The sequence below is a fragment of the Phacochoerus africanus genome, chromosome 13 (assembly GCF_016906955.1).
Source record: "Phacochoerus africanus isolate WHEZ1 chromosome 13, ROS_Pafr_v1, whole genome shotgun sequence".
In the NCBI taxonomy this organism is placed as follows: Eukaryota; Metazoa; Chordata; class Mammalia; order Artiodactyla; family Suidae; genus Phacochoerus; species Phacochoerus africanus.
The window spans coordinates 21121332-21401172 of record NC_062556.1 but is presented as its reverse complement, the minus strand read 5'-3'; the positions used below and the strand labels follow the sequence as shown (position 1 = coordinate 21401172).

At 41.9% G+C, this 279841-nt stretch overlaps 2 protein-coding genes across 11 annotated transcripts; both read right to left on the bottom strand.

The window, feature by feature from the left end:
• Positions 1-109223: 109223 nt before the first annotated feature.
• On the bottom strand, positions 109224-209584 carry ZC3H13 (zinc finger CCCH-type containing 13). Of its 10 annotated transcripts, none has more exons than XM_047756524.1 (21): positions 209247-209584; positions 203466-203591; positions 203016-203125; positions 200363-200474; positions 180418-180526; positions 171751-171890; positions 170945-171114; positions 164290-164487; positions 155649-155959; positions 152789-153253; positions 147454-147645; positions 143017-143100; positions 142147-142672; positions 137524-137627; positions 135722-136891; positions 134569-135081; positions 131684-131836; positions 127629-127829; positions 123437-123600; positions 121563-121780; positions 109224-109558 (listed from the first exon to the last, which is right to left on the bottom strand). In XM_047756524.1, the coding sequence occupies exons 2-20, from the start codon at positions 203580-203582 to the stop codon at positions 121610-121612; spliced, it is 5010 nt and encodes a 1669-aa protein (XP_047612480.1). In that variant the 5' UTR covers positions 203583-203591; positions 209247-209584; the 3' UTR covers positions 109224-109558; positions 121563-121609. The 10 variants fall into 10 exon arrangements, with proteins under 10 accessions (XP_047612480.1, XP_047612479.1, XP_047612477.1 ...); XM_047756523.1 differs by lacking the exon at positions 109224-109558 and adding an exon at positions 120945-121412; XM_047756521.1 differs by lacking the exon at positions 109224-109558 and having other exon boundaries at positions 120945-121780.
• A 613-nt stretch (positions 209585-210197) lies between these two features.
• CPB2 (carboxypeptidase B2) lies at positions 210198-274801 on the bottom strand. The gene is made up of 11 exons (XM_047756328.1): positions 274045-274801; positions 251565-251640; positions 248946-249070; positions 246784-246892; positions 243817-243918; positions 241189-241293; positions 232324-232434; positions 227351-227444; positions 219023-219225; positions 214838-214925; positions 210198-210551 (listed from the first exon to the last, which is right to left on the bottom strand). Exons 1-11 carry the CDS (start codon positions 274116-274118, stop codon positions 210367-210369), a joined length of 1272 nt encoding a protein of 423 aa, XP_047612284.1. The 5' UTR covers positions 274119-274801; the 3' UTR covers positions 210198-210366.
• Between the last annotated feature and the right edge of the window lie 5040 nt (positions 274802-279841).

The following is a 279841-nucleotide window of genomic DNA, read 5'->3' as shown; positions in this document are numbered from 1 at the left end:
CAAAAACGTAAAGCATTTAAACCGCCAAATAGTAAAACACCCTGCTCCAAAGTAGGCAGATGGATAACGCAGATCGTGGCTCGATTCACCAGAGCTGCTTGGGAGAAAATCAAATATTACAAGACTCCTCCGATTCCAGATAAGGACTTGGCAGCGGGTGGAAACGTGCATCTTTCAATCTTGTGCTCTGGCTCTCTGTCTGCAATTTGGATTTCAGCCCCTTGATAGATCTTACTCTTCACTCTTTATCAAAGAAAAAGAATTCCTGACAAATAAATGCATTTGGAGTCGGGGGGGGGGGAATATGTGTGTATATCCAAAAGACTGTAATTACTGAAGCCTGAAAATATTAAAGCATAAAAGTGTGCAGAGTATGCTTCTAAAAATAATGAAATCCCTGATGCATGAATGCGCACACAGAAAAACCTACACGGAGAGGAGAGTGGCTTGTAAATCGGTAAAATAATTACAGATGCGGAGGGCTTTTGCTTGTCATTCATTTGCATATTGGTGGGCAGCAAATTGCTAATTAACCACTAGATTGTTGGAGACATAAAAATAGAGATTAAGAGCACACCCACCACATCATTTGCTTGTCTCTGTGAATGCCAGCAGTACATTTCTGTGCTGGAGCAGGCAGAGGGCATTCTCGTCCTCAGACTGCGCTCCCTCTCTCTCTAGAACCAGGCTGGCGGGGGCGCTAAGCCTACCCACTTGTTTGGGAAGGAGGGCTCCTGTGCAGTGCATGAGGATTCAACTAGTATGGGGTGGGGGGATATGAGCTCTGATGGCTTTTTCTTTTTAAGTCCTTGGGACCAAAGCAGGGGAGTTGCCTGTGTTGTGTTTCCCTTTCTCTTCAGCTCTTTCTCTGTTGGGAAGTCAGCGCAGACCCTGGGAGCCTGGGTGAGCATCAGCCTTGGCTGTGAATCACACCCAGAGTGGGAGCCCATTGCTTCTTCCTGAATGGCTCTCGCCCTGCTCTGGCTGCAGTGTTTGGGTCGTAATGTCAGCAAAAGCATCCACATGCCTGGGATACCTACATCTGTGACCCAGTCAGTCAACTAAACCAACTGCTGATTAAAATATAGGAGAGAGAAAAAGAAAGAAAAAGAAAAAAAAAAAAGCCACATGTTTCCTGAAACCAGAGCAAAGCCCAGGTGTTCGTTTTTCAGTCCAGTTTAAAACCAAACCAGGGTTTCAAGAAAGGAATAAACCAAGCACCAATGAAAATGGAAACTTTGTACTTTCTTAAACAATGGCATTGGCCCAAAATTAGAAGATGACAGAATCTGAGCTGATTAGAACCTCATCAATGTGATACTTTTAGAGACTATGTGTCCCTGGACCCCTTCATTATATGTTCATAAATAAGAGTTGCTGCCCTACAGTATCAGAATTCTCTTTCTAAAATTTTCATTTTCCAGAACAAGCTTCCAGTTCAGCAGGAAAAGCTCCAGTGTTCTTTTATTGCTTTCCTTTAAGAAAAATTAAAAGTGAGCATGTATTCCCATAGACTGATTCCTTAAAGACACAGCTCCTAATTCAGAAGGTCCAAACTTTGTGTTTCTACCTCCTTTGTTAGTATGGAACCCTTGTGCTCTCTGATTCTCCCTGCCGGTAACCTTAGATTTCTTAAAAACCTCACTGAGCTCAATTACCGCACCTGTAACATGGGGACAGTAGAACTTTATTTCTCTCTCAAGGTCACTGTGAAGACTAAGATGATGCATCTGGAAGAACCCAGCCCAGTGCCTGATTCAAAGCAGGCTCACAGTGCTTGAGTCCACTGAATATTTTGGTTAGAAGAGTGATGACTTTCAGAATGCTTTTCCCTCCTGCTCCATGAAACGTTTTTTCCCCCATGGATGTTCACCCGACCATCTAGGGCCCCAAAAGCAGAGGGTATGATAAGAGAGGACTCGGTTCCTGCTATATCCTTAAAGGTAGGTGTTCCTGGCGTCAGTCACCTGGACACCGGGCCCCGCAGTGAGGGCTGAAGGGCTGAGGAGTGCATATTGATATCAGTGGTGAGAACAGTGCCACGGACCTGCTATTGTGGCTGCTTTCCCCTAATGCCAGCCTTGACCTCTTGTTCTAACTCTCTACCCCCAAACTGGTTTGCAGCACTTTCTTTTAGAATCCTGAGCTTACCCATTGTTTCTCAAAATCAGTCCTCAAAATAATCATCCATTGGGAAATGTCTGAAGCTAATGCAGATGCTCATGGCTGATGTCCCCAAAACAGGGTAGCACAAATGAGCCTTTGGGTAGAGATTTAGACCTGTGTTCACCTCTTGCCACTAACTTGGCCCCTCTGCATTAGCCACACCAGTCCCCTCATGCTGCACCATGATGGCCAAGGCTTCCCCTTTGTCACAACCAGATTTACATTTTTCTGGACTAGAAGGTCTCTGAGATTGGTAATTAGACGAATTTGGATTCAAAGCATACCTTGCTACTTACTGTTACGTGGGGCAGATTATGCAATCTCTCTGATGCTTAGTTTTGTTTGTCTGTCAAAATGAAGCTCAAACTCCCTTGAAAGACAGTTTAACGATGAAAGGAGATAGGTAAGGAACAACCAGCCCAATGTCTGGTTTTCACAGTAAATTTAATGAGAAGCTATCATCATCATCATTGTCTTCTCATCAAAACTATTATTATCTTCTCAACCCAAAGTGCGAGTGAGGACAGGGAACAACCAAAATTATGATGTACTTGGAAGCATCTAGTAAAGCCAAACATACAGCTACTCTATAACCTGGAATGCCCACTCTGTATGCCCCACAGACGTGTGAGCATACACGCATCAGAAAACTTGTACTAGGATTTTCATTGCAACATATTCATGGTATAGTTGCACAGCAGCCATAGTCACAGTAGGTAAAAACTGAAAACAACATAAGTATCTATCAATAACAAAATGGATAAGTTACCTTGTTCTTTCCTTCTTTTGTTAAATACTACAGAAAAGTGAAAAAGAATGAACCCACAGATACAGTCTTTTGATTTTTTTTTGTCTTTTCTAGGGCCACACCCATGGCATATGGAGGTTCCCAGGCTAGGGGTCTAATTGGAGCTGTAGCCACCAGCCTACGCCAGAGCCACAGCAACACGGGATCAGAGCCACGTCTGTGACCTACACCACAGCTCACAGCAATGCCGGATCCTTAACCCACTGAGCAAGCCCAGAGACCGAACCCGAAACCTCATGGTTCCTAGTTGGATTCGTTAACCACTGAGCCATGATGGGAACTCCCCCACAGATACAGTTTTGAGGTAGAGAAGTCAAACACAGAAGAATACATGTTGTGTGATTCCATTATATGAAGTTCAAGAACATGGGCTAAGTTATCTAATGTGTGGAAGATCGGGAGAATAGAAACCTTGGCAAGGGGTTATGGCTGAAAGAGTTGTGAGCTAGGTTTTAGGAGGCTTGAAGGATTATGTTTCTTGATCTGTGTTCTGGTTCATGAATGTCGTGGGTTGAATTGTTTCCCTAAAAACAGATCTGCTGAAGCCCTAACCCCTAGTGCCTCAGAATGTGACCTTATTTGGAAGTAGGCTCATACAGAGGTCATCAAGTTAGAATGAAGCCATTATTGTGAGCTCTAATCCAATATGATGAGTGGAGAATTTTAACATAGAGATATAAACATGGGGAGAATGCCCCTTGAATGTGAAGGCAGAGATTGGGGCAATACATCTGCAAGTTCAGAAACACCAAAGATGACCAGCAAACCACGAGAAGCTAGGGAGACAGGTTCTCCCTCACAGCTTCCAGAAGGAACCAACCCTGCTGATCCTTAGATCTCAGATGCCTCCAGAACCCTCAGACAATAGATGTCTGCTCTTTAAGCCACCCAGTTTGTGGTACTTTGTTATGGCAGCCATAGCAAACAATACAGTGGATATATCCATGGAAATTCTCAAGGCTGTGAACTTCTGATCAGTGCACTTTTCTTTATGTAAGATATATGCCACAAACATACTAAAATAACATGTGGATGAGCTCATTATTGAATTTTGAAACCGTGAAGTATTCATAAAGATTTTAAAAGTCTACAGAAGCAATCACAAAGAAATTTGTATTCCTAATAAAGGAGTTTATATTCCTAATAAAGAACTCGTGTATATGCCTTTTAAAGAGCTAAAATTATATAGAACAAAATAGACAAAGGATATAAACAGAATGCCCAGAAGAAATTTTAAAATGGATGATAATGTCCAATAGAACTAGTTATCAAAGTAACGCATTAAAACAAGATAGCATCTTTTACATCAAATTGACACTTTATTTTTAAAGGGTACTATCCAGGGCTGATGAATCTTCACTGAGACTGACAATCTCCTCTGCTGATAATAAGACTAATAATAACAAACATTTAAGTGCTTGGTGGATGCAGTCAAGTACATACTTGTAGACTATGCTAAATACTTGGTCTATGTAGTCACGTACATCTACTGTCAAATATCTTATTTTCCTCTTCATAACAACCCTGTCAGTTATTTTTTGTTTGTTTCCAGACAAGGAAGCAGTGACTCAGGAAAATTAACTTGTTCAGAGTCACTCAGCTAGTAAATGGTAAAGGTAGGATTTGACCCCAGATTTCTCCAATGCCAGGTACTGAGATTTGGGCTGCCTCGGAGATTTACTGTATCCTTGTTATACCCTTCTCTTGAAAACACTTTAACAATATTCATTAACTGTCTTAAAATGTTCACAAATTTTGACCTACCAACTCAATATCTAGAAATTTGTTCTTAGGATATAAACAGAAATGTCAACAAAGATTTAAGTATGAGGATATTCATTGCTGTATCACTTATACTCCCAGAAAAAAATAGAACCCCATATTACCACATTAGAAGTAGATGTAAAAATTTTTAGGTACATCTATGTGCAATGTGGAAATAAATTATAGTTATAAAAATGTGTTTCCAGAAAAAATATAGAAAGACACACACATAAAGCTATTCATTGTGGTGCTATATCTAACAGAAAAAGATTAGAAACTTCCATAGTTCCCCTCCATAGGGGACTGGTTGAATATATACATTTAAATGATGGCAATCATTAAGCATAAAAAGAAATGACAGTTATCTCCAAATATTGCTAAGCAGTGAATTCAGGTTATATTGATAGATTAAAAAAAAGGAAAAGAAATGTGAAGAATCAATGTGCATAACATGCAAATATTTATCAGAATGGGGGATATATATTTAGTTGTTATTTACATTTTAAAAATGGAAGAATAAATTAAAAACTAAAAACAAATTACAGGGGAAAGAGTGGAAGGGCAGAAATAAAGCTAGACTTCTCTGAATATAGTATCTTCTTCAACATTTGGACTTCAAAATCTTGAAACTATTTTATAGAATTATAAAAACAAAAATAAAAAAGGGAAATCCTCCAAAGGTCAAAAGCAAAATAAAACAAGTTGACCAGTTTTCACGTTGGTGGCATAAGTGCACAGAAAGGACAACTTTCAGTGACCTTGGAACCTAGTAAAATGACTATAAATCCTTAGGAAAATATTCTCAAAAGACAGAAGTTCAAAAAATTTAACTGCTTTCAGCAAATATATTGCTGGTGGTAGTGTTTGTAGTTGTTTAAGAATGTATCACCACCCTTCAAAAAGTGGAGCCTACTCTCTCTACCCTTGAACATGGGCCAGTTGTGCTGACTCGCTTCCGATGAAAAGCGTGGAAAAGATGATGTGTGATTTCTGAAGCTTGATTGTCATTGCCATTTCCCCCTCGTTCTCTTGGATCACTTACTCTGGGGCCAGACTTCATGCCGTGAGGACATTCTCCCAGCCCTCCGGAGAGGCCCATGTAGGAAAGGAACTAGTGTCTCCTGCTGACAGCCAGCACCAACTTGCCAACCATGCAGATGAGACACCAGGGAAGCAGATCCCTCAGCCTCGGTTGAGCCTTCTGATAACTATAGCCCTGGCCAAAGGCTTTATGGCAACTTTATGAGAAACTCCCTACCAGGACTACTTAGCTGAGCTTTTCTCAAGTTCCAACCCACAGAAACTGGAACATAATTGATGTTTAGTGTTGCTTTAAATCACTACATTTTAGGATAATTTGTCATGCAGAAATAGATAACGAGTACAGAATTTATACCAGGACAAAGGTGCTGCCCAAAAATTTATGAGTGGTTTTGGAATTGGGCAGTAGACAGGAGCTGAGCGCATTCATGAAAGCCTAAAGCGCCTTGAGAGGAGTATAAATAGAAGCTCAAAGTCAAGAAGAGATTATTGTGGAAGAGTTTGTGAATGTAGTTTTGTCTGAGTGGGCTCCAACAAGAATCATAGGAGATCCATAAAGTTTCGAAGAAAAATAAATTGGCAGAAGTACAGCATGCTTGGATTGAAATGGCAGGATTCATGTAAAATGATAAGAGGCCTTTGGACCCTGAAACTTCTACTGGCAAGATATGAGCTGAGAAAACTCTTCAGCAGAAAACATGGGCTACCTTCATGCAAAAGAAAGGACGACCTAGGGGTGGAACCAAGAGCTCAGAGGCTGGAGTTGAGAGCTACAGAGACTCATCTTTCTTTTTCTTTTCTTTTTTTCTCTCTTTCTCTCTTTCTTTCTCTCTTTCTCTCTTTCTTTCTCTTTCTCTCTTTCTTTCTGGTTTTAGAAACATATCGCTTTATTTGTGATGGGGATTACCAGATATTACAACAGAATTTGGGTTTGTTACAACAGAATTTGGATCTGTTACAACAGAAATTTGGGTCTGATACAACAGAATGTTCTGGGTCTGGATTATAGAGACTCATTTTCAAACCTGGAATCCTAGACAAGGAACTTTCAACATTTGCCCTGATGGATTTTACTGCCTTTTGCTTTTGTGTAGTCTCCTATTTTCCTTTATTTTGAATGATGGGGGGGTGTGTGTCCAGAGTAGTTACCCTATATTTATCCTACCATTGGATGCTGTGCGTGTGTATGTGTAGGTGGCAATTAAATTTTCTTTTTAGATCATAGGTCTTCAGATTATGAGGAACTGTACTCAGGATCTGTACTACAGGACACCCAAGGCATCTCCTCCACACTTGTACCTGATTTAATAACAAGATACTGGACTTCAAGTTGATGCTATAAAAGAATAAGACTTTTGCGGAGTCTTCAGAAGGGGTGAGTGCATTTTACATTTATATTATAAGTTTTGAAAGTTATATAAGTTACAAGTTGCAGCTAGACAGTGGAAAGAAATATGTCTACAGATTCTTTGATGTTCCACTTGCAGTAGGTAGAGACTAATTCTTCTCTTTTGGAATATGAGCCATACACGGTGATTAATGTGTGCATGGCTCCCACAGCCATACACAGTGTGAGCCATACTGTGTATCACAGACACAGTAGAATGTGATAGACATGGCAATGTGTGATTTTTAAGGCCGGATTACCAAAGGCATTGCATTCTGAAACACCTTGCATTCTGAAATAACTCACTTTGGGGAAAACTAGAAATCACGCTGTCAGGACCCTCCAGCAGCCCTCTGAGAACCTCTGAAGTCCTCTGTCAACATCCAGTGTCAACTCGGTAGCCACGTAAAGAGGCCCTCATCGAAGAAGATTCCCTCAGTCCCAGTCGTACCTTCAGATGAGTGCAACCCTGCCTAAATGTTTTGTCTGCAATCCCATGAGAGACTCAGATCCAGATCGTGCAACTAAGTTGCTTCTGACTGGCTGATCCATAGAAATTGTGATATAATTAATGTTTGCTGTTGCTTTGAATCGTGAGTTTTGGGGCAGTTTGATGTGTGTGTATTGTTGATGAAGCAAATGAGTAATTATGTTGGTGTCATTGGTATAAGAGAAAGGAGCCACAGGTATAAGATTGATGAGGTTTAAAAAAAACAGTGTCATCTTGAATTCAAATGGCAGCAATTGCCTTGGTGTATTTTATGTTAAGGAGCTGGCAGAGGAGAAAGAGCAGAAAGCCAAAGCAAAGTTTCTTAATTCTGTCCACAGAAAAGACTTTGAAAAAGGAATACTTTAAATCTCAGATTCTGTATAAAATTTCCCTTAAGAGCAAGCAGACAAGATCGCTTTGAGGAAATCGCTAGTTCTAGATCTCGAGCAGAAAATGTTTAAGATGAGCCTGGAACGTCTTATAACAACAGAAAGTAAGGATGCAGTTTTTTAAAGTCCTAAGATAAAATGCTAGGATCTTCTTAAAGATTTAGAAAGCAATGTGAAGAGGCTCCCACTGGCTAAAGATGGGCCAATAAAATTGCAATGGATTGAAACACATCGAATATGTTTAAATCCATGCGTTCATAATGATACTGGAAAAACTAATTAGTTCCCTTTGGATCTTGCTTGGCACGTAATTCATTATTTTGGTAACTAGCACATAAAGGGAATAAATTAGGCATTTATCCTGCCTTTGTCCTATCAACGGTACCTCAGTATAATTAAATAGTCAATGAGGAGAAGTTCCTCTTTAGAACACCAGTTAACAAATGATGAAGAAATAATAGTCAAAAGAAATAATGGCAAAAAGAGAATGTCACCTTTATGAAATTCCTAATGAAATAATGGATCTGGGCCATGGTCACAATGGCTGTCGACATTCACTGAAAGACAGCCAGCTATCGGGTACCTCCTGGAAAGTCACAACAAAGCATCCTTACCAAAGTCACAACATGAATATTGATCAAACTTTGCAAGGTAGCTACCGATTCTTAGAAAGTATAGGAGACAGAGGAATGCGGTAAATGAAAAAGGGGAGATCCAATTAGCAAAATCCAGGTTGTAGGAAACTCTGCAGGAAAAACGACCAGGTCCTTTAACAAATAAATTTAACAGTGCTCAGAGAGAGGGAGAGGAAAACGAGAAAGGGAGAGAGAGAGAGAGAGAAAGAGAGGTCGTGTTTCAAAAAGTTTTTATAACATGCAAAAATGCCCAATATATAATAAATTAGGAAAATCAGAATGGAAAATTGTATTTATAAAACAAATCCATCTTATTTTTATTTATTTATTTATTTATTTATCTTTTTATGGCCGCACCCACAGCATATGGAAGTTCCTATGCTGGGGGTTGAATCGGAGTTGCAGCTGCCAGCCTACACCACAGCCATAGCCACGTGGGATTCTTAACCCACTGAGTGAGGCCAGGGATCAAACGTGCATCCTCATGGATACTAGTTGGGTTCTTAATCCGCTGAACCACAATGGGAACTCCTATTTTAATTTTTTATTTGTATTTTAATTTTTTTGCTTTTCAGGACCACACCCGGGGCATATGGAGGTTCCCAGGCTAGGGGTCGAATTGGAGCTGTTGCTGCCCGCCTATGCCAGAGCCACAGCAATGCCAGATTCAGGCTGAATCTGCGACCTACACCACAGCTCACAGCAATGCTGGATCCTTAACCCACTGAGCGAGGCCAGGGATCAAACCTGCAACCTCATGGTTCCTAGTCGGATTTGTTTCCGCTGCCCCATGATTGGAACTCCCACCTTATTTTTAAAAGTGCTCAAGAGAAAAAAATGTACAAAAATAGTAACAATGTGCGTGGGCAGCAGGATTATTGCTAATGTCTGAATAGTCTACATTTTCAAATCTGCTTTAAGATACAAATATAATTGTTATAATCCCTATATTCTATCCCTCTTGAAATAAGGACAAATAGGTAAATTAGTAAAAATACAGCGAAGCGGGGAAAAGGGTATTACTTTCAAACATTTGTTTTTTCATGGGGGGGGGGCCCTGCACTACCCATTGAGATTCTATTTTCTGTAAGAATTTGATTAATCCCATTGGATTATAGTTATGTTGGTGGGTCCCATCTCCCTAGTAACAGGCATATATTTTATTGGGGTCCTTTAAGAAAGACTCAAACTCAAAGGAATGAGCCAGCCCTTCTAACTTTGAAAAGGATATGAGAAGTTAGCCTTCATGTCACTATTCATGAAGGTGACATCTGATATAAAGTCTGGCTTTTGGTAGATGATGAACAGGAAAAGGAAACAAACAGCCACAATATAGCCCAGGTTGGGTACAGATGGTCCAAAAGCAACAAGTTTATGCTGTAATGTTGCCAAGGCAACAGCAGCTGCTTCTGGCATCCATCACAGAGGGTGGGGGGAGGGGAAAAACAGAAATAAAGAGGCAGAACGATCCTGTACATCTTTCTTAGGAAAATGGGAAAGAATACTGTGAGATCTTGACTATTTTCTGGGTGAACACGCTTCCTTCCCAAATACTTCAAGTATCCTCAGTGAAAGGCAAATGGTGTTTTTCATATTATAATCTGCTTCAAACCAAGGAGGACTCCTGTGCCTCTGGTCATATTGTCATTTTCCCTTCTGTGACTCCAAACAGTGGTGGACAGGGCTTTCTTACAGCTCTATCCCCTTGCGTATTGAAATGCATTGATGTTTTCTTGTGACAGTTACTGAGACATCTATTCACAGGGTTGAAAGATGCTTATTATGTTTTGACTGTGTCTGGATTTGCGGGAGAAGAAGGGAAGAAGGGAATGGCCGTGGTCTTCCTCCTCCTCCTCCTCCTCTGCTCCTCCCCCTGGTCCCTGCCTCCTTATCTTTTCAGCTGCAAAGGAAGAGGATGGAGCAGAGGGGGTGTGACAGTGAGGACAGAAAGAGAGCGGCGGGTCTGGGGAGTGTGCTGGAGATATTTTCAGCCAAGGGCGAACCAGACAGCGGGTTACCCGGCCACAAGGCAGCCTGCCTGGGGACACTGGGAGCCAAGTCAGGGGCTAGAGAAGCAGGGCTGGAGCCTAGCTCTACATGGAGTGGCCTTAGCGAGGGATCGAAGCCGGAGAGGAAGACAGAGCTGTGGAGACACTCAGTGGGGGAGGTTGAGTATCAAAATCTTTCTCCAACAGGAGAAAATTTCCAGCTCTGACGCCCTGGCTCAGGGACAGATTCTCTCACCCGAACCTCATTCCATGTGTTCAGAACCTGAAATAGTCTCTGGGTGGCTTTCACCTGCTCAGAAGGAAAGAGAAGGCAGAGCCCTGCTCGTGCCTGCTTGGGACTGAATATTTTTGTAAATGCCAAACAGCTTTTACAACAGAGCAGGTTGGCTTAGAGGGCAAAAACCTGAACTTGAGAGTCAGGTAAGTCAGGAGAAGGTGGCTCTGACCCCCGAGGTCTGCTGCTTAGCTTCTTATTCATCACTCATTATAGATTATTTCACCAGAGTCACGTTTACAAGGTTGGAGGCAGGTGGCCCAGCCTTGCCAGGCCTTCACTTCCTCTCTGTCGAGGGGGGCGCCAAGGCCACCCTCCTAGGGTTGGTTGTGAATCTGGCCCAGCACCTGCTATGATTATTCTGATTTGTCTTTGAACATGTCTTTGAAAACTGGGAAGGAATGGAGTTCACCTGTGATTGCTTCTTGGCTTTGAAAGTGACACTAGATCAGGTAGAAGCCCTGACCAGAAGCCTCTGTCCAGAAGCCTCTGTCACGTGGCAATGGATCTGTATTCAGGTTCCCTAGAGAGACAGAACCAACAGATTTCATGTATATAATAGTATATTGTATGTAATATATATTATCTATTATATATAGCTATAATTATATCTATAATCTCTGGATTATGAGGGGGGGATTGGAATTTATTTGGAGAACTTGGCTCACATATCGTGGAAGCTGGCAAGTTTAAAATCCACAGGCTAGGCCAACATACTGGAGGCCCAGGGAAGAGCCGAAGCTGTAGTTCAAGTCCACAGGCAGAGTCTGGGAGCAGAATTTCCTCTTCTTCAGAGGCGATCTGTGTTTTCTTATCTTTTCTTGTCTTTTGTCTTTTTACCGCCACATTCTCGGCATATGGAGGTTCCCAGGCTAGGGGTCGAATTGGAGCTGCAGCTGCCGGCCTCCACCACAGCCACAGAAACGTGAGATCTGAGCCACATCTGCCACCTACACCACAGCTCACGGCAATGCCAGATCCTCAACCCACGGAGCAGGTCAGGGATCGCACCTGTGTCCTCATGGATGCTAGTCGGGTTCGTTAACCGCTGAGCCATGACAGGAACCCCCGAGATCAGTTTTTTCTATCAAGTCCCTTGAGTAACTGGATGCGGCCTGCCCACATTATAGAGGGTAATTTGCTTTCCTCCAAGTCTGCTGGTTTAAATGTTAAACACATCAAATAATTCATTCAGAGAAATACCTAGAATTAGGTTTGACCAAATCTCTGAGGACCGTGGCCTAGCCAAGTTGACAGATAAAATTCACCATGACAGGATCCCTTAGAGCACTGGCCAAACATTGGTCAGTTCTCCTCACCAGTAGGTAACCATGACCCCAACGAGCCACTCCCACAGTAAATAAGTTCCATTAATGCAGCTAATTTCATGGCCTCCGCAGATGAGCTGGGACCAGATTTCAGGGTTTCTTTATTTGCACTGCACCCTTCTCTGAGAGCAAAGCCAGCAAAGCCCACGGAAAGGAAGGCTTTGGAATTCTGTCCAAAAGGCACTTTCTACCACAGGTTCTCAGGCTGATAGGTATTTGTTCCCATCTCTTAAATATTAAGCAAAAGAAGGAAATATTGAAAGGGAGCTAGACACTGAGAACCGGAGGCTGACGGCTCTACCCTGCCTTTTGGAGGCAAGTCTTCATCCGCGGTGAGGTGGCTCCTCACGCCTGCTGCAAAGCCGGAAGTGAGTGCTCCCGCAAAGCCGGAAGTGAGTGCTCCCGCAAAGCCGGAAGTGAGTGCTCCCATCATCTGGGTCAAAGGGCAACAAGATCCATCATCCTCGCAGCTGGCAAAGGGTTGAAAGCGGACTGCTTGCTGTCTCCACGGAAAGAATTGCTGCGTTTCACGCAGAAAGAGAGGGAAGAGGAAACCGAAGCTCACGTCTCTGAGGCTGAGCCCTCACTCCTTGCTTTCACCAGAGCAAAATTGCACTGCGTCCTGAAAGCCCGTCTCGGCGGTGCCTCCAGCTCAGGGCCGCCTGCCCATCGGGCTCTGTGTGGTGCACGGAGTGGGATGGAGCTCTTTCTGCAAGCTGCTGTCAGGAAAGGGGCGTGTCCTGGTTGGGGGTTCAAGGGCAAAGATGTTAACAGAGGATTTTAAAAGATGCCTCTCAGGCACCTAAGGGGAAGGAGTCTCTTTGACACTGTTGCTCAAGGTGTAAATCAGTACACCTCCTGGAGTACAGTTTGGAAATAGTTAGCAAATGCCGCCAAAATGTGACTGTACCTAGTAATTCTGTTCTATGGACTTTATCCTTAAGAAAGTGATAGGCAAGTATGCAAATATGTATCTGGGAATAGGCACTAGTGTCTTCTTTTAAGAGTGAAAAGCTGGGGGAGTTCCCGTAGTGGCACAGTGGTTAACGAATCTGACTAGGAACCTCGAGGTTGCAGGTTCGATTCCCGGCCTTGCTCAGTGGGTTAAGGATCCGGCGTTGCCATGAGCTGTGGTGTAGGTTGCAGATGTGGCTGGGATCCCGCGTTGCTATGGCTCTGGCATAGGCCGTTGGCTGCAGCTCCGATTCGACCCCTAGCCTGGGAACCTCCATATGCCGCGGGAGCGGCCCTAGAAAAGGCAAAAACACACACACACAAAAAAAAGAGTGAAAAGCTGCAAGCAACCTAAATGTCCAAAGATATCCAGCATGGAATAGGTGAATTACAGTCCATCTTGAGAGTGGAAAGCTAGTTAACTCTTAATAATAATAAAATGATGATGAATTACAGTCCATCTTGAGAGTGGAAAGCTAGTTAACTCTTAATAATAATAAAATGATGATGTATATATGTGTATATGTGTATGTATATATAGGTAGATAATTCATGATATATTAAGGGGAAACGTAGGCAAAAAAAATGTTATGTACAGACTTAATTCCATTAAAAATAAAGACGCACAGGAGTTCCTGTCCTGGCTTAGCAGTTAACAAACCTGACTAGCATCCATGAGGATGCTGGTTCAATCCCTGGCCTCACTCAGTGGGTTAAGGATCAGGCGTTGCCATGAGCTGTGGTGAGGCTCGGATCTGGTGTTGCTGTGGTTGTGGCATAGGCCAGCAGCTACAGCTCCAATTTGACCCCTAGCCTGGAAACCTTTTATATTTTTATAAAAATAAAAAAAATAAAGACACATAGGTATGTGAGAAGGTTTTGATGTGTCTTAGTTCATCTGGACTACCATAATAAAATACCAAGACAAGGTGTCCTATAAACCACAGAAATTTTTTTTTCTCATAGCTCTGGAGGCTGGAAAGTCGAAGGTCAAGGCACAGGCACACTTGGTGTCTGCTGAGGTTCCCTGTGCCAATGCCAACGGCAGTCTTTTACACACTGTCTCCTTACATGGCTGAAGGGAGGAGAGAGCCCTCTGGGATCTCTCTTTTTTCTTTTTTTTGTCTTTTTAGGGCCGCACCTGAGGCATGTGGGGGTGCCCAGGCCAGAGGTTCAATCGGAGCTGTAGCTGCCAGCCTACACCATAGCCATAGCAACGCCAGATCTGAGCCACGTCTGCGACCTACACCACAGCTCACGGCAACACTGGATCCCTTAACCCACTGAGCGAGGCCAGGGATCGAACCTGTGTCCTTATGGATGCTAGTCAGATTCGTTTCCACTGAGCCACAATGGGAACTCCATCTCTGGGATCTCTTTATAAGAGCCGTAAGCTCACTCACATGGGTTCTGGTCTCGTAACCTAATCACTTCCCAAAGTCCCCACCTCCTAATACCATCACATGGGAGGTTAGGACTTCAACCCATGAATTTGGGGGCAGGAGCATAAACATTCAATCTGTAGCAGTGGATATACACCAAAATATTTACGGAAGAATTTTGGTTGGTTGATTTTTTTTTTTAATATCTGTATTTTTTATTTCTCTGCCTTGAGTGTAAGATTACTTTAGAAAAAAATTTTTTTTGTCTTTCTGGGTTTGCACCCATGGCATATGGAAGGTCCCAGGCTAAGGGTCACATCAGAGCTGCAGCTGCCAGCCTACACCACAGCCACAGCAATGCAGGATCCAAGCCACGTCTGTGACCTATACCACAGTTCATGGCAACACTGGATGCTTAGCCTAATCAGCGATGCCAGGGATCCAGCCCATACCCTCATGGATACTGGTTGGGTTCTTAACCCGCTGAGCCACAATGGGAACTCCCAAGTGTATGATTACTTATATAACCAAAGAAATAAAAGGGAAAATGCCTTTCCTAGATATTATTAACTGCCCTGCAGTCTGCCCGTCCTTGACTAGAAGGGTGAGTGCTGTGCATTCTTGAAGCCCATCAGGACATCTGGGGAGAAAAATTGTTCTCGGCATCATTTCTTATTTTTCATCCTCCACTGGCATTTTAACATCAATGTTGATAGTAACCTCTCAGATTGATTTTCCCTCTCCTGGAAAAAGGAAAATCCCAGCTGACACCAATGCCAGATAGCTCTTTCTAACAAGTCTAGAACCATTGCACAGTAGAGCAGCCAATTCATTCCATAAGAGGACCTGGCACCCATATTGTCATAAAGATTGCAATTCTTTGAGCTTTGTTAACAAAAATGCATCAAGAAGCTTCTGGAGGAGTTCCCATCATGGTGCAGTGGTTAACGAATCCGACTAGGAACCATGAGGTTGCGGGTTCGATCCCTGCCCTTGCTCAGTGGGTTAATGATCCGGCATTGCCGTGAGCTGTGGTGTAGGTCATAGACGTGGCTCGGATCCTGCATTGCTGTGGCTCTGGTGTAGGCTGGCAGCTACAGCTCTGATTAGACCCTTAGCCTGGAAACCTCCATATGCTGCAGGAGTGGCCCAAGAAATGGCAAAAAGACCAAAAAAAAAAAAAAAGCTTCTGGAGTTAATGGCAAAAACCATGAGTCAGGAATATAAACAAAGATAAACCTTGAGAAGTGTGTGTGTATGTGTTTCTGTAAGGAGTGTTGATACTTTTCTTCCTCTTGGCCAACCATGAGAGCTGCAATTTTTAGTGTAGGTAATGACAGGGCTTGAAATGATGCTATTGCTTGATAAGTGTGGGGCATTTCACCGAGTGCTCATCGTGTAGATAACCTAGAAAACAGCCAGCACTTTTCAGATTGGACCCTGCGGAAAGGCCAGCAGGTAATCACATCACCTTGTTCTCCATTTGCACTGTTGACCTGGTATCAGAGATTTAGTTTCCTGACAGCACGTCTGTTAAAACCACTTGAGGTCATTTCAGGTTTCTAGATCCAGGCACACCAAGCAGAAGGTCACTCTTGTTTCTTTAAGAGACAGCGACTGGGGAGTTCTGGTCATGGTTCAGTGGTTAACGAATCCAACTAGTAACCATGAGGTTTTGGGTTTGATCCTCAGTGGGTTAAGTATCCAGCGCTGCCTTGAGCTGTGGTGTAGGTCACAGACGAAGCTCGGATCCCGCGTTGCTGTGCCTGTGGTGTAGGCTGGTAGCTACAGCTCCGATTAAACCCCTAGCCTGGGAACCTCCATATGCAGCAGGCGCAGCCCTAAAAGACCACCAAAAAAAAAAAAAAAGAGAGAGAGAGAGAGACAGCGAATGGTGAGCCAAGACAGAGACAGCAGGCAGTTGAGGGTAGGAAGTCAACACAGGCCCTTGTATCTGCAGTGGCACATGGGCTTCAGGAGGCTGGGAGTCTGTGTCATGATGGGCCTCTTGCCTCTCCCCGTTCCCAAGCAACCATGGAGAGGGTACATGCTTTTTTTGCCACATCTCTACCACCTACTAGCCTACATTCACATTTCTCTCAGGCCATGTACCTCATCCTGCTTTGCATCGTGGTAAAATCCAAAGAGTTCTTAGATGCTGACTAGATTGCAAGCCCCCTGAGGACACAGACAGTTTCTAAATTGGCTTGGTGTTGGCGATGTTCAGTACCTAGCAGATGTTCCATAAAAAAAGGGAATCATTGAATGAATGAATGAATGAAGAGCAGCCCTCACACTGTACTCACTTTCATGGACAGAGAGAAGAAGAAGTCGAAGCTCTTTAGGAAAATCAATCTCCTAATGCTTCAGGGGATTTGTCTGATTCTCCCTTCTTAAGAGAAACATTGCTCCAGCATCCCAGACAGTACCAAGTCATAAGTCGATGCTTCCTCACGCCTCTCCCTCCCTGCAGAAGAGATGAATTTAGCAAGGCAATCCAAAAATAGCAAGGCAGTCCAAAGGGCTCACTCTTCAAGGGCCTGTTTTCCATCCGGGACTTGGTCAATTTCACCAGTCAATTTCTCTTGGTTCTCCCCTGGTGACAAGCTGTCTGATGTCTTTACGTTTTTACGTAAAGTCTTTACGTTTACAATCTATTACATGGATTCATGAAATCCATCTGTAGGTATTTATGATTCAACTGTTATGGGCACAACCCTGAAAGGCACAATATTCATATTTACGAATTTTTGGCCTGACTAGGAAAGTTATGGGTTTTTTATAGATTACAACCAATTTTGATCATTTAATCTGTCGCTTTGAGGGACAAGATGGCACCACACCATTGCACAAACCTCCCCCTCATCAACATCTCCCCCTCTTCCTCCTCCTCCTCCTCCTCCCCCCGTCATCAGCCACAACCTTTACCAAAGGCTCTGTGTACAGAGCCATGATGTTAAATGCATAAAATGAGTACGGAGAACCGTTGGATCAATTTCTGTGTACTCCTAGAACTGATTTTCATGGTGTAGTCTTACAATGTGGGCTGAAACCGAAACGATAGCTGTCATTTCTAATGACATTCTAGCACTGTGTCACTTCTTTAAAGGACATGCTAATAACATGAATAGAATGTACAGTGAATTGCCAGCCCCGTGTCCCTCCCCCTCTGCCAGAATCCAAAGGAGCGTGGCAGGAGGGCGAACTCTGGGTGTTTTTGTTAAAGGTGGCCCTGGCTGGGAGAGGGGGGGCTGCCCCTGTAATTAAGTAGCCCCCTCCCCCGGCCCCTCCGCCACTTGAGCTCCCTTAAGAAGCACCAGCTCTTCCTTCCTTCCTTATCTGTTACCTGTAGGTCCTTTCTTCAGTGAAGCAGCCCCTCTCTTCCTCACCTCAGATTGAAATGGAGCCTCACGAGTGCCCCAAATCCTTGGGCCAAATCCACCAGGAATCATAAAGGGAAAAATAAAAATGTCTCCAGGAGTGAGTTCTATACGGCAATGAATTCATACACTTTCTGTAGCTCCTCATTTCCTTCCATTATGTTAATTCTTCCAACTCAATAACCTAATTCCCTGCTCCCCACCGCACACATTCTTTTCCCCCTGGGGGAAGAAGCTGATTGATGCTGAAGTCAGAATCCATCCTAGTTTGTGATGGTCTAAGTACTCCAGGCAGTGGCTGCGCAGCCGCCAGTGGCTCTCTTAAGGCCACGCTGAAACAACCAGGGCTTTGGCAGGCTCGTTTAGAGCTGCAAGGAGGTTGGAGGTGCATGCTAGGTGCGTACGGAGGAGTTTGTTTGCGCCACGTGTCTTGGACAAACGCCAAGGGCAGGAAGTCTATAGGGGCTTGTCCGCATACTTCCTCTTCCTTCTGTCTCAACCCGCCTTTGTACCACTTGGGGAGGGGCGGCTCCAGCCTGTTGGCATCGCTCCCTCACATGGTCCGTCTTGACTCGATGCTTATTTATTATTCAATTATTAGAGTTATTGGATGTGCTCCTGGCTTATTACCCTCTGGGTACATTTACAAGTAGGTTAAGAAAAACCCACAGCAGCTTAATTTCTGTTATTACTGAGACGTGTGTACTTCCTGTGAACCATCGTCTTGGTTTCATAAAGCTTTGATGGCATATTTATTTTCTCAAACCTTGGTTTTCCTTTTAGGGGCTACCTAAGATGTAGATACGTGTCCTCTATACAATGTAGGTTAGAAGTAGGCTTTACTGCTCAACAGGCTGGGCTAAGAGCCACGAACCCCAGCTATTGGGGAGAGGACCCTCGGAGCTAAAACCTGCTCCTTGAAGGTAATACATAGCTCCTGATCACATGTATTTGCTTCACAGACTGTGTTTCCATGCCTTCCTGGTCTTTCTTGCAAGCTTATTCTCTCTCTTCAGTTTGTGCAAACCCTGTGCAATACTGCAGCCTCCTATCTTCAACACAAAGAAGCATTAGTAGTTTTCTGGGAACGAAGGGGACAGATTTCATGTCACCACAGCAGACCTCTCTTGTGGATTCTTTAGGAGGACGGAAAGTTCCTAATTCCCTGTCTTGCTGTTGACCCAGATGCAAAAGGAAGGGCCTGAGAACGTATGGACAGACTGCATCCGGGGCAGGTCTGCTCCTTGACGGTCAAGGATGCGTGGAGCGCCAAGAATATAGAAGGTTTCTTCTTCCTGCTTTGGGAGAGAAATGCTGGAATGAAGGGATCCTAGGAACCCAAGATTTATCATTCTGGCTGTACATCTTCAGCAAGTGTCAAGAACACAGGGGAACGTGGGAGTTCTGTCATTTCTTCTCCCCCATTTTCTCTCCCTCCTGCCACGTCTCCCTGTAGCCCACCCCAGTGATCAGGCAGTTCACCCTACGACTAGGTCCCCTGGCATCTGTGTAGGATGCTCTGGAGCCCGTGTGATGTCCTAGCCTCCTGGAAGCTCAGAGGCCCTGACCCTGTCTTCCAATCAAGTGTTCATCAGAGTCTGTGCTCTGCCTTCTCAGGGTTCCGTGTGGGAACAGGGCAGCCGGTAGTTCTGACCTCTCCTGGCGGTAACACCTGCTGCTTTATCTGCTTATCTTTTCGGGGCTTGAAGGGCATGTGTCCCAAAGTCCTTACAAGCAGCCAGAGCCTACCGTCCTCTGGTCACTGTCTGGAGAAGACCTGGGACCAGCTGAGGCAGAGGCTGTGTGAGATAGTCTATAGGGGTGTTTGGTGCATGGGCTGGCGTCCCTGGAGAGAGCCCATGAAGGAGTCACCATTTCTGAACTTGGGAGGCACAGGAAAGTCAGAGGGCGACAAGGCCTTTGCTCCAGGGATCCCAAAAGGCGTGAGACCACAGAGCGGTCTCCTTAGAGCAGATGCACGATGCACGTGCCTCTGAGTTAAGGAATTTGCCTTGTTTTGCCCGGGGTCCCCCTCAACCAGTAAAAGCAAGGCTAACTCCGAAGCACTGGAGAGGAACGTTCGGAGTGATTTAGATACTAAAGGAGTGTTTGCTGGTTGTCCATTGATTTCCTGCTGCTGCTCTGTTATCCGGTGAGCCAGCCGCTTTCACCCCCAAGCCGCTCCCTTCACGTAACTTGCCGACCGCAACAGGACGGCAGCTGAACAGAACACTCTGTTCCAGCACCATTTTCATCTCAGCATCCCTGGTCCTTAAGAGATGCCGTTCTCACTCCCTGCTGCATCTGCAAATAGTTTCCCTTGCCGGTTTCCTGAGAATACGCTTTGGTTTTTCTCTCAGAAACATTGTTATTCCATCACAGAAATACAGCCCCCAAACTGGTGCATCCAGCCTTTTCCCCTCAGCTGTTTGAATGGGACAATGCGGGTGCCTGATGCTGCAGTACAATAACCAGCAATCACTCACTGGACCCACTTCCCAGAGGAAAGGCTTTGCCCTTGAGAGGTGAATGGCTGATCCAAAGCCGTCAATCCCTTCCAAGAATAAGGTCTGGCTTTGCCACATTGGGCTTCACCAAATATTTCAAATTGCCTTTCTGACCTAAGCATGGTGAGATGTGGGTATTTATCATTAGCCTAAGGCAGTGTTCTTAAACCACAGGTCATGATCCACCAGGGGGGTCTGAAATCAGTTGAGTAGTTTACAACTGACATTGAAAAATGGACAAGGGGTTTGAGACTGGCATATACATTGGAGTAAAGGGAATGACGGGCCAGGGGGGACCTGCTGTATAGCACAGAGAACTCGACCCAGTATTCTGTGATGGTCTATATGAGAAAAGAATCTGAAAAAGAATGGATGGATGTATGAGCATAACTGAATCACTTTGTTGTACAGCAAAGTACAAACGCACAGTTTGTATACTGTACATCGACTGTGCTTCAATAAAACTTTAACAAAGTGGAAAAAAAAAAAAAGAATCTGAAAGTCTCTTTGTAGCCCAGCAGGTTAAAGATCCAGCATTGCCACAGCTGTGGCACAGGTCACAACTGCAATGCGGGTTTGATCCCTGCCCCAGGAATTTCCACATGCCATGGGTGTGGACAAAAAATAGAATTGAACCAAATAGAACAAAAGAAGCATATGAATACACCTTATGTAATAAAGGTAGATTTCTTTGGGAAATTTTTGTTCTAGTGTATACACACATGCATGTCTATAAATGTATGCTCTGGGGTAGGGCCTAAAATGTATTTCTAATTTATATATTTTAAAGACTAATAGGAGTTCTTGTTGTGGCACAGCAGAAATGAATCTGAGTAGTATCCATGAGGATGTGGGTTCAATCCCTGGCCTTTCTCAGTGGGTTGGGGATCTGGCATTGTCATGAGCTATGGTGTAGGTCACAGATGTGGCTCGGATCCCACGTTGCTGTGGCTGTGGTGTAGGCTAGCAGCTGCAGCTCTGATTTGAACCATATGCTGTGGGTGTAGCCCTAAAAAGCAAAGCAAAAAAAAAAAGACTAATAAAGCAAAACCCTGAGTCTCCATCACTATGGTAAAGAACTGGGACAGAAGTGGTACCTTCTAGTTACCATCTAAATGACCCTCCTAACCTCAATTCCCCCCCTCCCCCAAGAGGCAGCCACTCTGCTGACTTTGATGTGAATCTTTCCCTTTCTTTCTTTCTTTCTTTCTTTCTTTCTTTCTTTCTTTCTTTCTTTCTTTCTTTCTTTCTTTCTTTCTTTTTTTTTTTGCTTTTTGGGGCTGCACCCATGGCATACGGAAGTTCCCAGGCTAGGAGTCAAATCAGAGCTGCAGCTGCCAGCCTGCACCACAGCTCACGGCAACACCAGATCCTTAACCCACTGAGCGAGGCCAGGGATCGAACCCGCATCCTCATCGTTCCTAGTCGGCTTCGTTAACCACTGAGTCACGACAGGAACTCCCAATTCAAATGCATTTCTAACTGTGGGTTGTGATTTTTAAAAGTTGAAAAACATGAGTCCAAAGATGTCTAAGAATTATGCTTTTATAAAACTCACAATTTTCTCATTGCCCTGTGGCGTAAATGGTAGTGCGTGTGTGTGTGTTTGGAGGGGGGGGCGGTCAGAGGAAATTGTGCTTATTCCCTGCCATGCACGGAGGTCAATGCTTTTCTGCTCTCCGGTATCACCTCCTAAATCTTCACATCTGCCTTCGGAGAAAATGGTTAATTCCACTGGATAGAAGAAGTGAAGCTGGGAGGCAATAAACATCCAGGGTCCCGGGCAAGGGGCGTGCTGGGGCTGGAAGTTGAACTCAGCCAAGCCTGTCTGTCCCCAAAGCCCGAGCATCTTCCCCAGCTGAGGCGCTCTTCCCGGGGCCCCGGCACCTCCAGCCTGTGCTCCTCTGCTCACTGACCTGTGACCTTGACCCTGATGTCACGGTGAGGGAGGCACAATTCATTCCAGCAAATTTCTCCCACTATGAGGATGACCCAGATCAGAGCCCCTGGGGATAAGTAGCAGGAAGAAGAGAGAAACTTGGGGTTTGAAGCTGCCGAGTTTGGGGAGCTCTTTGACTGCACTATGTAACCTAGCCAGTCCCCCCGGATCCAAAGACGTGAGCACATTCACGCGGTCTCCGTGTCTGAGGGCGTATTTTGAGTGTTTATTTGAGTGTCTAACACAGACGGAGGCTTTCTTTTGGAATAAGACACTCTCCTGACCACAAAGAGGTGAATCACGGGGGAGATGTTTCATTATCAAGGTATTCTTAGAATGTTCTTAGGAGGTTCTCAAAGCTTGAGCAGTTCAGGCAGTAATTAATATATTCAGACAGATTAGTCACTTACCAGCAAAATCCTCGATTTCTATAGCACCGCTGGCGGCAGAAAACTCACAGTGTTTAACCAACTTAATTAGTAGCTCAGGGTCATAACGGAGATCATTTATAAAGAAAATGGACAAGATGAGGTGGCAGGAAGGACCGGTCCCTAAAGACTGAGAAAAGAAATGATCCAGGGAAAAGAAATGAAATGAGTTTCCACATCATCGAACGGGGCTCAAACTACTCTGGGGAATCTGCATTCTTCCCACTTTCTCTTCAGCCCTGCTCCGCTCCAGGAGTGTGTCCTGAGTCCTCAGGTCCTTGACCTTCAGCTGCTGAACAGCGAGGCCCAGAGAGCCCTGATGGAGAGGCTAGGAGTCAGGCAGGCATGATGCAGATCTTTTATATACCATGTATGATATATGCATCCGGTTATAGGTTATATTTTTATATCAGAGTAGAGTTGATTTACAACGTTGTGTTAGTTTGGGGTGTACAGCAAAGTGAGTCAGTTTTACATATGTCTTCTTTTTCATCATGGGTTATTGCAAGGTATGGAATATAGCTCCCTGTGTTATACAGTAGGACCCTGCTGTTTATCTCTTTAATATATAGGTGTTATATCTGCTAATCCCTGAACTCCTAAGTCATCCCTCTCCCAGTTTTCCCTTTGGAAACCAAAAATTTATTTCCTATGTCTGCGAGTCTCTTTCTATCCTGTAAATAGGAACATTTGTATCATATTTTAGATTCCACATATAATTCCCATCATGTATTTGTCTTTCTTTGTCTGACTTACTTCACTTAGAATACTAATCTCTAGGTCCATCCATGCTGCTGCAAATGGCATTGTTTCATTCTTTTTTATGGCTGAATAGTATTCCATTGTGTGTATATGTACCACATCTTCTTTATCCATTCCGAATCATATATTATATACCACATATATATGCTATATATAAAGAGATTTGATTCAGAGAATTGGTTTATGTGATTGTGGGAGCTGCCAAGTCCCAAACCTGTAGGGGAGGACAGAGACTGGGAACTCAGACCCCATGTTACAGTCTGGAGGCAAATATTTCTTCTTCTCAAGAAACCTCAGTTGTCGCTCATTGGGCCTTCCGCTCTTTGGATGAGATTGTTATGGACTGAATTATGTCCCACCAGAATGCAAATATTAAAATCTTAACTTCCTGGGTCTCTAAAGAGGTCATGATAGCTCAGTGGGGTCACAGAGTGGGGCCCTAATCCCACGTGACTGGACATGACATCAGGGAGGGACATACAAAGAAAAAGCCATGAGAGGACACAGAGAGGAGGTGTAAGCCAAGGAGAGAAACCTTAAGAAAAACCAAACCTGATAGCACCTTGATCTTAGACTTACAGCTTCCAGAACTGTGAAAAGTAGATATCTGTTGTTTAAGCACCTGCTTGCCCCCACCCCCAGTCTAGGGTATTTTATAACAAAATGCAATGGCAGCCTAAGCCAAACAATACAGAGGCCCTCCTACAATTGAGGGTAAACTTTTTAATTTAAAGTCAACTAGTAGCAGGTGTCAGTTGCGTCTTCAAAATACCTTCACAGCAACTGCTAGACTAGTGTTTGACCAAACAAGTGGACACCATAGCCCAGCTTCGCGTCATCAAACACATGCCCGTCTGCAGCAAATTGTGTGCATCCCACACAAGTGAGATACTGTCTATCACCAGGCTCCCTTGACATCGGGGGCAAGTTTTGCCTTCGGATGAGTTTTTGGAGCTTGGGAATGATGGGTCAAGCTGAAAGGAGACCAAAGGTTAATTTCCCTTCCTTCACAGTTTTGGTTCTGGTGAGATCTGCTTGCCAATGTGCAGGGAAGATGCAGAAGGCTTGGATGCAGCCCTAATAGTGATGCTAATGGCTTGTCCTCGAGCGTGCTGCCAAGTGGTGAAGAGCCTCTTTCTCCTGCATCTTTCACAATCACACTCTGAGGTGCCTATTACTCTGCTCATTTTCTTTCTTTTTTTTTTTTTTGATGGTGTACATACTTTTTTTTTTTGTGTGTGTATTCATTTATTGTCTTCCTTCTCTGATGATTATTTTTTTTTCCCACTGTACAGCAAGGGGGTCAGGTTATCCTTACATGTATACATTACAATTACATTTTTCCCCCACCCTTTCTTCTGTTGCAACATGAATATCTAGACAAAGTTCTCAATGCTATTCAGCAGGATCTCCTTGTAAATCTATTCTAAGTTGTGTCTGATAAGCCCAAGCTCCCGATCCCTCCCACTCCCTCCCCCTCCCCCTCCCATCAGGCAGCCACATGTCTCTTCTCCAAGTCCATGATTTTCTTTTCTAAGGAGATGTTCATTTGTGCTGGATATTAGATTCCAGTTATAAGTGATATCATATGGTATTTGTCTTTGTCTTTCTGGCTCATTTCACTCAGTATGAGATTCTCTAGCTCCATCCATGTTGCTGCAAATGGCATTATGTCATTCTTTTTTATGGCTGAGTAGTATTCCATTGTGTATATAAACCACTTCTTCCGAATCCAATCATCTGTCGATGGACATTTGGGTTGTTTCCATGTCTTGGCTATTGTGAATAGTGCTGCAATGAACATGCGGGTGCATGTGTCTCTTCTAGGTAGAGTTTTGTCCGGATAGATGCCCAAGAGTGGGATTGCGGAGTCATATGGAAGTTCTATGTATAGATTTCTAAGGTATCTCCAAACTGTTCTCCATAGTGGCTGTACCAGTTTACATTCCCACCAACAGTGCAGGAGGGTTCCCTTTTTCTCCGCAGCCCCTCCAGCACTTGTTATTTGTGGATTTATGAATGATGGCCATTCTGACTGGTGTGAGGTGATATCTCATGGTAGTTTTGATTTGCATTTCTCTTATAACCAGCGATGTTGAGCATTTTTTCATGTGTCTGTTGGCCATCTGTGTATCTTCTTTGGAGAAATGTCTCTTCAGGTCTTTTGCCCATTTTTCCATTGATTGATTGGCTTTTTTGCTGTTGGGTTGTATAAGTTGTTTATATATTCTAGAGATGAAGCCCTTGTTGGTTGCATCATTTGACACTATTTTCTCCCATTCTGTAAGTTGTCTTTTTGTTTTCTTTTGGGTTTCCTTTGCTGTGCAAAAGCTTTTCAGTTTGATGAGGTCCCATGGGTTTATTTTTGCTCTAATTTCTATTGCTTTGGGAGACTGACCTGAGAAAATATTCATGAGGTTGATGTCAGAGAGTGTTTTGCCTATGTTTTCTTCTAGGAGTTTGATGGTGTCCTGTCATATATTTAAGTCTTTCAGCCATTTTGAGTTTATTTTTGTGCATGGTGTGAGGGTGTGTTCTCGTTTCATTGCTTTGCATGCAGCTGTCCAGGTTTCCCAGCAATGCTTGCTGAATAGACTTTCTTTTTCCCATTTGATGTTCTTGCCTCCCTTGTCAAAGATGAATTGACCATAGGTGTCAGGGCTTATTTCCGGGTTCTCTCTTCTGTTCCATTGGTCTGTCTGTCTGTTTTGATACCAGTACCACACTGTTTTGATGACTGTGGCTTTGTAGTATTTCTTGAAGTCTGGGAGAGTTATGCCTCCTGCTTGGTTTTTGTTTCTCAGGATTGCTTTGGAGATTCTGGGTCTTTTGTGGTTCCGTATAAATGTTTGGATTGTTTGTTCTAGTTCTGTGAAAAATGTCCTGGGTAATTTGATAGGGATTGCATTGAATCTGTAGATTGCTTTGGGTAGTATGGCCATTTTTACAATATTGATTTTCCCAATCCAGGAACATGGAATATCTTTCCATTTCTTTACATCTTCTTTGATTTCTTTGATTACAGTTTTATAGTTCTCAGCATATAGGTCCTTTACCTCCTTGGTCAGGTGTATTCCGAGGTATTTGATTTTGTGAGGTGCAATTTTAAAAGGTATTATATTTTTGTATTCCTTTTCTAATATTTCATTGCTGGTATACAGAAATGCAACTGACTTCTGAATGTTAATCTTATATCCTGCTACTTTGCTGAATTTATTCATCAGTTCAAGTAGTTTTGGGGTTGAGTCCTTAGGGTTTTCTATGTATAGTATCATGTCATCTGCATACAGTGACAGTTTTATCTCTTCTTTTCCTATATGGATGCCTTTTATTTCTTTTGTTTGTCTGATTGCTGTGGCTAGGACTTCCAAAACTATGTTGAAGAGCAGTGGTGAGAGTGGGCATCCCTGTCTTGTTCCAGATTGGAGTGAGAAGGCTTTCAGTTTTTCCCCATTGAGGATTATATTTGCTGTGGGTTTATCATAAATGGCTTTGATTATATTCAGGAATGTTCCCTCTATACCCACTTTGGCGAGGGTCTTGATCATGAATGGATGTTGGACTTTGTCAAATGCTTTTTCTGCGTCTATTGAGATGATCATATGATTTTTGATTTTTTTTTTGTTAATGTGGTGTATGATGCTGATTGATTTGCGTATGTTGAACCATCCTTGTGAAGCTGGGATGAACCCAACCTGGTCATGGTGTATAATTTTTTTGATACGTTGTTGGATTTGGTTGGCTAAGCTTTTGTTGAGAATTTTTGCATCTATATTCATCAATGATATTGGGCGATAGTTTTCTTTTTTGGTGGTATCTCTGTCTGGTTTTGGAATGAGGGTGATGGTGGCATCATAGAATGTCTTTGGGAGTATTCCTTCTTCTTCAACCTTTTGAAAGCGTTTAAGGAGGATGGGCACCAATTCCTCTTTATATGTTTGATAGAATTCACCTGTGAAGCCATCTGGTCCTGGACTTTTATTTGTAGGGAGTGATTTTATGACCTCTTCAATTTCATTTCTAGTGATCGGTCTGTTCAGTTGGTCTGTTTCTACTTGATTCAGTTTTGGCAGGCTGTAAGATTCTAGAAAATTGTCCATTTCTTCCAGATTGTCAAACTTGTTGCCATATAGTTGTTCATAGTATTCTCTTATGGTTTTTTGTATTTCTGCTGTATCTGTTTTGATTTCTCCTTTTTCATTTATAATTTTGGTTATTTGGGTTCTTTCTCTCCTCTTTTTTAGTGAGTCTGGCCAGGGGGTTGTCAATTTTGTTTACCTTTTCAAAGAACCAGCTCTTGGTTTTATTAATTTTCTCTATTGTTTTTTGAGTCTCTATTTTATTGATTTCTTCTTTGATCTTTATAATTTCCTTCCTTCTGCTGACTTTAGGACTTTTTTGTTCTTCTTTTTCTAATTCATTTAGGTGGAGGGTTAAGTTGTCAATTTGGGATCTTTCTTCTTTTTTGAGAAAGGCCTGTATTGCTATAAATTTCCCTCTGAGCACTGCTTTCGCAGCATCCCATAGATTTTGAGCGGTTGTGTCTTCATTATCATTTGTTTCAAGGTAGTTTTTAATTTCCTTCTTGATTTCCTCATTGACCCATTGGTTTTTTAGTAGCATGTTGTTTAGTCTCCATGCAGTAGGTTTTTTCTCTTTCCTTTTCCCATGGTTGATTTCTAATTTCATGGCATTGTGGTCAGAGAAGATACTTGAGATATTTCTATGCTCCTAAATGTATTGAGATTAGCTTTGTGTCCCAATATGTGGTCGATTCTTGAGAATGTTCCATGAGCATTTGAGAAGAATGTGTATTCTGCTTTTTTTGGATGTAGGGTCCTGAAGATATCAATGAAGTCTAACTTTTCTATTGTTTCCTTTAGGATCTCTGTTGCTTTATTGGTTTTCTGTCTAGAGGATCTGTCCATTGATGTGAGGGGGGTATTAAGGTCTCCTACTATGATTGTATTCTCATCAATATCTCCCTTTATGTCTGTTAATATTTGTTGTATGTATCTGGGTGCTCCTGTATTTGGGGCATATATGTTGACGATAGTAACATCCTCTCCTTGGATGGATCCCTTAATCATTAAATAGTGTCCTTCTTTGTCTTTCTTTATGTCTTTTGTTTTAAAGTCTATTTTGTCTGATATGAGCATTGCGACTCCTGCTTTTCTGTCATGTCTATTGGCGTGAAATATTTTTCCCCACCCTTTCACTTTCAATCTATATGTATCTTTTGTCCTAAGGTGAGTTTCTTGTAGGCAGCATATTGAAGGTTTTTGCCTTTTTATCCACTCAGCCACTCTGTGTCTTTGATTGGGGCGTTCAGTCCATTGACATTTAAGGTGATAATTGATAGATGATTATTTATTGCCATTTGAACCTCGTGTTCCAGTTGATTCTATGGTTCTCCATTCTTCCTTTCTTCTTTTTTTTTTTTTTTTGGTTGGATGGTCTCCTGTTATTATCTGCTTGAGTGTATTTTTTTTTTCATTTTTTGCAAATGCAATATTTGGTTTTGGCTTGTGGTTGCCCTGTTTTTTAAGTATGCTAACCCCTTCCCATAATTGTGTGTTTTAGCCTGATGGTCCTGTAAGTTCAAACACTTCATTACTATATTAAAATTAAGAAGAGAAACATACAAACAAACAAAAAGGGTTATTTACTTCCTAACATCCCTTGCCCACATTTTATGGTTTTGATGACTCTTTTTTATTTTTTTCTTTTTAATTTTATTTTGTTTGAGGCCTGTTCATGATTAAATCTGTATGCTGGCTTATTTGAGTGACTGCTCTCTGATTGCGGTTTCCTCAGTCCTAGTTCTTCCTCTTCTTCTTCTTTTTTTTTTCTTTTCTTTTTTCTTCCCTTTCCTTCCTTTCTTTTTGGTTTAGAGAACCCCTTTCAATATTTCCTTGAACCTGGGTGTTGTGTTGCAGTATTCTTTAAGTTTTTGTTTGTTGGAAAAAATTTTTATTTCCCCTTCTATTTTAAATGATATTCTTGCTGGATAGAGTATTCTAGGTTGCATATTTTTTCCTTTTCGCACTTTAAATATCTCTTGCCATTCCCTCCTGGCCTGTAGTGTTTCTGTAGAGAAGTCAGCTGATATTCTTATGGGGGTCCCCTTGTAGGTAACATTCTGTTTTTCTCTTGCTGCCTTTAGGATCCTCTCTCTATCACTAACTTTTGCCATTTTTATTATGATGTGTCTTGCTGTGGGTCTATTTGGGTTCAGTTTGTTTGGGGCCCTCTGTGCTTCTTGTATCCTGAACCCAGCATCCTTTAGATTTGGGAAGTTGCCAGCGATAATTTCTTCAAATATATTTTCCATCCCCTTATCTTTTTCTACTCCTTCTGGAATTCCTATTATGCGTAGATTGGCCCGCTTTATATTATCCCATAGGTCTCTTATATTGCTTTCCAGTTTTTTGATTTGGTTTTCTGTCTGTTGACCGGATTGAGTGATTTCCATTATTCTATCTTCCATATCACTGATTCGTTCTTCTGCATTATTCATTCTGGTTTTTACTGCCCTTAGTTCAGTTTGCATCTCTGCAAATGAATGTTCTAGTTTTTCTTGGCTCCTCCTTATATTTTCTAGTTCCTTTCTGAGGGTATCTGCATTACTATTCATATCTTCTCTTAATTCCTTCAGTATTTTCACTATTTCTCTTTTGAACTCCAGGTCTGTCAGACTGCAGAGATCTGTTTCATTGTTGACTGTTTTAGGTGAGTTCCCTTGTTGGTTTGACTGGGGGTGGTTTCTCTGCTTCTTCATCTTGCTTGTTGTTTTCTTTCTCCTGAGGGAGTTGTACTCTCCGTTATCAGGCAGTGTTTGCCTTGTCACTGCCATGGAATATTTCCTGAGGGCTGGCGTTGTTGGTCAATCTTTTTTGAGGCAGTGTGGCTTTTCTGGAGTGTTGATGGGGCTAACAGTGTTTCTTTGAAGCAAAGGAGGACTTCCTGAGGGCAGACAGGACTGGGAGGTCCACACCACGATGGTAGCAGATTTCACTTGGTCATGCAGAGCTTGCTCTGGTGTTTTTAGGCTGTGGGGTTCTTGCAGGGGGTTGGCGGTGTTGGGCAGCTGTTCCTCAGGAGTGCAGCACCCCCTGGGGGCTGGAGCAGCTACCTGGGTCACTGAGAACCTAAGAGGCTCTTCCCTAGGGCAGCCCAACTCAGAAGGATGGCCTGAGAATGTAGGCAGATCTTTTCACAGTCTGGCCAAGCTTGTTGCAGCTTTTCTGGGCTGCAGGGGCTCTTCTAGGGGGCTGGTGGTGCTGAGCAGCTATTCCTCGGGAGTAGGGCACCCCCTGGGGGCTTGGGCGGGTAGCAGGGCCGTTGGAAACCGAAGAGGCTCCTCTCCGGGGCAGCCCAACTCAGAAAGACCATCTGAGATCTTTTCCCAACTCGGCCAGGCTTGTTGCAGCTTTTCTGGGCTGTAGGGGGTCCTGCCTGGAGCTGGCAGTCCTATGCAGCTGATCCACTAGGGCACCCCCTGGGGGCTTGGGCGGGTAGCAGGGCCGTTGGAAACCGAAGAGGCTCCTCCCCGGGGCAGCCCGACTCAGAAAAACCGTCCAGGAATTAGGCAGATCTATTCACTGCCTGGCTAGGCTTGTTCTAGCTTTTCTGGGCTGCAGGCCTTTTCTCAGGGGCTGGTGGCGTTTGGTGCTACTCTGAGGAAGTGTAGCCCCTCCAAAGGGCAAGCAGGCCTGTGCAGGGACAGCCCCTGTGGTGGTAGGCTTCAGGCAATTTTTGAGGCCAGCCCTCCTGGATGGCAGGCAGCCCCAGGTCCGGTGAGAGCGTAGCGGGTGGTGGGGGTGGGGGGAGGGGATGCACTGGGAAGCACAGCTTTCAGCTAGCTAGCGGGTCTGTAAGCTTGCTGTGGCATGGGGGGTATTCTATGGGCACCCACCCCTTCTTCTCTCCCCTCCCCAGCACAGGCGCAGACCAGGCTCTTTTCCCAGGTTCCCTCTGCCCCCGGCCCTTTCTCGGGGACCAACCTTTGGAGGCGAGGTCTCGGTGCCCAGCCCCTACCCAGGCGTCCCCCGGCCCTTTCCCAGGGACTAACCTCTGGAGCCGAGGACTTGGTGCCCAGCCCCCACCCAGGCGTCTCAATTTTTGGTGACTGTGCCCGTAGTTCAGATGGTCCGTTCGGTTCTTGATCGGCTTTTCCGTACTCCAACTTACTGCTACACTCTTCTCTGCATCTGGAGATTCCTCCGGTTCGTTTGATCTTTCCCCCGTGTAGGTGACTTTCCAGGGTGCGGGATCCCTTTCTCCTCCGCAGTTCCCTTTCGGGAGCGCCCGTCCCGCTCGGATTCACCTTCTCTCACTCTCCTCTTTTCTCCCGTTCTGCCCTGTAATGTCACGAACTTCTTGCCGTTATTGGAGTTTAGGTTCTTCTGCCAGCAATTGGTTGCTGTTCTGTGCGAGTCATTTATTCTGTAGATGTGCTTTTTTTTGTTGTGTTTGTGGGAGAGGGCGAGCGTGTCCCCCTACTCCTCCGCCATCTCGTCCTCTCTGTGTCTACTCTGCTCATTTTCTAGAGGAGGAATCTCAGCTCAGAGAGGGAAAGGAATTTGCCCCAAACGCACAGCTACAGAGAGGCAGAGTTTGGCAGCGCTCCTGACTAGCACATTACAACACCGCCTCCTCCCACGAGGTGGATGCTAAAAGGGAGACAATGTAACTGCTCAGAAAACAGAGGAAGTCTAATCCTGAAGCCAACATCACCACCAAGCCACCCGAAGTCCTTCCATCTGGGTCTGTCCCCCAGATCGTGGCTGGAGGAACCTTCCCAAAGATCTGGCCTGTGTATTCGCTTCCTCCCAGTCCTCAGTGGCTCCCCAGTAATGACGCGGTGTGGGCAGTGAACCTCCTCCTAGCACCCAAAGTCCGCCAGGACTTGACTGAGATGGGGGGTTGCTGCTATTTTTTGGTTTGAGGTTTTCAGTGCATTTCACTGCTTCTTTCCAGTCCCTCATTGCTCCGCCCCCCCCACTACAGACCTCTCTCCCAGGCTGCTATGGTCAGCCCTCCAAGGATGCTGAAGGGAGCTTGTGATTTGTTATGTTTTGTTTTTGTTTTCACTTTTTTTTTGTCTTTTTTTTTTTTTGCCATTTCTTAGGCCACTCCCACGGCATAAGGAGGTTCCCAGGCTAGGGGTCGAATTGGAGCTGTAGCCACCGACCTACACCAGAGCCACAGCAACTCGGGATCCGAGCCGTGTCTGAAACTTACACCACAGGTCACAGCAACGCCGGATCCTTAACCCACTGAGCAAGGCCAGGGATCAAACCTGCAACCTCACGGTGCCTAGTCGGATTCATTAACCACTGCGCCACGACGGGACTCCTTGTTTTCCTTTTTAAGACCATATCTGTGTCAGATGGAAGATGAACTGCAGCTGCCAGCTTATGCCATAGCAACATGGGATCCAAGCCACCGCTGCTTTTGGCAACACTGCAGGTCAAACCTGCATCCTCAGGGGCATTATGGTGGGTTCTTAACCCACTGAGGCACAACGGGAACTCTTGGAGCTTGTGGTTTGATGGAAGCAAGGAAGGCCCTGGAGTCTTACCGGTCCCCATTTACCATATGGCTTCACCTTTACTCAATCTGAGCCACTTGTCTCTTGTATGAGATGGATACGGTTGCACCTACTTCGGAGGGTCGATGTGAAGATGCAGAAAGATGAGGCATATAAAGCATTTGTCGCATATAATGATCTTTGAGAAATACTATTTCCTTCCCCTTTCAAGGGAGCCCATGAGCCAGAGGCCAGAGCAGGCTTGTCCTTGCTCTGCAAGGTCAGTGGCCGATGAACGGTCTCACATCTCTGGCCCCGTTCACTCCCAGAACAGCAGAAGCCCCTTTGTGACCATCAGCGCCTGTCCCAGCGCCTCTCCCCTGGAAAGCTCTTCCATGATTGACATGCTTTTTTTTTTTTTTTTCCCTGGGGGTAGGGCTGGAAATGAAACTCCACAGGCTTGAAAAACTGCCAAGTGGAGTCTCACTGAAATTGCTTTTTTTAACTTTTTAATTTGAAGAAAACAAAAGCCCAAACCCTGCAGTGGAAGGTTCATTAAATAATTGACTGCACTTGCCATTCTAAGTGGTAATTGAAAACAGTGCTGCAAGCCACCTCTACAAGAGCTTAGCCCAGCCCCTCCCCAGGGCCCATCCCGTAGGTGAGAAGCCTCGGAGGAGGCTGTGCTCCCTGCACTGAGAGCCTGGACAGCCCAGCATCCTCCAAGGAGAAGCCTGACACCCTCCAAGGTTTGCCAGCCCCAGTAAAAACCAATTACATCACAGATACAGTTGTTTAGCGACTTTGCAGCCCCACGCAGATCAATTTACCTTCAGGGGTAGAATCTGGAGATGTTTAGAGAGAAAACCAAATGCGTTTGAAGGCAGCCTAAGGACTTAGCGGTGTTGCATGTGCCTCAGATCTTAATTCACAGGGATCTGAAAGGTGGTTTGTGAGCTTTAGGATGAAATGACCCTTCCTTCCCCCTCTGGCTTTTCCAAATTTACGGTGGGTTTTCCCTTTGCTGAGTTCGCCCTGGTTAAGGATGTTGTTATTCACCCTGGTTAAGGATAAGGTTGTTATTCATGAAAAAACTAAATGGATTTATTTCTCAGTTTAATACATGAATTGCATTATTATTATTTTCCCATCTGGAATTAAACCCTCAGGAGATCACTAGTGACATGTTTGAATTTATTTATTTTTGGTAAACAATGATGCCATTTATTTCAAATGTTACTCCAAGAAATATATATATATAGTTGTCATATATAATTGCATGTATAATGTCATATATATTTGCATGTATAATGTCATATATATAATTGTGTATATAATTGTCATATATAATTGCATATATAGATAATGTCATATATATTTGTCATGTATATAATTGTCACACATAGGTAATTGTCATCTATGTATGTGTGTATATATATAATTTGTCATATATATATGACCATTATCACACTAAACCATGCACCTTCTACCAAATCACAACCTCTTCTTGGATTCTCCCCTTCACTAGTGACACTTTTTTTAAAAAATTTTGGTAAAATGCATATAAAACGAAGTTTACCGCCTTAACTCTTTTCTAAGTGTACAGTTTAGTGGCATTAAGTATATTGATATCGTGCTCTTGGGGACACTTTTGCACATCCTCCTACCCCCACCACCAGCAGTCTGGACTCACTGGAAGTGACACAGCAAGGCTCTGTTGATGAACTGCTATTTCTGCTGGTCCCATTCCATGTCTCTTGGGAGAAGGTGCTTTCAGCTCGTGGGGATCTCTCTTCCATTTGAACAGTAACTACACCATCAAACGCTTTCCCTTGGACCCAACACCCTCAGGACAGAGGGGTGACTTCGCTCTCTCTAAAGCGTGGTTCTAAGAAAAAGGAAAGTTCTAAGAGAGGAAGGAAGCAGAGTTTGTTGGGAAGCTCTGTGCTCCTCTGGGGCCACCCCAGGTACAGATGTCATGCCATTCACTGTTTACACGTATCCTCCATCGCACAGTTTCCACCTGACAGACGAGGAAACTGGTCCAGAGAAGTTAAGGAACAAGCGCCCACGGCGGGGATTGAACTTCGGGTTTGAACGAATTCCGAATCCACCGTGGCACATGGCCTAAGAGAAATGGCATGCGGAAAGGCAGGAAGAGTCTAGGAGGGAGATGGGGAGGGGGGAGGGAGTCAGAGGGCAAGAAAAAAGCTCTGCTCTCCTTTTCCAGGAGGAATCAACCATGGACCTCGGCTCTTACGGGCACTCACAGGGTCTCTTTCTAACTGGGGGTCTTTCTCTAACTGGGGGCCTTTCTTCCAGTGAGACCTCCCCAGGACTTCCGGGCCCCCAGTTGGGAAGTCTGATTATAGACCTTTCAGTTTACCTCCATCACTTGCATTTTCCTGCTCAAAGGGGCCCTCGAAGCTGTAGGCAGAGTTGGTGACGCTGCCTCAAATTAAAACGGCAATTATTTATTTTTTTTTAGGGCCACAAGGCATATGGATGTTCCCTGGCCAGGGGGCAAATCAGAGCTACAGCTGCTGGCCTACACCACAGCTCACAGCAACACAGAATCCGAACCGTGTCTGCGACCCACAGCTCATGGCAATGCCAGATCCTTAACCCACTGAGCAAGGCCAGGGATTGAACCTGAGTCCTCGCGGATACTGGTTGGGTTTATGACCACTGAGCCATGACGGGAACTCCCCAAACAGCACCTATTTGTCAAGATACATTTTCTTAACTGAGATACATTCATCTCCTCTTATTGGAATGTCTCTCTGGTTGAAAATGCCCCAGAGTGTTACCATGGCAACACTTGTCTGCTGAATGGTGAGAGGGGATCCTTAAAGGAAATTCTAAATTGCTGTGGCCACTTCCAGCCCCAGGACCACGCTGGGACTTGCTTCGGGTGCCGACCTGAGGACTCTGGCCGAGGGGGTGAGAGGCCAGGAGGAAAACCCCAAGGTACCAGAGACGCAGAAAGTGTCTCTGCAGCCTCAGGACTGGGCTTGCAGCATCTTTATCAGCCGTGCTGATTTCCTCTGTCCTCCCTCTATCTTCAGGGCTCAGGGTCAAACACTTAAGAGCAGATGTATTTCTTACAGAAAAGGACTGAAGGCCAAGTTAGGGAGGAGGCAGCTGGCTCAATAAAAGTGGATAAAAGAAGATAGAAACAGTGGAAGGTTTGAAAACTGGAATTGGGTTTTTATAAAGGATTAAGATAGTTTCCTAGAGAGCTCAATAGTATTTTTTCTTTCTTTCTTCCTTTTTCTTTCTTTCTTTCTTTCTTTCCTTCTTCTTTCTTTCTTTCTTCTTTCTTTCTTTCTTTTCTTTCTACTTTCTTTTCTTTCTTTCTTTCTTCTTTTCTTCTTTCTTTCTTTCTTCCTTCCCTTCTTCTTCCTTCCTTCCTTCCTTCCTTCTCCTTCCTTCCTTTCTTTCCTTCTTCCTTCTTTCCTTCTTCTCCTCTTCTTTGCCTTCTTCTTTCTTGTCTCTTCTCTTTCTCTTTCTCTTTTCTTTTCTGCTTTCTTCCTTTTCTCCTCTTCTCTCTTTCTTTCCCTTCCTTCCTCCCTCCTTTTCCTCCTTCCTTCTTTCCTTCCTGCTCTTCCTCTTTTCCCTCCTTCCCTCCCTTCTTTTCTTGGAAAAAGATTCAGATTATATACGTTGTGGTCTTTGCACCTGGGTGGAAAAAGAATTTTCGGGATTTAAACCAAGGTATAGAAAAGACAAGTTTGTTGAGGCAAGAGACATGTCAACACAGTGGGCCAACTTCCTGATAATCAGGAAGCTCCGACTCTGGGCGCGTGGTTGTGTCTGTTTTTATAGCCCAAAGACAAAGGAGTGTGAGGAGTGGTCTTGCCTTACACCGGTTCACCTGCTGATGGGTTGGGGAAAAATAGGATCTTCTGATACACTTGCTGGTTGGTTGGGGGGCACATGTTGCGCCTCTAGGGGTAGGGTAGGATGTGTGGGCTACATATCTTTTCTAGTGGGGGCAGGAAGGAGCAGGCCAAGTTGCTGGGGTGGGGAGGTCCTTCGGAACATTGTAATGATTACAGGGAGGCAGGCGGGCTGATGAGGGTCTGGCAATTCTTATCGTGGCCGGAGGCTTTTTGAGTTTTGTCTCCTTGGAGAAGCCTTGAAGTCCCACAACATAGTTCAACAAAAGCAAGTTTTCAGTTTATATGAACTCCCTTCCAGTATTTCATTAGTGCCGTGACCCAATTAAAGATGGCAAGCAGCACACCTTAGCATTTAAAAGCGGTACCAGCTCAGTTGGATGTGCATGTAGGGTTTGGCGGGTGTGTATAGAAAAGGTCTATAAAATGTTACAGAAGCATCAGCTCTTTCTGAGCCTACCCCTTTGTTAAATATGGCCACACTGATGTTTTCATTGGCTGTGACCACCCAAGAGGACTCCTGAAGAATTGGTCCTCCTATCCTTTCTGCCTGATCCCCCGGATCATCACAATCTGACCCCAGAGCAGGGACAATGTGGACCCTTGCAGTAAGGGTCTCAGAAGACCTGGCCAAAGAACTCCAGACTTGGAAAATGCAAAAGAACTGAAATTCATTTTTGTCATAGGTTGTTGTTGCCTTAGTTTCCTAGGGAAGCCGTAACAAAGGACCACAAGTTGGGTGGCTTAAAGGAACAGGAGCTTATTTGCTCACAGTTCTGAGGCCAAAATGCAGATGTCAGCGGGCTGGGTTCCCTTGGGAGGCTCTGAGAGAGAACCTTTCTCTGTCTCTCTCCCAGCTCCTGGGGGCTGTGGCCATCCCTGGTGTTCCTTGCCTTATAGGCATGTCACTCCTGTCCCTGACCCCACCTCCCTGTGGCCGTCTCCCTGTGCGTCTGTGACATTCCTCCTCTTCTCACAGGGGTGCCAGTCACGATGGATCAGGGCACACCCTCACCCAGGATGACCTCATCCTGACTTGACTTCATTGGCAGATTCTATTTCCCAGTGGGGTCACGAGTGAAGGTGGGGAGGGAAGGTTAGAGCATCCACATGTCTTTTTGGGAAACAGTTCAACTCAACTGTTTCAGTTGGGTTCCTCCTGAAACAGAGATGAAGTTTTGAATGCCAGGAGCTTATTCAGGAGGTGATTCCAGCAAGCGCTGGTAAGTAGGTGGGGAAGAAAGAAAGAGAAGGGAAGCCAAAAAGGACAGCATTGATGAACAGGACACTCTTGTGACCGGGAGTTGGGGGTTCGATCCTGGCAGGGACCCCCGGAAGACCATGTTACAATGTTCCACCTGAGGAGGTTGGGGGATTTATCCTCTGCCATTGATCTTGGGTTGCTGCCGTTCCAGCAGGCTGAGCCCACCTGAGAAAGCCCCAGGGCAGAGCTGTAGCTGTGGCAGATGTGGCTGCCTGAGGGAATTCTGAGGACCACAGGAACACTGCCCACAGTGTCTGTTACAACCTCAGATAATAGGGCTTTCTCTCCTAGTGAGCATAAGGAAATTTTATGATAAATCACTTCAATGCCTTTTTGAATATTGGCTGGGTGGGCAGGTAACCATTGTTGAATAAATTACAAATAAAAAAGACATGTTATTCCAAAACAGTGTTCTCCAGATATTGCTCAATGAGAGATTACCCCAAATATTTTCCCTTTTAAAAAAGTTTTATTGACGTGTAGCTAATGTACAAGGCTGTGATCATTTCTGCTGCACAACACAGGGAGCCAGTCACACATGTACACACATCCATTCTCCTTCAGAGTCTTGTTCCCACGACGATCACAGAACATTGAGTAGAGTTCTCTGTGCTACACATCAGATCCCCCCTGGCCAATCATTCCAAATACCTCAACGTGCAATTCAAATATTTTTAAATTGGTAACTGCATTATCTGAACTTGAAAAAGTCTTGTCCCTGAAATACATCTCTTTTTTTTTCTTTCTCATCCACCCCCATGGCACATGGAAGTTCCCAGGCCCAGGGTGGAATCTGAGCCTGAGCTGTGACCTCTGCCACAGCTGCAGACAGATCCTTGACCCCCAGGGCTGAGCTGGTGATGGAACCTGCACCTCCACAGAGACAAGTGGGATCATTAACCCACTGCGCCCCAGCAGAAACTCAGGACTTATCTTTTCATCATCTCCCAAGTTTGATCAGCAGGTCTGGGCCTTCCCCTGATGAGCCCAGACCCATGCTGGTAAACTCCTATTTGATCTTCAAACCCAAATCGCATCTCCCCATTGACTATGGGCCGCTGCCAGTCTTCGTGTAGTACCAGGCAGAGTGCCTTGCACATAAACCTTATACCATAAATGTTGCTGAATGAATGAATGAATGAGGGCTCATTGGCTATTTCAAGCTCTCCCCACGACACAACCGGGAAGTCACCCTCTAAGAAGAAAACCACACAATTCATCATTCTTCCAAGCGTGCCATGGTCCAGGACAGACTTTATATTCACGCAAACACCTTGAAAATAGTTACTGGCCATTTGTTCGGATGTCATTGAAAAGGCCGATGTGGGAGCCATCTTTCTTTCCACGGTGTGAGTGCTTTTGTTTGTTTGTTTGTTTGTTTGTCTTTTTGCTATTTCTTGGGCCGCCCCTGCGGCATGTGGAGGTTTCCCAGGCTAGGGGTCGAATCGGAGCTGTAGCCACCAGCCTACGCCAGAGCCACAGCAACGCAGGATCCGAGCCGCGTCTGCAACCACACCACAGCTCACGGCAATGCTGGATCATTTAACCCACTGAGTAAGCACAGGGACCGAACCCGCAACCTCATGGTTCCTAGTCGGATTCGTTAACCACTGTGCCACGACGGGAACTCCCGTGAGTGCTTTTTGATGGGCAGCCTCATCGCTCCTCTCCCAGGACTAGAAGGATTCTGTTCACAGCCTTCTCTTCGGCTCTGGCTCAGCTTGCAGTCTTCCCTCAGAGGAGTCAAAGGAGGCAGCCCCGGCCCACCATCCCACAGCAGGCCTGTCCCTTTGTCACTCGAGCATCCCAGCAGGTCATAGCTCCCCTCTCTGAGCAGAGATTCCTCTGTTCCTTGGTCCAGGCGTGGGGTAAATGCAAAGTTCTTCTCCAGTGTCAGAACTTTCATTTTCTTTCTTTCTTTTTTTTTTTTTGTTTAAATAAGTTTATTTTATTTTACTTTTCTTTTAGGGCCATACCCACAGCATATGGAGGTTCCCAGGCTAGGGGTCTAATTGGAGCTGTAGCCACCAGCCTACACCATAGCCACAGCAACATGGGATCCGAGCCGCATCTGCGACCTACACCACAGCTCACGGCAACACAGGATCCTTAACCCACTGAGCGAGGCCAGGGATCAAAGCTGAATCCTTGTGGATGCTAGTCAGATTCGTTTCCACTGAGCCACGATGGGAACACCAGAACTTTAGTTTTCTTTCTCTGGATTTCTGCAGGAGCTGAGGAATATCTAAAACACTAGCTACCTCTCTTTAAATTATCCAATGTTGCCATCACGAATTCATATATGATTCCATGAAACCCAGTGCTACTGCGGGAACCAGTTCTAGAATGACCATCACCTCAAATTTCTTCTCCATTGTCACTGCCTGTTTTGTCATCACTGTCAGCTCCTAAAACATTTGTCAAGCCCTGTACAGTGTGAGTTGTTTTCCTTGGAGCTGGAGATTACAGGACTCTTGAAGCTGCCGCCTTGAATTCTATTACATTGGAATATTTTTTCCACAACCATTTTTTGAACATCCGCCCCACTATTCAATAAATATTTAGTGCAGGCCCATTGTGCCGTTGGCAAAAATGACCCAGTGCCCCACAAATGTTCATCTTCATCATAGCCAAAAGGTCAAAACAACTAAAACATCCTTCAACAAATGAATGGATAAACAAAAAATGGTATATACAATAGTGTATTACTCAGCTATAAAAAGAAGTGCTGCTACGTGCTATGACATGGATAAACCTTGAAAACTGTACGCTAAATCAAAGAAGCCAGACACGAAAGGCCACGTAGTATATGATTTAAAAGAACTATCCAGAATAAGCAAAGCTACTGTAGAGACAGAATGCAAATTGGTGGATGCCAGGGCTGAGGGGAGGGGTACAAGGAGGGATTCCTTGATGGGGACAGGATTTCCTTTGGGCTGATGAAAATCTTTTGGAACTTGATAGAGGTGATGGTTGCACAACAGTGTGAATGTCTAAAATGCCACTGAATTGTGTGCTTGAAAATGGCTCGTTTTCAGGAGTCCCCACAATGGCTCAGTGGAAACAAATCTGACTAGTATCCGTGAGGGCACAGGTTGGATCCCTGGCCTTGCTCAGTGGGTTAAGGATCTGGCGTTGCCATGAGCTGTGGTGTAGGTTGAAGATGTGGCTTGGATCTGGCGTAGTTGTGGCTGTGGTGTAGGCCGGCAGCAGCAGCTCCGATTCTCCCACTAGCCTGGGAACCTCCATAGGCTGTGGGTGTGGCCCTAAAAAGACAAAATAAAATAAAATAAAATGGTTCATTTTATCTTATTTGAAGGTGCCGCAGTCAAAAAAAAATAACTTCCTATTCCCCACAGTGCCTCATTCCCAAAGTTTCACATTCAAAGTCGTACAGCCCCCACAAAATCTTTACTGTAAAGAGGGAGACAGACAATACTCTTAGGATGGAGCCAGTAATTAATATCACTGAGAGCTTTAAAGTGGAAACGGACATGAAAACTATCAACAGATGAAAGCCACCATGGGATTAGCAGAGAACTTAGGCACGGTGGCACTGTGGCATTCTTGGCCCAGTCCTTCTTAGCAGAGTTGCTTTGTTTGGGTTTTTATTAGCAGTACTTGGCAGCCAGCGGGCCAGCTGGTGGAAGAAGAGAAGATACAAGGATGAATGAGATGAAGACTCTGCCCGCCGACCAGCCTACCTCCTGCGGGCTTGCGTTCTGATGGGGAAGAGACCTGCCCGCAGACAGTAGTGAGAAATGGGGGAGAATAATAAAAGCTGCGGGAGAAAGTCACATCCAGCTCACTGGTGTAAGTCCAGGCGGCAGCAGGGAATCGTCTCCATTCCAGAGAAGGAAGGGCTTTATACCCAGGCAGAGCCCAAGGGGAAATGCCAAGGACTTAAGAGGACTCCATACTCCAGACTTTGTCCTGCAAGCTTATTCGATCCTATCAGTAGAGGAGGCCAGTTTGGTGTGTGGCAGTGTTTCCCAGTTAGATCAGCAACCCGCTGCGAAGTAAAGAGGTGCCCCAGATGTTGGTTGATTCCAGTCTTTGTATTTTTCTCTCCCCAAGAGATGCTGGCCTGGCTTTCCACATCCCTGGCGTTTTCATTTGGGAGCCTGAGGCCCTGCATGGCAGAGGGTTGGCTCTGCCGGAGCAGGTGCTTCATGCTTTGCCTGAAGTATCTCTCACTGTCAGCCTTTAAAATAGGGATTATGGGGAGTTGTGGCTCAGTGGTAATGAACCCAGCTAGTATCCATGAGGATGCGGGTTGGAACCCTGGCTTCACTCAGTGGGTTAAAGATCTGGTGTTGCCATGAGCTGTGGCATAGGTAACAGATGTGGCTGTGGTGTAGGCCGGCAGCCGAAGCCCCGATTCCACCCCTAGCCTGGGATCTTCCATATGCTGCACATACAGCCCAAGAAAAGCAAAAAAAAAAAAAAAAATAGGGATTATGACCACCTCTCTTTTGCAGATGAGGCCCAGAAAGAGTAAATGGTTTGCCCGAATAACTTAGCCAATAATCAGGATTTGAACCAAGAGTGGTGCAATGTCACAGGCTCCCCTGCGTGCCCTGAGCCCCATTTGGCTAAGAATCGGTGCTATAGGGCACAAACCTTAATTAGGACAAGTCTTCTAACAGGAACCAGAAAAGAAAGAAATTAGCATAAGGCTGAAAATGTTGACAAGCTATTGCTGGACCTATATTCCTGAGCATTCTCAGGAGTTGGGCAGCCGTGCTCTGGCCAGGCAGGCTCCACCACGCACAGGGCCGCCCCACCCTCCTGCACCTGGCCTTGACCGCTGCCCCAAGTTGCATCCTCAAGCCCAGAGCTACGGCTTGCGAGGTAACTGATGAGCAACAAAGTGTATGCAGACTAGAGTTACACGCCCTCACAATGATGACACAGCCAGAACAACATGAAAAAAATTCGTCGTCTCTTATAACGAAACTCTACGCACAGAGAGCCGAGCCGGGAGAGTCTCAGGCTTGCGCAAACATGGCTTCCGGAATGTTCTCAACAGAGGCTCAGAAAAATGAGAACGTTACTTGGACCAACGTCTCTGCGGTTAAAAGAAGCGAGCGGAGGGATATGATGTGAGTTCAAAGGTCAAGCATTTGCGGGGTGCCCACAGGCACTAGGCACCGAGTGGGGCACACGGGCAAGGCCGCTATTGCTCCTGCAGGAGCATCTTTCTCCTGGGTCCTCTGCTCCGTGCCTTGGTCCTTGAGGGCAAAGAAAATGAAGGCAGAGGAAGCGGGTCCTCGGAGCCGGAAGGAGGGGTCCACTTGGGGGCTTGCCTTGTCTCGCGTTCACCCGCTTTAAGTTAGGGTCTGAGCCTCGGCGAGACTCAGTCCTTCTGCTCAGCTGGCAAGTGCCTCGCTCAACCTCCTAGCCTTAGTCCTGAGACCCCCTGCTTTGTGAAGCAATGATCGATTATACTTCTTTTCCTTTTCCCCCCTGGGCTGCCCTTTCCATGAGGAAGACAGCGTGTTGGTTGGGAGCCATCTCTAGCACCCTGTGCAGGGGCTTCAGCCAGAATGACCTTCCTCCTCCCGCCCTCACCCTTCCTTCTTTGCGGAGGGGTAACTGGTGTTTGGAACCCGTGACCCTGGAAAAGGGCCGGGTGCTAGTACCTTCCTCTCCCATTCACATCTGGCGCCGTGGAGGAGCCGGTCTGCTCTCAGCCTGGGGCCAGCTCCCTGGGCTCTGCCCTGCGCAGAGGCAGCGGGAGGCCGGCTCTCCAGGAACAGGTTGGGCAAGTGTGGGAGAGAGGAAGAAGCTGCACAGCTCAGCCACGTCCTCCAATCCGGCTTTTACCAACAATAAAGCGGGTTTTTTAAATCTCCACCTGTCAGATTCTTTCATCTCCACTGGTTCTGAGCTCAGAGGATGGAAACAGAAGAGCAATTTCTTTCTTCCCTAGAATCATGGTAGGGTCTCTTTTCTGCTCTAGCACACTGCCTGGCACATAGCAGGTCCTCGCTATCTGTTGCATAATGACTTCGTCAAAGATTCTCAGAGGGGAGGCTGCTGCTTTTCTTCCCTTACTATAGAAAAAGTGCGAAGCATGCCCATTGGGGGGGACCAACCGCTTGGTAAATGGGCTTGCATAGAAGGGGATCAGGTGAAGTCCCTGCATTTGATTGGCTGAAGGTCTCTCATCTTTGAGATTCTGTGTGAAATGGAACTAGCCTCCGCTCAAGATGCCCAGGGCAAACCCCCTAGGTATCTTTCTTCTGGGAGAATAAAAACAACGGGAATTTGATAAAGTTTCATTCTTCTGGAGGGATGTAAATAACAGCTCAGGTGTTTATTTAAAGAGCCCTCAGCTGCCTAAAAGTCATGGTCCTTGAATTGTTTCTGCCAAACTGCACTCAGCACACTGACTGTGGCCAGATGTCAGAGGCTCAGGCTCCAAGCTTTTATCTTCCTGTCGGCAGAGGTGGGAAAAGAGTTTCCAGCCATAGCTGGAAGGAGAGGAGAAACCCCAGGGCAGAGGTCAGGAGAGGGTTAGAACTCAGGTGTACATTTTAATGCTGCCGAGGTGATCATTGAGGCTGTAGGACTTAATGCCAGCCCCAGAGAGTGACAAAATGAAAGCGGTTTTTTTTTGTTTTTTTTGTTTGTTTGTTTGTTTGTTTTAAAGCATAGAGGTGAAACTAATAAGAGGGACACGAGAGACATCTCACGACATTCATCCATGGGAGGGGGAGAATGTAGAATTTTTCCCAAGAAAGCAAAAAGTAACATGAAATTAAAAATCAGTTGAAAAGTAAGTAGCCCATCATCACACCGTATGTCTTTTGTCCTGATCCCGAAATAGGATTAAGTCCTAAATTTAAATCTTCTAGGACTCAGAAAGGATGTTTATCTTTCCCCTGTTTTTTTCCGTGTGTGGTAAGGAGGTGACGTGGGAGGATCAGAAATGGAGCCTCAGCTCCTCGGGAGAGGTGTCCACAGGCAGGGAGGGCTGGGCTTCCTGCTGCTGTGGATGTGGCCGATACGCTTGATCACACTCACACACACACACACGGACATTGATGGAGCACAGGTCCCATTAGGATATGTTCCCATCACTTTCTCTTCTTTTCACTGCCACTCAGCCTTCTGAGGCAGGTGGCTTCTGGTGCAGTGCCCAGGCTGGAAGGTTGGCTTTTCCACTCACCCAACTTAGATGTTGGGCAAACTGATCCATTTCCTTGTGCCTCAGTTTTCCCACTTGTGAAATGAGGATAAAATCCCGTCTCTCATTTCTCAGAAGTTGTTAGGCAAATTAAACTAACATCACACGTCACCACCTATTTTATCACCTTATTGTAGATCCCAAAATTCCCTCCTTAGCAGACTTCCCAGCATGGCTCAGCGGAAACCAATCTGATGAGTAGCCATGAGGATGCAGGTTCGATCCCTGGCCTCACTCCGTGGGTTATGGATTCAGCATTGCTGTGAGCTGTGGTGTAGGTCACAAACACGGCTTGGATCTGGCATTGCTGTGGCTGTGGCGTAGGCCAGTGGCTACAGCTCCAGTTTGACCCCTAGCCTGGGAACCTCCATATGCCACAGGTGTGGCCCTAAAAAGAAAACAAAAAAAAAACAAAAAAACCTTCCCTCCTTAGGAAGCCTCCCTCTAGCACAGCTCTTTGGAAATCAACCATTCAGATTGCTTCCTAGAACTGAAGCTGCCCCAGGAAGCAAGGCCCTTCCGGATGGGCCACAGATGGGCTGGGCTGGAGCATGATAACTTGATAGGACACCTTACAACAACTGCCATTAACAGAGCCGTTTGTCTGTTCCAGGCACGAGTTGATCCCACCAACAACCTTAAGAGAGAGGTAGGTGCTGTTATTCCCCTTCTGCACATGAGGAAACTGAGGCACAGAGAGGCTGAGTCATTTGCTTTAGGTCACCACCTGGTAAGTTTTGTGAAGTTGGTTTTGTGCGAGGTATACCCTGCCTTTCTCTCTCTGTTCCCTTCCCCCACAACCCCCACATCTTTCCAGCCCAGATTGGAAGGAGAACATTGAAAATATCTCTGTACATTAGAGATACGAATGGTACCCGCCCCGTGGGGCTCTCGGGAGCATTCGGCGAGTTAATTATGGAACGGACTTAGAAGCGGCCTGGTATGTATTCAGCAGCCAATAGATGTTGGCTCTTCGGCCCAGCACTGGATTTGTCCTCTCAGCCAGAGGTTTCCAGAAGGAAGAAAGAGACAGAAGGAGGGGGAGGGGGAGGGCAAGAGGCCACCCCCGACCATGAGTGCCCTGTAATCCGATCTTAGACTCTTCTCAGAGGTACATCAACGCAGTTGCCTGAATCTGCCACAGGAAATAACTAGTGCTTATGGTCACCGGATTGAACAGCTAATCACGGCTCTCCATCTGTGATTATAAAGTACCGGAGACTTGAGAACGGAGAGCTTGTTAAGTAAAAATTGAACAAGCATCAGCCGCTTCTAGAGGCAAAACTTGCGATGAACGTCAGAAACGGCTGCGTCTTAGGCATTCATCAGGCAATGGCTTGTGATTTTTTTTTTCTTTTTAAAGATCCAACAGCAAACCTCAACTGTCTTGAAAGTGAGGACTTGGGATAGCATACGAATCTGAACTACAGGAGGACCAAATGAGCTCTATGTAAGGTTCTAAACAAGGGGCTGCGTGTATCACTCAGTTCGGAAGACCATCCTTGGGTTTCAGCTGCTAATTGTGGTGTTGATTTCATTTTCTTCTCTGTCTCCCATGTGTGTGCTTTTTGGTTTTGTTTCCCAGCAAGTGTAGGATCAATTGTGGTGAATTCATTCTCCCCACAGCACTGCCCTCAACTCTCACTTCAGGGCATCAAAGCCTGGACGTCTGGGTGAATTCGCTGTCGCATCTTCTGATCCCTGTGTTTCTCTGGCTGCTCAGACAGGAAGCAGAGGCTTTTCTTCTTCGTGCTCCCCTAGCCACAAGGTCACGGTGGAGGCCAGGCATCCATCCTCCACAGGTGCCTTGTGCTACCTGAGAGATGCACTGGGCCAATCAAATTCCTTGACTCAGAAATTTACACTAAAAGTAGAGACAATGTATTCACTAGCTGGTTGCAAGAGCTTCAGCTCAGAGCATTGGGATCAGGCACAGGGAGACCTTGCCTAGATGGAGGGCCTGCTGGTGGCCCAGCAGATAGAATCAGAGGTGAGGTGTGTGGCCATGCCTGCCTGAAGTGAAGCACCAGGATGAAGGACCCCAGACCCAGACTCCAGGTATGTCCACAAGGGGCTTGGCCTGATTACAGCTCCATCTGGATCCTCAAATGAACCTGATTGTTTGGGGGGGAGGGGAATGGCCACACCTGTGGCATATGGAGGTTCCCGGGCTAGGGGTGAAATCAGAGCTGCAGCTTTGGCCTATGCCACAGACACAGCAGCACCAGATCTGAGCTGCATCTGCAATCTTCACAGTATAGCTTATGGCAACACTGGATCCTTAACCATTGATCCAGGCCAGGGATCGAACCCGCATCCTCACAGAGACGTCAGATCCTTAACCCACTGAGCTACAATGGGAACTCCAAGATGAACTCGATTTTAATAACTAAGAAGGACCCTCTTTATTGCCAGATGAACCAATCCTGGTATTTGACACTCTTCTAACGAGATGCCATCAGAGCGCAGAGCTCCAACGACAGAGCAAATCAGCCTGACCTTGGCTCTGGGCAGCGGTAGGGCTGAACCCATGAATCGTGAGTCTGACCTGTGGGATTGCCAGGACTGCTCTTAGGTGGGTACATGAGCAGCTATGATTCTGGAAGCGGCTTCTAAAACAAGCACTAAAGCCCATTTACAGGTAGGTAAGCGGCAAATGCTGCTGCCTTTTTTTTTTTTTTTTTTGCTTTTTAAGGCCACATTCATGGCATATGGAAGTTCCTGGGCTAGGGAGCGAATCAGAGCTGCACCTGCTGGCCTACACCACAGCCACAGCCTTGCCAGATCCAGGTCGAGACTGTGACCTACACCACAGCTCACGGCAGCGCTGGATCCTTAACCCACTGAGTGAGGCCAGGGATCACACCCATGTCCTTGTGGATACTAGTCGGGTTTGTTACCCCTGAGCCACAGCGGAAACTCTGGCAAATGCTTCTTAATTCTGAAACTGCTTCCTGGGGCTAGCATATACCTAGCCATTCAGCAAACATCTATTGATGTTCAAGTTATGGTGCTGGGCATAATTCAAGATCAAACATTTGGGCAACTGTTGCTCTGGACTTAGAGTTTTTTTTTAAAGATGCATGCACAGATTGAGATAAAAAGTGGTAAAGTACGAACAAAATGCCCTAAGCGTTCAGAACAGGAAGTCGCTACGTCCTTCCGGAAGGATTACGTGAACCGTGGAGGCTGAGCTGATTTTCCCCTGGGCCTGGACCATCGGGGAGGATTTGAAGGCCAGTGAGTGGGAGACACCAATAGCAAATAGTACATGTTTTGCGGGAGAGTGAGACATCACGTTGTCAAGGCAGATTGAGGGCAGATCGCAGATAACAAACAACATCCGGTCGTGGGATATGGGCTTTGTTTCGAAGGAAATGTGATGTCACCAGAGGGGGTGAGCCGAACCGCGGTGGCAGAAATCGCCTTTGGAGTTCCCGTCGTGGTGCAGTGGTTAACGAATCCGACTAGGAACCATGAGGTTGCGGGTTCGGTCCCTGCCCTTGCTCAGTGGGTTAACGATCCGGCGTTGCGGTGAGCTGTGGTGTAGGTTGCAGACGCGGCTCGGATCCCGCGTTGCTGTGGCTCTGGTGTAGGCCGGTGGCTACAGCTCCGATTCCACCCCTAGCCTGGGAACCTTCATATGCCGCGGGAGCGGCCCAAGAAATAGCAACAACAGCAACAACAAAGACAAAAGACAAAAAAAAAAAAAAAGAAATAGCCTTTGGAAAAATCACCACCGATTACAAGGCAGAGGGAAGGAGCAAGCTAGAGGAGGGCGTGCTTCCCATCCGAGGCATCCTTCCTGCTCTTTCCTGCATGGAGTCTGAGCAGCCTGACCACAAGTGTTTTCCCCTCTTGACAAATTCCTTTCCTCTTCTTCCTGATGGACCCCGCCTCCCTCTGCGGTAGAACATGGCCAAATGGATTTCATTCAAATTCTATGTAATAAAAACATAAAGTAAGGCAAAATAAATGGGAATGCTTTAAGTAACGCGCTCTGGCATCTCATAAAAGCCTCTTAAATTGATTACATGAGAGTGCCTGGTGGAGACGCCAGACAAAGGAGGGTTTTATGGAAACTCTGGCAGAGCCCCAAAGGGGAGTCACACACGGTGGTTGCTGCAATCATAACTCTTCCCCATATCACATTTTGTGCTTGAAATGCTGCATCCTGCACAATGAGTTTTCCTGTCCTAACCAGGGCATATATTTAAAAACAAAACCCCGCAGTCATTAGTGATTCGTCAGCTCTGAGCAGGCTGACCAGGCTGGTTGCACTGGGCATTTATTGGGCTGCTAAAATCCTGAGGTCTGTTTTGCAATAATTGCAAAACCCAGGAGTGTGCGAGAGCATTGGGAAGTTAGGAAAGATGTGCCTTGGTACCGGTCTGGCAGCTCTGGGGGTGGGGGTGGGGGGCTGACGGCACGGTGCTTCGCCCCCATCCTGGTGTTCAGTACAGAAGAAAATGATGCGCTAATCTTGTTGCTGGAAAACCTCTTGGCAGTTGGGGGAAATTTCTTTCCAATCCCATTCAGGAGTCTGGTTTGTTCAATCCTCTTGTACACGATGCCAGCTGAGGGCAGCTCTCTGCCATCTGAGCAAAGCAGCCTGGCCATGTGGCCCTGGGCAGGGGGTGGGGGGGTGGGGGACCGACCAGTAGAAGCAGGAGGCTGATCCTGCCTTCTGCACAGCGGTATGAGGACCCCCTAACCTGACTGGCAAAAAATTGGTTTGAGACTGGAAACACTTGGCTGGTCTTGGGAAGAATCGTGACGCACAGAAGTGAAAGATCCTTTTAAGCTGGCTGTCAGGCTGCCCGAGGAGTGATGAACTGTGGACCAAATTCCAGAGGCTGGTGGACGTGTTTTCTATGGATAGTTCCAGTGGGTGCCTGTAAGATGCTTGTAGGAACTCTCATGGTTTGGCTTTGCCTGCAGTTCGCCTTTCGAAGTGTATGTAGCTTCTGGCTCATATCTTCTTGAGAGATGGATCTGGTCCTTATGGCTCAATCAGGAGGTTTCTTTTTATAAAACAACCTGTATTAATTGGCAGTATTTTGCCCCAAAGGACAAGATGTTTCCACTAAGCCTGGAAGGCCCCTGTTTTTCCTTTTCTCTCTCCCTCCCCTCTCTCTTTATTTCTCTCTATCCCTCCTTTCTTTCCTTTTTTTTTGTTGTTGTCTTTTTGCCTTTTCTAGGGCCGCTTCCTGCATCATATGGAGGTTCCCAGGCTAGGGGTCGAATCAGAGCTATAGCTGCCAGCCTGTGCCACAGCCACAGCAATGCGGGATCCAAGCCGTGTCTGCGACCTACACCACAGCTCATGGCAACACCGGATCCTTAACCCACTGAGCCAGGCCAGGAGTCGAATCCGAAACTTCATTGTCCCTAGTTGGATTCGTTAACCACTGCGCCACAGCAGGAACTCCCCATTTTCTTTCCTTTTATCTTTTCTCACTTCCCCTTTCTTTCTTTCTTCGCTCTCTTTTCCTTTTTTTCTCCTTTCTTTCCTTCCTTTTTTCTTTTTCTTCCTTCCCTTCCTCCCTCATCCCTCTCTCTCTCTTCTTCTACATCAGCTGAGAGTCTACTCAATGCCATTCTGCTATGGGCAGGGGGTTGAAAATCAACAAAGCCCAGTCCAGGCCTGCCCAGAGCCCACGGCTCAGTGTGATCATTCTCGACAGTCTCAACAGTGATTCTCATGATGCAGATCAGAATCATGTGGAGAACTTAATATATATATATGTGTATATATATATATATATCTCCCTGGGCCCCACCCCAGGAATCTTCAAAGCTACAGCCTTAGAATAGGTATTAGGACAAAAATCTTTCCATGCTGCTGGCATTGTTATGGAATCAAGGAGACAACCACTGGCCCATCGAAGAAAAGTTACAACACTATACGGAGTTACAACACTGTGTGATATATGAATGCAGAGCTATGTCAGCAAGGCGGGAACTACTAATTCAGTTGTTGGAAGGGGGTTGGTGGTCAGGGAAAACTTCAGAGAGGTAGTGCTTGAATGAAGTCTGGAAGGATAAATAGGAGTTTGCTAAGGGGTTACCAGGGCAGGTAAAAGTGCAATGGGGTGGGAGAGTCCCTTTAGACAGATATATACATGGGGAAGGAAAAATGGCTCATTGCAGGGGCTCTGTGCAGCTCCACATGGCTAGAATGGACTGGACCAATGGGAAGTCCTTTGAGGCAGGGCCAGAGGGATGGCTGGGGCCAAAGGATGCTAGCTTTAGAGGTCTTGCCAACTCATTTATATATTTTTCCTCAAAGCCATCAGAAAACTTTGAAGAGTTTCAAAGAAGACAGAATAGAATCACATTTACATTTGAGAAGGATAAACCAGGGGCTGAGTTAGGAGGCTGAAGCAGGCAAGATGTGCAAGGGAGTTCTTACATGAATTCAAAAGATAGTCCTAGCATCTCTTATGACCCAATCCTATGAGGCTAAGAAGACCTCATCAGACGCCCAGGTGGGACGCGTCAGATGCTTTACAGGTGGGTCTAAGTTCTTCTATCTCCACTTGTTCCCATGGCAATTTAGGGCGTTTTTTTCTATCTCCCCATTGCACCATCAACCACACACAGCTGGTGTGAGAAAGAGGTTTATAAACCTCCACCAACCCCCGCGCAGCTTCTCCAAGCCCTGCTCCCCAAGATGGCGGCAGGGATGGAGGTGCGGAAGCTGAGCCAGTCTCTCCAGTTTTACCATGAATTTGCTGATCAACTCTGGTAGGTAACAATGATAGAATCAATGCCTTGATTTCATGCAAGGGATGTTTGCAAGCTTTCATTTTATGCTTAAATAGAAAACAGCTCGTTAAAGGTACTGTCTCGTGACCACATCCCAGGATTACAGACCTGATAAAGAAAACAGAAGGGAATGAAACATTCTGAAGAATTCCCATAGTGTAGTCTACAGTGCTCATAAGTTGTTATTAAATGGCCCAAAGAAAACTTTTCAATCAAATATTTGCTTAGGTCCAAGAAATTTGTTTGAGTCTGTTCCAGAAAGCTTTGGGACCTAAAAAGTAAGCAAAGAGAGAAAGAGCAGCTTCAAAACCTCAAATAAATGAGGTTAAAACAATCTCTAAGAAAAATATTCTGGAGTTCCTGCTGTGGTGCAATAGATTAAAAGATCTGGTGTGGCTGCAGCTGCAGCATAGGTCGAACTACAACTTGGATTCAACCCCTGGCTTGGGAACGTCCATATGCCACAGGTGCAGCCATTAAAAAAAAAGATTCTAAATGGAAAAGCAGATTTAAGAATCAAAGACTGAGTGAGACAGCTAAAAACTCTGGCTTAGACTTCATCATCGCATGTTACAAATGAAAGCTCTAAAGTGTGACAACAGATACAGTGATGTTTATAAATAATATATACTGGTTTTACAAATGGGTATCTCTGACTTTGTACTAGTTTGTGTTGCTTATAAAATAACTTGGGGTGAGAAGGGGATTTATAAGCCTCAACCAATACTCACTGCTCTTCAGACTCCCGGTCCTCTAAAAGAATATAAAAATGCAGCAAAAATAGACTGAAAAAATGCCAAGGAGCCTTACCTTAGGCTCATGAGCCTAAAGTGATTTTTTTTTAATATGCATAAACAATGATGAAATCATCAAAGAGGTCAGAACAAGTCACAAGGCCCTAGAGAAGCTATTAACAATTTAGCATTTCCAGATCATGTGGAAATTTGAATTCCGTTTACCACAGATACGTGCAGAAATGGTATTCATGATAATTATGATCCGTAACTGTAAAAATGCAAAATTTATAGCATCATAAAAAGGTTGGTATAAAATGCAAATATCCCAGCTGGGTGGGTTGGCCGTGGAGGTCTCCGTTGGGTTCCTGCCTGAGCTCATTACCATTACGAATTCAGCAAGGACTGGTCTTTTGTTTTTGTTTTTAAAGGCAGCGTGTTACCCTTAAGTAGCTTCTTTGATTATCTTCTGAGCATTGTGATGGTTTTTCAAATAGTGAACAGCTGTGCAAGGCAAACACATCAGCCAAAAGTAGATTAATTGGGGGTAAACTAGGGCATTTTCTCCTGCGTTCTTGTGACTACAAAATAGCTTATTCAAGTTTCAGTAAATTAACGTCATGCTACCGGGTATGCGAGAGGTGCCAGGACCCCTGAGATCACATGTTGATGGTCATAAGAGGTTGGGGGAAGAATTGACAAGTCCCAGATAAGAGAAAGGGGGAATGGGGGGAATGAAAGGCGGGGGTGAGTTTCGCCTTCAAAGGAGAAGGGGAGGGAAAATAGATGAGTTGGGGGCTTTGATTCCAAAAGCACTGTGAGATTCTGAGCCCTGTAATTGTGACCTCCTGAGCAAGTGTGATTCCCCCTGAGTACTCCTCCCTCTGGCCCCATCCTTAGCCAGTCTCCTCTCTGGGAATTCACCTGCCCTTGGCTCCCATGGAAGGGGCAGGTCTCGGCAGCTGTGAGTGGATCCTGTGCTGGTGTGGGACCTTCACTCTTCCAGGCGTGGCTGAAAAGACCAGGGTCCAATTCAGTGGCTGCAGAGTGATTGCTCAGTTTCTCCCCAGGGAGTTGGAACTAAGACACTGACACTCTGTTGGAAGTGGATGCTGTGCCTATGTTATCACCTAATTGGGAGCTTTTGGAAATTCGTGGAGGTGTTTGAGGTTGTAACAATGAATACGTAAGGAGATGTGATGAGCATTTATGGGGCGGGGGCAAGAGAGCTAAGAATCCAGCAGCTCTGCACAGACAGTCGGCTCAGGAAAGAATGGTCCCACCCAAGCTGCCAGGGGTGTTCCCACCGAAAAACCACAAAGTCTAAAAATTGGTCAGGAGCCAGGCATACAGGCATGGAGACAAAGCTGATGAAGAGGAAGGAGGCATGGGCTCTGTGGGATGGCGCGGCGGTGGGGTGCCTTGCCACTTTCCCACCACACCTGGGCCCGCCTGTACTCCTGTACTTGCCTCCACAAGACATTCTATAACCTTCCAGTCAGGCACTTCTTAGCCTGACCTAGTCTGCATTGGCTTGTTTCTTGCAGCTCAGTGATTCCAGACTAAGGCAAAAATTTATGACATGCTCCCTTCCCTGGAATGCACTGTAGCCGGGAGGTCACAGTTGTATACCTGTTAGATGTGCAGAAGTATCAATAGCGCTTCCTCTGGAGTTCTCTAGTGCCTCAGCAGGTTAAGGATGTGGTATTGTCACTGCTGTGGCTTGGGTCTCTGCTGTGGTGAGGGTTTGATCCCTGGCCTGGGAACTTCCACAGGCCAAGGACACAGCCAAAAAAAAGATGCCGCCTCCCCCAGCTTACACGTGTCCCAGTTTCAATGCCATGGCCATGCTACCCACACTGACTCCAAACAAAGAGGCCATCTAGAAGTCCTGCACCACGGAGGGTCTCTGGGGCCTGGAAGCAGCCAGCTATCCTTCATCTGATTATTAAGAAACATTTGTTTTCAACCTCAAAAGGCTCAGGCTGAGCTGGAGGCTAGAGGAACATCAGCGGCACCCCACCCCTTGAGAAGCTCAAATCCACAGTGCTTGGGGTGTACCCGTAAGCCAAGCAGACAAAGGTCCCTCCCTTTGCAGACTTTCAGCAGGAAGAGGGAGAGAGTGAACTGTATGCACAACAAGTGTGAATTGTATGTTAGAAGGTGATAAATAATCATGAAAGAAAATGGAGCTGGATAAGGAGGCTGTGAGGGGGCAGGGTGGGGGATTCAGGTTGTGGGATTCAGGTTGCAGGAGTAAACAAGGCTGTGAGCATAAGCCTTCCCCTCAAGCTTTCTTGAGATAGAATTGACATAAAAGATGGTATACATTTAAGGTATACAACAAATGGACGTGACATATGTGTAAGGTAGACCTAATTAAGAAGGTTTTATGTCATGAAGAAAGGATCTCAGAGTTCCCGTTGTGGCTCACAGTAACAAATCCGACAAGTATCCATGAGGATGTGGGTTCGATCCCTGCCTTGATCAGTGGGGCAAAGGATCTGGCATTGCCATGAGCTGTGGTGTAGGTTGCAGACAGGGCTTGGATCTGGCGTTGCTGTGGCTGTGGTCTAGGCCAGCAGCTGCAGCTCCAATTCGACCTCAAGCCTGGGAACTTCATATGCCGAAGGTGTAGCCCAAAATGAAACAAAAAGGATCCCAATTGACTGTCCTATATGGGCAACCAGATGTTGGTGATCGCCGTGGTGCCAGTGTTAATGGCCATTCCAATCACCTGGGGATCTTGTTAAAGTGGAGATTCTGATTCAGTGGGTCCGGGATGGGGTCTAAGATCCTGTCTTACCAACGAGCTTCCAGGTGATGCTGCTGCTGCTGGGTCACATCTTTGTTAGATTAACGCTCATTAGGTAGGGCCCCAGGGTGTCGGATGCTGAGGATCAACAAATGGCCACAAGGGAAGTTGAAATAGTTGCATTACCCACAGGTGCTGGAGGAGGTCCCTGGCAGGGCTTGCGGGGCAGCCAGGGAAGTCAAGGCAGGATGCAGGCTTTTTTAGGCTTGGTGGATGAGTACTTTGCGGTGCTGAGGCTAAAGCCAGAGTGATGATTCAAAAGAGGTTTTGGTAAGCTTCTTGGGGGCTTTGTCTAAGGGGGCCCTGGGGAAAAGCCATGGCAGGCAGAGACACCATTTATCAGGGATCATTGGAGAAGTCGCAGGGAACTTGAGTTTGCTTGTGACGCTGTGGGCTGCAATCCTGGGCATGCACATGCACAAGAGGCTAATGCCAAGTTCATGGTCCCCTGCAGGCCACTTGGCTACCCAAGATGGATGGTGGGTGAAGCAGCAATATCACAGAGCAGTTTGGCTGAACTCCCCACCTGCTGGGTCTCAGACCCCACTGGAAGCAGCAAAGTCCTACTTGGGGACCACACCTTCCATGTCTGTTGCCACTTCCCAAGCACCCAGGCCCCCCCGCATTGTTTAAACAGGTGCTCCAGAAACACGTGAGGGATAAATGGCTTGAAAAAGGAGACGTGAGACCGATGTCAGGTAGTATTAATGCACAGCTAAGCTATGATGATTGACTCACTGAACAGATTCTTTTTTCAGAACCAGCACTTCACCCCAACTGTGTTCATTTGTACTTCAGTATAATAACATTGAAACCATACAGAATTAATTTTGTTTTAAATGGGGATGTCATTAGCGTTCCTGAAAGCTTTCTTGCCCTGGAATGTTTTAATGAATTCATCATGCATTTAAATTTGTTCTATCTACAGCCCCCAGGGCTGGCCCTGTGCTCAGGAAATGACCAATCTGGTATAATTTGATGGGTGCTGGAATGGGCCATCTCCTCAAAAATACCTCCTGCCCAAACTCAGAATTCACCGCCATAACGTCACCTTAATAAATCAACAAATAATTGGATTTATCAAATCAATAAGTATTTATGAAATACCACAACTTAGTGAGAACTGTAGGTTGTACGAAGATGAATAAGCCATAGTTCTGGTCTACAGGGATCTCCAAGCCAGATGCAAAGATAGGAAATAGACATTTAGGAGTTCCCGTCGTGGCTCAGTGGTTAACGAATCCGACTAGGAACCATGAGGTTGCAGGTTCGACCCCTGGCCTCGATCAGTTGGTTAAGGATCCAGCGTTGCCGTGAGCTGTGGTGTAAGTCAAAGACGCAGCTCAGATCTGGTGTTGCTGTGGTGTAGGCCGGCGGCTACAGCTCTGATTAGACCCTTAGTCTGGGAACCTCCATATGCTGCAAGTATGGCCCTAGAAAATACAAAAAAAAAAAAGGTATAGACATTTAGGAGTTCCCGTTGTGGTGCAGCGGAGATGAATCTGACTAGGATCCATGAGGATGCGGGTTCAATCCCTAGACTTGCTCAGTGGGTTAAGTATCCGGTGTTGCTGTGATCTATGGTGTAGGTCACAGATGTGGCTTGGATCTGGCATTGCTGTGGCTGTGGCCACAGCTCTGATTGGACCCCTAGCCTGGGAACTTCCATATTCCGCAGGTGCAGCCCTAAACAGCAAAAAAAATAAATAAATAAATAAAAAGAAAAAGAGAAAAAGAAAGTCTTTGGAAGGGAGAAAAGTAGGGGAACACGGAGTTGTGAATGCCTGGAACATATTCCAATAGGAGGATGGGAAGGAGTCTGGCCCCAGGAGTGGATACACAGACAAAGCAAGGTACCGCCCGCCCTCCTAAAGCCCATGCCCACCCCCAGGCCCTGGGCTTTGCATCACAGTAGAACAAGGTCATTACTGAGGCCATTCTGGGCTTTTCTCCCCCGCCTCCTCTCCACTGTGGATCATCTCTGGAAAGAAAGGCCGTCTATAACCACCTCTCCCTGTGCTACTAATCTGCCCCCATGGCCATGGTCATTCTTATTACTCTCCCCTCTGGATCTTCTGTTGCACCCTAGCTCTTGTAGTCTTCTGCCGAAAAGGATGGTTTACTGTATTGTCTTGAAAAATAACCTCAGGGGTTCCCATTGTGACTCAGGTTGAGGACCCGATAAGATCTCCATGAGGATGCGGTTCAATCCCTGGCCTCGCTCAGTGGATTAAGGATCCTGCATTGCCACAAGCGTAGGTCACAGATGTGGCCTGGATCTGACGTTGCGGCAGCTGCAACTTGGACTTGACCCCTAGTCCAGGAACTTCCATATGCTGCAGGTGCAGCCCTAATAAAATAATCCCAAACTAAGTCTTCCCAAAACTTTGCTACCCCTTGAATTACAGGTTTCTTTCTTCCCCATCCCTTCAACAGAATTTGTTTAGTTAAAAATACATAGTCACCATGCTATATATTACACAGCTAGGACTCACGCATGTTATGACTGGAAGTTTGAACTTTTTGAGCACATTTATCCATTTTTAAACCCCGCCCCCCTGCATCTGCCAACCCCAGTCTTTCTCCGTGTCTGAGTTCAGGTTTCTTTTTTAAGACTACACATATCGTGCTATCATACCATATTTGTCTTTTTTTCTGACTTACTGCACTTGCTTAATGCCCTCAATGTCCATCCACACTGCTGTCAATGACAGGGGTCCTTCTTTTTAACGACTGAATAATTGTTGTGTAAATACGCCAAATTTTCTTTATCCATTCACAGTCAGTAAACGCTTAGTTTGTTTCATGTCTTGGCTTTTATAAATAATGCTGCAATGAAAATGGGGCTGCCTGTATCTTATCATGACAATAATTCCATTTCCTTTGGATAAACGCCTAGATGTGGAATTGCTGGATCATATGCAGTTGTATTTTTAACTTTGTTTTAGGAACCTCCATACTATTTTCAATAGTGATTGCACCAATTTACACTCCCACTAACAGTTTTCTATACATCCTCACAAACATGGATTATTTCTTGTCTTTGATAATAGCCTTTCTAGCAGGTGCGAGGTGATCTCTCATTGTGCATTTGATTTGCATTTTCCTGATGACTAATTATGTTGAACATCTTTTCATGCACGTGTTGGCCATCTGTGTGTTGTCTTTGGAAAAATGTCTGTTCAGACCCTCTGCCCATTTTTTAATAGGATTGTTTTTGCTATTTAGTTGTGGAAACTATTTATATTTTTTGGATGTTAACCCTTAATCAGACATGACTTGCAAATATTTTTCCCATTTGGTAGATTTGCTTTTCATGTTGATGGTTTCCTTTGTTGTGCAGCAGCTTTTTAGTTTCATAGAGTCCCACTTGTTTATTTTCTGCTATATTTTGCCTTTGCTTTTGGTATCAAATCCAAAAAATTACCAGCAACTAATGTGAAGGAATTTACTAATCATATTTTATGGATGCAAGCTTACATTCAAGCGTTTAATCTGTTTTGAGTCGATTTTTGTTGGTGTAAGACTGTGATCTAGTTTCATTCTTTTGCATGTGACTGTCCAGTTTTTCCCACACTGTCTTTTGAAAAAACTGCCGTTTCCCAATTGTATTGTCTTGGCTCCTTTGTCGTAAATTAGTTGACCATATAGGGCTTGGGTTTATTTCTGGGTTCTCTATTCTGTCCTATTGATCTCTGTGCCTATTTTAATGCCAGTTCCATACTGTTTTGATTACTATAACTTTGTAATATAGTTTGAAATCAGGGCCTCTGATGCCTCCAGCTTTCTTCTTTCTCTCAATGACTTTGGTGAGTTTTTTGTAGTTCTGGGATTAGAATTGTTTGTTACATTTTTGTGACAAAAAAAGTGCCATTGGAGTTATGACAAAGCTTGCATTGAATCTATAGGTTGCTTTGTAATGTGGACATTTTTATAACATTCTTCTAATCCATGAACATGGAATATCTTCCCACTAATTTGTCTCTTCAGTTTCTTTCATCACTGTCTAGATTTTAGTGTACAGGTCTTTCACCTCCTTGACTAAATTTATTCTTAGGTATTTTTCTTCTTTTTGGCACAATTATAAATGAGATTGTTAATTTCTCTTGCTAAGAGTCTGTTATTAATGTATAGAAACATAACTAATTTTTGTATGCTTTTGTATCCTACAACTTTATTGAATTTATTGGTTAGCAATTTGTGAGGGAAATCTTTAGGGTTTTCTATATGTAATATCATGTCATCTGCAAATAGTTTTACTTCTTCTGTCTAATTAATGCTTCTGTTTGTTTTCTTACCTAATTGCTCTAGCTAGGACTTTCAGGACTATATTCTATACCAGCTGCATGAGTGAGCTTTGTCTTGGTCCTTACCTTACAGGAAAAGCTTCCAATTTTTCACCATTGAGTATGATGTTAGCTGTTGGCTTGTCATATATGGCCTTTATTATGTTGAGGTACTTTGCCTTTATAATCACTTTGTTGAATTTTTTTCATCATGAATGGATATTGAATTAGTATAATGCTTTTTTCTGTATCTATTGAATTATCATGGGATTTTTATCCTTCATTTTTGTTAATGTGGTATATCATGCTGATTGATTTGCAGATATTGAACCCTCATTGCACCCTGGAATAAATTCCATTTTATCATGATATACAAAACCTTTTATGTGTTTTGAATTTGATTTGCTAGTATTTTGAGGACTTTTATATCCATGTTCATCAGGTATTTTGGCCTATATTTTTTTTTCTTGCAGTGTCTTGTTGTGGTTTTGCATTCAAGGTAAAGCTGGCCTAAGTTTGGACATGTTCTCTCCTCTTTTATTTTTTAGAAGAGTTTGAAAAGGACTGGTATTAATTCTTCTTGAAATGTTTACTAGAATTCACCAGTGAAGCCATCCAATCCTGGACTTTTGTTTGGGGGAAGGTTCTTGGTTAATGATGCATTCTCCTTTCTAGTGATCAGTCTCTTTAGATTTTTCTGTATCTCCATGATTCAGTATTTGTAGGTTATATGTTTCTAGGAAATTATTTATTTCTTCTAGATTGTCTAATTTGTTGGCATATAATTTTTCTTTTCTTTTTTTATAGCCGCACCCACAGCATATGGAGGTTCCCAAGGTAGCGGTTGAATTGGAGCTATAGTTGCTGGCCTACACCACAGCCACAGCACTGCTGGATCTGAGCCACATTTTGCAACCTACACTACAGCTCACAGCAGTGCCAGATCCTTAACCCACTGAGTGAGGCCAGGGATCGAACCTGCATCCTCATGGATGCTAGTCAGATGTGTTTCAGCCGAGTCGTATTGGGAACTCCAGCATATAATTTTTCATAGTAGTCTTTATGCTCCTTTGTATTTCTGTGGTATCAGTTGTAATATCACTTCTTTTCATTTCTAATTTTATTTGACCTGTTTTCTTGTTTTTTTGTTTGTTTGGTTTTGGGTTTTTTTTGGTGAGTTGGACTAAAGTTATGTCTATCTTGTTTATCTTTTCAGTAAGCCAGCCCATAGTGTCATTGATTTTTTTAATTGAATTTTTAGTTTGTATTTTATTTCTGCTCTGATCATTGTTATTTACTTCTTTCTACGAACTTTGGGGTTTATTTATTACTTAATAATTACACCTTAATTACTTAGTAATTATACCTTAATTACCTAAGGTGTAAGTTAGGCATTTTTTTTGTGATCTTTCTTGTATCTTGATGTAGGCACTTATTGCTGTGAACTTTTGTCCTCTTTTGATGCATCCCTTAGGTTTTGGTATATTGTATTTCCACTTTCATGTGTCTCAAGATATTTTTGTTTTCTCTTATTTCTTTGGCCCATTGGTTTTTGAACAGCCTGTTTAATGTCTACACATTCATGAATTTTCCAGTTTTGTTCTTATGATGGATTTCCAGTCATACCATCATGATCAGAAAAATGCTTGATGTGATTTAAATCTTAAATTTATAAACACTTGTTTTGTGGCCCAACATATCACCTATCTTGGAGAACGTTCCATGTGTACTTTAGAAGAATGCATCGTCTGCTGTTTTGAGATGAAATATTCTGTATGTGTGTGCTAGGTCCATCTAACATGCAGTTTAAAGTCCAAAGTTTCCTTATTGATTTTCTATATAAGTGATTATCCATTGATGAAAGTGGGGTACTGACTCCTCTACTATTAGTGTTTATTTATTCCTTTAGAATTATTAATATTTTCTTTATATATTTAGGTGCTCCTATTTTGGTGCATAAATATATACAAATGTTATATCCTCCTGTTGCATTGACCCCTTCATCACTGTAATAAGAGAACTTTTGCATATCTCATTACAGTCTTTGTCTTAAAGTCTATTGCCTGACATAAGTATTGCAATCCTAGCTTCCATTTGCTTGGAATATCTTTATTGATCCATTCACTTTCCATCTGTGTATGTCCTTAATCTTGAAGTGAGTTTCTTGTAGGCAGCATATGGTTGGATCTTGTTTTCTTATCCATTCAGCCACTCGATGTCTTTTGATTGGATAATTTAATCTATTTACATTTAGACTGATAGGTAAAGCCTTAATATTACCATTTTGTTATTCAGTTTTTTGGCTTTTTTGTAATTCCTTTGTTCGTTTTTCTTCTTTTTCTCTTTGATTTGATGATTTTCTAAAGTAGAATACTTAGATTCCTTTCTCTTTATTTTGTGTGTTTGTGTGTATGTGTGTGTGTATCGGTTTGTGCTTTGTGGTTACCACAAAGGTTACATAAAATATCTTAGAGTTATAACAGTCTTACAGATAACAGATAATCCAGCTGGTAACAACTTAAGTTCAAGTGCATTCTAAAGCTCTACATTTTTACTCCCCCTTCCACCAACGTTTATATTTTTGGTGTCACAATTTCCATCTTTTATCATGTACATCCATGCATCCATGACATTATTGGGCAGTTTTTTCCTTTTTTTTACCATTTTTATCCTTTAACCTTTACACTAGATTTATGAGTGTTTTTGTTTGTTTGTTTTGGGTTTTTTTTTTGCCTTTTAGGGCCACACCTGCAGCATATGGACGTTCCCAGGCTAGGGGTCAAATCAGAGCTGTAGCCACTGACCACATCTGTGACCTATACCACAGCTCACAGCAACGCTGGATCGTTAACTCACTGAGCGAGGCCAGGGATTGAATCTGCAACCTCAGGGTTCTTAGTTGGATTCATTTCCTCTGAGTCATGATGGGAACTCCAGATCTATGATTGATTTACCAACCATCATTACATTAGATTCTGAATTTAATGATACATTTACCTGTATCAGTGAGATTTATAATTTGATATGTTTTCCTGGTCCTAATTATCACCTTTTCATTTTAGTCTAAATAAGTCCCTTTTAACATTTCTTGTAAGGCTCTCTAATGATAATCTCTTCAGTTTTTACTTATCTAGAAAACTATCTCTCCTTCAGTTCTGAAGGACAGCTTTGCTGGGTAGAGTATTGCTAGTTGGCAGTTCTTTCAGCAGTTTGAATATATCATGCCACTTCCCTCCAGTCTGTGGTTTCTGATGAAAAATCTGCAAGTTGTCTTATGGGGGTTTTTGGATGTAACAAGTAATTTTTCTCTTACTGCTTTTAAGATTTGTCTATGTCTTTAAATTTCAGAATTATATGTGTTGGTGTGGATCTGTTGGATTTACTTGCTTTGGAAATTTTTGGCTTCCTGGACCTGGGTATCTGTTTCCTTCCCTGGGTTAAGGAAGTTTTTCAGCCATTATTTCTTCAAATAAGCTTTCTACCCCTTTCTACTTTTTCTGAGACTCTTATGAATGTTGGTCCACTTGATACTGTCTCATAAGGCCCTTGAGATGTCTTCACTCCTTTTCATTCTTTTTTCTTTTTGCTTCTCTGATTGGGTGAATTCCACTGCCCTATCTTCCACTTCATCTGATCTACTGTTAACCTTCTCCTTAAAATTTTTCAGTTGTTACCATTTTCTTCAGCTCTGTGCTTTTGCGTGGTACTTTTTAGTATTCTTCATCTCTTGATGAAATTCTCACTTTGTTCATGCATTGTTCCTTCGGGAACATCTTTTCTGAAGTTTTATCTTGTTCTTTTATCTGGAACATATTCATATTCCTGATTTCTTTACCTTCCTTGACTCTGTGTTGGTTTCTGTGCATTAGATAAAACAACCACCTCTCCCAGTCTTGATAGAGGGCTCTCATTTAGGAGATAAAGCTGATCATTCAACCTTGCCCTAGCTCTTGGTTGTCTCTCAAACTCTTTTAATCATCTGAGCATGCTTCTTTGGTCTTAATGGCTCCCGTAGTTGAGGGTATGCCGAGATCTGTTGGTATGGTAAAAGGGGGGGACTCAGTCAGCACCTGGATGCAGGCTGATTGGAAGCTGAACCCTTGGGTGACAGTTTTTAAAGTGTGCTAATATACCTCTTTCAGAAGAAGACTAAGGATGAGGGTTTGTCTGCTGTACCTGTACTGTACTCTTGGATGAGGTGTAGAGCCAGTTGAATACTGTTTTTCTGTTTGCTACAACCCAGTGAGACCTGAGGACATAGGCCGTATTGGTCATCAGAGCCAGGCAACCAAGGGGTATCCCTCAGAAGCAGCAGCAAAAACCAGGGTGCCAGACACCAGGAGAAGCTGGTGACCTGGAGCAAGGCACAGGGTGAGTGCAAAGATGATGCCCACGGGCCTCTGCAGTCGCTGGGGTGTGGTGGTTGTCTCCTAAATGTATGTTAAATTAGAAGCTGTCCCCTCAGGCCTTACCTTTTAAGATACACAAATAGGTCTCTTTCACAGAAAGTGGCTTATTTCAGTCTGCTGTCTCTGCCTGGGTCCTGCGGGGGTGGGTAGCAGGTAGCCATGGGGAGTTCACAGGCATCTTTTCTTAACTGTGTCTTAGTTCCTTGTAGCTTTGTGGGTTTTATGGATGCAAGCCCCACTGGCTTTCAAAGCTAGATGTTTTGAGGGTCCCTCTCTCAGGTGGAAGCCTTAGGAATTTGGGTACCAAATGTGGGTGCTTACCCTCCACTCCTCAGGGAGAAGCTAGGAGCGGAGTTCCTTCCTAGCTGTGGGTCACTGCATTGGGAGTAGAGTTTACGGTGAGATTGTTTTCTCAGCCTCTCCTACCTAAACCTTCCTGCAGGTTTTTCCTCATTTGCCATATGTGTAAGAGTCACTAAGCTAGTTTCCAGATTTCTTTCAGAGGAAGTCATTCCATATGTAGCTGTAGATGTGGTATTCCTTGAAAGGAAATAAATTTGGGAGGCTCCTATGTTGACAACTTGAATAGAAACCCTCTTGCCTCTTCTGAACTTTTTAAAGGATAATCTTTCTTCCTTCCTTCCTTCTACTTCCTCACCACTTCTATTTTAGAAGCAGCCTTTGTATCCCTGAGTGTTAGCATGATGCATAATTACTACAGAAATCTGGAAAGATACAGAAAATAGAAAGACAATGAAAATTACTCATAAACCCACAATGTAGACAGGAACACTGATTATTAATGTACTAGCATTAATACATTACTATTATTAGTAATTTGACTCATATTTGACTCATATCAAATGAAATGTTTAATATTCTGAAGTTTGATTAAATATGATATTGTAATCCTAGGTGATGAAATATTCTTCATAAACATAATAGTGGTAATGACTAAATATTTAATCTTTGATATTCAATTTTGGACATTTAGGTGGTTTTCATTTTCTCATGATTATAAGGACCACTCTGAGAGATAGCCTTATGCTTGCATCTTTGTCTGTAGCCATGCTTAGAAACAAAATCCTGAGCCAAAAAGTATGGATACTTTTAAGGCCCTCAGTAAATTCCTACGGAATGAACTGTGCTTGAAAGGGTATCTTATCAGCACTAGGCATCGTCTCTCATTCACTTCCTAATGTCTTTTAAAGTAACTTTTCTTGTAACTATGCCAAAATGGCTCTTCATGTTCTTAGAGTTTCTAATTCTTGACTCCAAAATCCCCCTTTGGGTGCCCCCCGCTCTCTGCCCCTCTCCCTCTGCTGTGTTCGACGGCTTCATCTCTCCTTGAAACTTTCTCCTTCGTCAGCGTCTTTAACTCTCCACTGATCTAATTCCCCTGACCCCTCTGGCAGTTGGTGAATAATGGAAGGGCTTATGAGGAAGAGGAAGAGGCAGATACTGTTCTCAAAGATGTCAGGCCCAGGAGTTCCCATTGTGGCGCAGTGGGTTAAGAACCCGACAGAGTGTCCCTGAGATGCAGGTTCAATCCCTGGCCTAGATCAGTGGGTTAAAGATCTGGCATTGCCACAAACAGTGGTATAGGTCACAGATGCGGCTCAGATCCCTGTTTTGCCATGGCAGAGGCTCCAGCTGCAGCTCCAACTCCATGCCTAGCCCAGGAAATTCCATATACTGCAGGTGTGGCCCTAAAAAGAAAAAAAAAAAAAAATCAGGCCCATCTTAAATAAACATGTGTGATCTTGGAGTTCCCATTGTGGCTCAGCAGACTTGAACCCAATTCGTATCCATGAGGACATGGGTTCGATCCTGGCCTCCATCAGTGGGTTAAGGATCTGGTATTGCTGTGAACTATGGCTGTGGTATAGGTTGCAGACATGAGTTGGATCTGGTGTGGCTGTGGCTGGCGACGGCAGTTCCAATTTGACCCCTAGCCTTGGAACTTCCACAGGCTATGGGTGCAGCCCTAAAAAAAGCAAAAAAAGCAAAAAAAAAAAAGTGGTGGGAGGGAACTTAAAAGCATGAAAAATAAAATTACAAGGGGAATATGGTAACCTGAATCAGACAGATTCATCAGAAGGAGGTGACCTTTGAGGGAGGCACATGGCGTGTGAAGAAAAGAAGGAAGACAGACCACACTGAGAAAGCAGGTGTGAGAGGCAGGGACTAGCCTAGTGGCCCCGGGGTGGAACCCCTGCAAGGCCGCACCTTTGTCCTGCTGACTAGGCCCCTCCGGGCTGGTCTCCTGCCCCTTTTTTCATCTAATCCCCCTGCTGCTGCAGGGAAGATGGACAGCTGAGCCTGGCAAAGGGCAAGCACCTCAGCCACAGGAGAGCATAGGAAACTCAGAAGTCAGGACATAGTTGATGTGTTACCGGTGGGCTTCGGGGACCAGAGGGGAAGCAGAGGGGCGCTCTAAGCCACAACTGAAATTCCCAGTTCTGGGTTAAACCCCATGAACCTAAGGGTCTGTGTCGCATGGCTCACGGTCGTGATCCCCCCCCCCGCCCTGCTTAGCTCTATTTCAGGCTCAGGAGGAGGTCTTAGCTTTCTCTGTTGAGTTTTCAAGCAGTATGCATTAAAATAAGGAAAAGCATCTTCTCGCGTTCTTTGAAATCGTGCCCCCGTCCTTGGTGTGGTCCTCTGAACACATCAAGACCAAGACCAACACTGATAGACTATGTAGGTGGGGCGCCAGGCCAAGCTCCCCGTTTTCCTTCCTTCCCATTACCTGCGGCATTTCTTACACCAGGATAAACTTTAACTTTAAAAATCATAAGGCTTTCACATCTTACTGGAAAGAAGATGATCAGTTAATGGAATAGTAAACCCTTCGCAACCCACCTTCGGCCTGTGGAACGAGTGGAGACCTGGCATTTGCAGGGTTAACAGCTGAGCCTTAGAACTGGTGGGCTGGAGTCAGTCACTTAGCATCTCAATGTGGCTTTGTCTTTTAAGAAAAACTGCTTGGTTTTATGGGGCAGATGGTATGCTCAGGAGAATCGCAAAGGTCGCCAAATATTTCTTGGAAAGAGCAGTTATATATACATTGTCATAGGTGACTTAGACTTAATGCATTTAGTCAAAATAACCCAAATGCCCACGACGTGCCAGGCATAGTTGTAGATGCTACGACGGTGCTGCCATTAAGACAGATCAGGTAATGGCCCTTATAAAGGAGACAGAATAACAAGGAAAGAAAATAATTTTAGTTTATATTGTGCAGAAAGAAAAACAAGGCTAGAGAATATTAGGAGAGGAGTGAGCAGGATCTCTGAGGAGGTGATACTTGGGCTACGCCCTGGGGAGTGAGGCACCAGCAAAACTATGCAGCAGCTTCACTTCTCTTGGCCACAACCCGCTCATCTTAGAGGGAGGGTAGGGGGTGTTAGGTTTCCACAGGTACAAATAAGGAGGTTAGTTAAGCATTTCCAACAGCGGTTGCAGGACCACAAGCTGCTCAGCAGAGGCCAGTCTCCAGTCCCCTTTGGAAGATACTGGTGAGGTTTTCAGATCTCTGTTCCTGGTGAACAATTCTCAGCTGGAAGATGAAATTCAAAGTCTTTGGGAAACAGTATGGCGGTTTCTCAAAAAATTAGACATTGAAATACCATATGCTCCAGCCTCTGGATATGTATTCCAGGAATTGAAAGCAGGGACTCCAACAGATATTTGTACAACAATGTTCACAGTGGCATTATTCACAATAACCAAAAGGTGGAATTAACCCAAATGCCCAACCACAAATGAGTGGATACAGAAAGTGTAGTACATAAATCCAAAGGAGTATTACTCAGCCTTCAAAAAGGAATAAAGTTCTGACACATGTTGCAACAGGGATGGACCTAGAGAATATTACACTGAGTGAAAGTAAACACAAAAAGAACAAATCCAGTATGATTTCGTTTCTATGACATACATAAAATAGGTGAATTCATAGAGACAAAAAGTAGAATGCAGGGGAGTGGAATGAGTGTTTGCTAAGTACAGAATTTCTGTTTGGGATGATAATTCTGGAAATAGTGATGGTTGCACAACCACTAGATGTACTGCCACTGAGTCGTACACTCAAAAATAGTTGAAATTGTACATTTTGTGTTACGGATATTTTACCACATTAAAAAAAAAGAAAGCAAGCACATGAGAGGTTGAGAGGAGGCTGATCAGGCAGTGACAACCTTGATCTTAATGTTTAAAATAAACCAGAGGGGTGTGGAGGTGGATGGGAATCACGCCAGGGGTCTGCAGGTGGCTGTCAGGTAGCTCCTATGCCCCGCCCCTGACACCTCCAGGACAGACCTTGCAGCCCCTATGGCAGCAGAAAAGGGGTGGAGCCTCAAGTCAGCCAGGGGGTCAGGGAGGGACATAAACCTCCTGCCGCGTCCCCTACCCATCACGTGCCTCCCCCACAGACCCGGAAAAGACCCACTTGCTGCTTCCAACACCGCCAGACCCTTCTGGTGGCTGGTGTGGCTCCTGGGTAGAGGAGGTCAGCCCTGAGCCCAGGAGATCTCAAGGTGTGGTCCCCTGGGAATGTTCTAAATGCTAATTCTCAGGCCCTACCCTGGACCTACTGATCCAAAACCCTAGATGTGGGGCCCAACTGTGTGTTTTAATAAGTCATCCTCTGGGAGACTCTGATGTTGGGGAACCACTGTTCTCAACCCCTGCAGGAAGAGCTGGATGCTTTTCTGGGCAATAACCCCATGCATTTAGTGAGTGCCTCCTGAGTACAAAGCCCCAGACTGTGTGCAACTGGGGGACACAAGGCGAGCCATCACAGGAAGCACCCTTCCTATGGGATGCTCGGACCCCAAGGGCATCAGAGGGCAGCTGGGAGCCCAGGTAGGGTAGGTGAGCCTGCATCATACCCTCTCCTGGTGTGGCCACACCTGGCATGGCCGGCCAGGGCCCCTGTGCCACAAGCTGCCATGGTGCTGCTGTGTCAGCACCATGATTTTAGCTCAGCTGCCTGTGTACATAAAGCAGATGTGTCTTTCCTTGGCGTTCTCTTGTGGCGTGGCAGGTTAAGGATCCATCGTTGTCACTGCAGCAGCTCGGGTTACTGCTGTGGCACAGGTTTGATCCCTGGCCCAGGAACTTCTTCATGCCGTGAGCATGGCCCCCCCCCCAAAAAAAAGTGTATTTTTCCCACTCGCTGTCCCAGCTGGGTTAGGGTGGCATTCACTGTGCCACTGTTTGGTAGAAGATTCCTTCAGAGCTTTTAGGCCAGATCCCATAACTTTCAGGTCACCATAGATTTTAAAGTTCTTTCCAGCCTAGCGTGAAACTTCCTAGCTCATCTTAACCTCTGTCCAGACGGTCGGGACCTGCAGCGGGAAAGGAGGAACGGCAGCACGATCTGCCCTTGAGATTCCTCCTCCATCTCTTCTTGGGAACTGGGGGAGGGAAGGGGGGATGGAGAGTTGAGGGGGAGGCAAACTACTCTGTACTGGGATCCATTTGCAGCCCCTTCTCACCGGCCCCAGCGCTACTTCTGTTGATGCCCTCGGTGAGGCTGGCGCCCCATAAATGGCCTTCTCACAAGGTGTATGAAGACTTTGGGTTCCTTGAAGAGCCCAGTTCCCTGCTCAGCCCAACATCCTTCCCTATTCCACTTCAGCCTCCACCATCAGGAGGCCTGATTTTCTTGCTGCCAGGGCCCCTGTTGGGATATCAGCAAAATGAACTACTGTCAGCTCCCTTCATGTGTTTCCTTGACCAGTGGAAACCCATATATCCTTTTCTTAACTGAGGTATAGTCGATTTACTATACTTGTTGTATATGTCGTGTTAGCTTCAGGTATGCAGCAAAGTGACTCAGTGTGTATATATACACATGCACATATATATATATTTAGATTTTACATATATATTCAGACTTTATTCAGATTTTTCATATATATTCAGGTTATATATATATGTACGGATTCTTTTCCTTTTATAGGCTATTAAAACATATTGAGTACCTGCTGTGTAGCCCTGGGAACTATGTCTGGTCACTTGTGATGGAGCATGAGAATGTGAGAAAAAAGAATGTGTATGATGGGGTCACCACGCTGTACAGTAGAAAACTGAGAGAACACTATAAACCAGCTATAATGGAAAAAAAAATCATTATTTAAAAAACCATGTTGAATAGAGTTCCCTGTGCTATATAGTAGGTCCTTGTTGGTGATTTTATATATAGTGGTATGTATATGTTAATTCCAAACTCCTAATTTATTCCTCTCCCCCATTCCCCTTTGGTAATCATAAGTTTGTTTTCTGTGTCTGTGGATCTATTTCTACTTTGTAGATAAGTTCGTTTGTATCCCTTTTTAAAAATTCCACTTAGAAGCAATATCATGTGATGCTTGTTTTTGGCTGTTTCTTCACTTAGTGTGATAATCTCTAGGACTATCCATGTTGCTCCAAATGACATTGTTTCATTCTTTTTCATGGCTGAGTTGTATTCCATTGTGTATATGTACCACATCTTCTTTATCCATTCCTCTGTCAATGGACATTTGGGTTGATTCCATGTCTTGGCTGTTGTAATTAGTGCTGCCATGAACCCTGGGGAAACCGCTATACCCTTGGACCTCAAAGGGAGGGAAGGACTGGATACCCCAGTGCCACCCTCTCTTTTCCCTGCCATCTCTCTCCTTCTCACGGAGGCATAAGGATAGGCCCACAAGTCTACTGCCTGGGCAGTGTCCCTGTAGATCATGGACTGCCATCAGGATTGGCCATTTAATTTGCAAGACCCAGGGCAAAACTCCTTCACTGTGAAGAATTCCAAGATGGCGACAACAGAGCATTAAACCAAGTGTGGGACCCTCCTGAGTACGATACCTGGGCGACTGCACACTTGACACACCCATGAAGCTGACCCTAAATGCCAGGCTCCCCTCCTTGCTGACCCGCCACTCCTGCAGATTCTCTCAGAGCCTCCCTTCTCCCTGGCCTTGAGGGCAGGAAAGCATCCCACCCCCATCCCTTGAATCAGCTCACTCCACGCAAGGTCTAAAGCCCAGATAAAACCTGTCCTGCTCCTTCCCCCATCATTGTAAATGGGTTCGGAGGGCCCACTGGCCTGACAGTTGGACCAGCTGGGCAGACACTCCAGAGATGACCCTTGTTTTTTTCAGAGTTGGACTCAGCAAACTTAGGCACCAGGAGCGGTCTCTTCAACATCCATTGAAAGCAGAGTATGTACTGCAACCTCTCAGGCCTGGAGGATTTATCTGGGGCAGGACACCTGGGCGAGCTGGACCCAAGGGCCCCAAGAGTGGGATTCTGGAATTTGGATTCCAGAGTTGTGCCAGCCTCACTGCGGTAGTTGAAATGGAAGTTCTGAAGTTTGGTTACTGATGGCTGGGTGTTGACTGACACGTGGCTCAGGATGGAGAGGAAGCTGGTCTGGAAGGGGTGGGAGAGGAGGAGAGGGAAGGTCCAGCGATGGAGGGGGATGGTGGAGGGAGAGAGAGATAGGGAGAGGGAGGGAGAGGAGACTTTGTGGCCTGGTTCTGGCTGTGCTGGACCCTAGTTCCATTCTTGTCCAGGATCCCCTGCAGGCCCCATACTTGTGCAATGCGTTCTCTTTGGTACCTAAGGATGTTGGAGTTCAGTTGCCGTCATTTGTCCTAAAAATCACAAATGAAAGCAACTCCCACTGACCAGTGGCCCTACCTCATTGCTCAGCAAGAGTCTGAACTGTTGGGTTCGGATTTGCCTGGAACTGGAGGAAATCAAAGACCCAGTGAACAGGATGGGCTTTGGAAGGAGAGCGGCTTCAGGTCATGTGTGATGGGAGCTCATCGTGTTCCGTGGGGATTCAGGCCTTAGTCACCGCCACCTTACTCACACCTCAAATGGCATCACCTTCGAAATGGAGACAGTCAGCCCAGTGTGCGAGTTTGTTTTAGCCAAACAGTAGGCTCTATGCCAACTTTCACAGTCTGGCTCAGATGATCTGTGCTGATTTGCTTATGCCTGGACAGAATCACATGCACCCCAATTGGCCTTAAAAGGTTTAGTGTGATTGATTGATTGATCCTTTCACCAGTACTGAGAGCTATGATAACTGGATATAATAAGTAAGAGACACGTTTCCAGAATTCCCGCTATGGCGCAATGGGATCAGTGGCTGTCTTGGGAGCGCTGGGATGCAGGTTCAATCCCCAGTCCAGCACAGTGGGTTAAGGACCCAGCATTGCCACAGCTGCGCCTTCAGTCCGGACTGTGGCTTGGATCTGATCCTTGGCCTGGGACCTCCATATGCTACGGGGTGTCCAAAAAAGAAAAAGAGAGAGACATTTCCTGCCCTCATGGAGCTGATGGTTTCCCAGGGGAGTCAGAATCTAAACAACCAATCACATAACATTAATCAATGTGGTCATTACGCTGAAGGGAATTATGTCAGTGACATGAGATTCTATGAAAGGAATCTCACTATCTTGGATTTTTCTCATTTAAGTTTTCTCCAAATTGCAAATCCTCCCTCCTTCACCCTGAGGCATGTCTAGACAACTAGTTCCATGACAACCATTATTTCAGGGATGTGGAAATTCTCCTCCGCTTGGTATAAACTTGCAGGAGGCCCAAGATGTCACTTTGTTCCAACACTAACCACCTGTGTCTTATTGAACACTGGAAATAGAGCTGGTTCAACGGAGGAGCTGCAGTTTTAATTGAACATTATAAATTTTAAAACTGGAGCAGCATAAAGTATTTTTCCATGAACCACAATGTTAGTGTTTTGTCTAGACCACCTTTCACTTGCATCCGAGCCAAGATGGGCTGTGTGAGGATAAAGACACAAGAGTTCTAATACTTAAAAAAAAAAATGAAAAAGAATGTGAATGAGGAGTTCCCCTTGTGGCTCAGTGGGTTAGGAACCCGATTAAGAATCCATGAGGATGCAGGTTGGATCCTTGGCCTCTCTCAGTGGGTTAAGGATCCGGTGTTGCCCTGAGCTGTGGTGTAGGTCACAGACGTGGCTTGGATCCCATGTTGCTGTGGCTATGGTGTAGGCCAGGAGCTGTAGCTCCAATTCACCCCCTAGCCTGGGAACTTCCATATGCTGTAGGTGCGGCCCTAAAAAGAAAAATATATGTATATTGGCTATATGTTGATGTGTGCAACTTTTGAATACATTGGATTAAATTATTATTTAAATGGATTTGGGGGAGTTCCCAATGGGGATCAGTGGTAATGAACCCAATAGCATCTATGAGGACGCGGGTTGGATCCCTGGCTTTGCTCAGTGGCTTAAGGATCCCGTGTGGCTGTGGCTGTGGTGTAGGCTGGCAGCTGCAAGCTCCAATTCGACCCCTAGCCTGGGAACCTCTGTATGCTGCAGGTGTGGCCCTAAAAAGACAAAAATGAAAAAAGAGAAATTGATTTTTTGCTGCCTATTTCTGTACTTCTCAATGGAGCTCCTGGAATATGTAAAGTTATACCAGTGGCTCCAGTTGCGCTTCTGTGGGACAGTGCTGGCCTGCAGCCTGCTGAGTGAAGGGAGAGGGGCGGGGAGCCACGCTCCAAGAGATCTCCCGGCCCCAAATCGCTGTAGAGAGATCCGATCAGGCCCTCATTTGTGCCCCTCCTCTTTTTCCAAATGCTGCAGCGTGAGGGTGGGGCCGCTTGTGGTTTTGAGCTCTTATGGGGGAGATTTGAAGCAACCAGAACACCCTCTCCCTCTACTTCCAACTGGTCCTAAAGAAAGGTTTCTCTCTCCACTCTCCCTGGTCCAGGTGCCAGAGGGAACCCCCCCATCTCCCCTCCCTCCTTGCAGGGACAGAGGTGACATCCTTAGGATCCCGAAACCAACTCCCGCCACCAAGGTATCTGGGTGGCTGAGGCAGTCACTCTAACACGTGAAGCTACTTTCATCGTGTCTTTATCTGAAACCGGCAGACAGATCATGTTCACAGATACACTGAGAGACTGGAGGACTTTGTGAAGCCCTAGCCTGCTGGGCTGGGGGTGGGGATGGGTAGCTACTGCTCGTGGGCGTGGACTGTAAGGGGAGGCAGGTCCAAGATAAAATCAGGAGACAGGTGACTGAAGGAAGACCTCAGGGTCTGGGGGCAAATCCAGGCTTGCTGGGGAAGGGCACCTCATATAATTTTAAGGATTGGCTTTAAGCAAGTAAGACACAAGGAGTTTCTGCCACGGCTCAGTGGTGACGAACCTGACTAGTATCCATAAGGATGCAGGTTGGATCCCTGACTTGCTCAGTGGGTTAAGGATCCGGCATTGCTGTGAGCTGTGGTGTAGGTCGAAGACGAGGCTCGGATCCCGCGTCACTGTGGCTGTGGTGTAAGCTAGCAGCTACAGCTCTGATTTGACTCCTAGCCTGGGAACCTCCATATGCCATGGGTATGGGCACCCCACCCCCCCAAAAAGGAAAAAAAGAAAATAGCACACAAATGTCTCATATTCTTAAATTTGACAAAAACGCATGATCTCATGAACACATTTTGGGGAGCTTGTGCAAGGGAGGGAGCTTGCCCATGTGGCATTGGGGTCCCTGGACCAGCAGCAGCAGCAGCATCTGGGAACTTGTTAGAAATGCCAATTCTTGGGCCCCACTCCCAAGTTACTTAATCAGAAATTCTAGGCTGGAGCCTGGGTATCAGAGTGCTTCACAAACCCTCCAGGTGATTTTGGTACCCAACCATGTCTGAGGACCACTGACATGGTTCTGGAGTTAGGCTAACTGAGCCCCCTTGGGGCTGTTTTTTTGTTGTTCTTTTTTTAAGGGCCGCACCCACAGCATATGGAGGTTCCCAGGCTAGAGGTCAAATGGGAGCTGTAGCCACCAGCCTACGCCACAGCAACACAGGATCCAAGCTACATCTGTGACCTACACCACAACTCACGCCAACGCCAGATCCTTAACCCACTGAGCAAGGCCAGGGGTTGAACCTGCAACCTTAGGGATACTAGTCAGATTTGTTTCTGTTGCACCGCAATGGGGACTCCTGGTTTGGGCTGCTATTATCTGGACAACCTCACGAATGCACTCCATCCCTCTAAGCCTTAGTTTAACCATCTATAACATGGGGGAGAATGGATCTCCAAAGTTTGCTGTGTGTGGAGTTCCTGTCATGGCTCATCTGGTTAAGAACATGATGTAGTCTCCATGAGGATGGGGGTTCAATCCCTGGCCTCGATCAGTGGGTTAAGGATCCAGTGTTGCCACAGGCTGTGGCATAGGTCACAGATGCAGCTCGGATCTGGCGTTGCTGTGGCTGTGGTGTAGGCTGGCAGCAGCAGCTCTGATTCCACCCTGAGCCCAGGAACTTCTGTGTGCCACAGGTGTGGCCCTAAAGAGAAAAAAAAGTTTGTTGGGTGAGTTAAATAACCCATGCAGTGCTAAGCATGGTACTTGTGTTATATGTGTGTAATGAATTATATATTCTGTGGGAAGCATACGTGTAGTTGTTGGAAGGAGAAGGAAGGGGAGGAGAGATGTGGCCGTAAGAGATCCTCTTTTAGGCGTCATCACAGAGACGTTCAGATGTGACCTTGACCCCTTTCCCCGGAGTCTGCTGTGTGGTCCTCCAGCTGGTTTACGCTTCTTGGCAGCTCCTTCCTTCCAGGTGGCCTGGCCACGGTACCTCTTTCTTGGGGTCCTGGGCTAACCTTCTACAATGGTCAAATAAACACAACAAACGTAATGAGTCCTCTCCTTTGGGGGAGTCACGGACGTCCTTGAAAATACAATAGGCGTTAGGCCCCCCTTGGCTAGAAGTCTGTGTGCGTATAACACCTGCACTAATGTGACAGACCACGTTAGGAAACCACGGAAGGGCAGGCCTGGGACCTGCCTTGAGACAATGAGGGTCATCCAGTAGTAATTCAGAAGAAAGAAGGGGGAAGGGGAGATGGAGGAGCGCTGCGGGCTACCTGTGTTGCAGAATGGCATTGACTTTGAGCAGATGCCTTCTGAACTCAAGGTCATGTTCCCCAATATGTGCCTTTTTTAAAAAAATTGAAGGATGGTTGATTTACAATGTGTCAAATTTTGCTGTACAGCAAAGTGACCCCAAGTCATACACACACACACACACACATTCCCTTTCTTATATTATCATTCATCATGGTCTATCCCAAGAGACTAGATACAGTTCCCTATGCCATACAGCAGGCCCTCTGTTGTTTATCCGCACTCGCAGCACATGGAGGTTCCCAGGCTAGGGGTCGAATGGGAGCTGCAGCTGCCGACCTACACCACAGCCACAGCAATGCAGGATCAAAGCCGCGTCTGTGACCTCCATCGCAGCTCACGACAACGCCGGATCCTCAACCCACTGAGCGAGGCCGGGGATCGAACCCACAACCTCGTGGTTCCTAGTCAGGTTCATTACCTCTGTGCCACAATAGGGACTCCCATTTATCCATTCTAAATGTACAAAGCTGTGTCTTTAATTGTGGGACTGTCAGACCCTGTGACAAGGAAGATGGTCAGGGACAGGAGGTGACGTGGAGCACCTTCCGACTCTGCGGACACGTAAGGGGAGTTGGGTGCGTGGAAATGTTCACTTCAAAGACACTGACAGTCCCCCGAGGACCGTTCAGGGGCTGAAAATGATCTAGTGCCGATAAAAGCCTGGATACGGTCAATTGGAAAATCAGCCAAGGCAGAGATGGGTATGTGTGACATATTTGTTTTTCAGCTTGTTTGTCATTCTCACCAAGCTTTGGGGTTTATGACATGCTTGTGTTGTATTTAGCTGTTACTGCTGCAATTTACATCAGCCCTTGGAATCACGCTTGGGGCTGCCTGGGGCGGAGAGAGATTCGTAATGACAGCCTGCATGGCTTTGGGCACTTCAGGTCCCTCTGATGATACTGTTACTCGGTTTGAAATCAGATGGGAACGAAAATGACACCTTTCCCTGAGTAGAAAGGCAGTCGGTCAGGCCATAGGGGCTGGATATATCCTAGGTCTTGGAAATGTCTCAGGATCTCCCCAACGTTCCACCTGCCCACCCGCTCTAGGCGCACCAAGCGGAGAGGGAGAAAGGAGAGTGGACCTGACCTCCAGCCCACTGTGCGCCTGTGCTGCCCTTGGGCCAGGTCATGGGAGAGGAGGTCAAAGGCCAGGGGGTCATGGGTCCAAGCAATGGCCAGACAGGAAGAGAGGAGACAAGTGGAGGTGGGGGCTGAAGCCAGGGGCAGAGCAGGAGGGATAGAAGAATCCTCGATGGTGTGGATGACGCAGGAAGATGCCAGGTTCCGCTGCCACCTGCCTGCCCAGCACGCGCGCGCACACCCCCCCCCCACCCACACCCCTTAAGGGAGCAAGTTCCCAAGCCTGAGGGTGGTCTGAGGCCATGGAACTCCGATCCTGAGACCATCACTCTGGCCTCCCCGGCCCCACAGCTTCCGCCCCACCACCCAGCCCCTAACACTGAGGACAAACCTCTGCATGGCTGCCCAGGGCCGAGGGAGTGCCCTCAGGCCAGCCCTGCCACCCTGTGCCACGAACACTTTGTGACCTCAGCCTGTCACACCAAGGCAGCTCTGGGACAGCAGCCCACCTGGCACGTGTCCCCTTAGCCTTTTGGGAGGACGACACTGAAGTGCTATCTTGGGAAGTCCCAACACCCTCTCTCATAGAGGGTCACCCTTAGCCATTCTTCTGCCAGGCCCCTTTGCCGGGAAGAGCCCTTGCACACTGACCCTGACTCTGGGCTCTGGAAGAAGAGAAGGGAGGGGAATCTAGCTGAGTGACGGCCAATCCTGCTGGTGCTGCAAGGTGCCCTGAAGAGGCTACAGCTTTGGAACCAGCAGATGTCTTGGCTTCCTAACCACGGGCCTGCGGGGGTGGGGAAACAGGGAAATCACGTGACTTTTCGGAGCCTCGGGTTTCTGCATCTGAGAGGGCCTGACTGGGAAGGGTGTGGAGACGACCACGGGACACAGCAGGTGCGGCAGGGCCTTGCGTAGCCGGTGTCAACGTCCGGGCCACTTCCCTCTTCTTCCTGTTCCCAGTAGGAGGAAGGTAGGAAGGTAGCATCTCAACTGTCAATGGGCAGTTTGTGAGCAGAAAGTGGAGGGATGGCCAGGGCAGCCCAAGCCACCATGCAGACAGGCCTGAAGGGTCCCTGGTCACCCCGCAGCCCTGCCTGTCTGTCCTCCCCTCCCCCCTTCCACTGCCTCCTCTTCTCCCTTTTTAAATGAGGCAGATTTGGGCAATGGCTTGCTGACCGCCTTCTGTAGGTTGGGATCTATGTGTATTATTTACAAATGTAATCCCTATTGAAAGAGTTTTGTATCTGATGAAGTAGACGCAGAAGATTTGGGTTCCTTGCTCCAGGTCACAGAGGTGGTGAGGGGACTGGCGCCCAGTTGGTCTGGCTCCCAAGTCTGTGCTATTAAACGGACTCTTCTATCATCCAGCAATTCTCAAAGTGCAGTTCTTGGCTCAGCAGCCTTGGCCTGAGCTGGGAATTTATTAGAAATGCAAATTCTCAGGCCCCACCCACAGAATGATTGAATCTGAAACTCTCAGAAGTTGGAGCCCATCATCAAATGCATTCCCAAGCTCTCCAGTGCCTACTGAGAAGGTTCGAGAGCCCCTGCTCTCATTGCTGCCAGCAAGCTCAGTGTTTAATTTCCCTAATGTCTGCCTGAACGTGGCTACAGCTGATACCATCTTGTTTTTAAGTGTATTGGAAGGAAATTGATGGAAAATATTGATGTGGAGACAGAGTGGGGCTGGCTGGGGAAACACAGGCCTGTCTGCAGGTTCTGGTTGAGAAGAAGAACCACTGGTGCCAGGGGGAAATGTGGGTCTCAAATTGCTTCTTCCTGGCTCCTCAACTTTGACCTGCTTGTGCAAAGTGACTTCTTAAAATCTTAGTTTGCTGTCTCCCAGGCAAGGCCTTGACCATGAATACTGCAGCTCAGCATAAAGAGCCTGGAGCTGCTGATTTTGATTCTGATTTTTTTCCTACTTAGAAAAGATCCATGCATATGTGTACGTTTGCAGGTGTATATTCTCTCTCTCTCTCTTCCGCCTCCTCTAAGCTTGACTCAAACCTGTATTTCCAAAATCTATTTCTGTCAGTTTTTGAGTCAAAGGTTGGTGCTTCTCAGAGCTGCCATGTACGGTTGCACAGGTGGTGCACTGCGCAATCCGGGAGGTGCCATGTTCAGATATAACCACTCACCTGGCCCAGGAGAGTTAACGCTTATGAGCTGCCTCCTCCCATCGCCCTTCCTGGTTGGCCTCGCCTTCCTTTTTATCCCCCATCTCTTCTAAGGCATTCCTGCTTTAAATGTTTGCGAAGTGAGGGCTGTCTCCTTTTCGGAGGCCCTTCTGTCTACACAGGGTTGGGTTTACCTGCTCGGAACTCCACAGAGCCTAGGTTTCCAGGACTGAGAACAAAGTTACCTGTGGGCCCTCCCATCCTTCCCCATCCACGCCCAGATTATTCTAAACACCCCGAGGTGATGAGGTGACGAGGTGATAGGGAAGAGTGACACTGTCCTAGGTAAAACCACCGGGAAATGGCATCTGGCTGCTACTAAATATCGTCAGCAAATGACCAGTTCTTACGAGAAACAAAAGTCTCTTGATAAGCACACATCAGCATGAGATGGGCCCGTGAGAAGCACCTGTGGTCCTAGACAGCCTGGGGAAATGGTGACTCTGATCCTGAGTGTCACGCAGATTCAGTGCCTGGTGAGGGGTGGGTGGGAGAAGAGAACTGCGCATGAGCAAAACCACTGCTGGACCCTTGCTTCCTGGAGACACTCAGGGAGGGCTTCCTTCCCCATGTGTATCTTTTTCACATTTATTTCTCGCACACCTTTGGTTTGTAAGGGGTCTGCTGGCTTTTTAAATTAGAGGATAAAAAGTGAACAAAACATCAGCTTGGAATATTCGAGACCCTTTTGCCTACTCTTTCCAATGCTGCAGCCTTGAGCTCAGGGCTGGTTCTCTACATCCACAGGCTAAGGGTTGACTGTCCGACACATTTTAAAGGACAAAAACTTGCCTCTACTTTTTGTTTTTCCTCCAAGACAAAGTCACTTGGCCCGAAAGGCATTCTCAAAGAATCACCCTCTGGTGCTGAGTCTCACTCAGGTCCAGCTGTCTTCAGTGGGAATCTTTACATGAATGAAAAGCATTTGACTTTCGGTTCAGCTCCGCCAACCAGTTCTGTGTCCCTAAGAAAACATTTCTGAGCCACTCGGTTTCATCTTTTTTTCACCCGTCACTTGGAAATGATGATAGTAATTGCATTTGCCTCCTGGGGTGAGTTAGAGCGGGCCTGGCCAACTTTTCCTATAAAGGGCCTCATAGGAAATACGCTAAGCTTTACAGACCATAATGGCCTCAGCAGCAACCACTCAATTGTGCCAATTTGGGAAAAACAGCCATGGACAGAACTGGAAAGAATGGGGCTGGGTGTGTTCCAGGAACAAAAATAGGCAGGAAGCAGGATTTGGCCTACGGGCGTTGGTTTGCCAATGCCTGATGTAGCAGATGAGGCAAGAAACGGGTGTGAAAGCAAACTGTAAAGTGCCATTGAAAAGGAAGGGACAGCAAGGTGAAGCGGCCACACATCGGCCTCAGGTGTGCACCAGGAGGCCTCCCTGGTCCACATTGGAATCGCCAGTGGCGGGGCCAACAGTCATGCAGCCCTGCCCCTTAGCAGGCCATGGGGAGCTCTACGGAGCACAAGTGCGCAGGCGCGGTGGTCGGCAGAGGAAACTCCTCCCACAAACGCGCTCCCTTTGCATCCACTAAGCCTGAGAGCGGATGTGATGCTCAGGGCGCAAACGGTTTGGGCACCAAGTGATCTGAGCTTTGGTAGCAGCTGTTCCAGCCGTGTTTGGGAAAGTCAGCTGCCCACATTTGGAGACCTTGGGGGAGCTTGGCTCAGTCCATCTGCTGGAGAAACGAAGAGCTTCTAGTACCTGCTGGCCTGTGGTAGGCCGCCCCACAGTGTTCTCAGGCTCTCTCCGGGCAGCACTGCTTGTTGCCATAGAAGATGACAAGGACAGTTGTGCCACCTCCAAGGGAGGCAGCCTGGAGTCCTGGAGAGACGTGAATGGGAAATCCAGGGAAAACTGGATTCAAGTCCCATCCCCATAATGCAGTAGAGTCAACATTTGGTGCCGCTTAATCATAAGTGATTTCTGTGAACCTCATCATTTTTGTCAGATATAGAGAATACTGCTTATGGCTGTTCTGGTGATTAAAGTAGATAGTACATGTTCAGTTTGTGTCACACAGTTACCCTTGGCGAAATCTCTGTCCCCTTCTTGTGTAAATGTGTTCATCGGATGACTTTGCTCCATGAGGAAGGAGCGGTGAGCTTGGTGAGTTTGAACAGGGAAGAGGCTGCTATTTTGCTTGTGGCGATGCTGTTGGAATCCTGGGATCCGTGATAAGCTGCTGTCTCTTCTCCACTGAGGATTAGACAAATGGGCTCACAGTTCAACATGAACAGTTCAAGGCTTCCTGTTAGATCTAAGAATTCATGTCTTTGTGATGAAGGTGGAAGTTGAAAACTGGGGGATTGGTGAGGAGGTAGCATTTTCTTACCTAGAAATGAGTCCTCTGATCAGGGCCAGAGCCACTATCTCCGCATAGTCAGTAAATGCTCTACCCTGAGATGCAGAGATTAAAGATGCTAGTACCAGTTCTCAAGGAACTCACCATGCAGTGGGGACACTTTCATGTAAACCATGGTGGTTGGTTTTAGATATCCACCTGACTGGGCCTCAGGGTGCCCAGGTATTGGTCAAACCTTATTCTGGGTGTTCCTGTGATGGTATTTTTGCATGAGGTTAACTTTTCTTTTTTTTTTTTTTTATTTTTAGGGCTGCACCCATGGCATATGGAAGTTCCCAGGCTAGGGGTCTAATCAGAGCTACAGCTGCAGTCATCACAGCCACAGCCACGCAGGATCCAAGCCATGTCTGCAACCTACACGACAGCTCGCAGGAATGCCAGACCCTTAACCCACGGAGTGAGGCCAGGGATGGAATCCGCATCTCCATGGATCTTAGTCGGGTTGGTTAACCGCTGAGCCACAAAGGGAATTCTGAGTTTACCATTTTTTCAGTCAACTGATCTTTGTTGTTTTTTCGCTAAAATCATTTTAACAAGGTATTTGTTGATACTCCAAAAGCTGCACAAATTTAACATATACAACTTGATGGGTTTGGAGATAAATATATATTCATGAAGCTGTCACACAATCTGTGCCATAACTATGTCACACCCCAGTTTTCTGCCACCCATTTATTATCGTTGTGGTTATTATTATTATTAACATTATGTGTGATGAGAAAGCTTAACATAAGATCTACCCTCTTATCTTTGAGTCTGCAATACAGTATTATTCACTATAGGCGCCATAGCTATAGTAGATTTCTAAGGCTTACTCATTTTGCATAACTGAACCTTGGTACTCTTTAACAAATACCTCTGTTCCCCCTCCCCCCATCCCCTGGTGACCCCTATTCTTCTCTGCTTCTATGAGTATGACCCTTGTAGGTTTCTCATTCAAAGGGTGTCAGGTAGAATTTGTCCACTCATGTCTGATTTATTTCACTTAGCTTATTATCCTCCAGGTTCATCCCTGTTTTTGCAAATGGCAGGGTTTTCTTCCTTTTTTATGGCTGAATAGTAGTCCATTGTGTGTGTACACTGTATTTTCTTTATGTATCCATCAGTGGACGTTTAGGTTGCATCCATGTGTTGGCTATTGTGAATAGAGCTGCAATGAATATGGGAATGCAGGTAACTCCTTAAGGTCTTGATTTCAATTCCTTTGGGTAGATGCCTGGAAGAGGGATTGCTAGGGCATTGGGTAGTTTTATAGGCATATTTCATTTTACTGCATTTTGCTTTATCGTGCTTTGTGGATATTGCGTATTTTACAATTTGAAGGTTTTGTGGCAACGCTGCCTCAAGAAAGTCTATCAGCACCATTTTCCCAGGAGCATTTCCTCCCTTCCTCTCTGTGTCACATTTTCATAATGCGCTCAGTATTTCACTTTGCTAGTATTATATCTGTTACGGGATCCTGTGATCAGTGATCTTTGTTACTATTGCAAAAAGACCATGATTCGCTGAAGGCTCAGAGAATGGTTAGCTTGTTTTAGCAATAAAGTATTTTCAATTAAGATGTGAATACTGTACTTTTAGACATAATGCTGTCATTTACTTGATAGGTTATCTTGTAAACATACCTTTTATATGCACTGGGACATCGAAAAAAATCGTGACTTGCTTTATTGCATTGTTGGCTTTATTGAGGTGATCTGGAACCGAACTTGTGATATCTCCAAATATCTTTGTATTGTTCATTTTTTGAGGGAACCCCACACTGTTGGGTGCCTGCTGCCTGCATCGCTTTACATTACCCCCAACAGTGTACACAGGTCCTTTACTGTCCACGTCTCCAACAACACATCGTATGTTTTATTTATATATAGACTATAAAATCCCCATCTTAACTCGTAGAGTAAAATCTCATTGCGCTTTTGACCTGCCTTTCCGTAATGATGAGTGATGTTGAGCACTTTTGGGGGACCTGCTGGTCATATATCTTCTTTGGAAAACTATCTCTTGAGTTCCTTTGCCCACTTTAAAATTGGGTCATTTGTGGAGTTCCCAGCAGGGCTCTGCTGTAATGAACTTGACCTAGGACCCATGAGGATGTGGGTTTGATCCCTGGCTTTGCTCAGTGGATCAGGGATCCGGCATTTCTGTGAGCTGTGGTGTAGATCACAGACGCAGCTCAGATCCCACGTTGCTGTGGCTGTGGTGTGGGCTGTCAGCTGTAGCTCCCATTCGACCCCTAGCCTGAGAATTTCCATATGCCGCTGGTGTGGCCTTAAAAAAAAAAAAAAAAAAAAAAAAAAAAGACAAAAACATAATAAAATCAGGTCATTTGTTTTTATCTTTTATTTTTATTTTGGCTCTTGAATTGCAGGAGGTCCCTCCAGGTGGTGGGTGCTAATACTGGGACAACGAGGGCCTCAGTGAGGGCCACCTCCCGACTCTTGAAGGAGTTTTAATGACAAGAACATGTGTCGAGTTCTTACTCTCTGCCAGATGTGTCGGCAAGTGCTTTCCAAGCTGTTCTCAGTTAAGTTGCCCAGCACATGCGGGAAGTGCCCTTATTACTCTGTCAGAGAGGTCAGCCCGCTTTCCCAAGATGACCAAAGCAGTGCGAAGCAGACTGGGACTTGAAGCCAATCTCCCTGACGTCCAAGCACATGACGTCACTAGCCCTGGGCTCTGCATTCTACTAACAACCAAGGCCCTGGGCTCCCTTGCAATTGTCAATCACGCCTATCCTGCTGCTGGCCCAGCGGGCCCTCATCTTGAGCAATTCATTTACTCAATGAGTGTCCAGCATGGACGGGTGTGTCCAGCCAGCCTCTGGGCACTGGGTGTAGAGCGAGGAACCGAGTGTACAAAGTTGCCGCCCTCTTGGAGCCCTCAGTCCAAGGAGGAAGAGAATTGCACAGGCAGTAGCGCACATGGCATGAGGGATGGGGTGATGGAATAGCAGTGCGGCGAACCTCAGAACAGGTGATATCCTGGCTATTGGCAGGAAGGGCCAGTGCTTCTGACACCTAAAGAATGAGGGGGTATTTAAGAGGCAAAGACTCGGTTCCCCTAAGAGAGGCAAGGATCAGTTCAAGTGATTTGTAATTCTATCGGACGCAACTTGTCTTTTTCTGGTTAAAAAAAAAAAATTGTTTAAGACGCCTTTGGGTAGTATAATTTACCTACATACCTAATTTTTAAGAAGCAGTATTAGATTGTGATGGCACTATGGAGGAAGCAAAGGGAATGTCGGTTAAATAAAGTGAAATGCATTTCCATTTACAAATGGAACTACACAAGCACAACTACACTAGAACACACAGGGAAGAAGGCAGAAAATTGCACCTCTCGGTGGAAAGACAGTGAATGGTAACGACCAACGTGTTATGTTGGCAACTCAAACACCGTGAGCAGCCTTGCCAACGGTGCTGGGGATTTCTGAAATGATGAACGATGTTTGGTAAGGTTCCAGAGGAAACCAAGTGCAATCTTACTTTGATTTGCAGAGTAGCTGTGTCCTTGAAAATTTTAGTTGGTGCAAAAAAAAAAAAAAAAAACCTTTTTCTGTGTTTATATGTAAGATGGAGTTTGGTGTGGGCTCAGATCATTGTAAACAATTTCTCATCCGTTGTGTGTGTCTGGCGGGGCACTCAGACTGACGCAGGTCAATTCCTATTGCATCAGACTCCTCTGGTGAGCGTGGGTCCCAACACTCTAGGTCAGGAGCTCGTCCCCCAGGCAGTGTGACACCCAAGAGCCACCCAACATTTCTAAAAGCCCTTCTGGGGGGATAACAGCCCTTCCCCCACTGCCCAAGAAATACAAAGTGACAGAAACCCGAGAGCGATAGGGACTTAGAGAAGTGTGTGAGCTATGTATGCAGTTTTCAGTTGTCATAGCTATATTAAAAAAAGTAGACTGAAACAACTGAAATTGACTTTTAAAAAAATTTTAATCTAGGGAGTTCCCGTCATGGCACAGCGGAAACGAATCCGACTGGGAACCATGAGGTTGCGGGTTCAATCCATGGCCTCACTCAGTGGGTTAAGGATCCAGCATTGCTGTGAACTGTGGTGTAGGTTGCAGTCGTGACTCAGATCTGGCATTGGTGTGGCAGTGGTGTAGGCCAGCAGCAACAGCTCCGATCTGACCCCTAGCCTGGGAACCTCCATATGCCATGAGTGCGGCCCTAAAAAGACAAAAAAAGACAAGAAAAAAATTTAGTCTAGTTGACTTACAGTGTTGGGTTACTTTCTGTTCCACAGCAAAGTGATTCAGTCATACGCTTTCCCATTATGGTTTATTATAGGATATTGAATATAATTCCTTGGGCCACACAGAAGGACCTTGCTTATTCATCCTAGATATGAGTTTGCATGAAATTGACTTTAATAATATATCTTCTTTAACACAATTTAGCCAAAATATGATCATTTCACCAACATAACAGAAAAAAATTCTTCTTTTCATACCAAGTCTGTGAAATCCAGCATGTATTTTTATGCTTATAGCCTCTCAGTTCAGACCTGGCCATACTGTAGATGCTTAACAGCCTCGTGTGGCCAGCAGCTGTCCTGTTGTTGGATATGAAGCCCCAGAGAGCATTACGTTCCCTTTGCTGGCATGACAACTTCTGTTTTGAATCCTCCAGTTTCCAGAACTGTGACACTTGAAGACATGCAGGTGGAGGTTTTCCAACAGGTTTTAGAAACCTACGCACGGGGCCAGGACCCCGAACCACAGCAGACACACGACTGGGGGTGAGCCACAGAGCACGTGGGTGCAGCAGCTGAGTCCCCCTGTCCACTTCCAGCCCCTAGACACAGAGCTGTGGGAAGTCATAGCTGCTGCTGCTCACCGCAAGACTCCAAGCTGCCTGCAAATTGAAGGCCCCCTTGAAAGGGCTGGAAACAGATGTTCGGAAATCTCTGACCTCTCATGGTTAATTTCAGCATTTAAATGCTGGTTAATTTCCCCCCTTTTATTGCTGTGCTCCATGTCAATGGGAATACCCTTTGGTGATGTTCAATACATCAGATCTGAAGGTCGCTGGAAATCGGGGCAGTTGGAGGAGGAGAGGACTGGGAGAGAAGGGAGGGGATCTGAGGGCATCGAGCAAGGCTGAGAGGAGGCCCTGCTGGCTGGAATCCAGGCTGGAGCAGAAGACCTGCACGCTCACCACCTGACCCTGGTCTGGCCGCACCCAGTAAGGGCACTGGGAGGGGGGAGCAGACCTGAGTGGCGGGAGAATCTAAACCAGTGTCTGACGCCTGCCTTTCCCACATGATGATCTGAAGTGGCTTCCTGGGAGCTAGGCGCCAAGAAGCAGGCAGACCTGGAGTCACCCTGGTTGAAGTTCAGGCTCAAGCTGTTTCCCTTGCTTTTCAGCTGGGAGATCTGGGGCATACCTTCAGCTCCATTTGCTACCAGGCAAATGAAGGGTAAGAGCCTGCATTGCGGCTATGAAATAATTCATATTGTATGGCAAGACGAGACATTTCTTAAATTAATTATCAATTTTTGATTTTTAGGGCCTCACTGTGGCATATGGAAGTTCCCAGGGTAGAGGTCGAATCAGAGCTGCAGCTGCCAGCCTACAACCACAGCCATAGCAATGCGGGATCCAAGCACTACCGACACCACAGCTCACAGCCTACACCAGATAGTTAACCCATTGAGCAGGGCCAGGGATCGAACCCTCATTCTCATGGAGACTAATCAGGTTCTTAACCCACTGAGCCAGGACGGAAACTCCCAATAATACATCATCTGAGATAGAGCTCTGGACATTAAAACTTACATAATTGTGCTTTGACCTCTGATGGGTGGCATGTTCTCAGAGCTTTCTGAGAGGCTGTTCCCAGTTTACCATCCTCAATTTGGCTCAAATAAAATTTGCCATTTCTTTGTTAGATGGACTGATGAATTTTTAGGTTGACACAGCTTCATGAGAATTTGATGCTATAACAGAGAGGGCACCTGGCACACAGTGTGGTCATAACAAATGCCCATTCCCTCCCCTCTTTATCTCCTATCCTCAGAGCCTTGGTTGATGGCACCCGTGGCATTTACAGGGGCAGGTGGTGATGCCCTCAGAAAGCTGAAGTTTTAACTATCTGAGGGCTCTCCCAGTCCCAGGCTCTGGGAAATGGAAGTGTTTTGAGGCCAAAAGCTCTGGGAGAGAATCAAGACAGCTTCCTCCTCGGACCAGAGGCCCTAGGACAGTGCAGTGGCCGACCCCAGACCAGTACCTGGTGTGTCCCAGTAGGAAGTCCCTGAGCTCCGGGCGGATCCGGCGCAGACCCCACACTTGCTGGGAGAGTGAGGGGAGGACCCTGGGCAGGGAACAGAGAGCCTCCCCATCATCGCCAGCAAGGACAGGGGACCCCACGGCACTGCTCTGGGCCACCCCATCACATCTCCCGGACCAGCCTGCTCGGGATGCAGCCACGCCCTGGGAGGAGCTGTGACCTTGACGGGATCCTTGTCCATGAGCTCCCTGGCTCCCACCCTGAAATCACTTCTCATCTAAGGCCTCCTGGGCCTTCTGTTCTTGGAACATGTGCAGTGCCCTCGTTTGGCCTTGAGTTTTCAGCCAATTTTTGTGAAGGAAAATGATTACTTTTATCAGTACTTGGGAGAAAATATCATTTCTTTCACAAAAGAAAGACCTCTAGGGCTTTTAGTGTCTCTCCTTTAAGAAAGCGAGACAAAACTCACAGTGGCCTATAGGGTCTCAGGCAAAGCTCCAGAGGACACCCCAACTTTCACATTGTCATTTTTTAACATGCCCCCCCCCAGGGGGGATGGGACAATGGAGGGGAAAGAACACAGATTCAGATGAGACATCCCAGGACCGCTCCTGAGCCAGGGGCAGGGGCAGTGGGGGAGGGGTGACCTCCAGCAGCTCCCTGGTGGCCGTCGTGCCCTCCAGGCACAGAGCCTGCAGGGGAGATGACCCACCAGGTGGGCCTGGGCTCACCTCTCCTGCCTCCACCTGTACTGCTGAGGCCACCTTCCTCTATTGAATGGAAGCCAGAGGAACCGCAATTACCGGACTCCCCGAGTTGTGCTTTTGGTGTTGGTGGCCCTATTTCACAGCCACACTGTGGGTGGGAACGTGAACTGGTACGACCCCTAGGGAGCACAGTGTGGATTCTGCAGTGGGCCCAGGTAGGCCTGGGGGCCAGGGCTTCCCAGAATTGGGTGGAGATGGATGGCTCTTCCTCCCTCCACGGCCAAATATCACCCCAAGCTCCCTGCTGGCCAGGAGCGGGGTGCAGCAGAGGATCGGGCCCAGTCTTCCCTGTTGGCCAGCACCTGTTTCAGGACTGACATTCAAAACACCGATAGGGAGGGAGGTCCCGTCATGGCTCAGCAGTTAACGAACCCGACTAGGATCCACAAAGATGTGGGTTCAACCCCTGGCCTCGCTCAGTGGGTTAAAGATCCAGCGTTGCCCTGAGAGGTGGTATAAGTCGCAGATGTGGCTCTGTAGATGGGCAGCTGTAGCTCCGAATCGACCCCCTAGCCTGGGAACTTCTATATGCCATGGGTGCAGCCCTAAAAAGAAAAACAAAACAAAAAAAAAACCGTAAAAATCCACTGACATGGAAAAGTGTCAACACAGTTCCATGTCCTGATAGGGGGGCAGGGGAGGCCAGTCTTACAAATGTGTGCGCGGGCTGCCATCCCATAGTCGCATGTGCTGGTGCGCATACGCATTCAAACTGGTGAAACCAAACGAGACCTATGGTACATCTTTTTTTAGAAATTTAAATTCATGGAGGTATAGTTGATTTACAATGTCATGTTTAGCAAAGTGACTCAGTTATACATATATATTCTTTCTCATATTCTTTTCTGTTATGGTTTATCCCAGGTTATGGCTGACGGTTAGTCCCCTGTGCTCTACAGTAGGACCTTGCTGTTTATGCATCCTGTATATAATAGTTTGCGTCTCCTAACCCCGGACCCACAATCTAGCCCTCCCTCCCCCTTGGCAGCCAGAAGACTATTCTCTATGTCTGTGAGTCTGTTGCTGGTTTGCAGATAAGCTCATTTGTATAATATTTTAGATTCCACATATAAATGATTTCATGATATTCATCTTTTTCTTTCTGACTTAGTGTGATAATCTCTAGGTCCATCTGTGTTGTGGCAAATGACATTATTTCATTCTTTATCATGGCTGAGTAGTATTCCACTGTGTATATATGTACCACATCTTACTTATTTATTCCTCTGTTGATGGACATCTCTATTTTATATGTAATAAAATATTTAATACATATATTAATTATATAATTGAAATATATATATAGTAGTGTGTATTTGGTAATCCCATCCTCCCAATTTACCCCTCCTTGCTATGGGCTCCCCTTTGATAACTATAAGTTTGATTTCAAAATCTGTGAGTTTGTTTTGTAAATAAGTTATTTTGTATCATTTTTATTAGATTTCTTACATAAGTGATTCCATGTAATATTTGTTTTTCTCTGCATTACTTCACTTAATACGATAATCTCTAGGCTCATCCATGTTGCTACAAATGGCAATATTTCATTCCTGTTATGGTTGAGTAATATTTCATTGTATACATAAACCACATCTTCTTTATCTATTCATTTGCTGATGGACATTTAGGTTGCTTCCATGTCTTGGAAGTGCTGCTGTGAATACTGGGGTGCATGTATCTTTTTGAATTATGGTTTACTCCAGATACATGCCCAGGACTCGGATTGCTGAGTCATACGGTAGTTCTATATTTAGGAGTTTTCTGTTTGTTTGTTTTTTGGGTTTTTTGTTGTTGTTGTTGTCTTCTTGTCTTTTCTAGCGCTGCACCAGCGGCATATGGAGGTTCCCAGGCTAGGGGTCTAATCGGAGTTACAGCAGCCGGCCTACACCACAGCCACAACAACACGGGATCCAAGCTGTGTCTATGACCTACACCACAGCTCACGGCAACACCGGATCCTTAACCCACTGAGCGAGGCCAGGGATTAAACCGGAAACCTCATGGTTCCTAGTTGGATTTGTTAACCACTGAGCCATGACGGGAACTCCAGTATTTACTTTTTTAAGGAAAATCCATATGGTTCTCCCTAGTGGTTGCACCAGTTTACATTCCCACCAACAGTGTAGGAGGGAGGATTCCCTTTTCTCCACACCCTCTCCAGCATTTGTCGTTGGTAGACGTTTTGATGATGGCCATTCTAGCTGGTGATACCTCACTGCAGTTTTGATTTGCATTTTTCTAATAATTAGTGATGTTGAGCATCTTTGCATGCGTCTGTTGGCCATCTGAGACTTACAGTTTAATTAATAGTTTTGTACCAATGGCAGTTTCCTGGTTGTGGAAATGGACTGTGGTTGTATAAGATGTTATCATCGGGGAAATGCTGCAGGAAAAGTGCACAGGAACTCTTAATGCTTTTGTATTTTTATTTTATTTTTTCGGTAACTTCTTGTGCATCTTTCATTATTTCTAAATCAAAAGTCTCCCCCAGAAGGTCCTTTATGTCCTCAGAGAAATAAAGCCCTGGAGATTTGCCCCTGTCAGCCAGGAAATATTTCCTTGAGGGAGCTGCAAGCTGGTCTCCCTCCAGGATGTTTGCTCAGGGGCACTTTGCTCACTGGGCACGAGACAGTGGTTCATACTCACTGTGCCTTTGGTTCTAAGGTCTATTCCCTGTTGCTTCAGCCATTTGGGAAAATTTCAATTGCAATTTTCTTTTGTTGTTTCTGGCCTTTTTTTTTTTGCCCTTAAAAAGAGGCATTGATTGATCATATGCTCCCCAACATACTTGGTCTCAGCTACTTAGAACCTTCGAGTTTCAGGCGTCAGCCTGTGAGTGCCACCAAAATAGGAAAGGTGAATTGTTCCCTTCCCACCCCATCCTGAAATGACTCAACTTCTTCTCTTTATTCTTACTTAGCTCTGTATCCCATGGCTGGCCCAGAGGAGATGGTCAAGAAAGGGGTTTTTGAATGAATGAGTCCTAATAGAATCTAATAAGAACCAAGGGTGCCAGGAAGATTCCTGAAGTCAGACAGTTTCCTCTTCCCTCTGAAGGAAAATTTTCCCTGCATTTGATTCATGGACCTCAGAGGAGAGGCATGATCACTAAGTATGAGCCTGGGCTTTTGAAGGCATCTTTCTTGCAACTGGAAAGAGCCTGCAGGCAAAGCGAAGACTAGCAAAGATGAGCTGGACCTCAGGGGTGGGTTGGGAACAGGGGAGCTGGAGAGAATGAGAGAGAGGAAGAGAAACCCTGATATCATTGCTTGAGCTCCCAGATGGAGCTGTGCCTGAATCTTCGATGTTATAGGCACAGTTGCCTCTTCCCTGGCAAGTCCCCTTGGAGTACCTCCTGCTTCTGGTCCAGCACAGGAATATCTTATGCCCTGGTCCAGCTTGCCTGGGATCTTCCAAAGCCAAAGTGAGCCTGGAATGCAGCATCCATTCTCAGGCTCCCCAGGCACACCGTTCTGAACCTCTTAACCTCTGTGCTCGCCCAGGCCCAGGGGATGGTGCAGCAGCTGTTGTGAGCTGCTTATATGCTACCAAGATCCCTCTTGCAGCTGATCAGAAATGTGTATCTTTACACAACTCAGGGGCCTTCCACACTTCATTGCTCATCCTCAGCTAAACATGTCAAAAAAAAGTCACAGATGCTCCATGAGCCCAGAAAATTGCCATCTTACACTGATCTTAGGGAGTGATCGCAGGAGACTTCCTGGCTATGGTTCATTTTGAAATGTGAGCATTACTTCGAGTAACAGGGGAAAGTGACATCAGGCAGAGGGTCAGCCTGTGGGAAACCACCGCAGAGCCATGAAAGGGGCCACGTGTAGCATTTGAAGGATGCGAAGAGGACAGGCCAGAAGGAAGGTCAAGTTGAGGAGACTGAGGAGGGAGGGGGCCAGAGCGTGGGAGCCTAGGACGTTCAGAGTGAGTGTGTCCCAATGGCTGTGTAGAACCATGGAGAGTTCTAGGCAGAAAATGACATTAGAATTGAGTGAGGAGTTCCCCTCGTGGCGCAGTGGTTACCGAATCCGACTAGGAACCATGAGGTTGCGGGTTTGGTCCCTGCCCTTGCTCAGTGGGTTAAGGATCTGGTGTTGCTGTGAGCTGTAGGTTGCAGACTCGGCTCGGATCCCGCGTTGCTGTGGCTCTGGCGTAGGCTGGTGGCTACAGCTCCAATTAGACCCCTAGCCTGGGAACCTCCATATGCCGATGGAGCGGCCCAAGAAATGGCAAAAAAAAAAAAAAAAAAAAGAATTGAGTGAAAAGAATTACTCTGGCAGTAGGATGGGGATTGTTGGGAGGCCAAAAGACAAGGAAACTACCATATAAATCTGGGCGTACAGAGATGACAGTTGACGGCAGAAGTTGGTGGGATTATGGAAATTCTTCCTTCTTTTTTTTTTTTTTTTTGGCTTTTTAGGGCCACTCCTGAGTGGTATGAAATTTCCCAGGCAAGGGGTCAAATCAGAGCTACAGCTGCCCGCCACAGCCACAGCCACAGCAATGCCAGATCCAAGTCACGTCTGCGACCTACACCACAGCTCATGATAACACTAGATCCTTAACCCACTGAGCAAGGCCTGGGATCGAACCCATGTCCTCATGGATACTAATCGGACTTGTTTCCGCTGCGGCACAATGGGAACTCCCAGGAAGTTCTTGTTCGTGGTGCCTATGGCTTGTGTGGTTGTGTTCTCCCAAAATGCATACATTGAAACCTAACTCCAACATGACGGTAAAAGAGGCGGGTGATTAAGTCATGAACACGGGGCCCTCTGGAATGGGATTAGTGGCCCTGTAAGAAGAGTCGTAAGAGTTTGCGCATGCGTCCTCTCCCTCCCACCCTCTCCCCGCCCCCTCCTTCCCACCCTGTGACGCCACAGGAAGGACACACCTGTCTGCAAACCCGGAAGTGGGCCCGCAGCAGACACAGTTCTGTTGTGTAAGTCACCCAGTCTATGGTAGTTTGTTGTGGGAGAGAGAGCGGACCAAGACATGCTCATCAACGGACATTGAGGATGAGAAGAAGATGCAGGGGTGTTGGAGGTTTGACGGGAAAGGGATCCTTGAGCCGTGGAAGATTCCTGAGAAGGCGGGAGGGGGTGGAATTCAAGTCTCAGTGAGGAGATTAAACTTTTTTTTTTTTTTTGCCTTTGCGCCTGAGTTTTATTTTTTTTATTACTCAAATGAATTTATCACATCTGTAGTTGTATAATGATCATAACAATCTGATTTCACAGGATTTCCATCCCACAGCCCAAGCACATCCCCCCACCCCCCAAACTGTCTCCTCCGGAGACCATAAGTTTTTCAATGTGAGTCAGCATCTGTTCTGCAAAGAAGTTCCGTCTGTCCTTTTTTCAGATTCCACATGTCAGTGAAAGCATTTGATACTGGTGTCTCATTGTATGGCTGACTTCACTTAGCATGATAGTTTCTAGGTCCATCCATGTTGCTAAAAATGCTGGTATTTCGTTCTTTTTGATGGCTGAGTAATATTCCATTGTGTATATGTACCACATCTTCTGGATCCACTCCTCTGTCGATGAACATTTAGGTTGTTTCCATGTCTTGGCTATTGTAAATAGTGCTGCAGTGAACATTGGAGTACATGTGTCTTTGCGAGTCGTGGTTTTCTCTGGATAGATGCCCAGGAGTGGGATTGCTGGATCAAATGGTGGTTCTATGTTTAGTTTTCTGAGGCATCTCCATACTGCTTTCCACAGTGGTTGCACCAATTTACAGTCCCACCAACAGTGTACTAGGGTTCCTTTTTCTCCACACCCTCTGCAGCACTTATTGTTCGTAGACTTTTGGATGATGGCCATTCTAAACTTTCAATAGTTGAAGGGATTCCTGGCCGCTGAAATGGAAAAGGGAGGATCCATGAGAGGAAGCGTGGCTGCATGTGGATGGGAGTGAGGAGAGCAATCCCTTGTGGGGTCCTGGGTCCTGTCCTCACTAGTATGTAGGGTTGTGTCATGTCAGTGGTGCCCCCTGAGTCTGGCAATGATGTCCACAGAGCATGATCAGGGCCACTGTGGTTTCATAACTTCAAGTGTCAGAAAGAGGAACTTGGGGACTGTCCCTTGAGTCCCAGGTTGTCCCGGGGTGTGTTTTTTTTTTTTTTCTTTCAACTTTGTAGTCAACCCCACCCTAGAGGTCTGCACACCAAGGAAGGGCAGCCTCCATCACACCGGAAACAACAAAACCTTAAAAATCCAGAAGCTTCCATTACAGTCTTCAGGCTTATTAGTTAGGGTCACATAAGGTAACTCACTGACATCAAGATAGGCTGGTTTATTTATAAAGTTCTAGGCCAGCAAGCGCCCGGGGGAGACTTCTGAGAAGCTTTGGCAGAATGTAGGGTTAGAGATTGCCTCCTGACATGGCTGTAGATGAAGTCTGGATTCCAGAGTCCTTTCCCCCAGAACAATTTAATGCATTAACTTGCAATATTGGCTTATTCTTTACCCTAAAATGGAATTAAAATAGATCTGCTGGATTTAAATAGGTCAGGGTTCACTGCTTTCCAAGCCACGCGGTCCCACCTCCTTCTGTGTCTTGTCCTTGCTGCCTTCCTCACTTTCTTTTTTTGCCCTTTTTATTTTTCTTTTTTTGAGCCACACCTGCAGCATATGGAGGTTCCCAGGCTAGGGGTGGAATCAGAGCTGCACCTGCTGGCCTGCACCACAGCCACAGCCACATCAGATCTGAGCTGCATCTGTGACCTATGCTGCAACTCATGGCAACCCTGAATCCTTAACCCACCAAGCAAGGCCAGGGATCGAACCCATGTCCTCATGGATACTAGTTGGGTTCATTTCCACTGAGCCACAATGGGAACACCTTTCTTTTTTCCTTTCCTCCCCCCTCCTGTTCCTTGTTACTCTTACTCTCCTTACCTCCCATACAGCCTCTTCTGTTCCTCCTCCTCTTCCCAATTCCTCACAGAAGCCCCGCCCACTCCATTCTCTTCTCTCATTTTCTTGGAAAAAGACAGAAGTCAAGCATGCAAGGCTTTCACAGGTGTATCTCACATACGGATAAAAACAGAACAAAAAGCCAGCTTTCCTGACCCTGGAGGTGATGGGGAGGAGAGCGGCCTCTCAGGAGCCAGATTTCATTCTGCTGACACTGACAGTGTTCAGGAATGTTGCAGATATCAGGCTGTCCCCCAGCATGAGAATCAGGGAGAAAGAATTTCATGAAGAATTAGACAAAAGCGGGAGTTCCCGTCATGGCTCAGTGGTTAACAAATCCGACTAGGAACCATGAGGTTGTGGGTTCGATCCCTGGCCTCACTCAGTGGGCCAGGATCTGGTTAAGGATCTGGCCTTGCTGTGAGCTGTGGTGTAGGTTGCAGATGTGGCTCAGATCCTGAGTTGCTGTGGCTCTGGCGTAGGCTGGCGGCTACAGCTCTGATTCATCCCCTAGCCTGGGAACCTCCATATGCCGAGGGTGTGGCCCTAAGAGGACAAGACAAAAAAAAAAAAAAAAAGAATTAGGCAAAAGCTGGGGATGAGGGAAAATGCCAAAATCACATATTCTGGCCTTCCTTGAGGTGAAAGAGTCGAACCCAGAGGGACAGTTTGCGTGTGTGTGTGTGTGTGTGTGTGTGTTGCAGTGGGCGGGTCTTATCCTCAGGATTCGTCCTACTTGGGACAAAGAGATCCTTTGCTGGGGTCAATGTCAGAAGTCCCATTTGACAAGAAAAAGAACCACCCAGAGAATGTCTCTTTAACCCTCAGATGTGCGTCTAAAACACAGGGCAGAGTTCCCATTGTGGCTCAGTGGGTTAAGAACCTGACTAGTATCCATGAGGTTGATCCCAGGCCTCACTCAGTGGGTTAAGGATCTGGCATTGCTGTGAGCTGTGGTGTAGGTCGCAGATATAGCTCAGATCCCACATTGCTGTGGCTGTGGTGTAGGCTGGCAACTGGAGCTCTGATTCAATCCCTTGCCTGGGAACTTCCATATGCTGCAGATGTGGCCCTAAACACACACACACACACACACACACACACACACACACACAGCAAGTGTGTTTGAAGAGGGAGTAGGAAGCCTAGTGGGTCTCCATGGATAATTAAAGGGAGGCAAAGATTTGGTTCATCAAAACCAGGTCCATCCCACATACGGTGGGCTCCCGTATGGGCAGGGCAGGTGTGGGTTTATTGTTCTTACCTGAAAAAGGCAACTGACTCAGCATATCTGCAACCCCTGTGTCCAGTCAGTGCCCCCCCTTGTTTGAAAGATCAGCTCCTGCAAGAACTTTTAAACATGTCATCTGGAATGAAAAATAGAGTGAGGGAAGGGTGACCCGCATCCATCTAGGGTGAAGGATTTTCCTTTCCTCTTTTCCACCTTTGGCCTCAAAAAAGGCCAAAACTCTTCATCAGACTGTTTCATGCAGAAGTACTGAAGCTGGAGTTGCTGTTGTGGCACAGCAGGTTAAGAACCTGACTAATATGCATGAGGATGCAGGTTCCATCTCTGGCCTCGCTCAGTGGATTAAAGGATTCAGTATTTCCCTGTAAGTCATGGACAAGGCTCGGATATGGTGTTGCTGTGGCTGTGGTGCAGGCCAGCGGTTGCATCTCTGATTCCACCCCTAGCCTGGGAACTTCCATATGCTGCATCTGCAGCCCTAAAAAGAAGAGGGAAAAAAAAGGGAGCTCTGAAGTTATGTGGAGCCATCAGTGATGCTATTTGTTCCCAGATGCTTGTCACGGCGTGTCATGCCATGGAAAATAAACCTTGCTCACCAGAAACATTTTGAGATTGTTCTTGTCCTGAATAATAGAAATGCATCCTCAGGGAACATCCAGCAGAGTGCTTTGTCGATTGGAAATGTAGATAACGGGTAAGAAATCGTGGGAGAGAGATAGAATCTAGCAGACAAATTCCACGTGGCTCTTGGACCACTCTTCATGCTAGTAGGATATTTTCATTAGTTAATGGATCTGTCCAAAGAACTGATAAGGCTGGTTAACTATTGATCATTTGATCAGCATTATTTTAAAAAAACTCAAGGGAGTGCACTAATTGAGATGTCTTTTCTGGGTGTGGAGAAAAGAAGAGTTGAAAGCCCCAATGCCCCCCCCCCCCCAAAAAAAAATCCTGTTAAAAAATGGGGGCTATAAAAAAACAGGAAGATTTGCTATTTTTCTTCGATGTTAAACTGATTGCTCTTGAAGTTACTTCCAGTCTTGAAGGCTTTTTATTTGTTTTTTTGGCCTCGCTTGAAGCATGTGGATGTTCCTGAGCCACAGCATCAGCTCAAGCCACAGCAGTGACAAGGCCAGATCCTTAACCTGCTGTGTCATGAGAGAATTCCACACAAAAGCCTCTTTTTTTTTTTTTTTTTGGTCTTTTTGCCATTTCTTGGGCCGCTCCCGCGGCATATGGAGGTTCCCAGGCTAGGGGTTGAATCGGAGCTGGAGCCACCGGCCTACGCCAGAGCCACAGCAACGCGGGATCCGAGCCTCGTCCGCAACCTACACCACAGCTCACGGCAACGCCGGATCGTTAACCCACTGAGCAAGGCCAGGGACCGAACCCACAACCTCATGGTTCCTAGTCGGATTCGTTAACCACTGCGCCACGACGGGAACTCCACAAAAGCCTCTTATAAAGTTACTGAAAGGTGAGTCACTATTGATTTTCATTTATCTTTGGCTCCAAAAACTTCAGCCTTAAGTTTTTGCACTCTACGGAAAGAGTACTAATCAAAAGAAATCTGTTAGTAGAGCTGACTTCCTAGAAAGACTGGAGTCCTTTACAAACACTCCCTAATCCAGTCCTCAGAATAATCTATTGCCCTTTCTCTGCCCCCTTTGCCCTGGAGGCATAGAAAGATTCATAACTTGGCTGAGGTCCCTCAGCTGTAGTTCAGAGGAAGGAAGATTTAACCCATCTCTCAAGTTTGCCAAGACAGGGTATTATTTTCAAAAGTATGCACTGACCAGAGACTGACACTCAAGTCCCTTTTTTTTTATTACTCAATGAATTTATTACATGTGTAGTTGTACAATGATCATCACAATCCAGTTTTATAGGATTTCCATCCCACACCCCCAGTGCATCCCCCACCCCCCATCAAGTCACTTTTAAAGGGCGAACATAACCCTAGTGTCAGACTTTTGAACTACCATGTTTTATAACAGAAGGTAAGAGGTGAGAAATTTAAAACACCCAAAGAAAAATGTAAGCCAAGGACTAAGTAGTGACACAAACTGACCTTCAAATATAACATCCACATACATAATGTTACGAACATACTCAAATTTAGGGAATATCATTCCCATGAGGACTCTTTTTGAGAACAAGCTTGAACCAACCAAAATGACGGGTGGGACACAGGCACAAGGACTGATGCAGAGGATTTAAATACGTATGTATAGAACTAATATTAGATGGTGGAAATATGGGAGCTAGTGTAATAAAGACTATGGACGTGTAGCCCAACCATCAAAATAGCCAATGGAGAATATATGGAAGGTAGAAAAGGCTAATTGACGGCTTTATAATATTTCCTGTGAGTAAAAATAATACCAGTTCAAATTAAATGCTGGCTGATAGGGAAAGGAGGAGAAAGAAGAATCTTGCTACTGTCAAGACGGCTCAAAGTAAAGAACAGAAGCTATCCAAAAAAGTGGAATAATAGGAGTTCCCGTCGTGGCGCAGTGGTTAACGAATCCGACTAGGAACCATGAGGTTGCGGGTTTGGTCCCTGCCCTTGCTCAGTGGGTTAACGATCCGGCATTGCCGTGAGCTGTGGTGTAGGTTGCAGACGCGGCTCGGATCCTGAGTTGCTGTGGCTCTGGCGTAGGCTGGTGGCTACAGCTCCGATTCGACCCCTAGCCTGGGAACCTCCATATGCCGCGGGAGCGGCCCAAGAAATAGCAACAACAACAACAAACAGACAAAAAAAAAAAAAGTGGAATAATAGTAAAAGGAAGTGTTCAGGGGTTCCTCTTGTGGCTCAGCAGAAACGAATCCAGCTAGTATCCATGAGAATGCGGGTTCAACCCTGGCCTCGCTCAGTTGGTCAGGAATCTTTGTGTTTGTCTTGAGCTGTGGTGTAGGTTGCAGATGTGGCTCAGATCTGGAATGGCTGTGGCTTCGGTGTAGGCACTCGATTCCTAGCCTGGGAACTTCCATATGCCATAGGTGCAGCCCTTAAAAAAAAAAAAATTAAAAAAGAAAGCGTTCATTTAAAAGACAAAAATACAAACCTTCCTAAACACCAAGACTATCTCAGAATAAGACAGAAGGCAACCAAGAATATGAAGCAAAAATGTATCGATCATACCAATAAAAGTAAAGGAGCTTGATTTACCTACAAAAAGAAAAAGACCTTTGACTAATTGACTAATAGAGCGAAATTCTGCTGTATTAAAGACTATCATTTAAAACAGATTCAGATAGGTTAAAAGTAAAAAGATGAAAACAAAATCGCAAACCTATTTTAGTAATCGTGTTGTTGGTAGTAGTCTTCATATTTTTATTCTGAGGTTGTTGCATGAATGGTGGTGGTAGGGAGTAAATGACTAGTTATGCTGATGTGAGTAGTTAATGCTGATTATGAGAAGCACAATTTTTAAAAATTGAGATATAGTGGGCATAGAGCATTGTATTTGTTTTAGGTGCATGACATAATGATTTGATATGTGTATATATTGTGAAATTAATGCTACAATAAGTTTAGTTGACATTCATCACCGCACGTAGTTACAATTTTTGTGTGTGTGATGAGAACTCTTAAAATTACTCTTTTAACAACTTGAAAATATACACTGCAGTATTGTTAACTATGGTCACCATGCTGTACTTTAAATCCCTGAGAATTTCTTATCTCAGAACTGAAAGTTTGTGCCTTTCTACCACCTTCATCCATTTTGCCCAATCCTACCCCCTGCCTCTGGAAACCACTGACCTCTCTATCTATGAGTTATTTGTTTTTGTTTTAATGAGTTTTTTAAGATTATGCATATAGGTGAGATTATATAGTATTTGTCTTTCTTTATCTGACCCAGTTCACTTAGCATAATGCCCTCAATGTCCTTCCATATTTTGGCAAATTATAGGATTACTTTCTTTTATGTGGAATAATATTCACTTGCATTATATGTACCATACTTTGCCCATTTATCCATTGCTACACATTTAGATTGTTCCATGTCTTGGGTCTTATAAATGATGCTGTAATGAACATAGGGGTACATATGTCTTTTCAAGAGAGTGAGTTCTGTTCCCTTCAGATAAATATCCAGAAGTAGAGTTTCTGGATAATATGGTATTTATATTTTTAATATTTTGAGGAACCTCAATACTGTTTTCTGTAGTGGGCTGTGCCAACATATATTCCCACCTACAGTGCAAATGTTTTCCTTTTCTCCAAAACCTTGCCAGCACTTGTTATTTCTGATTTTTCCAATGGTCATTATAGTAGGTGTGACATGATAATCTCATTATGATTTTAATTTGCATTTTACTGGTGATTAATGATGTTGAACATCTTTTCATGTGTCTGTTGGCTGTCTGTATATCTTCTTTGGAAAAAAATGTCTTCAGATCATCTAACCATTGTTTAATCTGATTATTTAGTTCTATTGATTTTTAGTTCTATAGTTTTTGGATATTACCCCTTTATCAGATATATGATGTGCAAATATTTTCTCCTGGTTGGTTGCTTGGTTGCCTTTTCATTTTGTGGATGGCTTCCTTTGCGGTACAGAGCCTTTTTAGTTTGATGTAATCACACTTGTTTATTTTTGCTTTTGTTCCCTTTGCTTTTGATGACAAATCCAAAAGGTTGTTGCCAAGACTAATGCCAAGAAGCTTACCCCCTGCATTTTCTTCTATGAGTTTTATGGCTTCAGGTTTCAGATTTCACATTCAAGTCTTAATCCATAATCCTTTCCCCCCTGTGTAATCTTGGGTCATTTTTTGGTAAGTTAATTGACCACATATCCCCGAGTTTATTTGGGGGTTCTCTTTTCTGTTCCATAGCTCTATGTGTCTGTATGCCACTATAGCTTTGTAATATAGTTTGAAATCAAAGCGTGTAATGCCTTTGTTTTTCTTTCTCAAGATAGATTTAATTATTCATGGTCTTTTGTGATTCCATCCAATTTTTAGGATCATTTGTTCTACTTCTGTGAGAAGTGCAATTGGTATTTGGATAGGAATTGCATTGAATCTATAAATCACTTAAGGTAGTATGTACATTTTAACAATGTTAATTTTCCCAATCCTTGAGCATGGATTATCTTTCCATTTATTTGTGTCATTAATTTCTTTCATCGGTATCTTATAGTTTTCAGTGTATAGGTATTTCACTTCCTCAGTTAAATTTATTTGTACATATTTTTTCTTTATGCATTTATAAATGTGATTTTAAAAACTTTATTGGATTATAGTTGACTTACAATGTTGTGTTAGTTTCAGGTGGACAGCAAAGTGAGTCCGTTATACATATATCCATTCTTTTCCAGATTATTTTCCTACATAGGTTATCACAGAATATTGAGTAGATTTCTCTGTGCTATGCAGTAGGTCCTTGTTACTTTTCTATTTTATATATAGTAGTGTGTATATGTTAATCCCATACCCCTAATTTATCCCACTCTCACACACACAGTGTTTCCCCTTTGGTAAACATTAATTTGACTTTGAAATCTTTGAGCTGTTTCCGTTTTGTAAATAAATTCTTTGGTATTTATTAGACTCCACATGTAAGTGATATCACATGATATATGTCCTTCTCTGTCTGATTTTTCTTTGTATGATAATCCTTAGGTCCATCTGTGTTGCTGCATGTGGCGTTGTTTCATTCTTTTTATGGCCAAGTAATATTCCACTACATATATAGTATATACCGCATCTTCTTTATCCAGTCCTCTGTTGATAAATAGTTAGGTTTGTGGAGAGGGAAGAAGAAGCCTGACTGAATGAAGTTCAGCCAAATTAAATTAGTGGAATATAGTGCTAATTGGCCAGTGGGGACCAACCATTCAGTTAATCATTTATGTGGAAAAAGAATGGGAATTTGGAGCATCTGAGTCTAGCCTTGTCATGGACAAATAAGAGGGTCATCCACGAGTCCTATCTAGGTTTGTGGGGAACAGTATTTTTTGCAGTAAGCCATTTCTGGGACACAGAGTGTGAGCCTCTGTTTAACATTGCCAAACAAATATCAAGAATTATGTGAAATGACTATACTAGGAATGTGGGAAAGAATAACAGTTGACACCAGTCGTTAACTTTCGCTTCTCTGATTTATTTGTATTTGTTTATTAATGTTAAGTACTGTATAGAGTGTGCATCTAAGATAAGCTGCATCATGTGTAGGACAATAAAAATCTGAGTTATGAAACAATAATGAGTTACATTCAGTGTTATCCATCAAGCCTCTGGCATTTGGTGTTTTCTTTCAAATAAAAATATAATTTCAGCCAGCCTGTGGATAAGATTAGGTTGAAGGGTTTTTTTTGATTCAATATAGATGTTTTTAGTTTTCAGTTTTCAATGTTGAAAAACTCTTTCCAACTGAATAGGTCTTGGATCACCTTAAGTTATTTACAGCTTAAAATGTGTATGTACTTATATTTCAGAGAGTTCATTATTGAAACATGTTTTATTTTATGAACTCATTGTTAGTCCTTAAAATCAGCTATTACTTATGCTCAGCAGGTTCATTTCAATTCCCAGTATTTAAGCTGTTCTCACAGTTAAAAGACCAAAAAGGCTTACTAAACATTATGTATCAACAGCAGGAAAAAACATTTTATAATTGAAGTAACTTTCAATTTATGTATACAAAACACATTCAGGATGTACTGGTGCCTCCTACCCATCCTAAGTATCATAAACAGAGGAATTTTCTCTTGCCACACAAAAAGGAAAGACATTTCCACACAGATGGGTTTTGGAGTGTGGGTGGGGGAAACAGAATAGTGTTAATAGCCAGCACTTATCAGCCACTTCAAAAATAGGCATCTCTAGGAGTTCTCCTTGAGGCTTCAGCGGTAAGGAACCCAACTAGTATCCATGAGGATGCGGGTTCGATCCCTGGCCTCGCTCAGTGGGTTAAGGATCCTGTGTTGCCATGAACTGTGGTGTAAGTCGCAATCATAGCTCAGCTCTGGCGTTGCTGTGGCTGTAGTGTAGTCTAGCAGCTATAGCTCCAATTTGACCCCTAGCCTGGGAACCTCTATATGCTGTGTGTATGGCCCTAAAAAGACAAAAAAAAAAAAAAAAAGGCATCTCTACCTTACCTGTGCTGCTAAGATCTCCTTGCCTGCACATACCTGAACCCAGGGGCAGGGTCTTTTCATGTTTCCTCCAATAACTGGTCTGTTTCACATTTCATAGAGGAAAGGAAGCCAGCCTAGTGGTCCTAGAACACACACTAGAGATTAACTAGTTACCAGTGTCCATGGAGTGCTGAACAAGCCAGCACCCACACAGTTGCTCCTGCACACACATGAACCCCACATGACATGACAATGAGAAGTAAACAGGACTCCCCCAATTAAAAAAAAAAAAACAAACTATCCAGCATGATCATCCTCTGGTTTAATTACATAAAGTTTTGCATAGTTTTTTTTTTCTACATAATGGATTTTTTTTTTTTCTTTTTAGGGCCACCCTGCAGTGTATAGAAGTTCCCAGGCTAGGGGTTGAATTGGAGCTACATCTGCCAGCCACAGCCACAGCAACACCATATCTGAGCCACGTCCTTGACCTACACCACAGCTCACGGCAACACCGGATCCTTAACCCCCTGAGCAGAGCCGGGGATCGAACCCACGTCCTCATGGATACTAGTTGGGTTCATTCCCGATGAGCCACAACAGGAACTCCACCTAATGGATTCTTGATTGAACAGTGACACCACTGGCAGTGACACCATCCTTGCCAAAACCTGCTGGTTAAAGATAAGTGCTCTGAGTTTAATTTATGCTGTGTCCTGTGGAGTCTATTGAAATAAAAGCCAATATCTATTTAAGAACTGTAATATGAGACTCTTCGCCAAAGGAACAGGCAAAATCTTCAAGAGAGATGGTGATAATACCTCACATGCAGCCACTAGGAATAGCATCGACTTATTATGAAATGGTCTCCTAACCCTTTTACCTTCAAAATGGCTGTAAGAGCTTCTTGGTTGGACGGCCCACTTTAATAGGAAACCTGTCCGCATGTGCCCTTTCGGAAATTCACATTCTTTCTGAACCATCCAATTTGACGATGAACTTAATTAACATTTTCATTATGCACAATGCAAAGATTAATTAAACAATAATCTCTTCAAGGCTGCCCACCAGTGGTTGTTACCAGGTTTGCTGGTTACCTTTCTGAAGCCAAATCCATGGTGGGGAATGATCTAGGCAGCTGGTTAACCATAGTGACAGTTTTGACAAAGCTTAATGCTGCCTTCAATTGCCCTTGATGGTTTGAACAGTTGTAATGAATTTATAAATATTACCTATGAGACAGCAGTGCAGATGGAAAGAATTGGCATTTATCCACGGGGGGGGCCTAAGACAGAGCAAGACTGAAGATAATAATTGAGAGAGGATTGCTGCCACAAATGTAAAAACTGAATTCTAGTTTCCATTTCAAAATAATTTTTCAATCATTTTGTCCATTTTTTCCCATCACTTACAGATGAAACTTAATTGACATGGAAAATAATGCAGAAACTACAGTCTGGGAACTAGAGAGTAAAAATTAATGAGGCCTATGAAATCACCATGACCTCTATTCGCATGTTAATATGAAAAAGCTGCACTGAAAGGATGAAAATTTAAGTGGATTCAACGAGAATCTGACCGGTTATAACAGTTCTATCACAAAATTCCTGTTCTTAAAGGACTAAATCCAAAGGAAAAAATATCCATAAACGATATGACAGAGGAGACAAATTTTACCTACTCCATGGCTGGATTCAGTACATATTTGTGTTCGCTGTTGTTAAAAGTTGAACTGAAGCATGTTAAAAATTTTAAGAGCTTATTTGAAGAGAAATGGTTTCAAATTGTGTAGCACCAAATCAGAAGTGGTTTTCTTGGCATTCCCATTGTGGCTCAGTGAGTTACAAACTTGACTAGCATTCATGAGAATGTGGGTTCAATCCCTGGCCTCCCTTAGTGTGTTAAGGATCCAGCGTTGCCATGAGCTGTGGTATCAGTCGCAGACGAGGCTGGGATCCGGCATTGCTGTGGCTGTGGTACAGGCTGGCAGCTACAGCTCCGGTTCGACCCCCAGCCTGAAAACCTTTATCTGCTTCGGGTGCAGCCCTAAAAAAGCAAAACAAGCAAACAAAAAACCAGAAGTAGTTTTTGTTTTTTCTTTTTGGCTGCCCCTGGCAAATGGGGTTCCCAGGCCAGGGGTCAGATCTGAGCAGCAGCTGCAGCAACACTGGATCCTTAACCCACTGTGGCCAGCTAAGGGTCAAACCCAAGGCCTGGCAATGCAGAGAGGCTTCAGATCCTGTGGTACCACAGCAGGAACTCTGGGGAGCTGGGTCTTGATTTTTAGAGAGAAGAGGAGGAAGCAATCTAAGGAAATTATTTGATTGGCTATGGCTTAAGGGATTGCCTTATTTAGGAAACCTTGGTGGCTTATGATTGGTTGTCCTTGGGTTTTGATTTCTTACCCTTGAAGCATTTCAGGCGTAGGCTTTGGTTTGCTTACATAGGTTGCTGAAGGCATTAGAACCTCTTTCTTTTAATGGCCTCCTAGTTTAATTAGCACTGTGCTCAAGTGACAAAGCACTGGAACAACAAGATGGGAATGAGGACTGAAAAATTAAAAATAGTCTCTGAATTCAAGTTGTTCCTAATCTAGAAAACAACTGGACGCATATCCACCCAACTAGAGTATAGCTGTAGAAGTGACATGATAGGACCCTTATATACACTATAGAGATGCTGTGATAGACAAAAACAAAGTGCTGAGAGGAGGGAACGTTTAATTTGGAAGAGGAAAAGGAAAAATTCACCCAAGTGGCATTGGAACTGTATCTAAGGGATAAATACAAATTCAATAACCCATAAAGGAGGCATTGGCGTATTGAATAGGCAGGCAGTCTTCAAGGCAGAAGAAGCAAAATCCAGCATTTATTAGGAAACCACTTATGTCCGGCACTGTATTGAAAGGGAGGAAAAAGCTTTCCTCTACCCTCTTAGGATCCCTGGCGGGGTCTGCAAATTAAACTGATAGGTTAACAGGAGAAAAAGCATTCAGATTTATGTAATAGTAATTCACATGGCACAGGAGCTTTCGTAAGAAAATCAAGACTTGAGCAGCCGTTAAACTGGGCTGTTTTAACAAGAGGTTTAATAAAATGGAAGGTAGTGGAGGAATATGATAGGACAGCGAGTAGGAGCTAAATGTAATACACTGGGGGAAACTTTGCAAGAGCTGCTTGTTGGGAGGCTTCTCGGCATCCCTCCGTCTTGGAGCTAGGGGGAGGGGCACTTCTCACACAAGGGTCTTGTGGCCTGTTTCAAAGGAAAAGGACCGGAGAAGGTCAGAGATCTTCCTGCATCTGCTGTATCTGAAGTTCCTTCAGCTTAACATAGTCAGTACGCCAAGGTGCCATATTTTGGGGTAGCTTGATCTGAACCCTGTCAGTGTCCTATATTGATGCACAAAGGTGGATAGGGCATAATATCTGGGAGTTCCTATTGTCAATATGCCAGGGTGCCATATTTTGGGGTAGCTTGATCTGAACCCTGTCAGTGTCCTACATTGATGCACAAAGGTGGATAAGACAATATCTAGGAGTTCCTATTGTGGCTCAGCAGGTAACCCCACAAGTATCCATGAGGATGTGGGTTCCATCCCCTGCCTCGCTCAGTGGGTTAAGGATCCCAAGTTGCTACAAGCTGCAGGGTAGGCTGCAGATGCAGCTCAGGTTCCGAGTTGCTGGGGCTATGGTGTAGACTGGCAGCTGCAGCTCCAATTCTACCCCCAGCCCAGGAACTTCCAGAGGCCATAGGTGTGGCCCTATAAAGAAAAAAGACACTATCTAAGAGCTCAGGGTCCCTCAGAGGATGAACAAGCACGTGGAGCACATCGGGGGTAAAAAAGTAAATAAATAAATCACGATGCAGCCAGACGGTAGATAGGGGTGGGATTGTAAAGGGCCATCACAGACCAAGCTGTGTGTTTGGACTTTGCTCCATGGAAAACAGGAAGCATTCACAGATTTTTTTTCCCCCATTTTTTGGGGCCGCCCTGTGGCATGTAGAGCTCCCGGGCCATGGATCAGATCTCAGCCTCAGTTGTGACCTAAGCCGCAGCTGTGGTAACGCCAGACCCTTTGACCCACTGTTCTGGGCCAGGGATTGAACCCGTGTCCTGGTGCTGCAGAGACACCACTGAGCCACAGTGGGAACTCCACATTGACAGATTTTTAAGCAGAGGAGTGCTAGAGAAACTAATGGAAACTTAACCTACAACCCAACTCCCTTGGTAGATTGAAGCAGTGACACTTAGAGAGGTTAAGTGACTTCCTTAAGCTTATTACTTGACAGTGGCAGGACCCTGGCTAGAAAACAGGCCCATTACAGCTGTATATTCGGATAACTTAGATTATTCTGGGGGCAGTGTGGAGAATGGATGAGGAAGATGGGGCTGAGGTAGGGTGTCTGAATCATAAACAGCATGGTCCAAATCAAGAAATGAAATTGAGGATTTAGTATTAATGGGTGTTTTGGGGTCTTTTTGAGGCTTTTCTTTAGTTTCCGAACTTCATGTGCTTTAAACATCAGAACCAGCCTTCATATTTGTTTTCCTATCATTCTGCTTCTTTTTATCAATGTGCGAGAGGTCAGAAATAAGGTCTAATTCCCCACTCCCTGCCTGCCAGGGCCAGGCGGTATCCTGCATAAATTGGAGGGTGTTTTGCCCTAACTAATTGGTTATGCAAGAACGAACTACTGTCGGGCTCAATTAATTGTGGATAGATTGTTGTATGTGTTGTAGTTCATTGTTATTAAATGTAATTTGCAATGATTCATTTAAAAAATTTTATTCTTGGAGTATTTAAAAAATAATGATGAGAACCAGTACTTGAAGCAGGACTGTACGAATGTCCAGGATGGGGAAGTGACCAGCTGTATCCATTCGCTAAGGCTGCCATGATACGACACCATAGACCGTGCGGCTTAAAAGCACATTTGTTTTCTCACAGTTCTGGAGACTTCCAGTCCAAGATCAAGGTGCTAGCAGGGTCAGCTTCCTCTCTCCTTGCTGTACAGATAGATGGTTGTCCCTCTGGCTGCCTCTTTAGGTGGTTGTTCCTCGGTGGATCCACACCCCTGGTGTCTCTTCCTCTTCTTATAAGGACACTGGTCATAGTGGGTTAAGGTCCCACCCTGTTTCATTATAACTTAATCACTTCTTTGAAGACCTCATATCCAGATACATTATGTTCTAAGGTAGTGGGGGTTGGGATTTCAACATATGAATTTGGGCGAGGGGATGGAACTCAGCGCATCACGCTACTCTATAAAGAACTGGTTAGATGAAAATGACAGCTGCAGGTCTCTTGTGTTTGTATAGGAAATTACAGTTTACACAGCAATTTTACGTGCTTATCTCATTTAATTTGCATAGACTTTCGTTATTTGGTCCAGGGTTTTCTTGGACATAGCTGCATCTACAGAAGAATTCTGCTGCTAATTAGAATTTATCTTAAAGGATGCAGGTTGGAAGATCTGCTAGTTACATTTCAGTCATCTTCAAATTCCAGCTATCTCTAGATAGAGCTTATTCTGAAGATAATACATAAACAGCCCAATGTAAAAAGTGCAGTCTAAACCTTATTTTACCTCTTGTGATGAAGGAAAACATCCAGTTAAAACAAAACAAAATAAAGCTAAGCTAAGGCATTATGAAGAAGGTTTGAAGGCTTGACTGGGGCTGGAGGATCTGTTTCTAAGATGGTGCACTCAAGTGGCTGTTGTGGTTTCTTACCACACAGACTTGTCCAAAGAGTGGTTTGAAATGTTCTCATGAGATGGCAGCTGGCTTCCCAAGAGCAAGTGATCCAAGAGAGCAAATAAAAAGCCACAGTGCCTTTTACGACTAAGGCTTGGAGTCACTCACCTTCACCATTGATGCATTCACGCTTCTCCAGTCATTAGAAATGAGTCGTCAAGTCCAGCCCATGTTCAAGGAGAGTTCCCTCAACTATTCCTTGGAGAGAGAGAGATGGAGGGAGGTAGATGGATGAAGGGAGAGACAGATAGACAAACAGACATATTTCGTCTATATTAATGTCAGGAAAATCTGACTCAGAAGCCATAACTGAATTGAAGTGTGTTATGTAGGAAGAAGATTAAGAAGCACTGGAGGATGTGCATAGTCAAAAATCTTGTCCTAGTCCTTATTCTCATTGTTAACCAATGAGACCATTGCCTATCCTGTGCTCTCAGCCCCTGACAAGCCAACTGACACATCTTTGGCATGTCTCTGAACCATTGTATGTCGGCTTTCTGTCTAAATCTTGTAATTCCCTACCACCTGCTTAACTTGATAGGTGAGGAAGCCAAGGTACAGTGGCTTGCTCAAGGTCCCACTGACAGTTTGTGGCAGAAGTAGGATAGAACACAGGTCTCTAGACTATTGTTAAGTCTTGAAAGGTTGGTATCAACAGGACTGAACTGGCATCAGTGTTCCTCCTTAGACTACTGAAATTGCAGAAGACACCATTGGTTGGCAAACCTAACGTCTATATCCAACCCTCATCTCTTCTGGTCATTTCTCATATAGGGGCTAGAGAAATGAAATACTCAATTTCCCAGCCTCCTTTGCTTCTAGAGTTGGTCACGTGATAATTATGATAAAGGTAATGTGGACAAAGAGAAAATATAGTTCCCACCCATCAGAATAACATCAAATGAATGGAATAACCTTCATTTATTTGGCCTATGCTGATATATTAATTTCAGGTATTTATTATGCATGATTATCTAAGAATGAATCCTGATGGAAGTATACAGCTGAGAATTAGTGACCATCGGATTCAATATTCATTTGGAGAGGACTTTACATGGCAGCATAAATCAATAATGACCCTATTATCCCCCTGTAAATTACACATAGACAACACGGGGATTGTAAAAATACTCTGTAAACTATTTCCAGGCAAAGTAAGAGACCAATATAATCTTCAAATGCCAAAACAGATGTAAGGGCTTCCAAAATGGATTGAGCCAAGGCACGGGGAGAAGGTGAAAGGAGGCAGTGCACTGAATCAAAAGGGACCTGACAGTGGCTGATTTCAGAGAAAAAAACAAAGCACCAAAAAACCAAAAACAATTCTTTCTGAATATGAAACCTTTCTCCCTGAAAAGCAGGGAGAAAGGTTTGTAACAACCAATTAGGAGACAGAGAAGAGCACGACTGGCTGCCAAAGTCCTCCTGGACATGGTTTGGCTCAAAGAGAGGAGGCAGAATCCTTTACAAATTTCATTACCCCCTTCTATTTTTGCCTTTAGATAAAATTCTAACCTCATATGTAGCCTGCACTTTCTAAACTTCAGTTAGTTTAGCACCAGTTAATTTTTGTCCTAGCTCCATACTACCTGTTCTACTTAATATGTTTAGCCATTTATCCTAAAAGGAAATGTTATATTGCTATGGTTAATAAACAATTTGGGTATTTGGGCAGTATCCCTTGCCCAAAATAGAAAATAACTACAACATTAAATATAAGTTAGAGTAAAAAAAAAAAAAAAAAAGGTCTCCTTTTGTATACCACTCGGGGAGACACTTCCATAATCCACTAGGCTTTGCCAAGATCTAGACTCTACTGTCCAAGATGGTAGCCACCAGCAGCACACACCTGTTCACATTTAATGCTGCGTAAAAGTTTAAAAGCACACACTGGCTACATTTCAAGTATTCGAGAGCCACATCAAGTTATTGCCTAATTATATCGATCAGTGAAGTTACAGAGCATTTTTATAACTGTAGAGAATTCTGTCAAGAGCCCTGTTCAAGACCCTCCCTCTAGCCTTTCCCCACCCCTAACTCAACCGCCTCCATTCCACCCAAAGAAGAGCTACACTAGGATTTCATTCAGTTCTTGAAGTAGACACAAGTTCTTTTTGTTCAAGGTTTTGCATATTCCATTCCCTCTGCCTGAAAGGCTCTTCCTACTCCTTGTCCAGGTAGCTGCTTTTCAGTTTTTAGGTCTTATTATATACATAAGACCTTCTTCGACCAGCAATTTGAACTAGTACCCAACCTTGAACTCCACTCTAACCCTAAACTCCACTCCATTATTTTCCAGCTGACTGGAGCTGACTCTTTGTTTTTCCTTTTATTGCAATTATTGCGATTAACAATTATCTGATTCATGTGTCTGTTTACCTCAATCTTTGCCAAAACTACTTTGGTTGTATTTCTATCACAAAAAAGAGCATTAGTTCAGAAAAGAATGTATCTAAGTTACTTAAAATGATTATCAGAACCATGTGATAGAAAATGTGAAAATTCAATAGTTGAGAAATTGTATCTGTAGATGCATGTAGATGGTTGTCTTAAAAAATCTTATTTTCACCTCTGAAAGTACAGATTCCCCTGGAATATACCATTGCTTTCAAAATACTCAAATGGATCTATAAAACTAATGAATACTTTATTATATAGTTTTGAAATTTTTAAAGAGGACGGAGAGTAAGGCCAGTCCAAAAACATATTTAAACACAGTATTTAGAAAGATGGCTGTATCCTTTTTTTTTTTTTTTTTTGTCTTTTTGCCTTTGCTAGGGCCACACCTGTGGCACATGGAGATTCCCAGGCTAGGGGTCTAATTGGAGCTATAGTTGCTGGCCTACACCACAGCCACAGCCACACCAGATCTGAGCTGGGTCTGAGACCTACACCACAGCTCATGGCAACACCAGATCTTTAGTCCACTGAGTGAAGCCAGGGATTGAACCCACAACCTCATGGTTCCTAGTCAGATTTGTTAACCACTGAGCCATGACGGGAACTCCAGCTGTATCGTTTTAGCTAGGGAAATAAGTAAAAGGGAACACCCCCTTGAAAGGCAGAAATTTTTTTTCTTGAGATATAATTGATATTTGATATTAGTTTCAGGTGTAAATGTCATGATTCGATATTTGTGTATATTCTGAAATGATCACCACAGTATTGTGAATGCACATCACGTGTAATACTTTTTTCTTGTAAAGAGAAACTTCAAGATTTACTCTCTTAGCAACTTTCTAATGTGTAGGAAAATATTAACTATAGTCACCAGGCTGTACATTATTATCCCCAGGACTTATTTATTTTACAAGTGGAAGTTTGCACATTTTGACCACCTTGACCCATTTCCATCCACCCCCTATTCTTCACTTCTGGCAACACCCATCTGTTTTTCTACATCTGAGGATTTTTTTTTTTTTTTTTCAGATTACACACATGTAAGTGAGATCATGCAGTATTTGACCTTTTCTGATTTACTTCACTTAGCATAATGCCTTCAAGATCCATCCATATTGTTGTAAATGGCAAGATTTCGTTCTTTTTTATTGCTGAATGATATTTCATTGTGTTTATATATACACGTATATATACCCACTGAGGGAGGCCAGGGATCGAACCCTTATGGTTCCTAGTCGGATTCGGTTCTGCTGAGCCACGAAGGGAACTCCTAAATTTATTTATGGTTTAAGATAGTGGTCTAGTTTCATTCTTTTGCATGTGGCTATCTGGTTTTACAGCCTCATTTATAAAGGAGACTACTTTTCTCATATATTCTCGGCTCTTTTGTCATAAATTGACTGTATTTGTACAGGTTTACTTCTGGGCTCTCTCTTCCATTGCATTAGATCTATGTTTTTATGCCAATATCATACTATTTTAATTACTATAGCTTTGTGATGTAGTTTGAAATCAGAGTATAGTGTCTACAAGCTTTGTTCTTTCTTAAGATCAGTTTGGTTATTTAGGGTCATTTGTGGTTCAATACACATTTTAGGATTGTTGTATTTTCGTGAAAAGTGTCACAGAAGTGGAATTTTGACAGGGATTGCACTGCATCTGTAGATTACTTTGGGTAGTATGGAAACTTTTTGTTGATTCTTTCAATTCCTGAACATGGATTATCTTCCTATTTATTTATATCTTCAATTTCTTCCATCAGTGTCTTATAGTTTTCAGTGTACAGCTTCTTCACCTCCTTGGTTAAATTTCTGAGTATTTTATTCTTTTTGGTGCAACTGTAAACAGGATTGCTTTCATATTTTCTCTGATCGTTGTTAGTGTATGAAAACGCAATAGATTACTGATAATTGTATTTGCATACTGATTTTGTATCTTGCAACTTTACTGAATTCATTTATTCTAATATTTGTTGGTGGTTTAAATTCCATCAAAAAAGCATATATTCTCTATATAATATCATGCCATCTCCAAATAGTTGAGTTTTATTTCTTCCTTTCTGATTTGACTTTTCTTTTTCTTGAATAATTGATCCAGCTAGGACTCCCAATACTATGTTGAATAAGTGATGACAGTGAGCATTCTTGTCTTATTACTGATCTTAGAGAAATACCTTTCAGCTTTTCACCATCGAGTCTGATAGCTGTGGGCTTGTCATATTGGCCTTTGGTGTATTGAGGTATGTTCCCTCTATACCCTCTTCACTGAGAGTTTTTGTTGAATGAATGTTGGATTTTGTAAAAAAAAAAAAAATTTTTTTTGGCGTCAACAATCATGATTTTTTTATCCTTTGTTAATAGGGTATATCACATTGACTGATTTGTTGATATTGAACCACCCTTGCATCCTCAGACTAAATATAACAGGCAAAGAATATGATCCTCTTAGTGTATTGTTGAATTTGGTTTGCTAATATTTTGCTTTTCGTAGTTATGTTCATCAGGGATATTGGCCTGTGATTTTCTTGTGGTGTCCTAGTGTGGTTTTGATATCAGGGTAATCCTGGCCTCATAAAATACATTTGGAAGTGTTAGCTCTTCATATATTTTTGGAAGAGTTTGAGAAGGATTGGTAGTAATTCTTCTTTAAATGTTTGCCACAATTCATCAGTGAAGACATCTGGTCCTAGACTTTTGTTAGGAAGTTCTTGATTATTCAGTCTCCTTACTAGTATCAGTCTGTCCAGATTTTCTGTTTCTCCATGATTCAGTCTTGGAAAATTGTATGTTTCTAGGAATATTGTAGTAGATTTTAAATCTTTTGTATTTCTGTAGTATCAGTTGTTGTGACATTTTTTCATTTCTGATTTTATTGAGTCTTCTTTTTCTCTTGTTGAGTCTGCTAAAGGTATGTCAATTTTATCTTTTTAAAAAAAAAAACAGCTCTTAGCTTCATTTATGTTTTCTGTTGGCTTTTAAAATATTTTATTCAAGTATAGTTGATTTATGTTTTCTGCTATATAGCAAAGTGATTCAATTATATATATATATATTTTTTTTTTCATATTCCTTTCCATTATGGTTTATTACAAGATATTGGATATCTTGTAATAAACCATAATGGAAACCCAATGCTATACCATAGGACCCTTGTTTATCCATTCTATGTATAATTCACATCTTCTAATCCCAAACTCCTGATCCATCCCTTCTCCACTCTACTCCCCCAGGGCAATCACAAATCTAGTCTCAATATGTGGGAGTCTGTTTCTGTTTCATAGATAGGATAATTTGTATCATATTCTGGATTCTGTGTATAAGTGCTATCATATGGTATTTGTCTTCACTTAGTATGATAATCTTTAGGTTCATCTATGTTTCTTCAAATGGCATTGTTTCACTCTTTTTTAAGGTTGAGTAGTGTTCCATTGGACACATCTTCTTTATCCACCCATTGATGGACATTTGTTTCCACGTCTTGCCTATTGTAAATAGTCCTGTTATGAACATTGGGGTGCACCTATTTTATGAATTAGAGTTTTGTTTGGGTATATGCCCAGGATTGAGGTTGCTGGATCATATGGAAACTCTTATTTCTAGATTTTTGAGGAGGTGCTGTACATATTGTTTTCCATAGCGGCTACACCAATTTACATTCCCCACCAGCAGTGTAAGAGGGTTCCCTTTTCTTCACACCCTCTCCAGCATTTGTTACTTGGAGACTTTCTAATGATGGCCATTCTGACTGTATGAGGTGGTATCTCCTAGATTAGATTTGCATTTCTCTAATAATTAGCAATGTTGCACATGTTCTCATCTGCCTGTTGGCCATCTGTACATCTTTGGAGAAATGTCTATTTAGGTCTTAGGCCTATTTTCAATTGTTTGTTGTTGTTGTTGAGTTGTATGAGCTGTTTGTATGCTTTGGAAATTAAACCCTTGTCAGTCACATCATTTGCAAATATTTTCTCCTAGTCTGTAGCGTGTCTTTTTGCTTTGCTTATGATTTCCTTTGCTGTACAGAAGTTTTAACTTTGATTAGGTCTCATTTGTTTATTTTGGCTTTTATTGGGACGCTGACCTAAGAACACATTGGTATGATTTATGTCAGATTATTTTTCCTATGTTCAATTCTAAGAATTTTATGGTATCATGCCTTATATTTATGTCTTTATGCCATTTTGAGTTCATTTTTGTATACTGGGTGATGGTGTGTTCTAGCTTCATTGATCCACATGTGGCTGTTCAACTTTCCCAACACCACTTGCTAAAGAGATTATCTTTTCCCCATTGTATGTTCTTGCCTCCTTTATCAAAGATTAATTGACTATAGGTATGTGAGTTCTATTGGCTTTTAAATTTATTTCTCATTTGTTTCCTCTCATCTTTGTTCTTTCCTTCCTTCTACTAATTTTTGGGTCTGTTTGTGGTTTTTCTAGTTCCTAAAGATGTAAAGTTAGGTTGTTTATCCGAGGTCTTTCTTCTCTATTAATGTAGAGAATTATTGCCGTGAACATCTTAGAACCATTTGGCTGTATCCCATTAAGTTTTGGTACATTGTGTTTCCATTTTCATTTGTCTCAAGGTTTTTAAAATTTCTCTTTTGATTTCTTCTTGACTCATTGGTTGTTCAGTAGCCTTCATATATTTGCAAATTTTCCAATTTTCTTATAATTGATTTCTAGCCTCACCATTGTGTTCAAAAAAGATAACTGGTATGATTTTAATTTTCCAAATTTATGAAGACTTTTTTTTGGGGGGGGGGGGGCTAACATATGATCTATTCTGGAGAATGTTCCGAGTGCATTTGTTACTTCTGAGGAATGTTCTATAGGTTTGTAACGTTCTTTAAAGCCAGTATTTCATTAACGTTTTGTCTATATAAAATCTATCCATTGATGTAAGTAGGGTCTTAAAGTTCCCTACTATTACTGTATTACTATCAATTTCTCTCTGTAGTTTTGTTAATATTCACTTTATTTAGGTGCCCCTGTATCAGGTACATGAATATTATAAAACGTTATATCCTCTTACTGGATTGACCCCTTATACAATGACTTTGTTTCTTAGAACAGTTTTGTCTTAATGTCTATTTTGTTTGATACAAGCATAGCTACTCCAACTTTCTTTTGGTTTCCACTTCTGTGGAATCTATTTTGCTATTCCTTTACTTTCACTCTGTGCGTCCATACATTTGAAGTGAATCCATGTAGATGGGTCCTGTTTTTTCTTCATCTATTCAACTACTTGATAGCTTTTGCTCTGAGAATTTAATGTATTCACATTTAAATTACTGATAGATAACGTACTTATTGCCATTATGTTAATTGTTTTCTGGCTATTTTGTAATTCCTTTGTTTTTTCCCCCTCTTCTCTTGCTCTCTTCCTTTGTGGTTTGATGATTTTTCTGTAGTGGTATGCTTAGAGTTCTCTTTCTTTCATGTATCTATTATAGGTTTTTGTTTTGTGGTCACTATTAGGCTTACAGGAAACAATTTATCACAGTTCATTTAAGTTGCTAACGTTATCAACTTACAAACTCAACCTAAAACTCTACATTTTAATCCCGATTTTTAGTCTTAATTTATTTTTACTCTTGGATATTCATTAACAAATCATTGTTTATTGTTATTTTTACCAATGTTATCTTTAAGCCTTAATACTAGCTTTTTAAGTAATAAACCTATCACTGTCACATTAGATTTTTTTGACTTTTACTATACATTTACCTATTACCAATAAGATTTATACTCTCATATATTTTCCTGTTAGTAATTAGCACCATGTCATTTCAGCTTAAAGACGTTTTCCTGTTTGTTACAGTCTTGGGGGAACCTGCGAGCATAGGCCTAGCTCACCACTGGAGTCAGGCAACGTAGAGGGGACTACAGGGTGACAGCTGCAAAAACTGGGGCACCGGAATAGCGTACAAGTTCCACCCTGGGAGATACCAGTGAGCTGGAGCAAGGCAAGGAGCAAGTACAAGGATGGTGCATACTGGTCTCCATCTTTGGACTGTATTTCAGTAAGTGGCTAGATGTGTTTTAAATTAGATACCTGAGGCTAATGCTTTAAGCAAATAATCTTCTTTCACAGAATGACTGGGTGCTTTTCTGTTGGCTCTGCACTGGGCCCTGGGGTGGGTGAATACACAAGAGCCCTTTAAGAACTGTTTCTCAGTTCACCATAGTTTTGTGGGTCTTGTAGACAAAAGCTCCTTTGGCTTTCAAAGCTAGATGTTCTGGAGGGCTTCTAGAGGGCAGGTCTTAAAAGTTAGGTGGGGTTCAAATCCTTCACTCCTTGGAGAAAACCTGAGGATTCCAAGTTCCCTCCTGATTGGAGGTCTCCACACTGAGAGTGGGGTTTATTGTGACACTGCGTCTCAGACTCTCCTGCCAGCTTCAATGTGGGTTTTTCCGTGTAGGAGTCACTCAGCTAGTTTTGTTTTCTTTTTTTTTCCCCCAGAGGAAATCATTCCATTTGTAGCTACAGAATCAGTGTGTCCGTGGGAGGAGGGGAGTTCAGGATCCTCCTTTGTAGCCATCTTGAACTGGAACCCACACACCTTTTAAAATAAGAAGTTGAGGTTCAGATGCTGGCTCTTCTGAGATTTGAAAGCATCAATAATAACACAGGTACTATATACATTAATCGTTACCCAGTTTAACAGTAAGGAATAATGTGGGATGTTCTGCTGCTGCCACAAATTTTCAAATTAATAAACAGAAGACTATGTCACGGGGAAGGATGGGGAAGTTAACGTGCAGTTACTTTTCAGGATAAAAAGAAGGGGCAGGTCAGATTTTTCAGCATATTAAGTTACTAGACAGCAGTTACCAGTTTTTATGAAAAAGTTACCAGCTTTCTCAAGTATTAACTTGTATAAGTTAGTACAAGACTTTACTAAATAGGACATCTGACCAAAAAAAAAAAAACCAACTGACTCTACAAAAGAAGTATCTGTTAACTTTCATTTATTTTGGACTGCAGGCATACTCTTGCCTCTTCTCTATCTGGACAACTCTTTATCACTAGCACCTGGAGTCCAGTTGTGCACTTAGGGCAAATGGACAAAATTCATCAGTTATGAGACAGAAGACCTTTAACTGTACTCTAATGATTTATAGACTGGAAGACGTTTTCGGGAATACTGGCTTCATTGAGATGTGCTTTTATGGAAAATTCAACAAAAAGATTGCTTTAGAAGAATTTTATGGGTATGCGATTAGCCACACACAGAATGTTTGAAATTATGAGACTTAACAGTACATTCCCACTGGGAGCATAAAGCTCAGAATACTATCACTAAGCAAACAACGGAACAGTTTTTAAATTTTCTTTCACAACATCGATACACAAATTCATAACCAAAAAGGCAACAGATTTGACTATATGGCAAATCTAGCGACATAGTTTTCATTCTATAACTAACTAACTAACTAACTTGTGAAATACTCAAAGTCAGTGGAGAACATTATTTTTGTTCCAAAATTCTTAGAACTAAGATTAGAGGTTCTAGGACATGAAATCTTGATGCTACAGAGAACAATATTATCCACTATAATCAGGAAGTAGCTTTCTAAAGGATAGTCATTCCCCAGGTCATTAAAGAATTTTACTTTTTTTTCTTTATTCAAAACATTTACTTTTTTTATTTTGCTACTTGCAGTTTTCTTACACATGCTTTCACTGACATCTGAAAATAAGATTTTTTCCTTTGCTGGGTAAGTATTCTGTACAAATTAAGTGCACAATGACTGTTTCTTGAAATGAACATAAACTTTCAACCAGTAACATTACCTGCAGAGAAGAGGATACAAAACTAATGAAACAGGAAACATAGGATTAGTTTTGACAAAAACCGGTGCGAGGCAATCATTAAATTACAATTTTGACTGGTTTCCTTCATTATTATTACTTTCTGCCCACAAATTCTGTGATTTGGAATCCATTTCAAATCTTTTTAAGAGTCCACTTCATGCGTTAAATATGTACATATAAAATCAGCTGTACTGTAATTTTTAAAAAGCAAATTGTTTTACATATTATAGGCTGGAGGAAGGTTAAATGTAATTCAAGGTTATAGCTCTGAAAAGTATGACAGGAGGATTTTGAAGCTCAGATTACATAGGTTTGTTAACTCCTGGCCTGTTTCAAGCACGACTGAGCTGTATTTGAAGTACGTCCTCAGCTCTTAACACGTTATTTACAGCTGTCCAGTAACAAGAACTTGAGCAGTAAAATATGTCAAGTACAAAGCATGTAACATTAATGATCAGTGTTTCAGTACACCAGGAATAAGACTGATGAAGAGCAAAGTAAATCTAGAACAAGGAACGGGAAGGTACATTTATTAAAAAATAAAACTAGTAGACAGTCTCTGATAACAAAACCATTTAGAATCAAAATATATCCAATATACACTGTAACAACACACACACATTTAAAAAAAAAAAAACCAGAATCCAAAGAGCCCTCAAGTAGTTTTGTTAGAACTTTAGAACAGGCCTGTGGCTTACTCCTTCGGGAGCCCTACCGACACACAGCACCCGCCTCCGTCTTGAGCAGGGCGGTGCCGCACAGCTTGTGCGTTTGTTTGGTGAACACCCTGTTTCTGAAGAAAACTGCAGTTTCTGTAGAGACGTCTGGTAGGTAAGTCAGTGGCTCCAGTTCATAAAAAAATCTGCAGCGTAGGCTGGCAGAGCAGGGATGACCATTTTCAAAATCTTCAGTTTTAACAAAAGGTACCAAACAAACTACTAAATCTAGATGCTTTCACATTATTTTGCATGAGGGTCAAGTACTGTGTAAAAACTTAGGAAAATCTTAAGTTTGTCGAAATTAGTGTCTTTAAACTTCCAAGTTGGTCACTCTTCTAGCATGGCTGATAAATCTTTTCTACCTTTTGTCACTAATAACGCCTGTCCAACCAAAGAACTCTGAAAAAGGATACGCGCTGCAGAAGGAAGAGAGTACCACAGCCGTCACTGGACTTCAGTCTTAGGACACACAGAGCTCCTGCTGGATGCTGGACTGTGCGAGTTTATTATCTTCAGTCTTCTCAGGTCCTGGAGTATGGCACGTAGTCTTCCGCTTAAATAATCGAAGACTCAATCTTAACAACTCATTGTCTACCAGTGGAGCATTTGTATAAGCTTGTTTTATAGTGCCCTAGTTGGAGAAAACACACAGAATTTTTTTAGAGATGCCTATCATTCACTGACAGTAGAAAAGACAGATTTACTGCGAACAAACAAAATCAGTTCTAAGAAAAATTAATTTGGGATGGATATTAAATTAGCTGTACTGGATATTTAAAATCAAAATTAGGAAATGTTTTCAGACTCCAAGGAATCTCAGACTAGGTGCCCTCTAAAGGTTGCTTTCTTTTCTAACTTCTTGCTTAAAGTAGGAATCCTCTCAACAATCCCTGACCAAGAATCAGGTAGTGTTTACTTCATCATTTCAACGAAAAACATCCTGCACATTCTAGTGGTGAACAGCACTATTTTTTCAGGTGCTGGAATAAAATCTCTTCTCTGGAGCGACACACAACTTCAATTTTCCTTTCTCGTGACAGCCTTTCAAGTCTCTGAAGAGAAGCACCAACTACCTTACTAGCCTGCTAACATGCTCTAAAATTCCCTAGGGGACTGCTGATCAGGGCAGAGCAATTTACTGAGAAACCACCCCCTCCTTTGTTCTAAGACATAGATCTCCTATTACTGGAACTAAAAACTGGATTAGCATTTTTGAAAGTTATTGTCATAAGATGTTGTGAAACGTTCTTCAACCAGGTGTATAATGAAACAAGACAAGATCAGGGTATGCTATTTCTCTTCTAGGATCCTGAAAGGAATAGTGATGCCTTGATCACATCTGCATTACAAAAAAAAAAAAACCATTTTATGATCTGTGATATAGTAAAACTGACTTTTTAGGTATAGTTCTGCGAGTTTTTACTCATGAGGTTTCGACACTCAAACTTCCTTTCTTATCCCTTTGTATTCACACCTTCCCAACTCTAACCCCTTGTAACCAATGCTATGCTCTGTTTCGTTTTCCTATTGTAACTCTGATAATGTCATGTGCTACTAATGGTCTATGCCCTGAATTGGAAGGATTATAAACTTCTGAATGAGAAAATTGCAGGGGTATTTTTGGGTGTCGCAATTTTTGAAGAGTACTGTAGCATAATAGAGGAGGGACCAGGAAATGTTACAAAATATTTTTTATATAAAGGGGGTGGGATTATGATGACATTGCAAAACAGTCATTCTCAACTGGGGTTCCTTACCTGAACCAAACAGAAAATAACCTGAGTTTCAATCCCTTTAGTCTTCTCAAGTAAATGCTTACATATAATCACTTATATTTATTTTCTCCCAACTTGGTGTGTGTGTATATATATATAATATGTATATCATATGTATACATCTCTCACACACACACACACGAATAGTATTTATTTATGAGAATATAGACTTACCACTGTATCTGGGAAATATTTTTCCTTGATCTTCAATTTAAATTTATTTCTAGTGAATTTCATAATCTAAAGAAACTTTACAAATGAAAAATACTTCACAGGAATAGGGTATTAAATTTTTTTGATGCACCAATTATTCAACACAAACATTCAATACAATTAAAATATAATGAAAAGTATTATAAAGTACAGAATTCTTTCTTTTACGTATGTAGAAAGACTGGGAGACCAAACTCATAAAAGACAGTGAGACCTTAATTTCACTTTAAAGCAATCAAATGAAAGAAAATACGTATTCAACAAATGCTCCACAATTTTTCTAAGGCAAAAAACAGTACCTTCTCATTTTTAACAAGCTGCTTTCGGATTGCAGAATCCCGTCTGAAGCATAATGCTTTACAACATGGTCCAAGATCACTAAGAAGACTTGCTCTTTCCTCTTTTCGTAGTAATGCTGCCATGTTGAGAGCCCCTAACTCATGTTCAAAAACACTGTCCGCATCTTTCAAGAGAAAATAAACACACATTAAGTTTTCCTAAAACAGAAGTGTTAGCAGGTGCTTAGGTGAATATGCCACGTAATCTATGCTTTATCAGCATTATCAACATTGGTGAAAACTATTTTACATTAAAAGCAATATCTTCTCCGAGAGAACTTCAACATGTAGTTTTGCTGCCAGTGTCAGACAAAAATAATACTCTGATAGCCACTTTAAGATGTAAGAAAAGCAGGAGTTCCCATTGTGGCACAGCAACCACGAGGTTGTGAGTTCGATCCCTGGCCTTGCTCAGTGGGCTAAGGACCCAGCGTTGCCGTGAGCTGTGGTGAAGGTCGCAGATGCGGCTCAGATCTGGTGTTGCTGTGGCTCTGGAGTAGGCTGGTGGCTACAGCTCCGACTGGACCCCTAGCCTGGGAACCTCCATATGCCGCGGGAGCGGCCCAAGAAATGGCAAAAAGCCAAAAAAAAAAAAAAATATATATATATAAGAAAAGCAGAACTGGGGGAGAGAATTTAGACACTGACTGCTCACTCTGGGAAGAGATGTTCAGGTTAAGAATTGGTGAAGTCAAATTCAGTATATTGCTTACCGTCAACTACTAAATTTCTAGACTCAGGACATTATTATGGCAAGATTCAAATGTGATGTGACTACATTCTGCGACGGCTAAAAGACTAGGAAAGTGATTAGGTGTTGGTCAGAATACTGCAAATTTTATACAATATTTGGCCACTATAAAACCTGCAACAATGTATCCAATCAAAATCACTTAAGTTTCAAGTAATAACATGCAAGGCAGGAAAAACTTTATGACAATAGAAATATGGAAATATTTTTAAAAATCGAAATTGAGTTAAAAACAGACAAGGAAGTCAAAATAACAGAAAAGGGCCAGTCATTAAACTTAATAAGTAAACAGAGCAGTAACTTCAAACTCGCATTCTAAGAGTCGCTCCAGGGTTACCAATGGTAGGGAAGGTACCAGGTGCTATTTCCATGACAACATGATCAAACAGGTTACTGCTAGAGCCCACCAAGGGAAGCAGCAAATAACACCTAGGTAAAGACAAAACAGACGTATGGGACTGAGAACGAATGGACTGCACTACGTATCTCATTTTTATTTCCTGAACTGCAAAGCATAAATAGCTTGATTAGCTAATTAACAAGAAACCTGCCTCACGTCATCTACCCAGTCAGCAAGTTACACCTAGTGAATAGTTTTATAATATAAAAGCATAAATAAATGTAAAAACTCAAAAAATAGTTCACAAACTGATATCTACCAGAATCATCTGAGCTTTTTAAAATCCAGCATCAGGGAGGGCTCTCACACCAGATCTACAGACTCTCCACAGTTGGAACCAGGATAATTGAGTGGGGAAAAAGGCAGTTCCTCAGGTGAGTCAGCTACCAACCAACAACACAGTCATGTGATGCTTCTATTTAAAGAAAATAATACCACCACCCAAAATTAACTACCACTCTGTTACAGATACAAATAAAGCTATACTGAGTCCATGTACTTCCCCGAAACCTGCTGATCAGGACAGATTTGTTCTTATTTTCTGCTTTCACAACACTAGAAGATACACATCTGCAAACCTCTCTAGAAAGTGTAACATGGCTAAACTTAGAAGTCTCTTCCTGGTTTTGAACTGACCAGCACCAAATTACACAAGAGACAGATTAAATGCATACATGAGTAGTAACAAAGCAAAGGAACTAAAATAACTGGGAAAGTTCAGCTTCAAAGAACCTATTCATACCACCATCAGAAAACCTAGACAAAAGCAATTTCAATTACAGGACAAGGCAAGTTTTCTGTTTTAAGTCTTAGAATTTAAAAATTATATAAGGAGTGGGGATATTCTTTTTGTATTGGGGCACAGAAACAGACCAAACAGGTTAGGGAAAAAAATCACTATCCGTTATTTCACATGTATTTACTGAATACTACTCTGTGTCAGGTACTGGGCATAATCAGTAAGAACAGGTCACTAGACATTAAATAAGGCAATAAACAAGAAGTCCTATTCCTTAGGGAACTTACATTGACTATCATATATTAGTTTACTAACAAAGCTATCAGAGCACCAAAAAATAAGACTACTTGGTAACAAACAATCAAATCGCTACAGTGTATATTTTCATTGTTTACATTTAGCTTGTCCCTGACTAATAATCACTTTAGCCTGATTTTGCCATGCAATAGATTTTAACTGGAAATGCCAATAGAAAAGACACAGAAGGAAATAGCTTTAGAGATGGCTAAGACTTCAGGGGTTTCATTACATCATTTTATGCCCACAGGGAGTTACTTGCTTAAGCGCACAGAACCAGTTGAATAAGGGAGAAAGAATGGGATAAGAACTCAAAATACTGGTCATTTTTCAGGTTAACACACACTATTATAATTTACATTTCTTATACACAGTCTATATTTATTGGGCCAAGTTAAAATCAAGAGTCTTACTGATTTTGTTAACAGTTGAAGAAAGAACATGGATTCATGAAATACATATAACAAAATTTCTGGAAATTTTATATTAGTAGAAAAGCTCAATTCTTTTAAACTTTTTACTCTCATGAACATGATTTAATATTAAGGAATCTTACTGCTTTCACCTTTTACCCCCTTTCCTTCTTTTTCTCCTCCTCTCCCTTAATAAAGTATTAATAAGCTACCTGGAGTTCCCGTCGTGGCGCAGTGGTTAACGAATCCGACTAGGAACCATGAGGTTGTGGGTTCGAGCCCTGCCCTTGCTCAGTGGGTTAACGATCTGGCGTTGCCGTGAGCTGTGGTGTAGGTTGCAGACGCGGCTCGGATCCCGCGTTGCTGTGGCTCTGGTGTAGGCTAGTGGCTATAGCTCCGATTCGACCCCTAGCCTGGAACCTCTATGTGCCGCGGGAGCGGCCCAAGAAATAGCAAAAAGACAAAAAAATAAAAAAAAATAAAATAAGCTACCTAAACGTAATAAGGTAGGTACTAGGTAAGAGAAACAGGAAAAAAAAAAAAGTATAGTGTTCTAGAATAATGAAAAACTGTAGCAGGAAGGTCTACAATCAACCTTGATAAGAATGTTTTCAAACGCAACAGCAGCAGCTAATCTTTACTGAGTATCACTATATGTCAGAAACTATTCAAAGCGTTTTTTTTTTTTTTTGTCTTTTTGTCTTTTGTTGTTGTTGTTGCTATTTCTTGGGCAGCTCCTGCGGAATATGGAGGTTCCCAGGTTAGGGGTCCAGTCGGAGCTGTAGCCACTGGCCTACGCCAGAGCCACAGCAACGCGGGATCCGAGCCGCGTCTGCGACCTACACCACAGCTCAGGGCAACGCCGGATCCTTAACCCACTGAGCAAGGGCAGGGATCGAACCCGCAACCTCATGGTTCCTAGTCAGATTCGTTAACCACTGCGCCACGACGGGAACTCCTCAAAGCGTTTTACTTGTAATATTCATTAGCTCCTCCTAACAATCCTATGACCTTGATGGTATAATTATCTCCAGTGTGTAGATGACAAGAACACAAAGAGCGTTTAAATAAATTAAGTGCTGCGCAGATGTGGAATCCAGGCCATCTGGCCCGAGAGGAAGCTCTTAACCACTTTGTTAAAGGCTCAACCTAAACATCTGCATTTGAGTAGACTTCCCCACTTCCCAGGGCAAAAGGCGGCCAAAATACTCAGTTTGCTTACAGACGAAAACTAGCTAGTTCACTTTTCCCAGGCCTGCTTCATTTAGCCCTGGGTAAACCAGTAAGCACTCTGACATTAGAACCTACCTGTTAAAAAGTAATTTTGATACAGAAAGATCATCATGCTATTTTTAACAACTTTTCTATAGGCTTAAATTTTTCTCAAATCGAAATAAACCTTGACTATGAGGATTAAATGATGAAAATAAGTGATTCCTTAAAAAAAAAAGTTCCTATATCGTAACTGCTACATGAGAACAAAAGAGAATCCTTTTCACAGGCATCTTAGTAACTATATTAGACATTATACAGCCTAAGTGGGAGGGAATTACCTTTGGGTTTTTCTAAAAGTCTCTGACACGTTTCTTTGACTTTGGTGAAGAGTTCAGAACCAGCCAACTTTTTAGAAATCCCAACTCTCAGCATTACAGCTCCAGGTGTGAATTTTAACAGTGCAGCCCCAGGCTCTCGTGGCTCTTTTGGATGCTTTGGCATAAGGCCAGACCAATCCACATCGATCACATCTAATGGATCTATAAAAAATTAAAGAACAGATTTTCATTACACTAAGAAATACCATTCTTGTTGTCTATAGAGAAAAAAATATAGACTACTAGAAATAGAAATTAAGAGCCCCATTTAAAATCAACATCAAAGAAAAAAAATCTAGAAATAAATTTCAACCCAGGAGGTAAAAGAGCTATATACTCTGAAAACTACAAGACACTGATGAAACGAACTGAAGACAATACAAATGAATGGAAAGACATCCAAGTTCATGAACTGGAACACTTAATATTATAAACATCCATACTACCCAAAGGAATTTACAGATTCAATGCAATCCCTATCAAAATTCTAATGGCACTTTTCACAGAAAAAGAATAAACAATCCTAAAATGTGCATGGAACCACAGGAGACTCAGCATAGCAAGGTAATCTTGAGAAAGAAAAACAAAGCTAGAGGCACCACACTCTCTGACTTCTAACTATATTACAATGCTATTTTCAAAGCAGTATAATACTGACACAAAAAACAGACATATATATATGAATGAAACAGAACAGACAGGCCAGAAATAAACCCATGCATATATGCTCAATTTATGACAAGAGGGCCAGGAATATACAAATGGGAAAAGCACAGTCTCTTCTATAAATGGTGTTGGGAAAATGGGACAGCCATTTACAAAATAATAATTATCTTACACTACACACAAAAATTAACTCAAAATGGACTAAAGACTTGATTGCAAGAATTGAATCCTTAAAACTCCTAGAGGAAAACCTAAGTGTTATTAGCTCTTTGACATTACTCTTGGTGATATTTTTTGGAAACCAACTCCAAATGCAATGGCAACCAAAGCAAAAATAAAGAAATGCAACTACATCAAACTAAAATCTCCTGCAAAGTGAAGGAAACTATCAACAAAATAAAAAGGCAACGTAATAAATGGGAGAAGAGATCTGCAAATCTTATATCCATTAAGGGGTTCATATCCAAAATATTTAAAGACAAAAAACAGACAGTCCCATTAGAAAATGGGCAGAGTGGAGTTCCCATCATGGCACAGTGGAAATAAATCTAGGAACCATGAGGTTGTGGGTTCGATCCCTGGCCTTGCTCAGTGGGTTGAGGATCTGGCGTTGCCATGAGCTGTGGTGTAGGTTACAGATGAGGCTCAGAACTGGCATTGCTGTGGCTCTGGCATAGGCTGGCAGCTACAGCTCCAATTGGACCCCTAGCCTGGGAACCTCCATATGCCGCAGGTGTAGCCCTTAAAAAAAAAAATGGGCAGAGGATCTGAATAGACATTTCTCCAAAGAAGGCATACAGATGGCCAATAGGCAAATGAAAAGATGCTCAATATCACTAATCATCAGGGAAATAAATGCAAGTTAAAACCACAATGAGATATATCTCACACCTGTCAGAATGGCTATTATCAAAAAGACAAGAAACAAGAATCGTTGGCGAGGATGAGGAAAAAAGGATACTCACATATGCCGCTGGTAGAAATGTCAATTGGTGCAACCAGTAGGGAAAAAGTCTGGAGGTTTCTCAAAAAAAAAAAAAAAACCACCCAGCAATTTCACTTCTGGGGATATACAAACAAAATACTAATTTGGAAATACATATGCACCCCTCACTGTAGCATCATCTACAGTAGCCAAAGTAGAAACAACATCAGCGTCCACTGACAGATGAACAGACGGAGGTATGAGACACATATTTGTGTACACTGAAATATATCCTCCCCCCCACACACACAATGGACTACTACTCAGTCATAAGAAAGAAAGAAATCTCGCCAATTTGAGACACACGAAAGGGCCCTAAAGATACTATGCTCAGTGAAATAAGTCAGAGAAAGATGAATACAATTTCACCTACATGTGCAATCTAGAAAGTAAAAGAATCAAACAATACAAAAGGGAAACCAAACTTACAGAAACAGAGAACAGATCGATGGTCGCTAGAGGGGAAGGGCTTTGAAGGTTAAACAAAATGGATGAAGGGTATCAAGAGGTACAAACTTCCAGTCACAAAATAAATAAATCATGGGGATGTAATGTACAGCCAGGTAACTATAGTCAATAACATCGTATTTCAACATTAGAAGTTGCTAGGAAGTAAATCTGAGTAAATCACAAGAAAAAAACCTGTGTAACTCTGCATGGTGACAGATGGTAACCAGACTTACTGTGGTGATCATTTCGCAATGTATACAAATGTCGAATCATTATGTTGTATATGTGAAACTAATACAATAAATGTATAATATAGATTAATTATACTTCAACTAAAAAAAAAAAAACCCAAAACTAAAAAACAGGCAAGCAAACCAAACCTAAGCAAACCCATTCCTAACACAATGCATTTAAATTGCTTGAGAGATCCTCAATGAAAGAACTCATTATTTCACTAAGATGAAGTCTGATGTTTTGAAATTTGGTACCAGAATCCTTTCAAGGGTTAAATCTAGGAGTATTTAGTGTGCATGTGCGTGTGCATACACAGACAAAAACACAGTTTAAGTTTGGTGGTTTTTTTTGGCCGCAGCATACAAAAGTTCCTGGGCCAGGGATCAAACCTGAGCCATGGCAGTGGCGATGCCAAGTCCTTAACCTCAAGGCCACCAGAGAACTCTCAGAACTTTTTCTTTTGGTCTTTTTCTTCAGGGCCATACCTGCAGCATATATAAGTTCACAGTCTAGGGGTCAAATTGGAGCTGCGGCTTCTGGCCTATGCCATAGCCACAGCAATGCCAGATCCAAGTTGCACTGCGACCTACACCGTGGCTTACAGCAATGCCAGATCCTTAACCCACTAAGTAGGGATCAAACCCACATCCTCATGGATACCAGTCAGGTTGGTTACCGCTGAGTCACAACGGAACGCCTCTTTTTTTTTTTTTAAAGTGTACTTTTAAAAAACAAATAATTCATCACCGCTGTGGCTCAGGTAGCTGCTGTGGTACAGGTTCAATCGTGGCCTGGGAACTACTGCATGCCACAGGTGTAGCCAAAAACAAATAAACAAAAAGCAAAACAAAAAACCAAGTAATTCATTACTTTAAGAATCAGGCAGTGGCTATGATTAAAACTGAGAATAAGCTATTCATTGATAAAGAACAGTTTACAAAATTAACAAAATAATGTTCTATTTAGAAATACCTAATAGCTGGTGATAATAAAGATAAAACATAAATGTGCATTAGTAGAAAAAAAACCTGTAAAATATAAGAACAAATTAAATCAAAATAAAAATTTAATATTCTACATACCCAAAGACCCTCACTATGATTAAAAAAAAAATTCTGTAGTAACAATCAGACTAATTGGGACGATTCAACAAGAACATTAAGGGTTGCTGCTTCATGGTATAGTCACTGGAGCAAGCTCTAGCCATGAATAAAGTACTGTGAGTGAAAATAATTACTGAATTTAGAAAACTGATAGAGGTATATAAATAGTGTTCAAATATAATTTCAACCTTTGTAAATTTTGGAATGGTTGTTTCAAAACTTGGTTTGTGGCAGCACAGCTGTGAAGCTCTATACCATGTACCTACCATTGAGAACATTGCTAGACAATTACTATTTGGTTAAATTCCAGGTCATGTAATATGAATTAAACTCTGGAAAGATAATCTTACAACTTTGCTATTTTAAATATTGCCCTTTCCAATTTACAGGCAACTGTCTACTTAAAAATAAGTAAAGCATATTAACTATAATTTTCATTTTATTGACCTCTCAATGTTAATTACAACATAAACGGGAAAATTCTGTTTTATCAATTCTTACAGTGTGAAAGGGAACAAAGAATACCTCAATACCATGATTAAATATTTTGTATGTTCAACACCTCTGCAAATGATTACCTGGCATCTTCTCCTCATCCTGTTGGTCCTCCCTCTTTTCGGCATCACCTGCCAGAATTTCATCTAGTTCATCATCACTAATTGGCTCGTATCCTTCTCCAGCCCCAGATCCTAACGAATGTGCATCGTCTAACTTAGATTCGTCATCTCCTGCTGAAGGGAAAAATTAATTTCACATCAAAGAGAGCATTAAGGGAAAGAGACTTTTTAGTGAAACCAAAGAGGAGAGACTGTGCACACTAAAAAAAATGGAAAAGCATTTTTTATTTGACAACTACATTTCTTATTCAATACACTCAATAATTCTAAAAGAAAACGTGGAGTTCCCGTCGTGGCGCAGTGGTTAACGAATCCGACTAGGAACCATGAGGTGGCAGGTTCGGTCCCTGCCCTTGCTCAGTGGGTTGAGGATCCGGCGTTGCCGTGAGCTGTGGTGTAGGTTGCAGACACAGCTCGGATCCCGAGTTGCTGTGGCTCTGGCGTAGGCCGGTGGCTACAGCTCCGATTCAACCCCCAGCCTGGGAACCTCCATATGCCGCGGGAGCGGCCCAAGAAAGAGCAACAACAACAACAACAAAAAGACAAAAGACAAAAAAAAAAAAAGAAAAAGAAAACGTAAACTGTATTAGTTAAACTTAGTTTTAATGGCAAGAACACAATATGGACAGTAATATCAAGAGAGGTTAAAAGATTATAATTAAAACATGAGAAAATCTACCAACATTAACTGCTAATTTTGTTAATTTTTTTATAGGAAAACTTTAAGTAAATCCAGAGAAATCTACTAATTTCAAATGGATGCCTTCATTTCTTTATTGAAATAAACTCATCAATTTTAAAGAATGTGCAAATTAATAAATTTCATTTGAAACTGAAATTTCAGTTGATAATATATCGCTCATGATGTGAAGAAAAAACATCAACGTCATTAATTCTCTCCCTTTCTCCCAAGTCATCTTCCCTAGTTCAAAGTTTTCCTTTAATTAATAAGCGTAATTTTTTTAAATGCTGTAATACAATTTTAAAAGTTATTTTTGTTAGTAGCCACTAGTGTACCTTTCCATTCTTTATTAACTTTTCTCAATTACCTAGGCTAAAGCTTTGTTTCCTGGTGAATTAGTCGTGAACTTGAATTACCACAAAAGTACAAAGTACACTTAATACTGCTAGTCAGGTGTTATCCATACACTTTACTGAGTTTACAACATTAGTTTTCAAAATGCTTCCGTATGTTTTATAGATTAAACTTGCAGCAAATAAAATATAATAAACGATGAGATGTCTCTAGTCATTCTACTAATTTTCTACTTTATTAAATTCTGTAATAATCTCTTCATACCCTCACCAACTCACTTCTAAGGTAAACAATTTTAATACCTTCACTCTAAAAATATAAATGCAAATGGGATTTTTAATTTTTCAAGCTTATCAAATTCATTTTCCTAATAAAATGAATAAAATTTTTCATTTCACAATAAGTAATTCAGCTATAAATTTCTATGCTGTATTATCTGTGATTACAACGAATGAATAATGGTATATTTTAGGATGAAGGGCACAAACTCCAATCACAAGAGAGCTACTGTAATGATTAGTTCAGTTACATTCAATTTTACCCCAAGGCTCTACCAATGAACCACTATGGCTCACAAATTGAGGCTATTTAAATTCAAATTTGAGATAAAAATGAACGTGAAGACCATTGAGGCAGAAATGTTTCTGTCAAGTAGAGAAAATATGTATCAGTTGGCATATTCGAATATATCTAATCAAATAACCAAAAGATGGAAGGCTGTTTATCTTAAAAGAGTTTTAAAAGAATGTGAATTTTATTCTGGGCCTAATGCTATAATGTAGCAAATAAAAAGAATGTAAAATGTTACTTCTTATGTACTAAGAATTCCAGAAGTTTCCTGGGGAATTGAAATGCAGAAGTTATGTCAGAACAATGGTGTAAGCACTGGTATCAGAACTGGATAGTTCATGGAGGCAGAATTTCCAGAATTCTCAAGGGGCCATTACTATTGTTAACCGGGGCTATAAGTCACCAAAAAAATAAGATGTAGAGCATGTATGTCTGTATGTGGAGGCGGAACATATATGTTCATTCATTAGCCATTACCTGTGTCCTTGCTGTAGTCTCCATGACACAGAAATGAAAAACTGTAGTGCCTAACAAAGGAGTACAGCACAGCGGGGAGAAAACCATGGAAAGATACATTACAGCGCAGGGATGCTCTTCAAGGCATATAAACAAGGTTCTATGGTAGTCTGAAAGAGCAAGCACCTTTAGCAGAGAAGGCTTCATAGAGGAAATAATGCATAAACTGGGACTTGCAGTTTAAGTAGAAGATCAAAGGGGAAAAAATAGGTCTATGAGGCAATGGGAAGAGCAGGGGCAGAGAAGCCTAGAAAAAGCGGCCCATCCCGAGAATGCAGAGGCCTGAGTCAGCGCGTACAACCGAGTACAACCGATCGGGGGGAAGGATGAAGAGTGCAGGTCCACACAGCTGAGGCTGGCTCTGAGTGGGGACAGGGTGGACGTGGACTTCTCAGGGTGGGTCCCTCATTCTCGGAGCAGGGAGTCATTTATCAAGGGACCCGAGCATCCCCAGACTTTAGTATCTGTGGATGCTGGGGGACCGAGGGATGACCAATCTACCATTTCATTTAGGCTTCTGTGAACCAAGTCTACCTTGCTAGCGCTAATGAGGGGGACACATGTTTTAAGTATCACAGCGCTTTTCCTCATAAAATCAATTTCCCCTGAAAAAACAATAGCATCTGTATGCATATCAGATGACCTTCCAAAAGGAAATCCTTGTTCCCTACAAAATCTGAAAGGGAATGACGCAGAGAAACAGACAAAACGGCCTAACACTCACCTTCCACACTCTCAGTTCGCTCAGCTTTACTTGCATCTTCGAATCCCGGCACCAACCCGAGATCTTTATCCAGTCTTTCTTTATCCGACGCTGTGGAGTCTCTGGAGGTGCCCTCTAGGTCTCTTTCGTGATCACTCTCCAGTTTTGCTTCACTGCGTTTTACGGACTCTATCTGAGGACTCTCAAAAGTCCTGTCCCTGTCCCTGTCCCTTTCCATGGAATCAGAGATCAGTCTCTCTCTCTCCCTGTCCACGTCTCTCCTTTTGTCCCGTTCTCTCTCCCGTTCCCGCAGTCGATCTCGGTCCCGGTTCCGGGGCCAGTCTTTATCAGCATCTCGCTCCCACTCCCTCTGCCTTGCATCTCTCCTCTCTCTCTCCCGCTCTCTCTCATGCTCATAACGATCACGCTCTTGAAGCCTGTCTCTGCTATCAAATGACCCTGATCTTGAATGCACCTGTCGATCCGACTCGGGGGAACTTCTTCTTGAACTATGGCTTCTTGAATCCTGGCGATCTAAAATCAGTACACCATATACAAAGAGTTAACACATGATGAAACAGAAAGAAATGCTTCACGTTAAGGTTCTTTAAAATTTGATTTATCTTTTTCTATATTTTCAATTATCCAAAGAACCCTTCTTAAGGAAAAATCCATCTCTCAAAGTGCTAATTAAAACATGTAAAAAGCATGTCTGCTGAAATTTCCACTATAGCCACAAAATGTCGTCAAAGAAAGAGGCACATAAGATGGCTGAGCATTAACAGAGCTGATCCTTTCATGATCTGACCTCCTCCTACCCCCCCTACCTTATTTTCTGTGGTCACAAGAGAGAGCACTGGTGGCAGGAAGAAGAGCTGGATGGTTACAACTGTAGGCATCAATCTAGGACTTGAACACATAAGCGCTTCCACAAAGATACACTACTACAATCCTGGTATTAAGCTGAATGCGCCTCTACTGTGTTGGTATTAATGTGATGACACGTAACATTTTGGTGGGGTGTATAAGCTTCTACATCCCTTGACGTCTAAGGCAGTGTATAAAGTAATCAAGTTAGCATGAACTTTAAAATTACGATCTGTATAAAATACAAAATGGTAGAAAATACAGTAACATAGGGAACAGCGGTTAGGTTATAACTGATTTCGATTACCTGAAGAAGTACTTCGACTGGGTTCTCCACGCTTCAGCTGATCAATCCTAGATTTTCTCTCTCCTGCGATTTCCAGACTTTTCGTCTTCTCTCTGTCTCTTGAGCCGCTGTGCAGGACTCTCTTTCGACCGCTCTGGTCGTCGCCACTTCGATGCGCAGAGTCACTGGACGGGGAGCGCAGACGGCCAGATGTGTGACTGCGATTACTCCGGTTGCTGCCGAGGCTGCTGCTCCTCTTCTGATCCACTGGCTTGCGGTGTGTGGCATCTTCTATGGTCACATGAGGTGCCTCTACCTTCTCGGCTCGTGTTCTGTGGCATTTTCTGTGTGAGTCTTCACTGGCAAAGGCTGTGTTGGTGGTACTGGTGGGGGTGGCAGAGGTGGACATGGTGGTGGCAGCACCAGCGGCTGGGGTTGTAGCAGCCAGAGGAGGGGGCGGAGGAGGGAGAGACGATGGGGAAGGAGTCCTTGCAGGAGTGGCAGCTGTGGCCCCGTGCTCTGCTTCCGCCCCCTCGGCCCGGTCAGGCACATCCTCATCAGACCAGTCACTGAACGCTGTATCTTCTTTCTTCTGAGCATCCTCCAGAGTGCCATCCCTATCATTGGAAATTTCCACCAGTTCCTCCTTGGAGGTTATAGGGGGGGTCCGAGGGCCTCTCCTCCTCTTACTCTGCTGGACTGCCTCTTCATCAGAAAGGTCAGAATCGCCTTTGGACCTTTTACGCTTTTTTTCAATGCTTTTCTTCTTCTGGCCTTTTCTCGGTGAAAAGACTTGACTGTCCTCCGACACTGTCTCTGTGGTACCCCTGTCTATTCCAACATCATCCTCTTTCTTTTTCTTAAGAGGTTTCTTCTGAATTTTGGCTTTTTTCTTGTTTTCATCATGAGCTCGATCAGACATGTCTCGGTCTTCAGACAGGTGGTGTCCTAGCACATCTTGGGCCCGAGTCCTTGAGCTCTCTGTGATTTCGATCTGTTCTCTCTGCTTATCTACAGAAGAAACTCTCTCTTTGAACTCCTGATCGTCGTAGCGCCTTGAACTTTCTTTTCTCTCCGGTTTTCGATCCTCCTCTTTCCATCGACTCTGCCTGTCCTCTGTAAGGTGAGAGGGGCTCAGAGAACGAGATTCTTGAGGTCGAACAACCTGACTCAAGAGTCTGTGTTTTTCATCTGTACGGAAAGATAAAAGTCATCATACTTGCACCCTGTTAACAATAGTGCGTGGGGAGTTCCCGTCGTGGCTCAGTGGTTAATGAATCTGACTAGGAACCATGAGGTTACAGGTTCGATCCCTGGCCTCGCTCAGTGGGTGAAGGATCCGGCGTTGCTGTGAGCTGTGGTGTAGGTCACAGACCCGGCTCGGATCCCAAGTTGCTGTGGCTCTGGCGTAGGCCGACTGCTGCAGCTCCGATTCGACCCCTAGCCTGGGAACCTCCATATGCCGTGGGAGCAGCCCTAGAAAAGGCAAAAAGACAAAACAAAAGACAGAAACAATAATGCACGTTACTATAAATAATAAACCAATCTCTCACTTTTCATTTTAAAACTTTAAAAAATAACAGTAATTTCAGTCAAAATAAAAAATTTAGCTTGTTTAAAAACAAATAGTAGGATATTACAATGTTGCCATTATGATAAAATGACTGTATTTTTAAAACATACTTTAGTCACAATGGGAGATATTCAGAGGCAGAAATTCAAGAAAACATTTAAATTTTAATCACGTGCTACTGATGGGAAAGAATGGTCTCATGGTTACAAATGAGTATGACTACAGAAACACAGGAAAAGGTTCTGCTTACTCTTATCATCTCCGCTGTTGTAGGTGTCACTGTCAGGAGAATGTTCTCGCCGGCGCTTAGGTGACTGACGAGGGCTAGGACTGCCTTCGTTTCTATAGCGCTTCCTAAATCAGACAAACATAATCTATAAAAATCCAGGGGATGAAAAAGAGATTTCTTGACCACATTTTTACTATTATTTCTTTACTGTAATTAGGCTACATGGTGGTAGGATGGCACTACTACCACACAACGGGTATTCAGCAATTTTAATAAATTACTTCATTTGGTAAGATTTACAACTGTCGACTTAAAATACATGGCAACATCTCTTCTTTTTTTTTACTACACATGTTGCATCACTCACTGAAATTCACCAGATTTAATTACCGTCAAGTGGTAACATGTACCAGAGGAATCCATGGACCTTCTACTGAAACTTATTCGTTAGTTTTATCTTTTTATGGTATAGAAATACCTCATGTTGGGAAGTCAAATGAGAAAATCTAATATTGGCTTTGGAGGCAAAAAAGACATAAGTTCAACTCATAGCATGCTACTTATTATGCAACCTTAGGGAAGTTCTTCGAAGTCATTCTTAGCTTTTTCATGTGAAAAGAGGGGGAAAAAATGAGAGTCTATCTCCTAAAAATGCAATAAGGAATAAATTAGTTATGTCATAAGCCCGTGTCAATCATGCTGTGGGTACCCTGTAAAAACTGGTTCCTTCTCACCTCTTAGCACTAAATCACCTCCCTGATGACAAATTAATAAAATAATTCATATGTTCACAACATTTCTTGTTCTTTAGTTAAACTTTAAATGACTAGTGATTTACATCTCCGGATACTTAAGTTATTCCAGTGTTTTCCTACATTTTCATTAAATTTTGACCACCTTAAAAAAAAAATAACACTGTTTGTTTACAAATACTATGGCCCAAAATTCAAAAGTTGAGAAACACTGCAGCGTATGAGCACATGTCTCTCCCTGACAGCTCATTTATATAGATGAGCAACCAAGTAGAAAAGAAGATGGCCCCAGACAGAGGATGACAACTTACAGGTCCAAGCTGGTGTAATACCTTATCATTAGGACTCAAGAGGCCTTGCAGCTTCTGTTTTTGCCTTCTCGGAATGTTGCTACTATCATACGCAAAAGCAGAGTTTAGACTACTGGAGGATGAAAGGTCCTGAACGTGGAAAAGAAAATAAGATGCCTTAAAGCAACTGCCAGCACCAAGTGCCAAACATGTGAGTGAAGCCATTTTGGGTCATTCTGACTCAGCTGAACTGCCAGACTGACTGGAGAAACACGACTGATCCCAAGTGAGACCAGCAGAAGATCCACGCTGCTGAGCCCAGCCAAAGCTGCTAACCCACGGAATCATGACCAAATAAATGGTGGCGGTTTTAAACTGCTAACTTCTCATGTGGTTTGATACACAGCAAGAGATAACTGATGACACAAGAACATTTAAAACATGCAAAAAAGAAGTTTAATTTCAAGGAAGTAGCTACAGAAACAAAATTAAGAGTAAAATAAATACTATGGCAATTCAACCAACCTTCTACATACCAGTGATTAAAAATAAAGTGCTGGATAAATTCAACTACTGAGATGACAATACACTTGATGAAAAAAATCAAGATGTTCATTTCAGGTAACTAGTTATTTTATAGAGCTACTGACTCCTAAGTTTCCGGGGCCCTTGTCAACATTTAGAATGCCTTGCCAAGAAAAACCAGAAGAAACTTTGGCTACTGTAAGCTGAGATGAGAAGCATGGAAAATATAATCAAAGCTTAGGACTGAATAATAAATAAATTACAAAGATCTCACAATTTTAATCTTAGAAGACAGAGCTAAAGAGATCAGAGGAGAGAAGAGAAATAATATGTATTGAGTGCCTACATATATTAAAGGTAATATCTGAATTTTATCTTAATATAATATTATTTAATGTGGAGAGAGGGAAGCCAGGGAGTAAACTTCAGAAAACCTTGGCTGCAGACTGAAGACAAGGAAAGACCTAATTGGAAAAGGTCCATTTCTGTGCTCGTCTTTGTCTATAGCCAAAATCCATAATAGCAATGATGAGAAAAGCCTAAAGCAGAGAGCTACATTTACCATGAGGCAAATGAGCCAGAGACAGGGGCAAGGAAACTGAAGATACATAAGTTATTTCCAGTTTGTCTTAACAAACTTAACTATATGCAATTGGTATTAGAAAAAACAAAAAACCCACTTAACGCCAATAAATTTGGCTTTGTGTCTGTAAAACTTAAAAACTGACCTATCAGAGTCCCGAATTCTCATGGCCATATAGTGACTGGCTTAGCTCTCTCATCTACTCCTCAGCGGACAAGATCCCCAGCAAAGAGAGGGCTGCTGAGCCGATAGGTATAACTAACCCTGGGGTCATCTTGGCCATCATTTGGAGAAAAGCTGCTGAATCTAAAACTAATAGAGAAGAAAACAGTGGAAGATACCATTACTGACACTTTGTTTGAGAATCGGGATACAGTCACAACAGAACAAATAAAACCTAACCCTGGACTTCCCAGATACCTGAGCAAATAAATTCTTTTGGTATTAAAAAAAGAGAGAAAACTCCCTCAGATATATGAGATAATATGAACACATCTCTTGATTCCAATAACCTACTGTAACTCCACAGCCCTTTTCTTCTAGCCAGGCACTGGTTCCAGCATTTCCTCAGTTCTAGGACACTGTGAAGACTTCTGCAGCCTGGGAATAGTGACTCCAGACTTATAAATACACAAAACTCATGAAGGATTATCAGGAAGAGCACAAACATTGCATCTTAGGGACAAGGCAACTCCATTAACCAGTTATAAAGTGAATATAATAGGATAGAAATCCACTGATTCTACCACTTTTTGGTTGGATTCCTGTTAAAAACAACTTCATAGCAGTCAAAAAAAAAAAAAAAAAAAAGAAAATACAACTCAGACTGAGAGAAAAATCTATGCAAATGAATTGACCAATGAGTGATTAATCTCCAGAATATACAAACACCTCATGCAGCTCAGTATCAAAAAAAGCAAACAACCCAATCAAAAACTGGGCAGGGTATCTAAAGAGATATTCCTCCAAAGAAGACATACACATGGAAAGAAAAAAAAAAAAAAAAACATGAAAAGATGCTCAGCATCATTATTAGAGAAATGCAAATCAAAACTACAATGATGGAGTTCCCGTCGTGGCGCAGTGGTTAACGAATCCGACTAGGAACCATGAGGTTGCGGGTTCGATCCCTGGCCTTGCTCAGCGGGTTAAGGATCCGGCATTGCCGTGAGCTGTGGTGCAGGTTGCAGACTCGGCTCGGATCCCTCGTTGCTGTGGCTGTGGCGTAGGCTGGAGGCTACAGCTCCAATTCAACCCCTAGCCTGGGAACCTCCATATGCTGTGGGAGCGGCCCAAAGAAATAGCAAAAAGACAAAAAAAAAAAACCCTACAATGAGGTATCACTTCACACCACTCAAAATGGCCATCACCAAAACATCTACAAACAATTAATGCTGGAGAGGGTGTGGAGAAAAGAGAGCCTTCCTACACTGTTGGTGGGAATGTAAATTGGTACAACCACTGTGGAAAACAGTATGGAGGTCCCCGAAAAAACTAAATAGAGAACTACCATATGACCCAGCAATGCCACTGCTGGCCATATACATGGAGAAAACCATAATTCAAAAAAGACATATGCACCCCAGTGTTCACTGCAGTACTATTACAGTAGCTAAGACAGGGACACAACCTAAATGTCCATCAAGAGTGGACTGGATAAAGAAGACGTGGAACACATATACAACAGAAAATTACTAGGCCATAAAAAAGAACGAAATAATGCAATTTGCACCAACAGGGATGGACCTGGAGATTATGCTACTAAATGAGTAGGGTCAGAGAAAGATAAACATCACATGATACTGTGTCTATGTGTACTCTAAAAAAGAAAAAAAAATGATACAAATGAACCTATGTGCAAAACTGAAACAGACTCACAGACTTTAAAAATAAACGTATGGTTCCCAAAGGGGACAGGTGGGGGCAGGGCTGGATCTGGACTGTATATCGAATGGATGGTCCATGGGGATCTGCTGTATAGCACAGCAAATTCTCCAACAGTATGTGATAACCTACATGGGAGAAGAATCTGAAAAAGAATGAATATGTGCATATGTATAACTGACTCACTTTGATGTACAGCAGATATCATCACAACATTGTAAATCAACCATACTTTCAGAAAACTTCAAAAAATACGGTGGCTAGGATGAAATACAAATCCATGGATTCTACCATTTGTAGGTTGGAATCTTGTTAAAAACAGGTCTACGGCAGTCAAATAAACCAATGTGCCATTTTTTAAAAACGGCTATAGCCATTCCGTAAGCCAGCAAACAAGAATTACTAACCATATCCCTGGGATACAGAAATAGCAGAATAAGCACTTATTTTTTTCCTAGGTAATTCAGGAGATTTTAAATGCCAAATACACATGATAAAACTGCAACAGAAGGCAATGCAGAGGGGAAGGAGACGTGGTCACAGGGTGTCAGGGGCACAGTGAGAAGCACTGAGGGGAACTCTCAGAATCGCGGCCGCTCCCGTGCCTTACTTGGACTTTCTCTCCTCGTGTCCATCCCTGGGGTTCCTGTCTTCTCGGGCATCGTCCCGCTTCTCTCTGCGCTCCTCTCGGCCTTTGTCTTTGTCTTCCCAGTCCCTCTGGCGGTCGCGCTCTTTCTCCCTCTCTCTGGCTCGCTCCCGCTCCCGCTCCCGCTCCCTCTCCCGCTCCCGCTCCTCTCGCTCCCGCTCTCGTTCTTTTTCCCTGTCTCGCTCCCTCTCTCTCTCCCGCTCTCGGTCATGGTCCCGATCTCTCTCGCGGTCGCGGTCTCGCTCCTTCTCCCTTTCTCGCTCCCGTTCCCGTTCCCGAGCCCGCTCTCTCTCCAGCTCCCTCTCTTTCTCCCTCTCCCGATCCCTCTCCCGTTCCCGCTCGCGCTCGCGCTCTCGCTCCCGATCCCTCTCCCTGGCCCTTTCGTCTCTTCTATCCTCCGCTCTGTCTACTCTTCGTTCCTCTCTTCGTTCATCACGCTCAAGCTCGTCATTCCTTCCCTGATGTCGAATTGGTGAGCTTGGTCTTTGATCTACAATGAAAACCAAGTTTCGTCAGTGATTAATATGACAGAAAAGCTATTGGTAAGACAGTTTGGCAAATCTTACATTTTATCTGTGCATAGGGTCCACACTGGCAACAAATATAAATCACGTACTAGATCTAATGGAATCATCCAAATAATCACCACTAGACGCTTAAAAATAGTTGTTTCTTAAAGGTAATTTTATCTGCCCTCCAACTACCATGTTTTCTGCTCCCCATCAACCCCCCTCCCACCTCCCGCTGATTCACCTTTGATCTTTCTCTGCATGCTCCCTACCCTACCTCCAGCCCACTGCTCCAACCCCACTTTCTGCCATCTCTACCCTTCACCTCTGATCTTCTCTGTCCCCCCAGCAGGACCTGAGAACACTGGTGGCAAAGGATAGGGGCAGCAGGAGGTGTAGAACATAGGAGCTGAAGGAAAAAAAAAATTTCCCTCGTAAGTCACACCTCTAATTTCAGGCCGAAATATATACACATCAAAGTGCAGCTATTATGTGAGGAAAATATAGTAGAACAAAAACATCTGTCAATAGCCACTGCTGATAGCAATTTATCATAAACTAGAATATCAAGGGCACTGATGCTTAGCAATCTTGAACTAATCAAATGTAAAAAGTGTTTTATTAGTGATATATATTTATAATAACTACTAAAATTTTCATTTACTCATATAAAAGATTACTCTGATGAAGAGCTGTTTTCTTAAAATGTTAAAGAACCTTATCACATTTTATATATGTATATTTTTTAATACATGTATCATATAAACACAGAAACTGAATGCATGCTGCCCAGTATGCCCAGCTGAGCAAGAAATGAGGCTGGGATCAAAAAATGTCTAAAGAAAATGGCACGAACTCTTCCGCAGAGACAGCCATTTTCGAAAGTAGTTCACTGTGCTAGGATCTAGGCTACTGCGATGTTTCTATTTTCACCCTGCATAGTAATTTGTACTGGTTAGTCACAAAGCTCATACTACAATATGGCCAACAAGTTTGTAAGTGAAATCTCTACAATTTATTAAGCAGGATAAGTTTAGGATATTTCTAGGGAGGGGTTCACCATGATAATTTGAATTTCCTTTCTTATCAAAGATGAAAAAGATAAGAATAATCTATTTTAGTCTTTAAGGTTATAGACCAAGATATAAAAGTTCACAGAACTTTAAAGCTAAGACAAAACTAAACCTTGTCTAGCCCCTTTCTCCTTTTTCTTCTTAAAAACACAGAATTTCTGGTCCAGAAGCTGACCTGCCAAAGTCACAGAGATGGTAGATACATTAGGATGTCAGGGTGAGAAGTGAGAGCTCTTAAACCCTTTTCCACTTTTGTTAAAACCAATTTAAATGTAAAATAGTTCTTGTACTACACTTTAGATTCCTGGTATGCTATATACTCATGTCTTAATACTGTTGCAATTTCTGGTTTGGGGGGGGGGGGAGTCATACTAATATCACAATGATTACAAAACAACCTGAAACAAATTCAATATGGCAACTTAGAGCAATGCATGTTTGAAATTTCCGATTATGGCAATATCAGGAAATAGACTACTTTACTCAAGCACTCTTTTTCTGACAAAGAAAAACTGTTTGCCCAACCTTAATTCCAAGGCTCCTTACTTCAAAGAAAACAGAAAGGAATACCACTTTAATTCATCTAAACTATCTTCCCTGTCTTTCCCCCAAAAAGTGTTTTTCAAAGACAGGCATGTATTTCCTTATTTTAATGAATGGCATATCCTTTCCATTCAAAAGCTGGAAATCACTGAGTTTCCCAAGACCCATCATTTTCGAGTACCATCAATTTCACTCTCAAACTATTTCTTTATTCCACTTCCTCTCTCAATCTCTACAGTTAATATTATTAACTGAGACTCTGATCTGCTCTTCTGAGATGGCCATGTCACCAACAGTCTAGCTGGTTGGTATCCTTATCATCAGTCTTTTCCCACACTCTTTAATACTTTTTTCTTGAAGAAAACTCTACTTTTTCCCAGCTGCTAAAAAACAAAAACAAACAAACAAAAGACCTGCTTAAAAGCAGTTATCTTATTAGGCAGTGGAAAAAGGCAATTAAAAACCCAAATTTTCAGTTTGACTTACGAGGCCGTTTCCAGCCTGGCCTATGGTCCATGGTCTCGCATCCATCCTCTTCCTAGCTTCTTTCCTTCCCTAGCAATTACAGCACCTCTACTCCAACCTCTTAATTCCTTACTGCTCCAAAGCAGATGTTCCTCTGGGTCCTGTGTGTCTGCACATGCTGCACCCTCTCCCTGCAAAGTGTTCCTTCCAAGGGTCCTTCTAGCCAACTCCTATTTATCCTTTAGGTCCCTAATTCAGAGTCTCTTCTTTAGGAAGCTTTCATGGACTGCCTCAGAATTCTGTTTGCTCCTTTGTCTTCTCACAGGACTTTATATAGCAGTAGTGTGGACCATACTTCAGCTGTCTATTTGTGCCCTAAGGAACCTATGAGGAACGAAAGGGAAGGCTTAAATTCCCGAGCACAGAACAAGGTCCCGAGCACATCCCACCTTCAACCTCTCCCTATCTCCCCATGCTCACCATACTCTAGTCACACTCATCTTCTTTCAAACTCCAGGACAGATTAAGACTATTTCCCACCTCAGGGAACTGGCACCTCTCTGAATGGGATGTTTTTATCCTCAATACTTGCAATGCTAGGTAGCTTCTTCCCTTGCATTTATGCCTCTGTGTAAATGTTATCTCAAATTTTTCATAAACACTATCTAAATAAAGTAGGTCCCTCTCATCCTTTATTTCTATCTAGATCCCTTGTATGTTTCCTTGATAGCACCCAATAATCATTTCTCTTTTTTGAGGGGGGGTTATCTTCTCCTTTATAAAGTTCTACGAGCCTAAGAAATGTACTCCAAAAACCTAGCAAAATACATGGGTACTCAATAAACATTTGTAGAATATATCATTATCAAAAATATATTTCTAGGGAGTTCTCATCATGGCTCAGCAGAAGCAAATCTGACAAGTATCCATGACAACACAGGTTCAAGCCCTGGCCTTGCTCAGTGGGTTCAGGATATGGTGTTGCCATGAGCTGTGGTAGAGGTTGCAGATGCGGCTCAGATATGGAGTTGCTGCGGCTGCGGTGTAGGCTGGCAGCTGCAACTCCAATTTGACCCCTGGCCTGGGAACTTCCATATGCCTCGGGTGTGGCCCTCAATATATATATTTCTATTTCAGTCATACAAGTGATATTTATTTAAGTAGTGAGAGTAAAATAAAATAGAGAACAGGACTTATAGTCAGAAGACCTGAGTTTGAATTTTAGCCTTAGAACTTACTTCTCTGTAATACTAGAAAAATCACTACCCTTCTCTTAGCCCGAATCTCCTAAATTATAAAACACCGGTTTTCTTACCATACCTACACTCACAGATACTGAAAAATAAAAGGATTTAAAATACATATTCTCCAATTTAATATTATAAAGATCTAAGTCAGAGAATATATATAAAGCAACTATCAAAGTTCTTGGTAACTCAATACATGTGGGTGAACTAAATAAAACTGAAACCAAATGTTCTACTGAATTCAGGCATGAGATGAGAAAAACCTGAGCTAGGATATGGAACTAGGAAAAAAGAAAAAAGGAAAAAAAAAAGATACAAAAAAAGCATTACCAGGACATAGCGTTAAAGAGAGTAAAGACTGGTGAATCAATGTTCAGGAAGAAATAATTTCACATAAGAACACAGAACATATCAACTCCAGCCTCACCTGTAACTAAGGAAATCATACACATCGTTCAACCCAAATGCATTAGATTTACCCTAACAAACTCAACTCTACCAACTCTTATTTCACCCATGGCTCTGATCTTGTCCACACTCCCCGAAGTACACGGTGTCTTAGAGACCTCATTCTTCTCTCACTACTACCCATATCAAGATAAATACTACCTCTTTGATTCAATTCAGCCCACTGTGGAGCATCAATATGCCATTCCTTACTCCATCAAGTTTCATACTACACCAACCTCAGCATTAGAGCAAACCTTACTTTAGTAAGGTTTAGCCAAGGTTACTAAGACCTTCAGAAGGTCATAAATGTTTAAAAGCCCTAATATGTATAGACAATAAAAGCTTGTTAAAGAAGATACTTATAACCCTTCTTCAATGCCTTCTAGGAATCTTGCTTCGAAACTGATTTAAAAGATCATCTAGTAGAGTAACATAAAATTTTTAGCTTAAGATATACAAGAATATAAAATTAGCTAAACCAAGTTTTACATATTCTCAGGAAGGAACATGAATAAAACATTTCTCCAAACAACTTCAGCCCTAAAATCATCAGTTTCCTTTTGTTCCTCTGTGGCAGTCCTGACAAGACTGTTTATCACAGTTCGTGAGCGAGTGGCCAGGATACTCAGATGAGAAACTTTAGCTCCTGAATCAGAAATACCTGAAATGGGCCCCAAGAATCTATATTCTTTAAAAGGTCATGAGCCTCTTGGTTAAGATCAAAGACACACAGCAGGGCACCGCAAGTCTGGCAGGATACAAGGACCTCCTCAATCAGTACCTACTCTGCTGTCAAGTTAAGTACAGGTGCTAGCTTTTTACATAATCTCCCCTCGACCAAGTCAAAAGGGAAGACTACGAATAAATGTAATAGTTTAAAATGTATCAACAAGCAAAAGTCTTAAAAGATATTTAATATTAATAAACAAATCAATTCTCCCAATCACCGCTGGTCACTATTTAATAGTAATTCATTGGACAAACCTCTCTCTCTGTTGTCACGACGCTCTCTCTCCCCGTGTCTTCTTTCGAAGGAAGAATCTCTTGCTTGCTCTCTGTTTTCTCTTTCGGGGTATCTGTCTCTTTCAGGATAGCTACTGCGAGTTTCCCAGCTGTCATGATAGTTGCTACTACTACTGTGACTATCCATTTGAGACCCTCTCGTGCCTCGACTTCCTAAACAAAGGATATTCATACAAATATTTAACACATACACTTTATTCAACAAGTTTCATCAGTCACAATTTTTTCTCCTCAAAACATATAAAGATGTGTGGGGCTCTTCTGGTTTTGGTGGTTTTTGTTGTTTTTTTTTAAATTTGAAAGTGTGATAATCCGTCAAAAAATTATTAAATGTTGGATCAGAACACCCAAGGTGTCTAATGACTGACCTGAGTAAGTTTAGTCCCAGTTTATAGACATCTTAAAGCAGACCGACTCATTTCAATTAAGCCAAAAACAACAAACAAAAATTAAAAACTATTGATTCATATCTAAATCACAAAAATATCATAAAAACAATGAAAATATGGATGTGGATATATTGCACCTACTACAGTTTATATTGAAAATGTTTCAATACAGAACCAAGGTACTTTGTTGACAGTAAGTGGTACCTGAAAATTTTCATTGAAAAATTGGGAAATGAATGTTTACAGGAGCTTTATTTGTAATAGCCCAAAACTAGAAATTATACAAATGTCATCCAGTGGCTTAATGGGGCACACATCCAGACCACGGAACATTACAAGGAACAAACTATAAATACATGCAACAACTTGGATGAACCTCATGGAAACTATGCTGAGTGAAAATGCTGATCTGAACAAGATACATATAGCAGGATTCCATTTATGTAACATTTGTCAACTGACAATTATTAGATGAAAGACATAGTAGTAGTTGCCAGGGGTCAAGAACAGGGGAGGGGATTTGAGTGTGGCCAGAAAGGGTAACACAGGGAGTCTTGTGATGGTACAGTTGAGTATTTTGACTGTGGTGATGGTAAGGCGCAAGGCTACACAGTCATTATGGAAAACAGTATGGAGGTTCCTCAAAAAATTCAAAATAGAGCTACCATATGATCCAGGAATCACTCCTGGGTATATAGACAGAGGAACTGAAATAGGATTTGAAAGAGATATCTACACTCTCATATTCAATGCAGCATTATTTGCAATAGCCAAAACATGGAAGCAACCTAAATGCCCAAAGATAGGTGAGTGGGTGGGATGAAATGTAGTTTTTAAAAATTAAAAAAATAAAAAAATAAAAATAGTGGTATATACATATAAAAGATTATTCAGCCTTTAAAAAAAAGGAACCCCTGCCATTTGCAACAACATGGAAGAAGCTGGAGGACATCACGCTGAGTGAGATGAGTCAGACACAGAAGGACAAGTGCTACATGACGCCACTCCTATGTGGAATCTAAAACAGTCAGACTCATAGAAGCATAGAGTAGGTGTTGCCAAGGGGCTGAGGGGAGGGGAAACAGGGAGGCATTCGTCAAAGGGCACAAAGTTAGTTGTACAAGATGAGTAAGTCCTAGAGATCTACTTTACCGTATAGTGTCTATGGTTAATAACACTGTGTGGGAAACTCAAACATTTGGTAAGAAGTAGATCTTAACGTTAATAGCATTCTCTTTACACACACACACACAAATAATATTAAAGAGAGTGAGAGCAAACATTTGCATGTGAATGGCATAGGTTGCAGTGGTGGTTTTAAGGGTGTATACTTATCTGCAAGCTCAGCAAGTGGTATACATTAACTGTGTATAGCTTTTGGTATGTCAACCGTACCTCAATAAAGCATTTTTTTAAAAAACTGCTACACACAGACACATGCACACGTAATTGGCTTTGAGTCCTGAAAGGATTATAACATAATGCTAAGTACTTTAAAAAAAAGAGAAGAAATTTAAAACGTTTTTTAAAAACTACAAATGCATTACATATAACATCTAGAAATGAGATTAAATGCCCCTGTCCTTGCTGCTAAGAGAAGATTAGTAAAAAAGCTGTCTGAGGATGTACCTTAAAAAATGAGTGCTAGAGAAATGGAAAATCTGAAAGTTCAGAATCAAGACACAATGAGAAGAATCAAGATATGCCTAACTATATGGCATTTAGACAGAAAGGTTGAAGGAATAGAAAAAGATATCACACAAATACTAACCAAAAGAAATCTGTGATGGTGGGATAAATTTTTTTAGACAAAAAGACACCATTTGGGATGAAGAGGATCATCCTGTAATGATAAAAGTGGAATGATTTGCCGTATGTGTACTTACTAGCAAAGTCTCAAAATATTCAAAGCAAAACTAATCAAATTACACAAGACGAACAAATTCAAAATGAGAGTGGAAGATTTAACTCACTTCTCTGTACTGCTAGAAAAAGCACACTTGAAAAAGTTAAATGTAGATTTGAGAGCAAGGCTAACAAGCCTGACCTGAGAGACACACTTTACCTACTTTGCCACCATTAAAAGCATATGCAGACTACAGGAAAACTGACGGATGAGCCACAAACCAAGTCGTAACAACACCCAGAAACCTGACTTTAAACAGTCCTCTCTGACAATTAAAATTCAACGTGCTACAAATATTATCAAACTGTCAAAGAACAGAAAACTAAGCATTTATACATGAATTGTTTCAGAGAAGAGAAAAAAAGGAGAAACACTTCCCAAAAACATTTTATATGGCTAGTGTAACTCTGATCCCCAAAGACAACATAAAAACCAAAAGCTCTGCAGAACCGGTGCAAACTGGCTCCAAAGAACCAGCTGGGCACATCTCCTCCCACCTCCACACTGAGTGATGTTGTTAGTAGCTCAAAATCTGCTATGGCAGAAGTAATTTATACCATGGAAATTGGCATCAGCTACAAGTCAGGGCTTTTTTTCGGAAGAGTTATTTGTTAAATATTTACCATCATACTACTGATTATATGCCAATCTCAATAAAAACAAAGATGCCTAATTCAAAATTAAATTTTAACAAACCCACTCTAGAACATTTCTAAAAAATGAAAGAAGTACATTATCTTAGAAATGCAAGAATAATTTTTATTGAAAAATATATATATTAAGGAATAAGGTAAAAGAGACTGACTATATGATCTTCTCAAGATACAGAAAAAGGCATGAAAGAAGCTGCCAGCTAAATCTGGAAAATTAGGAGACATCTTTAACAATAAAAATCAACTGCTGAACACTACAAACACCAGGCTTAAAATATGAAACAAAGCAAAGAAGCCCATTACACTAGTTACATTAAACAGTGCATTGAAAAGCTGCTTTGCAGGTTACTGACAGCAAATAAATGATACTCAGAAAGGAAGAGCCAAATCTGTTCCCAGACATAAATATTTAAGAGAATCTAATTAGATCTGCTAGGAAAATACAAGCAACATCACAAGTAAGATTAATATGTAAGTATTAATTACCATTTCCATACACTAGTAATTAGCATCAGAAAATAAAGTATTTTAAAATATATCATTTAGTGCACCTGTACATAGTAACTCAAACACTATTCAAAAATGAAAAAAAAGGAGTTCCCGTCGTGGCGCAGGGGTTAACAAATCCGACTAGGAACTATGAGGTTGTGGGTTCGGTCCCTGCCCTTGTTCAGTGGGTCAACGATCCGGCGTTGCCGTGAGCTGTGGTGTAGGTGACAGACGTGGCTCGGATCCCGTGTTGCTGTAGCTCTGGCGTAGGCCGGTGGCTACAGCTCCGATTCAACCCCTAGCCTGGGAACCTCCATATGCTGCAGGAGCGGCCAAAGAAATGGCAAAAAGACAAAAAAAAAAAAAAAAAAAACAAGAACACCTAAACACAGGACTTGTTAATTTTATGGTACATCCTACAACAGACACTATGCACCAAAAGAAAGAGGTGGCTGTTTACCAAGTAGACTTATTGCGAGTGATCTCCAAGATATTTTGCAAGTGAAAGCAGCAGGGTATAGAGTACACAGTTGTTTTTTTAAATAAAAAAAATTTTTAATTATATCTTTAAAGCCAGAGGAGAAAATGAACAGACATACACATCTGCTTGTGTAGATACAAACGAAACTGGCAAAATAAGAGCACCAGGTCAGGGATAGACCTTCTGCAGCTGTGAAATTCTGAACCAAGTGAATGTATTTATTAAAAAGAGAAAATTGTTAAAGTACCATATACAATAGCCATAAAAATAAGAGTATACCTAGGAATGAACATGCGTAAGAACTTAATAGAAAAAGTTATAAATCAATAAATTTAACTTATTTGAAATAAAAATCCAACAGTTTTTCATGAAATTAAAAAAAAAAAGACATTTTTAAAATGTACACAAAGAGTTCTTGCTGTGGCACAACAGGATCTGCAGCATTTTTGCAGCACCAGGACACAGGTTCAATCCCTGGCCCAGACAGTGGGTTAAAAGGATCAAGCATTGCAGCAGCTGCGGTGTAAGCTGTAATTGCGGTTCAGATCTGATCCCTGGCCGGGGAACTCCAAATGCCGCGGAGCAGCCAAAAAAAGAAAAACAACATATACATGAAAAAGTAGAGCCAAGAAAAGCCAAGACAACTATGAAAGAGAAGGCAAGGAGCCTTTATCTTCATGTGAAACTGTAATACTGACCAGGATAAACCAACAGGCCTATGGAAAGAGTGAGAATGGTGAGAATTCTGCAGCAGGATTTTGGGGAAGCAGAGAGAAGTGAATGGAGGAAGAGAGAGGTCAAGGCTAATTCAGTTCAGGCAGTTTGGAGATAGTTAAGTATATTTAGGTAGGTGGTTATTGATGATAATGGTGATGGCAAATGCTTTTTAAGGGAAGCTAAGAAAAATGGCTTAAGATCCTGGTATGTGATGTTCTGAGGTTGTTTTGCAGCAAGCACAAGACTACTGAAGACTACCCAAATCAGTCATTTCTGACACCACCAATTTTGAAAGCCCACCATTTTAATCTCATTTTAGTGATTGTTTTATCATGGATGTACCTGTTTATTAGAAATTACTTCCTTTTGACGCCACTTTTTTGCCTGAGAGCAATTTTCTCAGGGTTCCACATTAATCAAGATGGTAGGCATGACTGGACATAATTCAGCCAGGGGGTCGAAGTCAGGCCCCATTTATCTTCTGCTACTTTAGCTAATAATTCCTATTTGGAATTTACAGGGACGATCACACATTCAATGAACTGAAAATAACTTTGACAAAGTGATAATGAGTGTAAGAAATACCATCTCTAGAAAATAATTCTTAGATGTAATGATTTCGGTATGAACATAGGGTTCACTGACAAGTCAAAAACCTTACCCTTTTCAGGTAACTCTGGACCTCTTCCCCTACTTCTGCCCATCCGGTCATTCCTCATTTCACTTCGAGACTCATTTCTGGAATCGTTCCTCACGTCAGTGCGCGAACTTTCTTCGCGCAAGTGGTTTCTGCCGTAACTCCGGGACTCTTCCTGATAAGCATCCTCCTTCCGGTGAGCGTCTCGGCTTTCACGGTCCCTGTAGTCGTGAGCATCACGAGCAGACCGAGAGTCTCTGGGATCGCGGCTCTCCTTGTTGTCTCTGCTATAATCCCTCATCTCCCTGGAGTCCCGAAGGTCTCTGGAGTCTCTGAGTTCCCTTCTGTCTCTAGTATCTCTGGCATCTCTCCGCTCCCGACCCTCTCGAGGTTCTCTGTCATCTCTGTGGTCTCTGGAAGAGCCCTGATCCTGCTCATACTCTCGTTCTTCTCGTGCATCCTTTTCTCTATCCCTTTTGCCTCTAGTCTCTGTAATGCAATTGTGGAAACACACTGTAATTCCTTTCACAAAACTCTAGGAAACTAGACTATGTTTAGTTTAGAGCTTTCAAATGTTTATTACAATGGTAATGAGTGTTCTTTGCAAAAAAATTAAAAGGAGAAAACCTGCGCAAATAAGATTAAAAGCATCTCGTACACTAAAATCCCAAAGGCAATTTTATTACCACCTGGATAACTATGTTCTTGACTGGGACAACTCTGCACATGATCTCCCCCCCCCCCACCACCACATACCTGATACCTTGGGATCTTAAACAATCAGAACAGGTTAAGCTGATCTCCTATCAGTGATGGCTTACTTTTAAGAAATCACTTTTAGATCCAGGGGCACAAAGTAACTTTAATCATCTCTACCAAGTATGAGGGCACACCAGACCACTCATGGCCACCTCCAAGGTACTCAAACACTGGAGAGCAGCCTGCAGCAGTAAGCTGGCTGATACAGAGATACTGTTTTCTCTCGCTGGTTTTTCTTTTCTTTTCTTTTCTTTTTTTTTTTTTTTTTGAGCTGTTTAATGGAATCACACACTCCTATCTCTAAAGCAGCTTTTTCTACTTAAGGCATTTCCTAACATTTCATAGAAAATTTTTAAAATAATTTCAGTTTTTAAAAGCTAGAATGAACCTCAGTAATCAGTTAATCCAAACCTGTCACTGTATAAATGATCAAATAGAGGCTCAGCACTTAAAGGGTTTAGTAAATAAGCTCCATACATCATGGGAATTTGCAAAGATTAGAAACGATTCTTTAGATATGCCTACAAATGTATAAACTGATTACAGCATAAATCTGATAGGAACTCAAAGAATTAACAAGAAACCCTCAAAGAACAAACCCCATACTTTTTATCAGGTTCCTTTGTAAACTGCTCTTACACTCTGGAACTGCCCCAAGATCTGAGGCAATTTTAACAGCTGTTGCACCTTTATGCCTAGGACATCATAGGTTTACCTCCTTTTCCCATAGATTCTCCCCACCTAGTATCCACAAGGCCCCTTAGACTCTCATCAATAACTTATCTCCCCTGCCAACCTAGATCCATAAATGCCATTTAAGGATGGAAGCGGTAGGCAACAATCTGACCCACCTCATCTCTCTCTGTGCACATCTATCACTTTTAGTCCTCCTTCAGTACCAACTGTGCCTAGATATTTGTTCACTTAGTATCAGATGTTCCCACCTGTCTTCACAAATACGTCCAATTATTATATTTTGTTCTTTACCTACCTGCCCATTCCTTCGTTAAAAGTATTCTTATTTCAGAAAATGACATCTAAGTAGATAGGAATAAACATGTGCTCCATCTCTTGTATGAAGGGTTCAAGAAACACCCTCAACAAAGAATCTAAACATGTAAGATTTATTACTAAAAGGATTCTTCCCATAAGCCCCTCTTACCACAAAAAAGCATTCCTAAAAGACTCAACTGCAAACCAGATTTACCCTCCATTAGTGTGTATGATAATTATGTTTGTAAATAATAGTTTTCCTTCAAGGAGTAGGCTGCATGTATACTATATTCCTCGTCACCTCTAGTTGGATAGATAGAAGAGAATTTTCCCATCTTACCAATGGCCCATAAATATTGCTGTACTGATCTGGTTCCAAATCATGTACACAAGGAATAATTCTCTCCAGTTCCTATCTTTGCATCCACGACTTCTTGAATAAAATAAATTATTGTTTATGCTGTTAATTCGAAGACAATAGCTAAGTTCATCATGTTTCATAGGCAACTGCTGTACGATAATCAGATGCTTTTAAAATGCATATTAAACAGAAATTTTCCAAGTAAGCTAGTATTTCCAGGGTTCTCATTATGTTAAAAAACTAACTCGGGAGAAGTTAGGACAAAGACCTGTTACGTTAAACAAAGAAAACAAAGACAAGAAGCTTAGACAGGAAGTACAGAAAGAGGTGAAACCTATAAGACTGTGCTGCCAAGTAATAACAGCATCTCAGCTTGAACAGGGAGCAAGCAGCAGGTTCACAGTTAACATAATTCTCAGGGATCTAGAAAGGAAAAGCTCTAAGAATCAGATGGCCCAAAATTTCTAGAACTTTCAAGCACACAAGTAAAACATCTTAACTAAGGAACCACCAACTTGGTATACATATAAATGCCCACTCCCATCTATTTAGTAGCTTCCATTGCCATGTAATTTCCATGTCATTAAGCACTTCCCACTGCCCTCAAGAGCTCTCATTTCGGTGCTACAGAGGACTTAATATAAGACAGCTCCTTTCTATCCCGTATTCTAGCAATACATTTGAGAGTCCAATTATTTCATAAATAAAATATCCACTGAAATAAAAAACCTCTAAAAAAGAAAAAACCACAATGAAGTAGGACGTGCTTACCCTCCCTCCTCTCGTGACGCCGATCATGGGACTGTGACGTCCGTTCGTGGTCATGCCTCCCTTTCTCCCTCAGTGGAGAGCGATGCCGTGGGGGACTCTGCTTCCGCTGAGGAGAGGACAGGGAGTGGGAAGCATAGGGAGAAGCCGAGCGGCGTAACGGTGGCGTTATTGTCCTCTGATAAGACGGAGAAGGAGTTCTTTTCCGGCGAGGAGAAGGAGAATGCCTTTGAATAGATGAGCCTGACTGCGAGGAAGATGAGTGATGTCTAGAAGATATAGGAGAATGATGCTGTCCTGCTGGGGAACTAGACCTATAAAGAAAACACTTTAAAAATCTGTTCAAGAGCCTTTATTTCTAGCCAAAGGAAAAATCTTCAAAACAAAACTCAATGTAAAAGTTAAAGCTAGTATTATAAATAATAATTCCAAGGTAAATTCTAATTCATGAGACATAAAATCATTAATGATTCTTTTTTGTCTTTTTTACAGCTGCGCTCGCGGCATATGGAAGTTTCCAGTCTAGGGGTTGAGTCTGAGCTGTAGCTGCCAGCCTACACCACAGCCACAGCAATGCCAGATCCAAGCCACATCTGTGACCACAGCTCACGGCAATGCAGGATCCTTATCGCACTGAGCGAAGCCAGGGATCGAACCCGCATGCTCATGGATACTAGTCAGGTTTGCTACCGCTGAGCCACCATGGGAACACCAACAAGTTGATTTTTAAAGATTTGGTTAGGTCAGCCTGAGGCCACAGTTCTAGAAGAGACACGGCCTGCCCGTTCTCCTGCGCTCCGGCTCCAAGGCATGCTTCCTCCTCCAGGTAACACTCTCCCTGAGCATAGGTGGTCTGACTCTTGCATGATGTGTGGAACCCACTCTTAGCAGAGATAATCTCTTGACAATGGGATGAGGTACTTGGAGGGGAAACCCACAAAGAGCTAAAGACAAAACATTCTAATAACATCTAGATAGAAAGTGGCTGAAGGAACATCTATAATTCAGGCGCTAGGATTGAGGAAAGGACCTCCTGTCTACACCGTCTTTGTCTTAAATAACCTGCCTTCACTCTTGAGCAGCACAAACTCAGGTTTAGCTACAAGCCTTGGTTTAACTAAGGCTTCCTCTACTCCCTTCAAATGATCTTCTTAGCTGCCAGAGATTTAACTTATAATCTCATGAAGCACATCTGAATCACATTCTACAATCTGTTATGATCTGGGCTCTATCCACAATGAACATGCACAAGGTGTGTGTGATGGAGAGCTAGAAGAGTGCAAATAACTAAAAAGAAACGGGATTCATGTTTAAAAAACAACATTCCAGACATCACATTCTCAGGGTAAGTATCATCTATCTCAAAGCAATGGTTTTGAGAGCCACATGTCTGTTGAAAAAATCCTGAGTTCCTATCAAAGTATTTTAGAATTACCTTCAGAGCCTATGATAAATATTTTTTAACTTCTGCAATGTTTTTTATTAATAGCATTTTAATTAATTAATCAATTACTAACCCTAAACCAGAATTTCTCAATCTTGGCACCACTGACATTCTATTTTCAGTAATCCTTTGTGGTGGGGGGCTGTCCTGTACATTGTAGGATGTTTAAGGGGCATCCTTGACACCTACCCACCACTAGAAGCCAGTACTATCTCCCTCTCATCCCCATTCATGACAATAAAAAATTACTCCAGATATTTCCAAGTGTCCCCAAGTTAAAAATCAACCCTGGTTGACAACTGCTGCCCTAAACTGTGTTGTTTATAAATGATGCCTTACTAGAATTTTTATCAATGAGAGTTTTAAATCTATAAGATACATGTTACTGAATCAGGAAAGCAATCCAATATATAGGAAAGAATTTTGCAAAATAAGAAATTAGGCAAATAAAAACACTTTTTGGATAACAGTTGACTAAAAAAAAAAAAAGTCTGCTAACTAGAACATCACATTTATCTAAGCATCCTAGTTATCTATGACTCCACAAAACCTTCACGCTTTTAATAAAAACTGTTATTTCTTTCTCACACAAAAAAATAAGACAAAAACCATTATAACACTCTGAACTGAAATCTATTTACTTATAGATAGGAGCAGAAATACTCAATGGGTTTTACTCCACTTTGGAAAACCATTTATGATCAATGGCTATTCAAATGCTGAAGAGAAAAATCATTCTAATTTGAAATTTGAAATTCTAATTTGACTACTATTAGGTGCTTTCCAATTTCAATTTCATTAGGTTCTAGTCAATTTGGAATACCTAAACTGGGGGGGGGGAATATATATATATATATATATATATAGCTTTTTAGTGAATATTTAGGTTAGTTTTGTGTTTATTTCTGGGATATACTCAAAATTGTTTTAGTAATGTCTACAATACTCTCTGGTGATTTGTTCATAAAACTTAAATAGTTCATAATGCTATCTTTAAAAAACACATTACAGTCCAATCACACCTCTATTCAAATTTGGTGTCTACAGCATGGAAGAAAAAACTGGTTCAAGCTTAGACAATGAAGCTATCATATTAAGGACAGAGCACCAATGTGTTATGGCTTTGGCATTTTAACCGTATTTTTTCTTCCTACCTATCCTTCAGGGGGGAAAAAACAGTTTATTGCTGATTTAATTTAATCACCCATTATCAAATAAATGTTTGTGTCCTCCCTCCAATTTCTTTTCTTTTCTTTTTTTTTTTTTTTTTTTTGGCCTCCCCAGCAGCGTGCAGAAGTTTCCAGGCCAGGGATCGAACCCATGCCACAGAGGTGACAACACCAGATCCTTAAACCGCTGAGCCACTTCCCACCCACAAATTTCCATGCTGAGGCCCTAATCCCCACTGTCATGCTACTTGGAAGTGGAGCCTTCGGGATTAATGAGGTTTAGATGAAGTCCTAAGGGTGGGGCTCCCACGACGGGATTAGTGTCCTTCCAAGAAAAGGAAGAGCTCCTTCTCTTCCCTGCAAGTGAAGACACAGTGAGAAATCAGCCATCTGTGACCCAGGAAGTGGGCCTGAAACAAGTCTGCTGGCACCCTGACCTTGCATTTCTCAGCCTCTGCACCTATGAGAAATAAATGCCTGTGGGTTAAGTCACCCAGTCTATGATATTTTGTAACAGCAGTCCAAGTTGGCTAAGTGAGACAGCTTCTTTACATTTTCTTCCGTCCTATTCTTTTAAAAGTCTGATGACTAAATAGTGAAATGAGAGGGAGGATCTGTTACCACAAAAAGATGGGTCAAATTATGGACGTAAGCCTAAGGGACCCAGACCTATGTTCATTCTGCATATAGAAAATAAGTGACTCTAAGTAATAAAACTGTCCTGAAATTTAACCAAAACTATTAGTACCAAGGCTTCTAGACTAATACAGAGATACAGTAAAATACACCTATACTTAGAATACTAGGAGGAGGAGTAATAATAATAGTAATAATAGCAGATTAACTAGTCTTATGCTCTAGAACTAGCTGGTTTCCTATCTGAGAGGAAAAAGAGGTGACATTTGAAATTCAAATAAAGAACAAAAGAAAGTTTACTGCACAAAGAGAAGCCTTTAAGGTCTTAAAACAGAAATGTACATACTGTCAGCAAGTGCACTGTGAGGTATAAAACATAGGGAAGGCCAATCCTTAGCCTGCCTTGATTCCAATCAAAAGCTTTTGAACACTATTATAATTTGGACACGATGTGGACTGAGAATATTCGGGGTATTTTTCATTTAGGGGAAAAGTGTGAAAAGTCATGAAATTTGAAATGAAAGATCCTTTCATTCAAGATTCAAGTAATTTCACCTATAGGTGAAAATCAATGTTTAGGCTTTTTTTTTTTTGTCTTTTTTGTCTTTTCTAGGGCTGCATCCATGGCATATGGAGGTTCCCAGGCTGGTGGTGTAATCGGAGCTGTAGCCCCTGGCCTACACCACAGCCACAGCAATGTGGGATCCGAGCCGCGTCTGCGACCTACACCACAGCTCACAGCAACACCGGATCCTTAACCCACTGAGCGAGGCCAGGGATCAAACCCACAACCTCATGGTTCCTAGTTGGATTTGTTAACCACTGAGCCATGATGGGAACTCCTACTCTAGGCTTTCTTAAAATTAGTAACACCAATTTTTCTCTCAATAAAATTTCTATTCTTACATATGAAAATATGCTTACATTATTTAACTAACATTCATAATTCAACCTTTAAAACCATCATGCAAAAAGCATACTTAAAAAAAATAGACTATGGATACTACCAAAGTCAACTCTATCTTCAGTGTTAGAACACAATATGATACACATTTCAAAATATTTAGGTTTTATTCTTTTACATAAGAATTTCTTTTTATTTAAAAGATATGTCACCAATATGTATAAAATAAATACACTAATCCAGTCTCTTGGGATAGACCATTATGGGGCATAATATAAGAAAGGGAATATACACATATGTATGACTGGGCCACTTTGCTCTACAGGCAGAAATTGACACAACATCACACATCAACTATAATTTAAAAATTTGTAAAAATAAGCTACAAGGACATATTGTACAGCACCGGGAATACAGCAAATATTTTACAATAATGTTAAACGGAATGAATACGGTCTATAAAATTTTTGAATCACTGTGCTGTATACCTGAAACTGATATAACGTAAATCAACTATACTTCAAAAGAGAGAAAAAGAAAAGTTAAGAAAAGTAATTTCCATTCACTAAACAAATATTAACTGAGTACCTTTTATGCTCCAAGTATTATTTTTGGCACTGAGGATACAGAAATGAAGACAGACAGACAAAATCACTAACAAAATGATGATGATAATACTAACAACAGCAGGTAACACACATTGCCACTATGCCCATAGCACTGTTCTAAGTGCTTTATGTATATAACTCATTTCATCTTTATGACAATAAGCCTGAGGTAACTGGGCCAGAGAGGACTGAAAACCAGTCTGTCTTAGTTGCAGAGTCCAGGAGTAGCTCACCACCACCAAAGAAAGCCATTTCAGCTAATTAATGCAACATAGAAGCCTATAAAACAGAGTAATGAAATATAAACTGTTAGGTCCCCCAAAAAAGCACACTGAGGAATACCTTAGGTTGTTTAGTAAAGAAAGGACCTTTACTGAAAAGATGGTATTTGAGCTAAGAGCTGAAAATTTAAGGGAAGAGCTTTCTATTCTAAGGGCTCAAAAGCCACAAAGGAGGCCGGAGGGATGATGATATATAAAAAGAACAGAAAGAAGACAAGTGTAACTACAATTTATGAGAGAATGAAAAGTTTATGAGAGAGGGTCAGAAAGCAGGCAGGGGACAAAGCATATGGAGTCCTCTAGGTCAGGATAAAAGTTCATATTTTATTCTAAATATAAAAGAAATCAGTGGAGAGTTTGGGGCAGCAAAGTGTCTTTAAAAATCTAGTAAGATCTTACTTCCTCAACAAACATGAAGATGGAGAAAGAAAATGCTCTGTGCGACAATTTGTTTTAGGCCTAGCTGCTTGCTCTCCCTTTATGGCAGGTAACAAATACTGGCCAGAAAGAGAATCATTTCTAACTCAACAACCTAGAGAAACTAGAAGAAGACTTTTATCTGCGAGAATCTTTTGAAAGAAGCCTCCTTCATAAACAAATGGTACTTAAAAAACAGATTTGATTTGGAGTTCCCGTCGTGGCGCAGTGGTTAACGAATCTGACTAGGAACCAATGAGGTTGCGGGTTTCATCCGTGGCCTTGCTCAGTGGGTTAAGGATCCAGCGTTGCTGTGAGCTGTGGTGTAGGTTGCTGATGCAGCTCAGATCCCGCACTGCTGCAGCTCTGGTGTAGGCCAGGGGCTACAGCTCCGACTCAACCCCTAGCATGGGAACTTCCAAATGCCACAGGAAGCGGCCCTAGAAAAGGCAAACAAAGCAAAACAAAAAACAGATTTGATTCAAGCAAACTCATAAAAAGTTCTACATAATACAAAGCCACATACTAATAATCTTAGTTTGATTTCATCTCTCATTTATATAGAAATGAATTAATTTCAAAAAATTTCAATTTAAGAATGAAGAATGTTAATTAAGCCTTATTATCAGCACAACTTTCAAGGCTATTCAAATCCAGAATTATCTGCCATTTAAATTACACAATTTTTCAGAATCTGATTCAAGGGCCTTACATGAACTTGTGCAGTCACATGATTAAATGAGCTAAAAATTATACCTACCCCTGTGATCAAGAGTCGGAAGAAACTGGAGTTCCCATTGTGGCTCAGTGGTTAACAAATCCGACTAGGACCCATGAAGTTGTGGGTTCGATCCCTGGCCTTGCTCAATGGGGTTAAGGATCTGGCGTTGCCTTGAGCTGTGGTATAGGTCGCAGACACGGCTCAGATCTGGCGTTGCTGTGGCCCTAGTGTAGGCTGGCGGCTATAGCTCTGATTCGACCCCTAGCCTGGGAACCTCCATATGCTGCGGGAGCGGCCCAAGAAACAGCAAAAAGCCAAAAAAAAAAAAAGAGTCAGAAGAAACAGTCAGTATCCCTGGCACTTGGAGAGACTGTCTTTAAACTCGAAGAGTAAGACAGTCAGTATTCCAAATGCAATAAAGCGCAGAAACAATACACACGAGCATAACAAAAACTCAGACAACTGGCTCCTATCCTCAACCTGGTGGAGCAAGTTGAAATTATTACTTTCTCCTGGGATGCGATAGAGCGGTGAGGAGGTAAAGGAGAGAACCAGCTCCTGGCAAGAAGCAGCAAGCAACTCAGTCTTGAGAAAGACGGAGGAGAACGGCTGTCAAGTCCCCAGTCCAATTTCTCAAGACACAAAATCTCAGTTCAGGCCAACAAAGCAAGTGTCAAATAAGGGAGACTCCAGAAATTCCTGTCAGTAAAAAAAATTACCACCAGATGGCACCAAAGCACAGCCAGTCAGAGAGAGACTTTGAGAGTGTAGCTGGGTATCTACCTAAGTTCATGAATCTCACTACATACAACACAGCCCCATACTTCATACCAGATTGAATTTTTGGCCTCTAAATGCCATGTTAGGCATTTCTGATTGGACCAATTATTAGAATGGGGCTAACTTCCCAACCACCTCCTCCTACTGAAAACCTCTCCACAACTGCCTGAGAACAATTTTCCTCTCAAGTCCTGAACTCTGTCAAGCACGATATGCAAAGGGTTAAGAGCACAATTTTTAAGGATATAAATACGGCTCTAGATTTTGGCTACAAAACAGGAGCTTCTCTCCTGACTTCAACAAACTTTACCAATATCACATCCACAAAAGAGAGCCCATGCCTTCATCAACTGAACTAAATGTAAAATGCTCCCCCCCACACACCCAACAATGCAATTGAGTTATTTTGATAGTTATAAAACTATTTCATTTTTAACACGTCTACCAAAAATTTAGCATATTATATAAAATTATGTTCAACTATACTACACATTTTTTTACATGCTTTAATTTTATATCCTTAGTCTAAAGCGGCATTCACATAATACTTTTGTGGCTGTAGACAGGGCTCAATTAAATGCAAAAAAAAAGAGACAATACCTCAGATAAACAATTCCCAACTTGAATACAAAGGTTCCATTTTAATATTAAAAGATTTGCATACTTTAGTAAAATTATATGTGCTAATGTCCACTAACTAGGAAGATACTATAAAAGACATTATAAATTCATTAATGCTTTTAAAATTTGTATTTTAAAATTAACATTATTCTTTTTTCCTTTTAGGTATAATAGAGGTACAGCGATTTTATATATATATATATATGGTTGATTTATAACACTGTGTTAGTTTCTGGTATACAGCAAACTGTTCAGTTATATATTTATACATAAACACACACTTTTCCATATTCTTTTCCATTATGGTTTATTACAGGATATCAAATATGCTATATAGTAGCACCTGTGCTATACAGGAGCACCCTGCTGTTTATTTATATATAGTAGTTTGTATAGTGGCTGTATATTTTTAAGTCTCTTTCTTTTTTGGACATACATACTTAAATATCTATGGATGAAATGAAACTGGCAATCAACCTAACCAAGGAGGTCAAAGACTGTTCACTGAAAACTACAAAACACTGCTGAAAGAATTAAGACACAAACAGAAAGACATTCCGTGCTCATGGATTAGAAGATCCATGAAACAGAATTCCATGCAATAAAGCCCAGAAATAAATTCTATCTCATGGATTAGAAGCTCCAAAGAGGGAGTTCCCATTGCGGCTCAGTGGTTAAGGAATCCAACTAGGAACCATGACGTTGTAGGTTCCATCCCTGGCCTCACTCAATGGGTTAAGGATCCAGCCTTGCTGTGAGCTGTGGTGTAGGTTGCAGACGTGGCTCGGATCTGGTGTTGCTGTGGCTGTGGTGTAGGCCGGCGGCTACATCTTCAATTAGACCCCTAGCCTGGGAACCTCCATATGCTGTGGGAGCAGCCCTAGAAAAGGAAAGAAAGACCAAAAAAAAAAGAAAATCCAAAGAAAATAGTAAGTGTCAGTGAGGATATGGAAAAACTGGATCTCTTATACATTGTTAGTGGGATCGCAAAATGGTGCGGCTGGTACGAAAAATTATAGATTCTAAGAATGTCAGATTCTTTAAAATATGCAATCCTACTTACCTTGGCTTATCTCTTTTTTCTCTTTGTCTTTCAAAATCTCGCCCTCTGTCCTTTCCATCTCTTGGTTTTTCTTCTATCCTGTCTTTTACTTTATATTTTTCCTTATATTTTTTCCCTAGAGCAATATCTTCCTGTATAGGAGGGGGTGGGCTAGGCGTGCGAGGTCCTTTCTTCTTACTTTGGTTGCTTTTTGAATTCCTGAGGGTAACACAATGCTATCAGAAATCTGAAAACTTGTAGAAGGTCAAATGAATATTTTTTCTCATGTTAACAGAGCACTTTTTAAAAATGGTAGCATTCCTTTCAATAATTTGCCATTTATTATTCTGTATACTAGTAATCAATATCTAGAAAAAACAACAGAAGTGAGCAAAGATTTACTTGCTACATATTAACAGTTTATTAATTTTAAAAGATAGAGATGGAGCAGGAATAGATTCTTTCAGTAAAGAAAATATCATAAAGTAAAGCAAAAAATAAAACAACTACATGAACTGAATTTTTTTAAGATTATAGAAAAGTAGATAGAAAAGTAAAAATCACCTATAATCCCACTACCCAAGGAGAGCCAATATTAACACCTGGGATATATGTCCACACTTTTTCTGTATTTCTTTCTCTTCCCTCCACACCCTACCATATGTACAATCATAATACAATGTCTTGTAAAAAATTTTGGTACTAAACATAGCATGGATATCTTTCTATAACAAAAAGTGGATTTTGATCATTATCCTTCAGGACTATACAGAATTTCCTTTAATAGACAGGCTCTATAACTTCTTTAAACAACTTCACATTGATAAGTTTTTTAGATGGCTTCCACGTTTCTAGCATTACCAAGAACAAGTATATCATCTATATATGAAACCCTAAGCACTGTTAGTAAATATTCATTTAAATCTTTGTTTTAAATCCTAAACATTCATTTAAATCTTTTCCAACTCTTAGATTACAGAGATGATCTTTTAAAATTTTAGAATTTTGTCTTTCACAGATACTCTACCTAGAATTGATTTTGGGCTCTAGACTAAGCTTTTTTATTTGGCTCTTAAAATCATGTTATCTACATGGCACATAACTTTGAGCCCTTACACATTACGAATCGTCTGTCTTCACTTCCTACCTTAACAATGGTTTGAGCGACTACTACAGCATTTGGATGTCATAACCTTTTCCCGCAGAGCTCTATAAATACTGTTACAATACCTTAATTTAGTGTTTTGGATGAAAAATCCAAAGAGAGACAATTTTTTTTTCCTATGCAGGTTTTTTCCTGGCTTTTCTGCTGGCATGCTTATAAAATATTATCCCTTGGAAACTAAAAATTTCATCAAGCTAAATCTAGGTTTTCTTTTTTTTAACCTTTTCTAGCACTCAGTGCCTGTTTCAATCTGAAACTTTACGTCTTTTACTCATTTTTTCCTATTTTTATTTCATCAATTCGCCATGACCCGAGTCTCTCTGGTTTCCTTTATTATGTTACTGCATCTCATAGATCTCTCCTCTATTGTCTCATTTTTATTATTCCCACCTCTCCTTTCACTAATATTGTAAATGTGTTTTCAAATTCGGCACATTTTCTTTTAAGCAGTACTCATTTTACTCATTTTTTTCCTATTTACTCCAACACTGAATGGTCAGCCTGGTACGGAGTTTTTAAGAAGCCCTTTCTTTTCACACATCTGATAAGTTTTCAACAGCTACTTATTTCACTAGCTATTGATATTTATACACGATGACTAAACCTAAGTTCTAGAATTTACTTCCTATCACCTTGAGCTCCCCAACCCCAAAAGTCCTTACCTATTAAAAAAAAAAAAAAAAAAGGCAATTGATAGTATCTTCCTCAAAATTGCTGGTAAGATTAAAAACAGGAGTTCCCGTCGTGGCTCAGTGGAAATGAATTTAACTAGGAACCATGAGGTTGCGGGTTTGATCCCTGGCCTCGCTCAGTGGGTTAAGGATCCAGCACTGCTGTGAGCTGTGTGTCACAGATGCAGCTTGGATCTGGCATTGCTGTTGCTCTGGTGTAGGCTGGCGGCTGGCTACAGCTCTGATTTGACCCCTAGCCTGGGAGCCTCCATATGCAGCAGGTGCAGCCCTAAAAAGAAAAAAAAAAAAGTTTAAAAACAGATAAAAGCAATTGACTCATCATGGACAATCAGAATTCAGCTCTCTTCATCCTTATCCCTACTTCTTATTATCATAGACAAGGTCAACCACCTTGGAAGTGAGAAATTACTAAAACACGACCAAATCTACTTTTCATTTTGTCTTCTGCCAAAAACCATTATTAGCCACGTCTCATTGTACGTTTATGAGATGACTCAAACTTTTAATGTATTCATTAAGACAAGTGATAAGTGTCTGCATTTCTAAACATTTTTCTACTTAAAAGACAACACTAATCAACAGCTGGTGTCGATACTATCAAAAATTACTTTAAAAACCATTTTCAAGATAAATGATAGGGGAATTCTTGACACAAACTGTATTTTCACATTTCTGCCCGTGACAGAGCTAGCTGGTGTCTACTTCTGTCCTGGTCATACAGCTGAACCATACTGTATAGGCTTTTTTGAACTTAGATGTGGCCAAATGACCAAGGTCTGGTCAAAAGAATGTGAGTGGAAGTGATGTGCATCACTTCCGGGCCTAATAAAAGACCCTCATACTCCAGGTAACTGTAAACTACCCTAATTTTTTTCTTTGCATGATCCATCTTCGATGTCCTCCAACCCCCAAAAAAGTGACGTCACGGTCAAAAGGAGCCTAGTTATTGAATCTCCATGTACAGGAGAGTCACCTATTAATTAGAAAAAACTCATTTCTTACTTGAATGAGAAATAAATTTCTGTTGGGTTAAATTCACACTCTGGGAGTAAGCTACTCTAACAACCAGGATTATGCCAGTACTTTCTCTAAAGTACAGAATTTCTTCAAATACCTTCAAAAACATATGTAGTTGGAAAAAAAAATTATTTTACAGAAATAGGGTTTGCAAGTGCCTTCCAACTGAAAATTGGACCAAAACTGGTTTTGTGCATTCTGAAGACAACTAATTATTCTTCAGTGGCACAGAGCCCACCTCCTATTTTTGGCAAAGAGCTCAGTTATCTACTTCTATCATTTTTAGAGCCTCTCTCTTCCCCAAATCTATTTCTTTTTTAACAGCTTTTGATATACTTTACGTATCTGTACAAAAAACTATAAAGAAAACTTTCTTAATTAAACACTAAGAAACAATGCAGATGAACAGAATCAATAATACATTTGTGGATCCTAAGCCACACTATCTCACATATCAGCATAAAGCTTACTGTCACGTTCTCTCTCACAGTGAATGTCAAAGGAAATTGCCAACTTTCAGGGAGAAGTGTGAGTTTTAATTTGTTTGTGATCTTCTCCTACCTACTCAACGTGATAACCACCACGTAAGACCAAAGAGTTTGTTTACCTGACTGTCACCTCAGTTGACTTACTGGCACTGGTTGCAACAATCCACTGTATTTTAACCGAAATTCTCATCCTTACTTGCTGTTCAATGTCTTCAAACAGTTAACAATATGATCCATGATGAATAGGATGATGTGACACACTCTGGGCAGTGTAACCAGCATGTCTACAGAAATGCTATACCCAGATGTTTTCTTTGTACCTTTAATGTAGTGTTTGCCAGGTCTTTCTGCTTCTCATTAAATTAATGGTACTTTCTTTCCTTTTTTTTTTTTTTTTTTTGCTGCCCCTGCAGCACTTGGAAGTTCCCAGGCCAGGGACTGAATCTGAGCTGCAGCTGAGACCTACATCACAACTGTGGCAATACTGGTTCCTTAATCTGCTGTGCCAGGCCAGGGACTGAACCCATGCCACAGCAGCAACCTGAGCCACTGCAGAGACAATGCCAGATCCTTAAGCCACTGCGCCACAGCAGGAACTCCAATGTTACATCTTAAAGTATCTTACAATACAGAAAATACAGTAGTTAAGTCAATGTGAGTATTTGTGCTCAATATTCATGAATGGATAAGTGAGTTAGTAACAAAGCAGTAAGAGAAGACTACACCAAAAAGAACAGAATGACCCATGGGACCTCATCAAACTGAAAAGCTTTTGCACAGCAAAGGAAACCCAAAAGAAAACAAAAAGACAACTTACAGAATGGGAGAAAATAGTGTCAAATGATGCAACGGACAAGGGCTTAATCTCTAGAATATATAAACAACTTATACAACCCAACAGCAAAAAAACCAATCAATCAATGGAAAAATGGGCAAAAGACCTGAATAGACATTTCTCCAAAGAAGATATACAGATGGCCAACAAACACATGAAAAAATGCTCAACATCGCTGGTTATAAGAGAAATGCAAATCAAAAGTACCATGAGATACCACCTCACACCAGTCAGAATGGCCATCATTCATAAATCCACAAATAACAAGTGCTGGAGGGGCTGTGGAGAAAAGGGAACCCTCCTGCACTGTCGGTGGGAATGCCAACTGGTACAGCCACTATGGAGAACAGTTTGGAGATACCTTAGAAATCTATACAAAGAACTTCCATATGACCCCGCAATCCCACTCTTGGGCATCTATCCGGACAAAACTCTACTTCAAAGAGACACGTGCACCCGCATGTTCATTGCAGCACTATTCACAATAGCCAGGACATGGAAACAACCCAAATGTCCATCGACAGAGGATTGGATTCGGAAGAGGTGGTATATATACACAATGGAATACTACTCAGCCATAAAAAAGAATGACATAATGCCATTTGCAGCAACATGGATGGAACTAGAGAATCTCGTACTGAGTGAAATGAGCCAGAAAGACAAAGACAAATACCACATGATATCACTTATAACTGGAATCGAATATCCAGCACAAATGAACATCTCCTCAGAAAAGAAAATCATGGACTTGGAGAAGAGACTTGTGGCTGCCTGATGGGAGGGGGAGGGGGAGGGAGTGGGAGGGATCGGGAGCTTGGGCTTATCAGACACAACTTGGAATAGATTTACAAGGAGATCCTGCTGAGTAGCATTGAGAACTTAGTCCAGATACTCATGTTGCAACAGAAGAAAGGCTGGGGAAAAAATGTAATTGTAATGTATATGTAAGGATAACCTGACCCCCTTGCTGTACAGGGGGAAAATTTTTAAAATTATATTAAAAAAAAAAAAAAAAGAACAGAATGAAACTAACCCTTTCCTCTAAACAGTTATCAAAACTTCCTATGAAGATATTAAATTTCAAAGATTTTAAACATAGAAAAGATAAGAAAATAAAAGGAGTATTTCTGATACCTGGGTTTTTTTTTTTTGGAGAAATGAATGCAATTGGAATTGAGAGGAAGTTATATAATTGGTTAGTCAAAAAGATAAAAAGCAAATGGGGTGAATCATATCACTCTACAGTTCAACTTTTTTCAGATCCCTGTTACTCAATCCCAGGAGCCAAGGAGAGAATCAAGTCAATTTTACAGCATGCCTTGTCACAGTGCAGAGCTCCAGGCAACGCAGGTGCCGTGAGGATTCAGAATAGTGAGCCATCAAGATCACAACCTTCAAGGAGCTTAAATTTAATTAGAGGTTGTAAGACATGTTATGCATTTAATTAGAAGCTGTAAGACACAGCTAAAATATAATGCAAACAGCAATTCGTTTTGAGAGGTAAAAATAAAATCTGATAGGTATACAAAGGGAACAGAAATTATGTTCAGTAAGGAGAAATGGGAAAACTTAATGGAAAAGACAGAATTTGAGCTAGACACTGAAAGCCTGAAAGTGGATGAGTGCAGGAGGAAGACGACAAAAATAAGGACAAGACTGAAAAGACCACACATATGAGTTCCATTACGGATTCAAATAGACAGAGTTTGCCAACTGGTCAAATACTGGGAAGAGGATTTTAGGTTTAAATAAAAGGAGTATATGCCCTTTAATTAAAATAAAATGTAAATAGTCCAGAGTAACATTAAATAAAAAAAAAAAGTCTCTTGCTTCAGTCTCAATTCCTCATGTAATTTATTTCTATTTTTATTTTTTCAACTGGCTACTAATAATATATTCATATTGCTTCATATATATTATAAAGATTTTATTCTCTTGATCATGTACACAAGGAGACAAGAATACTGTTCATGGTGCATAATTTGTAAGAGCTAAAAACTGGAAACAACTTAAACGTTCAACACAGAAGTAGATAAAGATATAAAGACCAATACGAAAGAACTATGGCTACATATATCAAGACAGAAAAATATAAAAAATGTTAAGTGAAAAAGTTGCAGAAGAAAAGTTATATATATAGTAAAATTAAGTAGATAAAAATAATACTACGTATTGTAAGATAATACATATTATGAAAGTATAAACACACATGAACAAGTATCCTAAATGACAAATTCATGTATCTGCTATTTATTTCTTAATAAAAAAAAAAAGCTCTGAAGGATATACAGATGTGACATAGACCTTTTTTTATTATTCTAATTTTCTTTTAAATGGAAAATTCCATACTTTTTTTATTAGAAGAAAAAAGCTTACATTAAATAACAAATGTATTAAAGGTATCCTTATGTAATCTACTAAGTAATTCTTCTGAATATCCCTTCAGAAAAAGCTCTTTCACTCTGGCACTCGTTTTTACCTTACTGACCTCTGCTGGTCCAGCAAGGGAGAAGAGACTGCAGTTGTCTTCCTGTCTTTCTTGCTCGCTGAAGAGGATGACTTAGGGCTTGATTTTCGCTTTGGAGATTTGCTAGACTTTCGGAGAGAAGGTGACGGGGATAACTTTGATCTAACCACTTCTGGTGAAACCTTTCGAAAGAATTCAGTAAGTCACTTCAGAAACTCTCCCAATCATGGTTGTTTAAATCAGACAACAAAGCATGTGTTTTTAAATCATACCAACCTCAGATGAAAGAAAAAGTGTTATGATAACCAGCACACATTAATATTAGTCTGACTCCTGAACCTATGCTGTTAACCAATATGCTAATTAACTGCCTTAACACAATGCTAACATCAATAAAGCACACTAAAATTATGGAATTGCAAAATCTCCTCAGAAAAAAAATCACAAATTATATTCAAATAAATTTTATCTCTTTCTACTCTTTAGAAAAGAAACAAGTATTCCAGGAATAGTATGGGCATAAAAACCAGATGTACACAGATTCAAGTCCCATTTTACAAGAGCTGGTGACTGCAGGCAACTGGACTTCAGTTTCGTTTACCTGCTCAATAACAAAAATATATCCTATTTATCTACTAGAGTAATGTGAAGAGTAAATGATTAACACATAGGAATTGACTGATATATATATAGTAAGTTGAGCAAAGTATCAATATCCAAATACAACTTTTAAGATGTGGCAAGCAGCTAATGAGTTCTCTGACCAATATCCACGTTGCTACTAATTACTAGCATATTTCAACAAATAGGATATATACCTCCTTTTTAATAATAATTTCTTCTCTTTTCTCCATGTTTTCTTGTTCCAGCTTCATTAATTCCCTCTGTATCTTCTGACGCTTCATTTCCAATGACAACTCATGAACATAATCATAATTAATATCTCCATTGTCAGAATCTTTAAAATAAAAGTTACATTACTTGTCAGAAATTATTATTTTTTTTTTGGACTTTTTTTTTTGCCTTGTCTAGTGCTGCTCCCGTGGCATATGGAGGTTCCCAGGCTAGGGGTCAAATCAGAGCTGTAGCCACTGGCCTACACCAGAGCCTCAGCAACTCAGGATCCAAGCCGTGTCTGTGACCTACACCACAGCTCACGGCAACGCCGGATCCTTAACCCACTGAGCAAGGCTAAGGATGGAACCCGCAACCTCACGGTTTCTAGTCGGATTCATTAACCACTGCGCCACGACGGGAACTCCATCAGAAACTATTATAATTATCCACACCAAAAATTGGGGAAAAACTTTCAACTATTTTTATACAAATTAAAATGGTAGATTCTTCAATTAGAGTAACCTACTTCTAGAAAGATAAATTATATACTGTTTCCATAAAGAATTAAAATACATGTGGCTACTTTCCTTATGAAAAAAACCAAACATTATTAAGGTCCCTGGGTTCTCTGAGAGTGACTTTGGGTTGTTTAGGGATTAGGAGATGGAATTTTAAAAGACACAATTAAAACCCTAAACTACAAATTCTAAGCCTTAAAGATACCAAAGCCTTCAGTATTTTATGCTGCATATGACATGATTCGTTATAGCCTTCATTTTCTTAAAGACCTGTTAGTATTAAATTAAAGTTACATTAGGTGTACAATGCTGTTTCCATAGTTTTTTTTAATATTAGTATCATAACTGATTTGTAACTAAAAATCATTTTAATACTAATGTGTACATGAGCTAATTTCTCAAGGACCTATAACATTTCCATCACAAGTGATGTGTACTAGTTCCTGAGATTAAAACGAATCCATCTCTTCAACAGATCTGACAGCATGTATCTATTTCTAGTCATAGCTTCCAATGAAAAGAATATGAAGGTCAGCTAAGGGGGACAAAAAGGGAGAGTGGTGTGCAGAACTATTTCAGTACGACATGCTGAAGTTTTCAGTGGCTACTGGCACTGTCGCCTTATTTGCTACTAATGTTGGGAAGTCTAGAAGATGAAATTTCACTGACTTCTATCCTAACACAGGGCCACGTCGGGCCTGACTGATTACAAACTGAAGTGCCATACTTCTGGCACTAAGATCACCATATCTTAACTTGGGGTAAAGAAATAAAATGAAGACCTAAAAAAACAATAAAGACAAGGAGTCCGGCTTGGTTACTTAAAGCACACACAAAGAAGCCATCATTGTCATGTACAGATAAATAAACTGGAATGCAAACTATCATTTCATGCTTGAAAACTGAGAGGGTAATTATATTTCCATTATCTGTGTGAGAAAATTTGATTACTCATATTGTTGTATGATGACAATTGTTCAGGAAGTACATAATACAGACTAAATCACGCTTTTCAGTCAGAAAGCAACTATCAAATATTTATGGACATACAGTTTTAACTAGATAAAACAACTCGAGATCCTGAATTTAATTAAATGAATAGTGGCTCTCCCTACTTACTATTTTGCCCTCCACTGAGACACTTGACATCAGTCAAGAGGGGGGCTCTGATTGTGTTCTTAAATTATTAACAGATAAAATCTCATGACTAAATAAATACTAAGGGTAAAACAAAGGAAAGAGTAATTAACTGAGAAAAATGATTTACAGTGTTTCTGAAGGTATTATCAGTGATGTTCTGCTCATCTAAAAACTGCTATGTTAAAAAAAAAAAAAAGAGTTCCCATCGTGGTGCAGTGGTTAACGAATCCGACTAGGAACCATGAGGTTGCGGGTTGGGTCCCTGCCCTTGCTCAGTGGGTTAACGATCCGGCGTTGCCGTGAGCTCTGGTGTAGGTCGCAGACGTGGCTCGGATCCTGAGTTGCTGTGGCTCTGGTGTAGGCCGGTGGCTACAGCTCCGATTCGACCCCTAGCCTGGGAACCTCCATATGCCGTGGGAGCGGCCCAAGAAATAGCAAAAAAAGACAAAAAAAAAGCAGACTGCTATGTAGAAATATCACCCATACAGAACACTTGTAAAAAATGAGACACTGGCTTTCAGCCTTCAATTTCTAACCACACAAGGGAGGTGGGGGGGGAGGCTGTCAACAATTAAAACCTATGTCCAAGTCAATGCACTACAGCTAATAAATGTTGATGAGAGGGAAAGCTCTCAAGCCTTTGCTTAGAAACTACTTATTCAAATTTTATACATATCTGCTATAATCAAAAATAAGATGTTCTTCTAGCTTACAAAAGATGGGCTATGAAGTAGGCACACTGTAACGGACAGTCTGACAAAAGAAATCAGAAAGCACAAAACATTAGGATGGAACTCAAAAATAAAAGAGCCTGTAACCATTTAGTATTTAGAAAATGTCTCTCATCTTCTAGTTCAAGGTTACCAATACAATGACCGTATGATAACTAATTCAAATAGATTCTAAGTCATCAGGAAAATAGTAAATATGATCAGAAGAGCACATTTAATAAGGCAGAGATTTTTAAAGAATATGTAACAAAAATATATACAGTACAAATGGTTGACATTCTCTGCCTATAAAGAACTACTAATTAAAAGAAGAAAGGGCAAAGAACATGAACAGGCAATTCACAAAAAGAAATGCAAATGATATATTAATAAGCCTTTATATATTCAAGAGCCATGTTTTTTTTCTGAGTACAATATTTGGTACTGGCAAAGGCGCAGATAAAAGGCACATTCATTCTCTGGGGGTAGCAATGTGCGCTAATACAGCCAGCCTGGAAAATAATTTGGCATTTATGGGTAAAAGCCTTAAGAACATTCATATCCTTTAATATGACAATTTTCTTCTAGCACTCCACTGTATGCAAGTCATCACAGGTATAAAAATAAGCCTTTATATTTATACTCTTCTACACATATTGCCCTATAGAAAGACCTTTTCAAGTCATATATACAGCTCAAATACCTTCATTAACAAAGCGTTTCATGATACGAACATATCGTAATTTAACCACTTTCCTGTAACAAACATTTAGTTTTCAATATTCTGCTCTTATAAACAAGACTTCAATGAACATTTTGATACCTACCTTTGTTCACAAATGCAAGTATTTTCTTTAGAACAGATTTTTCAAACAGGATTTGCTGGACTAAAGGTAAGTATCATTTTTATTTTTAATATTACCAAACTACACTCCAAAGAGCTTTACAATGTAAACTTTGACTTGATAATTCTAGTACTTTTCACTTCTGTGAATGCGATGGATAAGTAATTCTATCTCTTCATTTTCATTGGCATTCCCTGTAATAATACCATTTCTATCTCCTCTATGAATTACGTACCCAATTTGGGGGGGGTGCCAATTTTTCAACTGGCCTTTTTTTTTATATTTATGGAAGTTCATAATACATTTATATAGTGTTATTATTATACACTTAACACATTACACATGTGAAATATTTTTATAGTGATTATTTTTACTAGATTACTTCTGTGTGTGGTTACACAAAAAATTTAATTCTTATAATATTTATATTTCTGGACTTTACACCTTATTTTAGGAGGATATACACATCTTGAAGATTGACAAAATTATGTTCAGACATTTTCTCTTCAATTGCAATGATACTTTGGTAAACAAATATGCTAAGTTTAAGGACCCGAATAAAAAACAAAGACTTGGAGGTGGGGGACTGGAAATACAGGAAGCAAGTGGATACTGAAAAGTTTTGTAGGTTCATTAAAATTTGTACTTGATCCTCAAGGCAATGAGAAATCAAAGAATTTTAAACAGGGGAATGAAATGAACCAATTCATTATTTTAAAAGCTCACTCTAACTCACAAGAGTAAAGAGAAGATATTTGCAATATGTTTATCTGATAAACATCTCCTATTCAGAATATATAAAGAATATTCAGCAATTAAAAAACAGCAACATAAAAAAGAATAGGCAAAAGTCTAAATAAAGTTTATAAAAGGGGTTGTACAACGGCCAATAAATGTGAAAAAGCACTTAACTTCGTTACTGAGCAAAAGGCACTAAAGGCACAGTGAGATACTTCCACGCACCTCCAGAGTGTCTAAGATGCAAAAGGCAAAAAAATACCATAGTAAGTAAGGAGAACCATTTTTGACCTGACATTATCAACTAAAGATGAACATGTGCAAACTTCATGGCCCAGGAATCCTACTCCCAGGCATAAACTCAAGAGAAATGGGTACATGCGTATCAAAGGAGAGGATTAGGAATAATCGCATCAACTTATCCATTATAGCCCAAAACTAGAAATCATTCAAATGTTTATCAACAGTTGAATGAATAAATTATGGTGTACTCATAGAATGAAATACTGTGAATACCAATGAGAATTCATGAACTATAACTACGTGCAATAATTTCACAAACATACTGTAAGCAGAAGAAGCGAAGTACAAAAAGAGTACATGCCACAGATTCCACTTACATAGAGCTCAAAAACAGACAACCCTAATCCACGGTGGTAGAAATCACGGCAGTAGCTTCCTTTGGGAAGTGGGGGTGGGAGGCAGTGACTGGAGGGGAGGACAAGGGGGCTAACGGGATACTGATAATTCTCTCTGTATTGATTTGGGTGCTGGTTATCCAAAACTGTTCTGTCTGTGAAAATTCAATGGTTGCACAAATGACTCATGCACCCTTCTGAATATATGATTATACTCAAGTAAAAAAACATTGTGAAGACTATTCTGGCTTTCAAGTGGAGAATGATATAGGAGACAAGACTAACCTCAAGGCATGAGTAAGAAGGTTATTTGGTAAAATATATCTATAGACAACACAACAAATATCTTAAGAACTAGAACATTGGTAGTCATTTAGAGAAATAGAGCTCCAGATACTAAAGTCATTAATACACAGACATTAATGATGCCCTGAGAGCATGACTTCATCTAGACAGAAAAATTGAAATTGAGAAGAAAAGAAGTCTCAATAAAGGGGAGACAACCTACAATTTTAGAAGCTGCTTCTAGAGACCAGTGGTTCTCAAAGAGTGGTCTGAGGATTCCTGGGGAGGCCCAAGACAATTTCTAGAGTTCCAGAAGATCGAAAATATTTCTATAGTACTACATTATTTGCCTGGTTTACTCATTCTCTCCTGAGTAGATAATGAAATTTTCCAGAAGTCACATGATATGTGATATCATTAACAGACTGAATGTGGAAGCAAATGTGAAAATCTAGAATGACTTCCATGAAGTCCGTTAAGAAGTTTACTTTAGCTTTAACAAGTTAAAACTAAGATGTGCAGAAACATGTAAAACACTGCCACCTCCTCCATTTTCACTTTTGCTTTGCAAAATATAGCTATTTTCCATAAAAGCATATATTAGGTTTACTCCTGTAATTCTTAAATTAATTAACAGATATTTAAAAAATTTCTCAGAACCATTTTCTAATAATGGAAACTACTGAAGCAGATAATCCACAAAAACATAAGCTCTTTTGTGTCCTTAAAAAGAGTGAAAAAGTGTGCTGAGACCAAAAAGTTTGAGAACTACTCATACAGACAAATTTTCTTCTGAGTCTAGCTAAACCGCTATTCACTTTAGATTCACGATGCAGAAGGTAAGTATATTAAATGAGTTGTCTCACAATCTGACTAACTTCATGCTTCGATATTCCTTTTGACAGAAACTTTTAATCCATAAAGATACACAATAATCAGAACTTATGCGTTTTAATCAAGAAAAAGCTAAGGAATAGCCATGTGAATATTTTATATGTAAAGCTACTATAAAAGACATTTACTCACCTTTTAAAAGAACTCTGCATATAAAAGGTTCTTGTAGTAAAATCACTTCAGGTTTTTAAAGATGATAGTCTAGAGCAAAGCCTTGGGTATCAGCATTTAATTTAAGGGACAGAGGGAGTTCCCGTCGTGGCGCAGTGGTTAACGAATCCGACTAGGAACCATGAGGTGGCGGGTTCGGTCCCTGCCCTTGCTCAGTGGGTTAAGGATCCGGCGTTGCCCTGAGCTGTGGTGTAGGTCGCAGACGCGGCTCGGATCCCGCGTTGCTGTGGCTCTGGTGTAGGCCGGTGGCTACAGCTCCGATTCGACCCCTAGCCTGGGAACCTCCATATGCTGCATGAGCGGCCCAAGAAATAACAACAACAACAACAACAAAAGACAAAAAAAAAAAAAATTTAAGGGACAGAGAGCATACAAGGAGCCTCTACGTAAGGCCAAAGGGCTGGCACAGGAAGACAGAAAACCTGAAGGGTGACAGACGGACGCTAACGGGAAAGTGCTTCAAAAGACAGAGGCCCTGGGAAATGTCACATGCTGCAGAGAGGTTACAGAATAAAAAGACAAGTTATGGCTCCATTTATTTAGCAAAAAGGAGATTACTGTGACCTTAAAGAGCAGTTTTCTTGAAGACATGACTCGGAGACTGAATAAATATGAGGTGAAACAGCAGAATTTGGTTGTAAAGTGGGAACAAGCAGGGCGATGGCTCAAAATAATACGGGGAGAAGAGAAAATGTGCCAAGATGGATGTTAAGATGTAAAAGAGAAAGTAAAATAAGTGAACAAGACTGCAGAGGTGGGAGGAAATCAGGGGAATGTAATTGCTCGCCACAGGAGGAAGGCCTCTGAGCGAAGTAAAGTGTAGATGGGAATCAAGGACTAACTCATAGGTGTGGTGGCAGGAAGCTGAGAGTCTGCGGATAGAGCTCCCTTATCTCTGTGTTACAAACAGCAAGCAAGAGAAAGGAGTTGGAAGACTGAAGATGTAAGGAGAAAGGTTAGCAATGGCTGCTAGGAAGAAAAGAAACAAACTGACTTAAGCTTTTCTGAACCTCTGAAATGTTCAACAAACTAGCATGCATTATTGAAACAAGAACAGGCAAGTTTCTATTTTTAAAAATAAGAAGCATCCAATGTATCTCAAACATTGGAAAGAATGTTTTTTTATCCAAACAGTAAACTAAATTAAAATGAAAAGAAAGAATGTTGGGTGTTAAAAGTTAATCCCTTAATATTTAGGAAAAGTTAGCTATTTATCCTTGAACAGTTTGTAATATTTTATTTCAATATGTTAAATAATTTTAATTAACTATCATGGGATATTTTAGTTGCCTTTACTGCTGGGGTTTTTGTTTGTTTGTTTGTTTGTTTGTTTGTTTTTTGGTCTATTTAGGGCTGCACTGGTGGCATATGGAAGTTCCCAGGCTAGGGGTTGAGTCAGAGTCATAGCTGCTGGCCTATGCCAGAGCCACAGCAACACTGGATCAGAGCTGCAATCTACACCACAGCTCACAGCAACACCAGATCCTTAACCCACTGAATCCACATCCTCATGGATACTAGTCAGGTTCATTAACCACTGATCCACGATAGGAACTCCCCTTTACTGCTCTTTTGTAGGAGGCATTACATTTACAAAATCCCAATGAACTCGTCAATAGAGAAGTTTACTATTTGTTCTTAGAAGTAACTTTTTAACAGACAGTACTGTACAAGGATGGAATGGATTTCCTTAAAAAGTACTGATGCTCAAATTACTAAAGAGCCATTTAAGGTACTTTTCGAGTATTAGTCTATACGTTTTCAGAAGACAGTTCTTAAAGACAGCAAATATTGTTAGGTGTGTAGGCTCCTGGCTGTCACAAGTACTCAACTCACGCATGATTAGCTCAAAAGCAGCCACAGAAAATATGTAACCAAGTAAAGAGGCACGGCTATTTGCCAATAAAACTTACTGCAAAAACAGATGGCTGGCTCACAAGCTCTAGTTTTCTAACACCTGGCCTAAGTTTTTGGCTTACTAATGAGGAAGTTGCTTACATTCTTAAACGCTTTAGTTTTGTCATCTATAAGCAAAGTAACAAAGCTACTGAATTAATGAGGAAATTATATTAAAATGCCCAGTACACTCAACACATTCAACAAATTTGAGTTCCCCTTCTCTGTATTTGGCAGTGTGAGCCTATAATGCTCACTTCCAGAAGGTCAAAGTAGAGATGAGAGAACATTCAAGGCGTGGAAAATAAATGCTTATCTGTTAAGACAATGACTCAAAGACGACTTTGCTTATTTTGAGACAAATCCCTCAATTATCACTGATTTGGATTTCTTCTAAAAGATGGAAGCCAACAATTTCCTAGAGATAACTTTCCTAGGTCCTTAAGGTTTAAAAAAAATCTTGCTTTTAATATTTCATGCAAAGCAACAAATATACATTTAGGCTTTTTTAAACCTTGATACTGAAGAAATTAAAAATTTACAAATGTAATAAAATTCCAAAGGACTGTGATACTATACAATAAGTTCTAGAGGAAGAAAAGGATGGAAGTTGAAAAACACAGTGCAAATAGCTTTCTTTGCTTTTGTTCCACCACCATCTGCCATTTTCTGCCTTTTAACTCAATAAATAGACACAAGTCAGCCAGGTGATTCAAACAGGTCACAGTGGAAAAGTGTTTTGAAGCCCAGAGAAACTCTACAAAATAAATAATCAATAAACTGACTATATAAACAAAGATTTTTGAAACTCACCATCTCTATTAGTTTCCCATTCTACATTTTCTTCTTCACTTTCTGGAGTTCTCTCCTTAGTGATTTTTATGTCTTCCTTTTCCCTATGTCTCCCTCTTGAAGATTCTTTCTAAAAAGTACATATATAAACACAGGTTATTATAGTTATGAAACTACACGAGATGGTTACTATAATATGGAATATTTCTAACTTATCTTTGTTTCATTCAAGAATCAGTTTTGTAAATAATAATTTCCCTACTAAGTAGAGGAAATGAAGGTTCTACAGTAGCATCACAACGAGAAGACTGTACTCTCTTTTACTGAAGAATGGGAACTTGGTAAATGTAAGAAGTAGCAAGATTTTAAAAGACACAGTGCAAATCTAACACTTTAATCAGCATTTGAGAGGATACTATATTCAGTTCCTATGTGAAAATGACGAGGTAAAGCTTAAAATGGATAAAATACAACATAGGATTTGTAAGTGACTCTATTTTGAAATGACTAGAAAAAGGTTACAGCGTTTACAGTAGATTCTCAAAAATAATTGCTGACCTCAGACTTGTCATACGCTAATGTTAGAGCATTTACCTACACCTAAAGATAAGTCCAAACTCATTTAATAATTTTACAAATGTTTTTAAAAGGGGGATTTTCCCTATTTTGATTAAACAAAAAAGGTAACTAAAATAGTTAAGAAAGTTGTCCATATATTGCAGCAAAAATCCCAAAGTTTTAGGAGTTCCTTGGTGGCTCAGTGAGTTAAACATCCAGTGTGGTCACTACTGTGGCTCAGGTTCAATCCCTGGCCCAGGAACTCCACATGTCCCAGGTGCGGCCAAAAAAAAAACAAAACAAAACAGAAACAAAGTTATACATTTTATTCCAGGTATAACAGGAGCCTATAGACAAAGCAGGACAATAGTAATTCGGCTTATAAAATTTAATTAAATATTCTATTACATAAGATAAGGACTCCAAACCACATGTAATTAAGCCGTAAGAAAATGAATGTCAAGGAACAGTTATCTTCCCACCACAGTGACTCACTTTTATTAGCACTCGAAATCCTGACTATGAGAGACATTAACACAAGGACATCAAGCGCTGAAAGTTTTTCTGGGCATTACCAAACATAAAGTTTGGCTGCTTAAAATACAAATTAATTTCTCTTTTAAGTCTTCTTTGTAAAGAACTCTAGTATATAATTCCCCCGAAATGTTACATATTTACTGTGAAGTCATGCTGTATTACTTGCTAAATGACACATATACAGTTGCTGGTAAAACAACAGAGGCTGACAAGAAATCACTAAAAGGTTATATAATAGAACCAGCCAGAACAAAATAGTAAAAAGCAGAGAGAAAAGAAAAGAAAAAGAGGAAGGGAGTGAGGGAGGAAGGAGGAAAGAAGGAAGGAAGGGAAAGGAAAGGAAAAGAAGAAAAAGAGTAAACCATCTCCTATTTGTACATAAGACAAAAGGAGAAAAGGAATAAAATCTACTTTTATTCTTAAAATGTGTTCTGAGGGAGCTTCCGCTGTGGCACAGTGGAGTAAGGACCTGACTACAGTGGCTTGGGTCACTATGGAAGCAGAGGTTTGATCTCCATCCCAATGCAGTGGGTTAAAGTATCTGGCATTGCTGCAGATGCAGCATAGGTCACAGCTGTGGCTTGGGTTCAATCCCTGGCCTGGAAACTTCCATATGCCACAGATGCGAATACACACACACACACAATTATATATTAGTGTGGAACAATCAATGAGAACTATTCCATATCCCATGCAACTTTTGAATCTTCTGCGGATTAAATTCACTATAAATATACATCGGTATGTACTCTATCAAAAAATTTTTACAGAAAGTTCTCTCTAAATTACTGAATAATATATATTCTGTGGTTTCTGTCTATAAAGTATCTTATAACGTCCAACTACAAATACAGGTGAAAAGGGTTTCAGAACAGTAGCACTGATAGTGAAAAATAAAAGAATCTGCAAATTTGTAGCAATATTTTTAACAGATTTAGAACCAGAGATATAATCATCTCAATCAGTTTCATTAATAATGTAAGTATTTCATAATATCTACCCTACATACTGAAATCATGTGATTTCTGCATTGTCTATTGTCCTTCAACACGACTCTGATATTGTCTCCAGAGATCATCTACAACTACTATTATTAAGTACTAGAGACCGAATGCAGGCTTCAGTATGTGGTGAAATTTTAAATTAGGGAGTATGTTTTATTCTAATGTTTTGTCATTATCCTACCTCATCATAATATAGGAAATTATTTTGATAACACTTAAAGCTCAGGTCATTTTTTCAAATGTTGTATTTCCTCATTTTTCCACTTTACAATGTACAACTTGTTTGTGCATGTTATTCCTTATAAAATAAAACAATTTCCCTCTTTCTCTTATCACGGTCAAATATAAAGGGTCTGATATTACATGTCCCATGAGCACAGCACAGTCTGCTTTCACCTTCCTGTATTTCTTGAACAAAATGGGTTTGTCATCTTATTGCTCTTAAATGCAAACCTAATAATTAGAGGTGCAACCATCCAATTATTCTGTATTCTAAATTAGTCATCCTGGAACACGTGCTGAAATACCTGTTAAAGAACCACAATGTTTTAGCTAATACCCATGGAATGAAGTATTTTAAGAATTCAGAATTACCTGAATTTCAAAATACATTAAGCAACAAAGCCAACAGGGTCTGGAACAGCAACCCTATCACCAAACATACTAATATTTTGGCAGCAAAACATATGAATTCACCAATTAGCCAACTTCAGTCACAAGGCCCCATCTGAATCAATAACTGCTATCAAGATAACAGACTAAATGACGCAGATCTGACTACTGCATCAACTGAATTAGCAAGTAGAATGGGATTATTATGACTAGATTAGACTAATGAGGGTCCAGCAGTGAATCTGGAGTCAATTCCCCCAAACCACAATGTAGCCACAAACAGAAAGAAGTGAATGAATTCTGAGAGTTCAAAGCGATAATCTACGTTACACCTTCAGTACTACAATTCACTTCTTCAAAGTATAGTGCCACACTTTTGACAACTGCATAGGCCACAACAAAACACACTTTTCAACCTAGTAAACATTTTATTGGGTCACTTTTACTATTGCATTTTGGACCCTCCTAATGTCATTTTCCTTCTTCGTGATATATATATATCCTTTGAAACGTTCTCTGTGTACAATGAAACTAGATCATAAAGAACAACAACAAATATATTTTTAATTCATCACTGCTTTCTCAAGAATGCAAAACAGCAGCAAAACAAAGAAACAAAAACAGGGAATTGAAACCAAGGACTGAGCAGCAAATAGGAGAGCTGGTAGGGACTTTAAGACTTTTACAAGTATTAGAGCTGACCAGAGACTAAGCCTTGGGCCCATCAGTGAAGAGAAAACTGATGAACTGGAAAATGAAGTTGAAAAATTTATCCAGAATGCAGCACATAAAGACAAGGTTATAGAAAATACAGAAGAGGTTCAAAAATGTGGGTGAATACTCAGAAAATCAAATCTACAACTAATTGGAATCCCAGGGGGGGAAAACAGAGTATGGGAAAGGCAATAAATATTGAAAGAAACAGTGACTGAAATTTTCCATAATCAAAGAGACATATAAGCCTGAAGATGCAGAAAGCAAAGTACATATCAAGTAGAATATTATATCATAACCACAAAACATGAGAGGAATAGAGAAAATATTAGAAACACCCAGAGAAAAGACAATGGAACAATATTTTCAAAGTGCTGAGATAAATCTGTCAACACATTGTTATGTGCCCAGCAAAACTGTTTTTGAAGAACGAGGAGATATATATATATAAAATAAAGAGGTTTCCCAGTGTGGACAAATAGGATTATAAATTTCAAAAAGTATTAAACAGATAATAAAAATGAAGTCATCTCCAAACACTGCATTTTAAAAATTACGATGAACATAAAAATGGCCATACTACCCAAAGCAATCTACAGATTCAATGCAACCCCTATCAAATTACCCATGACATTTTTCACAGAACTACAACAAACAATCCAAAAATTTATATGGAACCATAAAAGACCCAGAATGCAAGGCAATCCTGAGGAACAAAAAAAAAAAAAACCAAGCAGGAGGCAGAACTCCCCCAGACTTCAGGCAAAATTCAAAGCTACTGTCATCAAGACAGTGTGGTACTGGTACCAAAACAGACATAGAGACCAATGGAACAGGACAGAGAACCTGGAAATAAACCCAGACACCTAAAGTCAATTAATCCTCGACAAAGGAGACAAGAATATAAAATGGGAAAAAGTCTTTTCAGTAAGTGATGCTCGGAAAACTGGACAGCCGCATCTAAATCAATGAAACCGGAACACGCCCTCACACCATGCACAAAAATAAACTCAAAATGGCTTAAAGACTTAAATTTAAGACAAGATGCTATCAAACTCCTAGAAGAGAACATAAGCAAAACATTCTCTGACATCAACCGTACAAATGTTTTCTTAGGTCAGACTCCCAAGGTAACAGAAATAAAAGCAAAAATAAACCAATGGGACCTAATCAAACCAACAAGTTTTTGCACAGCAAGGAAACCATAAAAAAAAACAAAAAGACAACCTACAGAATGGGAGAAAATAGTTTCAAACGATGCAACTGACAAGGGCTTCATCACTAAAATATACAAACAATTTATACAACTCGACAGCAAAAAAAAAAAAAAACCCAACAAGCCAAATGAAAAATGTACAAGAGACCTAAACAGATATTTCCCCAAGAAAATATAAAGAATGGCCAACAAGCACAGGAAAAAATGCTCAACATCACTAAATATCAGAGAAATGCATATCAAAACCCACAATGAGGTACCACCTCACACCAGTCAGAATGGCCATCATTAACAAGTCAACAAATAACAAATGCTGGAGAGGGTGTGGAGAAAAAGGTACCCTCCCCACGCTGTTGGTGGGAGTGCAAATTGGTACAACCTCTGTGGAAAACAGTATGGAGGTACCTCAGAAAACTAAATCTAGAACTACCATATGAACCAGCAATCCCACTCTTGGGCATATATCCAGACAAAATTTTCATTGAAAAAGATACACGTACCCGTATGGTCACTGCAGCACTATTCACAATAGCCAAAACATGCAAACAACCTAAATGTCCATTGACAGATGAACGGATTAAGAAGATGTGTTATATATACACAATGAAATACTATTCAGCCATTAAAAAGAACAAAATAATGCCATTTGCAGCAACACGGATAGAACTAGAGACTCTCACACTAAGTGAAGTAAGTTAGAAAGAGGAAGACAAATACCATATGATATCACTTATATCTGATATCTAATATATGGCACAAATGAACCTTTCCACAGAAAAGAAACTCATGGACTTGGAGAAAAGACTTAATAGTTGCCAAGGGGGAAGAGGATGGAATAGGATGGACTGGGAGTTTAGGGTTAAGAGATGCAAACTACCACATTTGGAGTGGATAAGCATTGAGATCCTGCTGTATAGCACAAGTAATTATATCTAGACACTTGTGATGGAACATGATGGAGGATAATGTGAGAAAAAGAATATATATATATATATGTATGACTGTGTCACTTTGCTATACAGTAGAAATTTACAGAACAGTGTAAATCAAGTATAATGGAAAAAATAAATATCATTTTTAAACAAAATTATGATGAAGAGAGAAGTAGATCTCTGATTCTGTTTACCCGGTAATAAAGCACTAGAAAGCACAAGCTATAGCAAATGTGCAGAGAACAACACAGAAAGATATTAATAAGACACTTGACAAGACATTCTCAAACCAAGATAGACCAAGTAAAGACATGAAAAACATAGGAGATCAAAAAAAAAAAAAAAAAACCCAAATGTTTTAGACAAATTTTAGAACTCAAAAGCCAAAAAAATAGAAAATACATCTTTTTTTCAAGCACACAAATTCAGAAAAACTGACTATATGTTAGGCCACAAAGAAAACCTCAACAAATTTTTAAAAAACAGAAATACAGACAGCAATAATAAAGAAGTTATTTTTAAAACAATCAAAAGAATACACACACACAAAACAAACAAAAGGCTCTTCAACCTGAAAAATTTTATATGTCATTAAACAATTACTGAATCATAGGTGAAACACATATCTAAAGAGAAGTCCTTAAAAATAATTACAATGAAAGCATGATATATGAAATCCAGAGAATTCATATATATGTTTTATGTAAATAAATGTTCAGCCAGTTCAAAAGAAAAGGAATACAGTAAACCAAAGAAGGAATTAATAAGAAAAACAAATGTGTTAGAAAAGAAAAAGAACTAATATATAAATTCAAAAGCTGTTTCTTTAAAAATAAACCACTGGCTAACCTATGAAGAAAAAAAATCAGAAAACACGAGCATTCAAAATCCAAAATGACAAAGTAAAAATAGTTGTGAGAACAGAAAAAAATGAAAAACACACAACTCCATTCAAACAAATTTTTTAAAAACCTAGATAAGATATTCAATTTTCGAGAAAAACAATATTAACAAAATTGACTTAGACAAAGACAAAAGTCTACTAATTTCTATTGAAAAAATAAAGAACTTCTTCATAAAATAGTACCAGATTCAGATGGTTTCACACGGGAATTCTACCAAACCTTTCAAGAACAGAAAATCCCAATACCACTAAAGATATTTCAGAACAAAGAATTAGGAATATTTTGTTATTAAAAGTACTTGGACTATCTGTGAAGTGCTACAGTGTTATCTGAAAGTAGACATTGAATTAGTTGTAAATGTACTTACAAACTCTAGAGCAATCACTTAAAAAAGTAAAAAATAACAAGTATAATTGATAGGCTAAGAAAGGATAGGAAAAGGAATAATAAGAACATTCAATTCAAACCATAAAAGGCACAAAAAGAGTGGAAGACAAAAAATAGGAGCAAAAAACAATGGTATGACAAATAGAAAACAGTAACAATTACAGTAGGTATTAATACAACTATATCAATAATTACTTTAAACATCAAATGGACTAAACATACCAACAATTAAAACAAAGGGTTTGTCACAGTGGATCAAAAAACAAGACTCAGCGTGTGTGTGCGTGTGCGTGTGTGTGTGTGTGCGCGCGCACGCGTGCCTTGCATGAAAAATCAACTATAAACATAAAGACATATAGATAAAAAAGGAAGGGGATGGAGAAAGATACACTATGCAAATACTAATCTAAACAGTGGAAGGAGCCATATTAATTTTAGACAGCAGACTTCAAGAACAAGGAAATTTATCAGGGCCAAAAATTTATAACCATAATGATAAAGGGGTCAATTCTTCAAAAAGGTATTATAATATTCCTTAATATATTCACCTAAAGACAGTGTCAAAATATATGAAGTAAAAACTGATTACTACAAGGAGAAATACATGATTCACTAATACAGTTGCAGACTTTAACACCCCTCTATCAGAAATGTACAGACCCAGCAGGCAGAAATTTAGCCAGAACCCAACTGAAATCAAAAGCACCACCACTCTACTTGATATAACTCGATCTAAAGACTACTTCATCCAATGACAGAAGAATACACATTCTTCTCAAGCTCACATTGAACAGTCACCAAGATAGACCACATTCTAGACCATAAAACACACAGTTAAAAGAACAAAAAAATCATATAGTGTCTGCTTTCAGACCACAAAGGAATTGAACTAGAAGTCAGTAACAGATAGCTAGATAATATCAAAATGTGTGATTAAAAACAACACACTAGTAATTAACACTTGGGACAAAGAAGAAATCTAAGAGAAATTTCAAAATATTTCAAACTAAATGAAAATAAAATACAATTTATCAAATTTTGTGGGATGCACGTAAGGTACTGCTTAGAAATTTATGTCACTGAATTAAAATAACAGAAAAGAAGAAAATTCTAAAATCAGTAATCTAAGTTTCCATCTTAGAAAACTAGAAAAAGAAAAATTGAAATCTAAAGTAAGCAAAATAAAAACAACAAAAATTAGAACGGAAATCAATGAAATTGAAAACAGGAAATCAATCAAGAAGAATCAACAAAAGATCAAGCCTTACTCAGGCAAACTAAGAAAAAAAGAGAGAAAACATAAATTATCAATATCAGAAATAAAAGAGGAAACATATTACAGACCCCAAGGACATTTAAAGGTCAGTAAAAGAATACAATGAACAATGCTATGCCCACAAATTTGATAACCAATACCCAAACCAGGTGAAGATATTATAAGGGAAAAAAGATTAATATATCTCATGAACATAGATGAAAAATCTGGAACAAAATATTACCAAATCGAATCCAACAATACATAAAAAAAATAATACACCACAACCAAGTGAGATTTATACCAAGTATGTAAGACTGGTTTAACATTTAAAACTCAGGAGCTGCAGTCGTGGCTCAGCAATTAGCGAACACAGCTAGCATCCATGAGGACCTGGGTTCGATCTCTGGCCTCGCTCAGTGGGTTAAGGACCTGGCATTGCCATAAGCTGTGGTGTAGGTCATAGATGCTGCTCAGATCCCACGTTGCTGTGGCTCTGGCATAGGCCAGTGGCTCCAGCTCTGATTGGACCCCTAGCCTGGGAACCTCCATGTGCCACAGGTACAGCCCTAAAAAAAAAAAAAAAAAAGACCAAAAGAACAACAACAAAAAATTTAAGACTCAATAATCCATCACATCAACAGTAATCCATCACATCAACAGACTAACAAAGAAAAATCACATGATCATATCAAACATGATCATATAAACAGATACAGAAAAGGCATTTAACAAAATTCAGGGGAGTTCCCATGGTGGCACAGTGGAAATGAATCCGACTAGGAACCATGAGGTTGTGGGTTCAATCCCTGGCCTTGCTCAGTGGGTTATGGATGAAGCATTGAGGCTGTGACTTGTGGTGTAGGTCACGGCTGTGGCTCTGGTGTAGGCCGGCAGCTGTAGCTCTGATTAGACTCCTATGGGAACTTCCATATGCTGCGTGTGTGGTGCTGAAAAGACAAAAGACAAAAAAAAAAAAAAAACAACCAGGAGTTCCCATATGAAACAGTGGAAATGAATTCAACTAGGGACCATGAGGCTGCAGATTTGATCCCTGGCCTCACTCAGCGGGTTAAGGATCTGGTGTTGCTGTAAGCTGTGGTGTAGGTCACAGACGTGGCCCAGATCTGATTTTGCTGTGGCTGTGGCACAGGCTGGCTGCTACAGCTCCAACTGGACCCCTAGCCTGGGAACCTCCATATGCCACAAGTGCAGCCCTAAAAAAAAGCAAAAAAAAAAAAAAAACCCCACAAAAAAGCAAAATCCAACACTCATTCTTGATAAAATCTCTTAACTTGATAAAGAATATCTATACAAAACCTACAGATAACACCATAATTAGTGGTGAGAAACTGGAAGCTTTCTTGCTAACATCAGGAACAAAAAGGTGTCCCTTCTCACCATTCCTTCTCAACATCATAATGGAAGCTCTAGCTAATGCAATAAAACAAGAAAAGGAAATAAAAAGTATATGGATTGAGAAGGAAGAAATAAATGTCTTTGTTCACAGATGACATGACTGTCTACGTAGAAATTCTTGAAGTATCATAAATTTGTAGGCTGCTTTGGGTAGTATGGATATTTTAACAATACCAATTCTTCGGGAGTTCCCACTATGGCTCAGCAGAAATGAACTCTAGTATCCATGAGGAAGTGAGTTCAATCCCTGGCCCCACTCAGTGAGCTAAGGATCTGGCATTGCAGCAAGCTGTGGTGCAGTCTCAGATCTGTCCTTGCTGTGGCTACAGCCCTAAAAAAACCCCAAAGAAACCACTAATTCTTCAAATCCATGAATATGGTATTATCTTTCCACTTATTTGTGTCACTTTCAATTCCTTTCATAGAGGTCTTATTTTCAGGGTACAGATCTTTCACCATCTTGGTTAAATTTATTCCTATATATTTATTGTTTCTGATCCAACTGTAAATATGATTATTTTCTTAATTTCTCTTGCTGATAGATCATTATCAGTGTATAAAAATACTACAGGTTTCTGTACATTAATTTTGTATCCTACAACTTCACTGAATTCACTTATTAGTTCTAACAGGTTTTTTTTGGTAAGTCTTTAGGGTTTCCTGTATTTGGTATCATGTTACCTGCTAACTGTTGTGTATATATTTTTAAGTGGAGGATAATCCATTAACTTAGTTTTTAGGTTACCCATAATGAAAAAAGTAGAACAATCATGAGATAAAAAGGTAGACTTTTCTGAATGCAACCTGTTTTATAGATTTAACTTTGAAACCATGAGATGCCTCATTAGCACAGTAGGCATCATTTTCAAAATTTTGAAATCATAGAAATGGTTGTTTTAAACAACCCTAAAACTAGAATCAAAATGAAATTAATCAATCCAACCACATATCAGTTTTAGGTTTAACCACATAGACAACTTTTCAAGGGACCTAAAACACAACTTAAATATACATTCCTAACAGATTTCACAGATACTTCCCTCACAAGATATATCCTAAGGACTACAAAGACACACCTTACACACTGTTCCTAGTAATAAGATTATTAGCAACACTATTGTTAATTGTTATACTGGAACTATTAAATGTAAGATACTACAAATGAATGTCAACAGAGACTAAAATTTTTAGCACAAGAGAAAAGCGATACAACTAGAAAATCAAAGAATTAGGTAGAAGTCTTACAATTCTAAAACTGAATTACTTGAACTCATGTTTGTTTGCATGTTTTTAAAGAGAAGATACATGTGTATTTCCTAGGTGAAACACAATGAAAAGCCTTAAAAACAACCACCAATCTACTGGTTTCCAAGTAGTGGTCCTAAAATCATCTCCCAGTAAAACAACCAAGGCTACAGGGGAAAATGGCTGACTCCAAACAAAGGGTATAAAATATACACAGTGAGCTGGGAACATCTTAACAGAAACAAAGGAACTATCAAGGACTACTGAGGCTGTATCAATACAAGGCTATAACTGGACTTCATCAAAATTTAAAAGATATTTTGAAAGGCACCACAAAGAAAATAAAAAGGCAAGTCACATACTGGGAAAACCTATTTGCAATACATATATCTTACATATAACTGGTAGTACTCAGAACATACAAGAACCACAAATCTGTATATAAGAGCCCAACTTATAAGCAAAAGATATAAACAGATGATTCACAAAAAAATATACAAAAGGCCAATAAACACATCAAAAGATGTGCAACATCACTAATCATCAAGAAATGCAAATTAAAACCAGCATATCCACTAGAACAATGCAAAGTGCTGGCAAGAATGTAGAGCAACTAAAACTCTCAAACACTGTAGGCTGAGATGTAAAATGGAATAACCACTTTGGAAAACCATTAAGCAGTTTGTTTTAAAGTGAAGGGTAAACATAGCATATGACTCAGCAATTCCGCTTCTAGGTATTTACCACAGAGAACTTAGGTCTTCAGAAAGACTTGTATGGAAATATTCATAGCAGCTTTACCCATGATGGCAAAAAAAGCAGAGAATAACTCCTGTGTCCATCAACTGGGGAATGGATAAACAAATTCTGATATATCTATATAAAAATACTATGATAAAAGGAAATCCATGATAGGAGTTCCCGTCGTGGCACAGCGGTTAACGAATCCGACTAGGAACCATGAGGTTGCGGGTTCGGTCCCTGCCCTTGCTCAGTGGGTTGACGATCCGGCGTTGCCATGAGCTGTGGTGTAGGCTGCAGACGCGGCTCGGATCCCACGTTGCTGTGGCTCTGGCGTGGGCCAGCAGCTGCAGCTCCGATTAGACCCCTAGCCTGGGAATCTCCATATGCGGCTCGAGCGGCCCAAAGAAACAGCAAAAAAGAAAAAAAAAAAAAAAAAGGAAATCCATGATAAAAGGAAAAAATTATTGACATGGCTGCATTTCCAAACTACTATGCTAAAAGAACTGAGACACAAGAATACATATGATCCGATTCCATTATAGTGCCGGATCAAGAGGCTGTCAGGAGCCTGGTTTGAGAGGGGATGGACTCTAAAATGACATGAAGATATGTTCTGGGTTGACGGAACTGTTATGTATCTTGATCGTAGTAGTGGTCATACAGGTGTGTACAGTTGTTGAGAATCAAACAGTACACTTAAAACGAATAACTTTAATGTTCACAAATTATTAACAACAAAGTGAAATTTAAAAAGACCTCAGCAGCACTGCCGTGAGCTGTGGTGCAGGTCACAGACGTGGATTGGATCTGGCGTGGCTGTGGCTGTGGCGCAGGCTAGCAGCTGTAGCTCCGATTAGACCCCTAGCCTGGGAATCTCCATGTGCCACGGGCGTGCCCCCCCCCAAAAAAAAAACAAAAAAATAAATAAAAATAAAAAGACCTCAGGATCTAATATAAAGACCTCCCACAAGTTAAGGAAGGGACATTTGAACAAAAGTAGAAAAAAGAAAAGAAAGAAAGAATAATAGTGGTAGTGGATTAGAGTTAGAGGGATCAATAAAAACTCATGTTTAGCTTAACATAGATAGAAGTGGTTACCAGTAATATTTATAGATATATGCATATATACACCTTAGTATACACACATATATTTCTTTGCTCTGTCAACTAAGAGGGCCTAAAAGAAACACCACCCCAGCAGGAACAAGCTCGCTCACTCTTGCTCTCACTCTCTCCTAGCCATCAGAGAAAAAGCCCATGTTACCCACACAAAGATGCCAACCCAGGTGGAAAGAGACTGAGGCCTCTAGCTGTCAGCTTCAACAAGCCAACATGTGAGTGAACAAATCTTCAAATGATTCCTGCCAGCAGCATTCCAGTAACTCAGCTGAGATCTGAGACATAACAGAAGAAATAAGCTATATCTACTGTGGCCTTTCTGATTTCCTGACAGAATCCACAAATACATGGTTGTTTTATGCCAAAAGTGTGGCAACTGGAACTCCTTTTAATGCTATCAAAAAATATATCTGCAGAACATACTAGGCTAAAACATTAATTTTTATATGAAATGAGTGTTATCTATATTTAAAAATCACCATAATCATTCCTGCACTATACCTTGTCAATTTTACCAGGTGATATATATTGTATCTCCACTCACATTCGCACCCTTCGCTTTTAAACCCTTTCCTCTGAAAGAAACACACAACATGGTAAATCAACTATACTTTAATAAAAGAGAAATAGATTTTTAAAAAGAGAAATAGATAAACAAAATTCAGCTGTTCGACTTAATCCTAGGGAGAGTCACTTCTTAAATTTTTAGTTCAGTGACTCTCTACTCGTCCTGTCTTACATTTACCGTGTTTTACTGTTTCCAAAGAATTTTCACGTGTATATCCTCAGCGTAGTTTGGGACATACTGGTGCAGGTATCTTTATTTTAAAGATAAAAAGCAAGAACAAGAGACAGGATAGTTAGTAGAAGTGTTAATGAGAGTCTGGGTCAGCTTTGTACAACAGATAGAGCCCTAGCTCCTCCCTCGGTCAGTGTCACTTTTTCCTCTTCTAGCCAGAAACATTAAGGTGAACAAGGTATGGGATTTTTTTTTGGGCGGTGGTGGGGGTTGAAGGAATAAGAATAGAACTGTGTAGAGGACTATGAAGCAAAACTAATAATTATACGTTATTAGTTGGGAGGTACAGTTTCTTCCAGAGACAGGGAGCGCCATGCTAGAAATTAGTTCTCAATTCAGAGTATCAGAGACCCCAGCAGTACAGGTAGGTAAAGATCTATTCTAGGTAGTGTGCTAAGGCAAAATCGATGGTAGCCTAGAAAATATCTGAAAGAGGTGGGAAGTTGCATCATCAACTTGAGATTCAGCTGAAGACTGAGATCTGAAAAAGTAATCTGCATAATAGTCACCTTAAATAGATGCAGAGTGGAGGGGAGGATAAATACCACATCGAAACAGATTCTCTGACGATAAGTCATTGTGTTGAGGTGGGGTAGGAAACACAAGCAAATGATAAAAATGACCCTTTGAAAAAATACTGGACAAGGAAAAGGAAACATCATTCTGAAGTCTCAAAAGAAAAACTTCTGAAAATGACTTACTATTGGAACCAGAAAAGGTCACTGAAATGATTTAGAAAAAAAACTGGAATACATTACACAGATCAGTTGCAACATGATTCCAATTGTTTTAATTTCATATATGAGAGTGAAGACTAATAAAAAAAAGATATAAGACTTTAAAAATAAAGATCATGAAAAATACTGGAGGAGTTCCCATTGTGGCTCAGTGGTAACAAACCCGACTAGTATCCATGAGGTAGTGGGTTCAATCCCTGGCCTCGATTAGTGGGTTAAAGATCTGGCGTTGCAGTGAGCCATAGTGTGAGTGGGCAGCTGCAGCTCCGATTTGACCCCTAACCTGGGAACTTCCATATGCCACACCTGCAGCCCTTTAAAAAAAAAAAAAAGATTGTGGAGATGGATGGTGGTAAAGATTACATAATGTGAAGTACTGAATGCCACTGACCTGTACACTTAAAATATTTAAAATAGTAAATTTATATTTTATAATTTAAAAAAATTTAAGATCAATACAGACAAACTTAGACCACTGCCCATCTGTTCTGAGGTAAGATCTTAGGTGAGCAAAGGATGCTCAAAGAGCATCTCCAATCCTAAAGCAGATATCCCCCCACAAATGATGAGTTATTTAATCCTTCTTTTTCTCTTTTTCTTTTTTTTTTTTTGCTTTTTAGGGCCACACCTGTGGCATATCAGAGTTGTAGCCACTGGCCACAGCCACAGCCATACAGGATCTAAGCCACATCTGTGACCTACACCACAGCTCATGGCAACACCAGATCCTTAACCCACTGAGCAAGGCCAGGGATCAAACCCGCAACCTCATGGTTCCTAGTCAGATTCATTTCTGCCACACCGCAACGGGAGCTCCTGTTTAATCCTTTCTTGAATGAATGCAGCAACAAATCTTAAGAGACAGGTTTGCCCATGCATGCCCTAATCATCAACAAATGCTTGCATAGTCCTATCTGACTCTATGCAGAGTTCTAATTTTGCTTTCAAAGCTACTGCTTTATGCTCCAATTATATAAAATAACAATCTCTATTACAAAAGAAGAAAACACAATTCAATTATTGCATTTGAAAAGTTCTATATAGACTGGTTAAAGTATCTAGTACATAAAAACACATATATTATTTTGTAAATGTTTTAAAAGAGCACATAAGTGTCTATGTGAATACAGAAAACAGTGCCCAAAATTAGTTGTCTATAATGCTATAAGCCTGGTGTACAAAGGGGTCACGAAGCAATTCTCTTTCCTTGCCATCTCAGTTAAAGGCATGGCAAGCTTGTAGTCAGGCTTAACACCTCCCTTCCACCCACTGTTTTGGTCATCAAATCCAACTGGTTCTACTTCAAAGAAGCCTCTCACCATGTTAAATTCAGTTCTATTACGTTAACTTTGGTTTAGATCACCTAGACCTGCCCATATGTTCAAAATATTCTCAATGCAACACATGACCAACGTAAAAAAATTAACAAGGAGTTCCCTTGTGGTGCAGCAGGCTAAGGATCTGATATTGTCACTGCTGCAGCTCAGATCAGGTTCAACCCCTGGACCTCGAACTTCCATAGGCCACAGGCACAGCCGCTCCCGCCTCCCCACCCCCTGCCAAAAAAATAAAACTATTAATGAGATACTTGCCTTTCTTTATTTTATACTAAGTTTTTGAAATTCAGCATGTGTTTTACACTTACAGCACATCTCAATTCAGACTGGCTACACTTCAAGTGTTCAACAGCCCCACTGGACAGTGCAGACCCAAGAGCATTAGGAGTTCTCAACACACTGGCAGCACCTCAGAATGGCTGTTCATGTATTCAGTACGTGAACTTAATAATAGTTCCAGGGTCTGGAGGTGAGCTGATAAACGAGGTATAGCTCTTCGGGCCCCGTCTCATATAGACTTGCTATTAACTCTTTCACACTAGGTGTACCTCTTCACAGGTTCTCAAACACATCAGTCCTTTAAAGCTCACTGCTACTATGTTGGTTTTCTTCCTCTGCCTTAGACTTTCATCCCTCCCCTCCCATCTACTCTTCAACGCCCAATCCAAAAGTCATTTCCTACTGTGAAGTATTTCCTGCTTCCCCAGGCAGTTATTTATTCCCTCCGTTGTGTGTTTTACTCACCCTCTGACATACACCACAGTCTAGAGAATTTTAGTTTATCTACTTATGAATTTGTCAACCTCATAACTCAGACAATTTGGAGGTGACGTCAGTGGCAGAGCAGCAGTGTCATGACAGTTAAGTGGTGGAAAATCACATACATCCTACCTTAGCTTTGCTATGTTATCCTATACTTGCCCCTAAACCAAATCCAATTTTCCCATAGAAATGCACTATGTGAAGATCAAGAGTCACACATGACACAGCAAGGAATCAACAGAAATGATCAGCACCTGCTTTTGCGCCGGATCTATCACTCAAGATAACTAATACCGGATATCCTAGCTTACCAGCAGTTAGTTTTCTAAGTTTGGATGGTGAATTCCCTAAAACCTGATCACGCTTAAATCTTGAGACTCTATCCCAATTTGGTGCAAGAAGCTCAGTGCCTTTGAGGGCTTCCTCATCTAGGGAGAGCAAGAACAAGGCTTTGAACTTCTAAAAATATACCAACTTTGCTGTCCACTGAAATGGTAACACTGAACATAATCTTTACCCAGATAGCTGTTAAAAACCTAACTTGCCCAATGCCCATGTTCATCTTAAGAGCCTAAACCCAATTTATATTAGAGAAAAAAGGCTAAGAGCTATTCTTTTTTTTTTTTTAAGAGCTATTCTAATACCAGTGCATACCATTCATTAAGCTGTCATCATGGAAGAGTCCGTCGTGTTACTTGTTTTACATATATTTTCTTCACAGTAACACAATAAGATAGCTATCACCTTCACTGTACAGATAAGGAAATTGACAGGAGCATTAAATAACAATTCCTCAAGTACTGTGTTTAGAACATGAGTTCCAGATGTCTGCGCTCTACATTAACTACAGTCGACCTAGTGGTATGCTGGAGCCAGTTCACACCGACTCATAAGAGCCGCTGTTAAATTTTTAGGAACTATATACAAGCTATAATTAAAAATTAAATTATATAAACTAACAAATAAGTAATATTAAAAACCAAGTAATAATTATTCAAAACTCACTTCCTAAATATTTCAGTACATTTTACTCTTGTGGTTAATTTTGTGTGTGTGTGTGTATTCCCACACTTCCCAACTCTATATTCAGTGATACCATTTTAGTAGCTTGAAATGGACCCTGATGGAAGGAAGCATTTACACCAGAGAAACTGGTATATCATACAAAGTATGGCTTTCTTTTTTTCTGAGTGGTTGTTAAACATTTACCAGCAAACTAAATATTCATTATTCTGAAATAAAAGATTATTTCATAATGCAACACACATGCTCAGCCCCTACCCAGAAATTCTAATTTCGCAGATCAAGGATAGAGTACCTGCATGTGTATTTTGAAAAAGACCATCTCTTCTCCAAAAGAATTCTGATACATACCTCCAACTGAGAACTACCATCTGAGACTTGTAAAAGTTTTATGTATCAAACATTAGAAAGCTATATACTGAAAACCACATTACTTTTAAGTCCTCAAAAATAAGTTTTTACAAACTATATAAGACACAGCTTTTTTTTTTCAAGGATCAAGACAGCCATAAGAAAGCTTTATATAACTTAAATTATCAAAGAGGTTGCTGCTTATATAATTCAATAATTTTCATTAAAAGGCTGTAATGAGACAACCAGATATCCATACGTAAAAAAATGAGATTGGACCCTTACCTCACACCATAAGTAAAAATTAACTCAAAATAGATCAAAAATTTAAATGCAAGAACTAAAGCACCAAGATTTTTTGGAAGAAAACACAGACATAAATCTTTGTGATCCTGAATTAGACAAATAGTTTCTTAAATATGACACCAAAAGCACAATAACAAAAATATAGGTAATAGATTTCATCAAATTAAAAACATTTGTGCTTTAGGGTTCCTATCGTGGCTCAGGGGTTAAAAACGAACCCAACTAGGAGTCATGAGGGTGCTGGGTTTGACCCCTGGCCTCACTCAGTGGGCCAAGGATCCAGTGTGCCATTAGCTGTGGTGTAGGTCACAGACACAGCTCAGATCTGGCGTTGCTGTAGCTGTGGAATAGGCCAGCAGCTGTGGTTCCAATTCAAGCCCTAGGGGACTTCCATATGCCACAGGTGCGGCCCTAAAAGAAAGCAAAAAATAAATAAATAAAATAAAAACATTTGCTTTTTAAAGGACACTATCAAGAACATGAAAAGACAACCCACAGAATGGAAAAAAAATTTTGCAAATCATATAGATATAGGACTTGTGTCCAGAATATATAAAGAATTCCTAGAAATGAACAATAAAAAAAATCCAATTCATATATTGGCAAAGAATCTGAATAAACATTTCTCCAAAGAAGACATACCAATGGCCAATTCACAGTCAAGATATTCACCACCACCAGCAATCAGGGAAACACAAATCAGAACTACAATGACGTCACCAACAGGACAGCTATAATCAAAAATGTTAGCAAGGATGTGGACTATTAGAAATCTCACACACTGCTGTAAAGAATTTTAAATGATGCAGCTACTTTGGAAAACCTTCTAGCAGTTCCTCAAAAGGTTAAGCATAGCCACCATATGAGTCAGCAATCCCACTCCCAGATAGAAACCCAAGAGAAATGACAACATACGGCCACACAAAAACTTGTATATGAATGTTCACAGCAGCACTGATTCGTAAGAGCCAAAAAGTGGAAACAACCAAAACATGTGTCAACTGATAAATGGATAAACAGAATGTGATATATCAATACGATGGAGTATTATTTGGCAAAAACAAGAAATGAAATAATGATACCTCCTATAATCTTTCATGAACCTTAAAAACACTGCTAAGTGAAAGAAGCTACTCAAAAGCAAAAGAAAAACAAACAAACAAAACCCACATATTATATGACTCTATTTATATGAAATCACCCAGAATAGGCAAACCTACAGTGACAGTAAATGGAACAGTGGCTGCCTAGGGCTGGTGGTCAATTGAGGGGCTAGAAAAATGACCACGAAAAGGTACGAGTTTTCTTTCTAGGGTCATGAAATTGTTCTAAAATTGACTGTGGTGATAGATGCATGACTCTGTGAATACAGGAAAAAGGACCCAAGCGTACACTTTAAATTAGGTGAACTCTACTGCAATAAATCTGCTGCAAATGCACATGCAAGAGAGTGATAAATATCTTAAAAAAAAAATTAGCTCTGGGAAATTTCCACTAATGACACACATCTATGTTTTCTTTTAATTAATAAACTACATCATAAACTGTGCTTCTCATTGGGCTTCACTGCCAGGAAATTCACTAAATTTGGTATGTGCATATGTGCATTCAGTTTCTGTCACCATCATGCCTTGCCTTCATTGTTTTAATTACAAGTGTTCTACTGGGAGCCACTTCAACCTTTCTTGGAAGCAGGCTGAACTCTGAAAACTTAAGAATACATTTAGGTAGCCGTGATGTCCACAGAAGCCCTGTGAAGTTCACCTGGAGCTCTGCCAACCAGTTCCCTTCATCTTAACTACCACCAAGAACTAAAACAATAAGAATTATGAGTTTTCCCACAGGACTTCTTTCCGCTAAATTACATTATCCATGTAAAACATTATAATGCAATATTTCATATTTACCATATACTTGGCAAACAAGAAACAAGATATTTAAAATGTAACATAAATAATAAATTGCTACGGAAATTTAACTTTGTTTTGGGAAATGCATTCCTACCCTAACAGGTGAGGATGACTCCTCTGTATTTCGTTTCTGGGACTCAGTGTCCACATCTTGGCGCTTGTTCTTCATTCTTTCTCTAAGATCCCCTGTAGGTCTTTCTGGTGACCTTTGAACCAAAAAAAACAAAAACAAAACAAAAAACAAAACAACAAAAATCTATATTTATATAACATTTTATACTTCACAAATCTCAATATAATTTTTCTACTGTTCATGACTCCTAAAGTTCAGAAAAATAATAAATTCAGCTTAAATATTAATATGTAAGAATATGAGCACTACTTACAGGTTTCCTCCCAATACCAATCAAAACGTATACATTAAAATTCCTTGGGGTGGCAGGTACTCATGATATTAATAAAAAAACTATATGTGAGCTGCGAGAAAGGAATTGGTATTAACGGTTTAATTTGTTTCCCTATTCATCACATAGTTAGCAAAAAATTAGAAGGTAAAGTTTTAAACCGCAACTCCAAAAAATGAATCCAGAAACAACTGTATTATCCTCTACACATGCATGTGGTTGAATGCCACAAAATATTTTATGCATCTCAAGAACCAAAGCAAATACAGGAGTTATGTTATTCTTAAAACTGCTTAAATTTGAAATTATTGCAGAACAGAAAGTAGTAAAGAATTCAAAGCAAGATTTTCAACAGTGATTTTACACTCTGCTGTGGACTGTTTTTAATTAAGGAAAATAATACGTTTGATAAATGGCTGTTCAATTGTTTTCACACCATCACTAGGTGAGAAAAACAAAGTAGAGACAGAAAACGCACTGCCTTTAAAGAATATGCCTAGAGAACCCTTAAAAGAGGGCAGCAGATGTTAGGGGATGATACGTCCCTCTTTAGCAACCGAAAAATACTGTGTATAATATCTTTTTAAAGCTATGAACAAACTACGTAAATACATCTATTTCAAGTAATAGTTGGTCAATCAAATCAATTCCTTTAATTTATCAATCATTAATTAAATCACATGGTTAGTGGGAAAAAAAATAATTTCAGCCAATTCACTTTAAAGGATCTCATTAACATTTGCATGCACATTTTACAGATCTTTTAAAAATGTTTTAACAGTTCAAGCTGAACTTGTAAATGCAACTTCTTATTAAGAACCAGCACTTAAATGCTTTAAATAATTATGATGCCCATGTAAATCTTGTGTGTCCTAGTTTCCTTTATATAAGACAGTTCACCACAAACTTGTTTCTATCCGAAACAACAGTACCTAACAGAGAGCTCTGCGCATAGTAAATGCTCAAGGACTTAATTGACCTGTGACTAAATAAGCATTTCAGAAATACATTGCTTTTCTCTCCATCTTTGAATCACATTATGAACTCTATTGTTCTTCCTTATTTGAAAAAGGGGGAAATACACAAAGGAAGTTATGGGAGAAAAAATGCACAAAATAGCAAAATATACAAAAAATTCTTTATTCTAAATCTAGTAATGACACCATTTTTTTCTACTTTAGACAAATTTCTTTGCCATCTCTTGCATAAAAGTTTTGAGTCAGTAAATAATAAATTTCAAAGATGAAGTAAAGCATGTATCAAAAGTACAATAACAATATAAGCAAAACATTAAAATTATTGGAATAGTTTCCCCAAGTATATGTTTATACACATATTAAACTTATGAACAGTAATTTTCCCACATTGACAGAAGGGACAGATGAAAATCTAGATACAAATAAAACATTGTATTCACCATCACAAACAAACTAAAGTGTACAACATTGTAAGTGAAGGAAAGTCAGCTAATGTTTAGGGTTTGAATTTTAAATTCTATTAAACTTCAAAATCTATACACATATACAAAAATTCACCCAATTTAAAGAAAAAAAAAAAGCCACTCCAAATGCTAAAGTCCAGTTTTTATACTGTTGCTGAGGCCAAAGCAATCAGCACACTCAATTTGAGGACTAGGTAAATCAGCTTTTACCAATCAGCTTTAAATTGTTTTTATGACAATCTTTATGTACATTAACATCTTTAAATATCATGACAAAAACCATCATGAGGGAACCAAAAGAAAAGTAAAATATATTAAGCCTTGTCTTTATTAAAGGCAAAATGATGTTCTAAATAGGTAGTACATCTATGCACATATAAATATGTATTTTCCTTTACATCAATATGTTGTGATGAAAGATTTGGCAAATGGATTTTAACTTACAGAGCTTGCATGACATTATCTTTTGTCATTAGGGGTTGAATTTAGAACATCTTAAAAAGCTGTCATTATAATATCCTATTTAAATGTTACTATTTTAATAGCTGAAAGTAGTTTCTCCTCACTCAAAACAAATCCATGAAATTGTGCCATCTTAAGCAGCACTTTAATACACAGTTAAGGAGTAGGGCATGAAAGTAAGCCATGAACGTAAGCCATATATATATATATATATATGTTACAAAAACAATGTTTTGAAAAAAATTAATTTTAAAGCAAACATTTTATTACTTTTGAAATTAACCACTAAAAAGATGCTGTTGATCTGTGACTATTGATAAGATTACCACCAAAGTAGAATATCTGACCAAATACATGGTAGTATTTCAGATGTTTATACCACATAAAATACAAAAGCCATCTTCTAATATTATACGAACAATTCGAAGTTCTCAATTTACCTTCTATAATTGCTGCTATAACCTTTACCACGGGGTGAAGGGCCATGTACGAATCTACATGTGTTTCCATAGAGGCAGTTGCCAGTCTTCAGCCAGTTACGGCACTGTGTCTAAGAGACAGACATTACTACGTAAATTTCATATGTAGTCATATTTATTTCTGGAAAAAAAAGATGCTAGTGGGACAAAAATTAAAGAAAATGCTATCGAAATGCTAACTAACCTGAGATACACTACTCCCCAAATAATAAAAAAATCAGGATTTAAAAAAAAAAAGGAAAAAAGAAAGAAAAACCCATAAACCCTACTGCCCATCTCACTCTTTTTCATGAAACACATTTTTCAAGTTACCAAACTAATATTCCTACAATACAACAACCTATTCACTTTTGCGATATAAACAAGAATAAGTGCAAGAGAACCCTCGTGACTCTACTAGTGAGGACTCACCTCTGCTGAACTGCCAGTGCTGGGTCCAAGCCTCTCAAATACACTGGGTCTTCGGGATGTGCTATCAGATATGGTCTTGGTATTTTCCACTGTGACCTTCCTTCTAATTTTTGACATTTTGTACTACTTTAACCAAAAAAGAGAGAGGCAAAACTGTAAAATTCTTCAGTTTTAAATAACTGAGCCCGTAACTTACAAGCTGATAAAATGGTAGATAACACTGCAAAATTACAGGGGATTTTCCTCAGAAGAAAAAAAGCCACAGGAGAGGTCAAAAGTCAACAGAGGTAAACAGAAGCTGTCTTCTAGGACACATCTTATTAGTGAATTTATAACAACTGTGAAATCTTTTGACTAGAATTTCACCTCTTCTGCAGAGTAAATCAGTAAGATTCTACCCACACAGTTAAGTTTTCACAATATATTCAATTTCAGAAGACACACTATAAAACGTTTAGTTTCTAAGTTCCTCACAAAAGTTGTTTCAAAATTTAGCAACTATCTTTTAAAGAAAAGTTGTGCCATCATTCTCCATCAACTGGTTAACTGGAAAAGAAAGCTATGGCAAAAATAAAACCAGGTAAGAATTTTAATGATCGCAGAAATTATGTCTTATACAGTTTAAGGGATAATAACATTAGCTATGTTCCAAAAATCAACTTGGGAGAAAAATACTATTCAAATATTTTCTTTGTCTTAGAGAAGCCAAAGAAGAATAGTCTAATCAAGGATATTTCTTTTTCAATAATACCAAAAAAAAAACCCTCAATATAGATAAAAATAACTTTCAAAATAGGATAAGCTGTAGAACTAAAAAAAGTGAAAATGTTTCGATAACCTACTATGTCAATTCATTGGCATAAAAGTCAAAGGTGCTAAAAGAAATAAATGGGTTACTCTACCAGCTTTAGTTATGAGAATAGAAAGACAAATTATCAAAATAGTTTACAAAAGTAAATAAAACATTAAAAACTAAAATATACAATAATTCCAGGTGATTCAACTAGAAATGAAAATATCAGACAAGAGCACTACAATATATATTTGAAAACAATGTTAAATTCTAGACCTAGAATAATCTGGAGAGTATACTACTGTGGGAAGTGGGTAGGAACAGGCTAAGAGAAAGAAAAAGGAACTAAACCATATCACACTTTATACACTAAAAATGAATTGAAATTTTGTTAGTAATCAAGTTACTAGAATGAATGATGTCAGCTAAAGTGGTAAAAGCGCTATTTGGTAAAGAACTAGTCTCTAAAGTTTACAAGTGCTCTTTAATGTGGTTTCAAAGTAAAGTCACATCACTTGAAAGGAAACTGAATCATGGTAGCACAGAATCAAAACTTAAAAAAAAAATTAGAAACAATGTTTGGTTCAGTTAGATACTCCTTTTCAGGTCACATTTTTAAAAGGTCCAAAGAATAAGGACAACATTTGACAAATGAACAAAGATAACCACAAGGAAAATATATGATCTAACAGGGCACGTTCATATTGGAAAAACGTATATTCTTATCATTTAATATACAATATAATCATTACTTACAATTACAATCAACTTTTAGGGATTCAAAAAAGTTGGAAAGTAACTTTAAAGTACAATTTTTTAATTACATAGAGTGTCACATAAGTGAACAAGAAATTATACAACATAAAATCACTTATGTATCAACTGTTCTCCAAGTAAGGGTTTACCCTTCACACTAGAGTTATGTTAAAGGATAATTTTCAATTTAACTTTTCTTAGGCTCATTCTCAGCCCAAATGTGAATTTATAAAGAAAAGTTGATAAATTTCTTATGTACATTTGATTTATTGACCCTAAATAATTAAAAGCCAAGATAGTGATAAGTGGTGCTGAGGAAGATCTCCTAGAAAATGCAGAGCTTTGATTAAGTGAGAAAACCACTTTTTTATAATTTATAACTAAGATTTGATAAGAAGTAAATATATAACAAAATATATGGAAAAAGAACAAAAATGATTTGTTTCCTCATGTTACTATAAATATTAATACACTGAAATCCTCATGCACTAATTTGATTCTAAAAACATTTCTAATAAACTTAAAAATGAATAGGTTCTAAAAGCTCCTTATTAGCTTTGGGAACGAGACACACCATCCCACCACACTGCCTCAAGATGACTAAACCTTACATTTTTCCTTCCACTATCAATGGAAATGATTAGGTCTGCCTGCAAAATCCCTATCCCCAATAGGCCCCTACACGCAACACATCCTCCTCCAAAAAAATCGACAGCAGTGTTCTTCACAATTGGGGCAACAAGCTAATTATTATACTGATCAAAACACTGGTTATCTATTATCTCCCTTCTTCTTTTACTGAGGGTTCCAGATATCATTAACTCCACGGTTTCTCTTCCCCAAATACTGTTGCTTGATCAGTGCTCCTCTCTTCTGACCTACAGCCAGAAAGCATGGTCTCAGATTCTCTCCCACCCTAGATCCCTAACATAACCCTTTGAAGACTTCAGAGGGTTTGGACTGAGGACTAGTGATCCAATCTTACCCCCTCCTTGTATTCTTTCCACTAAAAAAGTTCCTTCCCACGGAGACAAAAGTTGCTTTTACAGCTGACATTACGAATTATTCAGGATGCACCTACACAGTGATTACCCCAAGAATTTTACTTCTGCTACTGGTGAGTCTTCCAACTTAGGGAAGAACAACATTGAAGTAAAGATATATTTTCCTCTTTTTTCAGACTCCAACAGTGTCAGACCTTGGCCTAAAATGACACTGAGTTTGAGTCTGGGTTACAGAGAGATCCTGGGGGGGGGGGGGGGGGAATGACACACAGCCAACAAAAAACCAGCCAACCAACCAAACAAAACAACACCTGAGGGGAAAAATGGGAGAAGTAGAATTCAAGTTTACTAACTGATAGAGGAAGTCTTCTGATCATCTGTGTAGGAACTTCTATCAGTAGGCAATAATAACACATTACCTAAATATTACTATAAAACATTCATGATTTTTGCACAGATAAAATGCTTTATGCTTGCAAAGAATACGAAACATAACATTTTAAATCCTATTTGTCTAAATATATACAATTATCTACAATATACCAGAAAAGCATTTGCTCGTAGATATTAATTAAGAATGATGTTACCATTTACCATAAAAATTAGAATTTTCAATATAAAAATTTGGACCCAAAGAGAAAGATAAACCACAACAGGATAAAATGAGGTTTGACTGAGGGGGGGAATTTTTTTTTTCAATTAATATCTCAATAGGCTTCAATAAGAAATAAATGCTTCAAAGTATGTAAGAAAAATCAGAAACAAGATAAAAATATGTCTTCTTTATCTCAGAGACTTCGAAGGTTTCCCCTCCAGTTTTCAAATTATTCTTTAGTTTCAAGTTGCCATCACACTTTCACTCATGTTATCATGTCTTCCCCAAACACCAGCATTATCAAAGCCAGAGTGACACTGGTGAAAGTATACTGATTTATTATATTTCTTCTCCCCATTTACTGACTAAATAAATATCAGAAGTTTTAATACTTTTTCAATTGAAAAAGAAAATGAAAAACCGGGGACATAAAGTTTGAATTTATTAAGACAAAACAAAAAGTCTTAATAAATGGGAAGTGTCCTTCCTGGAAACTTACAAATATCACAAAGTATTCACAGCTTCATACTGCAAATATGGTTGAGAAAGGAGATACAGGGGCCTCTTTTGAGTAATTATTTCTGACACCTAATTACTAAAATCTTGTCAGTAAAACACTGGTTCTAGTATTCTCACCTCAATCCACAATAACATCTTTTTGAGATATCATCTTCCAGTCGCATAAATGAAAGCATAAACCACTTTAATCTGGCTAAGTTGCACCATAACATTAGGAAATTGTCAAATATTGAGGCAATTAAGGTTACATAATTACCGGCACTAATTGGTAGGAGAATAAATCCCTATCCAATGGCATTCTAAAATTAAAAGTGTTATATTAAAAGATCTCTTCATATTTCTATTTCTTTTGAAAGAAAAATGTTTACTTGATGCATAATCTGAGACTTTTGTTAACATAATTCAAGGAAAAAAGACCCTTCTTAATCTTGCAGATTGCTCATATGTAGATAGACTAAAAACAATTTCAAACTGAATTCCAAACAAAATTGCCATAACTAAACTGTCTACACAGGTATGCAGAAGGCAATACTGTAGCACTGTGTAGAAATTATATTTCCTTAAAACCTATGCAGGAAGAATATCCCATGCTGGCAACTACTATAAAGTGAAGTAAACATAATTGCAACATACAAAACTGCCAAAAAAGAAATAAAAAACCAACACCAGCTAACGTTTCAACTGCTACTAAATGTCTGCTGAAATAGCTCCAACTCAACCCTTTATGAAAAGGAGAGAGGGGGTTGGGGGAGGTAGGAAAGACTTAAGATTCACTGAAAACCAATTCTAAAAATAAATATGTTAAAACAATTGCTTTCTATATGTAAATGCCAATGTACATTACAATACAAATTAACACTAATTTATTAAATTTTAATAACTTGTACAGAAATTAAAATAGGATCCAACTTTTGGCTTTTAGTTTTAATTTATAAACATGAACACTAGTTTGCATATCTTAAAATATGCATTCAACGTTCATTTCCAATCACCAAGTTAGGAGGCAAGGAAAGGGCATGTATTTGATAAAACTAGATCCTCCCATTCCCCACAGTCTTAGTTTCACCATACAACTGTTTTCACAGACACAAATTGCTACAAACCTATATCTACATTCATGGTCTCTTTTTGAAACTGTCCTAGTATGATCTAAATATTTCATTAAATTGGAAATTATTCGAAAACCTAGAGATATGCCCATAAAACTTAGGTACTTTAACCAATAGTTTCAAATACTGCAGAATTAGATTCCAAAAATCGGCACCATACGTATGGATTGCATTGTTTAAGCGTTTGGATTTACCACAGTATTTTCGGGGAAACTGAAAATTTGAGGTGTGAAGACTTTTCCAAACTTTTTAAACTGTTTCTTCAAAATAAAAAATATTAAAAAAGTAAAGAGATTGTGTACGCCCATAATTTTCAAAGTAGTCCAAATTATCTAAAAATCTCCAAATATGACCGAAGGGCTTGACACTACGCTCCACAAACAATATCCTACCGATATCATTTACGTAATATCAACTCTGAATAATTTTCCAGCCACGCAAATTATTTTAACCTAATTAGAAAACGATAGCGCCAAATATCAGATCATCTTTCATTCCACATTCTCCAGTTTGACAGACTGTTGCCAAAAGTAACTACCTAGAGACTGTGACTATAAAGTAGCACTCAACTCCGAGGATCTATATCGTTCAGTTATCACTGCCGGGAAATAAGCAGGACCAAATACAACCAAAAGGAATACCTTTCCCTAATAGGTCTGGAATGCTAAAGAGGGAGCTTCTAAATCTACGACCAAATTCCGGGACCCTTCCATCGCATTCAAATGCGAATGCCGCGCGCGAATTCCCCGGCTCACATCAAAAGGTAGTGACCCAGCAAAGCCTACAGTCTGAATCCACTTGCCCCCTTAAGCAAACTCGCCAAAATCAGAACGAGGGCGAGAAACCAGGCATGAGTACTGGGAGTTAAAGGTGGGTGGCTCAAGGAGAGCTCAAAATCCCGGCGTGACTCCAGCAGGGATGGAGGGCAAGCCAGGCCTCCCTACCCCGGACCCGCCCAACGCCGTTCCCCCGGTACCCACACCAATTCGCAAAATTCAAGCTTACCTCCTCCTCGAGGTCCTTTCGCAAGCGCAATCCGGAGGCAGCACGGCCGCCACCGCTCCGAGGAGCGGGGGAGGCGATTCTCCGTCCCCGCGCCTGGCCCTGGGAGGACGACGACGAGGAGAAAGAAGTGCGCGCGCGGCTCCCGGGAACCGGTCCTCGGCTAGCGAGGGACTCCCAGGACGGCTGGGAAGCAGAACCCGCCTGCCGCCTCGCCAGGGTCAAGTGAGCCTGGGACGGAGGAAAAAAGGAAGGACGGGAGACTGGAGAGTAAGAAAAGACAAGGAAAACACTATCAGGCCGCCAGGCGTATCGCCTCAAAATGACGCCGGAAGTCAATGGTTTGCCCTGTTCCTCTACAGACCTAGGCAGCTTCCGGCCGCCGGATTAGGCGTCAGCGCATAGGCACCGCCCCTTCGTGGACACGCCCCCCGGCATAAACTCTGCTCACAGGCAGGCGGTCGAAATTAACAAATCTGTGCTTAACGCGGAATTCCTGGAGAAGAAACCGGGAACCCAGGAGAACCAAAGCTCTCGATTAAAAGTGAATTTAACAGAAAGGGTTTTCTCCTTTTATCACATAAGTTTTTACAATAAACGTCTGTTGTAAATGTGCAAAATGGCACATTTGTTGTCGCAAGTGACTGCAGCCATTCATTTGCTCAGCAACGTTTTTATTGACCCGCTCAACTGGAGCAGCAGGTGGTTTTCGTCGTGTTTTTCACACTCTGCTTTCTCAGCCTTGGCCTATTTCTGTGGAACAAACGGAATGGCACGGTTGTGTTTTTAAAGACGCGTGCAGAAATCTTTAATGTACTTCTGACAACTTTTCTTGTTTATGATGGAGTGATCTGCATGAATCTAGTTATTAAAATTGCTTCAGATGGCTAATCGAAGTCGCGAATCAAGGAAAAAATCAGTATCTAGCCTCTCACACATTAAAAAAAAATTGTCTGACAATTTTAAGGTAGCATTTATTTTTTTCTTTGACAAAACTAAGTAATAGGAAAACCTTTTATCAAAACTACTGATAAAACTTAAAAAGAAACTGGTACAATGATTTAATCTTGCTGGAATCAGTAAATTTCACTCTGGGAACCGAAGGGGAAAAACATCAAGGGCATTAAACATTCCTGATGACATGCCAAGCTATTTTAGAGACAGCAGCGAAAGCTTCTCTACAAGTGGGTTTGATGTAACGCGCTGGCAGCAAGAATCCAAATCTGCCTGTATCTCGAAGTTCAATTGTAAACGAATATTTGATGCCCAAGTCATAGATCCAGTCATCTGAACCTCCAGGAGCTAGATCTGCAAAAAGAAAAAGAAATTACTTTTTGAAATAGTTGTTTCAAGTTAACTAACTAGATGGATTTTTTTTTTTTTTTGGCTAAAAATGAAAATAGCCTTGCTAGTTTCTAATTAGTAAATAATAGAAGTTTCTGGGAGAATATAGATATTGAAATAAAAGGATTAAGGAAGAAAATAAAAATTACCCATATAACCATACCAAGGAGTGATAAACACCATTTATATTCTAGTCTAAAGTGCATACTTTAACATTTTTTTCTACATAAAAAGATCATTCTATACAAGCTGTGTAGTAATCTGTTCTAACCAGTTTTATGTATTGAGTTCAAACCTACCTTATTTGTTTTTTCTATTTACAGCCGCAACTGCTGCATATGGAAGTTCTCTACCCAGGGGTGGTGTGGGAGCTGCAGCTGCACTCCCAGGACCCAAGCCACATCTGCGACCTATGCAGCTTGCAGGCAACACCAGATCTTAACTCACTGACTGAGGCCAGGAATCAAAGCCACATCCTCACAGATACAATGTTGGGTCCTTAGCCAGCTGAGCCACAATGGGAACTCTATGCCTTATCATTTGTAATGATCTCATAGCATTGCACAATAAAGCTGGATGTAATTCAGTTTAATAATTACTTAGGCTTAGTTTTTCTAATTAATACAAATAACTTTACAATGAACATCCTTGTTTATACATAAGTACTTCTTTAGAATGTTCTTTCCTTGACGATTTGATGGTCTAAGGGTATTATTACTTTTTACAATTGTGCAACATGTTGCCAAATAGCTTTCAAAAGAATTGAACTAATATATGCCTCCATTAGCAGGGTATGAATAGCTCTCTTCTCCTTCTGTTGCCATCCATAGGAATTATGCATTTCTGGCAATATCACATTATCTGACTTTATGTTTAATTATTAGTGGGTTGACTATTTTTTTTGGTATATTTATTGTCCGTTTTTATAGTTTTTATCAATTGTCTTGGCTAATTTTCTTCTCAATTTGTTTTATAGACTGTTTATAAAAGCAATATTAGTGTTATTAGCCCTGTGTAATATGTGGCAATTTTTTTCTTTTTACAGCTGTAACTGCAGCATATGGAAATTCCCAGGTTGGGGGTCAAATTGGAGCTTCAGCTGCTGGCCTACACCACAGCCACAGCAACACCAGATCCAAGGCACATCTGCAACCAACCTATGCCACACCTATGGCAACACCGGATTCTCAACCCTCTGAGTAAGGCCAAGGATCAAACCTGAATCCTCACGGACACCATGTTGGGTTGGGTTCTTAACCCACTAAGCCACAACAGGAACTCCGCTTTTTTTTTTTTTTTTTTTTTTGGTAAGTTAGCTTTCAACCTGGTTTATGGCAGAGGTTGTGTGTGTGTGCGTGTGTGTGTGTGTGTGTGTGTTTATAATGTGTTTTAATACTTGGTTGGAGCAAATTCTCTCTTATTAGTCGTATTTTTCAGAATTTTACAAGCTCTTCTACCAAATGTATTCTTTCTACTAAAGTTCAAAGTCATTTAATTGTTGCATGAAATATATAAACTTTAGAATGACTGGCACACTTTTTTGGTATTGCTTTCCCATTCAAAAACATAGCACGTTTCTCCTTTTATTTGTCTTCTTTTAGGTACACCAGTAAAATTTTCTAGGTTTTTCAGAGATCAAATGGATTTCTCTCTGTGTACACACATATATGTTTAACGAAGAATGTATTCATGTATGTATGTATCTATATGTACAAGTCCGTATGTGGTATACCTGTATAGTGGGGGGGGGGTGCTAGGATCTTTTTTCCATTCCACTTTCTTCCTGATTATTTTTGATATATAAGAAAATTACATATTTGTATTACGTTCAGTTCGTAGGAAACCATCTTACTCAACTCTTTACTAATATTTTTGGTTGATGTTCTACAGTTTTCTGTATACTATGCAGTGATCATTCTTCCTCTTTTTAATATCTATACTTGAAGTAATTACAGAGGTATTTATTGAAGCATTGTTTATACTGAAGTATTGAAAATATCCATCAATGGTCACTTATGATGGAGCATGATAATGTGAGAAAAAAGAATGTATACGGGTTATGTGTAACTGGATCACCATGCTGTACAGTAGAAAAAAAATGTATTGGGGAAATAACAATTGATTACAATTAAGACTACTTGATAAGAAAAAAAAGAAAAAATATATCCATCAACAGAGGATTAGCTATTCGTTCGGTGAATTTTTCTGCTAGCTATTATTATTATGAGGCATTTATTCTTCCAGCTATTTTTCTATACTTACACACACACACACACACACACCATGAGATTTATACTTAATGAATGCATGAGTGGAGATGGAATGATTTCGTCAAAACAGGAAATTGTTATATAATTTCCTCCAGCCCTGAGGCACTATGGTCCTGCTTTGAGAACAACAGTAGAGAAGAGGATGGGAATCAAAAAGCTCGAAATTTAGAAAGGAAGTTGTGACCCAGAGCAAGGACCTGGATCCGCAAAGGCAGCAACAGACCAGTGACACTAAGAGAAAGAGACACCGTGTGGACCAATCTGGCCCCAGTTTGTCCTGAGATAATTTGGGGCCATTGAGAAGGAAGAGCAAGATTCTGGACTTATGACTAATAGAGCATCTGGGACTCTAGGAATTTGCTGAAAATAATAAAGATGTGATTATTAATATGAATGTGTTTTTATCCCCCTGTAGAGCATACCTGTTAAAGGAAACTCTGGGGCATTGAGTATGTTATTTCAAAGCCTTTTCACAGGCCATGCCCTCTCTCCCTGGGTTTTCCTACACCTTTCTTTGGCAGCCATTTACCAGGTGGGTAACTACCTGAAAAACCTTCCCAGGCTATTTGAGCTAAGTAGCCCCTCTCTCTGGTCGTCATTCTCAAACCCATAGCCTATTCTATTTTCCTCATTTATCAATCAGATGAAACTAGAGTTTATTATTTAATTGTTTACATCAGATCTTGGCCGACTTTTTCTGTAAAAGACCGGGTGGTAAATATTTTAGGCTTTGAAGGCCACCTAGTCTATGTCACAAACAACTCTACTGTCACGAGAGCCATGCAGACAATAGGCAAGGGAATGGGTGTGGCTGTGTTTCAATAAATCTTTATTTGCAGACATCGAAATTTGAATCATATACTTTTTGCATATCACAAAATTGTATTTTTCTTTTGATGTTCTTCAACAATTTAAGAACTGGAAAAACTATTCTTAGCTTAACCCAGGCTACACAAAAGCAAGCAGGGGGCTGGATTTGGTCTATGGGTTATGGTTTGCTGACACCTAGTTAGAGGCTTATTTTCTGTTCTTCTTCTCCCATCTCCCCCTCCAGTTTCAACAAGAGCAAAATTATCCGTTATCCCCCTATAGATACAAAGAAGTCCTTCCGCAAATACCTTCCAGCAGAAATTAATTTAAAATACTTGTTATGTATATACATAATTGATTTACTTTGTCATATGCCTGAAATCAACACAACTTTGTAAGCCAACTATATTCCAATACCATTTAAAACAAAATATTTGTTAAGAGTTTGCCACATACATCAGTGTGATAGAAACAAAAGGCATTTAACCACAGTGTGCGATGAGCTATACTCTTGGACAGAAAAACCATGAAATGTAAATGGTATTCCTAGATTTGTATCATGTTCAACCTGCACAACTTACCATGGCGGCCCTGGGCATCTTAAACATTCTTTTGACCTTTTATGACCTTTTCTGCTTCCTTTGATATCAACTCTACAATCCTGACTCTATAGCAACGGACATAATTTTTTTTTTAAGTATGGCTTAGGTTTCTTTTTAGTATATTTCTGTGTTACTATAACCTTGTTCAGGACGGTCATAGTTATGCTTCCATTTCCTTTTTCTTTCTTTCTTTCTTTTTAGGGCTACACCCACAGCATATGAAAGTTCCCAGTCTAGGGGTCGAATCGGAGCTACAGCTGCTGGACTAAGCTACAGCCACAGCAATGCCAGATCCAAGCCACGTCTGCAACCTACAAAGCAGTTCACAGCAATGCTGGATCTTTAACCCACTGATCCGGGCTAGGGATCGAACCTACATCTTCATGGACACTAGCTGGGTTCGTTACTGCTGAGCCACAATGGGAATTCCTATGCTTCCATTTCTAATGGTTATAATCCAATTGTGTTACACATGACCTTGTTTAAAGAGTCCACTTAGAAATATTAAATCCACACAGATTTCTTTAGTACCTCACAATTCTCCAAGATCTGAAGAATAAATACTTACATAAACTTTCTGAACCACTGCCATGCGTGTATCTGATATTTTTACTGGTTTTCTCAATGGCATGGACTGCTTCACTGGCCAACAGGGACTGAAATCAATAGGATATGGAATATCAGTTAATGTGCAGCTTACAAACAGGACAGGTAGAAGTTACTTTCAAAAACCAATCATATATTAATTGAATCAAACTGTATATAGGAAGAAATAGAGAGGAGAATGGTTGTGGCCAGAGGCTGGGAGGGCAGGGAGAATGAGGAGATTCTGGTCAAAGGATACAGACATCCGGGTATAAGAGGAATAAGTTCCGAGCATCGAAAACACCGCCTGGTGCCTGCCTATAGTTCATGATACTGTGTATTCAATTGAAAGTTGCTACGAGAATAAATCTTAAACATTCCTACCACAAAAGAGAAACGTGTAATTTTGTGAGGTGATCGATGATGTGTTAATTAACTTTATTGTGGTAATCATTTCACAACCTGTATGTGTATCCAATCATCACACTTGTACACCTTAAACTCACAAAATGTTATAAGTCAATTACATCTCAATAAAGCTGGAGGGAGATGATATATATGAAAAATCTGCATTTCTCCAAGAGGTAAATTGAGAAGAATAAGGTAAACTTTTGGGTTTGTTTGTTTTTTTTCCCTACACCACAGGCATGCAAAAAGCTGCAAGGCCAGGGGTCAGGCTTGCACCACAGCAGTGACCTGAGCCACAGTGACAGTGCTGAATCCTTAACCTGCTAGACCACCAGAGAACTCCTTTAAAAAATTTTTTTCTTTTGGTCTTTTTAGGCCCCTGCCCGCAGCATGTAGAGGTTCACAGGCTAGGGTTCTAATTGGACCTACAGCTGCCAGCCTTTGTCACAGCCACAGGAACTCAGGATCCATGCCAAGTCTGTGACCTACACCACAGCTCACAGCAACACCAGATCCTTAACCCACTGAGCGAGGCCAGGGATCGAACCTGTGTCCTTATGGATACTAGTCAGATTGGTTTCCCCTGAACCATGACAGGAGCTCCAAATTTTTTTTTTCTTTTTCTTTTTTTTTTTTTTTTTTTTTTTTTTGTGGCTGCACCCAAGGCATATGGAAGTTCCTGGGCCAGGGATTGAATTGGTTATACCATAAAACAAAGTTAGACTATAAAACAAAGTATAACTATATTTCAAAGGCAAACAACTTGGGGTTATCCCAGGCCTGGACAAAATGAGCTCCAAACTTTAAGCCCAGTTTCTCTCAACACTGTACATACCTCTTCATTCTTCTCAGACTCTATTTCCTTTTGGTGTAAAATGTCTAATAACTCCCAAACACTCATCAAATAAAAAAGTTTATGTCCCTGGTGTGTCGCAGGACAGTGACCAGGTCCTCTGTTCCCCTCTATTTGTGTCTAGCTTGTGCAGTATGGTATTCACTGTCCCTCTGTTGACTGACCCAAGGACTATCGCTTCATATTATGCTGCACCATTTCTCTGCTCAAAACAAATTTTAATGGGAGCTCCCACCATGGCACAGTGGGTTAAGAATCTGACTGCAGTGGCTCGGGTCACTGTGGAGGCTCGGGTTCGATTCCCAGCCCGGGCCAGTGGGTTAAAGGATCCAGTGTAGCCGAACCTGCGGCACAGGTCTCAGCTGTGGCTCAGAGTCAATCCCTAACCCAGGAACATCCATATACCATGGAGGAGGCCATTAAAAAAAGGTTTTAGAATTCCCACTGTGGCTCAGCAGGTTAAGAACTTGACATAGTGTCCATGAGGATGCAGGTTCGATCCCTGGCCTCGATCTTTGGGTTAAGGATCTGGCATTGCCACAAGCTGAGCATAGGTTGCAGAAGCCGCTTGGATCCGGCCTTGCTGGGGCTGTGGCGTAGGCCTCAGTCACAGCTCCCATTTGACCTCTAGCCTGGGAACTTCCATGTGCTGCAGGTTGATGGAGCAAAAAACAAAAGTTGATGGAGCCACATTATCTACAGCATAAAATGCAAATTTATTTGACATTCAAATAAGCTGACCTCATCTACTGTTTGAGGAATCAACTTCTATTTTCTCTACGCCTACACCCCCCTGAACCACTTCCTGTGTTCCCAGCTCTTGGAAAGACCTCCCTTCTCTGTCCACCTATAGCAATCCCACCTTTCAATGCCTGGCTGAAACTGCACCTGTTCCTTGATTTTATTAGTACTTTATCATTCCTTTTTCTTTACAATACGTCACACCTTAATGGATTATAAGTCCTCAGGATAAGGACTTTATCCCCTGGCTTCTCTGTTTCCTTCTGAATGAGACAGAAACACCTCTAGTTATCCGAGTCAGAAGGGAGTTCTACCATCTGTGCCACTGATTTAGTAGTTACTCTGCCTTAGAGTACAGCTATTTGGTTTTTTGCTTTTGGTTTTTGGTTTTTGTTTTTTTTTTTTTTTTAGAGCTGCACCTGTGGCATATTGAACCTCCTGAGCTAGGAGTCAAATCGGAGCCACATATGCAAACTACACTACAGCTCATGGCAATGCCAGATCCTCAACCCACTAAGCGAAACCAGAGATCGAACCCATGCCCTCATGGTTCCTAGCTGGATTTGTTACCACTGAACCACAATGGAAACTCCACAGCTTTTTGTAATATTTGCTACTGGCGGAGCTCCCTAACCATGTCGTGTTCTCCTAAACGGTGGGGTCCTACCTAATGCTTCCTTCAGTGTTCATCAAATACAGTGTTTTACACATAATAAGTCTCAGCAAACATTTGTGATGATAGTAACCTGAAAATAAGTTAAAATCAGACAAATTCTAGTTCTAGATCATGATCAATATCCTCTCACTTTTTCAAAGATTACACCCATAAAGGAGTTTTCCTTAAAAGTCTTCCCTTGAGAAGAAACAGGAATCACAAGTATCAAATATGTATCTGGCAGTTCCCTTCGTGGCTCAGTGGTTAACAAACCCAACGAGAATCCAAGAGGATGCGGGTTCGATCCCTGGCCTCGCTCAGCGGGGTAAGGATCCGGTGTTGCCGTGAGCTGTGGTGTAGATCGAAGACATGCCTCAGATCTGGCATTGCCATGGCTGTGTAGCTGTAGCTCCAATTCGACCCCAAGCCTGGGAACTTCCATATGCGGCAGGTGCAGCCCTAATAGCAAAAATATACGTGTACATATATGTATGTATCTGTTCTAAAGAGGTAATTTTCAGACACTGCAGATAACTTTTTATTTGTCCTCAGGAATTGCTTGTTCCTAATGTGGCTCTAGCTTATTCTGTTAAGAAAATCAGGACAAAATAAGTCAATAAGAAACAAACCACTACATAAAGATCAGACCTTGGGGAAGAACTGGATTATTGCCATATACTATAGCTTTTTGTCTGGAGGACATCTGGGATGAGGGTTTATAAGCCCAGCTGGAATTCATCAAGCACACTTGCAACTTCTGCCATCAGCCCAAAAAGGGGTGAGGGGGTAGCCAGCTGTGTGAGGCCCCTTTGAATGTCCTGTATCATCCACCACGTTCCCCAAAAGAAGGGAGGGTCTTGCCTCAATGCTGAAATTGGGGTTACTTTTGTTTTCTTATTTGTTTGGCCGTGTGCAAGGTAGAATTTCCCAGGCCAGGGGAATTGAACCTATATCACATCAGTGTCCCGAGCCATCAGCAGTGACAATGCCAGATTCTTAACCTGCTACAAAACAGGAGAACCCCTGCAGTTGCTTTTCCTAGGACCGAAGCCCTGCAAGTTAGAGAGGTCAGTGGATAAACAATTCCCAATGCTTATGTTAAATCAGTAAGTGTGGTGCTAGGACGTGATGGGTGGCAGGCAGTTGTAGAAAGCTAGTCACCACAAACAGACCAGAGATGCTCGCCCCTGCCCTTTCCATATGCATTCATGTGTAGATCAGGTCAAGGTGGAATGGTTCTCTCCGGACGTTCAAGGAGCTTGTTTGCCATTTTCCTAGAGAGCTCATCTGCTGGACTGAAGAGCATGTCCTCGAAGGAAGGCTCAATACTTTATAAGCCCTCCGGGAACCTGGACTCAGGGTGACTCTTGGTAGAGTTCCACCAAGATGCAAAGCGTCTACCCCTTTGTCCTCTAGAGGAGAACATTTCCCCCGCACAGTTTTTGACTCTTGAACGAAGCATGCTTTTATTTCTGAAATGCTAGTGGGAAAATTAATTAAGCAGCACTTACCAGTTCCTCGTGGTCTTTGGTTTTGCTTCTGTTATAGGAATATGGAAACACGATCTTCTGGGAGTACGAGTGCATGCTGATGTAAGCTTTCATGTGGTTGATGTTTCTTCTCAGGAAATCGGCCACCGCCTTCACTTCTGGTTCCGACTCTGGGTAAGGTCCACAGTAGGTTTCTGAGCACGAGAAACTTGAGGCACCTTCCTCTGTAGTGACAACGGATGGGGCAGAATTACGAGGAGATACACACCCTATTGTAACGTGTTTTTTGGTTTTGTTTTTGGTTTTTTTTTCTTTTTAGGGCCACACCCGCGGCACATGGAGGGTCCCAGGCTAGGCGTCTAATCGGAGCTACAGCTGCCAGCCTACACCACAGCCACAGCAACGCGGGATCTGAGCCACATCTGCAACCTACACTGAGCTCTCAGCAACGCCAGATCCTTAACCCACTGAGCAAGGCCAGGGATTGAACCCACATCCTCATGGATGCTAATCGGGTTCATTACCGCTGAGCCACGACGGGAACTCCACACCCTATTATAACTTGTGATCTCCCCCAAAATGTATTGACAATGTACCTATGACGTCACGTTTTTAGATAAATGAACTTGCTCAAGCTCAGCAAAGAACATATTTCTGATGTCTACTAAATATTTATTTTGAATTCAGATATTTATATGCCCTCAGCAAATAATCTAAGAGTTGCTACCTGAGGGCAGCCATCTCGCAGCCTCAAGAAAGTGGCTGAGATGTTAGCCCTGCCTCCAAACTTGTGGTTATGTGGGAAAAATAAACCCCATTTTCTTTAATCATTGTAAGTTTGGTTTTTTCTGGTATATGTAGTTTAAAAATCCCTAATTAAGGAGTTCCTGTCATTGTTCAGTGGTAACAAACTCGACTAGTATCCATGACGTTGCCAGTTCAATCCCTGGCGTCCATCAGTGGGTTAAGGATCCAGTGTTGCCGTGAGCTGTGGTGTAGTTCACAGACCCAGCTTGGATCTGGCATAGCTGTGGCTGTGGTATAGGTCGGCAGCTGCAGCTCCGATTCAGTCCCTAGCCCGGGAACCTCCACATGCATGGATACGGCCCTAAAAATACAAAAAAAAAAAAAAATTTTAAAACAAAACCCCCTAATTAATATAGCCCATAAAAGAAAAGTCTCATTTGGGAACTCAGAATAGCAAGTCTGCTCTCAGTGCTACTTGTAACTTGCTTAAGTGGTTTAGTAAATAAAATGAGATGGTGATACTTTACGTCAGAATAGCACTTTTTCATTTTTTTTCCTTTTTTTTTTTTCCTTTTTTTCTTTTTTTCTTTTTAGGGCTGCACCTGGGGCATAGGGGCATATGGAAGTTCCCAGGTTAGGGGTCAAATCAGAGCTGCAGCTGCCAGCCTACACCACAGCCACAGCAATGTCAGATCTGAGCCACATCTGTGACCTATGCTGCATCTTGTAACAACACCAGATCCTTAACCTACTGAATGAGGCCAGGGATTGAACCCACAACTTCATGAGCCACAACAAGAACTCCCAACACCTGTTCATTTCTTTGAGAAATTAGAGTAAACATTACTTCACATGATGACCTGATGCCCAATCCTTCTCTTTTCTGCATCTAATTCACAAGGCTGGAGCTCCAGGGAGCCACTTCTGACCCAAAAGATGATTTCCTCCTGCAAACAGTTTATTAGCTGCCAATGGGGTCCTTCGCCTGTTTTCTGCCAATCAGAACTCCTCCATTGAAAATTTGAAATGAAGATGCAGATTCTAATTTCAATCCAGCTGCTCTCTTGAACAAAGAGAACAGCAATAACACCACCAGCTGACATCCAAAGAGCACCTGCTGTATGTCAGGAACCCTGCTAAGATTTACATGCAATATCTCATTTAATCCTCACAGCAAACCTATAAAGTAAGTGCTGTTATTGCAGGAGATGCAAATTGGGCTTTGTTGGTGGTTAACCATTCTTTACTGTAAGAGGCTATATCACTTGATTTCCATCTTGACTTTGCCAATAATAGCTATATGGGTTGGGTCTTTTTTTAATCTATGAGTCAAAGGTTGATGTGATCCAAATTAGTCCTTTATGGGAATGAATAATGGTAATGAAAGGTGAGGCTTTTAAATTGGACACCACTTTTAGCCTTTCAGTATAAGGACTATTTGGAATCCCCATTCTATGTGACATCAACAAAAATTTTGTAGCCCACAGGAAGTCTGAATTGTCCGTATGCTCCCTGGCTTCCTGAAGCAACCAAATTCTGTTCATTCAACAGGTGCTTTACATAATAAAAACAACTTGTGGTATAAGATGGGCATCTGACATGTTGGATATGTTGGAAATTTTTCATTTCAAATATATGTGTTTTATTTCTAAAAATGCTGGAGCTCCCGTTGTGACACACAGCAAAACTGAATCCGACTAGTATTCATGGGGACATGGGTTTGATCCCTGGCCTTGCTCGGTGGGTCGGGGATCTGGTATTGCTGTGAGCTGTGGTGTAGGTCGCAGACATGGCTCAGATCCCGTGTTGCTGTGGCTGTGACTTAGGATGGCAGCTGTAGCTCCAATTTGACTCGTAGCCTGGGCACTTCCATATGCTGCGTGTGTGGCCCTAATAAGCAAATAAATAAAAATGTAAAAAAATAAAAATAAAAATACCATTTACTCATTACGTGTAAGGCACTACTAATTGTCAGGCCTCAACAGTGATTTTAAAAGGTAAGTTCTAGTCTTCCATTTTGGCATTGAAGCTGTCCATCACTCTCTCGTATTTCGATCAATCTTCTAAAGTAGGTGAGAAAGATTGGCACTATTTTGCATGCTGTAGGTGGCAAGTCAATCTTGATTTTTTTAAAACCGATCTATACCTCAATGTCCTTATCTGCTAAGTGGATAAATTATAGATCAAATGAGGAGTTACTGAAGTTTCAATCCATCTATACGCTTTGCCCAGTGCCTGGCATACACTAAGCGTTCCGTAACTGTGGTTTATTGTCATTGTCATCTTCATCATCCTCATGTGGATTGGGATGCAAAGAAAGCCAGTGTGTGCTGCAGAGATGAGATGGGCAGAGAAAGGACCCACGGAGCCCCCTACAGGGCTCCGGGCCCAGTTCAAGTCGGTTTCTGAGGTCTGGCTGCATCCCAGTCCTTGGGTCCTTGGGTTCCAACACCTGCTCCATTATCTTTACAGAGTCTGCCTTTATTCCTTAAGCTTGCTCTGTTTTCCCCCTTTTATTTGCAACAGAAACAACCCTCATGTTTGTTAAACACTCCCCCCACCCCCAAGAAAATGTGGTGCTAAACATCCAAGGCCTTTCCAAGTATTTGTGTTCATTTGTAATCGACAATGTTATCAGACAAACCGTTTTTGATAGATCAGTTCCCTTTGAATCCTTTTATCTAATCCAATATATACAAAATACTATTTCAAATGCAATCAGTATGCAAATTATTGTGAGATGTTTTATTACATTTTCATATGAAGTCTTTGAAGTCTGGGTTGTATTTTGCTCTCATGGTACATCTCAGCTGGGACAAGCCACCTTTCAAGTGCTCAATGACTACATGGGGCTGGTGGTTACTGTAACAGACAGTGTAGGCTCAGATGCTGATTTTGGGACCGTCTTTCTAGAGATTTCAGTCTTTTGGTGGAAAGAGCCATGCAGTCAGGAGGTTTGGGTTTGAGGTACTGTTTTGCCATTAAAAAGGCTTAATGTTAATCTGGGTAAGTGACTTCATTGCTCTCAGCCTAAGTGCTTTCTGTACCAAAAGATGCTTGGTCTTCCAGATCCCTCCACACCTAACCCTTCTTTGCTATACAGGTGTGCAATCAAAAAAACAGAATAGGAAAATTCATAGAGACAAAGGTAGATGTTTCCAGGGGCTTGTATCAGTGGTGAATGAGAAGATATTGCTTAGTGGTTACAGAATTTCTGTCTGGGATGCTGAAAAGTCTGAGGAATGGATGTTGGCGATGGTTGCACAAGGTCACTGAACTATACTTAAAAATGGTTAAAATGGAGAGTTCCCATTGTGGTGCAGTAGAAATGAATCTGAATAGTATCCATGAGGATGCGGGTTTGAGCCCTGGCCTTGCTCACTGGGTCGAGGATCTGGCATTGCTGTGAGCTTCAATGTAGGTCACAGACGCAGTTTGGATCCCACATTGCTGTGGCTCTGGTGTAGGCCAGTGGCTGCAACTCCGACTGGACCCCTAGCCTGGGAACCTCCATATGCCCTGGGTTTGGCCCTAGAAAAGGCAAAAAAAAAGAAAAAAGAAAAAAGAAAGAAAAGAAAAAAAATTTCAGAAAACGAGTAGAGCTGTTTTAGGAAGTTTGAGACCAGAGGCTCTCACAAACACCTCCTGTTATGGACTGAATTCTATCCCCCCTCCCCAGAGTCATAGGTTTGAAGCCCTAACTCACAATGTGCTGTATTTGGAGACAGGGCCTTTAAGGAGGTTATTAAGGTTTAACAAGGCCACAAAGGTAAGGCCCTGATCTATAGGCTGGTGTCCTTCTAAGAAGAGACACCAGGGACACTTGCACACAGAGGAAAGACCATGTGAAGCCACTGCAAGAAGGTGGCCATCTGCAAGCCAAGGAGAGAGGCCTCAGGAGAAATCCGTGCTGCTGACACTTTGATCTTGAGCTTACAGCCTCCAGAACAGCAAGAAATAAATTTCTCTTATTTGAGCCATCCAGCCTGTGGTATTTTGTCATGGCAGCCCTCGCAGACTAAGACATCCCATCCCTAGTCCATCGCCAGGCCAGGGATCGAACCTGCACTGCCTCAGAGACAACACCAGACCCTTAACCCAATGCACCACAGCGGGAACTCCTACCACTTCCTGTTAACAAGTGAGGTGTTCTTCTTTATCATTTACAGAGTATCACAAAGGCACCTTCTAGTTGAAGGCACGCGAAGAGCTAGGATTTAATTCTTCTTTCTCACCATCTTGCTCACACAGTGCTGAAGAGATGCTGGGGCACTTGGCCAAAAAAAAAAAAAAAAGGGAGTTCCTTACCATTACTTTTTGTTTTATTTGAAACTCCCTCTTACCTATATGCTTGCTGCTTCTGTTTCTGTTTTTACCTCTTATGATATGTAATAATACAGCAGCAAGCCCATTCCAGGCCTGAGATATTTCTTGATGGCCATCACAGAATCTGGTTTGACTGCTTGGCTATTCAAATTTGGAGGTAACTCTAGTTTCACCATAAAAAACAATAAATAAAATAGAGCACCAAGACAGCTTGCAGATAAAAGAAGTTGCAAAAGGGAACACAGAACCGAAGAGTGACTGTCAGACACAGAAGAATTTCAACCAGTCTGGAGTCAGTCAGCCTGGCTTTATATCCCAGCTCTGCCATCTCCTAGCTCTGTGCTCCTGAGAAAGTGACTCAACCTTTTAAAGTCTGGGTTTCTTCATCTATGATACGTAGATAATGAAACTGAAGGAATGAAATATATAAACTGTTCGGCACTTAGCAAATGTCAGCGCTATTTATTCAGAGATATTTTATACGAATTGCTGCTTCTCTGACTCCCTTTCCCGTTATCACTGCTATGGCAGTCTTTGTGCCCTGATGGGTCCTTTTATTGGATAGCCTTTTTTTTTTTATTTTATTTTTTGTCATTTTGCCTTTTCTAGGGCCACTCCCGTGGCTTATGGAGGTTCCCAGGCTAGGGGTCGAATCGGAGCTGTAGCCGCCGGCCTACGCCAGAGCCACAGCAACGCAGGATCTGAGCCGTGTCTGCAACTACACCACAGCTCACGGCAACACTGGATCCTTAACCCACTGAACAAGGCCAGGGATCGAACCTGCAACCTCACGGTTCTTAGTCGGATTCGTTAACCACTGCGCCGCAAGGAGAACTCCTTATTGGATAATCTTAATGATCACTCTTACAGAGAAACCACTAAGTCAAGGTCAATGTTATTTCCTCCGTTTACTTACTACATTGTCCCTCTCTTAGAGCAACTAATTTCATGCATGTATTCATTTGAACAATTTTCTGAACCCCCCCCCCACCATGGGCTAGGCAGTGTACCAGGGAGTGAACAATGGTCTCTGCCCTCATGAAGTTTCTCATCTGGATGGAGGAAGAAATAAAGAAATAAGGTAAGTACTCTATTGTGAAGTTTTGGTATCTACGCTGGGATAATGATAAAATGTACAAAATCAGGAATTTTCATTTCTTTTTTTAGAGGAAATTTGAAAGATTATGTACCTAGAATTGTGTATGGTACACGAGTGGGAAGAAGAGGATGTTTCTGTGGTTTCAATAGCTTTGCTGCCTTGTAGTCCCCATAGAGACACATGCTCCTACCTCCAAAAATATAGATGATTCAAGTTCATTGCTAGAGGTCCCACTGTGGCTCAGTGATAACAAACCCAACTAGTATCCATGAGGATGCGGGTTCGATCCCTGGCCCCTCTCAGTAGGTTAAAGGATCCAGCATTGCCATGAGCTGCAGCATAGGTCACAGACACAGCTCGGATCTGGCACTGCTGTGGCTGTGGCATAGGCCGGAAGCTGCAGCGCCTATCTGACCCCTGGCCTGGGAACTTCCATATGCTGTGGGTGTGGCCTAAAAAAAAAAGTCAAGTTCATAGCTAAGTTTAGTATTGCTCTGTGGTTGTTTCTTAAATGCATTAACCATGAAACATAGTGGAGGGGTGCAGAGGTGAACTAGCACCTGCCTCTCTGAGAGAAGACAGCATTCGTGAATGTTCACTGAGAATCAAGGGACGAGGAACTCCTACTGTGCTAGACATAAGTTTCTCTTTATGATATTCATGAAGGAAAGTGAATAGTGAACACAAAACAAAATGTTTTGAACCACTATAACAGTAAACATCTTCCTAAGCAAGAGAAAATAAGAAGTACCCACCCAACCCCTGTCTTCATAATGAATGGTGTTTATGAAAATAGGAAATCCAGTAGTCACTTCCTTATGATTTTAGAGAAATAGAATTTTCGAATTTGGAAGGTAAGAAGGAACCTTAAAGAAGTGGTCCAACTCCCTTCTTTTTAAAGATGCAGACATGGGTACAACCACTATGGAAAACAGTCTGGAGGTACCTCAGAAAGCGAAATATCGAACTACAATGTGATCCAGCAATTCGACTCCTGAATATATATCCAGACAAAACTACAATTGAAAAAGACACATGCATAGCAGCACTATTTACAATAGCCAAGACATGGAAACAACCTAAAGGTCCATCTACAGATGAATGGATTAAGAAGCTGTGGTACATATACATGGTGGAATACCACTCGGCCATGAAAAAGAACAAAATAATGCCATTTACAGCAACATGGATGCAAGTAGAGATTATCATACTAAGTAAGGCAGAAAGAGAAAGACAAATACCATATGATATCACTTACATGTGGAATCTAAGATATGGCACAAATGAGCCTATCTATAGAACAGAAAGAGACTCATGGACATAGAGAAAAATCTGTGGTTGCCAAGGCGGGAGGTGGGGAGGAAGAGGAATGGACTGGGAGTTTGGGGTTAGCAGATGCAAACAATTACATTTAGAGTGGATTGACAGTAAGATTCTACTGTATATAGCACATGGAACTATACTCAGTCTCCTGAGATGGACCATGATAGAAAATATTATATAAAAAAGACTGTACATATATATATATACATATATATACATATATATATATATATATATATATATATATATATATATATATATATATATATGAGTCACTTTGCTGTACAGCAGAAATTGGCACAACATTGTAAATAAACTACACTTTAGTTTTAACAAAGAAACATGAGTTCCCATTGTGGTGCAGCAGAGATGAATCCAACTAGTATCCAGGAGGATGCGGGTTTGATCCCTGGCCTCCCTCTGTGGGTTGGGGATTCAGTGTTGCCATGAGCTGGTGTGTACGTCACAGATGTGGCTCAGACCCTGTGTTGTTGTGGCTGTGGTGTGGGCCGGCAGCTGCAGCTGTAATTCGACCCCTAGCCTGGGAACTTCCATGTGCTGCAGGTATGGCCCTAAAAAGCAAAAAAAAATTTAAAAAAATTGTTTTAATAACCTGAAACAAAATTTTTTAAATAAAAATTAAAAAAAAAATAAAGATGTGGATATGGTAGAGAGGACAGGGTAAAGGTGATTTGCTGATTTTGGTCAACTTTCACAGCATTGCATTTAAAGGAAGTTTATTATTTAAATTATTTCCTAATTCAGAGAGGCTTCCCCTCTAATTAGTGTGACTTAGTGGGCATTTATGAATACAGATCACCTTTTAACACATTGCTAGAAATAAAACAACCTACCACACCAGTGTTTGGAGGCAAAGTTCCTGTTCAGGTCTGTTCCAATGCAAGGATTATTTTCATGAAAAGAACGGTTCTTCCTCCACATCCGATTCTACAGAAACAAAGCACAGATAACCAGGGCAGCCATGTGTGCAGTTCAGGAAGGACAGGAGTTTTGTGGGGTTTTTTGGTTTTTTTTCTCCTAAGGCCAAGCTGTGGCCTATGGAAGTTCCCGGACTAGGGGTTGAATAGGAGTTGCAGCTGCCAGCCTACACCACAGCCACAGCAACGTAGGACCCTTAACCCACGGAGCAAGACCAGGGATCGAAGCTGCATCCTCATGGACACTATGTCAGGTTCTTAACCCACTGAACCACAACAGGAACTCCAGGGCAGGACTTTTAAAGCCTAAGTGGATAGCGCTGTGTTTCTCTCCTGCAACCCCATGACTTCATCCAGCCACTGTCTTCACAGCCCTTCTTGCACAGCCTCTGTTCTATCCAGGGGTCTCAGGTGGGCTCACTCAAACTATTTTAATTTGAATCAAATGAAGTGGTGATATATGGAGTCCCTGTCCTGGCCCAGCAGAAACTAATCCAACTAGGAACCATGAGGTTGCAGGTTCGATCCCTGGCCTAGATCCAGCTTTGTGGTGAGCTGCGGTGTAGGTCGCAGACGCGGCTTGGATCTGGCGTTGCTGTGGCTGTGGCGTAGGCCAGTGGCTATAGCTCTGATTCGACCCCTACCTGGGAACCTCCATATGCCAAGGGTGTGGCCCTGAAAAGACAAAAAAAAAAAAAAAGAAACGGTGGTATGTGATGAGTTTTGACCCATAAAAATTTAGTTTTGCTAGGCTGCTTATTGGCCTTCCTGTTTGGTCTTGTTTAAATTAATTTATGCATTGTCATTTTAAGTTCCTTCTAATACAAGTAAAATAACCTGTTTCAACTCAAATTAAAATTATGATTCATGAGGGGTTTTTTTTGTTTTTGTTTTTGTTTTGTCTATTCTAGGGCTTCACCCGTGGCATATGGAGGTTCTCAGGCTAAGGGTCTCATTGGAGCTGTAGATGCCAGCCTATGCCAGAGAAACAGCAACGCCAGATCCAAGCCACATCTGCCACCTACACCACAGCTCATGGCAACACCAGATCCTTAACCCACTGAGCGAGGCCAGGGATCGAACCTGCAACCTCGTGGTTGGTTCCTAGATGGATTCGTCAACCACTGAACCACGACGGGGACTCCTGAGTTATTTTTTAAATTAAAATGTATTTGATATATAACATTGTGTAAATTTAAGGTATTAGACATGTTGATTTGATACATTTATATATTGCAATATGATTGCCATTTGTAGGGATCATTAGCACCTCTCTCGTGTCATGTAATTATCCTTTCTTTGGTGGTGGTAATCTTAATGATTAATACTTAATAATCAATCAAGTCTTTTAGCAAGTGTGATGATTATAATACAAAATTGTTGAATCATGAGTTTCAATGCTTTCTTTAGATTGAATTCAACACTCTGATTTTTTTGTCTTTTTTTTTTTTTAAGGGCTGCATGGCATATGCAAGTTCCCATGCTAGGGGATGCATCAAAGATGTATCTACGACCTACACCATATCTCACAGCAATGCCAGATCCTTAACCCACTGAGCAAGGCCAGGGATGGAACCCGCATCTTCATGGATACTAGTCATGTTCATTACCTCTGAGCTACGATGGGAACTCCCTCCACACTTTCATTTAAAAGCTATAGGGGGGGAGTTCCCGTCGTGCCTCAGTGGTTAACTAACCCAACTAGGATCCATAAAGATTCAGGTTCAATCCCTGCCCTCACTCAATGGGTTAAGCAACCAGAGTTGCTGTGGCTGTGGTATAGGCTGGCAGCTGTAGCGAAAATTCAACCCTTAGCCTGGGAACTTCCATATGCCACAGGTATGGCCCTTAACAAACAAACAAACAAAAAAATCTGTAAGGGATAGAGTTGTGAAAACACCTCTAACTTGATGGCCCCTTTGATTTTACTGATTCAACTTGGGTTTTTAAACATAAAACAGATACCCCATAGGGTTCTTGGGAAATTTGATCATGTGAGCAGCTGCATAGACTTTAAGTTCTGGGTTGGGATGATGTGGCACAAATTTCCCCTTCTCCACCAACCCTTTTGCCAAGCCTCCCATCTGCTTCCGACCCCAGGCCTATGACTCGGTAGCAACAGTTGTTGAGGAAATCAGGTTTTGAAACTGCAGGGATGAACTGGTAGAGTTAAGATACAAAGGACAGTTGGGGGAAAGAATCTCTAAGGGATGGCTGAATTCCATTATGTATCAGACAAAGACATACATTTTTTGTAAGAGCAATCAATAAATGTGGCAGCTTCTTATTTATTTATTTATTTATTTTTTGTCATTTCTTGGGCCGCTCCCGTGGCACATGGAGGTTCCCAGGCTAGGGGTCGAATCGAAGCTGTAGCTGCCAGCCTACGCCAGAGCCACAGCAACTCGGGATCCGAGCCGCATCTGCGACCTACACCACAGCTCACGGCAACGCCGGATCCTCAACCCACTGAGCAAGGGCAGGGATCAAACCCGCAACCTCATGCTTCCTAGTTGGATTCCTTAACCACTGCGCCACGATGGGAACTCCAGTGACAGCTTCTTGAACACCAAATCTGTGTTAGGTACTGTACTAGGTATTCCTCATTTACTTAGCTCAGGGTTTGCCCACTCCTACCCATAAAGTTTTGTTCACAGTATCCCTTTTCCCTGAGATCACTTTTTCATTGACTTCCTTCACCATTCCCACCTCTTTAGCTTAAATTACCATCTACATAAAATAATATTTTTTTGCTTTTTTTTAGGGCCACGCCCATGGCACATGGAAGTTCCCAGGCTAGGGTCAAATCGGAGCTACAGCTGCTGGTCTATGCCACAGCCACAGCAATGTGGGATCCGAGCCTTATCTGCAGCCTACATCATGGCTCACAGCAATGCTGGATCCTTAACCCACTGAGAAAAGCCAGGGATTGAACCCATGTCCTCATGGATCCTAATCAAGTCCGTTAACCGCTGAGCCACGAACAGATCTCCCGCATAAAATAATTTCTGATAATTCCTCACTGCAATTATTCTCATTCTCCTTAGTGTTTATATGTGCTGTCCAAGTGGATTTTTCTGAACTTTACATGCTCAACTGCTTTATGTGCCCCTCATTAAACCAGAAAGGACTGTACTTCATATTGCCTGAGGAATTTTACATGAATCATGATGTCGATGGGATTCAAAATAGCAATGGTTTCCAGTAGCGATGAGACTGATCGTGATACTCACACTTATGTTCCTAACTGAGTTCAAGTGTCCCATGGCTTAAATTTGCATATTGGTTAGAATGCAATTCTGTTACAATTCAAGTTCGGCTGAATGCTGGTCTAATTCTTGCCATTTGTGATTTTACAAATCAAAATGCTATTCAAATGAGTCCCATTAAAAATGAAAGGATCTAGGTACAGTGCATCAGTGGTAGCTAACACCACAAAAAGAGATACAACCACACAGCATTAACTTCTGTTGGGAGAACACACCATCACAATGAAATAGTCTTGCAAAAAAGTTAAACCTGAATCTGAGTAAGCTTCTAGAACCCAAATATCCAGTTTTATGTCTGCAAAACAGAAACAGACTCAGAGACATAGAGAATAGCCTTGTGGTTGCCAGTGGGGAAGGAGGGTGAAGGGGTATGGATTGGGAGTTTGGGAACAGCGGATTAAATTTGGGTAATGGATAAACAACAAGGTCCTACTGTAGAGCATGGGGAACTATATTCAGTACCCTATAGTAAAGCATAATGGGAAAGAATATATATCTGAATCGCTTTGCTGTACAGCAGAAATTAACACATTATAAATCAACTATACTTCAATAAAATAAATTTTAAAAACCAAATATCACGTTTTAGAAAATATAAAGGACGAAAGAACATATTAATTTGCAAGATGGCAATGCAATTAGCAAATCCAGACAATGGGAAATGCTTTTCTTCAATTAAACAAATTACAAGGAAATAGAGAAGAAGAGAGTGAATCCATGGATTAAAAGAGAAATAAAAGCCATAAACCAATCACAACATATTAGCCTGATATGGACCCTGAACCCAAGAAATAATTTTTTTAAAAAGTTATGATACAATTGGTAATTTAAATACTGATTGGGAATTTTACGATATTGAGTAATTACGCATTTTTATGAATAATTGTATGGTGGTTGTTTTTAATAAATGTTTTTAAAAGTTGTGATACAGGAGTTCCCTTCATGGAGCAGTGAAAATGAATCCGACTAGGAACCATGAGGTTGTGGGTTCAATCCCTGGCCTCCCTCAGTGGGTTAAGGATCTGGCATGGCCATGAGCTGTGGTGTGGGTCACAGATGTGGCTTGGATCTGGCATTGCTGTGGCTGTGGTGTAGGCCGGCAGCTGTAGCTCCGATTCGACCCCTAGCCTGGGAACCTCCACATGCTGTGGGTGCAGCCCTAAAAAAGACAAAAAGACCAAAAGAAAAAAGTTGTGATACAATTGGTAATTTAAATACTGACTGGGAATTTTATGATATTAAGTAATTATCATGCATTTGTATGTCGAATTGCATTGTGGTTATTTTTAAGACCTCATTTAGAGATGCACCCTGAAATATTCATTGACAAAATGATATAGTATCTGAGATTTGCTTCAAAATAATATGGGTAAGATAGAAGTAGGTAGGGGATAGAGATAAAAAAAGATTGGCCATGAGTTGTTAGGCTGCACGATGGGCATATAGGAGTTTACTTACAATCATTCCCATTCTTATATATGTTTAGATTTTTCCATAATGAATTAAATTTTTTTCCATAATAAAACCATTATGTCAGGATCCAGGATTCCATAGATATTTCAGCCTCTGTAGCCTGTATCCCCAAAGCGCATGTGTTTTGTTTTCTTTGCCTTCACGTACCTTTCTCCACGTGTAGTCATAACCATCCACATTAACCACGGGCATAACATAGAAGTCCACGTGCCTCAGAAGACTGGTGTAATGTTTTTCTGTCCCATAGAAATGAGTTGCCTGCAAATCAAATCAAGCATATTTAATAATAGACCTTTTACATGCTTCTTTTTTTCTGGTCTTTTTTTTTTTTTTTTATTTCAGGTCCGCACCTGTGGCATATGGAAGTTCCCAGGCGAGGGGTCCAGTCGGAGATGCAGGTGCCAGCCTACACCACAACCACTGCAATGCCAGATCCGAGCAGTATCTGCAACCCACCCCGTAGCTCAAGGCAATGCCAAATCTCCAATGCACTGAGTGAGGCCGGGGACTGAATCCTCATCCTCATGGACACCTGTCAGATTCATTACCTCTGAGCCATAATGAGAACTCCTTTTTTTTTTTTTTAAGGGCCACACCCATGGCATATGGAAGTTGGCAAGCTAGGGGTTAAATCGGAGCTGTAGATGTCAGCCTACACCACAGCCATGTGGGATCTGAGCTGCATCTGCAACCTAAACCACAGCTCACAGCAGTGATAGATCCTTAACCCACTGAGTAAGGCCAGGGATTGAAACTGCCTCCTCTTGGATCTAGTCAGGTACTTAACCGGCTGAGCCACAACAGGAACTCCATTTTTAAGTGCTTCTAAACTTAGTTGCTTCTTTTTTTAATTCGAGATATAATTGACATCTAATATTGCATAGTTGGCCCTTGAGTAACACAGGTTTGAAAGGCGTGGGACCACGTGCATGCCGATTCTTTTCAACAAGAAGTACTATAGCACAGTACCCTACAACCTGCAGTTCACTGAATCCAGGGATGCGGAACTGTGGATATGGAGGGCTGACTGTAGTTACGTGTGGACTTTTGGGGGTATGGAGACTGGGGGCCCCTAAGCCCTGTGTTCTTCAAGGGTCAACTGTATTAGTTGCAGGTATTTCACATCATGATTTGACATCTGCACATATTGTGATCACCTTGATAAGTCTAGTTAACATCCATCTAGTTAACAGCCACTAAACTTAGTCTATTCCTTTTATTTTTGAAAAAGTATTCAACTTTCAGGAAGCATATTAATTCCCTGAAAAGTCTGAACTTAAGGTATTGCATTGCCAAGTGGTGGTAAATGTCCCGGACATGGGACAACTGGTCTACCTACCGACTTAATGGAGGCAGAAAAAAGAACCATACATTTTCTAAAATTTCCTTTAAGAAATAAAAACAATTCTTTATTAAGGCATAAAGCCCACTACAAAGATTTAAGGAAACAAAACCCTGGATATAGTTCCACACTTCCACGTTTTTTGTGGCCACACCTGTGCTATTTGGAAGCTCTCTGGTCAGGCAGGGGTCAAATCGGAGCTGCAGCTGAGGCGCACACCACAGCCGTGGTCCTGTGGATCTGAGCCAAATCTGCGACTTACACCACAGCTTGAGGCAACACTGGATCCGTAACCCAATGATTGAGGTCAGGGATTGAACCTACATTCTCACAGAGACAACGTCATGTCCTTAGCCCTCTGAGCCACAATGGGAACTCCTAGGTTCACTCTTTTTACAATAATCTATGTCAATCAGAGCTTAAACTAACCTTGTCTTATTCCCAGACATGAGTAGATAATACTTTCTCCATTGTCCTTATAATTGGTGAGCTAATTTTTTTTTTTTTTTGCTAGGATTGAGTGTGTTTCTGAAGCATCAGGTCATTTGGCTTTAAAGTCAGTGGTCAGTTTTCCTAGATACTGACTATGAGTTTCCTAACATGCATCACCTGACAGCTCCTCTCTGCTTTAGACTCATGCCCAGCTTAGTGTCATATATTTCAACATGATCCAAGGACATCCACGTTTTGATGACTGAGCAGTTCACCCCCAAATGACCAAATAGAGGTGCAGGAGAACCACAAAGCTGAATTTCATCCAGTTAAATCATTTTAATCTAGGCCTAAGCTTTGGTTTAAGATCTTCACTGTGGCAACATTGCTACATTTTATTTTGTGGATTAGTTTTCAATTATTTGATTTAAACTTTACCCAAAAGACTTTGTTAAGAAAATTTTTTGAGTTCCCTGGTAGCCTAGTGGGTTAAGGACCTGGTGTTGTCACTGCAGCAGTCAGGGTCACTCTTGTTGTGAGGGTCCAGTCTCTGGAATTTCCACATGCTGCAGGCACAGCCAAAAAAAAAAAAAAAAGGAAAGAAAAAAATATTTTTTCATTATTGACCAAAAAAAAAAGTCTTTTAAAATTTATTTATTTATTCATTTATATATTGGCCATACCCACAGCATGCAGAAGTTCCCAGGCCAGGATGCCATAGAAATAATAACACCAGATCCTTAACCCACTACTTAACCACTTAACCCACTAGGCCACTAGGGGACTCCCAAAATGTCCTTTTTTTTTTTTTTTTTGTCCCCACCCTTGGCATGTGTGAGTTCCTAGGCCAGGGATCAAACTCATGCCACAGCAGTGACCCAAGCTGCTACGGTGAGAATGCTGGATCTTTAATTCACTGTGCCGCAAGAGAACTCCCAGAAAACATCTTTTAAATCTTACCTTTGCTGTAGCTAAAACTTTACCACTTTTTCTTTCTTTCTTTCTTTCTTTCTTTCTTTCTTTCTTTCTTTCTTTCTTTCTTTCTTTCTTTCTTTCTTTCTTTCTTTTTTTTGTCTTTTTGCCATTTCTTGGGCTGCTCCCGTGGCATATGGAGGTTCCCAGGCTAGGGGTCGAGTCAGAGCTGTAGCCACCGGCCTACACCAGAGCCACAGCAACGCAGGATCCGAGCCGCGTCTGCAACCTACACCACAGCTCACGGCAACGCCGGATCGTTAACCCACTGAGCAAGGACAGGGATCGAACCCGAAACCTCTTGGTTCCTAGTCGGATTCGTTAGCCACTGCGCCACGACGGGAACTCCCCCACTTTTTCTTTCAATGTTTAAAATATGATATCCATATTTCCCTAAAACAACCATAATAGTCAAATTAAGATCACTTATGTGTGGAATCTAAAGTATGGAGCAGATGATCCTATCTAAAAATAACAACCAAACAAAAAGCAGAAACAGATCATGGCCAAGAAGAGCAGACTTGGGGTTTCCAACGGGAAAGGGGGACGGAGTGGGATGGATGGGAATTTGGGGGTTTTTTGGATGAAAACTGTTACATTTGGAATGGATGGGCAATGGGACCCTACTGCACAGCACAGGGAAATGTGTGTGATTGGGTCACTTTGTTGTACAACAGAACTTGATGAAACATTGTAAATCAACTATACTTTAATAATAGTAATAATAATAAAACGAAATTCCGTTGCACATATCACATATAAGTAAATGCTCATGAATAAAGGAAATTAAAAAATTGAAAAAAAGATCCTTTGCTAGGGGTAACCAGTTATGAAATATGGCAGAAAGGAAAGCAAAAGTACAAGTGACTGCTTAATCTACTAAAGGTCAGAAAAAAAAGCTTGATGAAAAGGAAGCGATTTTATAGAATGAGAAACGCCATCTCTTAAATAGCTGAACAGCCAGTTAAATATATTTTTATGCTACAAATTTGTAACTTTATATTGGAGTAATTTTTCAGTACTAATGCAGCTTTCATTATCAGGAAAAAGATTAGGAGAGCTTATTTTCTTTAGAATAAGAGAGCACCTTATTCTTATTTCTACAATGATTGCAGAACTCTCAATAGGCATGCAGTGGTTAATCTCTCTGGTCCTTTTCATCCTCTTTATTTCCTTCCTACCACATTCCAGGGAATTACCTGGAGTCACAGACAGCAGCAATAGTTGGAAGGAAGTCTTTCAGCAAAAAGTTAGACACTGAGAGGGCTCAATATTAGCCCTAGAATTTCTTGTCTGATTAACAGGGCTCCAAACAGAAGGGGTGAGTGAAGGGTGAAATATAGCCTGTCCTCTGCATGCCAAGCCCTGCCCTCATGGGCAGCTGCAGCTGAAATCCTAGAGGAAGGCGTGACTGTTTTTAACAGCTTCCTTGAGATACAATTCATGTACCAGAAAATTCACTACTTTAAAATATATAATTCAGTGGGCTTTATGATATTCACAGAGTTATACAACCACGACCACTATCTGCCTGTAGAATATTTCCATTATTGTCCCCATAGGGGGTGGCTCCAAGAAGGATGGTTAATTCTGTGAGGTGTCTAGGGTTGGGGCTCCTGAAGGGCAGATCAAGACGGCAAGAAATTCAGGATACAGGTGAATGGAACGTTTGTGATGGGATTCAGACCCGTTAGTGAAGGAAGAGATTCCTGGAAAGGAGCAGATGAATTGGAAGAAGGCAGACATATCCAAGGACTGGAAATCTACTAAAGGAAAAAAATTAAAAGCATGCATAGTAAGTGTACGGAATGAGAGAAGTGGAAGGAGAGGAAATTAAGAAGCCAGAGTGGGAGTTCCCATCATGGCTCAGTGGAAGCGAATCTGACTAGCATCCATGAGGATGCAGGTTCGATCCCTGGCCTCGTTCAGTGGGTTAAGGATCTGGCATTGCCGTGTAGGTCGCAGATGTGGCTCAGATCCCACGTTGCTGTGGCTGTGGTGTAGGCTGGCAGCCGTGGCTCTGATTCGACACCTAGCTGGGGAACCTCCATATGCCACAGGAACGGCCCTAAAAAGACAAAAAAAGAGAGAAGTCAGAGTGTTCAATGGCTCCCCCGGCCTTCTCTGTTGCTGTCAGGGGTCACATTCTGTATCAGAGGATCAGGAAGAGAATTCTCTCTGAGAGGATGGCCTTGGGGGAAGTTTACTAAGACAGTATTGAGGTTGGGTTTAGCTGTGTAGACCATTTCAAGGAGCTGAGAAAATAATTTGTTAGATGGGTCTCACATAGGGACTTTGAACTCACTCAGAATAGTGGTAAGAGTCAGAGGGCAATAAAGAACCAGGAGCCACATTCCAGGGAATTACCTGGAGCCACAGATGGCAGTAATAAGAAAAAACAGAGGTGGTTCAACCAGATAAGATGGAGAGTTTAGGGGAAGAAGGAGAGGAGGGCAGTGCCAGGACAGGAGGAGGTTGATCCACACCCTCCTGGACCCGTGGCACCTGGAGACACAGAAGAAAGAGCAGCCCCGCTATTTGATGGAGCTGCTATGTAGCAGTGTCCTTCACAGGTCATGCGTCAGGTACGAGGAGCAGCAGCCGAAGGAATTCCATCAAAGTCCTCAGGGTGTAGAGAGCCAACGCTGTGTGCAATTAAATGACAATCCTCCAGGACAGAGGTTCAAGGAGGAAGTGAGCCATGAGAAGAACAAGTTGCCAGATAAAGTACTAAGCAAGATGGCATGGTCAACGCATGGTCATTGGGCTCCTATGATGCCAGACCCCGTGTTGGGCGATGGTGACAGAGACATGCCAAGTCAGCCTCAGCCCCCTGCCTTTGCAGACATAGAAGGGATCTAAATTTGGCCTCTGGTTGCAAACTAGCATAGGATGGATAAACAACAAGGTCCTACAATAGAACACAGGGAAGTGTATTCAATATCCCATAAAAAGCAAAATGGAAAAGAACATAAAAAAGAACATATGGGAGTTCCCATGATGGCTGAGTGGTAACAAACCCAACTAGTATCCATGAGGACGAGGGATCAATGTTGGGGCTCCGTGGTGTTGGGTGAAATACTTGCCTCTAAGGTTCTTAGGCTATAATGTGTTTCCCATTGTATCTCCAGAGTCTGGAACCTTATAGGCAATTCATGAATATTTGTGGAATAAGAAACTTCAGCTTACAAAGATTGAGCAAGTGGGTGGAATAGAAGGTAGCCTGTTACTGGAGGGAAGGAAGAGGGACAGCCGTTAGGGACAACTATACTGATATGAATCAGAGTCAACACGAATTAGAGTTTCTGTCTGGTCCTTTTCAGGTTCATCGATAAAATGAAAAAGAAATGTTCTTTCCTTCTTGCTTTGCACATTTCTCTCTCCACTAACAGCTGCTCCCTTCAGTATCTAAAATGAATAAAACTAACCAGCTTGGAGGAGGTTCCCGATTATCAAGTGACTGAGCGATGTTTAGGGTCAGGTGGTTGGGAACTTTCCAGTAGGCTCAGGGATACTGCAGCTCCGCGGATGGGGAAGAGAAGACAGCAAGGAAAATAAAGGCAGGGAGAGATGTATTTGGCCAGACACAGAGACAACCATAAACTCTTATCAGAAGGACATCTGTTTTAGGGGTTCCCATTGCGGCTCAGTGGTAACAAAACCGACAAGTATTCATAAGGATGCAGGTTTGAATTCTGGCCTCACTCAGTGGGTTGGGGATCCGGCATTGCCATGAGCTGTGGTGTGAGTCACAAACGTGGCTCAGATACCACGTTGCTATGGCTGTGGTGTAGGCTGGCGGCTACAGCTCTGATGAGACCCTTGGCCTGGGAACTTCCATAAGCTGGGGGTGTGGACCTAAAAATACAAAAAAAGAAAAAAAAGAAGAAGAAGAAGAAGGACACACACTTTTAAGTTATTTTTCCAGTGGCAATAGCTCTTTGTATAAAGCAGTGTAGAAAACATATATGAAAAATACGTAATTTTTACCGTTTTCATTTATAGAGGTTTATAGTCATTATGATTTTTGCTTTTAGGATATACTCTTTGTCTTTTTTTTTTTTTTAGGGCTACACCTAGGGGTCGAATAGGAACTGCAGCTGCTGGCCTATACTGCATACACTGCAGCTACAGCAACAGCAGGTCCAAGTGGCATCTGTGACCTACACGACAGCTTGCAGCATTGTGGGATCTTTAACCCACTGAGTGAGGTCAGGGATCAAACCTGCATCCTCATGGATACTAGTCAGGTTTGTAATCCACTGAGCCAGAACAGAAACTCCTCTTTGTCTTACACATGGATTTTTTGATGCCAAGGCCTTCTCCAGAGACAAAATCCCTTACTTCCCCTATTATGATATATGGAAAATATGATCCACTCTATAATGTTGTACTTTATGTTCAGTTTCCAAGGGTAGAATAGGGCAAAAGATCATCTAGCTAATTCAAATCAAAAGAGAAATAAATTAATCAGGACTCAATTTAAATAATTGCTTCAGTTCTTTCTTGTACTTAGTAAACATGTTACAACTGCAGATTTCTTAATTATGCTGCAGTGTTTAGCCTCAGCCAGCAATGTAGAGAGGATAAGGCAGATAATCTTTAGGGTAATTGAAATGTTTAAATCTTGGTTCTCAAACTTAATATGCATAAAATCACCTGGGAAGCTTGTGAAAATTGTAGATTCCCAAGCCTCACCTCTAGAGATTTGAACTCCAGAATTCCAGGTTGTGACCTGGGAAAATGCATTTAATAAACAGGCCAGTTGATTCTGATGCTCGCGGTCCTAGAACACACATTGAGAAGCTCTGGCTTAAGAAAATGTGAACACTAAAAGGGAACCCTCTTACACTGTTGGTGGGAATGTAAATTGGTATAACCACTATGGAAAACAGTATGGAGGTTCCTCAAAAAACTAAAAATAGAACTACCATATGATCCAGCAATCCCATCCCTAGTCATCTATCCAGACAAAGGCATAAATAGAAAAGATACATGCACCCCAGTGTTCACTGAAGCACTATTTACAAAAGCCAAGACATGGAAGCAACCTATATGTCCATCAACAGAGGAATGGATAAAGAAGATGTGGTACATATTGGAGTTCCCATCATGGCTCAGCAGAAACGAATCCAACTAGCATCCAGGAGGACGCAGGTTCGATCCCTGGCCTTGCTCAGTGGGTTAAGGATCCAGTGTTGCCATGAGCTGTGGTGTAGGTCACAGATGTGGCTTGGATCCAGCATTGCTGTGGCTGTGGTATAGGCCAGCGGCTACCTCTTGGATCCAACTCCTAGCCTGGGAACCTCCATATGCCACAAGTGTAGCCCCAAAGGAAAAAAAAAAAAAATTGATGTGGTACATATATACAATTGAATACTACTCATCCATAAAAAGAATAAATTAATGCCATTTCAGAACATGGATGGACCTAGAAATTATCATACTAAGTGAAGTTAGTCAGACAATGAAATATATATAATTGTCATATGATATCACTTATACACGGAGTCTAAAAAAAGGATACAAATGAACTTATTTGCAGAACTGAAAACAGACTCACAGACTCACAAACTTATGGTTACCAAAGGGGACAGGCAGTGGTGGTGGGGACGGACTGGGGGTTTGGAACTGGCATATGCACCCTGAAGCACACGGAATGACTGGCCAGTGGGGACCTGCTGTAGAGCCCAGAGAACGCATCTGAAAGAGGCTGGCTGTGGGTACATGTGTGACTGGGTCACTTTGTTGTCGTGTAGGAGAAAATATCCCCAGAAAAAGGTACAAAGGAGAGACCCCGGCCATGATGACTCAGCAAAGTCCAGCCAACTGTCCCCAGCCACCCCTCCCCACACACCTGCTTCTGTAAACTTGTCTCCATCTCTACTACCTTGCCCGACCTCACTCCAGGTCCGACCAGCCAAGCATGGACCCAGAAGAGGTAGCCCATAAAAGCCTCATGAAACCCTTCTTCGGGTTCAGACTCCAGAGAGCCATCTCCTCTGAGCCCGCAGGCATAATAAACCTGAGGTATCCAACTCTCTGAGTGCTTGCTTGGTTTCTCACTGGGGCAAAGAGCAAATCCACTGCAGCCACAGAGCTGCTGGAGCTGGTACACAACAGCCACAGGGCTGTCGCCAGAGCTGATATGCTCAGGGGCAGGGTTGCTGGGCAACGGCTGTAACAGTAGAGCCGAAATGATCACAGCCTTGTAAATCAACTAAACTTCCAAAAAACTTTCAAAAAAATAAAATGTGAATACTCACATGGCCTATGAACCACAGGCAGAAAGCAGGAGAGATCCATTCTCGGGCATGGATTCCACAGTCAATCCAGATGGCAGTTTTGGCCTTTTGTTCTTTTGTAGAAACCTGCCCAGAGAAACCCAAAAAGCAAGAATAAGAAGCTTCAGGATAATAACTTCCAAGCATATAGTGCTTCTATTTAAAATCCTGTTAGCCAGTCTATGAAATATGCATCCTTCTCTGCATTCCTTTGAGAATTCTCCAGGGAAATTAAAAGAGGATGTGATTAAAAATCACTAGCTAAGGTCACACAGCTGGTCAGAGTTGGGACTGAGGTCTGAAGCCAGGACTTGATTTAAGGCTCTTTTTATTCCCCTACAATTACCTGGTGATGCCAGAGCTGCATGAGAAAATATAAAAGTAGAGACCCAGGAGCTAGAGCTTCACACTCTAGTTAGAATTAATTGGCTACTATGTGTTGGGTGGGCAATTTCCTGAGGGAGGTTCGGAACAGCAAAAGGCTTGGGAGGGTGAAGCCAGCGGTGCTCCATATAAATTTGGACCCTCTCACCATTTTCCCAGGGTTTACACTTTTAATGTGTGGATTATTTCCTTACTTTACACACAAAAAAGCACACTTCTAGCGTCACACAAATTTATGACCAACAAATCTGGGGACAGAGGGCTTATTCTGATTTACAGCATGGAGGACAGTGTAAGCTGCCAACTTTCTGGAGTAAGAACTCCCAACCCTTCCCCAATGACAGCCCTTGATGTCTTTAGACAAATTCTCAAAATCACCTCCAAACAAAATGAATCATAGTTTCACTTGCGTTTGTTTGTTTGTTTGTTTGCTTGCTTTTTTGTCTTCTTTTAGGGCCGTTTCCTTCGGTATAGGGAGGTTTCCAGGCTAGGGGTCCAATCGGAGCTGTAGCCACTGACCTACACCACAGCCACAGCAACATGGGACCTGAGCCGGGTCTGCAACCTACACCACAGCTCACGGCAACGTCGGATCCTTAACCCACTGAGCAAGCCCAGGGATCGAACCCGCAACCTCATGGTTCCTAGTTGGATTCGTCAACCACTGCGCCACGACGGGAACTCCTAGTTTCACTTGTGTTGAAAAACTACTCATGGGGGTGGAGGGAGAGGGCGGAATAAAAAAAAAAAAATAGTGACAATTTTAGAATATGGAGGGAAGGGAGAAGAGCGTTGCAAAATCAAACAGATTTACGGGGTTGGAATTCCAAAACCAGAACAAAAGAGTGCTTGATTTTTAGGTTGCCACCGACATCACGCAGGAAGTTTTTTCTTCACTAACCTGGAGCTAAGCGATACCCGACAAGAAGACACGTGAGAAAGTCAAATGGCGTTGACCCCAAGGGGTCAAAATGGACAGAGAGGAGAATTACCCAGCTGATTTAATCTATTCCATTTAAAAGAAAATCCTGAGTTGTCTGGACAAGTTGCCTTCCTCAACCTTTTGTCTAACTGTCTTGGTCACCCCAAGACATGTGGACACCTCTCATGATGTCCACATCCTAGATTAAGTAAGATTGGGAGTGAAGCAAGCAGGAAGCAGGGGTTTCCAACACGTACATCTGGGTCCCAGACACACCAGTTCCGAAGAAAGTAAATGTCACATAGGCATGCTGTGACTACACCAAGCCAGTCTGGTTGACCCACTCCGCTGCCAGGAAGCTCCGATGTTTCCTACATCTGCCTTCAATTTGCACTGCAGGTTCTTGTCAGAACAGATTAAAACCCAGAAATCCTGACTCAAAATCTTACCTTTGGATAATCGAACAGGCTCACCTATCAGCAATTTAGATAACATCGGGAAAGTACGTATAAAGTAAATGCTACTATGTCGAATGCATTTTTCCAATGGTCACATTTTTCCAGAGCATCTTTAAAATGTATTTTATTTCACATTTAATTTTTTTTTAGGGAAAGAGTGGTTAAAAAAAAAAAACAGAAGTGCAGAATCAGCAATTGACAGGCAGAACTTAGTTTGGTTTCAGTATTCTTCTTGTGGCCAAATTCACTAACCAGACTAAGGCTAATTTATTTACCTGAAAATAAATAGCCAAACAGAGGGTGACTGAAGCAGAAGCTATCATATCAGCATCTCTGCCAAGGATTCCCAGTGTCACCCTGGTTCCTATCCTTTCGTGGGTTTCATTGTTCGGCTCTTTCTTTGGTTCCAAAAACTGGATCTATGTCAATATTTGTCCAATAACAGACTCCTCTCCTTTTTTTTTCTCCAAGTAAGTCAGTTAGAGGTGGTGGTGCACATAAAACAAGGGTTTGAAAAATAATCTAGACCACATCTCTCACTTTCTGAAAGTTGGCGCTGAAGCCCAGAAAGGTTAAGTGGCTTCACTGACACATAAGTAGACACAGAATTGATTCGAAAACTGAGGTTACTACGCTTAGACCTACACGGCATTAGTAAAGGGGGGAAAATTAAAGGTAGTAACAAACTCTAAATAGCCGGGTATTAAAGTTGAGGGACACTGGTAATATACTTATTCCCAGAACTCAAAAAAAAAAAAAAAAACCTCAAGTAATAATAAGCACTGCGGGAGAAGGAACACCCCCCTCCCCAAAGTTGAAAGATCAATGCCTCTCCCCACAACATACCTTTAAAACATAAAGTGGGCGCTTCTCATACGAGGATCCAATGTGGATTTTTTCAATCATATCAGGATGCCGCTCAGTTATAACCTCTATCCAAGAATAGATCTATCCAAGCAGAAAACCAGCGGTCAGTCACAGAGCAAGTTCAAAGCATTTCCCTGACAAAAGAAGCGGACACCTTCTTCAGGGAAAGGCGATCCCTCTAAAACACTTGTACGTGGACAGAATGAGGAGCTGAAACACTTGGGGGCAGGGTGCTGGTGCTGCTGTTGAGAAAATCAATAAAGTTTTGAAACATGTCAAGGGTTAGAGAAAGCGTGAAAATGTACTAAGAATCTTAGGACAAAGTAAGAAACGTTAATCTTTAAACCATGGTTCCTGAAAGCTCTTTTTAAAGGCTCCTCACGTTGATGTCCTGCTCTGTGTATGAAATTCAAGAGCTTATTTTCATATGGGATTTTTTTTTTTTTTTTTTTTGAGGGCTGCACCCACAGCATATGGAAGTTTCTGGGCTGGTGTGGAATCAGAGCTGCAGCTGCCGGCCTACACCACAGCCATAGATCCGAGCCGCGTCCTCAACATACACCACAGCTCATGGCAATGCCGGATCCTTAACCCACCAAGTGAGGCCAAGGATCAAACCTTGACAGGGATCCGAGTCAAGTTCACTACCACTGAGCCACCATGGGAACTCCTATATGGGATTATGTTTTAATTCATTTCTTAAGAGGAGCCTAAAGAAGCACTGGGCACTGGCTTTGCACCAGCTAAGTGGAGGTGTCACTATTTCCCACCGGAGAAGCCAGCACCCATGATAAGATCTCTGAAGGGATGAGGCAAAGGGGAGGACGATCTGGAGAAGAGACAATTCTCTTCCACCCTGGGAAGCAGTCTGTTTCCGGACCTCTCTCCTGGGTGGAAGTCCAGTGCTTTCTGATTCCGTCAAGAGTGCCGTGGAAGGAAAAACAAATGCAAGATGCTGGGTCTGACTTTAGGCTAGCCCCTTCAAAGCAGGCCGAATGATGGACCTGCTCGTGTCTTAACCCAGACCACCTTCTCAGGAGCCACCTTCACACCCGTACACCATCTACAGGGGCCACAGCCAATGCTCGGCTTTATTTCTAATGCTTTTTTTCCTCCTATGGCTTTCCAATTCTTTCCTGGGGATAGGGTAAGAAAAAAATCTCTCTTCAAACAAAATATTTTAAATATACCAGAAAAAAATATTTTTAAATACTTCTGGCATTCCCCTCTTCCTACCAAACCCAACACAGCAGTTGGATGTGGTGGGAAGGCAGAGTTTCCTTCTCCATTTTGCAAAGGGTGCCTACCCAGCCTCTCAACTCTGGGCCTCGAGTTTGCTGACGCAGGACGGATGGGGGAGGCTGGAGGGAGGGGATCTTGGTGGAAGAGACAGAGGCAAGGTAGGGGAGAGAAAGGACAGGGCTGCCATATAAGATCCCCACCAACCAGCCAGATACATCAGGTGGAGAAGCGCACGGAGTTCTGGTGTAACTAACTGGAAAGGAACAGATGCTTTTGGAGATTAAATTTAAAAATTGATTCTTATTGCTTAAGTCTTAGATGTCTTAAAAATAAGGATATGGTCCTTAACAGTTTCTGGGCACTTAGCCAAGCAGGATAAAAATACTCATATGAAGGAATACAGCAGCATATGCCTATGAAAGAATAAAAGGTATCAAGGGATTTGTATTACTTGGAGTGTATTACATTGAAAAGAAAGTGCTCTGGGGAGTTTGTTTCTGCAGCGGAAATGAATCCGACTAGGAACCACGAGGTTGCTGGTTCGATCCCTGGCCTTGCTCAGTGGGTCAAGGATTTGGCATTGCGGCGAGCAGTGGTGTGGGTCACAGACGCTGCTCAGACATGGCGTTGCTGTGGCTGTGGTGTAGGCCAGCAGCTGTTGCTCCGACTGGACCCCTAGCCTGGGAACCTCTATGTGTTGCAGGGGCGGGGGGGGGGGGGCAGCCCTAAAAAGACAAAAAAAGAAAGAAAGAAAGTGCTTTGAGGGGGTTACCCTTTCAACTAACAAATATGGGAAATGGCTCTTACAGTAGAATGTGAAAGCTTACTGAGGTCAACAGCCGATCAATATGCTGCTTAATTCCCCTCTAGAAAAGCTGGAACCTATAAATACTAATAGAAAAAAAATCAGAGCTCCCATTGTGTTTCAGTGGGTTAAGAACCTAATTGGTATCCATGAGGATTCAGGTTCGATCCCTGGCCTTGCTCAGTAGGTTAAGGGTCCAGCGTTGCTGAAAGCTGCAGCATAGGTCACAGCTGCAGCTGGGATCTGACATTGCCATGGCTGTGGCACAGGTTGACAGCTGCGGCTCCAATGCAACTCCTACCCCGGGAACTTCCATGTGCCCCAGGTGTGGCCCAAAGAAAGAAAGAAAGAAGAAAAAAACAGTTTCTTAAAGATTAAAGCAAAGGATTATTATTATTATTATTATTATTATTATTATTATTTTACATAGGTTCCTTCTAAGGGAAATAAAATGCACTTATACACTTTATAATAAGTGAATAAATCCCTTCAATTCTGTGAGATAATGTGGCAATTATTCCACAAGAGTATTTTCAGGGTAATGGTCCAAGGGGGCATGATTAATTGGACTGTGTGGGTGTGTCTGTGTGTGGCAGTTTCAGGAAAAAGGCCCCATTTTAATTTCCTGCTCTCCCCGTTCTCACTGCAGTGTTACTCCTGACAGTCAGAGACACTCTCAGCTGAGGACAAACAGCCTGCTCAGGGGCCATGTCCAAGATCAGCGCCATCTCCCCAGGCACGATATCTACAAAAAGGATGCATGACCTGCGCGTAATCCACCCACGTGTGACTTTTCTTCACTGTCTTCCACCAATTATGATTCCTTAACAATTTCCCATGGAAACGGCAACACTCGTTACCTGAAAGGAGGGATGTGGGAGCGCAACGTGACAGCTTACCTCATCTAGTGAGTGATAGTGTTCGTAGTACGAGGAGGAGGCCCGGGGGCTGACGGTGTCGTTGGAAGTCTGCTGCTGGATCAGGTCTTCCACATTTTCCAACAAGACACTGGGTGATGAAACACAGGGTGAGCTGGTTTCCAAGCCGGGCTCTGATTTTCCCGCACAGCCCACTGCAGGCACAACAGGTGAGCTTGGAGGGAAAAATCACTAAAAAACGCTAAGTATGAAGTGAAAATAGGAGCAGGCTAACAGCACACGATGCTGAAATTCACAAGCCCTCTGGGCAGAGCCTTTGTGGGGAAGCAGAGAGACCATGGCTTGTGCGTAGTAGGTTTTCAAAGCCTTGAACCTCTCGCTCTGACCTCCCTGTTAGCATATTTCTTGATTGTGACTCATTAGTGTCTTTTATACAAACACACAGGTTAATAGACAACTTTCTTCAATTCAGAGGAACACAGCATTATTCTGTTTTCAGTTAAGGACCAAGGAGAGGCAGAAAGACTTTATTTTTTTTCCTTGTGACAACCACAGACCTCTACCAGATGTTCTATATGCCCAAAGATGGCCAAATCTCTAGAGAAATAAGAGCACAGGAGAAGGAAAGGTTTGGGAAAGTGACCTCATTTATTTTGCCAAGGGTCACACAGTTATCTAGGCACAAACATTTTAACTGAGTTAAGCCATTCTATGGCCTGGGATGAACAATTTGAAAGTTAGCTGTCATCTTAATAAAACTTTTTGGGGTGCCTGCTGTGGTGCAGTGAGTTAAGGATCCAGTGTCATCTCTGGTGGCGAGGGTTTGATCCCGGGCCTGGCACAGTGAGTTCAGCGTTGCCGCAGCTGTGGCATAGGTTGCAGCTGCAGCTTGGATTCGATCCCTAGCCCAGGAACTTCCATATGCCACAGGTGTGGCCAAGAAAGTTTCTTTACTTTTATTTAGGCCTGTGGGTAAAAGCCAAGGCTTGACAATAGAAAGGTCTGAGTTTGACTCCTAGCTCTGCTGTGTTCTAGCCTGTTGACCTTGAGAAATTCCTTTGTAAATATGTACGTTTTTTTCATCTGCATAATGAGGATTGTATCTCACAAGGTTAAATAAAGATTAAATGATACAATGTATAGAAAGGCTCAGCACAGTTCCTGGAAGGGAACTGTAACATGTTTTTAATGATGACCATATTACATTTAGAATGGATACACAAGGTCCTACTCTATATATAGCACAGGGAACTATATCCAATCTCCCAGGATTTAGCATGATAAAGAAGAATATAAAAAAAGAATGTCTATCAGAGTTCCCATCGTGGCTCGGTGGTGAAGGAACCCGACTAGTATCCATGAGGATGCGGGTTCGATCCCTGGCCTTGCTCAGTGGGTTAAGGACCCAGCGTTGCCGTGAGCTGTGGTATAGGTAGCAGATGTGGCTCGGATCTGGCTGCTGTGGCTGTGGCGTAGGGTGGCAGCTCTAGCTCTGATGCTAACTCTCACCTGGGAACTTCCATATGCTGTGGGTTCAGCCCTAGAAAGACAAAAAATATATATATATATATATATGTATGTATGTATAACAGAGTCACTCTGCTATACAGCAGAAGTTGGCACAAATTGCAAACCAACTATACTTTAATTAAAAACCAAACCCCCCCAAACAACAAAGTAAAAAAATAATCATCATAGTGTGGTATCCAAAGGCTGCCCACTGATACACGGAATTGAGCACGGCCTCCGGAAGTACAAGGGCACGTGGGACCCTGGCACTTGGGTAATGGATGCAGAAAGGAGATGCAGACAAGAGATTCCAAAAGGAAGAAGGAGCAAAATCCCCTTTAGCAGCTGCTTTTTCAAGAGAGATCCCCAAAGCCCGCTAAAGTGAAAGACCAGTTTGCTCCCTGAGCCCTGGCACAGAGCAGAGAAATCATACGAAGGAAGGCATTGGGAGGAACCATAGCGTGTCCACAGATGACGGAGTCTAACAGTGCTTTTCAGAGAAGGGACTGAGGCCGGGAGAGGAAACCACTTGGCCACGCTCACAGAGCTGCCACTTGGGCTTTATCACCCGTCCATTCCAGGGACGTCCACATGGCCAGGTTTAATGTATGTATTTTTCTAAGAAGCATCATAGGGGCTTCTTCTGAAGGCTTCTACTCAGGAATCATGCCTACCTGGATGGAATTCCGCTCTCATTTAAATGAGTTTTCACAGCGCTTACATCAGATGCATTCACAAAAAAATGGACTTCTTTTTTCTTCTCAATTACATCAGCTGTTACTGGCTGCCAGAGCACAATCTGCGGTTTCAAGGGGAAAAATTGATAAAATAAAAATGACTATTCACATCATTCTCATCTATGTCTAAAGCCATAAAAGTATGTCTGTAAGGGCGAGGGGGAGACAATTCCTGGCCACTGGTCCCCATTACACATGAGGAAGTATAAGCATTTATTTTACAGGGAGGTTGTTTTATTCTCTGTAACCTCTGCTGCTAAAGAGGGTCTGGCACATACTAGGTCCTCTAAATATTTGGTGAGATTATGAAGGAATGAATGAATGAATATTTTTATGGACCCGCTGTAAAACTGAATGTGGATGGGAGTTCCCTGGTGCTCAGTGGGTTAGGGATCCATCATTGTCTCTGCTGTGGCTCTGGTTACAGCTGTGCCTCGGGTTCAATCTTTGGCCCAAGAACTTCCACATGCTACAGGTGTGGCAAAGCAAACACAAAAACTGGATGTGTATGTCAAATGTTTAAAAAGAAATGAAAGTTTGTCTAGAAAGAAAAATGTTTTTCTTCTTTAATAAAAATTCCGTATCTGGGAGTTCCCATCATGGCTCAGCAGAAACGAATCTGACTAGTGTCCATTAGGATGCGGGTTCCATCCTTGGCCTCGCTCAGTGGGTTAAGGATCCGGCGTTGCCATGAGCTGTGGTGTAAGTCAAAGACGAAGCTCGGATCCCTCATTGCTGTGGCTGTGGCATAGCCTGGCAGCTGTAGCTCCAGTTCGACTCCCAGCCTGGGAACCTCCATATGCTGCAGGTTCCGGCCCTAAAAAGCAAAAAAAAAAAAAAAAAATTCATACCCGTGATATAATTACCATGTTGGTGTTCCTTTTCCTTAATCTAATCATGGCCTTTGGGTCATGCCTTCCCATAATACTTAACTTTTTTTTTTTCCTATTTTACTGCATTTTTTCCAAAACACTTTCATGCTCACGGCCTTGGATCACTATCACAACACTTCATCATAGAGGAGGCAGGGGTTATTATTTTCACTATTCAGATGAAGAAATTAGGGCTCAAAGCTCAGTTGTCTAAAATCTCACATTAACAATAGATGCAAACTATTGCCTTTGGAGTGGATTAGCAATGAGATCCTGCTGTGTAGCCCTGGGAACTATGTCTAGTCACTTATAATGGAGCATGATAATGTGAGAAAATAGAATGTAGTCATGAATGTGTAACTGGGTCACCATGCTGTACAGTGGGGAAAAAAAATTGTATTGGGAAAATAACAACAGAAAAAAAAAAAGAGGCAGAACACAACCTAAATTCTGGATCTCTGATGCTTCCTCTGGCAGAGTTTCCTCTGTCCGCAGCCTGGTGGCTGTGCAAACGCATCCATCAGCTCTCTGTGGGAGAGGCTGTGTTGACTGACCTTTCCCACTGCTGCCCCTCTTGATTCACCGGAGGCTGAGGCTGTGCGGCTCCACCTGGCGCCAGTGATGGAGCACTGCAGGCAAACGATGGCAGGCAAAAGAGTGCAGGCCCCTTCCTGCCAGATAAGGGTTTCCACTGATAGGGAATGTCAGCTTAAGGACTTGCCAGGGTCCAGCCAAAGCTTCCTCTGAACTGCCCTGCAGTCTGGAGTGGTCCAGGCGCAACCCTCCATTCTGCACAGGCATTGGAGCGGCTTGATGGTGCAACCCCCTGGCAGGGCTCTTACACCTTTTATCTGCCTTTCCCTTTTTTTTAGGCTGCATCCATGGCATGTGGAAGTTCCCAGGCCAGGAATCAAACCCGGCTACAGTGGCAGCAATGCTGGATTCTTAACTCGCTGCGCTACAAGGGAACTTCCGTTAATCTGGTTTTGATGTCTGCTTCTCAGAGAACCCTCAATCAACAACCAGGGAGCCATGAATTTTTTATCATGATATTTTATAACTCTTTTCAGCTTTCTACATTCTGGGGAATTGGGCCCCAGGCATGGCCATTTTAATACATTTTCTTTTTTGTTTCTTCTGCCTCTTCCTTGGTTAAGAATTATGTTTTTGTTTGTTTGTTTTTGAGCTGCACCTGTGGCATACAGAAGTTTCCAGGCTAGGGGTCGAATTGTAGCTGTAGTAGCAAGCCTACACCACAGCCACACCAATGCAGGATCCAAGCCGCGTCTGCAACCTAAACCAAGCTCATGGTAACGCCAGATCCTTAACCCACTGAGCAAGGCCAGGGATCAAACCCGTGTCCTCATGGATCCTACCTCGGAGCCCTGACAGGAACCCACAAGAAATATTGCTTTTTAAGCAAAGTCCTACTGGACTTCTTTTATTGTAGCATCTTTGTAAATTCACACTTTCAATCCCAAGGTACTATTACACAACTGACTGAAAAGCCAATAGCACAAATGAAGTTTGGTTTGGGGAACCATAAAATTATGGAAAGGAGAAGGTTTCGAGAAGAGGGTTTCGTACCAGTCGTTTTTAAGTCACACAACACAAAGGAGAGACCATGGCACTTCATCTTTGTATAAAATAAAAGCAATAGGAAGAAAAATGAGGGAGAAATTACCTCATACGTTGTAGTAAGATTCTGCAGAATTTGAACTTGCCTAGAGGTTCTAGGAAGAGCAGATAAAACCTGGCCACTGGGGAAAAAAATAAAACAGGATTTTGATGTTAAGTAAAAAGTGAAAATAAGATAAATCATACTGGGAAGCGCTTCTAGGTAATTATGAAAAGCAGCAAAACATTGAAAGAAAAAAGGGTCTTATCACAGACGAAGTAAAGTGTTAAAAAGAAAATCTTGCCATTTTTGACACACGGGTAGATTTTGAGGATATAATGCTAAGTGAAATAAGTCAGATGGAGACAAACAAATATCACGGGGTTTCACTCATATCATATGCAGAATATAAAATAAAAGAGACAAACCAAACCAAACGAACCAGACAATCTAGGTATAAGGAGCAGAGTAGTGGTTACGGGGCGGGGGGGGGGGGGGGGGGGGGGGGGGGGGCTAAGTGGGTAGGGGGTCAACTGTATGGTGACAGATGGAAAATAAATTTTTGGTGGTAAGCACATTGTCCATACGGAAGTAGAAATAAACTGTTGTACCCATGAAACTTAATGTCATCTGTCAATGTAACCTCAAAAAATGAAAAAGAGAGTAACTCTGTCATTCTCTCCACTCCTAAGCAATTACAAAATCAAAAGCCCTCCTAAATGGAGGTGGTTTGCAGAATGCTTACTTTTCCGACATGTGTATATGTTTTAATTTTAAAAATTAAATATTTAATGCATAAGGGTGTGTTCTTAATCATTACATTTAGACTTAACGTTATAAAAGTGGTATATCATACGTATTCGGTATAGTGTTTTTTCAGTCAATGTTGTATTTTTACAATTATCATCTGTGTTAAAGTATCTAATCATAGTTTCTATGTGCAAGGATTTGTCTACAAGCAGAACTGCTATTTCACACAGTACATGCAATTTTCATTTTACAGGACAGTGTCAAATTATTCCTCAAATTTTTTATATCAATTTATATTTTCACCGGTGGTGGAAAAGTTTTCCTATAACTCCTCAAGACTTGATGCTGATTTTTTTTTTTTTTTTTTTTGCTGCACCTAAGGCACATGGAAGGTCCCAGGCCAGGGATTGAACCCATGCCACAGCAGCAACCCAAGCTTCTATAGTGACAATGCCAAATCCTTAATTCACTGTGCCATAAGAGAATTCCAGTGCTGCCTGACTTTTAACTTTCTCAATCTAATGGTTGTAAAATGGAATATTCTTGTGATTTTAATTTAAATTTTCAGGCTTATGAATGAAGTAGAATTATTTCCATTTGGTTACTGGCCATTCGAATTTTCTCCTCTGTGATACACTTGTGTTGCCTACTTTTTATTATATTTATTCTAGCAAATTTGCTTTTCTTTTGTAAATGATGACTTTTTAACATTTCATCTCTTAGTTATTAATTGCTGAGTTAATAGAAATAAAGTGGACTTTTGTATTGATTTTCCATCCAGATACCTTGGCAATTTTGATCATTTTCATGTAGATACTTTCTGGGGGTTTTTTTTGTTTTTTTTTTTTTTTGTAAACCATCATTACAACTGCACATAGTAAGATTTATTTTTTTCACTTAAATAATTACAGAGGCTTTCTTTCTTTTACTTATTTTTTTGTCTTTTTTTTTTCTTTTTTGGTCTTTTCTAGGGCCACGCCCACGGCATGTGGAGGCTCCCGGGCTAGGGGTCTAATTGGAGCTGTAGCCGCTGGCCTACACCAGATCCACGGCAACCCCAGATCCAAGCCACATCTGCGACCTACATACACCACAGCTCACAGCAACACCGGATCCTTAACCCACTGAGTGAGGCCAGTGATTGAACCCACAACCTCCTGGTTCCTAGCTGGATTTGTTAACCACTGTGCCACAACGAGAACACCTTTCTTTCTTTCCTTCCTTCTTTCTTTCTTTTTCTTTTCTTTCCTTTTCTTTTTTCTTTCTTTGTTTATTATATTGGTTAGGACCTTCAGTACAGCATTGAATAAAAGAAGAAATAAAATACATGATTCATAATTTTTAAGGAAAACTTTCTAACATCTCACTTAGAATGCTTGTAGGGTTTTGTGGATGCCTTTTATCAGGTTAAAGAAATTTCCTTCTACTGACTGATATGAATTTTTAATCACAGATGGATGTGGATTTTTTCATATGTTTTTAGAAGAACCTAAGGCTTTTCTGGTTTAATCTCTTAATGTGGCAAATTACATTAATAGAGGTTTTTTGTTGTTTTAGCTGACACTTGGTTTAATTTGTTTTCTCACCTTTGTTTTGTTGTATTTCTTTCTGCCTTGCAAAGCTTGCCAGGTTGAAAAATGCTTAGTGATTCTTGCAAAGCCCAAGGTAATAGATTAATATGAACCAACATGGACCTACTTTATTTTCACATACCACTTAATCAGAGAGGAAAGAATCTCATAGTAAATGTTCATACTTGCAGCTCTTCATCCATTTTTGCAAGTGATAGAGATTTGGATAAAGGTAGAACCGAAGCAGCAGGGTGAGGGACTATAGGAAAAGAAGCTGAAAAAGAAAGTATTGTGTATACGTAGAACCGATTCACTTTGCTGTACACAGGAAACTAACATAACGTTGTTAAGTCAACGATACTCTAACAAAATTTTTTTTTTTTTTCCCACTGTACAGCAAGGGGGTCAGGTTATCCTTACATGTATACATTACAATTACATTTTTCCCCCACCCTTTCTTCTGTTGCAACATGAGTATCTACACTAAGTTCTCAATGCTATTCAGCAGGATCTCCTTATAAATCTATTCTAAGTTGTGTCTGATAAGCCCAAGCTCCCGATCCCTCCCACTCCCTCCCCCTCCCCCTCCCATCAGGCAGCCACAAGTCTCTTCTCCAAGTCCATGATTTTCTTTTCTGAGGAGATGTTCATTTGTGCTGGATATTCGATTCCAGTTATGAGTGATATCATATGGTATTTGTCTTTGTCTTTCTGGCTCATTTCACTCAGTATGAGATTCTCTAGTTCCATCCATGTTGCTGCAAATGGCATTATGTCATTCTTTTTTATGGCTGAGTAGTATTCCATTGTGTATATATACTACATCTTCAGAATCCAATCATCTGTCGATGGACATTCAAAATTTTTTTAAAAAGAAGAGAAATACAGGAGTTCCCGTCGTGGCTCGGTGGTTAACGAATCTGACTAGGAACCATGAGGTTGCGGGTTCAATCCCTGGCCTTGCTCAGTGGGTTAAGGATCCTGTGTTGCTGTGAGCCGTGGTATAGGTTGCAGAGGCTACAGCTCTGATTCGACCCCTAGCCTGGGAACCTCCATATGCTGCGGGAGCAGCCAAAGAAATGGCAAAAAGACAAAAAAAAAGAAAGGAAAGAAAGGAAGGAAGGAAGGAAGGAAGGAAGGAAGGAAGGAAGGAAGGAAAGGAAGGAGGAAGAAAGAAAGAAAAGAAGAAAGAAAGAAAGAAAGAAAGAAAGAAAGAAAGAAAGAAAGAAAGAAAGAAAGAAAGAAAGAAAGAAAGAAAGAGGAAAGAAAAGAAATACATGGAATCCATGAGCCATAATGGCATTCTCAGGTTTCTAGTAACTCTGATAACAGCACAAGGCTATTTTTATTTAAATTTAAATGAAGTTTTTTTGGTGACATTTGGCAGAGGCAAATCCACTTTTAAATTAAAGACTTTTTTTTTTGTCTTTTTGCTATTTCTTGGGCCGCTCCCGCGGCATATGGAGGTTCCCAGGCTAGGGGTCAAATCGGAGCTGTAGCCACCGGCCTACGCCAGAGCCACAGCAACGCGGGATCCGAGCCACATCTGCAACCTGCACCACAGCTCACGGCAACGCCGGATCCTTAACCCACTGAGCAAGGCCAGGGACCAAACCCGCAACCTCATGGTTCCTAGTCGGATTCGTTAACCACTGCGCCACGACGGGAACTCCAAATTAAAGACATTTTCGTTTTATTTTTGGACAAATATTTCCCCCAAAATGTGAGGATAAACACTTTTTATTTATTTATTTTTGTCTTTTCTAGGGCCGCACCTGCAGCATATGAAGGTTCCCAGGCTAGGGGTCGAATCAGAGCTGCAGCCGCCAGCCTACACCACAGCCACAGCAATGCCAGATCTGAGCCATGTCTGCAACCCACACCACAGCTCACGGCAACGCCGGATCCTTAACCCACTGAGCAAGGCCAGGGATCAAACCCGCAACCTCATGGTTCCTAGTTGGATTCGTTAACCACTGAGCCACGACAGGAACTCTGGATAAACACTTTTTAAATCGAGAGAAAATGTTTTGCTTTTTCTCTATTTAAGAGGAAACTTAGATTCTGTTTCCACTAAGATGGAAAAACAGGGATCAAGTTTACCCTCCTGCCTAAAACAACTAAAACACTGGTCAATGTATATAAAACAATGGCACGAGAGACATGAAACATCAGCAACGTGATGAAACATTGTATCCTGGCTTGGGTCTTGAAAGAGAACAGTTGAAAAACTGGTGAAATCTAAATAAAGCCTGCCATTTAGTTAACAGCAGTGGACCAATGTTGGTTTCTTAGTTTTGACAAATATGACATGATAACATAAGATGCTGACATGAGGAGAACCTGGGTGCAGCGTCCACAGAAACTCTCTGTAATATCTTTGTCAACTTTCCTGTAAATATAAAAATACTTCAAATACATTTTTATAAAAAAAATAAAGGCGTGTACCAAGAGCTCTAGAAACTCAAAAGGTTATGATAACTCCTGCTGTCATCATTAAAAAAAGCACCATAGGAACGAAAACTGGGTGGGTAAGCAGCATGTAGGCAGAAGAGCAGAAGACAAAGAGGCAGTGTTGGGGAAATGGCAAGCTGTTTATTTTTGCCAAGTGTAGGATGTAGATGGTTCAGGGCAGGAAAAGAATGGTAGCCAAACAGAAATGAACTTGAACCTTGTGTAAGTTCTCGCAGAGAGAAGTTTTCTGATGCATGCTGGGAAATTTGATCTTTATATAGCAGGCAGTGAACTGTTAGGAAAGTGACATAATTTGACTCGTGACTTTTTTTTTTTTCTTTTTTGCCTTTTTAGGGCTGAAGGTTAGGGGTCGAATCAGAGCTGTAGCTGCAGGCCTATGCCACAGCCGCAGCAATGCCAGATCAGAGTTGTGTCTGCAACCTACACCACAGCTCACACCAATGCAGGATCCTTAAACCACTGAGCGAGGCCAGGGATCAAACCTGCATCCTCATGGATACTAGTCCGATTAGTTTCTGCTTAGCCGTGATGGGCACTCCTGACTTGTGATTTTTAAGAATGATTTTGACAACAGGGTAGAGGATAGTTTATTTTGCAAAGTATGATTAAAAGATTCTTCATTCTGGAAATAAACCTGGGGAGACTTGATTATCAAAAGAGAGAAAGAGGCATTCACAGAAACAACAGATTTAGAAATCTTATGTCAGTTCCCTGGTATAGTTGAAGCATAAATTATTCAACTAGTGCTTAAGGATATATATTCAAGGATAAGTATTACAGGATTATTCATAGCAGCAATAACTGGAAATCATATGAATACTTATCAATATAGAATTGAATGTTGATGGTGTCTCCACATTCTAGAATGTTCTGTAGCCATTACAAAGAATGAGTTATATTTAAAATAGTTAACTTGGGGGAGATTTACATGACGCATTAAGAGTGAAAAGAATCAAGTGGAGAAATCTATGAAATATCCCACTTTTGTAGAAAAACAAGTTAGATAAAGGAAAATTATGTGTTAAAAGCAAGAGAAAAACATGAATAACTAAACAGCCCATTGTTAACAATGATTTGGATGGTGGAGAATAAATGGCAATTGAAGGACTGGGTTGGTGAGGGCAGGAAACAAGTAAGTTTGTTTTCAAAAGAAAATCTCTATGCCTCTGCTACAAGATATGATATTCGGCTAATGTGATATTACACCCAGATATTTATAAATCCATAGAGAAATGCATGAAAAGAATAATCACCAAAATGTTAATAAAATTTTCTCAGGATGATGAAATTTCAGTGTTTCCCTGATTTTATGCTGTTTCCCTGATTTTATGCTGTTCCACATATTTAATCGGAAAAAAACTATTTTGGAAAGCTATTGTGTGAAAAGCAACTACCAATCTTCTCACAACACTGGTGACTCTTTCATTGTTCTCAAATGTCCTCTGAGCCCATCAGTGGGGCGTAGTTACCCTTTGTCGTATTTTTATTCTAGCACATTCCACCCTAGGAATTTTCTGTTAGTTTAGTCTTTTTAGGGCCACACCCACAGCATACGGAAGTTCCCAGGCTAGGGGTCGAATTGGAACTGTTGCTGCTGGCCTAGGCCACAGCCATCGCAATGCCAGATCCTTAACCCACTGAGCATGGCCAGGGATTGAACCCACATCCTCATGACTACTAGTTGGGTTGATTACCACTGAGCCAAGACAGAAAACCCCTTGCCCTAGGAATTTTTTTGATCCCCACCCCACCGCCTTTTACCATCGGCCACAGTCGTTTTGACATTTCTAGTTCATTTAATGCAGGCCATTACTTTCTCCAAGCTTCCAAGCACCATCCTAGAAGCAGTCAGCACCACCCTGCAAGGATCTAACCAGAAGGTCAAATCCTATATCACAGGCAAGAGTATTTCTTTAGGGATAAAGTCCTATTTGTTTGTTTTTGTGTTCTTTTGTTTGTCTGGGGTTCTTTGGCTGTGCCCACAGCATGTGGAAGTTCCCAGGTTAGGGACTGACCCCAGCCACAACCAGAGCCACAACAGTGGCAACACTGGATCCTTAACCCACTGAGCCACAAAGGAACTCCATGTCCTTTTTCTTCGTGAGCATACTCGGCCCTTCCACAGCTGGATCATATCATGACTTAACCCTAGATGCTGCTTTGGAGGCCAGGAGGGGAGGTGGGAGTCGATTCTGAGGGCTGATAGTTGGAGATGACATGACAGAACAGAGCTCCCAACAGCAATGGGGGTGATGGGAGAGCTTTGCAACCAAAGCCAGGTGGGTGTACTTAACCAGGAGTAGCAGGCTGGACACAATGATTGTAAGAGCCACAAGGTCAGAGTGGTAGCCAGAGGGACATGGCCTTTGGAAAACCCTAGTGAGTTAAGAGAACACCGAGTTCTTAGGGGCAAGAGAGTCAGCCGCCAATAAAGGTATTTGCTCAATCTTTACAATCAAAACAAGTCCGGGCTGGATGAGAATGGCTGAGTACAGCCTCCCCAGGCAAAACCCTCCACCACTGCCCCAGGCCCAGACCTATGCAGTTCTTAGTCTAGAATCCTTTGCCTGAAGGAGGAGTCAGGTCCCCACAAAGAAAGACCCTGCAGGAGTATAGACGGGGTACATGATCACAACTCCCTCAGTCCTTTGCCAAAGGAACCTCTGACCATTTGCTCAGGTAACTCTGCCCACTGGGGAAAGACGAACCCTCAGCCTGGCTGAGGTCTGGGGGATGCAGGGTGACACTGAAACCGGAAGATCCAGAGTCTTAGTCTAAGTTCAGCTCATACTGGGTGCCCCAGGGCCGTGGGTCTCCCCATGATTTTCTCCTACTCCCCAAATGTATAACTGAAGTGGACCAACTCGGTTGTCGGCAGAACACCCACAATGGTTCCTCGCCTGTAAAGTAAGAGCTATCTGGCAAAAAAACACGAAAAGTGAAACTGTCCACCCCCCAGCCAATTTAAAAAAGGTACCAAAAAAAAAAAAAATGCATTCTGGGGGGAAATGGCAGATTTAGGGCCACTCATAAAAATATCATCCTTAAATATGCAGCAATGGTGGCTCTTATCAAGTTCACCTTTAATTGACAAGTCTGTCTCCCACAAAAGCTAGATGGATCCTGTCGGATGGCAGTGGACAAACTTGACCATGGAGGAGTCCCCATTGTAGCTGCTGTGCTCAGTGTAGCATTGGCTGGGCAGAGCCTCCGGTGTGTGGGATTCAGCTATTGGGCTGGCCATCCCTATCAGAAAAAAGCATCAGAAACAGTTTGCATTGCCTCAGGACAGATACTAAATATATTTACAGTCTTGCTTCAACTTGACTTTCCCGGAGCTCCCGCTGTGGCACAACAGGACGGGCAGCATCTTGGGAGCCCTGGGACGTGGTTTCCATCCCCAGCCCAGCACAGCTGGTTAAGGAGCCAGCTTAGCTCATGGATGCAGCTCAGATCTGATCCCTGGCCCAGGACCTCCGTATGCCATGGGACAGACAAAATAATAATAATAATAATAATAACTTTCCCACGGTCTGTCATAATATGGTCCAAAGGGAACTAGCCTGTCTGGCTGTTGCAGTCACGATAGGACATCACGTGACTCTTGGATCAGAGGAGCAAGAAGTGGCTAGAACACTGGAGGTCTTGGTAAGACACATGAATGTGATGGAGGATAATCTGAGAAAAAGAATGTGTACACACACACACACACACACATATATATGTATGGTTGGGTCACTTTGTTGTGCAGCAGAAATTTTGATAGAACATTATAAGTCAACTATAATAAAAAAAAAAAGTTTTAAAAGACACACGTGCTCCCAAAGTGGGAAATAAATACTACAAAGAGCCAGGGACCCACCCCATTAAGAAAATGTTAAGTGTCTAGTAGACTGAGATGGGCTGGAAAATCCCCTGCAAAATATTACTTAGCCATAAAAAAAAAAAAAAAAAAAGAATGGGAGTTCCCGTCGTGGTGCAATGGTTAGCGAATCCAACTAGGAACCATGAGATTGCGGGTTCGATCCCTGGCCTTGCTCAGTGGGTTGAGGATCTGGCGTTGCCATGAGCTGTGCTGTAGGTCGCAGACGTGGCTCGGATCCCATGTTGCTGTGGCTCTGGCGTAGGTTGGTGGCTACAGCTCCAATTCGACCCCTAGCCTGGGAACCTCCATATGCCGCGGGAGCGGACCTAGAAAAGGCAAAAAGGGAAAAAAAAAATGAAATTTTGCCCTCTGCAACACTGTAGATGGACCTTGAGGGTATTATGCTAAGTAAAACAAGTCAGACAGGAAAGACGAATACTGTAAGTTATTGCTTATATGTGGAATCTAAAAAACAAACAACAAAACCCACAAATGAATATAACAAAATAGAAACAGGCTCAATTTAGAGAACAAACTAGTGGTTCCCATCAGGGAAGCGGAGGCAAGATACGGATAGAAGACTGAGGTACAAACTACTACGTATAAAATAAATAAGCTCAAAGATATATTGTACAGCCCAGGGAATGTAGCCAATATTTTAAAATAACTTTAAGTGGAGTATAATCTATAACTTCATTGAATCATGAGTTCCCGTCGTGGCTCAGAGGCAACAAACCTGACAAGTATTCATGAGGACCCAGCTTCTTTTCCTGGCCTCGCTCAGTGGGTTAAGGATCTGGCATTGCCGTGAGCTGTGGTGTAGGCTGCAGACACGGCTCGGTTCCTGTGTTGCTATGGCTCTGGTGCAGGCCAGTGGCTGCAGCTCCGATTGGACCCCTAGCCTGGGAACTTCCACATGCTGCAGGTATGGTCCTAAAAAAAAAAAGAACCACTATGTTGTCCACCTTAAACTAATAATATTGTACATCAATTAATTTTTTTTAAAAAGATAAATAATTGCATCTTTTACCTCTCGTGACAAAGGGAACACAATACCTCTTATGTCCTGGGGGTCCTGGCTATGCCTCACTTGGAAATAATGCTTCAGCCAATATAGTGGGTGACTTGAAAGATACCATCCTTGTGAGAGGCCCAGAGCAGAAACTGTTCAGCTGGTGGTACAAAAAGCCCTGCCACTCAGACCACATGGCTTGGCAGACTGTATGGGTTTGGGAGCATTTTGTACTGGGAAAAGATGTTTTCTGGAGGCTTTAAAATGTCTCAACACAGGAGTTCCTGTCATGGCTCAGTGGAAACAAATCTGACTGGTATCCATGAGGATCCAGGTTTGATCCCTGGCCTCACTCAGTGGGTTAAGAAGCTGACTGCAGGAGCTCCCATCGTGGCTCAGTGGTTAACGAACCCAACTAGTATCCATGAGGATGCAGGTTCAATCCCTGGCCTACTCAGTGGGTTAAGTATCCGTCATTGTCATGAGCTGTGGTGTAGGTTGCAGACATGGCTTAGATCTGGTGTGGCTATGGCTGTGGCTGTGGGGTAGGCTGGCAGCTGCAGCTCCAATTTAACACATAGCCTGGGAACCTCCATATGCAGTGTGTGCGGCTGTAAAAAGACAAAAAAAAAAAAGTCTCAACAAAATAATCACAATTTAGACACCTAGAACAGGGCCATACCATCTGCAGTGGAGAATTATGCACCTTTCAAAAAACAGTTCCCAGCATGCCACTGGGCCCTGGGAGAGATGGAATGCTTGACCATGGGACGAGGATTCGAGTGGCAGTCTCCCCCTTCATAATCTGGGTCTGTCACACTCACTGCAGTAGGCAGAATAATTTTTTTTTGTCTTTTTGCCTTTTTCTAGGGCCACTCCCGTGGCATATGAAGGTTCCCAGGCTAGGGGTCCAATCAGAGCTGCAGCCGCCGGCCTATGCCACAGCCACAGCAATGCAAGATCCAAACCGCATCTGTGACCTACACCACAGCTCATGGCAATGCTGGATCCTTAACCCATGGAGCGAGGGCAGGGATCGAACCCGCAATCTCATGGTTCCTAGTCAGATTCGTTAACCATTGCACCGTGATGGGAACTCCTGACAAAGATCCTTAAAGACAGAGAAGGATGGTAGAGAGTGAGGCAGAGGAAGATTTCACTGAAGAAGGGGTCAGAGTGATTCAATGTGAAAAGGACTCGCTTTGCCTCTGCTGGCTTTGAAGATGAAGGGACAGTACAGCACAGATTGAGGGTGGCCTCTAGAAGCTAGAAAAAAGCAAGGAAAAGGGGACTCTCCCCTCCAAGAAAGAACGCAGCCCTGGGTAACACCTTGATTTTAGTCCAGTGAGACCCATTTTTAATTTCTGAACTAAGAGGTGTAAGACAAGAAATTTGTGAGGTTTTTAAGCCATAAATTTGCAGTAATTTGTGGCAGCAGCAATAGGAAATGAATACATTCTTCAGGTCCTGAGGTTGGGTGGGCCCACAGGCAAGTCATGATAAGGCGGAAGTGGTCCATCTGAGATCACACATGATCAGGGCCAGGGGACACATGTGAGGCGCATGAGCAGGTGGCCCTTGTGTCATCCACTGCTGTTGGACCAGTGCTTCTCTTTCGACTCGTACCAACGCTTGTCACCTATAGAGGACCAGCGAGTGGAGGCTTATGGTTTCGATGGTTGCCTCTCAGCTCTCCGCTGAAAGATGTGCAGTTGAGGGAAGGCGCAGAGGCTCTGCTGAAAATCTGCCCCTAAGGCAGCGCTAAGGCCATGTTTCCCCCCTGGCTTCTCCCAACAGATAACTGATCGCGGTGAAGATACTTGGGCAGGCTCATTTCTGGAAGATGAAGACTCTTCTGATGGATGACACTGGTCAAGGACTATCTCTCAGCTTTGTGAAAACTTTCCTAGAAGGTGCACAACAATCTCAGACCTTCCACTTTCCTTCCTTCCCTTTCTCCTCCACTGGGGCTTCATGTGGATCACGGTTCATGGCACCCCAGCCTCCTCTTGTCCCCTCCCCGTTTCCTGGAGAAGGAAATACTGGCAGACTGAGGACAAAGAGCTCCGTGGAAAAAGCGTATAGATGCAACTATGGGAGTAGGAAGAACGCATGAGGATCTTTGATTCATATGGCAACGCCTAGCAGGGAGCAGCCACAACAGAATAGGCACCAGACAACTGTGTAAATAAAATGTCAGCCAGCCTCTGTCAACCACCACCCCTGTGCTGGCACAAAGGGCACATGAACAGAATAGCCATGATGACTGGAATGAAGCTGCAGTAGAAATTGCAGTCGAGCAGCATGGACTTCTACTCAGCAAGACTGATCGAGATTCAGCTGCTGCCAAATGTCCAGCTTGAGGCAAAAGAGGGAAAAAGGGAGCCCATCAACCAGCAGCATGTCTTGAGATCACACAAAACTTGGTGACAAACTGACTACATCAGTCCCCTTCTACCCTGGGTCTGGGTTTGCCTCTCTTGCCAACAAGGTCTCGGCCAGCATCGACGCACCAGGGCTAACACAGTGTTTGATCTACTGACAGCAAATCCCCCCAACACTGTATCAGATCAAGGGATCTACTACACAATAAGGAAGGAGCAGAAATGGATACATAACAGTGAGATCCACTGGGCTTATCACATTTCACACCACTGAGAAGCTGCTAGCCTAAAACAGTAACTAGTATGACTTGTTGAAGCATCAGCTGAGGTGCTGGTTTGGAAAGGAGCAACATCCTCCAGTATCTACTTCTTTTTGTTTGTTTGTTTGTTTTGTTTTGCTTTTTAGGGCCACACCCATGGCATATGGAGGTTCCCAGTTTAGGGATTGAATTGGCCACAGCCACAGCCACGCCAGATCCAAGCTGTGTCTGTGACCTACACCACAGCTCACGGCAACGCCAGATCCTTAACCCACTGAGCGAGGCCAGGGATTGAACCTGCAACCTCATGCTTCCTAGTCAGGTTCCTTTCCACTGCGCCATGATGGGAACTCTGTTTCTTGTTTGTCTGTTTGTTTTTACTTTAAATCAAAAGTCATTCTATGATGCTACGTCCTCATTGGATAGAAGACATGGTTTCAGGAAACAAGCTGGAGCCATCAGCTCCATTTACCACCATTCCAAGAGCTCTACCTGGGGAGTGTGTACTTTTAGTCTACAAATATGGGCTCTGTAAGTTTAAAAGTTCTGGTTTCCAGAGGAGAAAAACTTCCACAAGGCATAAGAGGAGTCCCACTAAGCTGAAAGCCACTGCTGCTACCCAGTCAATTTCATTTCCTTGTGCTAACAGATCATGTGGGAGGAGAGGTATTATCATGCTGGACAGAGTAGTTGATCTCGGTCATCAGAGGACACTGGGGGCTGATCTCACACTGTCAAGGTGCAGGGAAGAATGCATTTGACATGCAGATGATACGCTTAGGCTTTCTGTGAGACTCTCTTGTCCAACACTGATGCGTGTAGATGAGTGTAGGAGCCATGACCCAAGAGGCCACTGTAACTGTGGGCTTGGACCCTTGAGGTGGAAGGTCTGGGTCATCTCAGCAAGTAAGCCACCTGGACCAGGACAGGTGCTAGAGAGGGGAAACCAGAACAGATGACAGAGAAGGGGGATGCTGAGTACTGGGCACCATCTCAAGACTAGCCATAGCTGTAGAGGGCTAGAGTTAACCCCCAAAAGTTCCTTCTGTATGAATCCTTCAGGCGAAGAGACCAATGTGAACCCCAAAGGGGTACAAGGGCTGGTCTCCAGGAGATGCCATGTTTTGAGCCTGGATCTTCATCCAGGAGTGAACATTCATTTCCCCAGTTTCTGTGAGCGCTGGCAGCTCTCAGTCATGCCCTTTACCAGGACGTTCACTTGACTGCAGAGGGCCGTCATCCTCTCCCAGGTGACTCCACACCCGATGACTAATAAGTATGGGTCATAAAGGCCAACTCTGTTGCCCCAACTTGGGACAACTCTGCAAGGACAACCCAGCTTTCAGGGCTCCCCGTAGGTATAGCTGAGGCCTTTGCTGTGACTGCATCACAGTTCAGTTCCTCCTCTGCTCATTTCTCCACAAAAGCTGATCCTAAGATATCTGTCCATCAAACTCCCTACATGCAAATCTCTATCTTAGAATCTGCCTCCTGGGGAAACTAACCCGCAGCAGATACAAATGCCTGCTTTATGTGACATAAACCATGACAAGTACCAGATGAGCGGTAAAAATACTCTCCTACAAGAATATAAAGTCAGAAGTGACTTTTGTCCTAGAATGGAGACATTCTGAGCTGGGCTCTTGAGATAGGTAGGATTTGACAGGTGAGTAGCGAGTGGATGGCCAGATAAGACAGGTAAAACTTTGATAAATGAATTAGAGAGGAAGTGGTATAAGAGCTGGTGCGTAAGTGGAAAAACAAAATCGGAGCTCGAGGACTGGCACGTGACCCAGGTGGGCAGGAATAAGGGCTCATGCTGGGATGTACCAGGAAATAGGAGCTGGATGAATGGGCAGCCTAGGACCTGATCATTGAGGGTCTTAAAAACTGGGTATCATTTTGGGAATTTGAGCGACAAACTCAAAGAGTTCTTTCAAAGCCAAGTGAGGATTTATCTTAAGGAAAAAGAACAAAGCTGGAGGCATCATCCTTCCAGGTTTTAGACAATACTACAAAGTTATAGTAATCAAAACAGCCTGGTGCTGTCACAAAAACAGACATACAGGTCAATGGAATAGAAGACAAGGCCCAGAAATAAACCCACACACCTATGATGAGTTAATCTTTGACAAAGGAGGCATAAATATACAGTGGAGAAAAGACAGCCTAGTCAGCAAGTGGTGTTGGGAAAGCTGGACAGCCTCATGTAAATCAATGACGTTAAAACACTCCCTCACACCATATATAAAACCAAACTGAAAATGGCTTAAAGGCTTACATATAAGACATGACACTACAAAACTCCAAGAAGAGAACACAGGCAAAACCCTCTCTGATATAAATGAAAGCAATATTTTCTTAGATCACCCTCTCGAGGCAAAAGAAAGAAAGGTAAAGATAAAAAAAATGGGACCTAATCAAACTTAACAGGTTTTGCACAGCAAACAAAACTATCAACAAGATGAAAATACAGCCAATGGAATGGGAGAAAATATTTGCAAACCATGCACCTGACAACTCAATGTCAAAAAAAAACCAAAAAAAAAACAGCCCAGAGAGTTCCTGTTGTGGCACAGCAGACGCGAATCCTATCCATGAGGATGCGGGTTTTGACCCTCAGTGGGTCAGGGATCTGGTGTTGCAGGGAGCTGTGGTGTAGTTCGCAGACTTGGTCGGCTCAGATCCCCACGTTGCTGTGGCTGTGGCATGGGCTGGCAGTGGAAGCTCCAATTTGATCCCTAGCCTGGGAACCTCCATATGCCACAGGTGGGGCCCTAAAAAGCAAAGGCAAATAAATAACTAAATAAATAAATAAACAACCCAATCAAAGAAAGGGGAGAAAACCTGAATAGACATTTCTTCAAAGACATACAGATGGCCAGCAAGCACATGAAAAGATGTTCATAGGAAATAAAACTCATATCTTATGGCAAGACAAGAAAAATTAAACATAAAGATTTTCTTTAGGAGTTCCCTTAGTGGGTCAGTGGAAATGAATCTGACTAGCATCCATGAGGATGCAGTTTCGATCCCTGGCCTACTCAGTGGGTTAAGGATCCGGCATTGCCATGAGCTGTGGTGCAGGTTGCAGATGCAGCTTGGATCTGGCATTGCTGTGGCTGTGGTGTAGGCTGGTGGCTACAGCTCCGATTCGACCCCTAGCCTGGGAACCTCCATATGCCATGGGTGCGGCCCTAAAAAAGCCAAAAAAAAAAAGCCAAAAAAAAAAAGATTTTCTTTGTCCTCTGGCCTCTTCTCCCCCCTACTGTGCATTGTGTACTGTGCATCAACCAAACTATCCTCACTGGAAGAAACACCTGCTCAACCATAAAGAGCAATGTTCTCTTAGCACCAACAAGAGGATAACTTAAAAGATTCCTTCTTGATTTTGTAAGGAGCTCGATGACACTTAGATATAGATTGCGTAAACTGTCAATAATACATCATTTAATGTATAGCCTTCTGTCTCAAAAAGCTTATATTAACTGCGCCTTGATTTTGAATGGGTAGAATAGTTCTTGGAGTTCTTGAGATGCTGTCTGGGGTAATAATCCTCAATTTGGCTCAAATAAAATTTTCCATTTCTTTCTTAGATCAACTGATTAATTTTCTTCAACACTCAATATTGCTAATTACTAGAGAAATGCAAATCAAAACTACAACAAGGTATCACCTCACACCAGTCAGAATGGCTCTTATGAAAGTCTACAAATGATAAATGCTAGTGAGGGTATGGAGAAAAGGGAACCTTCCTACACTGTTGGTGGGAGCATAAATTGGTTCAATCACTATAGAAAAGAGTATGAAGTTTCCTTAGAGAAAATAAAAATAGAGTTACCATATGATCCTACTCCTGGGCATATAACTGGAAAAGTTGAAAACTCTAATTCGAAAAGATACATGCATCCCAATGTTCACAGCAGCACTGTTTACAATAGCCAAGATATGGAAGCAACCTAAATGTCCATCAACAGAGGAGTGGATAAGGAAGATGTTGTACATATATAAAATGAAATATTACTCGGCCCTAAAAAAGAATGAAATATTGGGAGTTCCATTGTGGCTCAGTGGTTAACAAATCTTACTAGGAACCATGAGGTTTCGGGTTCGATCCCTGGCCTTGCTCAGTGGGTTAAGGATTCAGCACCGCTGTGAGCTGTGGTGTGGGTCGCAGACGAGGCTTGGATCCCATGTTACTATGGTTCTGGCATAGACTGGCAACTACAGCTCCGACTGGACCCCTAGCCTGGGAACATCCATATGCCGTGGGAGCAGCCCTGGAAAAGGCAAAAAGATAAAAAAAAGAATGAAATATTGCCATTTGCAGCAACATGGGTGGACCTAAAGATTATCATATTGAGTGAAGTAAGTCAGAGAAAGACATTATATAAAATCATTTATATGTGGAATCTTAAAAATTATATTGATGAATTTATTTACAAAACACAAGCAGACTTGAAGACATAGCAAAATTGTGGTTACCAAAGGGGAAAGAGGGAGATAGGTGGGATAAATGATGAGGATGGGATTAACACATACACACTACTATGTATAAAATAGATAAGCAACAAAGATTTACTATATAGCACAGGAAACTATATTCAATATCTTTAATAACCTATAATGGAAAACAATATGAAAAAATATGTATAACGAATTACTTTGCTATACATCTAAAACTATCACAATCTTGTAAATCAACTATACTCGATTTTTTTAAAAAGGAAGGGGAATTTGTATAATTCTGTCAATGTAATTTTAGGATGAATTTCCTAGCAAGTTAAGCTCACAGTGAAATACAATACCTTACAAAGCAACAAGTTCTTCATTATTCAAATAGAGGCATTATTCAATTCCACATAAAGGAAGTTCTGGGTTGACTAGAAGATGAGATGCTTGGGTGTTTTTCTCATGCGTTAAAAGGACAAGCAAGTACCAAAGTTAGTCAACAGAAGGAGAAAGAAAATGTAAAGGTAAAAAATGTGTGATCCAAACAGATCTTTCTTAAGGAGAAAAAAAAAAAAGGAAATATAAAAATGTGGAGGAATAAAATTACGGGGATATACATTTACCATAAAATACAATACTGTGTCCAAGTTCAAATCGTGGCGAGATGGACTCTTCCTTTCTCAAGTTTGACTAAAGTGCCAACACCACAGAATCAAATAATGCGCTCCCGGGGTCAGTCTGATATTATACCATCCTGGCCCCAGGCACAAAAACTGGTTTTAACCAGGCAGGTTAGTTGTGTTTTGTCAACGGGGTGCCACAGAGGCCCACAACAAAACCAGACTGAACCAGCTAGATCCAAGATCGTGGGCAAAGGAGGCTAAGGGTCACTGCTTTCCTTGCCTCGATTTATCATTGCGTTTGTTTCAAAAGTACCTTGTCGGCAAGAGAGGCTTTGCAGCTGTGCTTGGAGAGCTAGACAGCAGTCACCCTCCGCGGACCGGCTCTGACTGGAGCACAGGAACATGCCTACGCAGGATGAAACCTGGAGGTGTCTAGAGTTACCCTTGCTTCATTAGCTGGCTAAGATCTCTGCCTTGAGCTGGGAATTTGTACTCTGCTGGCACAACGTGTGCCCTGTGCAAAGGAGCATGGAAGACTGCGCATGCCTGGCTGCCCCTGGAAATCTCCGCCCCCTCCCTCGCTGGGGACTGTCTGCCTCCTAAGCCTGAAATTCCCTGACTTCCCTCCCTTGGCAGGGGAGGAGGTGCCCTCAGAGCATGAGCTCCCTGTTCCCATTTTCTGCCCGTTGATACAAGCCTGTCTTCCTTGCACCAAATTCAGTGCCATCGTTGAAAGGAGGAACCTGAGCTGGAAAGAGCCCCCTGACCCAGGCAGGGGGACATCGTTTGGGGAGTGGGAGGCAAGAGGGGGGTCCCTGGATCTAAGGGGAGAGAGGGGAAGGATTCCTGAAGATGTTTCTTTGCAGCAAGTGTTCCCAAGTCCCCACGCAGGTGTTACGTCCTTTAAGTCAGCCTAGCAGGGAGGATAATGGGTGAATCTAAGCCTTTTTCCTCAATTTTATCCACACAAGGACAGGTGCCTGACTTGTTCCTGATTAAACCTCCAGGGGCTGGCCTGCAATTAACTAGATTAGTCATTAAAATCAAAAGGATAACCCCCTCATGCTGTATAGCTAGAGCTCAGACGCCATCCAATATGTGTCACAGCAGCCAGAGCCCAGGTGAAGGCACGATTCTTAAAATGAAAGATGGAGCCCCAAGTGACCACCTAGAAAGAGACACGTGTATCCTGGTCTGGAGAATTGCCCAGCAAGGGAATCTTAGAAATCTCTAAGAAGGTAAAATCCAAGGAAAGGACTAATGGGAAAAGGAGTCAGGGGTGTATGGGGGGGGGGGTGAGTGTGAGTGTGTGTAAGGAGTCACTTTCCTGCCAAGATTGAGATCTTTGAATAATGTCTTGGTTGGACTTGACATTCTAGCTTCTGAATTGAGGTTTGCTTTTCAGCATGACCCAAAGGACTACCAGTTACTTAAGAGCAGGTGAGAAAGCCACGGAATTCTCTAACTTTCCATGCAAGAGCAGAGGAAGATTGCTTTGCCACATAGAATATGTTGGGGCAATGGAAGATGAAACATAAAGACGAGTTTTGATGACATCTCTAAAGGGATAGAGTTACAGCATTTACCCAATAACTATTTGGGGCGGGGATGGGGGTGGGGAGACTGCATCAAAAACAGAGTGAAAAGCACAAGCACAGTGAAACAACAAGTCACCTTAAACAAAAAGGAAACCGAGGCTCAGACTCCGATTGCTTAGGACCGCACGGCTGATAAATGGCAGACCTGAGGGTGCTCCTCAGCTCCCCGGCTCCTGAGCTTTTAATACCCAGGCAGCATTTCCTCCGCGGCTTCCCCTCTAAGAACATGACTGTGCTCATCAAGCTCTGTCCCCTGCTCTGGTGGACGGTTCACACTTGCTCTGAAAGACTGTTTTTGAATTTAAAAAGCTGGTGAGATGCCTCCGAACAATGGAACATAGCCCAAGGCTGCATTTTGTTGTATGCATTGCAGCATTTTAAAGGCACTAGTACCCCATTCTCTAAGATGAAAATAATACATAATTAGTGGGAGCTAAGCGAAAGCCAATGCGCTTGTCTCCAGGTGGCTGATAGTATATGAAGGCAACAGAAGGAACACTTCCTGGTCTATTAATTCAAAAGCCCTCTATCCTCAACCCTCCTCCATCCTCCAATTCCTTTTCCTCCTTCCTACTTTTTCTCATGTCCTCTTTCCAAATAAATAGCCTCGCTGACTGGCTGCGCTTTGGTAATCAGAGCAATGCAATTAATGACTGTTTATAAGATTCTCACTAGTATTTTACATTTACCCTTTATGGTATTTGGCCTTTAGAAGCAAGTGAATACAGAGACTTTTTTTTTTTTTTGGTTGCCTTTCTCTTTGGCATATGGTATTTATGCCTTTAAAACTTGTTTTGTTCTTGTTCCAGGGTGTTTTACGGATGAGATCTATCAAAATGCACCTATCAATCAGCCACTAAGAGAGTGCCTGAACACAAAGAGGTATTAGGAAAATGATCAGGACAGAAAACAATAACAGAACAGCTTTAGGAAAAAGCCAGGCCCTCAGCTCTTTTTAGGAGGCGTCATCTTTTTTGCCCCCAGAAAATAATTCATCAACGTCTGTCACCCTGAATAAAATTAGATTTTTTTCTTTTAGCTTCAGTAATAGGCAATTCCTGGAAAGGCAATGCTCAGAAACATTTGGTGGGGAAAAAAAATTATTTTTACTCACAGAAAGAAGAGTTTGTGATTTTATTTCTAGGCGAGGAATGGGACCTAGGAATCAGATCTGCTTCTGCCCACGAAGCTGTGGTACCCCCTCTCCTAATACATGGGGACCATCACGATATGCACAAAGTATGAAATATCTTCAATATGATATGATTTGACTATAATATAGACATAGTCGCATCCCTCTCTTCAAGAAAAGGTATCAAACAGACTTCAAAGTACATGCTGAAGCCAAAAATAGAAGAGTCAAGCATGAGGGAATTTTCCTCATTCATTTCTTTACTATTTCCTTTCCATGCATTTCCTTTATTTGCATACCGTTTAGTCCTACTGAACTCTTGTAAGCTTATTCATTTTTGCAGCCACATGGTCAAGCTTTTGTATATCTTGCTAGTGGTTATCTCATCAAGCTTAAGGTTCACTATATGATCCAGATGGTGGTTTGTAGGTGAGCCCACTAAGCTTGGACACAGCCAGCTGTGATGATACTTGGGCTGGCCGGCACTGAGGCCACCTTCTGAACCGGCCATACACAGGGGAGGACCTTGAACCTGGCCCTCCAGCCCTGGCCTCTCTTCTAGGCTACCTTCCAGACTGGCTGCCTTCTCTGCCAACTCCCTGTGACGAAGTCTGACCGCCCTTCAGATTGGATCTCTTCCTAATTTCTGTAATTTTTAGAGGCAGTGCTGTGCTGTGAAAAGGGCTGGAGTGAGGCAAAAATGGAGTTGAATCCGAACTCTCCACGTACTCTTTGATTTGGGGGCCAATGATTTATTCTTCCTGAGGCTGGTTTTTCTCCTCTGTAAAGTGTTGGGAAAGATCCCTGGAGTGGAGGATTGTGAGAATGTAACAGGGGAACATTCCTAAGTGCCTAGCCCAGTGCCGGGGACATCACCCTTGCTAAATAATCATGCACTTCCTCCTCCTTCCCTCTCTGGCAATGACACTGCCGTTGTCTACAGTAGCCAGGTTAGACACATTGAAATCAGTTGTTCTCCCCCCCTCTCCTTTACCCTTACTTACAGCCAATCATCAAGTAATAGGATATTAGAACTCGCAAGAACCTTAGAAATCATAGCCATCTGATTTACGGATAATGCATAGAGACGTAAGTCACCAATTATCCGAGCAATTTGATTCCCATGTCAGTTCTAGTCACATGGTGATGGAATTTGTGGCTAGACCCTTGACGACCATCTGGAACAACAAAGAATCAACCGACTATAATTAGCTTAGTAATGATGTGCAAACACAGCTTCCGGCTCACAAGTCAATCTCTATTTTCTTAAATGCTGTCTTACGGCTCTTTCAGTTCAGTTACTTTGGTGGAATTTTCCCTGCTCCTGATACGTCCTTTCCCTCTTAGCCACCCCCTGACACAGGGTAAGGAATCTGTCTCAGAGATACTTGGAGGAGAAAAAGATCATAGAAGCAAAACAAAGTGTGTGGGAGGGAGAAGATCATTCCAAAAGGAAGCAATATCAATTTTGAAAAGCCCCCAAATTGACGAGCTAATCAATTACGGTAATACAATACGGACGAACTATTTACATCAAGTTTTGTATATGCTAGAGCATGAGTTCCTTTGTGTGCTTTCAAGGGGCTTATAGTAGAAAAGCCTAAGGGAACCACTCTCCAGAGACAAATGAGAATTAGAAAAAAAAAAAGAATTAGACATGTTCATGTGTGTCTTCTTTATCGCTTTTCTTTTTCTTTTTGTCTTTTTAGGGCTGCACCCGAAGCAGATGGAGGTTCCCAGGCTAGGGGTCGAATCAGAGCTGCCACAGCAACTCGGGGTCCAAGCCCTCGCATCTTCAACCTACACCACAGCTCACGGCAATGGCAACGCTGGATTTTTAACCCACTGAGTGAGGCCAGGGATCGAACCTGATACCTCATGGATACTAGTTGGGTTCGTTAACCACTGAGCCACAATGGGAAATTCCATGTGTTTCTTCTTTAAAACACAGCTATCCTTCCTTTCCTATTCCATGCTGAACACCCAGACACAACCCAAACCTCCTTTCCAATCCATCTATACCTTTGCCCGCTGCCCCCTCCCACGTTGCATGTACAAGAGAAAAGTAAATAATCCATAGCCATGTAGCACATAGGTGAAGACAGGAGAAATATAAACCATGTGGTATTGACAAGTAAATAATTAGTTTTTTTAATTGAGTCTATTTCTTTCATTTTCATAGTCACTGAATATACATATCATCCAGAGTTTTCTCAGTAATAAAACTAGAGCCAGAAAAGAAAAGAAAGAGCCTGGATTTAGTGAGATCCTTATTGCACTGAATCTCCCATTTGGAAGGGCAACATGGAATGTTTCAGAAAGACCTGACCTTGACCTCCCCCAGGCCAGTGGACAAAATGGGTTTCACGAGGGGCAAATGAGCAGGGGGAAGGACCCCGCTCATCTAGGGTTCGACAGGGTTACCTCTGAAACGCGAAGACATCCTGCTCACAGAGGAGAACGGCGGCTACCAGGACTGCAAAGCTATAAAGCTTCATCCCAGCAGTGATTTGCTATAAACCACAATTCTCTGAAGAGAAGGGTCCGGAGAGCCGATGACCTAAGAGCCGTCTTTACACTCTGGTTAAAATGTAATGGCGTGTTCCCTCTGCTTGCTGTGATCCATCGACTTCTCTTCTACTTCCACCCCCAAAGAGAAAGCAGGGTGACAGCTGTTCTCAGGTTAGACGCTCTAGAAAATATTTAACTCCTCAGGGAAGATGAGGCCAAGACGAAAACGCTGGTAAAACAGCACAAGCGTGTCTGCTTTGTTGAACCAGAGCCGTAGAGTGCTGATCAGTAGATTCCAGCCCATGCAGAGCGGAGTCTCCCGTAGGGTCCAGCTGAGGTCTCCCCTGGTCTTTGTCTTTTTCAACGTTTTCAACTTAGATGAAGACCTAGAAGGTGAGTGTTTCAAAACTGACTGCTGGTACAGGGCTGGGAAGGAGAGCTAGTCTGGACCATTATAGAATCTCCATGCAAAGAGAGCTTTCCTCGTCCATGTGGAAGGAGGGGTCCACCCATAAAAGAACAGGAGCTCTTTGAAGAAGTGAAAAATTCTGGCTGGGGAGTTCCCATCATGGTTCGGCATGAACGACCCCGACCCGTATCTGTGAGGACTCAGGTTCGATCCCTGGCCATGCCATGTGGCTGTGGCATGGACTGGCAGCTGCAGTTCTGATTTGACCCGTAGCAGGGAAACGTCCACATGCCACAGGTCCCGACCTAAAAAAAAAAAAAAAAAAATCTGATCAATTCGAATCATGTTTATTTAGGGCAACCATAAGAGCCCCTGTTTAAATCAAAGCCCACCTCGTGTCATTCTGAAGTTAGCACCAAATAACATTTGCTCTGGTGTGAGACCTCATCCAACCTCTGTATGTGAAGGGAGCCCAGGTCCTCTCCCTACATTTCCACTAAGTGCATTTTTTTTGCAGTTCAGATACCGTTCATTTACAATGTTGTGCCATTTTCTGCTGGACAGCAAAGTACTTCAGTTATACTTATATATACATTCTTTTTTAACATTCCCATCGTGGGCTATCCCGAGAGACTGGATGTAGTTCCCTGTGCTATGGAGTAGGACCCCGTTGCTCATCCACGCTAGAGTGCATCTGCTAACCCCCAACTCCCTGTCCATCCCACTCCCCCTCCACCTCCCCCTTGGCAACCCCTAGTCTGCTCTCTATGCCTGTGAGTCTGTTTTTCTTTTGCAGATAGTTTCATTTGTGCCATGTTTTAGATTCCACATCTAAGTGATATCACATGGTCTTTCTCTTTTTGCTTTACTTCACTTAGTATGATAAATCTCTAGATGCATCCGTGTTGCTGCAAATGGCCTTATTTTGTTCTTTTTTATGGCTGAGACGTATTCCATTGTATATGTACCACATCTTCCTAATCCACTTATCTCTTGATGGACATCTAGGTTGCTTCCATGTCTTGGCCATTGTGAATAGTGCTGCAATGAACATCGGGGCCCATGTATCTTTTTGAATTATAGTTTTGTCTGGATATATACCCAGGAATGGGATTGCTGGATCACGGGGTTTGTTCAATATGTAGTTTTCTGAGGAAACTCCACACCGTTTCCCACAGTGGTTGAACCAACACATGTTCCCACTGACAGTGCGGAAGCATTCCCTTTTCTCCGCATCCTCTCCAGCACTTGTTATTTGTAGACTTATTAACAACGGCCATTCTGGACTTCCCATTGTGGCGCAGCGGAAACGAATCCGACTAGGAACCATGAGGTTGCGGGTTCGATCCCTGGCCTCACTCAGTGGGCTAAGGATCTGGCATTGCTGTGGCTGTGGTGCAGGCCGGCAGCAACAGCTCCGATTGGACCCCTAGCCTGGGAACCTCCATATGCCATGGGAGTGGCCCTAAAAAGACAAAAATAATAATGGCCATTCTGACAAGTGTGAGGTGGTACCTCATTGTAGGTTTTTCCTTTTATGGCCACAGCCATGGGCATATGGAAGTGTCCAGGCCAGGGACTGAATCTGAGCTGCAGCTGCAACCTATACTGCAGTTGCAGCAACACTGGATCCTTTAACCCACTGCACCAGGCCGGAGTTGGAACCCATGCTTCTGTAGTGACCCAAGCTGCTGCAGTAGGATTCTTAATCCATTGCGCCATGGCAGGAGCTCCCCAGAATACTTATTTCAAAGTCTGTGTCAGGCTGCTCTAGAAGTTCATTATGTTTGGGGTGATTTCATGCTCTGAGCATTGCTTTTATGGGCTGCCTTTCTTAGCTTTTGATTTCTTCCATGGCTGGGAGCAAGGGTTTATAAGCTCATTTTGAAGCTTTTTGTTGTCCTTTTCTTTGCTCACTTCTCTCCATTCTGCACACGCCTCCAAGAAGCCCCGGGCTTCTAATCCAGAACCTCACTTACACTGGCTTTTCACGTCTATGCCAGGATCACATTGTGGCCTTCAAAGAGCCAGTCATCAGTCAGGTGACTTGACTTAGTTACTGGTTGAGTTTGTCCTGGTTTAGTTAGTTACTCCTTTGTCTCTTACAGACCAGCTGCTGTTATAAACCAGTCCTAGGCAGCAGTGGGGCAGTGTCTTTTTAAAACTGAGGTCCATGCCATGCAATGCACAGATATTAAGTATATAGCTAGATGAGTTCCCCAAAAAATATGTATCCTGGAGTAACCCATGCTTCTATTCTTTCGCCACTCCAGAAAATTTCCACATATTATCCCCCAGTCCAAAAACAGCTGTTCTGACTTGATTTTGTTTTATATTTTATTTGCCTGTTCTAGAACTTCATAGAATCATATGTTGTCCTAATTAGTTTGGGCCACTACAACAAAAATATCATAGACCAGGTGTCGAGTTTTGGCTTTAATTTAAATTTCTAAGACCAATAATGTTGACAGCCTTTTCTGTGCTTATTGTCTATAAGTGTATATACATACGTGTGTGTGTGTGTGTGTTCAAATTGTGTACCTGATTTTGATGGTTTGCCTTATTGCTTCTATGTAGCAGGCATTCATGTACTCTGGATGAATATATCATCTGTATGATGCCCTAAAAGGTAAAACTAGGAGTTCCCGTCGTGGCGCAGTGGTTAACGAATCCGACTAGGAACCATGAGGTTGCGGGTTCGGTCCCTGCCCTTGCTCAGTGGGTTAAGGATCCGGCGTTGCCGTGAGCTGTGGTGTAGGTTGCAGATGCGGCTCGGATCCCGCGTTGCTGTGGCTCTGGCGTAGGCTGGTGGCTGCAGCTCTGATTCAACCCCTAGCCTGGGAACCTCCATATGCCGCGGAGCGGCCCAAGAAATAGCAAAAAAAAGACAAAAAAAAGGTAAAACTAGAGAGACAGAAAAGAGGTTAGCTATTGCAAGGGGCTTGGAGGAAGGAATTAACCTACAAAGAAGTACAGGAGAATGTTTTTGGAGTGGTGGAAATATTCTCTAGTTTGACTGTGGAGGCAGTTACACAATTGTGTATAGCCCTAATTCCTCAAATTCTATTTTATTTTTATACAATTTTATGTGAGTTTATTTTATTTTTCTTTTCTCTTTTTAGGGTGCACACACGGCATATGGAGGTTCCCAGGCCAGGGGTCAAATTGGAGCTACAGCTGCCAGCCTACACCACAGCCACAGCCACGCAGAATCCGAGATGAGTCTGTGACCTACACCACAGCTCACGGCAATGCCAGATCCTTAACCCACTGAGCGAGGCCAGGAATTGAACCCACAACCTCATGGACACTAGTCGGGCTCTTAACCTGCTGATCCACAATGGGAACTCCAAAAGTTGAATTTATTGCATGAAGAAAGAAAAAGGGAGAGAGAGAGAGAGCGTGTGCTAGAGACGAACACAACCATTTAATCAGATGGACTCAATACCTCAAATCACAGGCAAATCTCTTGGCTTCTTGGAGGTGCAGTTTCCTCTTTGCAAAAATGAGGTTAAGGATAACCTACCCCTGGGGGCTGTTGTGGGAATTCAGCGGGATCACCTCTGAAAACAGGAGGTCAGTATGGCCCACTTATTTAAAAGAGAGAGAGAGAGAGAGAGAGAAACCAGGAAGGGAGCAGATGGGGCCAATGTGCTTTCTGCCCGGAACCTTATGCAGGTCACAGTGACCTTGGGGACGACTGTCCTCTCCTTCTGTTCCTCCCAAAATGTTAGGTGATGGTCACTGTCTCAGAAGGCAGTGAGGGGGGGGGGATCCGTCTCATTGAATCATGCCCCCTGGGACCCAGCTAATTCGCATGTTTGCTCTCCAGTCAATTTGGAATATTAGGCGGCAAATAAAAGAGGGCCAGTGCTTCTTCAAGAGCCGTGAGCCTCTGGCTTAATGAAGCTGGAGTCTAAGAGGATAACCTCCCCGGTGAGCAGTGGCTGCTTCGCCTCCTCTCCCTCACTCAGCCTGAGGATAAGGGCGATGCCTCTGTGATCTGGGCTGGCCCGGACTCAGCTATGCAGCTCAGCCTTCCCGATAGGGAAGCCCTGAGAGAGTCAATTAATTCCATGGCATTTTATTATGAGTTCAGGTGCAGCTCAATTTACAAGTTTTCCTTTCAAAACCACTCAGCCATTAAAGCACCATCTTGGGAGGTTTGGGAGACACATAATTGATAAATGTTTCTTCCTCACACACACACACACACACACACACACACACACTCATGTTTATCCATGCAGCACCAAGCCGTTTTAGAGTTTGCACAAAGGGTTGGCAGGCCCCTCGCATTTCTGAGAGGGAGGGACGATGGTGTGGTCTTGGGGGCCACTGAAGAGGGGGATTTGGGGCTGGAAGGCAGAGAACTCTGTCCCAGGTTCTGACGCCCTCACATGGGCTAGAAATACTGAGCCTGAGACACGTGGCACCAGCAGGGCTTCTGGGCACCCGGAGAGGCAAATGCCTGTTGGCTGGGTGGTTAAATCGTGAAGCAAGCAAGGTCTATCCTTGCAACACTTCATCCCTTCATCCCCTTTTATAAACCCTTACTCCTTGTATTGGTGTCTCTGCTTTTTAAGATGATGAACTGAAGTTTGGCTCTTGCCATCAGCCTCGACGCGGATTAAATCATGAGCCACGGCAGCTGCCCTCCCGCAGCACCCCCTGAGCAGAGCTCAGGGTGCAAGTCACGAGGGAAGCACTCTGTGCTCTGGGAAAGCTGGAAGAATGGATCTTCAGATAGTCAGATGTTTTTAGAAGATGGTATGTGCCCAATTCTTGCGTGTCCTCACATCTAGAAAAATGCTAAACTCCTTCATGGTGCTGTCAGCTCCTTGTGACTGGTGGTGACCTCGGGAGACCAGCAACAAACATTTGTAAATGTGTGTGTGGCTGCAGGCACCTTTATCTTATGCTCACCTTTATCTTATCCTGATATCCATCTCCCCTTTCTCCCTTGGGCAGTATTTCAGAGCCATGTGATCTGACATACCGCCCCCTGGGCTGTCAAGAAGGATAAACAAAGAATGTCAAGGAAGGATTTCAGGGAGCCCAGGCCTCTTTTGTTCCTGCTACCTACTCTGTGTTGCCAAAACTCCTATATATCCTAGCGCCTCCCTCGCCACCTGAGATGCTCTCTGCTCGGCCGAAGTCCTAATTATGCACCCCCAAAAACTTAACGTCCAACTTTCAGGTTGTGCATTTTTTTTTTAAAGTAGACCCAGTGTTCCACCTGCTCTCTAGCACAGGAACGTCTACCCACTATTCTGTGATCACCTACGTGGGAAAAGAACC

Bases quoted from the DNA above. Each gene is read 5' to 3' on its own strand.
- ZC3H13 (XM_047756524.1), bottom strand. From the start codon at position 203,582: ATGTCAAAAATTAGAAGGAAGGTCACAGTGGAAAATACCAAGACCATA. The intron at 155,960-164,289 runs GTAAGTAGGATT...TTTTCTTTATAG, and splicing joins GAAAAAAGAGATAAGCCAAG to GTCTAGTTCCCCAGCAGGAC. The intron at 137,628-142,146 runs GTAAGGCACGGG...TGTCTGATTTAG, and splicing joins CACGAGGAGAGAAAGTCCAA to GAAGCGCTATAGAAACGAAG.
- CPB2 (XM_047756328.1), bottom strand. From the start codon at position 274,118: ATGAAGCTTTATAGCTTTGCAGTCCTGGTAGCCGCCGTTCTCCTCTGT. The intron at 219,226-227,350 runs GTAGGTTGTTTT...TTGTCACTACAG, and splicing joins TGCCTCCAAACACTGGTGTG to AGGAAGGTGCCTCAAGTTTC. The intron at 210,552-214,837 runs GTAAGTATTTAT...TTCTTTTTGCAG, and splicing joins CAGTGGTTCAGAAAGTTTAT to ATCTAGCTCCTGGAGGTTCA.